Source organism: Coloeus monedula, assembly GCF_965178545.1.
Source record: "Coloeus monedula genome assembly, chromosome: 29".
Lineage (NCBI taxonomy): Eukaryota > Metazoa > Chordata > Aves > Passeriformes > Corvidae > Coloeus > Coloeus monedula.
The window spans coordinates 1,885,271-2,160,841 of NC_138809.1; the positions used below are offsets into that span (position 1 = coordinate 1,885,271).

The 275,571-nt window shown below is 60.8% G+C and overlaps 17 protein-coding genes and 1 pseudogene across 22 annotated transcripts; 12 read left to right on the forward strand and 6 right to left on the reverse strand.

The window, feature by feature from the left end:
- Window positions 1–28,370: 28,370 nt before the first annotated feature.
- Window positions 28,371–186,918, reverse strand: LOC309583076 (low affinity immunoglobulin gamma Fc region receptor II-like; annotated as a pseudogene). The gene is made up of 4 exons: window positions 186,616–186,918; window positions 186,086–186,352; window positions 29,112–29,195; window positions 28,371–28,465 (listed from the first exon to the last, which is right to left on the reverse strand). The product of its transcript is annotated as a low affinity immunoglobulin gamma Fc region receptor II-like (transcript).
- Window positions 41,385–49,573, forward strand: VSIG8 (V-set and immunoglobulin domain containing 8; the record flags this gene model as incomplete). Its single annotated transcript, XM_082298742.1, has 7 exons — window positions 41,385–41,433; window positions 42,698–42,873; window positions 45,154–45,355; window positions 46,309–46,473; window positions 47,713–47,835; window positions 48,170–48,323; window positions 49,402–49,573. 7 exons carry the CDS (start codon window positions 41,385–41,387, stop codon window positions 49,571–49,573), a joined length of 1,041 nt encoding a protein of 346 aa, XP_082154868.1.
- SDHC (succinate dehydrogenase complex subunit C) lies at window positions 55,973–65,624 on the reverse strand. Its single transcript, XM_082298747.1, has 6 exons — window positions 65,577–65,624; window positions 64,744–64,800; window positions 63,563–63,664; window positions 62,458–62,519; window positions 58,742–58,905; window positions 55,973–56,620 (listed from the first exon to the last, which is right to left on the reverse strand). Exons 1-6 carry the CDS (start codon window positions 65,594–65,596, stop codon window positions 56,516–56,518), a joined length of 510 nt encoding a protein of 169 aa, XP_082154873.1. The 5' UTR covers window positions 65,597–65,624; the 3' UTR covers window positions 55,973–56,515.
- MPZ (myelin protein zero) lies at window positions 67,607–71,134 on the forward strand. Its single transcript, XM_082298746.1, has 6 exons — window positions 67,607–67,690; window positions 68,490–68,656; window positions 69,513–69,726; window positions 69,938–70,073; window positions 70,205–70,265; window positions 70,362–71,134. Exons 1-6 carry the CDS (start codon window positions 67,630–67,632, stop codon window positions 70,449–70,451), a joined length of 729 nt encoding a protein of 242 aa, XP_082154872.1. The 5' UTR covers window positions 67,607–67,629; the 3' UTR covers window positions 70,452–71,134.
- On the forward strand, window positions 74,517–78,927 carry NR1I3 (nuclear receptor subfamily 1 group I member 3; the record flags this gene model as incomplete). Its single annotated transcript, XM_082298905.1, has 10 exons — window positions 74,517–74,548; window positions 74,738–74,991; window positions 75,271–75,436; window positions 75,951–76,081; window positions 76,555–76,736; window positions 77,139–77,317; window positions 77,394–77,539; window positions 78,402–78,518; window positions 78,602–78,707; window positions 78,798–78,927. 10 exons carry the CDS (start codon window positions 74,517–74,519, stop codon window positions 78,925–78,927), a joined length of 1,443 nt encoding a protein of 480 aa, XP_082155031.1.
- On the reverse strand, window positions 79,023–82,392 carry TOMM40L (translocase of outer mitochondrial membrane 40 like). Of its 2 annotated transcripts, none has more exons than XM_082298744.1 (9): window positions 82,202–82,392; window positions 81,383–81,450; window positions 81,189–81,281; window positions 80,324–80,425; window positions 80,132–80,207; window positions 79,931–80,053; window positions 79,762–79,838; window positions 79,586–79,688; window positions 79,023–79,504 (listed from the first exon to the last, which is right to left on the reverse strand). In XM_082298744.1, the coding sequence occupies exons 1-9, from the start codon at window positions 82,287–82,289 to the stop codon at window positions 79,365–79,367; spliced, it is 870 nt and encodes a 289-aa protein (XP_082154870.1). In that variant the 5' UTR covers window positions 82,290–82,392; the 3' UTR covers window positions 79,023–79,364. The 2 variants fall into 2 exon arrangements, with proteins under 2 accessions (XP_082154870.1, XP_082154869.1); XM_082298743.1 differs by having other exon boundaries at window positions 80,132–80,237.
- On the forward strand, window positions 85,883–88,991 carry UFC1 (ubiquitin-fold modifier conjugating enzyme 1). The gene is made up of 6 exons (XM_082298748.1): window positions 85,883–86,013; window positions 86,454–86,521; window positions 87,347–87,410; window positions 87,506–87,582; window positions 88,436–88,526; window positions 88,812–88,991. The coding sequence occupies exons 1-6, from the start codon at window positions 85,891–85,893 to the stop codon at window positions 88,881–88,883; spliced, it is 495 nt and encodes a 164-aa protein (XP_082154874.1). The 5' UTR covers window positions 85,883–85,890; the 3' UTR covers window positions 88,884–88,991.
- On the forward strand, window positions 89,211–95,116 carry USP21 (ubiquitin specific peptidase 21). 2 transcript variants are annotated; one of them, XM_082298733.1, is made up of 14 exons: window positions 89,211–89,284; window positions 90,323–90,378; window positions 90,487–91,232; window positions 92,450–92,509; window positions 93,089–93,212; window positions 93,302–93,413; window positions 93,504–93,641; window positions 93,736–93,800; window positions 93,889–93,992; window positions 94,077–94,163; window positions 94,251–94,329; window positions 94,469–94,576; window positions 94,673–94,787; window positions 94,876–95,116. In XM_082298733.1, the coding sequence occupies exons 3-14, from the start codon at window positions 90,495–90,497 to the stop codon at window positions 94,964–94,966; spliced, it is 1,821 nt and encodes a 606-aa protein (XP_082154859.1). In that variant the 5' UTR covers window positions 89,211–89,284; window positions 90,323–90,378; window positions 90,487–90,494; the 3' UTR covers window positions 94,967–95,116. The 2 variants fall into 2 exon arrangements, with proteins under 2 accessions (XP_082154859.1, XP_082154860.1); XM_082298734.1 differs by having other exon boundaries at window positions 89,237–89,284; window positions 90,455–91,232.
- Window positions 95,550–99,717, forward strand: PPOX (protoporphyrinogen oxidase). Its single transcript, XM_082298735.1, has 13 exons — window positions 95,550–95,573; window positions 95,664–95,758; window positions 96,306–96,440; window positions 96,824–96,939; window positions 97,070–97,202; window positions 97,327–97,471; window positions 97,870–98,063; window positions 98,585–98,645; window positions 98,732–98,850; window positions 98,934–99,050; window positions 99,121–99,270; window positions 99,352–99,394; window positions 99,498–99,717. The coding sequence occupies exons 2-13, from the start codon at window positions 95,672–95,674 to the stop codon at window positions 99,632–99,634; spliced, it is 1,437 nt and encodes a 478-aa protein (XP_082154861.1). The 5' UTR covers window positions 95,550–95,573; window positions 95,664–95,671; the 3' UTR covers window positions 99,635–99,717.
- B4GALT3 (beta-1,4-galactosyltransferase 3) lies at window positions 99,671–105,183 on the reverse strand. Of its 2 annotated transcripts, none has more exons than XM_082298739.1 (7): window positions 104,973–105,183; window positions 104,107–104,478; window positions 102,748–102,983; window positions 101,988–102,178; window positions 101,795–101,917; window positions 100,379–100,483; window positions 99,671–100,293 (listed from the first exon to the last, which is right to left on the reverse strand). In XM_082298739.1, exons 2-7 carry the CDS (start codon window positions 104,360–104,362, stop codon window positions 99,915–99,917), a joined length of 1,290 nt encoding a protein of 429 aa, XP_082154865.1. In that variant the 5' UTR covers window positions 104,363–104,478; window positions 104,973–105,183; the 3' UTR covers window positions 99,671–99,914. The 2 variants fall into 2 exon arrangements, with proteins under 2 accessions (XP_082154865.1, XP_082154866.1); XM_082298740.1 differs by having other exon boundaries at window positions 104,969–105,183.
- NDUFS2 (NADH:ubiquinone oxidoreductase core subunit S2) lies at window positions 107,969–116,840 on the forward strand (the record flags this gene model as incomplete). The annotated part of the gene is made up of 14 exons (XM_082298738.1): window positions 107,969–108,075; window positions 108,184–108,287; window positions 109,121–109,311; window positions 110,441–110,561; window positions 110,654–110,766; window positions 110,865–110,939; window positions 111,702–111,779; window positions 112,232–112,317; window positions 112,413–112,532; window positions 114,337–114,466; window positions 114,813–114,908; window positions 115,274–115,357; window positions 116,174–116,231; window positions 116,708–116,840. 14 exons carry the CDS (start codon window positions 107,969–107,971, stop codon window positions 116,743–116,745), a joined length of 1,401 nt encoding a protein of 466 aa, XP_082154864.1. The 3' UTR covers window positions 116,746–116,840.
- Window positions 117,110–119,785, forward strand: FCER1G (Fc epsilon receptor Ig). Of its 2 annotated transcripts, none has more exons than XM_082298749.1 (5): window positions 117,110–117,191; window positions 118,679–118,770; window positions 118,902–118,937; window positions 119,062–119,085; window positions 119,536–119,785. In XM_082298749.1, exons 1-5 carry the CDS (start codon window positions 117,125–117,127, stop codon window positions 119,590–119,592), a joined length of 276 nt encoding a protein of 91 aa, XP_082154875.1. In that variant the 5' UTR covers window positions 117,110–117,124; the 3' UTR covers window positions 119,593–119,785. The 2 variants fall into 2 exon arrangements, with proteins under 2 accessions (XP_082154875.1, XP_082154876.1); XM_082298750.1 differs by having other exon boundaries at window positions 119,065–119,085.
- Window positions 127,755–130,974, forward strand: LOC309583055 (low affinity immunoglobulin gamma Fc region receptor III-like; the record flags this gene model as incomplete). The annotated part of the gene is given in 7 exon segments (XM_082298574.1): window positions 127,755–127,779; window positions 127,782–128,057; window positions 128,322–128,594; window positions 130,145–130,228; window positions 130,604–130,625; window positions 130,712–130,791; window positions 130,874–130,974. Coding segments are annotated over 7 exon segments (861 nt in total).
- A 3,157-nt stretch (window positions 186,919–190,075) lies between the features above and the next one.
- LOC309583077 (low affinity immunoglobulin gamma Fc region receptor III-like) lies at window positions 190,076–192,905 on the forward strand (the record flags this gene model as incomplete). The annotated part of the gene is given in 7 exon segments (XM_082298593.1): window positions 190,076–190,100; window positions 190,103–190,378; window positions 190,642–190,908; window positions 191,900–191,986; window positions 192,539–192,560; window positions 192,640–192,701; window positions 192,784–192,905. Coding segments are annotated over 7 exon segments (861 nt in total).
- Window positions 192,906–222,967: 30,062 nt separating this feature from the next.
- On the reverse strand, window positions 222,968–224,549 carry LOC309583189 (Fc receptor-like A; the record flags this gene model as incomplete). The annotated part of the gene is given in 4 exon segments (XM_082298741.1): window positions 222,968–223,595; window positions 223,711–223,983; window positions 224,247–224,522; window positions 224,525–224,549. Coding segments are annotated over 4 exon segments (1,026 nt in total). The 3' UTR covers window positions 222,968–223,143.
- A 5,542-nt stretch (window positions 224,550–230,091) lies between these two features.
- Window positions 230,092–232,997, forward strand: LOC309583192 (low affinity immunoglobulin gamma Fc region receptor III-like; the record flags this gene model as incomplete). Its single annotated transcript, XM_082298745.1, is given in 7 exon segments — window positions 230,092–230,116; window positions 230,119–230,394; window positions 230,658–230,927; window positions 231,932–232,015; window positions 232,390–232,411; window positions 232,499–232,578; window positions 232,661–232,997. Coding segments are annotated over 7 exon segments (858 nt in total). The 3' UTR covers window positions 232,762–232,997.
- A 15,079-nt stretch (window positions 232,998–248,076) lies between these two features.
- LOC309583078 (Fc receptor-like protein 4) lies at window positions 248,077–251,390 on the reverse strand (the record flags this gene model as incomplete). The annotated part of the gene is given in 8 exon segments (XM_082298594.1): window positions 248,077–248,198; window positions 248,281–248,342; window positions 249,000–249,090; window positions 249,563–249,832; window positions 250,164–250,445; window positions 250,561–250,824; window positions 251,088–251,363; window positions 251,366–251,390. Coding segments are annotated over 8 exon segments (1,392 nt in total).
- A 5,871-nt stretch (window positions 251,391–257,261) lies between these two features.
- Window positions 257,262–260,639, forward strand: LOC309583080 (low affinity immunoglobulin gamma Fc region receptor III-B-like; the record flags this gene model as incomplete). The annotated part of the gene is given in 8 exon segments (XM_082298601.1): window positions 257,262–257,286; window positions 257,289–257,564; window positions 257,828–258,085; window positions 258,885–259,154; window positions 259,627–259,713; window positions 260,273–260,294; window positions 260,374–260,435; window positions 260,518–260,639. Coding segments are annotated over 8 exon segments (1,122 nt in total).
- Window positions 260,640–275,571: the final 14,932 nt, after the last annotated feature.

Here is a 275,571-nt window from a genome sequence, read left to right on the forward strand (position 1 = left end):
GGGGGGGGCTGTGGGGTGGGTGGTTTATAGGGTGGAGGTAAAATTGAGCTCAGGACTGGAGCCCCCCACTCACCTTTCCTGGTGTTTCCTGGTGGCTACAAAGAAAATGTGTGGGGTCACTGCGGCATCCCTGGGGCCCCTAAAAACCCTCGAGACCCCTGAGTCCACCCAGAATCCCCAAGCATCCCCTATGCCCCCCAGAAGATCTGAACCACCCTGGTGTTCCAGAACCCCTGAGCCCCCAGAGCCCCAAGGCCGGGAGGAAGGGGGATCCCCCAAACTGTCCCAAAAGCCCTGAAAGTACCCCCAACATCCCAACACCACCCCAACCCCCCAGAACCCTGAGCTGGGGTCAGAGGGGGCTCATCCACCCCCAAGTCACAAACTGTGGGTGCTGCCTCATTCCCTCCCCGAATCTGGGGTGCTTCCCACCGCCCCCGGGACCCCTGACACCCCCATTGTCACCCACCCAGGCAGTGCCACCGGTGCCAGCCCACAATGACACCCAGGAGCAGGAGCAGGAACAGCAGGGAACCACCGACCCCTGCGGCCACTGCTGGGGACAGAGGGGGACACATCAGGGTCAGCTGCCATGCCGGGGCTTCTGCACCCTCCGGTAACCCCGAGTGAGCCCACCTGTGTCCCAGTGTGCCCGCGGTGTCACCGTCAGTGCCAGCTCGGGGCTGAGCACCCGGAACACGCGGTGCCCGTCCTGTCCCAGCTGGTTGGTGGCCACGCACTGGTAGGTGCCGGAATGTCCCACATGGACGTCGCCGAGCTCCAGGAGGGGACCCCGGGCCACCTCGCTGCCGTTGCGCAGCCAGGTGAAGGTGACAGGGGCTGAGCCCACCTGCACCGAGCAGCGCAGGGTCACGGCATCACCTGCGCGCACCGGCTGTGCCAGGGCACCGGGGCTGATGGTGGCATTGGCCACGGTCACTGCGGGGACACAGACGGGGCTGGCACCTGGCCAGGGGGGATGGGGATGTGGTGGGTGGGGTCACCCCATTCCTGAGGGTCCTGCTCACACAGGACGGTGACATTCATGGGGACACTCTCGGCCATGCTGTCCCCGTCGCTGGCCTGGCCCTGGTAGTGGCCACTGTCATTGTCCCCAATGTGCCGCAGCTCCAGGCGGGGGCCGGTGCCCAGCAGTGCCCACGAGTCCCCCCGGTGCCAGGAGAAGGACAGGGGACCTGTCCCCGCGGCCACTGCGCAGCTCAGCACCAGGCGGTCCCCCAGTGCCACCTGTGCCCCGGGGGGCTGCGCCGACACGGACACCCCCGAGAGCGGGACCCCTGCGGGAAGGGGACACCAGGGGACAGTGAAGGACCCGAGGAAGTTTAGAGAGCATCGGGGGGATCCCTGTGAGGACGAGGGCACACAGAGATGGTGGAGGAGGCTTGGAAGGGCAGGAATGGAACCCACGGAAGGATGGGGGGTTTCAGGGGAGGGACACCTTGAGAGGGATGGGGGGACCCGAGGGAGGGGTGGGGATCCAGACAGGGATGGTGTTGCAAAATAGAATTATTGGGATGAATGAAAGGACTGTACAAGCAAAAACTCTGCATGAGAAAATGGCCTGTGTGAAAAAAACAGGGCTGGGAACAAAAAGGGAGTTTTGAAGATTTACAGCTGTGTAGATAAGACCCGGAGAAGGGGAGGTAAACTCTGAATTTTTTGAATCATAACATAACTGTAGAAGCTTGCCAATGTAAGTCCAATTAGGTACAAGCAGAAATTTGCTTTGATAAGTTTTAAGCCACTTAAGAGTTCACAAGCTGGTCCACTATGTAAGTGCCTTTGGATTGCGAAGAAACGGAGCTTGCTCTTCTCAACCACATTGGTTTTGGACTGCAATTTCTCCCCTCGCCGGAGCCACTGGGCACCTTTTTACAATTCCAACATTTGGCGCCCGAACTCGGAACTCAGACTCGAACTCGGAACTCAAAACTCGAACTCGGACTGGCACTTTGTTCCTCTCAACCCGGCAGGAGCCAACTGCAGCACGGTAGCTGCAACCGGGGGCGTAGGATCAGCAGCTGCGGGCTGGCACCTGATCCCAGCCTGGACCGACTGAACAGCGGGGTCCGCCGTTGGCTGACGAGGGATAAACCTGAAGGCTGCACGACCCTGACAGCAGGGACAGCGCGGTAAGATGCGGTTTTATGGGTAGACGCAGTTATTGCGGTGAGATGCAGTTATTGTGGTGAGACACCATTATTGCGGTGGGATGCAGTTATTGCAGTGGGACGCAGTGTGGTTGGACGCAGTTATGGAAACAGAGGTGGCCCTTGACTTATTTTTACGCTTTTTAGAAAAGCTTAAAGACTTAAAGAAGTGCACCTTTATAAGGAACTAGCTGATCCAAGATCGTTTAAAAAGAAAGCTAAAGAAACAAAAGCTCTCAAATTCACCTGGAGAGCAGTAACTGGCACTCTCGCAGAAATAAAAACAGAACAGACAGTGGCCGCAGCTGCCATAGAGACTTTAGAGAGTGGCAGCTCCGGGTGTAGCAGCTCCAGGAAAGAAACAGACGCGGGTCTTACGGAGCAGCGGGCAGAGACCGGAGCGGAGCCCGGAGTGGCGCGGTTATTTGGGCTGGCTGCGAGAAAACCGATTAAAAACACATCAGCACCCGTCCGCTCACTGCAGGAGCTGCTAAACTCGGCAGAGCCGGATGTTATCTCTCCGACGTCTGAGAGAGGAATGGCCGCGAACGTGGAAGCAGAGATGCCGGACCCAGGGGGCGGGGCGCAGGCGGGCCAAGGAGACACAGGCAGTCCTGGTGTCCCGCCGAAAGCAACAGAGCAACAGAGAGGTCCTAAAGCCTGGCCAAAAGCGGCAGAGAGTAACCCCCCCTGCCAAACAATGGGATGTCCGGCAGCAGCGCGACTTCTGCGGGTTCGTCACCTGCAAAGCCAAAGCCAGCCGGGGGTTGGCCCCGGGACAGGGAGAAAAACCAAGAAATGATACAAAAAGTAATCCAAAAGCTTGCTGACTTATCTACACAAAGCATTTTTGCAGTCTATCTTTACAGCAGATGTTCTGTGTTCAAATGATTGCATCAGCATTGCACAGTTGTTGTTAAGCCCTTCACAGTTCCTGCTCTGGGAACGAACGTGGACTGCAATGCTGCAGAATGTCCCGCAACAACAGGGACAAGTCATCACTGCATCACTGACCAGAGCTGTGCCCAGCAAGTGGTGCCATGCTACAGGACCCCGAAACGAGAAGGCGCAGTCAGCATCAGCTCCTGAGGAAAGTGACGCCACTACTTCAACAGCTGGGACTCTGAGACCTCTGTCCCGAGGAGCCTTGGGAGAGGCTGCAGACGTGGCTGAGTGAAGGAGCTGAGGACTTGCCAGATCCACCACTCTCCGTAGCAGGAGAAATAGCGAAACTCTGGGGCAAATGTAACAGCTGCCCTGGGTGGTTGCCAGTGACTTGTGGTGGGTGTCGGAGAACCCTTTCCAAAGACAAAACTAAGAAAAAAAAAAAAGGCATAAATTTTTGGGTATATTATATAAATTTTTGGGTATAACACCAAACACAGAAGTAAAGTGAAAAATTGGTTTTTGACTGTCTTGAAACAAGAGCATTAGCAGGTATTTTCAATCAGCTGGCTGCCCATTTAGATCAAGTGAAAGCAGTCAATTTCATTAGCATTTATGTTTTTACCTGGTACTTTGGCAGCCAGGGCTTACGCTATCTTGCATAAACTTGCTTGCTGGGAGAGGGATAAGTTTAATATGACTTTGCAAATGCTTAATGAGTTAAGTGTAAATGTTCCTAGTGTTAGACATAGAATATTATAAAATTAAGCAGCCATTGATTTTCTATTAGCTCACAGCCACGGCTGTGAAAAGTTCCAAGGTATGTGCCATATAAATCTCTCTAACCACTTTTTCCTACTTCACAAGCAGAGAAGTAAGTTCCATCACTTAACCACACAATTACAGAAAAAAGATGGTTTCAGCTTAGAAAGATGGTTCAAGTTACTACGTTAAAATCATGGCTAGTTTTATTTGTGTAGCATTTGATTACTGTAGGACTAGTAATATTCTTAATAATAGTGTGTTCAGCTTGCCTTCCAATGCTTGCAAAAGATAATATACAAAGTCACTACATCTGTGACCCATCAAGTATTGCTTGTACAAAAAGAAAAAAGGGGAATTTGTTGCAAAATAGAATTATTGGGATCAATAAAAACTCTGTACAAGCAAAAACTCTGCATGAGAAAATGGCCTGTGTGAAAAAAACAGGGCTGGGAACAAAAAGGGAGTTTTGAAGATTTACAGCTGTGTAGATAAGACCCGGAGAAGGGGAGGTAAACTCTGAATTCTTTGAATCATAACATAACTGTAGAAGCTTGCCAATATAAGTCCAATTAGGTACAAGCAGAAATTTGCTTTGATAAGTTTTAAGCCACTTAAGAGTTCACAAGCTGGTCCACTATGTAAGTGCCTTTGGATTGCGAAGAAACGGAGCTTGCTCTTCTCAACCACATTGGTTTTGGACTGCAATTTCTCCCCTCGCCGGAGCCACCGGGTCTCAGGTTTTGAGGGCTGGTTCAGTTTTTGGGCTGGTTTAGGTTTTTAGGTCCAGTTCAGTTTTTGGGACTGGTTTAGGTTTTTTGGGCAGTTCAAGTTTTGAGGCTGCTTCGGATTTTGGGACAAGCTCAGTTTTTGTCACTGGTTCCATTTTTTGGGCTGGTTCAGGTTTTGGGGCCAGTTCAGGTTTTTGGGGCCAGTTTGGGTTATGGGGCTTATTCCAATTGAAGGACTGGTTCAGCTTTTTAGGGTTGGTTCAGATTTTTTGGGTCCAGTTCAGTTTTTGGGGCTGGTTCAGGTTTTTGGGGCTGGTTCGGGTTACGGGGCTTATTCCAATTTAAGGATGGGTTCAGGTTTTTAGGGCTGGTTCAGTTTTTGGGCCCAGTTCAGTTTTTGGGTCCAGTTCAGTTTTTGGGGCTGGTTCAGGTTTTGCCACCGGTTCAGATTTTGGGACTGGTTCAGGTTTTTGGGGCTTGTTTCGATTTAAGGGCAAAATCAGTTTTTGGGCCTGGCTCAGATTTTATGTGCGGCTCACTTTTTGCCTCTGGCTCAGCTTTTTAGGGCCTGTGCACTTTTTAGGACCAGCTCACCCTTCCAGCCTGGATGGTTTGCAGAGCAGGGCTGGTGGGAAAGCGCCCCTGCAGGGGCAGCTGCGAGGGAAGCAGCCCAGAAATGCAGCAATGCATCATTTTGTCCCTCTGCCCAAGGCACTGAGGGAGCCCCAAAACTCAGGCAAATCCCACAAGGATCTGCTCAGCACCCTGAGCGGGACCCTCCTCCTTCCCGAGCTGAGCAGGCAGAGCTGAACAAACCAACCCCATTTCTCCCGCTTTAATCCAAACGCTGCCTTTTGGGTCCAAGAAGAGGCAAAAGGGTCCTGTGCCCCCCCAGCACTGGGAGGGGGAATGGGGAGGCCCTGGGGTGCTGTGAAGGGCAGTGAGGGACCCCTGGGGGAACTCGATGCCTCCCAGTGATCCCCAATTTCCCCCCAGGGTCACATCACACTCTCGTAGGTGGCACCGGGGTCCTGCTGTCCCTCGTAGGGTCCCGGCAGCTGCGCGTTGGTCACTTGTGGATGCCGAGGGGGGGCAGGGCCAGGGGACACCCGTGGGGGCGCTGACAGAGACAGCGGTTGTGGGGACCTGGGAGGGGGTGACACCGTGGGGGACGTGTTCCTGTCCCCAGCCCCGTACTCACCCCCCGCCCGCTCGCTGCCCACGCCGTGGGGCTCCAGCAGCTCCCCCTCCTCCGGGGGGGCCCTGCGGGGATAAGGGGGGGGGTCTGAGGGGGTGTCTGGGGAAGGGGGAAAGGGGAGTCATGGCCGGAGCCCCCCCACTCACCTGTCCTGGGGCTTCCTGGCGGCTGCAAGGAAAAGGGGAGGGGGTGACCGTGGGCACCCCGGGACCCCTGAACATTCCTGGGATCTTGGCAGCTCCGACCACCCACGGGACCCCCAAATCCCCACTGGAGCCCCGATTCCCACCGCCCCCCTGATTCCCCCCTGGACACTCCAAGCACCCCTGAACCCCCAGAACTTCTGCACCACCGCAGTGCCTCCACAGCCCTCCGGTGCCCCCAACCCCCTGAGACCCCACAACCCCAAGCCCAACAGGGAGAGTGTTGGGGTTTTAAAGAGATCTAGGTTTTTTTCTGTTAAAGGAATTTTCCCCCATTCTGTTACTAAGATGATAAATCGCTGGGTGCTTAAGAGAAGACAAAAGGGCCTGGCCACTTTTTTTGTTTCATCTGGGTGTGGGTTCAGTTCGCTCTCAGCGTCCTGAGAGAGAAGCTGCAAAGAAAGGAGCTGCTGGTTCTTTTTTTCGGCCGTTTTCCTTTCTACTGGAAACATCGCTGGGATCTCAAAGCCGCTTTCCCTGCCCTGCTGGAGGCCGAGCTGTGGCCGCCCTGCCCCGCTGCTGCTTCGAGCTTTCGCTGCGTTGTAGCCGTGCTCGCCCTGCCTGCCTGGACCTCCGGGGGGGGGGGTTCCCCTTTTGGATACATCTTGACTGCCTCCCGGGATTTGTGTTCATCCCTGCCGTTCCAGCCTGCCGTTCCAGCCTGCTGCTCCCGAGAGTCCGGCATCGGCTGCCCAGCGGTTTGTGAAGCCTTTGTTCCATCCCTTCCCGGGATCCCAGGCCACCAGTGCCGCGTGCTCCCCGAGCTCGCTCCGGAGCGCCCCCTGCAGCCGCGGGGGAACCATCGCACCTGCCCTGCTCACCGGGAGCCGCCAGCGCCCCTGCCGGCTGCGAGCGGAACTGCACCCGAGGGGAAAGGGCCTGACAGCCGAGAAGGCTGGGACTGGGTTTGTGTTTGCTGTTACTGCGATAGTTATTGTTGTTTTGTTTGACTGGTTATATCTATCTATCTATCTATCTATCTATCTATCTATCTATCTATCATAAGGAACTGTTATTCCTATTTCCCACATCTTTGCCTAAAGGCCCTTGATTTCAAAATTATAATAACTCAGAGGGAAATGGGTTATATCTGCCACTTCAAGGGGGGCTTCTGCCTTCCTTAGCAGACACCTGTCTTTCAAAACCGAGACAGATCTTGGCGCCCAATGTGAGGCCTGAGGGCATTAAGAGAGAGAGGTGAAAAAGGAATAACAGTTCCTGGATAACTTAATTTTGTGCGCTGGATATAGGAACCTTGTTAGGCAGCACTATGTGGTCTGGTTTACCCTGGTTCGGGTGGCATGTGGCCGTGGCTATATTCTTCCCCTTTGCAGCTACTTACTTGAATATGGGTCCTCTGACTAAGGCTACCATTGCTGTTATCCAGTTTGCACTATGGGTCGAGAAGGTGAGGAATTCATGGGTTTTTAACTTCCTCCGGAATGTGGGCACATGGATAAACGACTATCACACACTGAGCACATGTTTTTGGGGTTATGTTAACAATGGTACCTTCTGTGAGGAAATGAAACCAGGGGAAGTTTTCTCCCAACCCCTCAACCAGTTCTTCGGGCCCACCCCATCAATTTTCGAAGGGTTTAGATTCCCTCTGAATACTAACCATCTGCTGCTGGTAGGCCTACTCTATTTAGCACTTCGGGATAAGTTGAGATTGGCTTGGATAACTACCCAGACACCAGCCCCAGAGACTAGAGATCCTACTCCAGAGCCTGATCCTGCCCCAGAACCTGACACAGCCCCAGACACTAGAGATCCTACCCCAGAGCCTGACACAGCCCCAGACACTAGAGACCCTGCCCCACAGACTGATACCGCCCAACAGTCCACCTCAGAAATGGACTACCCAAACTGGGTGGGGGTACTGGCAAAAGGGATGCAGGAGATATGCCAGGAGATGGGCCAGGTGCGCAAGGAGATGTGCCAGGAGATGGGCCAGGTGCGCAAGGAGATGTCCCAATTGCTAAGGGAATACACCTCCTCAGCTAGTGAAAAACCCTCTCCCTGCCCCAAAGAGGGTGAGTCCGATGGTGCAGCAGTGGAACCCACAGATGTTACAACCGTCCAGGTTTCAGCTGAACCACAAGGACAGTCACAGCCAGCAGCAGTCGCCCCTGTGCAAAGGAGGAAGTGTAAGACCAAATCAGTACAACCAGTTAATGATGATGGGGGATCAGGGCCCTCACAACCAGCAGGAGAGCCAGAGCCAGAAATCATCACTGAGTCCCTGTCGTACAACAGTCTCCATGCTATGCGAAACGACATTGTGCGAAGGGGGCGTGAGCCTTATACAACCTGGCTGCTTCGGGTTTGGGACCTTATGGGCACAAGTGTGCAACTGGATAGTGGTGAGGCAAGGTATCTGGGATCGTTGACCCAGGACCCAGGTGTGGACCAGATATTTGTGAGGGAGCCAGGGCCCCTTTCTCTCTGGGAGCGGCTCTTAAGGAGTGTGAGAGAAAGGTTCATTCACAAAGAAAGAATGCAGGAGTACCATCATAGAATGCAGTGGAAGACACTCGAGGAAGGGATCCAGCAGCTAAGAGAGGTGGCAGTATTAGAGGTACTCTTTGGGAAGGATGGACAGCATGATAATGACCCTGATAAGGTCAGGTGCACAATACACCACCTTCGTTGCAACGATTGATGCTGACAATACCCGAGAAACAGTGGCCTCTGTTGCCAACATGCTCAGGAATTATGACAGTATGGTCAATGGTCCGCTGAAAGCTCATGTCTCTGCTGTGGTCAAGGACCTCAAAGAGGAGATGAAGGAGATGAGGCAGGAAATGAGGGAGGAGATGAGGGAGGAGATCAGGAAGGTCAGTGTGGCACCAGTGCGAGTCACAGGCCCCCAAGTCAGAGCCTGACGTCCCCCAGCTAGAGAGAGAGGGTACACCCCCCCAGCTGAGCTGTGGTTTTTTGTCCGTTTCCCGCGCTTCACGTGTTGGAGGAAAACAACTTTAAGGGATGGGACTATGCAACTACATGAATTTATTGTTTAAAATAACAAACGCATCAGTCGAGGCGTGAGATTTTACAACACCTCCGAGTAATGGCGACTAGTCACAAGATTTAGGGTTACATCGTAATTTATAACTTTCTAATCCAATAGATACTTAAAACGACACTTTGTTTTAGATTAATGGCCTATCACCTGTGGCATTTCTCACTGCAATGCAGCTATGTCTTGACCAATAACTTCTCATGTCACGTACACACAGATGTCTCTCTTATACCATCTACATTCTTAACTTAAACTATATAAAACCACACTATTATATTTTAAAACCCTTCACCAAAACACCCGGTGTACAATTCTACTTATAATGATAGGAACACAAGTTTGTAATCCTTTTGCTTAAAGTCCACAAATCTCTGTCAATTAAGCCAGACCTAGTCTCTTCCAGGGTTGTAAATCAAAGCCTCCTTTAATTGCAGGAGTTTCTACTCCTCTGTCTCCCACGTCTCCCCCTCCTTTCTGCACCAAAAAAACCTCCTTTGATGGATTTATCAATCATTCGCTGTACGCATTGAAACAGACAAGGCACCATTATGAGAACTATTACTATAACTGCCAAAATGTATAGGCCTGTTGTAAGACATTTCTTTACCCATGATGCTAAACCCCATCCACTAAACAAATTCTCCAGCCAAGTTCCATCATCGATTCTTATTTTCGACACACCCTCTTTAAGTTGTTGTATGCTCTTATAAATAGACTCTGAGTGGTCAGACAGATTCATACAGCACATCCCCTCAAAGTCTTTGCATCCATGTCCATGGGCTAGTAAAAGAAAATCAATGGCTGCTCTATTTTGCAAAGTTGCATGCCTCACATTTTTGACATCTGCTAAGAGGCCACTTAATGCAAGGGATGTGGCATTAGATTGTTTATTCAGCCAACATCCCAACCTATCCAACTGCTTTAGCGCAACTACTGAGGCAACTGGTGGCATAAGAAGAGATGTTACAAGCCTTTTTCCATAGCCCCATGGGGTAAAATCATCTTTGCAATCTGGTCCATATTGATGCAGAGTAGATCTTTTTTGTCTGTGTCTCACGCTGGCAATTGTCTTCATATTAGGAGTAAATAATGTAAGCTCTCCCAAAGTACACGGACCACCCTTAATGTTTGAAGGGATAGCTGGCCATGCTCTGTCTCCACATAGAAAAAACATTCCTCTTGGTAATTGCAGAGGAATAGAGCTAGGTGCAGATGAAACTACAAAAGTACTATTACACCAAAGGGAGTGGTTCTTATACACAGGGTGATATGGAGAAACAGCTCTCATCAGTGATTGATTAATGTTTGTAGAATGGAACTCAACACAGAATTTCACGTTTACAGAACCAAGGATTTCCAATTCTTCAGGTTCATCAGAGGTTTTAGGAAGATAGGGAGTCCACCATTCCCATGTATTTACTGGAGTATAGTGCTCCCAAACTTCTGATCCTGCAAAAGTACCTCGTAAGGCCCTGTCAATTTTCTCTGGGATTGGCCAATTCTCTATTGGAACATTGACTAGACAAGTTGAAAATGGATTTTCTGGAGTTGTGGCAGACAGACATAGAGTATCCAACCCTGAAGCATTATCTAAAGTCACCCAAACATTGGTCTTAGGTTGATCAACCGGCAAAGCTGTCCCACCGAAAACAAACAAGACAAACAAAGCAAAAAACAAACTTGACATTTGATTAAATTTCATGTTTCTTGAAAGTTCTCCTGGCAAAAGACTCCTTCTCAAATTTCAATCTCTAAACTAATTTGTAAGAATATTTTTTTGTATTTCCCAATTTCACTTTCACTTCATCTAATGATGAGGCACAAAAATATTTTATACCTTCTTTAAATAAAAAAATGAGGATTATTTGCCAAAAGATCTTTACAACACATTTGCTTATGCACTCTTACATCAATCTAAAACCTAAAATTTACAGCTTTAACAATAAAACAAAAGATTGCAGGTATGGGCTGTAGTCTCTGCGAAGTTCAAGTCTGCGTACTCTCTTCTCTACTTGTAGAGTTGTCAATTTCTTTCTGCACGTGATACAGTTTCACATTCTTCGCAGGAAGCCACCTAGGTCCTGTACCTGTAGAAACACAAGCAAATCCTTTCCCCCAGGTTATTAATGGGAATGGACCTTCTATTTGTCCTGTTTCTGGATTTCTAATCAGAACCAAAGGATTTTCTCTCAATTTTGCATGTGTGCTATTAGAGAAATGCCTAAATATTGGAGGATTGGGCTCTGCAGAAGAACTATTCAAAAAGTTATAAACATACAAAGCTTTACTTAATCGCATCTGTGGTGTTGCTTGTGCTAGATCTCCCTTTTGCTGATCTAAAATACACTTCAAGGAATGATGTGTCCTTTCTACAATTGCCTGACTTGTGGGCGAATAAGGAATGCCAAAAGTATGGCGAACACCCCAATTCATCAAAAATGTGGCTACCTTCTGGGCTGTATAAGCAGGACCATTATCTGTTTTTATTTCTTGAGGCACCCCCAAGGAAGCGAACGCTTGCAAAAAATGCTGACACACATGATTTGCTGTCTCTCCTGTGTGTACAGAAGCAAAAACTGCATTGGAAAATGTATCCACTGACAGATGGATATTTTTATATTTTCCAAAAGACGGATACTTAGTAATATCCGTTTGCCACAATTGCAAACTCTGTAGCCCTCGAGGGTTTACTGCTCCCATGGAAACAGGAGGCTGCACCAGTTGGCAATTTGGGCAGGTATTTACAATTGCTCTAGCCTGATCTCTGGAAAGACGAAACATTCTCATAAGAGCTTGTGCATTCTGATGAAAAAAGGCATGACTCAACTTTGCTTGTTCAAAAATACTTGTCAAGGTGTTCACTATGGCAACTGTTAACTTATCAGCTCTGGAGTTGCCCTCCGCCAGGAATCCTGGAAGTGAAGAATGAGCTCTAATATGGGAGACAAAATACTGATAAGTTCTATCTTGCACGAGTGTATAAAGACATTTAAGATAACAATACAGAGCATTATTGCTAACATCCTTCAAAACTGATCCTTCTATTCTCTTAACTATATTAGCAACATAAGCAGAATCGGTAATCAAATTAAAAGGCTCCGGGAAAAGCTGAAATGCTCTAACTACTGCTGCAAGTTCTACTACCTGGGTTGAACCCTCTACTATTTGAATATTCTGTTTCCATGTTTTAGTTTCTGGGTCTTGCCACGTTACCACCGATATGCGATATGTCTTTCCTGATCCATCACTAAAAATTGTCACAGCATCCAAAGGCACTTCACTTAACAGTGGTCTTTCTCTAAAGCTTAATTTTGCCTGAAATAATTTATGACTAGGGAAATGAATAGAACAAGTGCCTGGATAATTCAATAATGCTATCTGAAGTTCTTCTGAGTTTAGTAATGCCCAATCAAAATATTGCTTCTTCAGAGGCAAATAAATTATAGCAAACTCTTTGCCTGCCATAGTTAACAGCCTTGACCTGCCTCTGATTATAATCTGAGCTAACATTTCCATCGTTGTGAAGATTGTTTTTGGAGATCTGTAAGGCAAAAAGACCCATTCTATTATCAATAAGGGATCCTTGGCAGAAGCATCCCATTGAAATATAAGACCATACAATTGCATTTTTTCCCCCAGTACTGCAAGGAAGAATGGTTGTGAATCTACACAACGATGTGCTTGTCTTTTCTGAAAAGCCTCTGTTACTCTGTCAAGTGCCTTTAGAGCTTCAGGTGTGAGGGTTCTTGGGGATGTAATGTCACAATCTCCCTTTAACAAATCAAAAACTGGAGCAAGTTCATCATTAGTAATCCCTAAAGTAACTCTAACCCAATTTATCTCTCCCAAAAGCTGCTGCAAATCTTGTAAAGTATGAACTTTAATTCGAAGCTGTATTTTCTGTGGCCTTATTGACTGTTCTGTCATTTTCCATCCCAAATATTTCCATGGTGGAGTTTCCTGTATTTTTGACGTAGAAATCTCAAGTCCAGCCCTTTTAATCTCTGTTACAACACTGTCATGAGCTTCCTCCATCTCAGGTTTGCTTCTCTTCTCTCATATCTCACCGGCAATGCTAACGATTTACAAGCTGGGACAAGATCATCCTCTTTAGATACCTCCCGATGTATAACATTCCAATTTGTTAAAACAGGCTTTTCTCTTAGATTTATCTCTCTCTGCTTATCGGCAGAGGAAAGCCTATTCATATCTTGAAGGCTTAAATTAGATTCATCCACTGATGGTAAACACTCATCCTGAGTTTGCACATGTGCTGTGCTTCCGGCAACCCTCCGAGCTGTCATGGGGGCATCCATCTTTGCTTTCATCACTTCCAAAGATGTCATTTCCTGAGATGTAATTTCCGGGGCCTCCCGCCCTCTGGCACCATACGTCACTTCCAAGGGCTCCCCCCTCTTTTCTTCACCACCCCCCCTTTTGGGTGCAATATCAGAAGTGGCCGGAGGGGGTGACTGTGAGGGAGCCCGTGGCACAGTTAAAATTTCAGAGCCGCCATTAATCACTGAGCTGTTCAACAATTCTATCACCACCTGGCAAGCAGGGATTAACATAGCCGCCGCCTTATCGCGTTTTGAAGCGAGATCATAAAGTCTAGTTGCAATATCATCCCAAACTGATTTAGTAAGAAGAAGGTCAAAATCAACGTCAGGGCAATTACGGAAAACCCAAAGCAATAAATCTTTCACTTCTTTGCTGGGAAGAGGCTCAGAATGTAACTTCAGCAAGGCATCTAACTTATTATAAACATCCCTTTGTTCTTTTGAAATATTCTCACCCATCTCTTAACCTCCCCGGCCCCTGCCTCCACTCAACGTTGAAGATAGTTCTCCTACCGGCGTGCTTTGGAGAAATCGGCCCGCAACCCTCCGTTTAAGCTTCCTTTCAGCTTCAGCTCTCGCCGGATCACCCTTCGTTTCAGGGTTCGGCTAACTCACGTCGACCGGGGGAATCCTCTTCATCCTACTCGGACCTCTGCGCCGTAAATCCGCCGCACACCAGGCACCACTTGTCCGTTTCCTGCGCTTCACGTGTTGGAGGAAAACAACTTTAAGGGATGGGACTATGCAACTACATGAATTTATTGTTTAAAATAACAAACGCATCAGTCGAGGCGTGAGATTTTACAACACCTCCGAATAATGGCGACTAGTCACAAGATTTAGGGTTACATCGTAATTTATAACTTTCTAATCCAATAGATACTTAAAACGACACTTTGTTTTAGATTAATGGCCTATCACCTGTGGCATTTCTCACTGCAATGCAGCTATGTCTTGACCAATAACTTCTCATGTCACGTACACACAGATGTCTCTCTTATACCATCTACATTCTTAACTTAAACTATATAAAATCACACTATTATATTTTAAAACCCTTCACCAAAACACCCGGTGTACAATTCTACTTATAATGATAGAACCACAAGTTTGTAATGCTTTTGCTTAAAGTCCACAAATCTCTGTCAATTAAGCCAGACCTAGTCTCTTCCAGGGTTGTAAATCAAAGCCTCCTTTAGTTGCAGGAGTTTCTACTCCTCTGTCTCCCACAGTTTTTCCTGTATGAGCATGGGGAAGACATGAGAAGGTGGGATGGGAAATCCACTTCTGTCCTGGCAGCGCGGGTGCGTGAACTCAAGGAGGGAGGCACTAACCGAGGGGGTTCCACTAAGGTGAAAGCAGCCTCAGCCTCCCGTTACCAAGCTGCCAGGTATTACAGAAGGGAGGATGATATGTCGGATCCCCTTGAAGGTACCTCGAGCATGTACACCCAGGGAAAGAATGATAACCAGAGCTAGGGGGGCCCTGCCTCTAGCCAGGAAGAGGCACTGAAGAACCGAGTTTTCTGGACGGTGTGGATTCGATGGCCTGACACATCAGAGCCACAGAAATATGATGCATTGGTTGATACTGGGGCACAGTGTACTTTAATGCCATCGGGACATGTGGGCGCAGAACCCGTATCCATCGCTAGGGTGACCGGGGGATCACAGCAGTTGACCCTGTTGGAAGCTGAGGTGAGCCTGACTGGGAAGGAGTGGCAAAAGCATCCGATTGTGACCGGCCCAGAGGCCCCGTGTATTCTGGGCATAGACTTCCTCTGGAATGGCTATTACAAAGACCCAAAAGGACTCAGGTGGGCATTTGGGATTGCTGCTGTGGAGGCAGAGGGCATTAGGCAATTGAACACCCTGCCTGGACTATCAGAAAATCTTTCTGTAGTTGGGCTCCTGAAAGTGGAAGAGCAACGAGTGCCAATTGCCACCTCGACAGTGCACCGCCGGCAGTATCGGACAACTCGAGATGCTGTGATCCCCATCCACAAGATGATCCGCGAGCTGGAGAGCCAAGGGGTGGTCAGCAAGACCCACTCACCCTTCAACAGCCCCATCTGGCCTGTGCGCAAGTCTGACGGGGAATGGAGATTGACTGTGGACTATCATGCCTTGAATGAAGTGACTCCACCATTTAACGTCTGCTGTGCCGGACATGTTGGAGCTCCAGTACGAGCTGGAGTCCAAAGCAGAGAAGTGCTATGCCACTATTGACATTGCCAATGCATTTCTCCATTCCTCTGGCAGCAGAGTGCAAGCCTCAGTTTGCCTTCACCTGGAGGGGCGTGCAGTACACCTGGAACCGACTGCCCCAGGGGTGAAAGCACAGTCCCACCATCTGCCATGGACTGATCCAGACTGCACTGGAAAAGGGTGAGGCTCCAGAACATTTGCAGTACATTGATGGCATCCTTGTGTGGGGGAACACGGCATCAGAGGTATTTGAGAAAGGAGAGAAAATCATCCAAATTCTCCAGGAAGCTGGTTTCACCATCAAGAAGAGCAAAGTCAAGGGACCTGCCCGAGAGATCCAGTTCCTGGGAGTAAAGTGGCAAGATGGATGGCGTCAGATTCCCACCGAGGTCATCAATAAAATCACAGCAATGCCTCCATTGACCAACAAGAAGGAAACACCAGCTTTCCTAGGTGCTATAGGTTTCTGGAGGATGCACATTCCCGAGTATGGCCAGATCGTGAGCCCTCTCTACCTGGTTACCCGCAAGAAGAACGATTTCCACTGGGGCCCTGAACAGCAGCAAGCCTTCGCCCAGATCAAGCAGGAAATTGCTCACGCCGTAGCCCTTGGCCCAGTCAGGACAGGACCAGAGGTGAAGAACATGCTCTACTCTGCAGCCGGGAACAATGGTCTGTCCTGGAGCCTCTGGCAGAAGGTACCTGGTGAGACTCGGGGCCGACCACTGGGATTCTGGAGCCGAAGCTACAGAGGGTCCGAAGCCAACTACACTCCCACAGAGAAAGAAATCTTGGCAGCTTATGAAGGAGTCCAAGCTGCCTCAGAAGTAATCGGCACTGAGGCACAACTCCTCCTGGCACCCCGACTACCGGTGCTGGGGTGGATGTTCAAGGGAAAGGTTCCTTCCACGCATCACGCCACCGATGCTACTTGGAGCAAATGGATCACCCTCATCACACAGCACACCTGAATTGGAAACCCGAATCGCCCTGGGATCTTGGAAATAATTACAAACTGGTCGGAAGGTGAGACTTTTGGGTTATCTCCTGAAGAAGAAGAGGAGCAGGTGACACATGCCGAAGAAGCCCCACCATATAACGAGCTACCAGAGAGTGAAAGACAATACACTCTCTTCACTGATGGTTCCTGCCGAATTGTAGGGGCTAGCTGGAGATGGAAAGCCGCTGTATGGAGCCCCACACGACAAGTTGCACAGGCTACTGAAGGAGAAGATGGTTAGTTAACACCCGAGGCTCCACCAGCCGAGCAGGCCCTGCCCAATCCAAACCCCTACAAACAACAGACGGGGATAAGGTTCCAGTGGTGCACGTGAGAGGTATGCTTGGAAAAACTGTTTGGGTTAATTCTGTCTCGAGAAAAGACAGACTCATCCGTGGGGTTGTTTTTGCTCAGGGAGCAGGTTGCACCTGGTGGGTAATGCAAAAGGATGGAGAGACCCGATGCATACCTCAAGGGGACCTTGTTTTAGGGTGAACTACCCATGGCTCTGTACTTGTATCAGTATCAGCATGTATATATGTATATAATTTGGGTGATGCATGTATTTATATGGTTCAAAGGGTTAAGTTTCATGTAACAGGATAGTGTGGGAAAAATTCAGGGTGGATAATGTTGGGGTTTTAGGAGCTCTCCTGGGGGTTTTTTCTGTTAAAGGAATTTTCCCCATACATGTTGCTAGGGAGAGAAATGGCTGGGTAATTAAAAAAAACAAAAGACCTGGCCAGTCAGGGTGGGGTGCACCTGGCTACTTTTTGTTTCACCTGGGTGTGCAGGCAGCTGGTCCCCGACGTTTGGATGGAGAGGGAGGCTGCTCTCTTCGGCTGCTTTTCCTTCTGCCAGAGAAACCCCGGGATCCCAAGCCCACCTTCCCTGCCCTGCTGGGTGCCGGCCTGCCCCAGCCTGCCCCGGCCGTTGCTTCGAGGCTTTGCTACGCTGTAGCCCTGCTTGCCCTGCCTGCCCAGCCCTCCAGGGGTTTCCCCGTTTGGATACATCTCGACTGCCAGCCGGGATTGGTGCTCGACCTGCCATTCCAGCCTGCTGTCCCAGCCTGCTGTTCCCGAGGGTCCAGCCAGACACCGGGATCAGCTGCCCAGGGGTTTGTGAAGCCTTTGTTCCATCCCTCCCGGGATCCCAGGGCACCAGTGCCGCGTGCTCCCTGAGCTCGCTCCGGAGCGCCCCCTGCAGCCGCGGGGGAACCATCGCACCTGCCCTGCTCACCAGGAGCCGCCAGCGCCCCTGCCGGCTGCGAGCGGAACTGCACCCGAGGGGAAGGGCCCGACAGCTGAGAAGGCTGGGACTGGGTTTGTGATTGTTTGCTGTTACTGCCATAGTTATTGTTGTTTGTTTGACTGGTTATATATATAATAGTAAAGAACTGTTATTCCTATTTCCCACATCTTTGCATTAAAGCCCCTTGTTTTAAAACTTATCATAACTCGGAGGGGAGGGGGGTCGCATCAGCCATTCCAAGGGAGGCTCCTGCCTTCCTTAGCAGATACCTGTCTTTCAAACCAAGACAGGGGGCTGCAGGATGGGGAAGAGGGGCTGCACCTTGGGGGATCCCAAAGGGGGATTGGGGGCTCCCAGAGTGGAGGGGATCATCAAGGGGACGGGACATAGAAGGGACAGGGCAGCCCCAAATTTGTGCCCTCCAGAGGTCACAGTGCCCAACTGGAGATAGTGGGAGCTGGCAGGGCCCTACCAGGACAGGCGTCCCCAGGATGTGCCACCACGGGGAGAGGGACCCCCCCCAAGGAATGTGTCCAGAGACACCCCCAGCACCGCCATCCCCCAGGACAGGACCCCCCTGGCAGCCGGGATGGGGCAGCCCTGGGACAGGATCCCCCCAGGACGTGTCACCCCCAGAACAGGAACCCACCCAGGACAGGACCCCTCTGGATGTGCCCCCCCAGGGCAGAACCCGCCCCCCATCTGACTCTCAGCACAAATGGCCTCTTCCTTCTGCTGCTGGAGAGAGAAAGTGAAAGTGTTGAGGGGCACAGCCGGACCCCTCCATCCCCCACTGCCCCCCACCCCTCTCTGTGCCCCACACCCCCTATTCCCCCTGCAAATGGTCCCCCCAACCCATTCCCTGCTCAGGAGCTCCCCAGGATCACTGAGCCGCACACTGGGGGGTGAGGCAGCGTGGCCCAACCGTGAGGAAATGAAGGACAAAAGAGAAATAAAGAGGAAAAAGCCAAAGGGTGGGGGGGACACAGAACCGGAGCTACCCAGGACCCCCCTGTGATGCCGCCCCAGGTAATGAGCGCCCCGGGGGGGCCGTGCTGGGCCCTGAGTCACCCCAAAATCTGAGGCACCCGGTGAAGGAGCTGTGACCCATGAACGCCCCCAGGCACTGCCCATCCCTGGGACCCCCATTCCCCTGCGAACCTGACCATGGCAGCCCCATTCCCTGTGTCCCCTTTTCTAGGTGCCCCATCCTGGGTCTCCTGTTGCCCAGCATCTCCATCCCCTTCCCCCCAACCCCTTTGTCACCCTCATTCCCTCCCAGTACCCCCATCCTGGGGACCACCTGACACATGGGGACCCCATTCCCCAGACAGACACTCCCTGTCACTTCCCCTCTCTCCCCATTCCCCTGGGACACCCATCCTGAGATCCCCACATGCCCTGAGCCCCCCACTCCTGGGAACACCATGTCCCACCATGTCCCCAGCCTGTCCCCTGCTGTGTCTCCACCCTACCCCCACCCTGCAACACCCTGCCCCCACCAAGGGCCACCAACACGTGGGGACGAGACGTGACCTTGCTTCCTGCCCACCACCCAGGGGACAGGTGGCCCCGGCAGCATGTGACAGCCAGCCCGGGTGGCCGGGGACAGCGGGATGGCCAGGAAGGTGGTGCTGCTCCTGTGGGGTGAGTGCCCCGGGCATGGGCCTGATGGCCCCAGGGATAGGCCCTGGTGAGGCAGAGAGCGGTGGGGAGGGGGCAGAGGGGGGCTGCGGGGTGCCCTGAGGTCCCCAGTGCCAGCAGAGCCCGAGCATGGGCATGGACCCCCTAAATGTGACCGGAGTCGTGGTGCAGCTGTAGGGACAGGAACAAGGGGAGAGGAATGGAGGGAGTGGGATGTAGCAAAAGGAACCTTAGGGCTGGGGCAGCTGTGGGGACAGGGCCAGGGGGACAGGGATGCAGGGACAGGGACAAGGGCCAAGCACCATCAGGATGGGCCACGAGGCCAGGTGCCATTGGGATGGGATCATGGGCAGAGGGCCGTGGGGATGTGGCCGTGGGGACAGGTGCTGTGGGGTGGGTGGAGGTGACTTGTACAAGCATGGGGTGTCCACAGTGTCCCCATGTCCTGCCTCAGCCCAGGGTGACAGAGGTGTCCCTGTCCTCAAGACCTCCGTGCTAAACCAGTGACCCCGTGGGGACAGTTTGGGGACAGCCCCACACTCCATGCCCCGGGTGCTGCCGTTCCCACGGTGCCACCCCCACCCAGCCCTGTCCCTTCTCCCTTCCAGCCCAGACCCTCGGCCTCGCTGGTGAGTCCTCGGGGGGATGCCACGTCCCCGCCCCGCTGTCCCCATCCCGTGCTGGCCCTGGCAGGCTGGTGTCCCCTGTCACCCGCAGGCGCCCAGACCACCCAGCTCCTCGTGCAGCCCCCCTGGACGCCACCGGTGCTGTGGGACCGGGTGACACTGACCTGCCAGGGCTCGGGCACCGCCGCTGCCACCACCTGGTACAAGGACGGGCAGCGCTGGCAGCTGCAGGGACCCGACCGATTCGTTGTCACTGAGAGTGGCACCTACCAGTGTGACAGACCCGGCACCGGGCGCAGCCCCCTCTGTGAGCATCTCCAATTGTGAGGGGGGATCATTAATGATCAGCGTAGTCCCCAGTGTGTCTGGGTGTGCTCCACTCCGTGGGTGGCTTCACGCCCCTCATGTTGTGAGAGCCTGTCCCCGGCATTCAGGGACATGCCTGTGCATCCCAGTGCACCCCATTGCGTCCCAGTGCAATGGGATCCTCATGGCGACAACAGTGCCATGGGGTTACCCCTGGTTTTCCTGGAATCCTCCAACGCAATGGAGACTCCCCCCAGAGGTCCCCGGTGCCGTGGGGACCCACCTGGGACCTGTCTCGAGCCCCTCAGTGTGATGAGACCCTCCTGTCCCCCAGACCGGCTGGTGTTGCAGGTGCCGGCGCGGGCACTGCTGGAGGGTGACACGGTGACACTGCGCTGCCGGTGTTGGCAAAACAAGCCAGTCACCAGGGTGCGATTTTACCAGGATGAGAAGGATTTGGGGGGGCCCCTCAATGGGACAGAGTTGTCCCTGTCTCCCCTGCAGCTGCACCACAGTGGCCGCTACCGCTGCAATTGCCAAATGGGAACCAACCGGCTGGAGTCAGTGCCAGTGACTGTGACACTGCACGGTGAGCACCCCCACGGCCGCCACCCCAAATACTCTGATACCCCCACTCTCATCCCCAGCAGGTTGTGCATCACCGCGTCCCCCTGCCGATACTGCACAGTGAGATCCCCACAATCCCTCACCTCAGCATCCCCTCCCCTGCTGGATCGGGGTGACCGCCCCCACCCCATCTCCTTCCCAGAGCTGTTCCCGGTGCCGGTGCTGGAGGGTCCCCCCGAGCCCACCGAGGGGTCCCCCCTCAATCTCAGCTGCCTCAGCACCCCCAGCTCCCTGCGGCCCCGAGCTCCCCTCCTGCACCTCTTCTACCGGGACGGGCGGTTGGTGGGGGGCCCGCAGGGGTCCCCGCAGCTCCTGCTGCCCGCCGTGGGGGTCTCCCACTCGGGGAATTACAGCTGCCAGGTGCGCTCCGAGCGGGGGCCGTGCGGAAGAGCAGCGCCCGGCTCCGAATCATGGTGCACAGTGAGTGCGGGAATGGGGGGCCCACCAGTCACGGCAGGCCTCATCTCACCCATCCCATCCATCACATCCCCATCCCAACCCACTCTGCGTGACAGCTGCTGCCACCATGGGTCACAGTCCTGGGTGATGAGGACCTTCTGTCTCCAGGTGGAAGCACGCACAGAACCCCTCATTCCCCAGCAGTGGCTGCAGGGGTTGCTGCGTCCCTGTTGTTCCTGGTCCTGCTGCTGGGAGTCACCATGAGCTGTCAGTCGTGACAACACAAGGGTGGGTGACAATGGGGGTGGATGGGGCTCCTTGGTTTGGAGAGAGGCCCCAAGACTGGGGGGCCATGGGGTGGCACCCACAGCCCCTGACATGGTGGGGACTGAGCCCCAGTGACCTTGGCTCTGACTGCTGGGATCTTTGGAGGGGTCTTCAGGGACTCCTGGATCATCCCCGGGGGGAGCCTTGAGGAATATTGACGTGGCACTGGGAGCTGCTGGGGTCTTTGAGGTGGTCTTGGAGGGTTTTACAGGGATGTTGAGGGCTCTTCAGGGATTCTGGGGGAGTTGGGGGGGGGCGGTGGATCTCCCTGTCGGGGTTGGGCTTGTGGGAGCTCAGAGGTCACAGGGAAGTCAGCGGTACCCGGGTGGTTCAGGGTTCTGGGGGCTTTGGGGGTGTTTGGAGGTCCTGGAGGGAATCAGGAGTCCTATGGGGGGTTGGATGACCCAGGGTCCAAGGAGGGTTCAGGAGCCCTGGGGACCCCACAGTCATCCCTCCACCTTTCCTTGCAGCAGCCAGGAAGCCCCAGGACAGGTGAGTGGGGGGCTGTGGCCATGGACCGCCTTTTCCCTCCTCTGCAGATACCCTTCACACCCCTTTTGTCCTGCAGGGCCCCCCCGGAGCCTCCAGGCCCCTGGCAAGAGGGGGAGGTGCTGTACACCCACATTGTAGGCACTGGGCGGGCAGGGGGTGAGTACAGGGGAGGGATGGGTACACGTCACCCATGGGTGTCACCCCCCCACCCAGGTACCCACAACCAGTATCTCTCAAAGAATCCCTCTGCACCACCCCACCCCAGGACCTCCAGGTGACCTATGCAGAGCTGCCAGGAGCCCACACACGGCCGTGGGAACCCAGTGACATCAGGGACAACAAGATGTGATTCTGGGGCCACTAAAGGGGCACTGGGGGCACTGGATCCCCCATTCCCCCTCAGTTTCAGTGGTTTCCCAACCTGTCTGGGAAGGTGGTCACAAGCTGGGGGAGGGGAGCTGCATAGGGTGGCCAGTGCTTCCCATTCCTCCTTCCAGTACCAGGAGGGGTTCCTCTGTCCCACTTCCAGTACCCCCAGTGGTTCCCCACTCCCCATCCCAGTACTCCCAGTACCTCAGCGACTTCCACATTCCGCTCCCCACAGTACTCCCAGTACCATGTGAGGCTCTCTGCTCCCCTTCCCAGTGTCCCCAGTACCTCCCATTCTCCCTCCCACTGCTCCCACAACCCCCAAGAGCTGCTTGATCTTGTTCCCAGTACTTCTCTATTGCTCCCAGTACATCCAGATGTTCCCCATTCTATCTCCCAGTCCCACTGTACTCCCAGTGCCTCTGCATTCCCCCTCCCAGTACTCCCAGGACACCCATGCCTCCCCACCTGTCCTCCCAGTGCCAGGGGGACACAGGACCCCTTTCCCTGTCATTGACACCAAAATGCAGCTTTTTGGTTAAACTGGCAGAATTGGTGTTTGTTTGTTCAGATCTGTCAGGCTTTAGGAATGGGATTCTCCAATTTTGGGCTGCCACTGAAAACCAGGGGCTGCTGCTCCCTCGCCCTCCCAGTGGAGGCACAAAAGGCAAAGATCCCAAAGGGCTGAGAGAAGAACAATTTCCTGCAAACGGCACTGAGAGAAGGAAACCAACAGCAACAGCACCAAGATTCCGAATCCAAAGGGTCACAAAAGGAACGATGTCCAGGGAAAGCCCCCAACAAGGAACAAACCCCAAACGCTTCCCCCGGCACGTTTCCTCCACCAGCAGGAACCTGGCAGGGCCCTGGACCTTCCTTGCTTTGATGGCCAAAGCGGCCTTTAGGAGGCTCTGGATTCGCTTGGCCCCTTTCCCAAACCCTCCTCTGCTGTGCTCCCCCACACCATGATGTCACCAAGGCCCTGGGGGTGTTCCAGAGCCTCCCCCTTTCCCAGGGCAGTCGGGATCAGCCCATGGCACAGGGTGGGGCTGTGTTTCCAGTCAGTTCCAGGGGCTCTGGACGCCCCTCCAGGTCAGGGCAAACTGATGCCTGCCCTCTGCTGCCACAGGAATGGGGACAAAGGCATTGCCAATGTCCATGCTGGCACCACTTGGCTGTCTCGGACTCCAGCTCGCCCTGGAGTTCGGGCATGTCTGGCACAGCCGCTCTCAGTGGGGCTGGCACTTGGTTCAGGCCCCCCCAGTCCCTGTCAGTGGCCACTCTTCACTGGACTCATGCTCTGGCCATGTGGGGCTCTTGAAGGCTCAGCAGGTCTGCCTGAGCACTCCCAGCTCTCCAGGTCATGGCTCATCCCAGGGATGGGCTCCCGCAGTCCTGGTCAGTGCCGTGTTGCCGACGGGGCCCTGTTGTGGTGGCCGTAGCTCCCTGTTGTTCGTGCATCCTCAGCAGCCCCACAGCAGAAGGGTGGTGGGAGAGCCCAGGCCAGGGATTGAGCTGTGGAATTGCCTCTGTCTCCACAGCAGCTCTGCCAAAGCCCAGCAATGCCCTTTGGGCTCCCTGAAATACCCGCTCCAGCACCTGCAGCCCCTCGTGCCACTCCCTCCTCCTGCACTCGCTGCCTGCAGGGCTGTTCCTCTCCCAGCCCTCTGGCTCCTCTTGGCTGCTGCAGTTGTATTTCTGCCATGCCTTGGATTTGCCCTTCCCAGCTCAGGGTGGCTCCAGGCCCAATACTCTGGCCTGTTCCAGCACACGCCTCTAGTTCCAGGATCTGTGGGAGGCGTTGCCATGGCAACAGTCAGTCCCCACACATCGCGACAGTGGCTTCGGAGGCGCTGTCACAGTCGCTTCAGACACCCCGTGACAGTCCCGGCACCCGCAGCTCGATGGCAGCCGGGCCCCTTCCCAGTGCTCTGGGACCACCATTGCAGTCCCTCCTTTCCGCAGGCTCCACGCCGGGGTCTCTGCTCCCCCGCCATCCCGGGGTCTCCCCTCGGCCATTTCGGTCCCTCCCCCCTCGGGGCTCCCCTGTGGGCTCCCGGTCCCTCCATCCCGGCCCCTCCCACCCAGTGCCCCCCGACCCCCTGTGCCTCACCTGAGCACCCTGTGGAATTCCCGGTGGTCCTGCTCCACCGGCATGGCCAGCTGCTGCTCCCGTGGGCCGCCTGCTCCAGCCGCTCCCGCCTCAGCCGCTGCTCCAGCTCGGCCTTCCCGGCCGCCCAGCGCCAAGCACCGGCCACATGGCAGAGGCGCTCAATCATCCCCAACACCTGCAGTGAGCACCACACAACCTTCCCGGCAGCCAAAACAGCTCCTTCAGGCCACAGCTGAGGGCACCTGTCCCTCAAAATGTGTCCAGTGCTGCCTCAGGATCCCAAAATGCCTGCAAGAGGCAGCGGAGCCATGTGTTTGTGCACAGGGATGCTTTAGGAGCACGGCTGAACTTTAGGAACTCCAGCTCTAATTGTAGCACCTCATTAAGGGTCTGCAGCACCTCATTAAGGGTCTGCAGCACCCAGAGCACAACGCGGGCATTGACCCGAGCAGCTCCAATTCAGCCCCGTTTTGACCTCCCAAGCCACTGCTCCCAGCCCGCGCTGTCCCTGTGCTGCAGCTGCAGCTTCAGGGCCCTTGGGGCTGTGGCTCTGCTCTCCTCTCCTCACCCTCCTCTCCTCCTCCTCCTCCTCCTCCTATGGCTGCTGTGTCAGGACCAGCAGTGGCCCAGGAAGAGCAGGAATTCCAAACGTGCTGTGGAGCCCCCTGAGGAGCCCTGGCAGACTCAGCATCGAGCACCTGCTTTGTCCAACATCCGTGGGGAATTCAGCATTCCCAAAGCTGCTGTGGCGGGGCTGAAGGATGGAAAGGGAGTGAAAAGCTGGGCGTTTAGGGGTATTGTGGACCCGAGACTGGGCTGGGGCTGGGTGCTGCCTTCCTTCCCTTTGGGATCGGGGAGAGCGGTCGCGGGTGGTACGCAGGGTGTGTGCCTGGCCCCGGGACACTGACTGCTATGCTGCCTTGGCCGCTTCTGCCCGCTGCCGCTGGTGGTGCCGGGACCGATTGGTGCCCGTGAGTTTGCAAAAGGAGCGATTTCCCCTCCTCCCTCCCGTCCGAGGCCGCCATCGCCCCTGAGGGGTTCGAGCTCGCACCGGGGCGCCCCCTGCTGGCTGTGAGTGATCCCTGCAGCGCCCCCTGCTGGCCGGGCGTGATCCCTGCAGCGCCCCCTGCTGGCTGTGAGTGATCCCTGCAGCGCCCCCTGCTGGCTGTGAGTGAGCCACTGCAGCGCCCCCTGCTGGCTTTGAGTGATCCCTGCACCGCCCCCTGCTGACTGTGAGTGAGTGTATTGGGTTGACCCTGAGTTGATGGACAGTCTTTAAGACCAATTACGCTTCTCACAATTTACATATTTAAACCGCACAGAAAGGCGGGACTTCCCCTTTTTGTCGGAGCTTGCTTGCTGGGAGGTGGGGGGGGGCTCCGAGCCTCCCGGCCCCGCCAGGCCGGGCCGGGGCCACTGCCCCTTTCCCCCTTTCCCAACGCTGCGGCACGGACCCTGGGTGGCTGGGGGGGACTGCCTTAGAGCCACAGGCAGCTAAAACCAGCCATGGACTGCTCACAGCTGGACCCATCTAGCGCGGCTTCTGGGGACCGGCGGGTCCCTCTCCTCTCCATGCGGAGCCGGCGGAGTCAACAGGAGCCGGCAGAGCCTCCTGTCTGCAGCCAGCACACTTCGTGCTGAACTGAAGAAGACACCACGCAGCCAGCAGCACAAAGGGAGCGAGGCTTTCCCCACCGTAAAGGCTGAACAAGAACACTCTTCAGCATGGCAGCTTCAGAGTCAGAGAGAAAAGAGAAGTGAGTCACGTGGGACGGAGATGAGCATGGCGACGGGAGAAAAGAGGGCGGTGCCACGATTCTGGCGCGAAGCTTAAAAGAAACCTTCTTGCATGCCGTGGTAAGAAACTGTAATACCACAAACTGTTTGTCTCTTTAATCCATTTGAAGAACATGGGGGGATGGAGTATCTTCGTGTGCCTGTGAAGATTGTGAAGAATGCCTATGCCAGGCTATATAGAAGTAGTAAGAGGCTGCTAGAGACTTGTGGCAAAGAAAAAGCCTTTGTGTGCAGGCCAAAAGAACTCATCCTTAAATAGATGAATAACCCCATGTGATGGCCCATGTTTTGTAGTGTGAAGGAATTGTGAGATTTTTCATGGGAGAGATGTTCTACACACAGCAGATTGTTTGTTTCTGGGCGGATCTGCTGTTAGTGGCAGTTTGGGAACCATGTGCAACTGAAGGAAAAACCCTTTTTTCCCTTAAGCATAAGAGAGAGACTTTTCAAAAACTGGAACACTGACTAACATCCCATGTTCTGTTATCCCTTGTGTGAGCTGGGTAAAAGGAGAGAAGTGCTGGAGGCGGGTGGGGGGGGGGATTTGCTTTAATTTTGTTTTGTTATTGTCTCTTTACTTTTAATTCTATTAGTAATAAAATTCTTTCATTGTACTGCAACTGTTTAAGGTTTGTGCCTGCTTTGCTTTTCTCCTAATTCTTATCTCACAGAAGGAAAATAAGTAAGTAATGAATATTTTGAACCAAAACCACTACATTTAATTGGTGTTTCCGCCCGGTTTTGAACTCAACCCGCTACAGTGAGCCCTGCAGCGCCCCCTGCTGGCCATGGCAACAACTGCACCAAATAAGCAAAAACAGCACTTCAGAGGTTGGAAGCTTCTGTTCCTGTCTTGTGGGTTTTTTCTGTTCTGTTCTATTTATTTTCTAGCAAAGAGTTTCTATTCCTTTTCCTACATATTTTCCTGAAAGTCCCATAAATTTTGAAGTTATAATAATTTGGAGGGAGGGGTCTTCTTTCTATTGCAGGAAGGTTCCCGCCTTCCGTGGCAGACATTTGCCTTTTAAACCAAGATGTTATTTTTCTCTGGGTTGGCGCGTGGGAGAAATATCAGCCAGATATTCTCAAGAGGTCAAAAATACACAAACACAGAAAAACAACGAACTTTGGCAAAAAAATTTAGTACACCATAAAACACTGACCATAGCATTAACTTAGACCATTTAACCTAGAAAGCTTTAAACCATTTTGATGTTGCATCACCCAAAATGTTCCGTGAACAGAGGATTAGAAGAAGATAGAAAGAAAAGATGTAGAAAAACACACATAGAGCTACCAGCTCCTGGATTTCAGTGGATTCCAAGAGAACTAAGGGTCAAGACACGGGTGTTCCAAAATGTCTCAAGACATCAATCATTTCCTGCCTCTGACACAGTCCCACCCTGTGCCATGGGCTGATCCCGACTGCCCTGGGAAAGGGGGAGGCTCGGGAACACCCCCAGAGCCCTGGTGACATCATGGTGTGGGGGAGCACGGCAGAGGAGGGTTTGGGAAAGGGGCCAAGAGAATCCAGAGCCTCCTAAAGGCCGCTTTGGCCATCAAAGCAAGGAAGGTCCAGGGCCCTGCCAGGTTCCTGCTGGTGGAGGAAACGTGCCGGGGGAAGCGTTTGGGGTTTGTTCCTTGTCGGGGGCTTTCCCTGGACATCGTTCCTTTTGTGACCCTTTGGATTCGGAATCTTGGTGCTGTTGCTGTTGGTTTCCTTCTCTCAGTGCAATTTGCCGGAAATTGTTCTTCTCTCAGCCCTTTGGGATCTTTGTCTTTTGTGCCTCCACTGGGAGGGGAGGGGCAGTTTTTAGGGGAAGCACACAAACGTGGGTGCCCGTGGTTGGGGTCCTCAGTGCCCCCCAGTTCCCCCGCAGAGTCACAGCATGATCGCTTAAATATCACTGGGCTCCCACAGTTGCCTGTGGGGTCCCAGCAGCTCCGTGTAGGTCACCTGGGGTTCCTTGGGGACAGTGATGCGGGGGGTCCCTGCAAGAGACACCGGTGGGGGGATCAAGGTGGGGGTGACACGCGTGGGTGACGTGTCCCTGTCCCCAGCCCCGTACTCACCCCCTGCATTCCGGGTGCTCCCAACGAGGGTGTACAGCACCTACCCCTCCTCTGGGGCGGGCGGGGGCTCTGGGGAGGCCCTGCGGGGATAAAGGGGGGGGGTTGTGGTTTGGGGGGTTTATGGGGTGGAGGTAAAATTGAGCTCAGGACTGGAGCCCCCCACTCACCTTTCCTGGTGCTTCCTGGCGGCTGCAAAGAAAATGTGTGGGGTGACTGCGGCGTCCCTGGGGCCCCTAAAAACCCTCGGGACCCCTGAGTCCACCCAGAATCCCCAAGCATCCCCTATGCGCCCCAAGAAGCTCTGAACCACCCTGGTGTTCCAGAACCCCTGAGCCCCCAGAGCCCCAAGGCCGGGAGGGAGGGGGATCCCCCAAACTGCCCCAAAAGCCCTGAAAGTGCCCCCAACATCCCAACGGCACCCCAAAGCCCCCAGAACCCTGAGCTGGGGTCAGAGGGGGCTCATCCACCCCCAAGTCACAAACTCTGGGTGTCACCCCATTCCCTCCCCAATTCTGGGGGGTTTCCCACCGCCCTCAGGATCCCCGACACCCCCATTGTTACCCACCCAGGCGATGCCACCGGTGCCAGCCCACAATGACACCCAGGAGCAGGACCAGGAACAGCAGGGAACCACCGACCCCTGCGGCCACTGCTGGGGACAGAGGGGGACACATCAGGGTCACCTGTCACTGCGGGGGTGCTGCAATCCCAATGACCCCGAGTGAGCCCACCTGTGTCCCAGTGTGCCCGCGGTGTCACCGTCAGTGCCAGTTCGGGGCTGAGCGCCCGGAAGACGCGGTGCCCGTCCTGTCCCAGCTGGTTGGTGGCCACGCACTGGTAGGTGCCGGAATGTCCCACATGGACGTCCTCGAGCTCCAGGAGGGGACCCCGGGCCACCTCGCTGCCGTTGTGCAGCCAGGTGAAGGTGACAGGGGCTGAGCCCACCTGCACCGAGCAGCGCAGGGTCACGGGGTCACCTGCGCGCACCGGCTGTGCCAGGGCACCGGGGCTGATGGTGGCATTGGCCACGGGCACTCCTGGGGGAGATGCAGGGCTGAGGCCGGGGGGAGGGGCTGGCACAGGGAGAGGGGCGCAGGGATGGGGGGGTGAGAGTGGGATGGGTGAGATGTCGCAGATGGGTCACGCCAGGGAGGGGTGCGGGGGCACCGGAAATGGTGTCTGGAAAGCATGGGGGTTCCCAGGCAGGACTGAGGGACCCGTGGCGGCTGTTGGGGCTCCCCGCACCCATCCCCGCACTCACTGCGCACCGTGATGCGGAGCCGGGCGCTGCTCTTCCGCACGGCCCCCGCTCGGAGCGCACCTCGCGGCTGTAAGGGGGGGTGGCCCATGGAGTGGAGCCCACCCAGAGCCCTCGGGGACCCCGCGGGTGCCAGCCTGGGGACACCCAACCCGCCTCACCATCTAAGACGCTCACGGGGGGGCTGCGCCCGGTGCCGGGTCTGTCACACAGGTAGGTGCCACTCTCGGTGACAAGGAATCGGTCGGGTCCCTCCTCCCACCAGCGCTGCCCGTCCTTGTACCAGGTGGTGGCAGCGGCGGTGCCCGAGCCCTGGCAGGTCAGTGTCACCCGGTCCCACAGCACCGGCGGCGTCCAGGGGGGCTGCACGAGGAGCTGGGTGGTCTGGGCGCCTGCGGGTGACAGGGGACACCAGCCTGCCAGGGCCAGTGCGGGATGGGGACAGCGGGGCGGGGACGTGGCATCCCCCGGAGGACTCACCAGCGAGGCCGAGGGTCTGGGCTGGAAGGGAGAAGGGACAGGGCTGGGTGGGGGTGGCAGCGCGGGGACAGCGGCACCCGGGGCACGGAGTGTGGGGCTGTCCCCAAACTGTCCCCACGGGGTCAACGGTGTGGCACGGAGGTCTCAGGGATGGGGACACCTCTGTCACCCTGGGCTGAGGCAGGACATGGGGACACCGTGGCCCCTCCAGGCATGGGGACGTGACCGACACCCGGTGCTGGCCCAGGTCACCTCCAGCAGCCCCACGGCTCCTCTCACCACCACCAAATCTCCCTGGTGCTTGGCCCTTTCTCCCTGCCCCTGTCCTCACGCCTGGCCCAGTCCCATCGTGCCCGTCCCCACATCCCCGTCCTTACATTCCTGTCCCCTTATTCCTGTCCCCTGTTCCCCACAGCCACCCCACGACGCCGGTCACATTTAAGGGGTCCATGCCCATGCTCGGGCTCTGCTGGCCTTGGGGACCTCAGGGCACCCCGCAGCCCCCCTCTGCCCCCTCCCCACCGCTCTCTGCCTCACCAGGGCCCATCCCCGGGGCGTCAGGCCCGTGCCTGGGGCACTCACCCCACAGGAGCAGCGCCACCTTCCCGGCCATCCCGCTGTCCCCGGCCACCCGGGCCGGCTGTCACACGCTGCCGGGGCCCCTTGTCCACTGGGTGGAGGCTCTTTGGCCAAAGAGGAAGGAAGCGATGTCACATCTCCTCCTAACGTGTTGGGGGCCCTTGGTGGGTGCAGGGTGGGGTGCAGAGTGCAGAGTGGGACAGAGACCCAGAGCCCCCCAAGGTGCTCGTGGCCGGGGGATTATCCCAGGCAGATTCCGAGGGGCTCTGGGTCTGTGCCCCCCACGCCCCACAGGGGCTTTTCCCTCTCTTCATTTCCATTTCTTTCCCTTTTTCCATCATCTTCCTGTCACCCCCAGCAGCCCCTGACCCAGCGATCCTGGGGAGCTCCTGAGCAGGGAACGGGTTGAGGGGACATTGAGGAGGGAGAAAAAAGGGTGCGGGGGGTGCAGGGAAGTTTGAGGGGGCAATGGGGGATGGGGGTGTCCGGCTGTGCCCCCCCCCCCACCCCTTTGCTTTCTCTCTCCGGCAGCAGAAGGAAGAGGCCGTTTGTGCTGAGAGTCAGACGGGGGCGGGTTCTGACCTGGGGAGTCACATCCAGAGGGGTCCTGTCCTGGGGAGGTCCCTGTGCTGGGGGTGACACGTCCTGGGGGGATCCTTTCCCAGGGGTGACATATCCAGGCTGGGGGAGGTGGCAGGTCTTGACCTGAGGGATGACGGTTCTGGGGATTCCCTTGAACGGTTCTGGGGGGGTCCCTGTTGCAGGGGGGATCCTGGGGACCAGTGGCCATCCAAGTGTGGGGCCAGGCCACGCCACAGCCTCACTGCGCAGGGATGGGCATTGGCCAGCCCTGCTCTGGCCAGCCCCAGGGGCAGCCAGGACATGAGGGTCCCGCCCACCCCATGGGCTTTGACTCTCGCAGCTTTAGAGCCGCTGCAAGGTGAGAATTGTGTGGGGAAAAGGCGTGGCTGTGGGTTGCTCAGGCCTGCGAGAAGCACAAAAGCCGCTTGGGCCACATCGGCCCCGTCGCTCGCCGCAGCCCGGGACAGTGGCGGCCCTCGCAGCGCGATGGCAGCCGCGACCTGCGGCAGTGGCCGAGCCCAGGACTCCGCTCCCGCAGTGCCGGGCCTTCCTGCCCCGGCTCCCCGCTCCCCGCCACGCTCCCCGCACCTCCCCCCGGCGCCGCCCGCCCGCCCCAGGGCCGGGCCCGGCGGAGGCTCCGCAGCGGCTCCGGGGCTCAGGCGCCGCTCGGCGAGCGCCGGCTGCGGGCCTTTGGCCACCGGCGGCTACCGGGCAGCGCCGGGCAGCGCTGGCGTGGCTTGGGCTGCTGGGCCCCCGCCGGCCGCCCCGGCTCCGTGCCGGGGCTCTCGGGGCGCTGCCGCTGCTGCCGGGCTCCAGCTCGGGCCGAGGAGCTCGGCAGCTGCGGGATCGCTGCCCGTGGCGACGGGGCGGCACCGCCGCACGTCCCCGAGCCCTTGGCCGGCTGTCAGCGAGAGGGGACAAACAGCGAGCGGCAGCTCCTTCCCCTGCGCGCCTCTGGAAGGAAAAGCCCCGCGCGTCCCCGCGCTGTCCCGGCAGAGCCCAGGGACCGCTGTCCCCGCGCCCTTGGGGACACTTTGCAGCCTGGGCTGGCCTTCGGGATGTCCTTCCCCTTCTGCCGCTCCTTTCCCCCCTTCCAGGTGCTGTCCCGGGCCAGGGCGGCTTTAGGGCTCAGCCCTGTTTTCCCTGGCCACAAATCTGCCCCAAATGCTTTGCCAAACCCGTTTGGGGTTTCCGGAGGCGAGCAAGGAAAGCTGGAATGGGATTAGCTGCACTCCCAACTGCTTTGGGAAGCTGGTTTGCCTTGTGGGGCGGGAGGTTGGGAGCGCTGCCATCTCCCTGCGCTCCCACAAGGAGCCCCGGGCGGCTTTGGGATCTCTTATCTCGGAGGCACCTGGAGCAAAATCTCCTAATTGGATTCCCCGGATTAATTAATTAATCCCAGCAGTTCCCGGCTCTGGGGTGGCTGCGGTGACTGGCGCCGTCACCTCCGGGCGATTCGGTGCCAAACCCTTCCATCCAACAGCCCGAATTTGGGAAGCTGCTCTGGGATCTGCGGGCCGGGCTGTGGGAGAGCCCCTGCAGAGGGGCCAGCACAGCCAAACTTCGGGACTATTTCTGGGAGCGAGGCCCCGGGAAACGGCGCAGTGCCGGGCCATGGGATTGGGACCAGGATTTAAAGCTCCCAACAGAATTCCCAGGAAAGAGAATTCCCAGGAAAGAGAATTCGCAGGAAAGAGAATTCCCAGGAAACCCCGCAGCCGCGCGTGCCCGGGATCAGCTCCCGCACAGCGCAGAGCCGGGGCAGATCCGGCCGGGATGGGCTCGGGGAAGCCACGCCGGGATCGGGAACCCGAGGCCGCCCGGGTGTCCCTTCAGCAGGTGGCACTCTGGGGACAGCAGAGGGACAGCCCCAGTCAGGCTGGACTGGGAGCACTGGGAGCTGCCCAGCGCTGCCGCTGGACGGCCCCGCTGTCCCCGGCTCCTGGAGCTGTCCCCGGGTCCCCCTCCCGCCACCCCCCGCCAGCCCCCGGTGGCCACGGGCGGGGCACAGGGGGCATCTCCCGGTGCCCGCGCTGCTGCTGGAGCTGAGGCTCCGCCGTTCCCTGACCCCCCCTTCCCACCCCAACCCCAGGCTGGGGAGGATTTGGCGAGGATTTTGGGGGGATTTGGGGAGGATTTGGGGGGATTTGGGGTCTCTCAACCCGTCCTGTCCCGCAGCTCTCGGGCTCCATCCTCATCGCGATCCTTCGGGATGTCACAGCCTCGCCCCGAGTGCTGCCCTCCCTCGGGAACAACCCCAAAATCCTCAAAATCATCACCAAAAACCTGGTCCGGGAGCTCATGGGAGGCTGTGCCCGAGCCCTGGGGGGGTTTGGGGACCCGGGGCTGTCACTGCGCTGTCCCAAAACCTCAGGGATCAGGGATGGGCAGTGTGGCCAAGGAGCATGGAACACCCGCAACTGAACAATCCCCAAACTCAACAAATCCCAAAAAAAGACCCAGAAAACCTTCCCGGCAGCCAAAAAAGCTCCTTTAGGGCAGAGCCGGGGGTACTTTACCCCCAAAATGTGTCCAGTGCTGCCTCTGTATCCCAAAATGCCCGCGAGAGGCAGCGGAGCCGTGTGTTTGTGCACGGGGATGCTTTAGGAGCACGGCTGAACTTCAGGATCCCCGGCCCTAATTACAACACCTCATTAAGGGCCCGCATTAACCCAACCTGCTCCAATTTAGCCTCGTTCTGACCTCCCCAAATTTTCCTTGGAGTTGTTCGGCTTCGCTTCCTGTTTGGAACCTCTGCGGTGTCCTAAAAGGTGTCCCCGATGAGTCAGGTTTGGGGTTTTTGGGAGAGGGAAAAGGGGAGGAGGATTTTGGGGCTGGTTCAGGGTTTGGAGCTGATTCAGGGTTTGGGGCTGATTCAGGGTTTGGGGCTGATTCAGGGTTTTGTCACTGGTTCAGGTTTTGGGACTGGTTTGGGTTTTGGGGGCTGGTTCAGGTTTTTGGGCCAGTTTGGGTTATGGGGCTTCTTCCAATTTAAGGACGGGTTCAGTTTTGGGTCTAGTTCAGTTTTTGGGTCTAGTTCAGTTTTTGGGTCCAGTTCCGTTTTTGGGGCTGGTTCAGTTTTTGGGGTTGGTTTAGGTTTTTTGGGTAGTTCAAGTTTTGAGGCTGGTTCAGGTTTTGCCACTGGTTCAGGGTTTGGGACTGGTTCAGGTTTTTGGGGGTGGTTCAGCCTTTGTGGCTGGTTTAGGTTTGGGGGGCTAATTGAGGTTTTAGGGCTAGTTCAGGTTTTGGGGCTGATTGAGGTTTGATGGTTGTTTCAGTTTTTGTCACTGGTTTAGGTTTTTAGGTCCAGTTCATTTTGGGGCTGGTTTAGATTTTTTGGGTAGTTCAAGTTTTGAGGCTGCTTCAGATTTTGGGACTAGCTCAGTTTTTGTCACCGGTTCCCTATTTTGGGCTGGTTTGGGGTTTTGGGGCCAGTTCAGGTTTTGGGGCCAATTCAGGTTTTTGGGGCCAGTTTGGGTTACGGGGCTTATTCCAATTTAAGGACTGGTTCAGCTTTTTAGGGTTGGTTCCGGTTTTTGGGTCTAGTTCAGTTTTTGGGGCTGGTTAAGGTTTTGCCACTGGTTCAGTTTTTGGGACCGGTTCAGGTTTTTGGGGCTGGTTCGGGTTATGGGGCTTATTCCAATTTAAGGATGGGTTCAGGTTTTTAGGGCTCATTCAGTGTTTGGGTCTGGTACAGTTTTTGGGTCCAGTTCAGTTTTTGGGGCTGGTTCAGGTTTTGCCACCGGTTCAGATTTTGGGACTGGTTCAGGTTTTTGGGGCTTCTTCCAATTTTGGGGCTTGTTCCGATTTCGGGGCAAATTCAGTTTTTGGGCCTGGCTCAGATTTTAGGTCCAGCTCACTTTTTGCCTCTGGCTCAGCTTTTTAGGGCCTGTCCACTTTTTAGGACCAGCTCACCCTTCCAGCCTGGCTCCAACCTTCCCCTCCCCATCCTCCTGTTGTTTTCCCAATTTTTTTTTTTTTTTTTTTAATTTGCTGGAAACTGTTTGTGCCGAGCTAATTCCTGAAAATCCAGCCCTGGACATCCCCGAGCTCACCCAAACACCGGCCACTGTCATTACCTTTATTAGAGCCCGCTGTGGCCACTCTTGCCGGCGCGTCCTGGAATCCTTTGCCCTGATGCGGCTGCCCGGGGCTCGTCAGGCAGGAATTCTGCTCATATTCTCCAGGGGAGGATGAAAGGTGACACACGGGCAGTAATGAGGGAATTCTCGCGGCCCCGAACGCCTTCAAAGTGCGGCAGCATTTGGTTAATGCCGCGCTCCCACCCCTGCCCGCGTCACCATGGAACCTGAGTAATCCCGGCAGTCATTAACTCCTCGGAGAGCGGCCCCAGATGTGTCATTATCCGCATTTTTACAGCCGGGGAAATGGGGGCACCGCGAGCTTCGCTGGTTTCCGGCCGACCACAGCCTGACTCACCTCGGGGTGGCACGGACGGGGGGGCACCCCCCGGTTTTGGGCGCTGCTCCGCATCCTCGGCGCGGATTCCAGGGCAGGGGATGCCAAATTGGAGCCCTGGGCGGGCTGAGGGGTGTAAAACACAGTGGGGGAAAGCAGCTTTTTGTCCCCAAAAATGCCCGCGGGGAGAGGTTTGGGTGTGGCACAGCAGAGTTTGGCTGGGGTTGGGGGGGATGGGATGGGATGAGCAGGATGAGCAGGATGGGATGGATGGGATGGGATGGGATGGGATGGGATGGGATGGGATGGGATGGGATGGGATGGGATGGGATGGATGGAATGGATGGGATGAGCATCCTGCGGGAGCGGAGCTGGCACCTGAAGTGCTCTGGGCACCATCGCTGTCCCCAGCCCGGGGCTCTCCTGGTGTCCCAGCCTGGGCCACCTCCCAGCTCCCTCTGCATCCTCAGCAAACGGCACCTGCTGCGGGGCCACGGTCCCAGAGCCATCGGGAGCCTGATGGATTCTTTCCTCTGCAGAGCCACTGGAATGCCCGACAAGTACTGTGCCCAGGTGGAGCGCAAAGCCCAGAGACGAGCCAACGCAGCCCTCTCCTAGGCCCAGCCCGAATCTCCACGGATTTGGGGCTCTGCTTCCGTTTTTTAATCGGTATTTTTAATCTGTTTTTTTTTTTAATTAAATGCTGGTTTTGAGCACGTGGTGTTTCCCATCCTTCCCTGGCCTCAGGAGCTGCCCACAGGGCTGGAGGAGCCCTGAGGCTCCTTGTGCCACCTGCCCCACGCTGGGGGTGGAGGTTGTCCCTTGCCCTGTCCCCGAATCCACTGGGGCTGTTTGAGGGTGCCCCCAGCCCCAGGGCAGGGTCCCCGCGGGCTCTCCCCCCCACACCCCCAGCCCTGCCGGTGCCACCTTGTCACCGCGGTGCCACCTCGGTCCCTGCAGCTGAAGCTCCTTCAGGGCCAAAGCAAAGGGACCAGGGGATGATGCAAAGGTGTCACCTCCAGGGGGATGGGGACAGGGCCTCGGGAGCTGCCGGGTCCCGCAGGAGTGGCTCTGATTAATTGTCAGAGCAGCTGGAAAACAAGGAGAGCTGGGAAAGGCGAGGCCAGGCCAGGCTGGAGCAGAGGGAGGACGAGGCTGTGGCCTCGCTGTCCCTTCCCGTCCTTGTCCCATCCCATCTCTGCTCCAGCTCTGCTGTGACCTTGTGGTGTGACAGGGCCGGGCACTGCAGGGCTGGGTGTCCCTTTTGGGGACACAGCAGCCACCTCAGCCCCAGCCCTGAGGAAGCCCCAGTGGCCACCAAGCTCTTGGGGACACCCAGGCCATTGTCACCAGTGCTACCCCCTCTGCAGTGCTCTGTGCCACCCCCACTGGCCATCCCCACTGGCCATCCCCACTGGCCATCCCCATTGTCCATCCCCATTTTCCATCCCCACTGTCCATCCCCTGTGTCCATCCTCACTGTCCATCCCCACTGTCCATTCCCAGTGTCCATCCTCAGTGCCATCCCATGTCCATCCCCACTGTGCACCCCCATCATCCATCCCATGTCCATTCCCAGTATCCATCCCGTGTCCATTCCCAGTATCCATTCCCAGTATCCATTCCCAGTGTCCATCCATTGTGTCCATCCCCATTATCAACTCTCAGTGTCCATTCCAGTGCCTATCCCCGTTGTCCGTCCCGTGTCCATCCTGTGCCCATCCCCACTGTCCATCCCCACTGTCCATCCCCACTGTCCATCCCCACTGTCCATCCCCAATGCTGACCACTGCATCCACCCCCAGTGTCCACCCCCAGTGTCCATCTGCTGTGTCATCTTCATTGTCCACTCCCAGTGTCATTTCCAGTGTCCATCCCCAGTGTCTATTCCCATTTTCCATTCCACCTGTCCATCCCGAGTGTCCAGTCCCATCGTACATCCCCAATGACACCTGCAGTGTCCATCCCTACTGTCGATCCCCATTTTCCATCCTCATTGTCCACCCCCAGTCCCATCCCCCATCGTCCACCCTGCATCATCCCCAGTGTCCACTCCCAGTGTCCATCCCCAGTGTCCATCCCCAGTGTCCATCCCCAGTGTCCATCCTCATTTTCCATCCCCAGTGCCATCCTGCACATCCATCCTCATTGTCATCCACAGTGTCCACCCCCAGTGCCACCCACTTTGTCCATCTCTGCTGTCCATCCCCAGTTCCCATCCCTATTGTCCATTCCTATTTTCCACCCCCAGTGTCCATCCCCATTTTCCATCCCCAGCTCCATCCCCCATGTCCATCTTCAGTGTCACCACCAGGGCCACCCCCAGTGTCCATCCCCATTGTCCATCCCCTGTGCCACTCCCAGTGTCCATATTCAGTGTCCATTCCTATTGCCCATCCCTATTTTCCACCCCCAGGGCCACCCCCAGTGTCCATCCCCAGTGTCCATTCCCTGTGCCACCCCCTGTGTCCACTCTCAGTGTCACCCCCAGTGTCCATCCCCAGTGTCCGTATCCAGTGTCCATCCCTATTTTCACCCCCAGTGTCCACTCCCAGTGCCCATCCCCTGTGTCACCCCCTGTGTCCCTGCTCAGTGTTACCCCCAGGGCCATCCCTATTGTCCATCCCTATTGTCCACCCCCAGCCCCATCCCCCTTGTCCATCCCCAGTGCCACCCTCAGTGCCATCCTTGTTGTCCATCCATTGTGCCACCCCGTGTCCCCACTCAGTGTCGCCCCCAGTGTCCATCTCTGGTGTCCATCCCCAGTGCCATCCCCTGTACCACTCCCTGTGTCCATCTCTATTGTCCATCCCTATTGTCCATCCCTGTTTTTTATCCCCATTTTCCAACCCCAGCCCCATCCCCAGTGTCCGTCCCCTGTGCCACCCCCAATGTCCACCCCCAGTGCCCATATCCAGTGTCCATCCCGTGTCCATCCCCAGTGCCTATATCCAGTGTCCATCCCTATTTTCCACGCCCCGTGTCCATCCCCAGTGCCCATATCCAGTGTCCACCCCTATTGTCCATCCCCAGTGTCCATCCCCAGTGCCCATATCCAGTGTCCATCCCTATTGTCCATCCTCAGTGCCCATATCCAGTGCCCATATTCAGTGTCCATCCCTATTTTCCACCCCCCGTGTCCATCCCCGGTGTCCACCCCGCCCCGGCCACGCTCCGGCCGTGTCACCGTGGCTCACTCTGAGCCTGGCCCAGCCCGGAGGGGTTCGAAGCCACCGCGCCGAGCGGGGCTGGCGCTGTCCCCGGCCGGGGACCGTCCCCGCCGAGCCCCGGCCCCGTCACGGCCCCGTCACGGCCCCCGGGGCCCCCCCCAAAATCACAGACGCGGCTCCGCACGTGCCCGGCCGAGCCCCAGTTCCCAGCGGGAGCCGGGAAGGGTTAAACTGGGAACTGGGACGGGAACTGGAGCAGTCCATGGCCTCGGGGCCGGGGTTTGGCCCCGCCGGGGCAGCGGCAGAGCCGGCTCGGGCAGTCCCGGAGCGGCCGGAAGGGCCGAGCGGGGCCGCGGGGCAGAGCCGGGCCGGGCGGGGCCGGGCCGGGCCGGGCTGGGCACGGAGCCGGGCACGGAGCTGGCACCGGAGCGGGGACACGGCGCAGAGGGGGAACATGGCACAGGGTGGGGGGCACAGCACAGGGTGGGGGGCAGAGCCCCGTGGGGCGGTCACGGCACGGAGTGGGGGGCACAGCCTGGGGTGGGGGTCACAGTCCCGTTTGGGGGACACGGTCAAGAGTGAGGGTCACAGCACGGGAAGGGGGGGTCACAGCCCCTTGGGGGGGCCACAGCCCAGAGTGGGGGTCACAGCCCCTTGGGGGGGGGGTCACAGCACAGAAAGGGGGGGTCACAGCCCAGAGTGGGGGTTACAGCCCGGTGTGGGTCTCTCAGTCTGGTGGGGCGGTCACAGCCCAGGTTGGGGGCCACAACCCATTGCAGGGGTCACAGCCTGGGGTGGGGGTCACAGCACAGAAAGGGGAGGTCACAGCCCCTTGGGGGGGTCACAGCCTGGGGTGGGGGTCACAGCCCAGTGCAGTGGTCACAGCCCCTCAGGGGGGTCACAGCCCAGTGCAGGGGTCACAGCCTGGGATGGGGGCTCAACCACCCCCAGGCCAAGGCCAAGGACAGGGCCACCTGTCCCAGGTGGGCGCTGTGACCCCAGGAGCATGTGGGGTCTGGGGGGTCCCTGGATGGGGGTGGGGGCACACAGGTTGGGGGAGGGCATGGGTGACAGTGTCGGGGTGTGCCCGTGTCCCTGAGCTCCCATGTCCCTGTGCCCCCGTGTCACTGATGGATGTCCACGTCCCTGTGTCCCCCTGTTCACGCTGTCCATGTCTCCTGTGTGGCCTCAAGGGACACGAGCAGGGACAGTGCCCTTGGCAGGGCCTTCCCATGGGGCTGAGCCCCCCTGGTGTCACCCCAACACCTGCTGTCACTTGTCCCTGTTCCTACTCCTCCCCCCACTTCTGTGTCCCTGTCCCAGCTCTTCTGTCCCCTGCCCTGGCCCTGGCCCAGCTCCTCCATCCATCCCTGTCCCAGCTCTTCCATCCCCCACCATGGCCCTGTCCCAGCTCCTCCATCCATTCCTGTCCCAGCTTTTCCATCCCCCACCGTGGCCCTGTCCCGTCTCCTGCACCTGCTGCCACGTCCCTGTCCCAGCCCCTCCATGCCCTGTCAGTGTCCTTGTCCCCAACAGTTCCATCCACTGCCGTGTGTCACCGTCCCAGCTCCTCCATCCCCTGCTGTGTCCCTGTCCCCAACACCTCCATCCAATGCCGTGGCCTTGTCCCACTCCTCCGTCCATCCCGTCCCAACTCCTCCATCCCTGCCATGTCCTTGGCCCCAACATTTCCATCCACTTGTGTCTCCCTGTTCCAGCTCCGCCATCCCTGCCGTGTTCCTGTCCCATCTGAGCATGGCCCTGTCCCCGTCCCTGCCACGCCACCACGTCCCCATGCAGTGACCAGTGGGCTCGATAGGTGCCATGGTCCCCACGCTGCCACCGCCAGTGCCCGCCAGCCCAGGGGCAGGTCCGGAGGAGGGATCTGCTGCCTTTAAACCCCCGCTCCAACCACACCTTTAAGCTCTTCGAGTCCCGCTCCAAACCCAGAATCCTTTCGGGATCCGTGGGGCCGAGCTGCCACCTCCAGCTGCTGGTGGCTTCGTCCCACTGTCCCCACTCAGCGCCCACAGCAGGGCCACGTCCATCCCATCCCCATCCCTTTCTCGGGGTGTCCCCCTGGTGTCCCCTGGTGTCCCACTGGGGTCCGGCCGGGGTCCGGCGGGCCGGGCGCTGCCTAATTAGGGGGTAGGAGCGGAGCAGGGCGGCAGCCACGCACAGCTCGGAGCCACTCACTCATCCCACAGGAATCCTCCCCACGGGGAGGAGCGGCCCCGGCCCAGCGCCTAAAAGGGCCCCGCACGGGCCGGGTGCCCTCGGAGCCTCGGAGCCTTCCTGCGTCCTCCTCCTCCTCCTCCTCCTCCTCCTCCTCCTCCGCGGCCGCAGCGCCATGGCAGGGCACGGCGCCAGCCTGCTCCTGCTCCTCGGGATCCTGCCAGGTAGGAGGATCCCGGGATCGCGGCTTCCCGAGGGATCCCGGAGAGGCTGCGAGCCCCGGGATGGAGCGCAGGGCGCGCCCCGTGGTCACACACCTGCGGCCACCACCGGGGTCCTGCCCGTGCGGGACAGGGCAGGTGGCATCGAGCCCGACGTGTCGCTGGGGCTGCCGGGGGGTGACAGCCCCGAGGGGACCGGGACCAACCCGGGACACCCCTGTGGGCGCCCGATGTGGGAGATGCGACCCGCGGATGGGGGGCTGCAGGTGCGGGGTCGGGGGGCTGCAGGTGTGGGGTCTGGGGGTGCCAGGGCACAGGTTTGGGATGCGATGGGTCCCTGTGCCCTGCCACTGCTCCCGCGGGTGGGGAACTGCAGGTGTGGGGTCTGGGGGTGCCAGGGCACAGGTTTGGGATGCGATGGGTCCCTGTGCCCTGCCACTGCTCCCGCGGGTGGGGAACTGCAGCTGTGGGGTCTGGGGGTGCCAGGGCACAGGTTTGGGATGCGATGGGTCCCTGTGCCCTGCCACTGCTCCCGCGGGTGGGGAACTGCAGCTGTGGGGTCTGGGGGTGCTGCCAGCTGCATTGGGACACAGAATTGGGGGACGATGGGTTCCTGCTCTCTTCAGGTCGGGTGCTGCCGGTGTGGGGTTCAAGGTGTGTCAGGGCACTGGTTTGGGGTGTGATGCGTCCCTGTGACCCACGGGTGAGGTGCTGACAGATGTGCTGGGGCACAATTTGGGGTGCAACGCATCCTGTGTCCTGAGAATGGGGAGCTGCAGGTGTGGGGTTCAAGGCGTGTCAGGGCACCAGTTTGGGGGGTGCTGGGTCCTTGTGCCCAGTCCCTGTGCCCTGTGGAGGAGGGGGCTGCAGGTGTGGGGTCAGGGTGTGCCAGGGCACAGGTTTGGGGTCCCTGTGCCCCATCCCTGCTTCCCGTGGGTCAGAAGCTGCCGGTATGGAGTTTGGGGGTGCCAGGATACAGGTGATGGGCCCCTGTCCTCTGTGGGTTGGGGGCCACAGGTGTGGGGTCAGGAGGGTGTCAGGGCACAGGTTTGGGGTGTGATGAGTCCCTTCCCCATCCTGTCCCCTGTGGGTTGGGGGGTGCAGGTGTGGGGTCAGGGATGTTGAGGCACAGGTTTGGGGTCTCTGTGCCTCATCCCTGCTTCGCATGGGTGAGGAGCTGCAGATGTGGGGCTGGGGGGTGCCAGAGCGGGGTCGGGGCGTGCTCTGGGTGCTGTTTCGGGGGGTGACGGTGCTGTTCTGTCCCCAGCTCTCCTCGTGGCCGTCAGGATCAACGGCAAGGGCCGGGAGGTTCTGTACCTGGCCAAGGGCGACTCGGTCAAGCTGGGCTGTCCCTATGTCCTGGAGCCCGAGGACAACGGTCCCCAGGGTGTGGGAATTGAGTGGATCCAGATCACACCCGAGAGACCCGGCCCCGAGAATGTGGTGAGGGGCTCGGGCACGGTGGGACAGGGTTGGGGGGTGGAGAGATGGGATTGGGGCTCAGCCAAGCTGAGGGACAGGCAGGGACAGGCAGGACAGGGAGGGACAGGCAGGGACAGGCAGGACAGGGAGGACAGGCAGGGACAGGCAGGGACGGGAGGGAGAGAGGAGAGGGAAGGACAGGCAGGGACAGGCAGGACAGGGAGGACAGGCAGGGCAGGAAGGTCTGGAAGGACAGGGAAGGACCAGACCGGGTCTGGAAGTGCTGGGATGGGAAGGACCAGACAGGGACAGGCAGGACAGGCAGGAGAGGCAGGGAAGGACAGGGAAGGACCAGGCAGGACAAGCAGGGGCTAGGATGGGATCAGATGGAGCCCAGTGGAGCAGGCAGGGACAGGCAGGGCCAGGGCAGGAATGGGAAGGAGAGGGAAGGACGGGCAGGCTCTGCAGGTTCTGAGCAAGGCGGGCAGGGATGGGCAGGGCAGGGAAGGTCTGGCAGCGTCTGGGAGTGCCAGGCTGGGAAGGAGCAGGGACAGGCAGGGACAGACTGGGAAGGACAAGACAGGGCCAGGCAGGGCCAGGCAGAGCAGGGAACAACCAGCCAGGGACAGTTGGGGTTGGTAAAGGCCTGGGACAGGCAGGGACAGGCTGGGCCAGGCCTGGGACAGGCAGGGCCAGAGGGAGGCCAGGGAAGGAGCAGGAACAGGCAGGAAGAGCCATTGCTGAGCCTCCCCTGCCCTGAGAAACCCCCACTGTGCCCAAAGCCAACCCAAAAGTACCTCAATACTAACCCAAACCCAACCTTTAGCTCTAACCCCAACCCTAACCAAAACCAAACCTAAACCCAGCCCTAACCCAATCCCAACTAACCCTAACCCAAACTAACCCGAACCCAACCTTAACAGAACACAAACCAAACCCTAACAACACCGTAATCAAATCCTACTGCAAAATAACCCAACCTAACCCTGACACAAACCCAGCCTAAAGCCAACCCCAACCCAAACCTAATTAAACCTAAAACAATCTAATCCTAACCAAACCCTAACCCAACACTAAATAACCTGACATTTAACAAATTCTAACCAAACTTAACCCAAAGACAGACCCAAACCACAAACCTAAACCCAACTAACCTTAACTGACCTTAACCCAACCCTAACCCCAACCTTAAGCCTAACCCAAACAAACCCTGACCAAACAAAGACCAAACCCAACCCTAAACACAATTAAACCTAACTCTAACCCCAACGCCAACCTTAATCCCAGCCCTAACCCTTACCTAAAGCTCACCCAAACCGTAAACTCAATCCTACACAAAACCAAACTCTGACCTCATAACCCATCCAAACCAGATTCCACACCTAACCCTAACCCTAACCAAAACCCCACCCTAACCAGATTCCACACCCAAACTAATCCTAACCCTAACCTTAGCCCCTAAACCTAACTAAACCTAACCCAAATGCAACCCAATCAACCTTAACCCAAGGCTAAACTAAATCCTAACAAACCATAACCATAACCTAAATCCAACCCAAACCCTAACCCAACCCTAACCAAACCGAAACCCAACCCCTAACCATAACCCAACCCAAACCCAACCAACCTTCACCCAAGGCTACACCAAACCTCAACAAACCTTAACCCTAACCTAAACCCAACCCTAACCCTAACCCAACTCTAACCAAACCCTAACCCTAACCCAACCCAATCAACCTTAACCCAAGGCTAAACCAAACCCTAATAACCTTATCCCTAACCTAAACCCAACCCTAACCCAAACCAAACCCAACCCAACCAACCCTAACCAAAGGTTAAACCAAATCCTGACAAACCTTGACCCTAACCTAAACCCAACCCAAACCCAACCCCTAACCCAACCTAAACCCAAACCCTAAACCAACCTAAACCCAACCCAAACCCAATCCTAACCCCAACCCAAACCCAATCCTAACCCAATCCTAACCCCAACCCAACCCAAACCCAAACCCAACCCAACAAACCTTAACCCAAGGTTAAACCAAACCATAACAAACCCTAACCCTAACCCAAACCCTAACCCAGCCTAAACCCAACCCAACCCCAACCCTAACCCCAACCCAAACCCAATCCTAACCCTAACCCAACCCTAAACCCAACCCAAACCCAACCCTAACCCAACCCTAACCCCAACCCAAACCCAATCCTACCCCAACCCAAACCCAACCCAACCCCTACCCCCAAACCCCACCCTCCCCACATCCCCAACGCCGCCCTGACGCTGTCCCCGCGTGTCCCCAGTTCCTGTCCTACCAGGACCACCACGTGAACTACGGCAGCGGCTCGGGGCTGCAGGACCGCGTGGCCTTCGTGCAGACGGACCCGGGCCAGCGCGACGCCTCCATCCGCGTGGCCGACCTGCAGGAGAGCGACACCGGCACCTACCAGTGCCGCGTCAAGAAGAACACGGTGGCCGTGCACGAGGTCATTGTCACTGTGCAAGGTGAGGCCATCGCTCCCGGCGCGGCCCCGGTGCCGCCTGTCCCCCCCTCCCCGCGCCGCTTGCACATGCGGAGATGGTGTTGCTTCGTTGCGGTGGCTCCTGGTGCCACTGATGGTGTCCCCTGTCCCCTCCCAGGTCCCCCTTCCTGGGTGGCCGCAGTGGCCCTGATGGTGTCCCCTGTCCCATCCCCTCTCTTCCCGTGTTGTGCTCCCACTCCTGAGTGGCCACTGGTGGCGCTGGTGGTGTCCCCTGGCCCCTCCCATGTCCCCCTTCCTGGGTGGCCCCTGGTGGCCCTGACAGTGTCCCCTGAAGTGGCCCTGATGGTGTCCCCTGTCCCCCTCCCAAGTCCCCTTCCTGGCTGGCCCTGACGGCGTCCCTCTAAGTGGCACTGACAGTGTTCCCTGTCCCCCATCCAGGTGGCCCTGACAGTGTCCCGTGTCCCCCTCCAGGTGATCCCCTCTCTCCCCGTGTTGTGCTCCCTCTCCTGGGTGGCCCCCGGTGGCCCTGACAGTGACCCCCGTCCCCCTCCCCACCCCCCTTCCTGAGTGGCCCCTGGTGGCACTGACGGTGTCCCCTCAAGTGGCACTGGCAGTGGCTCCTGTCCCTTGTCCCCCTCCACTGTGGCTCCATCCCTGTCCCTCCTCTCCCCCATCCCTCATCCCCTGTTCCCGGCTACTCCTGATGGTGTCCCAGTCTCCCTCCCGAGTATCCCCAGTCCCCCCAGTGTCCCTCCCGGGTGTCCCATTCCCCCTCTCGAGTATCCCCAGTCCCCCCAGTGTCCCTCCTGGGTGTCCCTGTCCCCTCCCGAGTATCCCCAGTCCTCCCAGTGTCCCTCCCGGGTGTCCCATTCCTCCTCCCGAGTATCCCCAGTCCTCCCAGTGTCCCTCCCGGGTGTCCCTGTACCCTCCCGGGTGTCCCCGCGGTGTCCCCTGACGGTGTCCGTGTCCCAGCAGAGAAACCGGCGGCCCCGCAGTGCTGGAGCGAGGGGGAGCTGATCGAGGGGGGGTCGGTGCTGCTGCGCTGCTTCAGCCGGGGGGGCACCGCGCCCCTCTCCTACCAATGGGCAAAGCTGGCCGAGGGCTACGGGGGCGGGCGCCTGCCCTCGGGGACCCTGCAAGGTGGGTGCCGGACCCCTCCAGGGGGGTTCGGGAGGGGATTTAGGGGGGTTGAGGAGGGGTTTTAGGGGCCCCCTGCCCTCGGGGACCCTGCAAGGTGGATGAGGAACCCCCCGGGGGGGCTCGGGAGGGGAGGTTCAGGAGCGGTTTTAGCGAGTCCCTGCAAGGTGGGTGCCGGACCCCTCCGGGGGTGCTCGGGAGGGGATTTGGGGGGTTCAGGAGGGGCTTTAGGGGGTCCCTGCCCTCGGGGACCCTGCAAGGTGCGTGAGGAACCCCCTGGGGCATGTGGGGGCACTCGAGGGGCTTCAGGAGGGGATTGGGGGGCACCATCCAAGGGCGTGCTGTGGCCATGGGGGGCAGGGGGGGTCCCTGGCTGGGGGTGCACGGGGGGGTGGGTGCACATGGGTGGGGGGGGCTGTGTGCTCCATGTCCCTGTGCGTCCATACCTGTGTGTGCCCCGTGTCCGTGTGTCCGTGTCTGAGTGCCCATGTCCCTGAGTGCCCGTGTCCGTGTGTCCATGTCTGTGTGTGCCCTGTGTCCGTGTGTCCATGTCTGTGTCTGCTCTGTGTCCGTGTGTCCGTGTCTGAGTGCCCGTGTCCCTGAGTGCCTGTGTCTGTGTGTCCATGTCCCCATGTCCATGTCTGTGTGTGCCCGTGTCTGTGTGTGCCCATGTCCCTGTGTCCATGTCTGAGTGGTCGTGTCCCTGAGTGCCCATGTCCATGTGCCCGTGTCCATGTGTCCATGTCTGTGTCTGCCCCGTGTCCGTGTGTCCATGTCTGTGTGTGCCCGTGTCTGTGTGTGCCCGTGTCCGTGTGTCCATACCCGCGTGTGCCCCGTGTCCGTGTGTCTGAGTGCCCGTGTCCATGTGCCCGTGTCCGTGTGTCCATGTCTGTGTCTGCCCTGTGTCCGTGTGTCCCTGTCTGTGTGTGCCCATGTCCCTGTGTCCATGTCTGAGTGTCCGTGTCCCTGAGTGCCCGTGTCTGTGTGTCCATACCCGTGTGTGCCCCATGTCCGTGTGTCCACGTCCCTGTGTCCATGTCGGAGTGCCCATATCCCCATGTGCCCGTGTCCCTGTGTCCCTGTGTGTCCATATCCCTGTCCCTGTGTGTCCCTGTGTGTCCCTGAGCACCCATGTCCCTGTGTGTCCCTGTCCCTCTGTGTCCCTGTCCCTCCATGTCCCCACACACCCCGTCCCTGGGCCCCAAGTGCCACCCAGGTGACAGTGCCACCTGTCCCCCCCAGGCCGTGCTCCGGGTGACCTCCTGATCCGCAGCCTGACCGTGGCCCACGCTGGCACCTACCAGTGCCGTGTCACCAACCGCGTCGGGTACTCGGTGTGCCAGCTCAACCTGAGCCCTGGGCCCCGTGAGTGGCATCGGGGGGACATTGGGGACACAGGGGGGACACGGGGAGTGCCAGCTCAACCTGAGCCTCAGGCCCCGTGAGTGGCACCAGGGCTGGCTCTGGGTGGCATCACGGGTGTCTCTGTGTGGCACCAGGGCTGGCTCTGGGTGGTTCCGGGGGTGTCCCTGGGCTCCAGGGTGGCACCGGGGCTGGCTCTGGGTGGCACTGTGGATGTCCCAGGTGCCAGTGTGCCCCGGGGCTGGCACTAGGGGTGGCTCTGGGCTCCAGGGTGGCACCGGGCTGTCCCGAGCCATGCCCGGAGCCTCGGGCAGCCGGTGGAGGCCGGCAGTGACAGGGTGTGTCCCCACGGCAGGTGGGCGCCAGGCTGGCATCATCGTGGGCTCCATCCTGGGCTCCCTCCTCCTCCTCAGCCTGCTGGGGCTGCTCATCTGGGCCCTGATCGCCCGCTACCAGCGCAAGGAGTGCCAGCGCGCCTGCAGCGACTGCAGGTGGGCACTGCGGGGGGACACGGGGTGGCACTAGGCTCTACTGGGCTCTACTGGGCACCAGTGACTGGCACGGGGCACTGATGACCCGCTAGCAGCGCAAGGAGGGTCCAAGGGGCTGCAGTGACTGCAGGTGGGCACGGGGGGACAGAGTGGGGATATGGGGTGGCACTGGGCTCTGCTGGGCTGTACTGGGCACCACTGGGCTCTGCTGGTGGCTGGTGGGCACCAGTGAGTGTTGCTGGGCACCACTGGGCACTGACAGCCACCACTGGGGCCCAAAGGGCACCAGTCAGGGCCACTGGGCTCTACTGGGGGCAAATGGGCAGCCAGAGGCTCCACGGGGCATCCCTGGGCACTGATGGGCACCACTGGGCTCCAGTGGTCACCAGTGGGTGCTGCTGGGCTCTGCCGGGCACTGATGGGCATGGCTGGGGCCAAACGGGCACCAGTGGGTAATACTGGGCAGCACTGGGCACTGGTGGGTATCACCGAGGTCCAGTGGTCACCACTGGGGTCCAAAGGGCACCACTGGGCACTGCTGGGCTCTGCCGGGGGCTGATGGGCACCAGTCACTGTCACTGGGCACCACTGGGCACCCCTGGGGTCCAGTGGTCACCACTGGGTGCTGCTGGGCTCTGCTGGGGGCTGCTGGGCACCAGTGGGTGACACTGAGCACTACTGGGTAACCTGGTAACCACTGGGCACCCACGGGCACTACCAGGGGCCACTGCAGGTCACCTCAGGGTGCCACCAGGCACCGCTGGGGTCTAACAGGCACCAGTGGGTGCCACTGGGTGCTGCCAGGTACCCGTGGTGGGTGGCATCAGGTACAGGTGAGTGCCAGAGGGACACCAAGGGGTGCCACCAGGTACGGGCGGGTGCCACAGGGCACCGACGGTCACCAAGGGGTGACCAGCTACAGGTGAGTGCCACCACCCACAGGTGGCTTCCAGAGGGGCACCAACAGCCGAGCCGCTGCCCCTTTGGGTGCCACCGGGTGCCACCAAGCACCGCCGGGCAGCCAGCAGCGCCACCGCTGCCTCTGACACCGTGTCCCCGCTTGTCACTGTGCCCGCAGGAGCAGCACGGGTGGCACCATGCCCCGGCCGTGCACGGCCTGTGCCCACCACTCGTACTCCCCGCACGGCATCAGCTACATGCAGTGCCAGCACGGCGACGGCGACGAGCGCGCGGCCGCGCTGCTCTGCAACGACGGCATCCGCCACCAGGTCCCCTGCCCCGCGCTGTGAGCCCGCGGCCACCGCCCGGTGTCCCCTCCCCGCGGGGCCACCGCGGGGCCACCGCAGCGCCGGGGACAGCGCCGGGGACAGCGAGCGCCCGCCCGCAAAACTGACGGCAGGAGCGGCTCCCAGCCCTCAAAAAACCCTAAAAACCTCGCGAAATCCTATAAAAATCCTCCAAGTTGTCCAAAAATCCTATAAAATTCCCCTGAAATCCCGTTGCCGGTGCCCCCCGCGGGGCCACCGCAGCGCCGGGGACAGCGCCGGGGACAGCGCCGGGGACAGGAAGCGCCCGCCCGCAAAAGCGACGGCAGGAGCGGCTCCCAACCACCAAAAACGCCTAAAAACCTCGCGAAATCCTATAAAAATCCAACAATCCTATAAAATTCCCCTGAAATTTCACGAAATCCTGTTGCCGGTGCCCCCCGCGGGGCCACCGCAGCGCCGGGGACAGCGCCGGGGACAGCGAACGCCCGCCCGCAAAAGCGACGGCAGGAACGGCTCTCAACCATCAAAAAACCCTAAAAACCTCGCGAAATCCTATAAAAATCCAACAATCCTATAAAATTCCCCTGAAATTTCACGGAATCCCATTCCCGGTGCCCCCCGCGGGGCCACCGCAGCGCCGGGGACAGCGCCGGGGACAGCGCCGGGGACAGCGAGCGCCCGCCCACAAAAGCGACGGCAGGAGCGGCTCCCAACCAACAAAAACTCCTAAAAACCTCGCGAAATCCTATAAAAATCCTCCAAGCCGCCCAAAAATCCTATAAAATTGCCCTGAAAATCCCATGAAATCCCCCAAAATCCCGTCCCCGGTGCTCCCCGCGGGGCCACCGCAGCGCCGGGGACAGCGAGCGCCCGCCCCCAAAAGCGACGGCAGGAGAGGCTCCCATCCCTCAAAAAACCGTAAAACCCCTCGAAATCCCCCTAAAATCCCCCAAAATCCCTCTCCCGCCGCCCCCGGTCCGTTTTCACCTCGTTTTGTTGCTTTATTTTGGGGTTTGGCCCCGTTTTTTACGCCCCCCCCCCCCCCCCCCGCATTTCCGGACCCTCCCAGTTCCCCATCCCCATTCCCAGTTTCCCCCCCGGCCCGGTTCCCATTTCCCGCCCTATTCCCAGAGCCTTTCCCGGTTTTCCAGGACCCCCGCCGGGCTCCCAGCCGGATTTATTTGTCACCCGCCTGTCACCGCGGGCTCGGGGCTGGCCCGGCCCCAAAAAACGGCTCCACCCCCGGTGCCCCCACATTTTGGAATTGGGGTTTTTTTTTGGGGGGGGGGGGGGAGGGGTCGAGGCGCCGCCGGCACCGGGAATTGCGGTTCGGAACGAAGTCAAAAGGAAAAGAAACCCAAAAAACACACAAAAAAAACAAAAACAGGAAAAAAAGGAGAAAAGGAAGAAGGAAATGGAATAAAATCGAGTGAATTGAGAGGGGGAGTGTGGTGATGTGGGGGGACAGGGGAGGGGACAGGGGAGGGGACAGGGGAGGGGACAGGCGTGAGGACGGGGGGACAGAGGAGGGGACAGATGGAACAAGGATGAGGACAGAGGGGACAGGGACAGGAACACAGGGGACAGCGACAGAGGGGACAGGACACGAGGGACAGGGATGGGGACAGGAGGGGACAGGGGATGAGACAGGGACGGGGACAGGGGATGGGGACAGGGATGGGACAGGGATGGGACAGGGACGGGGACAGGAGGGGACGGGGACAGGGACGGGGACAGGGGATGAGACAGGGACGGGGACAGGAGAGGACGAGCCGAACAGGACGCTCCAGGCCAAGGATGGCCGGCGTGTCCCCGGAGGTGACAGCCGTGTCCCCAGCCCGCCCCTCTCAGGGAGCGCTGCGGCCGGAGGTGGCCTCTGTCCCCTCCCGTGGGGGACACGGGGCTGAGGGGGTGAGGAGGGGACCTGTCCTTGTTCCTGTCCCCTCCTGTCCCTGTCCCCTTCTGTCCCTGTCCCCTCCTGTCCTTATTCCCGGTCCCCTCCTGTCCTTATTCCCTGTCCCCTCCTGTCCCTGTCCCCTCCTGTCCCCATCCCTGTCCCCTCCTGTCCTTATTCCCTGTCCCCTCCTGTCGCCGTCCGGGCGCTGGGCCCCGCCGGGGGGGGGGCGTGGTCATCGGGGCGGGCAATCGCAGATGACGTCATATGCCCCGCCCCTCCTCCAGAGCCCGCAGAAGCCGCCAGGGGGCGCTGGCGGCGGTTGCCGGGCAACGAAACATGGCGGGGCAGGTGGGGGAGGGGCGGGGGGAAAGGGGGGGAAAAATGGGGGAAAAGTGAGGGAAAAGGGGGGGAAAATGAGACAAAGGGGGAATAAAGAGGGGGGAAAAGGGGGGAGAGTGGGGGGAAGAAAGGGAAGGAAGGAGGAGGGGAAGGAGGGGCAAAGGGGAGGCAAAAGGGGGTAAAAAAGGGGGGGATGGGGGAAAAAGAGGGGGGACAAAGGGGGGGCACCAGGACCGGGGGTCCCGGGGGGGTTCTGGGGGGGTCCCGGCTCTCAAGCGACCCCTCCCCCTCTTCCCCTGCTCAGTACGAGGACGCGTTCAGCCCCCCCCGCATGCAGTGCTGGACCGTGCCCCGCCCCCCCCCGCAGGTACCCCCCCAAAACCCCCCGACCCCGGCCTCGACCCCCCCAAACCCCCCCGACCTGGAGGCCTGTGGACCCCCCCTCGCCTCGGAGCGGGACCCCCAGACCCCCCCCGGACGTGGCCTGAACCTCTGGACCCCTCCTCAAGCCCAGCCCAGCATCGGCCTGGCCCCCGAAAAGCCCCCCCCGGACCACCAGGAACTCCCCCAGCCCACTCCTGGCCCCCTGGGACCCCCCAAAACCCATCCCAGGACCCCCCGACCTCGTTCCTGATCATGCAGGACCCTCCCCCAGCCCCAGCCGGGACCCCGAAAACCCCCCAGGAGCCCCTGGGGACCTCCCAGTCCCGGCTTGGACCGCCCCAGGACCCTCCCCAACCCCATCTCACACCCCCCCCCCCTCCTGGAGCCCGATGAGACCCTCCAGCCCCAGCCTGGACCCCCAAACCCCCTCCCTGGGCCACCAGCCCCTCCCCCAGCCCAGTCCTGACCCTCCCGAGACCCCAAAATCCCATCCCAGGACCCCCAACCCCCCTCCCGGGGCCACCAGCCCCCCCAGCCCAGTCCTGACCCCCCGGGACCCCCAAAACCCCATCCCAGGACCCCCAAACTCCCTCCCTGGAACACCAGCCCCTCCCCAGCCCAGTCCTGACCCCCCTGGCACCCCCAAAACCCCATCCCAGGACCCCCAAAACCCCATCCCAGGAACCCCAGACCCCCTCCCTGGGCCACCTGTCCCTGTCCTGAGTCCCCGGGACCCCCAAAATCCCATCCCAGGACCCCCCAAAACCCCATCCCAGGACCCCCAGACCCCCTCCCAGGCCCACCTCTCTGTCCTGACCCCCCGAAAACCCCATCCCAGGACCCCTAAACCCCCTCCCTGGGCCACCTGTCCCTGTCCTGACCCCCCGGGACCCCCCCAAAACCCCATCGCAGGCCCCCCACTGACCCCCCCCGCCCCCCAGCGCCCCCCCCAGCGCCCGGCGCCCCGCGCCCCCACCCCGTTCATCGCCGACGAGCGCGGCCACCTCCTGCCGCACGTGGCCCGGTCCAAGGTGAGTCCCGAGGGCGTTCGGGGAGCGCCGCCGCTGCTGGGGGGGACACCCGGAGCAGGGCCAACCCCCCCCGCCCTGGGTGTGCCCGCAGGAGTCGCCGTGGGGCACGTTCCTGGGCACCTGGGAGATGCCCCCGCGCATCCCCCCGGCCCGCCTGGACCTGAGCTCGCGTTCGCCCCGCGCCGCCGCCCGCGTGATCCAGGGCCAGCCCCGAGCCCTGCTCCGAGCCTGCAACGGGCTCCGCACCCGCGTCACCGGCAAGGTGACACCCCGGGACAGCGGGGACACGCATGGGATACACAGGGATACCCATGAGATACACGGGGACACCTATGGGATATACATGGATACACTGGGACACCCATGGGATACACCGGGATAAACTGGGATACACCGGGGACACGCATGGGATACACAGGGATACCCATGGGATACACGGGGACACCTATGGGATATACATGGATACACTGGGACACCCATGGGATACACTGGGATACACCGGGGACACGCATGGGATACAAAGGGATACACCGGGATACAGCAGGATACCCATGGGATACACGGGGACACCTATGGGATATACATGGATACACTGGGACACCCATGGGATACACTGGGATACACCGGGGACACGCATGGGATACAAAGGGATACACCGGGATACAGCAGGATACCCATGGGATACACTGGGACACCTATGGGATATACATGGATACACTGGGACACCCATGGGATACACTGGGATACACCGGGGACACGCATGGGATACACAGGGATACCCATGGGATACACCGGGATACCCATGGGATACACTGGGATACAGTGGGATACAGCGGGATACCCATGGGATAAACTGGGATACACCAGGGACACCCATGGGATACACCGGGACACCCATGGGACACACGGGGATACACGGGGACACACATGGGATACAGCGGGATACCCATGGGATACACTGGGATACCCTGGGACACTGGGGACACGCATGGGATACACCGGGATACAGCGGGACACCCATGGGATACACCGGGATACACTGGGATACACCGGGACACCCATGGGATACAGCGGGACACCCATGGGATACACTGGGACACCCAGGGACACCCATGGGATACACCGGGACACCCATGGGATACACAGGGACACCCATGGGATACACAGGACATTCATGGGATACACAGGGACACCCAGGGACACCCATGGGATACACTGGGATACACTGGGGACATGCATGGGATACACCGGGATACAGCGGGACACCCATGGGATACACTGGGACACCCAGGGACACCCATGGGATACACCGGGACACCCATGGGATACACAGGGACACCCAGGGACACCCATGGGATACACTGGGATACACTAGGACACACTGGGACACCCATGGGATACACTGGGATATACTGGGACACCCATGGGATACACGGGAACACCCATGGGACACACTGGGACACACTAGGACACCCCCGGGACACCCCCGGGCTCGGGGAGGGGCGTGACAGGGGGGGAGGGTGGGAGGTGGGGAACTGCGGTGAGAGAGGATGGGGAGATAAAGGGGGACAGGGATGGGGGACATGGGGACATGGGGGACATGGGGATAATGGGAATGGGGACAGAGGGACATGGGGGACATGGGGACAGAGGGACATGGGGATAATGGGAATGGGGACAGAGGGACATGGGGGACGGGGGACATGGGGGACAGGGGATAACGGGAATGGGGGACAGGGGGATGTGGGATATGGGGATAAGAGGGGACAGGGATGGAGGACATGGGATAAAGAGGGGACACAGGGATGGGGGGATCTGGGGATAAAGGGGGGACACGGGAATCGGGGAGACAGGGATGGGGGGCACACAGGGATAAGGAGGGGGACAGGGACATGGGGACAGCGGATCCTTCTGAGGGGACCCCAAACTCCCAGTGCCCCATTTCCCCTCCCTGCAGACCCCCACCCCCCTCACCCCCCTCTCCTTCCTTCCCACAGTTCCAGAAATCCTGGGACACGGAACCTTCTGGAAAGGGCCAGGGGGGTCTCAGCGGGGCTTCCCCCCACCCTGAGGCCCCAAATCCTGGGGACAACCCTGGGGGGGGACCCTGTCCCCAAAATCCCCCTGGCTCTGGGGGCCCCCCCAGCTCCTGAGCCCCCGGGGGTGGCTCTGCTGTCATTGTCCCCTCCCCTGGGGACAACCCCCCCCAATCCCCCCTCAGGGGGCACAGAAGGGTCTGGACCCCCCCAAAAAAAGGGGAAATAAAGGCTGGGAACTGCAGGAAATCCTTGGAAAAAACCCCAAACCCTTCAGGATTCAGGGCTCGGCCCTGCCCCCTCCTCTTCCTCCTCCCTGATCCCAGGGGAGGCTCCTGTTAATTGGGAAATTAATTAGGGATGGGGTGGGATGGGATGAAAGCCCCGCCCCCCCTCCTGCCACCGCGAGTTCCCCCCCAAAATCTCCCCCAAAATCCCAACCAGGAGAGCAGATTTTCCCCCAAAATTCTGGGATTTTCCCAGGGGGATCCTTCCCCACACAGAGCTGGGGCAGGAATCTGGGATGGAGCAGCTCCTGCTGGGAAATGTCCTTTTTCCAAAGGCTAAAAATCCCCCGAATTTAACCCCAAAACTCCCTGCTCCTCCAAGACCTGCAAATTTCAGGGGTTTTTCCCATGTTTTTCCATGCCGGGCTCCTCCGGGAAGCAGCAATTCCCTGAATCCCAAGGGAAAATCCCCATTCCCGGTGTGGCACACGGGGCAGACACGGGGCTGGAGGATCAGGGCTGCTTTATTCCAGAGGGGGACAGGTGACAACACACTGGGAAAAATCCCCTTCCCGACAGGGGGGAAAACCGGGAAGTTTTTTCCACCGGCAGGGGCTCCAAAATTACCGATTTTTCCCCCCCACAAAAATCAGCTGAAGCATGGAATTCCCATGGGATCGAGGAGCCCCGAGGGTGGCAGCGGGGTGGCAGCGAGATGTCACCTGTCCCCCACCCCCGGGGGGCACCGCCTGGCGCGGATCAATGGAGCTCCTTGTCCCGCTGCGATCCCACACGCGGCCACCCCATTCCCGATCCCACTCGTGGCACACAGATCCCGCATTGTCCCGGCTTTGGGGACACATGGGGACACCCCGAGGACAAGGAGCAGGGGGTGGGGCAGGAGGAGCAGCTCTGCTCATCCCGGCATTTCAGGATGGGGAGGGGGGGAAAAAAGCGTCACCTTCCCCAAAAACTTCCCAGAACTCTGTGACAACGGGGAGCGGAATTGCCGGGATTCCCGGGATTCCTGGAATTCCCGGGATTCCGGGTCACAGGGAGGCCAAGGCGGCGGAGGAGAGCAGGGTCAGGGCCAGCACCAGCAGCCCTGACTGGGTCACCTGCGGCAGCCGCAGCCCCTTCCCAAGATCCCAGGCCTGCGGAGACACCGGAGGGGACGGAATTCCCAGGGATTGTCCCCAAATTCCCTGCCAGGCAATGTGTCCCCCACGTGTCCCTGAGGAGAGGGATGCGTCCCCCTCCCCGGTGCTGTTCCCCCTCAGGTGGGAGCTGCCGAGGAAAGGATCCGCTTTTCCCAGGAAATCCAGCCCAATTCCCTCCTCTCCCACTCCCAGGGCTGTCCCCAGCTCGGTGCCCAGCCCCATCCCAGCCCCGGATCCCGGAGTTCTCCCGAATTCCAAAGGCAGCGGCCGCTCCCCCTCCCCGTCCTTCCCCTCCCCCCACTTCCATCCCCTTCCCTCTCCCTTTATCCCATTCCCACTCCCTTCCCCACTTCCCCCATCCCATTCCCCTTCCCTTTTATCCCAGCTCCCATTCCCTTCCCAACCTTTCTCCCCCTCCTCTTTTCCCCATTTCCCCCTTTTTCATCCCCCTTTTTCCCATCCCAAATCCCTCTCCTTTCCATCCCAAATCCCTCTCCCGTTCCCATCCCTGCTCCCCCTTCCCTTTTATCCCACTCCCCCCATCCCATTCCCCCTCCCCAGGGGGTGTGGGAGACCCTCAGCCCCCTCCCCAGCACCTCCAGGGGGATGATCCCTCACTGGGAATTCCATGGATCTGCTTTTCCCAGAAAATCCACCCAAACCCCCTCCAAAATCCAGCTCTTGTCACCCCAAGCCCTCACACCCAGGGATGACATCCCAGTGTCCCGTACTGGGAGCACTGGGAGCACTGGGAGCACTGGGATCCAGCTGCTGGATCCCGTCACGCTCCGGCCCGGCTGCCTCTGGAATTCTCTCCCATAAAAGCCCTCAATAAATTCCCAACCCGGCAGATTTTGTGCTGTTCCCAAAAAAAATGGGGATGGGGAAAAATGGGGATGGAAAAAATGGGGATAAAAAAAGGGGATGGGGAAAAAAATGGGGATTAAAAAATGGGGATGGAGAAAAAAATGGGGATGGAGAAATGGGATGGGAAAAATGGGATGGGAAAAAATGGGGATAAAAAAGTAGGGATTTAAAAAGTGGGGATGGGGAAAAAAATAGGGATGAAAAAAATGGGGATGGAAAATAATGGGGATGGGGAAAAAATGGGGATAAAAAAATAGGGATTTAAAAAATGACGATGGGGAAAAAATTGGGATGGGGGAAAAATGGGGATGAAAAAATAAGGATTAAAAAATGGAGATGGGAAAATGGGGATGGAGAAAAATAGGGATAAAAAAATAGGGATTAAAAAATGGGGATGGGGAAAAATGGGGATAAAAAATAGAGATTAAAAAATGGGGATGGAGAAAAATGGATAAAAAAATAGGGCTTAAAAAATAGGGATGGGGAAAAAATTGGGATGGGAAACAATGGGGATGAAAAAAAATGGGGATGGAGAAAATAGGGATTAAAAAATGGGGATGGAAAAAGATGGGGATGGAAAAATGGGGATGGGGAAAAATGAGGATGGAAAAAAATAGGGATAAAAAATAGGGATAAAAAAATGGGGATGGAGAAAAAATGGGGATGGAGAAAAAATGGGGATAAAAAAGATGGGGATGGAAAAAAATGGGGATGGGGAAAAAACTGGGATGGAAAAATGGGGATGGAGAAAAAATGGGGATGGGGAAAATGGGGATAAAAAAATAGGGATTAAAAAATGGGGTGGGGAAAAAATTGGGATAAAAAAGGGGATGGGAAAAAATTGGGATGGAAAAAATAGGGATTAAAAAATGGGGATGGAAAAATGGGGATGGGGAAAAACAGGGATAAAAAAATAGGGATGGGGAAAAAATTGGGATGGGGAAAGATAGGGATTAAAAAATTAGGAATGGGAAAAAATAGGGATTAAAAAATGGGGTGGAAAAAAATGGGATGGAAAAAAATTGGGATGGAGAAAATGGGGTTGGAAAAAAAAATGGGGATGGGGAAAAAACTGGGAAGGGGAAAAAGTGGGGATAAAAAAAAACGGGATGGGAAAAAGGGGATGGAAAAATAGGGATTAAAAAATGGGGATGGGGAAAAAATGGGATGGGAAAAATGGGATGGGAACGAGGAGCTGCCGGAGCATTGCAGGGACACAATTCCCAAATTCCCGAGGCCGGGACTCACCAGGTGCCGGATCCCGTTCCAGGTGTGGTAGGAAAAGGGAGCAGCCAGGGAGAACTTGGCCAGGAAGAGCAGGAGGGGAGCCGGGCCCAGCGCCCGCAGCTGCGCCAGGTAATGGGGAAAGTGCTCCGGGAGCAGCAGCGCGGCCACGGCAAACACGGACACACCTGGGGTGGGAAAACAGGGATAGAGATGGGAATGGGGAACACGGACACACCTGGGGTGGGAAAACAGGGATAGAGATGGGAATGGGGAACACGGACACACCTGGGGTGGGAAAACAGGGATGGAGATGGGAATGGGAAACACGGACACACCTGGGGTGGGAAAACAGGGATAGAGATGGGAATGGGGAACACGGACACACCTGGGGTGGGAAAACAGGGATAGAGATGGGAATGGGGAACACGGACACACCTGGGGTGGGAAAACAGGGATAGAGATGGGAATGGGGAACACGGACACACCTGGGGTGGGAAAAACAGGGATGGAGATGGGAATGGGAAACACGGACACGCCTGGGGTGGGAAAACAGGGATAGAGATGGGAATGGGAAACACGGACACACCTGGGGTGGGAAAAACAGGGATAGAGATGGGAATGGGAAACACGGACACACCTGGGGTGGGAAAACAGGGATAGAGATGGGAATGGGAAACACAGACACGCCTGGGGTGGGAAAAACAGGGATGGAGATGGGAATGGGAAACACGGACACGCCTGGGGTGGGAAAACAGGGATAGAGATGGGAATGGGAAACAGGGACAGAGATGGGAATGGGAAACGCGGACACGTCTGGGAATGGGAAAACAGGGATAGAGATGGGAATGGGAAACAGGGATGGAGATGGGAATGGGAAACGCGGACACGTCTGGGAATGGGAAAACAGGGATGGAGATGGGAATGGGAAACAGGGATGGAGATGGGAATGGGAAACACGGACACACCTGGGGTGGGAAAACAGGGATAGAGATGGGAATGGGGAACACGGACACACCTGGGGTGGGAAAACAGGGATAGAGATGGGAATGGGAAACACGGACATGCCTGGGGTGGGAAAAACAGGGATGGAGATGGGAATGGGAAACACGGACACACCTGGGGTGGGAAAAACAGGGATGGAGATGGGAATGGGGAACACGGACACGCCTGGGGTGGGAAAAACAGGGATAGAGATGGGAATGGGAAACACGGACACACCTGGGGTGGGAAAAACAGGGATAGAGATGGGAATGGGAAACAGGGACAGAGATGGGGTGGGAAAAACAGGGATGGAGATGGGAATGGGGAACACGGACACGCCTGGGGTGGGAAAACAGGGATAGAGATGGGAATGGGGAACACGGACACACCTGGGAATGGGAAAACAGGGATAGAGATGGGAATGGGAAACACGGACACACCTGGGGTGGGAAAAACAGGGATAGAGATGGGAATGGGAATGGGAAACACGGACACACCTGGGGTGGGAAAAACAGGGATAGAGATGGGAATGGGAAACAGGGACAGAGATGGGAATGGGAAACACGGACACGCCTGGGAATGGGAAACAGGGATGGAGATGGGAATGGGAAAACAGGGATGGAGATGGGAATGGGAAACATGGACACACCTGGGGTGGGAAAACAGGGATAGAGATGGGAATGGGAATGGGAAACACGGACATGCCTGGGAATGGGAAAAACAGGGATAGAGATGGGAATGGGAATGGGATACACGGACACGTCTGGGAATGGGAAAAACAGGGATGGAGATGGGAATGGGAAACACGGACACACCTGGGGTGGGAAAACAGGGATAGAGATGGGAATGGGAAAACAGGGATAGAGATGGGATAGGGACAGGAAAACAGGGATACACCTGGGATGGGAATGGGAAAACAAGGAGATACCTGGGATGGGAAACAGGGGTACAGCTGGGATGGGAAAACAGGGAGACACCTGGGATGGGAACAGGGATAGAGCTGGGATAGGGAAAAACAGGGATAGACCTGGAATAGGGACAGGAAAACAGGAATAGACCTGGGATGGGGAATGGAAAAACAGGGATACACCTGGGATGGCATGGATCAGAGCAGGGAAAACAGGGATAGAGCTGGGATGGGAACAGGGATACACCTGGGATGGGAAAACAGGGATAGACCTGGAATAGGGAATGGGAAATCAGGGATACACCTGGAATAGGGAAACAGAGAGACACCTGGGACAGGAATGAGAACAACAGGGATAGACCTGGGATGGGGACAGGAAAACAGGGATACAGCTGGGATGGCATGGGAAAACAGGGATAGACCTGGAACAGGGAAATACGGATAGACCTGGGATGGGAATGGGAAAACAAGGATAGAGCTGGGATGGGACCAGGGACAGCCCTGGGATGGGAACAGGGACACCCCTGGGATCAAACAGGGACACCCCCGGGATGCGGATCCCGGGCTGGATCCCACCACTGCCCCCCCCCCCCCCCAGAGACCCCCAGGCCATCCCTGGAGTCCCCTCCCCCCCCTCCAGATCCTCCACGAAATTCCCGGGACCTCCCCGGCATTCCTGGGACACTCGGGACCCCCAGATTTTTGGGATGGCCCCAATTCCCCCTCAAGGATTTTTGGGGTCCTGGAATTCCCACAACATTCCCTCCCCCATCCCCCCAAAACCTCCCAGGACTTTCCCAGCCTCTCCCACGATTCCCGGGATCCTCCTGGATTCCCAAATTCCCCCTCAGGATTCTTGGGATCCCCCCAAGGACTCCCAGGAGCCTTCCCAGAATTCCTGAGATTCCCCAACCCCCCCTCTCCAAGGAGTTTTGGGATACCCCCAGAACCCCCCAGGATTCCTGGGACTCCCCAGTTCCCATCCCAGGAATCCCAAAAATTCCCAAAAACTGTGGGAAACCCTCGGGCTCTGCTTGCCTGGGAAATGGGGGGGTGGGAAAAACGGGAATGGGGGAAAAAATGGGGATGGGAAAAATGGGATGGGAAAAATCTTCGGGATGGAGAAATGGGATGGGGGGAGTTTCTGGGGAATGGGGGGAATTTCGGGAGGATTTTTGTGGGAACGGGGAAGGCAGAGCCGAGGATTCCCAAAGAAAACTCATTGCTGGGAACGGGAGAATCCCTGGGAATTGGGGGTGTCCTGGGGGGATCCCAGAGATATCCCAAGGTATTCATGGGGTATCCCAGGGGTATCCCAGGGGTATCCCAGGTTATCCCAGAGCATCCCAAGGGCATCTCAAGGTATCCCAGAGAATCCCAGGGGTATTCCAGGGGTATCCCAGAGCATCCCAGGGGTATCCCAGAGCATCCCAAGATATTCCAGGGGTATGCCAGGTTATCCCAGAGCATCCCAGGATATCCCAGGGGTATCCTAGAGCACCCCAGGGCACCCCAAGGTATCCCAGGTTATCCCAGAGCACCCCAAGATATCCCAGAGCACCCCAGGGGCATCCCAGGTTATCCCAGAGCACCCCAAGATATCCCAAGATATGTCAGAGCACCCCAGGGCATCCCCGGGCATCCCAGAGCACCGCAGGGTATCCCAGGTTATCCCAGAGCATCCCAGGGGTATCCCAGGTTATCCCAGAGCATCCCAAGGCACCCCAGGGCACCCCAAGATATCTCAGAGCACCCCAGGGCATCCCAAGGCACCCCAGGTTATCCCAGAGCACCCCAGGTTATCCCAGTTTATCCCAGGTTACCGCGGGGCACCCCGGGGCTCACGCACCCAGGCTGAGGGCGACGCCGGTGCCGCGGTGGGTGATGGACATGGCCATGGGCAGCGACCACCTGCAACGGGAGCCGGGGTCACCCCGACAGCCCGGGCTGGGCTGGGGGGCACAGCGGGAATTTGGGGGGCCCAGGGTGATTCTGGGGTGCCAGGGGAGGGGGTGGGTGATTTTTGGGATGATTTTTGGGGTGCCCAGGCTGATTTTGGAGTGCAAGAGGAGGATTTGGGGTGGTTTTGGGGTGCCAAGGGTGGTTTTTGGGTGATTTTTGGGGTGATTTTGGGGTGCCCAGGGCTGATCCTGGGGTGCCACGGGTGGGGTTGGGGTTGTTTTAGGGTTCCCAGGCTGATTTTGGGGTGCCAGGGGTGGTTTGGGGGTGCCAGGGGTGGTTTTGGGGGTGGTTTTGGGATTCTCAGACTGATTTTGGGGTGCCAGGGGTGGGTTTGGGGTGATTTTTGGGGTTCCCAGGCTGATTTTGGGGCGCAAGAAAAGGATTTGGGGTGGTTTTGGGGTGCCAAGGGTGGTTTTTGGGGTGATTTTAGGGTGGCAGGGGTGGTTTTGAGGTGCCAGGAGTGGTTTTGGGGTGATTTTTGGGGTGATTTTGGGGTTCCCAGGCTGATTTTGGGGTGCAAAAGGAGGATTTGGGGTGGTTTTGGGTGCCAGGCGTGATTTTTGGAGTAATTCTAGGGTTCCCAGGCTGCTTTTGGGGTGCCAGGGGTGGGTTTTGGGGTGGTTTTGGGGTTCCCAGGCTGATTTTGGGGTGCCAGGAGTGGTTTCTGGGGTGGTTTTAAGGTTCCAGGGGTGGCTCTAGGGTGCCAGGGGTGGTTTTTGGGTGATTTTTGGGGTGCCAGGGGTGGTTTTGGGGTAATTTTAGGGTTCCCAGCCTGATTTTGGGGTGCCACAGGTGGTTTTGGGGTGGTTTTAGGGTGCCAGGGGTGGTTGTGGGGGTGGTTTTGGGGTGCCAAGGGTGGCTTCAGGGTGATTTTGGGGTGATTTTGGGGTTCCCAGGCTGCTTTTGGGGTGGTTTTGGTGTGCCAGGAGTGGTTTTGGGGTGCCAGAGATACCAAGGGTGGTTTTGGGGTGGTTTTGGGGTGCACTCCTCACTTGTAGATGGTGACATGAGGGGACAGGGGTCGGTTGGAGCGGGAATTCTTCTCCCAAAACCGCCTCATCTCCTCCCGGGCCGTTGTTCCCATCGGGATCACGCTGGGAAAAGGGGGACACGGGGGGTTGGGAAGGTTCTGACCCCCCAAAACCCCTCCAAACTCCCCCAAAACACCCCAAAAATCCCAAAAAAATCCTCCCAGAAACACCCAAAAACCTCAAAAACCACTTCAAACACCCCCCAAAACCTCAACCTCTCCCAAAAAAACCCCAATCATTCCCAAAAAAACCCAAAAACCCCACTCCAAAACCCCCAAATATACCCCAAAACAGCCAAAACCACTCCAAAATCCCCCCAAACCCCTCCCAAAATCCCAAAAAACCTCCCAGAAACACCCAAAAACCTCAAAAACCACTTCAAACACCCCCCAAAACCTCAACCCCTCCCAAAAAAACCCCAAAACCCACTCCAAAACCCCAAAAAATACCCCAAAACCTCCTCAAAATCCCCCCAAACAACCCCAAAACCACCCCCAAACTGAAAAACCCACCCCAAAAACCCACAACCCCCCCCAAAAAACCCCAAAACTCTCCCAAAACCCAAAAAAACAGCCCAAAGCACCCCAAAACCCCCAAAATCCCCCCAAACCACTCCACAATCTCCCAAACCCCCCCAAAACAATACCCCAAACCCAAAAAAACTGAAAAAACCCTCAAAGAGCCCCCCAAAACCCCCCAAACCCAAAAAACCACCCCAAAAACCCCAAATCCCCCTAAACCACTCCCGAATCCCCCAAAACCCAGCCCAAAATCCCCCCAAAACCCCCCCAAATCCCCTTCCCTGACCTCCCAGTTGGCCCCAGTCCTGCCCAGTAGCTCCCAGTCCCCCCCAGTAGCTCCCAGTCCCTCTCAGTCCCCCCAGTTCCTCCCAATCTCCCCCAGTCCCTCCCAGTCCCCCCAGTAGCTCCCAGTTCCTCCCAGTCCCCCCCAGTTCCCCCCAATCCCTCCCAGTATCCCCCAGTCCCCCCTAATCCCTCCCAGTCCCTCTCAGTGCCCCCCATTTCCCCCCAGTTCCCCCAATTCCTTCCAGTCCCCCCCAGTCCCTCCCAGTTCCCTCCCAGTCCCCCCCAATCCCCTCCCAGTTCCCCCCCAGTCCCTCCCAGTTCCCCCCAGTCGCTCACTGGCGCAGGGCGGGGCCGGGCCCCAGCGGGGTCAGGAGGCAGCGGCGCCCCAAAGCCCTGGGAGGGAAGAGGGGAAATGGGATCGGGAACGTCCCGGGGAGCCCCAAATCCCAACGGGATCGGGGCCGGATCGGGGGGATCCCCCAAAAAAGGGGCTGGGGGATGGGGGGGAGCGGGAGAGGGGATTTGGGATCGGGGATTTGGGATCGGGGATTTGGGGATGGAGAAGGGATTTGGGATTGGGGATTTGGGATCGGGGGGGAGTGGGAGAGTGGATTTAGGACGGGGGAGAGGGGATTTTGGGATGGAAAGGAGAAGGGATTTGGGATGGGATTTGGGAAGGGATTTTGGGATTTGGGAAGGGATTTTGGGATTTTGGGACGGAGTTTGGGAGGGGATTGGGGATGGGATTTCGGACGGGGAAGGGGATTTGGGATGGGATTTGGGACGGGATTTTGGATTTGGGATGGGATTTGGGATTTTGGGATGGGATTTGGGATTTGGGGTGACACTGGGGTGACACTGGGGTGATATTGGGGTGACACGGGAGGATTTGGGGTCACTCGGCGCAGTTTGGGCCCCGCGGGCTCCCTCGGGCCGGGCCCGAGCCCGGATTTCCGCTGGGGCGGAGGAGCCGCCTCAGGCCGGGCCCGCGCCCGCCGCGTCCCCGGAGCGACCCCGGGCCGAGAGCGGCCCCGCTGCCCCCCGGGAGCTCCGCGGGCGGGACGGGGCCACGGCCCGGCCCCGCTGCCCCCGGTGTCCCCTCGGTGCTCTCGGTGTCCCCCATGTCCCCCCGGTGCCCCCCGTGACCCTCCCGGGCCTCCCGGAGTCACCTCAGCGCCAGCGCCGCCATCTTGGAGCCGCCGCGCCGGAAGTGACCGTGACGCACTTCCGGTGGGAGGGGAGGGGCGGGAAGCGCCGGGATCGATCGCGGGTATTGATCCCTGATTGATATCGATCCCTGATATCGATCCCTGATATCGATCCTGGGTATTGATCCCTGATATCGATCCCTGATATCGATCCCTGATATTGATCCCTGATATTGATCCCGGGTATTGATCCCTGATATCGATCCCTGATATCGATGCCTGATATCGATCCTGGGTATTGATCCCTGATATCGATTCCTAATCCCTGATATCGATTCCTGATATTGATCCCTGCTATCGATCCCTGATATTGATCCCGGGTATTGATCCCCGATATCGATCGCGGGTATTGATCCTTGTTTTTGATCCCGGGTATTGATCCCTGATATTGATCCTGGGTATTGATCCCGGGTATCGATCCCCGATATCGATCCCTGTTATTGATCCCCGGTATCGATCCCTGCTATCGATCCCGGGTATTGATCCCCGATATCGATCCCTGTTATTGATCCCCGAAATCGATCCCTGGTGTCTATCCCCGATATCGATCTTGGGAATTGATCCCCGATATCGATCCTGGGTATTGGTTCGCTTTGGATATCCCCGGGATCGATCCCTGTTATTGATTCCCGATATCGATCCCCGTTATTGAGTCCCATTCTTGATTCCTGGTATCAGCCCCGTTATCGATCCCTGTTAGCGATCCCCCTTATCGATCCCCCTTATCGATCCCCAGTACCAGCCCCGTTATCGATCCCGGCTATCGATCCCCGTTATCACCCCCCGAGCAAACCCCGTTTTCCACTTTCCCCCCCCAAAACCGCCCCAAAACCCCCCAAACCCTCAACCCCTCCTAAAAAAAAACCCAAATCCCCCCAAACCCCCCCAAATTTTCCACCCCTCCCAAAAAAAACCCCCAATTCCCACAAATCACCCTCGGGAACCCCCCCCAAATCCCCCCAAATCCTCCAACTCCTCTCCTCCCATCCCAAAAAAATCCTAAATCAACCCAAAAGCGGTGCTACGCCTCCCAAAATAATCCCCAAGGCCCCAAATTCCCGATTCCGCCCCAAATCCCGGGGGTTTTCCCCCAAATCCAGCGAGTTTCCCCCCAAATCCCGAGGTTTTTCCCTGAAATCCGGTTTTTCCCCCCCGAATCCCGAGTTTACCCCCCAAATTCCGGGCTTTTCCTCCAAATTCCGGGTTTTCCCCACAAATCCCGGCTTCTTCCCCACAAATCCAGTGGGTTTTCCCCAAATCCTGGGGCTTTTCCCCCAAATCCTGGGGCTTTTCCCCCAAATCCCGGGTTTTTCCCCACAAATCCCGACTTTTCATCCCAAATCCAGCGGGTTTTCCCCAAATCCTGGGGGTTTTCCCCCAAATCCCGAGATTTCCCCCACAAATCCAGCAGGTTTTCCCCAGATCCCCTTTTATCCCCCCGCAAATCCCGCATTTCCTCCACTCCCCAGGTTTTCCCCCCAAATCCCGACTTTTCACCCCAAACCCTGCGGTTTTCCCCCAAACCCCGCATTCCCCCCGCCCCATCCCCGACTTCACCCCGCCCTAAATCCCGGCGGTTTCTCCCCAAATCCCACAGTCCCCCCCCCCCCCCCCGAAACCCCCCAAGACCCCCCAAAACCCCGTAGGGACCCCGAGAGGTGGCGCAGGACAGGATAGAGAGGACACAAAACCCCCTCAAAACCCCCCAAAAACCCCCAAAACCCCCTCAAACCCCACTCTGGGAGCTCCGTGTCCCCCCCGTGCCCCCCCCGTGTCCCCCCCGTGCATTCCTCGTCCCCCGCCCCCGCTGCCCTCGGGAATGCGGTCACACAAAGGCCGCAGTGTCCCCGTCCCCCTCCCGGCCCTAAATGTCCCCTTTGAGGGGGGACCCCGCACCCCCCCGGCCCCTCCTCCCCCCCCGCCGCCCATTGGCCGGGATTTGGGGTGCAGCGCCCTCGGTGCCACCCTAAAACCCGCTGCCCGCCGCCGTCGCCGCCACCGTGCCACCGTCGCCATGTCCCCGAGGGCCACTCGCCACCGCCTCCTCCTCCTGGCCGGGCTCGTGGCGGCGCTGGGTGAGCTCGGGGACAAGGGACAGGACCCCAGAATTGGGCTGGGGGGAGGGGACAGCAGCATTTTGGGGGGTGCTCGGGGGGCTGGCGGCCACCCACGCGCGGCTTGGGGACTGACCCCGGGCTGCCAGCAGGGTCCCGGAGGTGGCACCGAGCTGGGCACGGGCGGGGGGTGCCACACCCAGCTCTGCCCGTGTCACCTGTGTGGGGGGGTCTGTCACCCCCCCGGGGACAGTTTGGGGGTGCTGGGTGGTTCCAAGGAGGGTCCCGGTCGCTGTCACCTCCCCAGGGACGTTTTGGGGGTGCTGGGTGGCTCCAAGGAGGGTCCCGGTCCTTGTCACCTCCCCGGGGACAGTTTGGGGGTGCTGGGTGGCTCCGAGGAGGGTCCTGGTCGCTGTCGCCTCCCTGGGGACATTTTGGGGGTGCTGGGTGCCAGCCCTGCCCGTGTCACACGGTTGAGGGACATGTCACCTGCCCGGGGCACCGATGCGGGGTGCCACACCCAGCCCTGGCAGTGCCACCGGGCTGCACCGAGGGTCCCATTGTCACCCCCCTGCGGGTGCTGGGTGCCACCGGGCACTGGGACACTGTCCCCTCCGAGCCGCCCGTGGGGGGGACACCGGGGCAGTGCCACACCGCCCCTGTCCCCTCCGAGCCCCCCATGAGGACACCGGGGCGGTGCCACCGCCGCTGTCCCCGTGTCCCCTCCGCGCTGCCTTCGGCGCCCTTCGGTGGCAGCGCGGGGACACCGCCGGGCTCGGTCGCCGCGGCGGGGCGGGGCTGACGCCTCTGTGTCCCCCAGGAGTGTCGCCGGTGTCCCCAATCCACGTGTACACGCAGCGGGAGGTCTATGGCACCGTGGGCTCCCATGTCACCCTGTCCTGCAGCTTCTGGTCCAGCGAGTGGATCTCGGACGACATTTCCATCACCTGGCACTTCCAGGCCGAGGGCTCCCGCGACACCATCTCCGTGAGTGTCCCCAGGGTCCCCAAGGCATCCCCAAGGTCCCCACCGAGTCCCCACCGTGCCCCTAGCCCCGGTGTCCCCTTGTCCCAGCAGCACAAACCCTTCCCCACTGGTGACACGGTGTCCCCTCGCACTGGGGTGGTACTGGGGTGTCCCCGTGGCATCCCGGTGCCAGCCCAGTAGTGTCCCCTTGCTCTGTGGTGTCTCCCTGGTGTCCCCACGGTGTCCCCTTGTCCCACCCCAGCAGGGTGACACGGTGTCCCCTCGCACTGGGGTAGCACTGGGGTGTCCCCATGGTGTCCCCGGTGCCCACCGGGTCCCAGCACCAGCTCCAGCAGTGTCCCCTCCCATTGTGGTGACATTGGTGTGTCCCCATGGTGTCCCTACGGTGCCCCCAGGGTCCCAGTGCCAGCCCCAGCCGTGTCCCCTTGATCTGTGGTGGCACTGGGGTGTCCCCACGGTGTCCCTTTGTCCCAATGCCCACCAGATCCCAGTGCCAGCCCCAGCAGGACAGTCCCTTCCCTGAGGGTGACACTGTGATGTCACCGGGGTGTCCCCACAGTGTCCCCTTGTCCCCGTGCCCACCAGATCCCAGTGCCAGCCCCAGCAGGTGGGCACATCGCTGTCCCTACAGCGTCCCCCTGTCCCAGAGCCCCCTCAGGACAGTCCCCTCCCTGCGGGTGACACTCCGGTGGCACCCTGGGGACATCACGAGCCTCTCCAGGGCTCCCCCAACACCCCCCTGTCCCCTCCCCATCGCGTCACCCCCCACCTCCAGCTCTGAGGGTCACCTTGCCCGGGCTGGGGGGGTCACCCGGCTGGCACCCCGGTGACCGCTGTGCCACTGTCGCACGGGCAGATCTTCCACTACGCCCAGGGCCAGCCCTACATCGATGACGTGGGGAGCTTCAAGGAGCGCATGGAGTGGGTGGGGAACCCGCGGCGCAAGGACGGCTCCATCGTCATCCACAGCCTGGAGCCCACCGACAACGGCACCTTCACCTGCGACGTCAAGAACCCCCCGGACATCGTGGGGAAGTCCTCGCAGGTCACCCTCTACGTCCTCGAGAAAGGTGCGCGGCCACGGGGACACCTCAGTGCCCACCCGCTGCTGGGGGGACACGGGGCTGGTGTCACCTCAGTGCCCGCCCACTACTGGGGGTGACACCATGCCAGTGTCCCCTCCCTGCCCACCCGCTGCTGGTGGTGACACAGGGCTGGTGTCCCCTCCCTGCTGCCCCGCTGCCGGGGGGAGGGTGACACGGTGCCCCACTGTCCCCACAGTGCCCACCCGCTACGGCGTCGTGCTGGGGTCTGTCATCGGCGGGATCCTGCTGCTGGTGGCCGTGCTGGTGGCCCTGGTCTATGCCACCCGCTACTGCTGGCAGCGGCGCCAGGCTGTCCTGCAGCGGCGGCTGAGGTGAGCCGCGACCCCTCCCCAAACCGGGGGGTGGGGGGGGAGGGGGCACAGCCGGGAGCGGAGGGGTGGAAATTTCACCATCCCGAGCCGCTCTTTTTTTCCACTCTTTTTCCCCCCAAACCCAACTCCAGCGCCATGGAGAAGGGGAAGCTGCAGCGCTCGGGCAAGGACGGCTCCAAGCGCAGCCGGCAGGTGAGCGCCGAGAGGGGCGGGGGGCACGGCGCGGGGCACGGCGGGGTGTCCCCGCTGTCGCCGGGGGTGGGAGGTGAAGCCCCCCTGTCCCCGCAGGCCCCGGTGCTCTACGCCATGCTGGACCACGGCCGCAGCGCCAAGAAAGCCAAGGGCGGCCCGGGAGACTCGCGCAAGGATAAGAAATAGCGGTTAGCGGGCAGGGAGGGACCCCCGGGGGCGGACGAGGGCGCGGGGGGCCCCCGGCCCCCCAAAGTCATCATGACCATCGAGATGGAGCTGCGGGGGGAGCCCCGGGCCGCGCCTCCGCCCGCCGCCCGCTCCCCGAGCCGGGGCAGCCTCAAGAACGCCCTGCTGAGCATCATCAAACCCAACTCGGGGGGCTCCTGATTTCATCGCCCCCAGCCCCGGCCGCGGCCCCTCCCGGCTCGGGACCCGGCGAGGAGCGGGGTGTGGTCCTCGCCTCGGGTCCCTCCGGCCTTGGGGACAGCGCTGGGGACAGCCCGGGGGTCCCTCCCCCGCCCCGTCCCGCAGCCCCTCTCGGTCGCTCCCTGCCCAGCCCCGGGCGCGGAGGGAATTTCTCCTTTCGAACACAAAAGCAGCGGATTTGGGGTCGGTCCCCCCCTCCCCAGGGATCCGCGGGGTCCCCGTGGGACCGTGTTACCCCCATGTGTCCCCTCCCCGTACTCGAGGGGGGGGTTCTCTGCCCCCAATTTTACTCCTTTTCTGGCCGTTTTCTCGTCTCTCCCCGCGACCGACCCCAAATGACGTCGCAGGGTGGCCCCCGCCCCATCCCCTTTGTCCCCTCCTGCCCTCCCCATTAACCCCCGCACCGCGTAACCCCCGGGACCCCCCCCCAAAACCGGCCGGAGCCCCGTTGAGGGGGCGAGGCTGCGGCCGGGGACTGGGGGGGAGCCGCCCGTGCCCTCCCCGACGCGTTTTTATACGCCCTGTCCCTGTCCGCTCCCTGTCGCCGTGGTGCCATTAATAAAACTGACACGTCCGGGAGCCCCGTGTCCCCTCCCGGCCCGTCACTGTCCCCGCTCCGGGGCCGGGGGGTTGGCTGAGCACTCACGAACTCATCACACGGAGCCCCCACGGGACGGGGACGTCGCTGTCACCCTCAGTAGGGAGGGAGGGCGACCTGGTGGCACCCTAGAGCCGCCCCCCTCCCTCAGCGGGGGCCACACTGTCCCCCAGGCCACCTCAGGGCCACCTCGCCCTTAATTAAAGCTCGCTGTAATTAACACCGAGCCCAAGGCTCAGGGGGTGCGCAGGGGTCCCTGCGGGGCTTGGAGTGGGGGGTGGGGAGGGAGGGGGGGAAAGACCCCAGCCCCGGCCCTGGGGGGGCATTTGGGGCACGGAGCAGCGCTGGAATCGTCGCTCCCACACGGAAAACGGGCACGGAGGTGCCCCCCCGGTGCCCCCCCGGGATCATTGTCCCTTCCCTAATAAGTCTGCGGAGCCCGACCCCGCCGTGTCCCCTGGGCCCTGGCCCCGGGCCGCGGGCGCTGTTTTTCTTTCCGAGGAGCTATTTCTGCCCCGGATCCCGGCACTCCCGGGCCCGCCGAACCCCCCGAAATCCTCCTGCAACCCCCCCCCCCACACACACAAACCGCTCGAATTTTAACCCTTCCCCAAGCGCTTTTATCTCGGCTCGCGGCTCTGCCGGGGCTGAGCCCCAGCGGGTGATCAATTAATGGGAATTTCAGTGGAAATCCTTCAAATTGGAGATGGGAGACCTTGGGGGAGGGGGGGGATGGAGCCGTTCCCAACCTCCCCCCTCTCCCCAGCCACCCCTGGGGTCACCTCTGTCCCCACCCCCCGGAGGGACAGCCCGGTCCTAGGGACCCCCGGCGCTGATTTAATGGGGGGGTCCATCCACTCCCCCAATCGGAAAAAGGGGACCTGGGGATCCCTCCCAGTGGGGTCCCCTCCCCAAATCCCCCCCGAACCCCCAGACCGCCCTCCTCTTCTTCACACTTTATTCTTTGCACAGGCTAAAAACGCCCCCCGGGGAGGGGGACAGGGGAGGGTGACAGTGCCAGGAGGGTGGGGAGGGGGCGGTGACAGTGCCAGGAGGGTGGGGAGGGGGCGGTGACAGTGCCAGGAGGGTGGGGAGCCCCGATTTCCTGGGCATTCCCAGGGAAACGGGGCATTCCCAGGGAAATCGGGGATTCCCAGGGAAATCGGGGGGCTCCACGCCGCCCCCTCGCACGAGGGCCACCTCCTCTCCGGGGGACACCCGGCTGTGTCCCCTCTCAGCCCCCCGCCCCCCCGCCCCGTGTCACTCGGGGTCCCGGCTCGGGGTGCGGAAGGGCCGAGACCCCTCCCCCCCCATCCCCCACGGCCCCGTCGCGTGACGGAGTCAGGGCGGGACCTGCCCACGGGGGTCCCCACGAGGGTTGGGGGTCCCGGGACCCCCCTCAGGGCCCCGACTCCTTCTTCCGCTTCTGGAATTTGCGGAATTTTCCCTGGATGGCGAGTGCCGCGCGCTCCGTCTCGGGCGCACTCAGGTCGATGTCGATCTCCTCCTCCTCCTCCTCCTCCTCCTTCTTGGGGTCACCGGCCTTGGCTGGGGCGGGGAGGGGACAGGGCCACCCTTGGGGACAGCCTGGCACCGCCAGACTCAGCCCGGGGACCAGCAGGGACACGCAGGCGGGCACCCCGCCACCCCCCCTCCCCCCGGGGACAAGGGACATCCTGACACCCCCAGACTCACCCCAGGGACCAGCGGGGACACCCAGTCACCAACGCAGGGGAGACCCCACCATCCCAAGCCCTCAGGAGACAAGCTGGCACCGCCACTCACCCCAAAGAGCATCACGACCACCCCCCAGAAGTCCCCAGAGGGGACACCACGACATCTCCCACGGGGACACCCCCCTCCCCCGGGGACAGGACAGCGCAGGTCCCCAAACCCACCCAGGTGCCACCCCCCCCACAATGACAGGGACATGGACTCGGGGGTCTCGGGGACTGCGGGAGCAGCGCGGGAGTCCCGAGAGGGGACAGCGGGGACAGGGAACCCACACCCCCCCTGTGCCGGGGGTCCTCACCTTCCTGCTGCCCGCCGGGGGCCTCCGCCGCGGAGGGGGGATCATGGGGGCTGCGCTGCGGAGAGAGGGGACCGAGGGGTGACACCGGGGCTCCGCTGTCCCCAGGGTCCCCCCGTTGTCCCCCCACTGGGTCCCCCCAAGCTCCAGCCAGAGGGGGCTCATGGAGGTTCCACTGCCAAGAGAGGAGGGCCAGGGGAGGTGAGGGGGTGGCGCTGGTGGCACAGAGTCCCCAAACTGTCTCCGCGGTCCCCGCACCCTCCCTCCCCGGGACGCAGCATCTTCCCCCCGTTCCCGCTCTCAGCACTTCTCCCCGACCAGCTCGGTGCTGAAAACAACGGGAAAAGGGGGAAATCCCTCTTTTCGGCCCGTTCGGGCCCCCCCGGCCGCCCCCACCTCGCTCATCCCGCCCGGTGCCGCCGCCGCTCCCGGAGCGCGGGACCGGCGCTGCCGCCGCTTTTATAGGGGCGGGGTTTGAGTGACAGCCCCGAGCAGCCAATGGGGATCGGGGGGCGGGTCCCGACGGGGACACGCCCCCGCGTTGTTCCCCCCCTCGCTCCGGGCGCGACGGCCCCGGGGAGACACGGGGGACACGGGGAGCTTGGGGGGCTTGGGGGGACACGGGGGCTTGGGGGGCTTGGGGGACACGGGGGGACACGGGGGGACACGGGGGGCTTGGGGGGACACGGGGGCTTGGGGGACACGGGGGGACACGAGGGGCTTGGGGGGACACGGGGGACGGGGGGGACATGGGGGACACGGGCGGCTTGGGGGGACACGGGGGGCTTGGGGGACAGGGGGGGACATGGGGGGCTTTGGGGGCTTGGGGGGATACGGGGGACATGGGGGGACACGGGGAGCTTGGGGAGCTTGGGGGGACACGGGGGGACATGGGGGGACATGGGGGGCTTGGGGGGGCTTGGGGGGACACGGGGGCACATGGGGGGACATGGGGGGCTTGGGGGACACGGGGGGGACATGGGGGAACACGGGGAGACACGGGAAGACACGGGGGGACACGGGGGGCTTGGGGGGACATGGGAGGACATGGGGGGCTTGGGGGGACATGGGGACGCAGGGGGACACGGCGGGACACAGGGAGCTTGGGAGGACATGGAGGGACACGGGGGGGACAGAGGGACTCGAAGAGACCCCGCGGAACACGGGGGGATAAGAGAGGGGTTCCAGGGGGGCCGGGATGGAGGGTGACCCTCCTCGGACACCCCGAAGGTGCGGGTGACACCTGGGGACAGAGCACAGGCGGGGGCTCCGGGATGGGGACGCTGCCAGTCCCCTAATGCCACCCGCAGCCCCAGCTGTGGCACCCTGGCTGTCCCCTCCGTGCCTGCCTGTCAGCACGTCCTGCCCACTCTGTGTCTGTGTGTCCCCCGCCTGTCCCCACGTCCCTCTGTCCCCCAGAGCTGCCATACCTGCGCTCTCCTGTCCCCTCCGCCCCGCGCTCTGTCCCCGCCTGTCACAGCCTCGCTCAAGTTCAAGGTTCAAACTCCACGGGGCCCTACCTGGGCCCGGCGGGGACACGCGGGGAATAGAGGGGACACTCGGGGACTGGAGGGGACACACAGGCACTGACGGCGACACACGGGGACCGGGTGTCCCCTCACTGCGTGGGGACAATCCCCCATCACCGACCGCACCGGGGGACACCGCCTCAGGTACCAGCACTGGCGGGGACTCGCGGGGACCAGCGGGGACACTCGGGGAGTGCAGGGGACACACGAGGACCAGCGGGGAGCAGCAGGGACCGGCGAGGACACGTGGGTGCCCACGGGTGACAGCGCCGCGGGGCGAGGGGACACTGCGGCGGCGGGCGGGTGCACGTGGGTGACAGCGCCGCGGGACAGGGGGCCACCGTGGCCTCGAGGGGACGGGACACCGGAGCCGGTGGCGGTGCCCGGTGTGTGTCACCCCCCTCGCTGTCCCCGTGTCCCCAGCCATGTCCCTGCCGAGCCCCCCGGGCACAGAGAGCAGCCCCCGGCTCCGGGACCGCGCTGGGGACACGGAGCCCGATGGGGACAAGGTGTGCGCCGTGTGCGGGGACAGGGCCAGCGGGTACCACTTCCACGTCATGAGCTGCGAGGGCTGCAAGGGCTTCTTCAGGTGCGGGGACACCGCGGGGACACCCCGGGGACAGGACAGGATGGGGCGGGGCAGAGGGACAGGGTGGGATGGGACGGGATGGGATGGGACACGGGGACAGGGTGGGGACAATGCGGGATGGGGCAGAACAGGATGGGATGAGACAGGGTGGGATAAAATGGGATGGGACAAAGGGACAGGATGGGACGGGGTGAGATGGGACAAAGGGACAAGGCAGGACGGGACAAACAGGAGAAGCTGGGGTGGATGGGACAAGGGGACAAAGGGACGGGGCAGGAGGGGGGATGAGACCGGGTGGGATGGGACGGGACACGATGAGATGGGACAAGGGGACAGGGTGGGGCGACAAGACGGGCTGGGATGGGACAGGAGGGACTGGGACGGGATGAGATGGGCCAGGGCAGGATGTGGGATGGCGCAGGATGGTCCCGTGGACGGGGAGAGGGTGGGACAAGGCAGGACAGCCACTGCCACCCCGAGCTTGGGTCAGGGGACAGTGGCCGTGTCCCCCCAGGCGCTCCATCATCAAAGGTGTCCGGTTCACGTGTCCCCTGGCCCGGCGCTGCCCTGTCACCAAGGCCAAGCGGCGGCAGTGCCAGGCCTGTCGCCTCCAGAAGTGCCTCGACGTGGGCATGAGGAGGGACAGTGAGTGACACGGGGGGACAGGGGGTGGAGGGACACGGGGGACACCCGGGGGGACACGGAGCGGAGGGGAGAGGGAGGCCCTGGAGGGGACAAAGGGGGGACATGGGGGGAGAGGGAATGGGGGGACACAGGGGACACCTGGGGATGAGGGGGGGACATGGCACGGGGACAGGGGGGACAGGGACGGGGGACCCGGAGGAAGAGGGGGAGCACCTGGGAGGGATAAAGGGGACCTGGAGGGGACAAGGGGGGACGTGGGACAGAGAGAAGCGGCCTGGGTGGGGTGGCAGGGGAGGGGACATCAAGGGACAGGGCACGGAGGTGGCAGCAGGGGGGTGTGGCAGAGCGGGGACAGCGGGGACGTGCTCGGGGAGGGGCATCACGGGGCGCTGCTGTCCCCGCTCGGCGTCCCCGCTGTCCCCGGTCCCTGTGCCGGCGGTGACAGCGGTGACAGCGGGGTCGGCGGGTGGCAGTGATCATGTCGGAGGAGGCGCTGCGGCGGCGGCGGGAGCTGCGGGGCCAGCGGGGCCAGCCCGGGGGCCAGCAGGGCCAGCAGGGGGGACTGACGGCCGAGCAGCAGGAGCTCATCGCGCTCCTCATAGCCGCCCACCAGCGCACCTTCGACTCCAGCTTCTCCCAGTTCGCGCAGTACTGGGTAAGCTGGGGACACCCCGCACCCGCTGTCCCCGCGGGGGACACACCTGTCCCTGTGCTTGACCCCGCTGTCCCTATGGGTGACCCGCTGTCCCCAGGGCGGCCCCAGCCGTGTCCATGGGTGCCCTGGTCATCCCTGCGTGTGACCCTGCTGTCCTCATGGGTGCCCTGACTGTCCCCACGGGTGCCCTGGCCATGCCCATGGGTGGCCTGACTGTCCCCATGGATGACCCCGCTGTCCCCAAAGGTGACCCAGCCAACATCCCTGGTGCCCTGGCTGTCCCCTGGAGTGACCCAGCCAGTCCCCGGTGACCCAGCTGATGCCGTGGGTGCCCCGAGTGTCCCCATGGGTGCCCCGAGTGTCCCCACGGGTACCCCCGCCCTGACCCCTCGCTGTCCCCAGCCCGCCGTGCGCCTGTTCGTGCCCAGCCCGCCGGGCTCGGGTGTCGCCGCGGGGGTGTCGCCGTCCCTGTGCGAGGAGGTGCTGCCGGACTCGTTGTCGCTGCTGCCGCAGTTCGCCGACCTGAGCACGTTCATGATCCAGCAGGTGATCAAGTTCGCCAAGGAGATCCCGGTCTTCAGGTGCGCGGGGCGGGGACGCGGCCGGGGACCGCTCGGTGCCACCCCCTTGACGTGTCCCCGTGTCCCCTCCCGCCAGGAGCTTGCCCCTGGACGCCCAAATCTCGCTGCTCAAAGGGGCCACGCTGGAGATTTGCCAGATCCGCTTCAACACCGTCTTCAACCCCGACACCAAGGCCTGGGAGTGCGGCCAGCGCTGCTACACCATCCGCGACGGGGCCCTGGGTACCGGGGGACACCTGGGGACACCTGGGGATGCTTGGGGACACCTGGGGACGCTTGGGGACACCTGGGGACACCTGGGGATGCTTGGGGACACCTGGGGACGCTTGGGGACACCTGGGGACACCTGGGGATGCTTGGGGACACCGGTCTGGGCCGGGGGGAGGGCAGGAGGGCTCCGCAGAGGGAGCTGGGCAGGCTGGGTCCATGGGGACCCGGGGCAGGGTCCTGTGGGGTCACAACAACCCCCAGGGTGGGGACGCTGGACACAAAGGGACCTGGGGGGTGGCAGCTGGACATGAGCCAGGTGTGCCCAGGGACCCCCAAGTGCCCCTGGGTGTGCCCAGGGTGGCCAATGGCACCTGGGGTGGGTCAGGGACAGTGTGGCCACAGGCCCAGGGCAGGGATTGTCCCCCTGGTGAGGCCACACCTCGAGGGCTGTGTCCAGTTCTGATCACTCAGTTTAAGGACATTGAGGGGCTGGAGAGTGTCCAGGGAAGGGGACGGGCCTGGGAAGGGGCTGGGAAATGCTGAGGGAGCTGGGAATGTTTATCCTGGAGAAAAGGGGGTCCAGAGGGGAATTTCGGGCTCTTCCTGGGGGGATTTGGGATCTGATCCCAAGGAACGGGGCCAGGACAAGAGGGAACAGCCTCAAGCTGTGCCAGGGGAGGCTCAGGGTGGATATTTGGGAAAATCGCTCCTGGAAAGGGCGGCCAGGCCTTGGCAGGGGCTGCCCAGGGAGGGCTGGAGCGGCCATCCCTGGAGGTGGCACTCAGGGACACAGTGGGGATCGGGCACAGCTCGGACTCGATGATCCCAAAGCTCTTTCCCACCCTAACCCCGGGATTTCGGGATGGTCCCGCAGCCGGGTTCCAGCAGATCTACCTGGAGCCGCTGCTCAAGTTCCACGAGAGCCTGCGGCGCCTGCGGCTGCACGAGGCCGAGTACGCCCTGCTCCAGGCCATGCTGCTCTTCTCGCCAGGTGAGCCCCCCCAAGAGGGGACACACGGGGACATCCCACTGTCCCCAAAATCCTGCTGACGTCACCCCACGCCCCCTCCCCAGACCACGCCGGCATCGCCCAGCGCGACGTCATCGACGCCTTCCAGGAGAAGGTGGCCCTGACCCTCAAGAGCTACATCGACCACCGGCACCCCCCGCCCGAGGGCAGGTGAGCGCCGGGACAGGGTGGCACCGGTGTCCCCGGGGGGGTGGGGACGGCCACCAGGCCCAGCTGGCTGTGCCCTGCGGCCCCCCAAAGGTTCCTGTATGCGAAGCTGCTGCTGCTGCTGACGGAGATGCAGACGCTGAAGGCGGAGAAGACGCGGCAGATCCTGCACATCCAGGACCTGTCGGCCATGACCCCGCTGCTCTCCGAGATCATCAGCTGAGCCTGGCCCCAGACGTCACCCCCGGCCCCCAAACGTCACCCCCGGCCCCCAAATGTCACCCCCAGGCCCCAAACGTCACCCCCGGCCCCCAGCAGGCACAGAGTAAAGCTCCTTTATTTATCCGGGCTCCCGGGTGTGGCACCGCAGGGAAACTGAGGCACGGCCGGGATGGTGCTGGGGACAACGGGACCCCCCAGCCCTGTGGCAGCTGCCACCCCCGAGGGGTGACACCGGGGACACCGGGACCCCCAGCCCCCCTTGGCCGCCACCCGCAGCCCCCGTGGCTCTGTCACACGCTGTGCCCCGGCCGCCGTGTCCCCGCCCCGCGGGTCCCTGTGGCACCTCCACGGCCCGGCCCGGTGGCTCCCTGAGCAGGATGGTGCCACGTGCCCGCTGTGCCCGCTGTGCCCGCTGTGCCCGCTGTGCCCACTGTCCCCTCAGCCCACGGTGACGCTGAAGCCGCAGTGGAAGCGGTTCCTCCAGTGGTTGAGGAAGGCACCCAGGGCCAGCGTGACGGGCAGGGGGGGCAACTTCTTCTCCAGGACCCCCCCCACGCTCCAATTGCTGTCCAGGAGTCCTGTGGGGGACAGCGGAGGGCCAGCTGAGTGCCAGCAGGAGGGGACAGCTGGGCACAGAAGCCACCAGGGGCCTGGCCCACCTCTGAAGACGACGTTGGCTCGCGGCAGGTTGAGCTGGTAGCCGAAGGCAAAGGTCGTCTCCTGCAGCCGCGTGTTGGCCTCCAGCTCCACCCCCACCTGCACCTGGGAGGGGACACCGGGCTCACGGGGGCCTGGGGACACCACGGGGGACACCGGGAGGGGGGGGGACACTCACCTGCTCGTTGGCCCGGTGGTAGTAGCTGGCGTGAGCCCCCCCGTAGCCCACGTTGAGCGTCGTCACCCAGTTCGGGGCTGCAACAGAGAGCCAGCGCCGAGGTGGCACCGCCAGGCTGTCCCTGAGGTCCCCGGGGTGTCCCCGGGGTGTCCCCAGGGCGTGGCCCTACCCGTGTATTTGCCGGCCAGTGTGAGGATGGCCCCCTCCTCGCCGGGGCGCCGGTGGTAGACGAGCTCCCCGCCCAGCACAAGGCGGGCGGTGACGCTCTGCAGGAAATGGGCCACCACGATCACTGCAGCGGGGACAGCGCGGCCTCAGCGGGGTCCCCATGGGCCACCGCGGCCACCGCGAGGCTCCCCCCGGCGCTCACCGGAGCCGCCCAGCAGGTCGGGGTTGCCCAGGGTGAGCGTGGCCGTGCAGTCGTCGCCGCGGTACTCGCCGTCGAACTGCCACGTCACGAACTTGGCCTGGTGTGTCTGGGAACGGGGGGTTGGGGGGGGACAGGGCACGGCGGTGGCACCGGGGGGGACGCGGGCACCGCGGCACCAGCCCCGGGGCTCACCTGGAACACGGCCTTGGCGCGGAGCCGCTCCCCCAGCAGCTGCAGGGCCTGAGCGTTGAGGCTGCCGGCGCTGTCCATGTCCCCGAGCAGGGTGGGGAACACCTGGGGACACCGCGGGGTGGGCGGGGGCACAGGGACAGGGCCAGCCCCGGCCTCCAGGGAGCCCCCCCAGCCCTGCCCTGCTGGTGGCTGGGTCAGCTCAACAGCCCCGGCCCGGAGCTTTGTGGCCACCAAGGATCCTGAGGTCACCGATGACCCCAAGGTCACCAATGACCCCAAGGCCACCATTGGCCCCCAGGGTCATCGATGACCCTGAAGTCACCTGTGAGCACCTGCCAGCCCAGGGCCACCAACATCCCTGAGGTCACTGATGACCCCAAGGCCACTGAGCTGCCCTGGGGTCACCAAAGAGCCACCAATGACCTCAAGGCCATCAATGACCCTGAGGTCACCTGGGACCAGCCACAAGCCCAGGGCCACCAATGACCCCAAGGCCCCCAACCACCCTGAGGTCACCAATGACCCCACAGCCACCCAGGGCCACCAGCCACCCCAAGGCCACCAATGACCCTGGGACAGCCACCTTGCTGAGACCACTTGCCACAGCAGAGCCACCAATAACTCCAGGGCCACCTGGGGCCATCCTGGACACCCCAGGGCCACCCATCAGACCGAGGTCACAACTGCAGGGCCACCAACCACCCTGGGGTCACCTGGGGCCACAGACGACCACAATGACACCATAGTCCTGGGGCCGTTGGTGGCCTCGGGGTGACCACGAGGCTCCTGACCGGTGGTGTTTGGGTGACAACACCTGTGCCCCCCCTGATGCCACCCACCACCCCAGTGCCACCCGTGGGGTCACCTCGGTGGGCCCGAGCTGCCGGTCCCCGACGAAGGTGGCGTTGAAGCGGTAGCCGGAGGGGCCCAGGGTGCTCATGTGCACCGTGTGTGTCACCTGTGGGGACACCAGGGCTCAGAGGGGACAGCCCAGGGTGGGGGGGACACACACGGCATCCCCCTCAGTCCCCACGTGTCCCCACCCCCCTTGTACCCGACCTGGAAGTGGCTGCTCAGGGTCTTGGTGACGATCAGCTTCACCCCCTCCATCTGCGGTGGGAACACCTCTGGGGGGACACGGCTGTGACACCCCCCTGGGACACCCAGGGACCCCCTGGGGACACCCGGAGACCCCCTGGGACACCCAGGGACCCCCTGGGGACACCCAGAGACCCCCCTGGGACACCCAGGGACCCCCTGGACACGGCTGTGACACCCCTGGGACACCCGGAGACCCCCTGAACATGGCTGTGACATCCCTGGGACACCCAGGGACCCCCTGGACATGGCTGTCACCCCGGTGGTGACACCCACAGCCCCCTCGGGACACCCACAACCCCCTGGGGACACGGCTGTGACACCCCGGTGACACCCACAGCCCCCTCGGGACACGGCTGTCACCCCGCTGGTGACACCCACAGCCCTCTGGTGACACCCACAGCGCCTTAGGGACACCCACAGCCCCTTCCGGTGACACGGCTGTCACCTCCTCCTCGTGACACCCTCAGCCCCGTGGGGACACGGCTGTGACACCCCGCTGGTGACACCCTCAGCCCCCCTTGGGGACACCCTCAGCCCCCCAGTGACACCCTCAGCCCCCCGGTGACACGGCTGCCACCCCCCGCTGTCCCCGCGGCCCCTGTGCCCCCTCAGCCCCGGTGTCCCCACGTCACCCCGGTGTCCCCCGACCCCGCTGTCCCCGCTGTCCCCCCGCTGTCCCCGGACCCGCTTTGTCCCACACACCGACCCCTCGCCACCCGCTCCGCCCCGCCCGGTGCCCTCTCAGCCGCGGAGCCCCCCCGCTGCCCCCGGGCGCACCTTTGCAGAGCCGGTGCAGCTCATCGAAGCTGCCGGGGTTGCCCCGGGGCTCGGCCCGCCGCGGGGCCCGGCCCTCCGCGTTCCCCATGGCCCCTACGGGCCCCCGCCGGCCGCCGCCATCGCGGCCGCGGGCGGCGCCGCCCGGAGCGCCTTCAGGGGGGGCGCCGCCGCCATCTTGGCTGTGGGCAACGCGCGCCTTCCATTGGCTGAGCGGGGAGGGCGGGGCCGCGCCGGAATGCGACCCCTCCGGACCCCTGGAACCCGCGCGGAGACGTTCCGTGGCGCCCGCGTTCCGCGCCACCCTCCTGTCCCACGCGCGTCCCCAAATCCCCGCTGCCCCCCCCCCGCTCGTGTTCGGGGCCTTCCATGTGCCCCCCCTGGATCTCTCCTGCATCCCTGGACCCCTTTCCACATCCCCTCGTGTGCCCCAGTGTCCGCCTCCTCCCCATCCCATCCCATCCCATCCCATCCCATCCCATCCCATCCCATCCCATCCCATCCCATCCCATCCCATCCCATCCCATCCCATCCCATCCCATCATCCCACCCCATCCCATCCCATCCCATCCCATCCCATCCCATCCCATCCCATCCCATCCCATCCCATCCCATCCCATTATCCCACCCCATCCCATCCCCCTCGGACCCTCCTGCCTCTGTCCCAACACCCCCCCGTGCCCTCCCCCGCATCCCGGACCCTCCCCCATCCCCCCCTCCTGTCCCGCGTCCCCCCCGTGTCCCCTGCCCGCACCCCCGCGCCTCCCATGTCCCACATTCCCCCTCCCCACGTTCCTGTCCCCCCCTGGCCGTGTGTCCCCACACTGTCCCATCTCTCAGCCCAGCGTCCCCTCCCCGTGTCCCCTCTGTCGCCAGCCACACGCACCCCTGGACCCTCCCCGTGTCCCCTGGCCCCCATCCCTGTCCCCACTGCTGACCGGGGGGACTCCGACCTTTTGTCCCCGACGCCACCGCCTGCCCTTTGCCCCATCCCGGGATGTCCCCACTGTCCCCCCCTCACCCCACCCCCGCCGGGGGGTCGAGGGTCAGTGACACCGCAGGCGACAACCTTCGCCCCGCGGGGCCCCCCCGGCCCAAATCCCGGAGCCATCGGCCCCTCCCCGTCCTTGGGGACACTGGGACAGCCCCGGGCATGGCGGGGGGGGGGGGTTGGGGACAAGGGGCCCCCCCGCGCTGCCCCCTCGGCCCCGCTGTGTTTGCCCAGATGGGGGGCGGGGGCTGCGGGGGGATAAAAAAGGGGCCGAGGGAGGGGGGACGCCCCAAACCTGCACCGGCACCTGCCCAGGTGAGCGGCGGCACCGGGAGGGGACGGGGGGGGGGGGACACTGGGACAGGGATGGGGGTGGGAAGGTGCTGTGGGGCAGGAATGCGGTGGGAATGGGGCTGGAATGGGGCAGGGATGGGGCAGGGATGGGGCTGGGATGGGGCTGGGATGGGGCAGGGATGGGGCTGGGATGGGGCTGGGATTGAATTGGGATGGGGCTGGGATGGGGCTGGGATTGAACTGGGATGGGGCTGGGAATGGGGCAGGGATGGGGCAGGGATGGGGCTGGGATGGGGCTGGGATTGAACTGGGATGGGGTTGGAAGCTCCGGTGGGGCCGGGACTGGGTGGAACGGGGCAGAGTGGGGGTGGTGGGGGCGTCCCACGGGATGGGACTGGGATGGGGCAGGAATGGGGCAGAGTGGGGTGGGGGCGTCCCACAGGATGGGACTGGAAGCTCCCGTGGGGCTGGGATTGGGGTCACATCCCCACCGAGGGTCGAGAATGGGTTCGGAAGCTCCTGCAGGGCTCGGGTGGGGCTGTGGGGCGGCCATGGGGTGGCGAGTGGGGCTCGCATTCTCCCCGAGCCTCGGGGATGGGCCGGAGGTGTCACACCCCCCGGTGTCGCCCCCTCCCCAGCCATGAGGGTCCCCGTGGTCGTGCTGCTGCTGCTGCTCGCCGCTGGCCACCTCGGGGCCGCGCTGGTCCGGCGACAAGCGGCGAGCGAGGACTCGGAGCCGGACACCGCCGAGGATTTCCTGACTCGCCACTTCCAGACCTTCTCCGACTTCATGACCCGGGAGCTGCCGCAGAAGCTGCGGGCGGAGGAGCTGCGCAGCCAGGCCGAGTACGGGAGGCTCGGGCGGGGGGCTCGGGAAGCCCCCCCGGGACCCCCCCAGCAGCGCTGACGGCCGCGTGTCCCGCAGGCAATACCTGGATCGGGCTAACAAACAGCTGGAGCCGCTGGCCCGGGAGCTGCGCACCAACGTGCTGGGGCTCTTCTCGTCCCTGCTGCAGCTGGGCAAGGGCGAGGAGCAGGCGGAGACCCCCTGAGACCCCCGGGCTGCGCCCCCACACAGCCCTGAGCCCCCGATATGGCCCCAAATACAGCCCTGAGACCCCCTGAGACCCCCGGGCTGCGCCCCCACACAGCGCTGAGCCCCCGATATGGCCCCAAATACAGCCCTGAGACCCCCTGGGACCCCCGGGCTGCGCCCCCACACAGCGCTGAGCCCCCGATATGGCCCCAAATACAGCCCTGAGACCCCCTGAGACCCCCGGGCTGCGCCCCCACACAGCGCTGAGCCCCCGATATGGCCCCAAATACAGCCCTGAGACCCCCTGAGACCCCCGACACAACCCTGAGACCCCCCTGAGACCCCGATATGGACCCAAATACAGCCCTGAGACCCCCAAGCTCAGACTCCGACACAGCCCTGAGCCCCCCATAGCCCCCTGAGACCCCCGACACAGCCCTGAGCCCCCCCGAGACCCCCGCCCTGGCACCCCCACAGCCCTGAGCCCCCCTGAGACCCCTGAGACCCCCGACACAGCCCTGAGACCCCCTGAGACCCTCGATACAGCCCTGAGAACCCCTGAGACCCCCTGAGACCCCCGACACAACCCTGAGCCCCCCCGAGCCCCCCACCCCAGGCCCCAAAACAGCCCTGAGCCCCACACCCCACAATAAAGCCTTGAGCCCCCAGCCCTGGGACCCCCAACACAGCCCCAAAACCCCCCAGAGACCCCCACCCCATACTCCAACACAGCCCTGAGCCACCCTGAGCACCCCCCAGACCCCACCACGGCCCTGAGCCCATCACAGAACCCCCAATAAAGCCCTGGACCACCACCCTGGCCTTGGGCTCCGAGCGAGGGGGGGACCTGGGGGCTTTGGGGGGGGTCCCTGGGGCTGTGAAGGGGCGTCAGTGGGGCTGGGGGAGGGGGGAGGCTGGGCCTGTGTGTGTGTGGGGGGGTCCCTGGGGCTTTGGGAGGGTGTCGGGGGGATCCCTGGTGCTGGGGGGGTCCCTGGTGCTGTGGGGGGGGGGGTCCTTGGGTGTGGGGGGGGGGTCCCTGGTGCTCTGGGGGGGTCCTTGGTGCTGCGGGGGGGTCCCTGGGCCCTCGAGGGGTTCCCTGGTGCTGTGGGGGGGTCCCTGGTGCTGTGGGGGGGTCCCCGGGGCAGCCGAGCCCGGCCCAGCCCCCTTCACTGCTGCCAGCACTAAAGATGGCGGCGAGGCCGCGGCGTCACGCGCCGGACGTGCCCTTAACCAAGATGGCGGCCGTGACGTCACTCCCCTTCCCTCCCTCGCTCCCTCCCAGCCGCGCCCCGCCCTTCACCAAGATGGCGGCGCGGAGCTCGGCGGGCGCGCCACGTCACTTCCGGCGGGGCGGCATGGCGGGGGCCGGCCATGGCGGACGCGGCGGCGCGGCGGGCGGTGGCCGAGCTGCCGCTGCTGCGGGCACCGGCGGGGCCGCGGGACCGCGAGGGATGGGCTGAGCGGCTGCGTGAGGAGTACCGGGCACTCATACAGGTACGTCCACGGGGCACCGCCGCGTCAATCGCGCTGCCGCCTCACGGTCCCTTCCCGATTCCAGCGCCCCCCCTCCCCCACCCCCGCCGCCCGGTATCGCTGTCCTGGTACCGGTGTCTCAGTTTCCTCCGGTTTCCCCTCGGTGTCACGTCTCGGTCTCCTCTCGCTGCCTCGCCCCTTGTCCCCCCCCGCTGTCTTCCCCCGGTGTCCCCCCGGTGTCCCCCGATCAGCCCCTTCCTCCCACCCCGCTGTCCCTCCCCCTCCCCACACACACCCCCGGATCCCTCCCGGTGTCCCCGCCGTGATTCCCGCCGGTACTCTCGGTGTGTCCCCTCAGAGTCATCCCCGAATCCTTCCCGGTGTCCCCCCCCCGGTGTCCCTCACTGTCCCCCCGCCGGTGCCCCCCCGGTGACCCCCGTGTGTCCCCCCTCTCCCCCCAGTACGTGGAGAACAACAAACGCGCCGACACCGACTGGTTCCGCCTGGAGTCCAACCCTGAGGGCACACGGTGCGTGGGGAGGGGGCACCGGGACCCCCCCCCCGGGATCACACCGGGACCCCCATCCCGGGATCACACCGCGACCCCCATCCCGGGATCACACCGGGACCCCCCCTCCGGGATCACACCGGGACTCCCCCCGGGGTTACACCGGGACCCCCATCCCGGGATCACACCACGAACCCCCCCGGGATCACACCGGGACCCCCATCCCGGGGTCACACCGGGACCCCCATCCCGGGGTCACACCGGGACCTCCCCCCGGGAGGGGCCGCTCCGGTGCCCGGGGGTGTCCCCAGGATTGCGGGGTCACACCGGGGGAGGTCCCAGCCCCCAAATTGATACCGGGGGGGGGGTCCCGGGACTGAGGGACATGGGGGGTCCTGGGGGGGGGGGGGTCCCTGAGGTTGAGACCCCCTCCCCCCGGGGGAGCTCCGGTGATCGGGGGTGGGTCCCAGCACCAAGGAGGGCGGGGGGGTCAGACTGGGGGTCTTGGGCCATCGGGGGGGGGTCCCCAAGATTGAAGGGGGTGGAGGGTCCCTGGGGGGGGTCTGAGGTGCTGGGGGTGGTCCCGGTTATTTGGGGAGGGGTCTCTGGGAGTGAAGGACATGGGGGGGCTCCCCGGGGGGGTCTGAGGTGCTCCAGGGGGATCCGAGGGAAATGGAGGGGGGGTCCCTGAGATGAGACCCCCCCCGGGGCTGCGCAGGTGCCATGGGGGGTCCCGGGTTTGATGGACATGGGGGGGTCCTGGGGGGGTTCTGTTGATGAGGGGGGGGTCCCGGGGGGGGTTCCCCGCACTGAGGGGGTCCCGGGGCCCCCCCAAATGTGCCGCAGGTGGTTCGGCAGGTGCTGGTACGTGCACGAGCTGCTCAAGTACGAGTTCAACATCGAGTTTGAGGTGAGCTGGGGGGGTCCTGGAGGGGGTCCTGGGGGTGTTGTTGGGATCGATGGGGGGGGTCACAGGGGATGCTGACCCCCCCCCCACCTCCCCAGATCCCGGTGACGTACCCGGGCACCGCCCCCGAAATCGCCATCCCCGAGCTGGACGGGAAAACGGCCAAGATGTACCGGTGGGTCTGGGGCTGGGGGGGGGGTCCCGGGGGGGCCATGCCGGTTCTGAGAGGGGGTCTTGGGGGAGTCCTGGGGCTCTGGGGAGGGATGGGGGAGGTTCCTGAGCCTGGGGGAGTTCTGGGGGTTCAAGGGGGGGGCTCCTGGGGAAGCTCCAAGGGTCCTGGGGAGAGGGTCCATGAAGGGTGCTGGGGGTGGGGGGGGGCTCCTGGGGGGTTCTGGGGAGGGGTCCCAGGGCTGGGGGAGTTGGGGGTGGCTAAAGGGAGGTTCTGGGGAGGGTTCAAGGACTTCTGTGTGCTCTAAGGAGGGGGGGCTCCTAAGGAGGGTCGTGGAGGGTCCTGGGGAGGAGGCCGGGGTTGGAGGGGACCCTCAGGTTTGGGGGGTCCTGTGTGGGGGTCCAGGGGAGGGTCTGAGGGCTGGGGGAGGTTCTGGGGAAGGTCCAGTGGAGGGTCCTGGCCATGGGGGGTTCTGAGGAGGGTCCCAGGGCTGGGGGGTGCTGGGGAGGGGTCCTGGGGTGGGTCCCAGGGCTGGGGGGCCCTGGAGGGGGCCCTGTGGGGGCTCCTGAGGCTCAGGGGGTCTGCGGGGGGGTGTGGTCCTGGGGCTGGGGGAGATTTGGGGGCGATCCTGGGGCGATCCCAGGGCTGAGGAGGCTTTTAGGGCAGTCCAAGGGCTTTGGGGGTTCCTGGAGGGGTTCTCAGGGCTGGGGGAGTCCTGGGTGGTCCCAAGGGGGGCTGATGGGTCCCTCCTGCCCAAAGGGGGGTCTGGGGTGTCATGGGGTCATCTGAGGGTCACCTGAGGGGAGTCCTGGGCTGTGGGGGGGTTCATGGGGGGTCTGATGGGTCCTTGCCCCCGCAGGGGAGGGAAGATCTGCCTCAGTGACCACTTCAAGCCGCTCTGGGCCAGGAACGTCCCCAAATTCGGGCTGGCCCATCTGATGGCCCTCGGGGTGAGCAGGGGGTCCCTGGGGGGCGGGGGTGACACCCGTGGGAGGGATGTGACATTGGGGGGGTGTCACCCATCCCAGGGGTGTGACACCAGGCGGGGTGTGGGGGGGGATTGTCACCTTTTGGGGGGATGATGGGACACGGAGCGGGGGCTGTCGCTCGATGGGAGCTGTGGAGTGACACCAGGGGAGGGTTGTCACCCCTTGTGGGGGGTTGGCACTGCGGGGGGGGGGGGTTGTGACGTGTTGTTGAGGTGTCCCCCGTGGGGGTGACCCCTGTCCCCACAGCTGGGCCCCTGGCTGGCCGTGGAGATCCCGGATCTCATCGCCAAAGGCCTCATCCAGCACAAGGACAAGTGACCAACGGGAGGTTCTTGGGGGGGGCCACACACCCCCGGGGTACCCCCCACCCCTCCCAGCTGCTCCCACCCCTCCCCACTGCTTCGCTGCTGCTCCCCAATAAACATTTCAACCCTGCTTTTGTCCCGGTTTGTTATTTTGGGGGTGTCACGGACGGGGTTTGTGTCTGTCCCCCTCCGGGGGTCCTTCCCGTGATCGCGGCGCTGCAGAAACCCCGCGGGTGGCGGCTCCTTTAAGACGCCGCGCGGTTTCCATGGCGACGCACGGTGTTGGGGGCGTGGCCGGGAGGGCGGCGCATGCGCAGAGCCGCCGGCGAGGCCGCCGGGGGCGGGGCCGGGCAGGGGAGGAACAAAGATGGCGGCGGGTGCGGCGGGAGTTGTTGCCATGGCGGCCCGCGGGAGGTGCGGGGGGATCGGGGGGGACACCCGAGCGAGGGGCGGAGGGGGCCTAAGGGGGTGTCAGTTTGGGCTGAGGGGGGCTCGGGGATAGCGGACACACCCCCCTCAAGGGAGCCCCGGGGCCGGGCGGGGGGTGCGGGACAGGGCCCCGGGGGGCGGGCGGGGGGTACCGGGGTGATGCGGGGGACGGGAGGGGCAGCGGGAACCCCTCAGGGGGGGAACCGGGACAGCGGGGAGGGGGGGGCTGCGGGGAGGGGGGGCAGGAGACATCCCTCGTGAGGGACCCCGGGCCGGGAGAGGGGGGCGGGGCTCCGAGGGGCGGGGGGGACCGGGGTGATGGGGGGGGGGGCACCGGGAGGGGTTTGGGGGGCGCTGCGAGCGCGGGGGGACTGCAGGAAGCCCCTTTTGCGGGATCCCGGGTTGGGGCGGGGGGCCCGGGGGGGAACCGCGGAGGTGAACGGGGGACCGGGGCTGGGCTGGGGGCTGCGCCCGGGGGTCGCGGGCCGGGGGGGGGGGGGTGGGTTTGGATGCTTTTCCACCGGCCTGGCCACCCCCACCGGGCCCTTCCCGGCCAAGGCCTCGGGGCTCCCGCCGCGTCCCCTTCCCCAAGCCGGGGGGCAGCGGGGCTTTGTCCTCCGTTCCTCCGGGACCACCCGTCAGCCCCCCCCCCGGGGGTACAACGGGCACCGGCGGCCTCTGCCCGGGGCCTCCCCCATCCTCCCCGCGGTGCTCGGGCACCGGCATCCCCTGGCCACCCGGCTTGGCGTGGGGACCCAGCTCCCGGTGGTCCAAACTCCTCCGTGACTCCCCGGCAGCCTGGCACGGGGCTGGGGGGGCGGTCCCCGGGGCACGGTGAAAAGTGTTGGGGGTTCCCCAATTTCCCCCCTTCCCCAGCGAGCAAGAAGCAGGTCCTGATGATGCCAAACCTCTCAATGACTTACTGGGAGCTTGGCAAGGGGCTTGGGGGTCCTCCCCGAGGTTTGGGGGTCCCCTCTTGTCCCCCAGCCCCTCTGGTGACCCCGTGTCCCCCCCACCCCGCAGGGCCCCCGCCGACGGGACGCTGTGTCCGGCCGCCGGGCGCAGGGGGCTGTGAGCAGGTGCGTCCCCCTTCCCTTTCCCTGTCCCCTCCCCTTTTCCCACCCCCCCCCGGCGCGCTGCCACCTTTGTCACCAGCCTGTCCCCTGTGTCCCCCCCCCTCCCCGCAGGCCCCGCCATGCCCCAGGCCTCGGAGCACCGCCTGGGCCGCGCCAGGGACCCCGGCGCCGTGGTGACCGCGCAGCCCCGGGCGGGCGCCCGCCTGCCCAGCGGCCACCGGGCACTGAGCCAGGAGCGCCATGCGGCCCCCAACGGGCTGTCCCCGGCCCCCAAACTGCGCCTGCTGCCCCCCCGGCCCCCGCCCCCGCCCGATGACCCCCGCCCCAAGAAGCTGGAGCTGGAGCGGGGCCGGGCGGCCAAGCGCGGGGATCCCCCCCCCCGCGGGCCGGGGGGTCGCCGGGGGCCCGTGAAGGCCGATCACGGCGTGCGGGTGCCCGGGGGTGCCCCGCAGGTGCCCGGCAGTGCCTCCTTCTCCCTGCCCAGCGCGGCCGAGCGGCGCCGGAGCAACTTGGCCCGCTCCAAATCCATCAGCATCGGGGACCTGAGCCAGGGCGGCGGTGGCGGAGGAGGTGGCAGCGGTGTCCCCGGTGTCCCCAGCCGCGCCGAGGACGTGGCGGTGGCGCTGAGCCGGCTGGTGCTGAGGGACTGCGGGCACCCGCTGGGCGCCGGCGCGCTGGCGCTCCGGAGGAGCTCCTCGCTCCGCAGGGTCACCGTGGCCCCCGGGCCCGACGGCAAAGCCACCCCGCCGCTGCTGTCCGTGCGTCCCGAGAGCGGCCCCCGCACCCGCACGGACCCCCCGTACGGCCACGGCCCCGGCAGCCCCGCGCCCGGCCGGACCGAGGACAAGGCGACCGCCGTAAGAGCCTCGGGCGGGGCGGCCGGGGGGGTGTGGCGGGGTCCCCGCGGTGTCCCCGGTGTCGGGGACGTGTTGAGACCCCTTCAGCGTCCCCAGCTGGGGGGGTGTCTTGAGACCCCCACGGTGACCCCGGCCTTGGGGACGTGTTGAGACCCCTGCAGGGTTCCCGGTCTCAGGGGTATCTTGAGACCCCCGCGCCGTCCCCGGCCTCGGGGACGTGTTGAGATCTCCGCAGTGTCCCCGGTCTCAGGCTCGGTGACACCGCCAGGGTGGGACAGCGGTGGTGGTCTCACCTCTCCCCGCTCCGGTCCTGTTCTGGGGACCCCTGCAGCTCTGGGGGGAGGGGGGTCGGTGCTGTCCCCCACAGCCTCAGGGTGGCTGGTGCTGTCCCCATGGCTCCGAGGGGTGGCCGGTGCCATCCGTGTGGCTCTGACAGGTCTGAGGGTGTCCAGTTCCGTTGCCCACAGCTCCAGGGTGGCCGCGAGTGACCAGTGCCATCCCTGTGGCGCTGAGGTGGCCGGGGGTGGCCGCTGCCCTCCCCGTTTCCGTATCCGCCTCCCCCCTGCCCCATCCCGCACCTGCTCGGCCACGTGTGGGGGGGATCGTAATCCCTGGAATCCTGCCGGGACACCGGGACACGGCCTTGTCCCCACTCGCCACGTCCCCAGCGCTGACACGGGGGGCTCCCCCAGCCCCGCCGAGCCCCTGCCACCCCTCGATTCAAAGTGGGGAGGGGGTTTTTGGGGGGTGTTTACCTCGGCACCCCTCCGAACTCTCACTGTCCCTTGGGGCAGCTCCGGGCTAATTAATCCCTCCGGGGATGAGCCTCCCGGGAGGCCCAGAATAGCCGGGGGAATCGGATCAGCTAATGAGCTGAGGGGGAGGGGACACGCCGGTGGCTGGCAGCGGTGCCAGCCGTGCCCGCGGGGCCATCCCCGGGAGCCGTGCCGGTGCCACCGAGCCGTGCCGGTGCCACCATGCCGGGGCTGCAGGGAGCCACGCTCGTGGAGCTGCCGCGGAAGCTGCACCGCTCGCTGGTGACCCGGCGGGAGCTCCAGGGCCGGGCCACCGACATCTCCGAGTCCGTGGTGCACACGGCGGTCATGGGGCTGCTGCTGGTCACCGGCGAGGTGAAGCCACCGCCGCCGCCGGGGGACGGCCGGGGGGACGGGGGAGCGGGGCCGCGGCTCACGGGGTGTCACTCGCTGTCCCCGCAGACGCACCACACGCTGCTGCTGGGCTCGGGCCACGTCGGCCTCAGGAATTTGGGCAACACGGTAAGTGGCCGTGGCCAGCCAGCCCCTCGTGGGCTTCTGTGCCGGCGTGCGGGAGGGATTTGGGGTCCCCTCGGGGTTGCCTCGGGGTCCTCCAGGGTTGGTAGCTGTGGTCCCGTCCTTCTGTCCTGCTGGGATGTCACATCCCCAAAGTTCTCCCAGCCCCATGGCACAGCCCCTGTGCTCCCCAGCCCTCCAGTCCCTCTGTCCTGGGCTGCGAGAGGGATTTGGGGTCCCCTGGATCACTTCGGGGTCCCCTCGGGGTCACCTTGGAGTCCCCCCGGGCTCACTCTCCTGTCCCTCTGCAGATGTCCCCCAGCGGCACAGCACAGTTCTTGTGGTCCCTTCCTGTCCTAGGCTGTGGGAGGGGTCTGGGGTCCCTTTGGGGTCCCCAGGTGTCACCTCGGGCTCCCCAAGGCTCACCTTGGCTGTTCCACCACGGTCCCATCCCGCTGGGGACATCACATCCCCAGGGACCCCCAGCCCCATGGGGCACCTGGGACAGCGGGGAACACCCCGAGGGACCCCTGGGGACCTGCCACACCCCAGGATGTCCCCATGTCCCCCCCCATGTCCCCCCAGTGCTTCATGAACGCGGTGCTGCAGTGCCTGAGCAGCACCAAACCGCTGCGGGACTACTGCCTGCGCCGGGACTTCCAGCAGGAGCAGCCCCCTGGCCCCCGCGCCCCCCAGGAGCTCACCGAAGGTGGGACAGACCCCCCCAAAACTCCCACAGCCCCTCCCAGAGTGTTACATAACCCCCCCCGGGGCGCTGACACCGCCGTGTCCCCGCAGCCTTCGCTGATGTCATCGCCGCTCTCTGGCACCCCGACTCCTCTGAGGCCGTCAACCCCGGGCGCTTCAAGGCCGTGTTCCAAAAATACGTCCCCTCCTTCACGGGCTACAGGTGAGACACCCCCCCAAACCTTCGGGAAACCCCCTCGGGACCTCCCCCCTCCCCTCTGGGGTGGGCACAAAATGTCCCTTGTCCCCGCAGCCAGCAGGACGCCCAGGAATTCCTCAAGTTCTTCATGGACCGGCTGCACGTGGAGATCAACAGGAAGGGCCGGCGGACCCCCAGCATCCTGTCGGACGCACGGAGACCCCCGGCCCTGGAGGACCCCGAAACGCTCAGGTGAGGGGGGGAGGGCTGGTAGGGAGGGGGAGCCCCGGTTTTGGGGACAGCTGACCCCAGCCACTCCCCCCCCCCGGTGTCACCCCTCCTGCAGCGACGACGAACGCGCCAACCAGATGTGGAAGCGCTACCTGGAGAGGGAGGACAGCAAGATCGTGGGTGAGCGCTGCGAATGGGGGTGTCCCCCCCTCCCTGGGAGCCCAAAACCTCTGCGGATGCCCCCCCTGACCCCCTCTTTGCCCCCCAGATCTCTTTGTGGGGCAGCTGAAGAGCTGCCTCAAGTGCCAGGCCTGCGGCTACCGCTCCACCACCTTCGAGGTGTTCTGCGACCTCTCGCTGCCCATCCCAAAGGTAAAGGGTGGGGCGCAGCCCCCCGACCCCTAAAAACCCCTCAAACACCCCCCCAAATTCCCCTCTGACCCCGTGGCTCTCCAGAAAAGCTTTGCTGGGGGGAAGGTGTCGCTCCACGATTGCTTCAGCCTCTTCACCAAGGAGGAGGAGCTGGACTCGGAGAACGCCCCGGTGAGAGGATGGACCCACCCCCAGTGACCCCTCCCCCGGACCCCAATTTATCCCCCAGCCCCTCCCTGACCGTCCCCTCCCCATCAGGTGTGTGACAAGTGCCGGCAGCGGACACGGAGCACGAAGAAGTTGACGATCCAGCGCTTCCCACGCATCCTGGTGCTCCGTATCCTTTGGGAAGCGGCACGGGGTGGGGGTGGTCCCGAGGGACCCCTGGGAGAACCCCCGGGTGGGGGTGTGCGGGGGGCTGGGGGGTGGGACACGGGGCCACCCCTCCATCCCCCTTTTCCCTTGACCCTCGCCAGACCTGAACCGGTTCTCCACCACGCGCTACTCCATCAAGAAATGCTCCGTCTTCGTGGACTTCCCGCTGCAGCAGCTCAACCTGCGCGAGTTCGCCAGCGAGAAGGCGGGTGAGGAGGGGTCCGGGGGGGGGGGGGTTTGGAGTGGGGTGGGGGGGGTGCTCGGGGTTCGGGGCAATGCTCAGCCCGACCCCCACCCCGCCGCAGGCAGCCCCGTCTACAGCCTGTACGCGCTGTGCAACCACTCGGGCAGCGTCCACTACGGCCACTACACGGCCTTCTGCCGCGACCCGGCCGGCTGGCGCGTCTACAACGACTCCCGGTGAGTGCCCCCCGCCCCGTCCCGTGCCCCCCGCCCCGCCCGGGCACCCCCAGAGCCCCCGGCCCGGGTGCTGAGGGGGTCCCCGCAGCGTCTCGCCCATCAGCGAGAACCAGGTGCCGTCCAGCGAGGGCTACGTGCTGTTCTACGAGCTGGAGGAGCCCCCCGGCCGCAGACCCTGAGAGTCCCCCCCGGACCCCCTCCCCGGGGGTTGGGGGGTGGGGGGTGAACCCCTCCTGCCCCTCCCCCGGGAGCCCCCCGGGCCCCGCGGAACGGGGGGGTGCGGGGGGGTGCGGCCGCAGCCCGCGCGGCCCCGGGGGGTTTTGTGAATAAATTTATTAAAAAAAAGCCAAAAACCGCGAAGGTTTGGGGCGGTGGAAGGGGGGGCGGGGCTGGAGGGAGGGGGCGTGGCCTTGGGGGAACGGGCGGGGCTTGGAGTTTGGGGCGGGGCGAGTGCGGCTTGTGATTGACAGCGAACTGATGGGCGTGGCTTGGGGGCGTGGCTTGGTGTTAGGGGCGCGGTTTGGCTGATGGGCGGGGCCTGTCGCGATGATTGACTCCCGAGAGGGCGGGGTCATGGCGAGCGTGGCTTGCCCGATGATTGGCTGGTTGTACAGTAGGCGTGGCCAGGAAGGGGCGGGGCTTATCTCCACGGCGCCCTCCCTCCCGCCACAGCGCCCTGTCCATCAACACGTCTCGCCTCGCCATTGGCCGGGCGCCGCTTAAGCCCCGCCCCTGCCCTCATAAGCGGCGGGAAGGGGCGTGGCCAGCGCGGCGGACGCGGGACAGGTGCGGAAGGGGCCGGGGGGGTCCCGGGGGTCGCGGGGCCGGGCGGGGTTCGGGGGGTCCCGGTGGCCCCGCTGACCCTGCCCGGCCCAGGTCCCCTCATGCCGCCGACCGTGGCCGTCGTGGGCGGCGGCATCAGCGGCCTGGCCGCCTGTTACCACCTGGTCCGCGCCCCCCGCCCGCCCAAGGTGAGCACGGGACCCCCCCCTCGGGACCCCCGAACTTCTCCCCCCCTTCCCCCCAAACCGCGGGACCCTCAAGGATCTTCCTTACCCCCGGACCTCCCTTCCCTTGGGACTCCCAGCCTGCTGGGTCACCGAACCCCCACTGCGGGACTCCCGGTCACCCCCAGGACCCCCATCCCTTCAGAGACCCCCGGTGTCCCCCCTGGACCACCCCGACCCCTGCCCCCTGAGCCCGCTGTGCCCTCGTGGATTCAGGAACCCTCAACAGCCACCCAGGAACCCCCATCCCCCTCTCCTGGCATTTCTCTCCCTCCTGAGACCCCCAGACCCGCTGGAATCCCCCATCCCCTGTGAGACCCCCACCCCTCTCGGGACACCCCAACCCTCCCAGGTCCCCCAGGACCCCCATACCTTGTGAGACCCTCAGTTCCCCCCCGAGACCCCCAATTCCCCCTGGATCCCGATTCCCCCGAGGTTCCCACCCCCCCCAGGACCCCCTTCCGCCGCGGTGTCCCCATGGTGATTTGGGGGGGGTCTCGGGGGTCCCCAGGTGGTGCTGCTGGAGGCCAGCGGCCGCTTCGGGGGGTGGCTGCAGAGCACCAGGACCCCCGAGGGGGCCGTGTTCGAGCACGGCCCGAGGGGCGTCCGCCCGGCGGGGGCGGTGGGAGCCGAGACCCTGCACATGGTACGGGGGGTTGGGGGGGCTTGGGGGGTCCCCGGGGCTGGTTTTGGGGTGCCGGAGGGGTCCACGGGGTGCTGCGGTCTGTGGGGAACTGGGGAGGATTTGAGGCGTCCCTGGGGCTGGTTTTGGGGTGATGGAGGGGTCCTGGGGTGCTGTGCTCAAGGGGGGATTTCTAGGTGGTTGTTGGGGGGGTCTCGGTGCTCTGGGGGTCGCTGGGGCTGGTTTTGGGGTGACTGAGGGGTCCTGGGTGGATTTGGGGGGAGTCTCTGGATGGGTGCAGTGATCTTGGGGGGGGGGTCCCTGGATGAATTCTGGGGGTCCCTCCGTGTGCACCGAGCTCCCTTTGCCCCTCCCCCAATGCCACCCCCAATGCCGTGTCCCCGCAGGTGTCGGAGCTGGGGCTGGCCGGTGACATCCTCCCTGTCCCCGGGGACCACCCGGCGTCCCGAAACCGCTTCCTGTACCTGGGGGGGGCCCTGCACCGCCTGCCCTCGGGGCTGGGGTGGGTGTCCCTGTCCCCAATGCCACCCCTGAGCCGCGGTGTCCCCAGGGGGCTGCTCCGGGCTGTGCCCCCTTGTCCCCAGTGCCACCCCCTGTCCCCAGTGCCACCCCCTGACCCGCGGTGTCCCCAGGGGGCTGCTCCGGGCCGTCCCCCCCTTTTCCCGGGCGCTGCTCTGGAGCGGGGTGCGGGACCTGGTGACCCCAGCGGGGAGGGAGCCGGACGAGAGCGCCCACGCCTTCGCCCGCCGCCGCTTCGGCCCCGAGGTGGGTGCGGGACCCGATAACCGCCCCCAAAACCCCGATAACCCCACCCCAAAACCCTTCCCAGCCTTATCAGGGCCTCCCCGGAGCGGGCGGGGTCCCGCTGTCACTGTCCCTGTCCCCGCAGGTGGCCGATGTGGCCGTGGACAGCCTGTGCCGGGGGGTGTTCGCCGGGGACAGCCGCGCCCTGAGTGTCCGGTCCTGCTTCCCGGCCCTGTTCCAGGCCGAGCGGCGCCGCGGCTCCGTCCTGCTGGGGCTGGCACTGGGACACGGTGGGGACATTGTAGGGACACCTTGGGGACACTCTGGGGACACCAGAACATGAGGGACACTGCTGGGGCTGGCACTGGGACACCTTGGGGACACTCTGGGGACACCCCTGGGACACCAGAACATGAGGGACACTGCTGGGGCTGGCACTGGGGTGGGGGACACCGCGGGGACACCTTCAGGGAAGGGTCTGTCCTGCTGGGGCTGGCAGTGGGACAAGGGGACACTGTGGGGACACCCCGGGTCACCCCGGTGTGATGGGGACGCTGCTGGGCCGCTGCTGGCATCTGCTGGGCACAGGGACAAGGGGACCCCGTGGGGACATCCCCGGGCTGGGGGCAGTGTGGGGACCCCCCCCCAGGGCCCCCCCCGCGCGTTGTCACCGCCGTTGTCGCCGCAGGGGCGGGGTCGCGGCCCGAGCCGGAGGCGGGGCTGGTCCGGCGAGCGCGGGCCGAGCGCTGGAGCCAGTGGTCACTGCGGGGGGGGATGGAGACCCTGGCGCGGGGCTTGGTGGCCTTCGTGTCCCCCCGCGGGGCCGAGCTGCGCTGCCACGCGCCCCTGAGGCACCTGTGCTACCGCCGCGGCCGCTGGCAGGTGGGGACACTGCCGGGGCCACCCGGTGCCCCCGGGTCCCCTGCCCGCTCCCCATCACCTTCCCACCCTCTGTCCCCTCCCCGGTGTCCCTTGGGTCCCGTTCCCAGTGCCCCCCACCCCACATCCCACTGTCCATCCCCTCCCCAGTGCCCTCAGACACCTGAACGCCCTCCCCAATGTCCCTGGGGGGAGTTCCCTGTCCCCCCTGGACCCCTTCCCCAGTGCCCCCCGTTCCTCCAGACACCTGAACCCCCTCCCCAATGTCCCTGGGGGAGGTTCCCAGACACCTGGACCCCTCCCCAGTGCCACCCAGAGCTCCTCGATCCCCTCCCCAGTGCTCCCAACCCCGTGCTCTCCATCCGCTTCCCAGTGCCCCCACCCCAGACTGAGCTCTGTCCCCTTCCCAGTGTCCCCAGACACCTGGACCCCCCTTCCCAGTGCCCCTGGGGGGGTTCCCAGTCCCCCGGACCCCCCTCCCCAGTGCCCCCCGTGCCCCCCACCCCCACCTGTCTCTCGCCCAGCTCACCTTGGCCGATGGCACCATCACGGCCGACCATGTGGTCAGCGCCCTCCCGGCCGCAGGTACGGCCGGACCGCCGGGTCCCGCGGGGTGGGGAGGCCCCCCCGGTGTCCCCGCTGTCCCTCTGATGTCCCCCCGCTGTCCCCAGCCCTGGCCGAGGCGCTGCCGGCCGAGGCGGAGCCGCTGGCTCGGGAGCTCCGGCGCATCCCGGCCGCGTCCGTGGCCGTGGTCAACCTGCAGTACGAGGGGGCCACGCTGCCCGTCACGGTGAGAGGGGCCCCTACGGCTGTCCCCGAGCCCTGGGGGTGTCCCCAACCCCCCGGGGGTGACCTCAGCCCGGCTCCCCGCAGGGTTTTGGCCACCTGGTGCCATCCTCGGAGGACCCGGCGCTCCTGGGCATCGTCTACGACTCTGTGGCTTTCCCGGAGCACGACGGGACCCCCGGGACCCCCTCGCTGCGGCTCACGGTGGGTGACACTGACGCTGCGGGGGGGGGGGTGACAGGGGTGATTTTGGGGTGCTGACGGTGTCCCCCAGGTGATGCTGGGAGGCGCCTGGTTCCGGCAGAGCTTTGGGGACCCGGCGGCCGCGGCTCCGGAGCTGCTGCTGCGCCGGGCCCGGGCGGCCGTGCGCGACCACCTGGGGCTGGCCGGGACCCCCGCCCGCGCCATCGTCAGGGTGCAGCAGGTGGGTGACACTTTGGGGGCAGCTGTGGGGGGCGCGGGGGGGTCCCACGGGGCTCACCTGTGTCCCCCACCTCTTCCCCAGGACTGCATCCCCCAGTACACGCTGGGACACTGGGAGCGCCTAGGTAAGAGGGGCGCGGGTGGGGATGTCCCCTGGCCCTCCTGTCCCCCCCGAGGGGGTTCTGCTGTCCCCAGGGGTGTCCCCAGCTGCTGTCGCCGTCCCCCCAGAGCGGATCCAGCAGTTCCTGAAGGAGCAGGAGCTGCCCCTGAGCCTCATCGGCGCCTCCTACGCCGGGGTCTCCGTCAACGACTGCATCGCCAGCGCCAAGGCGGCCGTGGGGCGGCTTTTGGGGTCCCCCCCCTGAGCCACGACCCTCCCGGGGTCCCCTCGGCCACCACCGTAGGACAAAGTAAATTTTTTTTATTGAAAAAACCCCTTAGAAAGGTCCAGGGAGCGGCTCATAAATAGAATAAATACCCGCGCGCCCGATCTGGGGACCCCCAAAACCCCGGGAGGGGTCGGGCGAGCCCCCGGCTCACCCCGTGTCCCTTCCCGGCCGTGTCCCCCGTCCCCTCCGGCCAGCAGCCCCCCGGGCTCGCTGCTGCCCCCAGCCCAGAGTCCACAGCAGGGGGGTGGTTTGGGGGTCACGGGGGTCCCCGTGCCACGCTCTGGTTGCCCCCCCGCGCTGGCACCGTCCCCTCCTGTGCCACCCGCGCTGTCCCCGGGGCTCGGGGCGGGGCTGCGGTGCCGTTGCCAGCGGCCGTGGGCGAGCGGGGAGGCGACAGCGCCAGTGCCAGGTCCCCGCGGGGCGGCTTGCGCAGCATCTCCTCCCGGAAGCGGCTGGAGCTGCCGGGGGGCCCGGGGGGGACGCGGGGGCCGCGGGGACCCCCCCGGGGGTCGGTGCCGATGTCCACGGTGAGGTTGGTGTAGAGCGGCCGCAGCTCCTTGGCCAGCAGCTCGTAGGTCAGCGAGTTCATCCCGTCCTGCGTCCACATGCGCTGCGTCCGCACCAGCAGGTCGAACCTGGGGACACGCGGGGGGAGGGGGGGGGTGGGGATGTCACCGCTGTCCCGGTGTCCCCAAGCCACCCCCCGCAGCCCCCCCGGACCTGTGCGGGTTCTCCTCGTTGCCTTTGTCGCTCTTGTGCTTCACCATTTTGTAGTGGCCGATGGACACGGGCGGGCGCGAGATCTTCATCCCGGCCAGGCGCACCCTGGGGGGACAGCGGGGTCACCGCGGGGGGGGGACAGGGGACAGGGACACCCCCGGTGTGGCCCCGAGCGGTGACATCATCCCAGGGGACACGAAACGTGGTGACAGCAAGATGGGTGGATCACAGTGTCACCCCAGGGGGACGGGGATGGGGAGACCCCCAGGGTGGTGGGACACCCCCAGGTCCCACCCAGGGCGATGTCACACCCTCCGTGCCCCCCCCAGGGCGGTGGGACACCCCCCATGGAGTGACACCATCCCACAGGACACGGACACGGGGACAGCGAGATCGGTGGGGCACAGAGTCAGGGGGACACGGAATGGGGACACCCCCTAATTGTCCCCCAGGGCAACAGGACACCCCCCCATGTCCTCCCCGAGGTGATGGGACACCCCTGACTTGTCCCTCAGTGTGACGGGACACCCCTCATGTCCCCCCCAGGGTTATAGGACACCCTCCATGCCCCCCCCCAGGGCAGTGGGACACCCTCCATGCCCCCCCCAGGGCAATGTCACACCCTCCGTGCCCCCCCCGTGTGCCAGGACACCCCTCATGTCCCACCCCATGGCAATGGGACACCCCTGATTTGTCCCTCAGTGTGACAGGACACCCCTCATGTCCCCCCCAGGGTAGTGGGACACCCTCCATGTCCCCCCCCATGTGACAGGACACCCCTCATGTCCCCCCCAGGGTTATAGAACACCCTCCATGCCCCCCCCCAGGGCAGTGGGACACCCTCCGTGCCCCCCCCGTGTGCCAGGACACCCCTCATGTCCCACCCCATGGCAATGGGACACCCCTGATTTGTCCCTCAGTGTGACAGGACACCCCTCATGTCCCCCCCAGGGTGATGTCACACCCTCCATGCCCCCCCCCGGGCAGTGGGACACCCTCTGTGTCCCCCCCTGTCCCACCCCATGGCAATGGGACACCTCTGATTTGTCCCTCAGTGTGACAGGACACCCCTCATGTCCCCCCCAGGGCGATGTCACACCCTCTGTGCCCCCCCCAGGGCAGTGGGACACCCCTCATGTCCCACCCCATGGCAATGTGACACCCTCCGTGTCCCCCCCCAGGGTGACAGGACACCCCTCATGTCCCCCCCTGTGTGACAGGACACCCTCCATGCCCCCCCCCAGGGCAGTGGGACACCTTCCATGTCCCTCCCCATGTGACAAAAGCCCCCTGATTTGTCCCCCAGCTCAGTGGCCGCATCCCCCATGCGATGCCATCACCCTGAGTGCCACACCCCCAGCAGGTGTCCCCTCCCCACCGTCCCCTCCCCATCCCCTGGATGTCCCCAAGCCCTACCTGGTGGCGATGTCATCGTCCTCGCCCCCCCAGCCCCAGTACTCGTTGGGGAACCCGTTGATCTTCATGTACTGGTCGGGGGTGAGCGCCGAGACCCCCCCGAAATACTGCGGGTACGGCAGGCTGGGGACAGGGGACAATGAGCCCCGGGTCCCCCAGCGGCCCCAGAGCGGCCCCAGGGCGTGTTCCCCACCTGTAACCGAATTTGTTCATGGCCACCGAGACGTGTTTGGGGTTCCAGGGGTCGCAGGTGTAGAGGTTGTGGTCGTTCTCGGGGATCAGATCCACGTCGTGCAGGAAGAGGCAATCCCAGTCCTCGTCCTTGAGCGCCTCCTTCACCCCCACGTTCAGCAGCTTGGCCCGGTTAAACGTGGAGTTCCCGGCCTGGGGTGGGGAAACGGGGCTGGGAACACTGGGGAGACCCCAAACCCTCCTGGGGACACCCCAAAACCCTCCTGGGGATCCCCTACTGAACTCCCTGAACCTCCACGTTCAGCAGCTTGGCCAGTTAAAACGTGGAGTTCCCGGCCTGGGATGGGGAAATAGGGCTGCGAACACTGGGGAGACCCCAAAACCCTCCTGGGGAGACCCTAAATCCTCATGGGGACACCCCAAAACCCTCCTGGGGATCCCCTACTGAACTCCCTGAACCCCCACGTTCAGCAGCTCGGCCCAGCTAAAGGTGGAATTCCTGGCCTGGGAAGGTGGGAAAGGGGCTGGAGGCACTGGGAACCCCCCCCAAACCACCTCAAACCCTTCCTGGGGATCCCCCAACCTCCCCTTAAACCCCCCTGACCCTCCCCGAGCCCCTCTTCACCCCACATTCAGCAGCTTTGCCTGGCTGAGCACGCAATTCCCAGTATGGGGGGATGGGAGAAGGGACTGGCTGTGCTGGGGACCCCCAAAAACCCCCCAAAAGCCCCCCAAAAGCCCCCAAAGAGCCCCGTGCCCACCTGGTGCACCACGTAGATGCCGTAGTGCAGCTGCTGGCGCTGCAGGAAGGGGTGCAGGTAGTAGAGCAGGTGGCCCAGGTGGCTCTCCCGGTTCCGGTGGGGGACGATGACGGCGGTTCGGGATCGGGACTCGCACAGGGGGGGTCGGTACCGCCCCCCCTCCTGCACCCCCGGGTTCTTGGCCCGGATCTGCTCCAGCGTCGGCACCCGGGCGAACGACACCGTCAGCGGCCCCACTGCGGGATGGGATGGGGTGGGATGGGGTGGGGGGGACGTGGTGGCACCTGGGGGGGCCCCAGCGCGTCCCAAACTGGGCTGGGTGTGCCCCCCCCCCATCCCAAACCCACAGAGGGTCCAGGGGTCTTTCTCTCCCCATCCCAAAGTGAGAGAATCCCGGGGGTTTGTTCCCCCCATCCCGAATTGGGGGGTCCCAGGGGTGTCCCCAACCCCTCCTGGATCAGGGGTAGGCATTCCATCCCAAATCCCAAACTGGGCTGGCTGTGTTTCCCCACCCATCCCAAATCTGGGAATCCTGGGGGTTTGTTTGTCCCTCCCCAATCCCAAACTGGGGCGTGGATCCAGGGGTTTGAGCCCCCCCAAATCCCAAACTGGGCTGGGTTTTTCCACCCCCCATCCCAAACTGGGGGTCTACTGGGGTTTGTCCCCCCCTGTCCTAAACTGGGAGCATGTCCCCACCCTGTCCCAAACCGGGGAGCCCCAGGATGTGTCCCCACCCTGTCCCAAACCAGGGGTCCCAAGGACGCGTCCCTCATCCCAAACTGGGGGATCCTGGGGGGGTTTGTGTCCCCCCCGCTCCCAAACCGGGGCAGCCCCTCCACAGACGCCCGCTGTGGGGCCGGTTCTTTCCCCGCGGTTCTGTCGGTGGAGGCGGCTCCTCCCCAAGGCGGAGCAGAACCGGTTCAACCGCTTCTTCCTCCCGGGGACCGGGGAAAGCGATTCCTGTCCCGAGGTGGGGTTGGGTTCTTGCCCCGGGAGGAGCCGGTTCTTTCCCGGGGGCGCTGGGGGTGACACCGGTTCTTTACCGGGCCGGTTCTTCCCCCCCCCCAACGGGGAGGAGCCGCTCCTTGGTCCCTCCCCTCCGGAGCTCAGCGGTTCTTTACCGGGGAAGGGCTCGGTTCTTCCCGGGGGTACGGGGCAATCCTTCCCCCTCAGGAAGCTGCGGTTCCTCCTCTCAAAGGGCTCCATTCTCCCCCTTGGGGAGCTCCGCTTCTTCTCCCCGGGGGGTTCCATTCTCCCCCCCTCCACCCCCTCCCTTTGGGGGTCTCCGTTCTCTCCCTCCCCTCCCGCTCCCCCCACCCAGCCCCGGTTTCGCCGCCGTTTCCCCGGGCGGTGCCTCACCGAGGAAAGGCGAGCGCTCGGGGCAGAAGGGCAGCGGGCGGGCGGGGTCCGGGGGCGCGGCGCGAGGGGGCCCGAGGCGGCTGAGGTTGGCGTACACGTCGTGGGTCCGGGAATAATCGAACACGGGCCCGGCGGAGCGGCCGAACAGCGCCGTGAGGTTGCGGAACCCGCCCAGCGAGAAATACGCCACGAAGGCGAACTGGCAACCGACCAGCAGCGCCAGCGAGCACGGCCGCTCCAGCAGCCGCCGCAGCATCGCGGGGCCGCCCGCTTCACCGGAGAGCCGCCCGCTTCACCGGCGAGCCGCCCAACCGGCCCGGGGCAGGCGACAGCCGGGCAGCATCGCGGGGGCACCGGGCAGCATCGCGGGGGCTGCGGGAGGGAGCGGGGACACGGGTTGGGAGCAGCCCCGGCGCTGCGTGGAGATGGATCGGTGCCTCGCCGGTACCGGGAAAGGCGCGGGACTCGCTCAGCTCATCGCCCGTACCGGGAAATGCCCGGCTCCGATCCCGGCTCGGCTCCCGCCCAGCCTTGGTTCAGCCCCTCTCCGGTACCGGGAGCGGCCCGGTTCAGTCCCCGCCCGGCCCCATCCCCGGTTCTGGCTCAGCCCATTCCGGTCCCGCTAGCTGCCCGTCCAGGTCCCGCTCCCCCCGGATCCTCCCGGCCCTGGTTCTGCCCCTTCCCGGTACTACCGGCCCCGGTCCCTGCTCCCCGCGCCGGTCCAGCCCCTCCAGCCGCGGTCCCTGTGCCCACCCAGGTTCAGCCGCTCCCGGCCCCGCTTCTGCCCTCCCGGTAATGCCTCCCTCTGCCCCCGGTTCCTCCCCTCTGGCCCCGGTGCCGCTCCCCGCTCCGCTCCCGGTACCTGCCTGGGCCCGGCTCAGCCCCGCCCGGCCGCCGCCATCTTGGAGCGGAGGGCGCGGCGTGATGACGTCACAGGGCGGGGGCGCGACGGAGTCCGGCTCCGGGGGCGGCCGCGGGGGACCGGGGTGGGGCCCGAGGGTCACGGGAGACCGCGGGGGCTCCGGTGGCGCTCGGTGACCCCCGGGCAGGGCCCGGGGCCCGGACGGACCCGGGAGAGCCCCAGGTTGTGGAAGGGCCGTATTGGTTTGTATTAGACCCTCCCCAAGGGGGGGCGCGGTCGTAGCGGGCGCCGTCGCCGTGGCAACCGCGCATGGCCCCGCCCCCTCCCGCTGGTTACCACGCCCTTTAGTGACGTCACTGAGAAGGCGCGCTGTGATTGGGCGCGGGGTCGGAAGCGGAGCGCGGGATTGGGGGGGGCGCCACGTGTGTCCCCCCCCGGCCGTGTCCCCGTGCCCGGGGCGGCCGCGCGACCTCCATGGCCCCGCCCGGCCGCGAGTGTCCCCCCGTTCCGTCGGGATCCCCCCGGCCCACGTGTCCCCCCATCCCTCTGGGGGTCCCTGTCACCCCCGTGTCCCGTCCCGGCCGCGTGTGTCCCCCCCTGTCCTTGTGGGGATCCCCCCAATCCACGTGTCCCCCCATCCCTGCCACCCCCGTGTCCCCTCCCGGTCATGAGTGTCTCCCCCTGTCCTTCTGGGGTCCCCCCCGGTTCTGTGTCCTCCCCATTCCCGAGGGGTTCGGTATCCCCACGGGATCCCCCGGCCACGTGTGTCCCCATCCCGACCCCCGTGTCCCGTCCGCCCCCAGCCCCGTGTCCCCCTGTCCCCATGGGCTCCCCTGTCCCCCCATCCCTCTGGGGGTCCCTGCCACCCCCCCTGTCCCCTCCCAGCCGCGATTGTCCCCCCCGTTCCCTCGGGATCCCCCCAACCCACGTGTCCCCGCATCCCTCTGGGGTCCCTGCCACCCCCGTGTCCCCTCCCGGCCACGAGTGTCACCCCCGTCCTTCTGGGGTCCCCCCCGGTTCTGTGTCCCCCACAGAGGGGTCCGGTATCCCCACGGGATCCCCCGGCCACGTGTGTCCCCATCCCGACCCCCCTGTCCCGTCCCCCCCCAGCCCCGTGTCCTCCTGTCCCCGTGGGCTCCCGTGTCCCCCCCATCCCTCTGGGGTCCCCGTGGGGTTCCCCCACATCCCCTGTCCCCCAGGGTCCCGTTCCTGGGGGGTTTCCCAGAGCCTCTTGTCCCCTTGGGGTCCCCGCGGAGAGGACACCCCAATAAAGTCCCATCCTGGGCCAGGCTGGTGACGTTTTTAAGGGGTGGCGGGTGCTGGTGGCACCCAGGGTGGGGAGAAGGTGTCAGTGCCCATCACCCCACAGCTCCATAAACACCTTTAATTAGCAGCACTGCCATTAATTACAGCCGGCAGGGCGTCACGGGAGAATCCTGTCGGAGGGGAAGGGGCTCACAGGGTGGCACGAGGGGTGACAAACACCCGAATTCAGCGATGCCACGGTGCCACTGTGCTCACGCCCCTCCGCCGGCTCCTGAGGACTTCCAGGATTTGGGATTTCGGCTCCTCCTGGGGACACCGAGGGGGGCTGTAGGGGACCCTCGGGGCGCAGCACCTGCGGCACCTCGGGGACAGCGGTGGCAGCGCCACAGCACGCGGGGAGGGGACCGGGACGTGTCCCCCGATGGGCAGGGACGGGGCACGGGGAGGGAGGAACAACGGCCTCAGTGGCAGTGGTGGCACCCCGGGGATGTGGGGACACAGGGATTTGGGATCGCAGGGACACAGGGGGATGTGGGGACACAGGGACATGGGGACAGAGGGATTCAGGGACACTGAGATGTGGGGACATGGGGAAGCAGGGACACGGGGACACCGGGATGTGGGGACATGGAGACCTGAGGAGACAGGGACATGAAGGACGTGGGGATGTGGGGACACAAGAGACGAGGGAATATGGGAAACCAGGCACACGGGGACACGGAGATATGGGCACACAGGGAAACAGGGACATGGGAAAAGGGGACATGGGGACACCCACCCGCAGCTGCAGCACGACGTGGCAGCCCAGGGACTGGCACTGGCACACCAGTTGGCACTGGTGGCGATGCGAGGCGCCGCTGAGGCGCAGGACCCGGTCCCACGCCAGCATGGCCGTAACACCAGCAACCCCAACTCCAGTATCCATTATCCCTCAGCTCCAGTATCCCCCAGCTCCATCATCCGCAGTTCCGTCATCCCAAATTCCAGTATCTCCCAGCTCCAGCACCCCTCAGGTCCAATATCCCCAGTCCCAGTATCCCCAGTTCAGCATCCCGGTCTGGTGCCGGTCCCTGGGTGCTGGGGGGACGGGGGTGGCCAGTGACCATCGTCTGTCCCCACCCCCCCTCCCGGCCACCAGCGCGACCCCGGCCATGACGTCACCGGTGGGAGGTGACAAGGGAGGGGACAGGGGGGAGGGGGGAGGGGTCACCCCCCACCCGGCATCCCCGTGTCACTACGGGAGGGGACAGCGGCCCCTGAGAGAGGCGGGCTGGGGACACGGGGGTCCTGCGCCTGGAGTGTCCTGCTCGGTCTGTCCCCGCTGTCCCCATCCCTGTCCCCATCGCTGTCCGCTTCTCGTCCCCTGCCCGTAACAAAGATGGCGCCTCCCTCCAGCCTCACTTCCCCTTATCAAACATGGCGGCGCCCTTGCCCACATCCATCATGGCGGCGCTGCCACTTTCCCCCGCCCTTCCCAGCCATGGCATCGCCGCGCCGAGCCCACGATGGCGACACACCTGCCCACAGCCAACAAAGGGACACTCATTGCGTCTCCCCTTCCCCGCCCGTGGCTCCCTCCGCCCTTGCGCAGCGCCAAGGGCGCGGTAGCGGCGCGTCTGCCCACACTCAACATGGCGGTGCAGCCCCCAAGGACACCATGGCGGCGCGCTTGCCCACACCCAACATGGCGGCGCCCACGGCGCCTGCCCTTTCCCGCCATGGCGCCCCCCGCGCATGCGCACCGCCAAGGGCACCATGGCGGCGCTGCGGGCGCTGTGGCGGCTCCGGAGCCCCTCGGGGCTGAGGGCGGCGGGGGCTCGGCTGGGCCCGGCCCCGGCCCGGTGAGACCGCGGGGGACACGGGGACACGGCGGGGGGCTGGTGGGATGGGGGGGGGGGGCTGTGGGGATGGACCCCGCTCACCGCCTGACCCCGGGGTCGCTCCCGCAGGTCGCGACAGTGGCAGCCCGACATGGAGTGGGCGCAGCAGTTCGCTGGGGCTATCATGTACCCCAGCAAGGCGACCGACAAGTGGGTGCCGCCGCCGTGGAACGGTGAGGGGAGAGCGGGGAGCCCCGGGGGGAGCGGGGTAGGGGGGCGTGGAGGGGTCCTGGGGGCTCCGGGGGATCTGGGGAGGGAGGGCGAGGCCTTTGGGGGGTGTCAGGGGCCTTGGGGGGGGGCTCTGAGGCCTTTAGGGGGGATTCTGGAGGGGCTTTGAGGCCTTTAGGGGGTCTTGGAGGGGTCTTGGGGGGCCCCAGAGGGGGGGTGGAGGCCTTTGGGGGGTTCTGGAGCGGTCCCATGTCCTTTGAGGGGAGGTCTGGAGGGGACCTGAGGCGTTTGGGGGATCCTGGGGATGCTCTGAAGCCTTTGAGAGGCCCCAGGAGGGGTCCCAAGGCCTTTGGAGGGGCTCCTGGAGAGGGGATTGAGGAGGGAGGTCAAGGCCTTGGGGGGGTTTTGGGGAGCCTGGAGGGGTCCTGAGGCCTTTGGGATGGTTCTGGAGGGTCCGTGAGATCCTTGGGGGGCCCTTGGGGTGTGTTGGGTGCCCTTGGAGGGGTTTTCAGTGGCACCTGGCTCCAGTCTGGGGTCCCTTGTACAACCTGGGGGGCACTTGGGTCAGTTTGGGGGCCACTCATGGCCCGGTAGTGACCCAGTGCGTTCCAGTCTGGCATTGGGAGTTACTTGGGACAGTTTAGGGGTCATTTGGGTCAGTTCAGGGGCCACTCAGAGCAGTTTGGGGGCCCTACAAACGCTCAGTGGGTGCTGGCTTCTCTCTGAACCCCAGGATTTGGGGGGGGGGGGTTCCGTGCCCCCTGTGCTGCTGAGCCGTGTCTGGGGGGGAGGGGTTGTCCCTCTGTCCCCTGACCCTTCCCCGGTGTCCTCCCCTCAGACAAGGACCCGGTGGCCCACAAGAAGGTGGCCAGCCTGACCATTAACTTCGGGCCGCAGCACCCGGCGGCTCACGGGGTCCTGCGGCTGGTGCTGGAGCTCAGTGGGGAGACGGTGAAACGCTGCGACCCCCACGTGGGGCTGCTGCACCGCGGCACCGAGAAACTCATCGAGTACAAAACCTACCTCCAGGTGCTCCCAGGGTTCCTGGGAAACGGCCCCAAACTGGGAGAACTCAGCCTCAGGACCCCCTCCCCCCCCCCCCCCCAGCCATCCTTGGAAAACCCATCCCAGGGACACCCAGATAATGGGAATCCCATCCCTGAGAGAGCCAGGACCCCCATGAGCTACAGGACCCCCGCTATCCCCAGACTCCTGGGAAGTCCGTTCCCATGGGATCCCCATTCCCATGGATCCCCATTGCCATGGGATCCCCATTCCAATGAGATCTCCATCCCTGGGATCCCCATTCCCCATGGGATCCCCATCCCCTGGACACTCCTCCCAGGTTCCCTGGGCCTCCCTAGGACCCCCATTCCTGTAGGACCCCCATTCCCACAGGACCCCAATCCTTAGGATTCCCCACCCCTGGGAGACTGTTTCTTATGGGACCCCCATTTCCCATGGGATCCCCATTCCCGTGGGACCCCCATGTGGGGCTGCTGCACCGAGAAACTCATCGAGTACAAAACCTACCTCCAGGTGCTCCCAGGGTTCCTGGGAAACGGCCCCAAACTGGGAGAACTCAGCCTCAGGACCCCCTCCCCGCCCCCCCCCCCCCCCCAGCCATCCTTGGAAAACCCATCCCAGGGACACCCAGATAATGGGAATCCCATCCCTGAGAGAGCCAGGACCCCCATGAGCTACAGGACCCCCGCTATCCCCAGACTCCTGGGAACCCCATTCCCATGGGATCCCCATTCCCATCGATCCCCATCCCCTGGACACTCCTCCCAAGTTCTCTGGGCCTCCCTAGGACCCCCATTCCTGTAGGACCCCCATTCCCACAGGACCCCATTCCCACAGGACCCCCATCCCTGGGAGACCCTTTCTTATGGGACCCCCATTTCCCATGGGATCCCCATTCCCATGGGACCCCCATCCCATGTGTCCATCCAGGCCCTCATCAAAGTTTAGGGGTGTCCGTGTGTCCCTCCAGGCCCTGATTCCGACTCAGGGTTTTCTGTTCATCCCAGAGTTTCCGCTCCCATTCCCAGCTCCCCTGGTGCCCCCTGCTCCCCAGGCCGGCCGGGTGCCTCTCCCAGCCCCTCCTCCCAGTGCTCCCAGCGTTCCCAGTCCTTCCCTTCCCGGTTTTCCGCAGGCTCTCCCCTACTTCGACCGCCTGGACTACGTGTCCATGATGTGCAACGAGCAGGCCTATTCCCTGGCTGTGGAGAAGCTCCTCAACATCCGACCCCCTCCCCGGGCACAGTGGATCCGAGGTGAGGCTCCCACCAGCATTCCCAGCTCCTGGGAATCCCTAGGATTTGTGGGATCACCCAGGATTTGTGGGATCACCCCGTTTTTCCCCCAGTTCTCTTTGCCGAGATCACGCGGCTGCTCAACCACATCATGGCCGTGACCACGCACGCGCTGGACATCGGGGCCATGACCCCGTTCTTCTGGATGTTTGAGGAGAGGGAGAAGGTGGATTTGGGATCTGGGGGGTTGGGATTTGGGGGTGGGGAGGTGCCAGGGGGGCTGAGCAGAAGCGGGGGGGTCCCCTTTGTTTCCCCCCCCCACAGATGTTCGAGTTCTACGAGCGCGTGTCGGGGGCGCGGATGCACGCGGCCTACGTGCGGCCCGGGGGGGTGCACCAGGTGAGGGGGGCTGGCCCCATTCCCACCCCCACGGCCTGGGACCCCCATGGCCTGGGACCCCCATTCTCACGGGAACCCCATCCCTGGGATAGCTGTTCCCCTAGGACCCCCATTCCCTTGGGGTCCCCATTCCCTTGGGATCTCCATTCCCTGGGGCCCCCATTCCCTTGGGATCCCTGCTCCCTTGGGACCCCCGTTCACTTGAGATCCCCATTCCCTTGGGACCCCCATTTTCCTGGGACCCCCATTCCCTTGGCATCCCTGTTCCCTTGGGACCTCCATTCCCTTGGGACCCTCATTTCCCTGGGACCCCCATTCCCTTGGCATCCCCATTCCCTGGCACCCCATTCCCTTGGGACCCCGTTCCCTTGGGACCCTTGTTTTCCTGGCACCCCCATTCCCTTGGCATCCCCATTCCCTGGGACCCCCTGTTCCCTTGGGACCCTCATTTCCCTTAGGACCCCCATTCCCTTGGGACCCCCATTCCCTGGGGCCCCCCGTTCCCTTAGGATCTCCATTCCCTTGGGACCCCCATTCCCTGACACCCCATTCCCTTGGGACCCCCATTCCCTGGCACCCCATTCCCTTGGGTCCCCTGTTCCCTTGGGACCCCCATTCCCACAGGACCCCACTCCTAAGCTACCCCCATCCCTGGCACCCTTGGCACCCCATTCCCTCATTCCCTGGGTCCCCCACACCCGGGACCCCCATTGGGCCCTCGCGGTGTGCACCCCCTGCTCTCACATGTCCCCCGTGTGCCAGGACCTGCCCCTGGGGCTCATGGACGACATCTACGAGTTCGTGAAGAACTTTTCCATCCGGATTGACGAGGTGGAGGAGGTGAGGGCGGGAATTTGGGAATCTGGGAATTTGGGAATCTGGGGAGAGGGGCACAGTCAGGCTGCTGGCACCTGGGTGGGGTGGGGGGGTTGTTCCTCACGGGATGGGGTGATGGGGTGACACAGGTTGGGGTGGAGGGGAACAGGCAGAGCTGAGGGCTCTGAGGGACAGGTGAGAGGTGCCCAGGTGACGGTGGCACGGGCAGGGGAGGGCGTGAGTGGTGCCAGGGACGGGTGAGGGGCACGAGGCACAGCTGAGGTGAGGTGTGGCGAGTGACAGGGGTGTAAGCGGGATTGTTGGCACAGCTGATGGTGCCAGGGACAGAAGACAGGTAGAAGACACAGGTGAGGGTTTCCAGGGCCAGGTGATGGTGCCAGTGCCATGTGAGAAGTGCAGGGCAGGTGCCAGGTGTGCCAGGTGTGCCAGGTGTCCCTCGTGTCCCCCCTCCCCAGATGCTGACCAACAACCGCATTTGGAAGAACCGCACCGTGGACATCGGGGTCATCACGGCCGAGGAGGCCCTGAACTACGGCTTCAGGTGAGCTCAGGGGGGATCCCCCACCCCCCAACCCCCACCCAGGTGTGTCCCCACCCTGGGCTGACCCCTCAGGTGCGTTTTTTGGGGTGTCCCAGCGGGGTGATGCTGCGAGGCTCCGGGATCCAGTGGGACCTGCGCAAGACGCAGCCCTACGACGTCTACGACCAGGTGGAGTTTGACGTCCCCATTGGCTCCCGCGGCGACTGCTACGACAGGTGCGGCCCCATCTGGGGTTTTGGGGGGTCCTGGGGGGCTGCTCCCCTTTCCCCTGGGCCTCTCAGTCCTGGTACCCCCTCCCATGGCACCCCTGTTCCTCTGGGATCCATCCTTGGAACACGTTGCTGTGGGATCCCCCATTCTCCTGGCATGCCCCACACCTGAGATTCCTATTTCGCTGGCCCCCATTCCCCTGGGACCCCCAGGTGGGATCCCCATTCCCCTGGGACCCCCAGTTAGGATCCCCATTCCCTGGATTCCCCTGGGACCCCCACAATCGGGATCCCCATTCCCAGGATTCCCCATTCCCCTGGGACCCCCACAGTCGGGATCCCCATTCCCAGGATTCCCCTGGGACCCCCACAATTGGGATCCCCATTCCCAGGATTCCCCTGGGACCCCCACAGTCAGGATCCCCATTCCCGGGGACCTTTCATCCCTGGTACCCCCTGCCTGGGACTCCCATTCCCTCTGGGATCCCCACATTCCCCTGGGACCCCCACATTCCCCTGGAATGCCCCCATTCCCCTGGGAACCCCCATTCCTCTGGGCCTCCCATCCCTGCTATCCCTTCCCAGGGTCACCCCAATTCCCCTGGGACCCCTCCCATTCCCCTGGGACCCCCACAATCGGGATCCCCATTCCCCTGACACCTTCCCATCCCCTGTGACCTCTTTTCCTGCCGCCATCCTGGATTTGGGATCCCCCATCCCCTGGGACACCCCCCATTCCCCGTGCCCCCTTTTCCCTCCCCCATCCCGTATTTGGGATCCCCTATTCCCTGTGCCCCATCCCAGATTTGGGATTCCCCATTCCCCGTACCCCCCTTTTCCCTCCCCCATCCCGGATTTGGGATCCTCCATTCCCCGTGCCCCCTGTCCCACTCCCATCCCGGATTTGGGATCCCCCTTTCCCTGTGCCCCATCCCAGATTTGGGATCCCCCATTCTCTGTGCCCCCGTGCTCCATCCCGGATTTGGGATCCCCCATTCCCTGTGCCCCCGTGCCCCATCCTGGATTTAGGATCCCCCATTCCCCGTGCCCCCTGTCCCTCCCCCATCCCAAATTTGGGATCCCCTTTTCCCCATGCCCCCCGTCCCTCCCCCATCCCAGATTTGGGATCCACCACCCCCTGTGCCCCCTTTTCCCTCCCCCATCCCGTATTTGGGATCCCCATTCCCCGTGCCCCTGTGCCCCATCCTGGATTTATGATCCCCCATTCCCTGTGCCCCCTGTCCCACCCCCATCCCGGATTTGGTATCCCCAATTCCCTGTGCCGCCCCCATCCCAGATTTGGGATCCCCCTTTCCCCGTGCTCCATCCCGGATTTGGGATCCCCTTTTCCCCATGCCCCCCATGCCACCCCCATCCCAGATTTGGGATCCCCCACCCCCTCTGCCCCATCCCAGATTTGGGATCCCCCATTCCCCGTGCCCCCTGTCCCACCCCCATCCCATATTTGGGATCCCCCTTTCCCTGTGCCCCATCCCAGATTTGGGATCCCCCATTCCCTGTGCCCCTGTGCCCCATCCTGGATTTAGGATCCCCCATTCCCTGTGCCCCCTGTCCCACCCCCATCCCGGATTTGGGATCCCCAATTCCCCATGCCCCCCATGCCACCCCCATCCCAGATTTGGGATCCCCCATTCCCTGTGCCCCATCCCAGATTTGGGATCCCCCTTTGCCCGTGCCCCCCCCATCCCTCCCCCATCCCAGATTTGGGACCCCCAATTCCCCGTGCCCCATCCTGGATTTGGGATCCCCAATTCCCCGTGCCGCCCCCATGCCGGATTTGGGGTGCCAGGTACCTGTGCCGGGTGGAGGAGATGCGCCAGTCCCTGCGGATCATCCTGCAGTGCCTCAACAAGATGCCCCCAGGCGAGATCAAGGTGGACGACGCCAAAGTGTCACCCCCGAAACGCGCCGAGATGAAGGTGACGTGGCACTGCCACCCTCCCAGCGGGCAGGGACACCCAGGGACGGGTGACAGGTGGCAGAGGTGGCACCCAGGGCAGGTGACACCAGGACCAGGTGCCACCCAGGGCAGGGACACCCAGGGATGGGTGACAGGTGGCAGAGGTGGCACCCAGGGCAGGTGACACTGAGGCAGGTGGCATCCAGGGCAGGGACACTCAGGGATGGGGGAAGGGTGCCAGGGACAGGTGACAGGTCTGAGGGACGGGTATTGGGTGCCAGGGACACCCAGGGCAGGTGACACCAGGACCAGGTGCCACCCAGGGCAGGTGACAGCTGCCACAGGTGCCACCCCTGTCCCCGCAGACATCCATGGAGTCCCTGATCCATCACTTCAAGCTCTACACCGAGGGCTACCAGGTGCCACCCGGGGCCACCTACACGGCCATCGAGGCCCCCAAGGTGACACCTCTCGCCCCAACCCTGTCCCCGTGTCCCCAACGCCATTCCTGTGTCCCAAACCCTGCCCCAATCCTGGCCCCGTGGCCCCACTCACGTCCCCAGTCCCGTTCTCATGTCCCCAACGCTGTCCCCACAACCCAACTCTGCCTTCTTGTCCCCAAGCCCATCCCAGTGTCCCCAAGCCCATCCCCGTGTCCCCAAGCCCTGTCCCCAGCCCTGTCCCTGCATGTCCCCAGCCATGTTCCCAAAGCTGTTCTCGTGTCCCCAGCCCTGTCCCCGTGTCCCCAGCCCTGTCCCCCGCCCTGTCCCTGTATCCCCAGCCCTGTCCCCATGTCCCCAAGCCTGTCCCCGTGTCCCCACTGCAGGGGGAGTTCGGGGTGTACCTGGTGTCGGACGGCAGCAGCCGCCCCTATCGCTGCAAGATCAAAGCGCCGGGGTTCGCCCACCTGGTACGGGATGGGGACACCCAGGGGACACCCAGGGACACCCAGGGACATCCAGGGGACACGGGATAGGGATGCTGGGAGGTCCCTTTGTCCACATTGGGGGGGTGCAGGTTAATTAGGGATACTGAGGGCTAATTAGGGGGTCCTTGTGGGGGACCCTGGGAATTAATTGGGGGTCCCTGGGGGTTAATTAATGGTCCTCGTGGGTTGGTTAATTGGGAGTCCCTGGGGGTTAATTGCGGGTCCCTGCAGGTTAATTGGGGGCTAATTAGGGGTCCCTGGGGGGGGGTGTCACCGTGGGGGGCCTTCGTGGGTTAATTGGGGCTTAATTGGGGGTCCCTGTGTGTTAATGGGGGGTTAATTGGGGGTCCTCCCCATTGCCCCTGTGGGTTAATTGGGGGTCCCTGGGGGGGGGAAGGGGCTGTGGGTTAATTGGGGGTTAATCAGGGGTCTCTGTGGGTTAATTGGGGGTCCCTGAAGGAGGTTCCCATGGGGATCCTTTTGGGTCAGTTTAGGGGTCCCTTTGTGTTAATTGGGGGTTAATTGGGCTAATTGGGGGTCCCTGGAGGGGGTTCCCATGGGGATCCTTCTGGGTCAGTTTAGGGACCCCTTTGTGTTAATTGGGGGTTAATTAGGGGTCCTCCCCAGGGCCCCTGTGGGTTAATTGGGGGCTCTTTGGGTTAATTGGGGGTCCCTGGGTGGGGGGGTGCCCTGTGGATTAATTGGGGGTCCCTGAGGGGGGGGTGCCATGGGTTAATTGGGGGTGTCTGTGTATTAATTGTGGATTAATTGGGTGTTAATTGGCGTTGCTGTCCCCAGGCCGGGCTGGACAGGATGTCCCAGGGCCACATGCTGGCGGACGTGGTGGCCATCATTGGTACGTCCCCCTCCCCTTTTTGGGGGGGTTCTTTCCCCTTTTTGGGGGGGCTCTTTCCCCATTTTGTGGGCTCCTTCCCCATTTTAGGGGGTTCTTTCCATCCTGGGGTTTTTTTTTGTTCCCTCTTTTACGGGCTCCTTCTCTCTCTGTGGGATCCCTTTAGGGGTTTCTCTCCCATTTTGGGGGTCTCTTTTCCTGTCTGGGGGGGGCCTCTTCCCCAGTTTGGGGGCCCCCCAACTTCTTCCCCAGTTTGGGGGCTACCTCCCCTTTTGGGGGGCTCCTGCCCCGTTTAAGGCCTTTCCCCCCAGTACTGGGGGGGGCTTCCTTCTCCCTTTTAGGGGGCTCTTTCCAATTTTGGGGTCTCCTTTCTTTTTCCAGCATCCATTTCCCAGTTTGGGGGGGGGTCTCTCCCCAACTCGGGGGTCCCCCCCCCCATTTTGGGCTGCCCTGACCCCCCTTTTTTTCCCCCCCTCCAGGCACCCAGGACATCGTGTTTGGGGAAGTGGATCGATGAAGGGGGGGTCCCCATCCCCCTCTCCTTGTGCTGCTCCAGTTTGGGGGTCCCCCACCCCCTGTTTCAAGTCAAATAAAGCCAAAATCAGGTCCTGAGCCTCCCTGTGTCCCCCCTTTGTCACCGATGTCATCCCATTTCCCTCCCCGCACGCCGGGGGGGAGCGGGGACACAACTTCCCCTTCCCTGCTGGGGAGCCTTGGGGACCCTGGGGGACCCCAAATTTCAGGGAGCGGCCGGAGCTTGGTGGTGGCCTCGGGTGCCAACTTGGGGACAGCGGAAGGGGAAGGAGGTGGCCTTGGGGGGGAAGTGGGGGCGGGGAGGGAGGAAGGCGCCGGCGCTGCGGTCACTCCACTCGTGACCGGGGGACCCCACAGGGGACATGGGGACAGCGGGGTCCCGCTGGCTGCTCAGCCTCGTCCTGCTGGGGGGGCCCGGCCTGGCCGCAGGTGGGGGACAAAGGGGTTACACGGCGGGTTTGGGGTGTCCAGAGGGTTTGGGGGATCCAGGGGATGGGAAGGCTGAAGAAATTGGGGGGCCCAGGAAATGGGGGTGCTGGGGAAAGGGGGGAAATGGGGGGATTTGGAGGGTTTGGGGTGTCCGGAGGGTTTGGGGTGTCCAGGGGATGTGAGGGCTGAGGGAATTGGGGGTGCTGGGGAAGGGGGGAGGTGGGGGGATTTGGACGATTTGGGGTGTCCAGGGGATTTGGGGGATCCAGGGGATGGGAGGGCTGAGGGAATTGGGGGTGCTGGGGAACGGGGGAAGTGGGATTTGGAGGATTTGGGGTGTCCAGGGGATTTGGGGGATCCAGGGGGTGGGAAGGCTGAAGAAATTGGGGGGCCCAGGAAATGGGGGTGCTGGGGAAGGGGGGAAATGGGGGGATTTGGAGGATTTGGGGTGTCCAGGGGATTTGGGGGATCCAGGGGGTGGGAAGGCTGAAGAAATTGGGGGGCCCAGGAAATGGGGGTGCTGGGGAAGGGGGGAAATGGGGGGATTTGGAGGATTTGGTGTGTCCAGAGGGTATGGGGGATCCAGAGGGTGGGAGGGCTGAGGGAATTGGGGGTGCTGGGGAATGGGGGAAATGGGATTTGGAGGATTTGGGGTGTCCAGGGGATGGGAAGGTTGAGGAAATTGGGGGGCCCAAGAAATGGGGGTGCTGGGGAAGGGGGGTTGTAGGGGTGAGGGTGTTAGGAATTGGGGAGGGCCCAGGGCAGGGGGGGGGGTCTCAGAGATTTGGGGGGGCCTGGAGTGGGGAATCTGAGGGGTGGAGATGGGGGGGGGGGCAGGGAGGGGGATCTCAGGGATTGGGGGGGGGGGGGCTGGGGAGTGGGAGAGGACGGGGAGGGGGGCCCAGGGATTGGGGATGGGGGCCCCAGAAGTGGGGTCTTCAGAGATTGGGGGGGCCCTGGGAATGGGGGTCTCCAAGAATGGAGGACCCAGGAATGGGGGTCTCTGGGGATGGGGGTTCTTTGGGATCGGGGGGTCCCAGGGGTCCCGGGAGTGGGGAGCTCAGGGGTAGGGGTCCAAGGGCTGGGGGTGCCCAGGGGATGGAGGGTCTGGGGGATGGGAGACCCCATTGAAGGGGGGTCCCAGGGATAGGGGGGGGTCCCAGGGCATGGGGGGTCCCAGGGATGGCTCAAGGCTCCTTCCCTGCTGGCCTTGGATTTTGGGGTGACCCAGGCTCCGGTGCAGCCCCCCCCCGGGGTGCTCGTGGGCTGGGGGGGGGGGACACCCCGAGAGGGTCCCGGGGGGTTCCAGGATCGATCCAAGAGCTCCGGCACCGGTGGGGGGAGGGGGGGGGTGGCTCCGGTGCCACCCAAAGCGACATCGCTGCCACCTGCGACATCCCGGCCCCGCCGCTGTCACCCACGGTGCCGGGGATTTTGGGGTGTCCATTCCCTGCTGAGCCGGGAACCCCCCCCCAAAATCCCCGCAGGGGCCCTGGTGGAGCCCGAAATCTGCTACGTGCTGGACGCCATCCTCTTTCTCTACAGCCTCATCCTCACCGGCCTCTACTGCCGCCTCCGGGTGAGACTGGGGGGGTCCTGCCGACCCCGCCCTCTCTTTTTGGGGGGGGGTCCCCCAAACCCCGGCCCTTTCCCCCCCTCTTTCTGCCCTTTTTTCCCTTATTTTCCTCACTTTTCCCATCCCCCCCCCAGTTCATGGCTCGGCGATCCCGGGGAGCTCCTGAGCAGGTACCGAGTTTGGGGGCGGGGGGACCCCGAGGGGGGGGAAATTTGGGGTGCGGGGAGGGGTGGGGGGGTCACGGGGGTGTCGGGCTGTGCCCCCCCCAACACTTTCACTTTCTGTTTCCCGGAGCAGAAGGAAGAGGCCGTGTACGCCGTGAGTCAGCTCGGGGCTGGGGGCGTGTTCTGGGCGGGGGGGGCTCATCCGGGGGGGCCCTGGCTTGGGGGAGGTGGGGGTCATTTCCCGGGGGGGGGGGGGGCTGTTCTGGGGAGGTGACACATCCCTGGAGGGGTTTCTGTCCCAGTTCTGGGGGTGACACATCCCGGCCGGGAGGGGGGTCCTGTCCTGGGGGTGGGGGGGGGAGGGGGGAGGGTGCGTCCTTGGACACATTTCCGGGGGAGCTCTGCCCACCCCCGCTGTCCCAGCTGACCCCTGGGGTGCCCCAAATTTGTCCCCTTTACTCCCCTCCGCCCCACAGATCCCCCCACCCCCCCCACCTTGGGAGCCCCCGTGCCCCCCCCCTCAGGTGTCCCCCCTCCCCCCATCCCTCCAGGGGGGTGCCAGTCGGGGAGGGCAGAGACCCCCCCTAACCCCCCCTCCCTGCAGGGTCTCAGCGCTGGCAACCAGGAGACGTACGAGACCCTCCAGATGAAACACTCGTGACCCCCCCGACCGTCCCCGTCCCTCCAACACCCGAAGACCCCCCCTGCCCTCCCCCCTTCCCAGGACTGTCCTGGGAAACTGGAGCGCTTTTTTCCCCTCTGGAAATGGCTGATTTGGCCCCAAATTGCTGCTCCGGGGCTGAGACCCCCCGCCACATCTGGGGGGCTGCCCCCTCTCTTTCCTGTTCCCCTCTCCCCCCATGGGGTTTCTGTACGGGGAGGGGGGGTGGGAGCTGAGCAAATAAATCCCATTTGGCCCGGGTTCATGAAAAAGCTGCGTTTTGGGCTCACAGCAGAGAGCAGGGGCCGGACTGGGATGGGGGAGCCGTGGGTGGGGTCACCCCATTCCTGATGGCCCCGCTCACCCAGGACGGTGACATTCAGGGGGACACTCTCGGCCACGCTGTGCCCATCGCTGGCCCTGCACTGGTAGTGGCCGCTGTCATTGTCCCCAACGTGGCGCAGCTCCAGGCGGGGGCCGGTGCCCAGCAGTGCCCACGAGTCCCCCCGGTGCCAGGAGAAGGACAGGGGACCTGTCCCCGCGGCCACCGCGCAGCTCAGCACCAGGCGGTCCCCCAGTGCCACCTGTGCCCCGGGGGGCTGCACCGACACGGACACCCCCGAGAGCGGGACCCCTGCGGGAAGGGGACACAGGAAGGATGGGGGACCTGAGTAGGGGTGGGAGGGGATTGGAGAGGACCCCAGTGAGGGAGAAAGGGACACAACGAGGGCTGGAGGGACCCAGGCAGGGACGGGGGCCAAGAGAATCCCAGAATCAACAAGGCTGGAAAAGACTTTTTGGGGTCACCGAGTCCCCCCCATGACCCGACACCACCTTTGTCACCCAGACCATGGCACGAGTGCCACATCCAGGCTTTTCTTAAACACCTCCAGGGCTGGGGACTCCAAACCCTTCCCGTGCCCAATCCCCCTTTCCATGGGGAAATTCCTGCTGGTGTCCACCCCGCCCCTCCCCTGGCCCAGCCTGAGGCCGTTCCCTCTCCTCCTGTCCCTGTTCCCTGCGAGCAGAGCCCGACCCCCCCGGCTGCCCCCTCCTGTCAGGGACTTGTGCAGAGCCACAAGGTCCCCCCTGAGCCTCCTTTGCTCCAGCCTGAGCCCCTTTCCCAGCTCCCTCAGCCGCTCCTGCTGCTCCAGCCCCTTCTCAGCTCCCTCAGGAATTCTCCAGCCCCTTCCCAGCTCTGTTCCCTTCCCTGGACACGCTCCAGCCCCTCCAGAGGAGGGACCAGAACTGGACACAGCCCTCGAGGTGTGACCTCACCAGGGGGACAGTCCCTGCCCTGCTGCTGTGGCCACACTGTCCTGACCCACCCCAGGTGCCATTGGGCACACCTGGGCACACCTGGCTTGTGTCCAGCCGCTGTCCCCCAGTCCCTCAGGTGCCTTTGTGTCCAGCCACTCTGTCCCCACCCTGCGGTTGTTGTGACAAGGCAGGACCTGGCCCTTGGTGCTGTTAAACCTCCTGTCCGTGGATTGTCCCCATGGATCCGGCCTGCCCAGCCCCCTCTTGTACTAGCTTGAAAACAAACCAGTGGGAGGCACCAAGTCAGAATAACAATTTAATGGGGAAATTAAAGAAAAGGAAAAAAAAAGTAAAAGGAAACACTGGTTCAAACTGACAGAGTCAAGATACAACCTGAGTCCCTGTTAGGCAGGGTGGTGGCTGCAGTCCTCTGAAGTGGTGATCCTGTAGAAAAAAGGGTCTGCTCTTCCTCAGAAAGTCCAATGGTGGCTGTGTAGCTCCTGTCCTCTGGAAATCCAGTGGGAAGGGTTGTCTCTGGTGCTCAGAGTCCCAGATTATATCCACGCTGGGATGCTTGGTTCCTCCCTCTGGGTGGAGCATCTCACAATGGGGTAATGAGTCATGAGGCAAAGTGTTGATTGGGCTCATTAACAGAAGATAGTCCGGAGGGAGTTATCTCTGAGTCATGCGGCAGGACAATAAAGGGCAATTAACAGCAAGATAGTCTGGGGGGAGGAGGCAAGGAAACACTGCCCCACCTGGTTCCAACAGCTCATGAGGGTGGTAATAGAACACACTGCAACCCAGGACACCTCTGCAGAACCCTGCTGCCCTCCACCCCCCCAGACTGAGGTCACCTGCAAATCTGCCCAGGGGGGGCTCAATCCCGTCCTCCAAATCATCAATAGAGAGATTTAACAGGACCAGACCCAACTCTGAGCCCTCGGGGGCACCGCTGGTGGCTGGACACCGCCTGGATGTGGCACCATGCCCGCACTCTCTGAGCCCAGCTGTCTTGGCGTGGCTTTGTGATGTGTATCCCAAATCACTGCTCTATGCCCAGAAATTAATTCCTGTGCCTTTCTATGCCTCTAAACTGAGCCTAAGAGGGGGAAGGAAAAAACCTGAGCAAAGCTTTTTCAAAGCAGTTTGCAGCTTGTTCCAGGTCACACAGAGATAGCGACTTCTTTTTCCCAGCCAGCTTTCAGCCAGGTTTTTTTTGGTTCTTCTTCTTCTCTGGAGAGAGACTGAGAGTTGAACTTTTTTTTCCTTCCCTGGAATTTTGGATTTTTCCCTTTTTCCGTGGATTGCTTCAATCTCAGAACACATCAGGAGGACTTTCCACTGAGCACAGAGGGCCTGGCCCTGGGCCAAGCCCCAGCTCCGAGGAGACCAAAGGGAGGACTCTGACACTTTCCCAGGTTTTTTCCTCCACAGCAACAGATTTTATCATTTAGCATTATTTTCCTTTTCCCATGTGTTTGGTAAATAAATAGTTTTTATCTCCTTCACTTTCCTTCGAGGAAAATTTATTTTTTCCCGAACCTGGTGGGGACAGGGATGGTTGTGCCTTCTCTCAGAGGATGTATTTCTAAATTTGACCAAACCTGAACAACAGCCATGAGCCAGTTGCTCACCCAGGGAAGGGTCAACTTGTCCAAGCTGTGGGCTGCCAGATTTTCCAGGGAATGCTGTGGGAGACGGTGCCAAAGGCTGTGCTGAAATCCAGGTAGAGACATCCACAGCCTTCCCTGCACCCACCAGTTGAGTCAGCTGGCCATAAAAAAGAGATCTGTAGGAACCCAGAGTGCCGAGAATATTTCTCTGCCTGTTTTGAAGGGTTCTTACCCCCCTGAACAACACTGGTTTAGCTTCAAACCTTGGAAAAAATTACCAACAGTCAGACAACAACTAGAAAATTCAGTGGTGTGAATTAAGTGGTAGACTACGATGTGAGATTGGCACAGGGTGAAAAATTTAGAGGTTTTGGGCTTCTCTTTGTAGTAAATAGATAAGAGTAAAAAATATCAAAATGGAGGATTGTTGTTCTCTAAACCTTCTTCTCCTTCTTCTACTGCTCCATGTTCTGCAGTGAAAGTAGTTTGGAATGATTGGATGGAAAATTCTGCAGTTCCTGCCCGTGTTACTGAAGAATTGGTAGGAAAGTGAAAATAATGCACATTTTTAGTAACTATTGGTTAAAATATCTTTAAAACGCTGTGTAAACCTTGATAGAGAGCCTTCACTCCTGTTTTCTGTGCTCTGTGCTGTACCTGGGTCACGCTGGTGGCTCTGTTCCTCTGATCGGTACCTGGGTCACGCTGGTGGCTCTGTTCCTCTGATAAGACTTCATAAACAACTGTCTGGAAGCATTGAAACTCAAGGAAAAGTCTGGGTTTATCTTTGAAACTCCTTGCAAGGACTTTCAGCAAATTCTCTCCCATCAGGAGGGATTTGATTTACGGCACGGTTCAGTGCCTAGATCCAGCTGCTCAGGCAGGACCTGCCCCTCCTAAATCCCGGCTGGCTGGGGCTGTAGGTGCCGTGGGATGGCACTCGAGGTGATGTGTTCCATGACCTTGCTGGGCACCATGGTCAGGCTGACAGGCCTGGAGTTCCCTAAATTCTCCTTTCGGTTGTTCTTGTGGGTGGAGAAGGGACAGAGGAGGCTCAGGGAGGGATGTGGGGGGATCAGAGAGGGAGGGACCCCAGAGAGGGACAGAGGGGACGTGGGGATGGATGGAGAGGACACAGGGATGGGGAGCTGGGAAGGGATGGGAGGACACAGGGCAGGTGTCAGGAAGAGCTGGGTGTCCGCAGGAAGGACTGGGGGAGCCGTGGCGGCTGTCGGGGCTCCCCGCGCCCATCCCCGCACTCACTGCGCACCGTGACGCGGAGCCGGGCGCTGCTCTTCCGCACGGCCCCCGCTCGGAGCGCACCTGGCAGCTGTAATTGCTGTCTTGGTTTGAAAGACAAATGTCTACCAAGGAAGGCAGGAATTGTCCTGGAATGGAAAGAATGCCCATCCCTAAAAATTGTTATAACTTTGAAAATTATGGGCCTTCCAGGCAAAAATTTAGGAAAAGGAATAACAGTTTTTTGCTGGAAAACGAATAGAACAGAGCAGAGCACACAACGACACAAAACCAGAAATTTCTGCTGCTGGATTTTCCCTCTTTGGTGTAATTATGGCCACGGCCAGCAGGGGGCGCTGCAGGGATCACGCGCGGCCAGCAGGGGGCGCTGCAGGGATCACTCACAGCCAGCAGGCGGCGCTGCAGGGATCACGCGCGGCCAGCAGGGGGCGCTGCAGGGATCACTCACAGCCAGCAGGGGGCGCTGCAGGGATCACTCAAAGCCAGCAGGGGGCGCTGCAGGGATCACGCGCGGCCAGCAGGGGGCGCTGCAGGGATCACTCACAGCCAGCAGGGGGCGCTGCAGGGATCACTCACAGCCAGCAGGGGGCGCCCCGGTGCGAGCTCGAACCCCTCAGGGGCGATGGCGGCCTCGGACGGGAGGGAGGAGGGGAAATCGCTCCTTTTGCAAACTCACGGGCACCAATCGGTCCCGGCACCACCAGCGGCAGCGGGCAGAAGCGGCCAAGGCAGAAGCTTCGATCGTAGTGCCCAATGGCAGCGTAGCAGTGTCCCGGGGCCAGGCACACACCCTGCGTACCACCCGCGACCGCTCTCCCCGATCCCGAAGGGAAGGAAGGCAGCACCCAGCCCCAGCCCAGTCTCGGGTCCACAATACCCATAAATGCCCAGCTTTTCACTCCCTTTCCATCCTTCAGCCCCGCCACAGCAGCTTTGGGAATGCTGAATTCCCCACGGATGTTCAGCAAAGCAGGTGCTGGTCCCGACACAGCAGCCGCGGGGGGGGGGAGGGGGGGGAGGAGGAGGAGGAGGAGGAGGAGAGGAGAGCAGAGCCACAGCCCCAAGGGCCCTGAAGCTGCAGCTGCAGCACAGGGACAGTGTGGTCCAGGAGCAGTGGCTTGGGAGGTCAAAGCGGGGCTGAATTGGAGCTGCTCGGGTCAATGCCCGCGTTGTGCTCTGGGTGCTGCAGACCCTTAATGAGGTGCTGCAGACCCTTAATGAGGTGCTGCAATTAGAGCTGGAGTTCCTAAAGTTCAGCCGTGCTCCTAAAGCATCCCTGTGCACAAACACACGGCTCCGCTGCCTCTCGCAGGCATTTTGGGATCCTGAGGCAGCACTGGACACATTTTGAGGGACAGGTGCCCTCAGCTGTGGCCTGAAGGAGCTGTTTTGGCTGTTGGGAAGGTTGTGTGGTGCTCACTGCAGGTGTTGGGGATGATTGAGCACCTCTGCCATGTGGCCGGTGCTTGGCGCTGGGCGGCCGGGAAGGCCGAGCTGGAGCAGCGGCTGAGGCGGGAGCGGCTGGAGCAGGCGGCCCACGGGAGCAGCAGCTGGCCACACCGGTGGAGCAGGAGCGCCGGGAATTCCGCAGGGTGCTCAGGTGAGGCACAGGGGGTCGGGGGGCACTGGGTGGGAGGGGCCGGGATGGAGGGACCGGGAGCCCACAGGGGAGCCCCGAGGGGGGAGGGACCGAAATGGCCGAGGGGAGACCCCGGGATGGCGGGGGAGCAGAGACCCCGGCGTGGAGCCCGCGGAAAGGAGGGACGGCAATGGTGGTCCCAGAGCACTGGGAAGGGGCCCGGCTGCCATCGAGCTGCGGGTGCCGGGACTGTCACGGGGTGTCCGAAGCGACTGTGACAGCGCCTCCGGAGCCACTGTCGCGATGTGTGGGGACCGACTGTTGCCGTGGCAACGCCTCGCACACCTCCCGGCACTCGTGGGGCGCCCTGGAACGGGCGTGGCAGGGGCGGGGCAGAGCCCTGTCTATTCCCCGTGTCCTGCGCAGGTGAGGAGGGCAGGCATGGAGCAGCTCTGGGGACTCCTGGAATCCAGCCGGGGTCACCCCCCACAGCCCCGGCACGGCCGCGGGCCAGAGCCACGGCTCGATGTTTCCACACTTTTCCCTCTCGTCTGGCGGCCGCAGCCAGAACCCAAACATTCTTTCCAGGAGCTTCCAAAGGGCGGCAGGTTTGAGCCAGGAAGGAGGAGGGTCCCGTTCAGGGTGCTGAGCAGATCCTTGTGGGATTTGCCTGAGTTTTGGGGCTCCCTCAGTGCCTTGGGCAGAGGGACAAAATGATGCATTGCTGCATTTCCGGGCTGCTTCCCTCGCAGCTGCCCCTGCAGGGGCGCTTGCCAGCCAGCCCTGCTCTGCAAACCATCAAAGGCCCTCGCTCGCAGAGCCACTGCTTGGGCTCCCCTTGGCTTTTGTGCTTCTCGCAGGGCTGAGCAAACCACAGCCACGCCTTTTCCCCACACAATTCTCACCTTGCAGCAGCTCTAAAGCTGCGAGAGTCAAAGCCCAGGGGGCGGGGGGGACCCACAGGACCCGTTCCCTGCTCGGGAGCTCCCTGGGATCGTTGAGCCACAAACTGGAGGGGGCGGGGGGGGGGGGGATGGGAAAGTGATGGAAATAAGGGAAGAAATGGAAATGAAAAGAGGAAGAAGCCCCGGGGCAGGGGCACAGCCCTGGAGCCTCGCCCTGTGGTGCCCCCCCAATCCATGAGCACCCCATGGGGGCAGCGCTGGGCCCAGAGTCACCTCAAAATCGGAGGCACCCGGTGAAGGAGCTGCGACCCACGTGCCCACCCAGCCACTGCCCATCCCTGGGACCCCCATTCCTCTGAGAACCCCGACCATGGGACCCCCATTCCTTATGTCCCCTCTCCCTGGGACGCCCAGCCTGGGACAGCCATTCCCCAGCATCTCCATTCCCAAGGACCCCCATTCTGGTAACTCCAGACCCTGAGACCCCCCTTCCCCAGGACTTTGATTCCCCAAGGACCCCCATTCCCACAGGGCCCCTTTCCCCCAGCCCTCCTATCCCATAGGGATCCCCATCCCATGATCCCAAATCCCTGGAGCCCACGTTCCCCTGGGACCCTCATTCCTGAGTCCCTGCTCCCATGGCACCCACATTGCCCTGGACACCCATCCTTGGCTCCCTACGCCTCCTCAGCCTCCAAATTCTGGCAACACCACGTCCCCACCACGTTCCCACCATGTCCTCTCCGTGTTCCACAATGTCCCCACCCTGCCCCCAGCCTGTCCCCACCCTGCCCCCACCATGTGCCACCTACACATAAGGACGGGACCTGACCTCACTTCCTTCCTCTTTGGCCAAAGAGCCGCCACCCCAGGGGACAGGCAGAATCAGCAGCGTGTGACAGCCAGCCCGGGTGGCCGGGGACACCGGGATGGCCGGGAAGGTGGTGCTGCTCCTGTGGGGTGAGTGCCCCGGGCACGGGCCTGACGGCCCGGGGATGGGCCCTGGTGAGGCAGAGAGCGGTGGGGAGGGGGCAGAGGGGGACTGCGGGGTGCCCTGAGGTCCCCAAGGCCAGCAGAGCCGGTCCATGAGGTGACCCGGGTCATGTGGACATGAGAGTGGGGACAATAATGGGTGAACTGGGGTGTGGGGAGGCATCATGGAGCTGGGACAGCTGTGGGGACAGAGCCAGGGGCACAGGGATGAAGAGACAGGGACAAGGGGATAAGCACCATGGGGATGGGCCATGGGGACAGAGGCCGTGGGGCTGCTGCCAGTGACATGTGCCAGCATGGGGTGTCCAAGGTCTCCTCCTGCCTGGGGTGTCCACAGTGTCCCCATGTCCTGCCTCAGCCTGGGGTGGTCATGGTGTCCCCATCCCCAAGAGGTGAGTGCCAGACCCGTGTCCACAGGAGGACAGTTTGGGGACAGTCCCACACTCTGTGCCCCGGGTGCCGCTGTCCCCACAGTGCCACCCCCACCCAGCCCTGTCCCTTCTCCCTTCCAGCCCAGACCCTCGGCCTCGCTGGTGAGTCCTCGGGGGGATGCCACGTCCCCGCCCCGCTGTCCCCATCCCGCGCTGGCCCTGGCAGGCTGGTGTCCCCTGTCACCCGCAGGCGCCCAGACCACCCAGCTCCTCGTGCAGCCCCCCTGGACGCCGCCGGTGCTGTGGGACCGGGTGACACTGACCTGCCAGGGCTCGGGCACCGCCGCTGCCACCACCTGGTACAAGGACGGGCAGAGCTGGCGGCTGCAGGGACCCGACCAATTCGTTGTCACCGAGAGTGGCACCTACCAGTGTCACAGACCCGGCACCGGGCGCAGCCCCACCGTGAGCGTCTTAGATGGTGAGGGGGGTTGGGTGTCCCCAGGCTGGCACCCGCGGGGTCCCCGAGGGCTCTGGGTGGGCTCCGCTCCATGGGTCACCCCCCTGGTGTGACGAGAGCCCGTCCCCTGCACACGGGGACATCCCAGAGCATCCCAGGGCGAGCGGAGCCCCGTGTTGGAATTGGGGACCCCTGGTGCGCTGGGTGTGACCCAATCGGGGCATCCCGGTGCCATCGGGACCGCACGGATCCCCGCGGTGTTACTGGACCGCCCCTGTCCCCCAGCCTGGCTGGTGCTGCAGGTGCCGGCGCGGGCGCTGCTGGAGGGGGACACGGTGACACTGCGCTGCCGGAGCTGGCAGAACAAATCGGTGACCTCGGTGTCCTTCTACCACGAGGAGAAACAACTGCAGCTGTTCCCCGATGGGACCGAGCTGTCCCTGTCCCCTCTGCGGCTGCAGGACAGCGGCCGCTACCGCTGCAGGGGCTGGGTGTATTCCGAGGTGTCACAGGGATGGATTGAGCCGGAGTCGGCGCCGGTGACAGTGACAGTGCACGGTGAGCACCCCACAGCCGCCACCCTGACACCCCGACACCCCCACACCTCAGCACCCCCACAGCCCCTTCACAGCAGCCTCGGGGTCACATCCTCCCCCTCATCTCCTTCCCTCTGTCTTCCCGGTGCCGGTGCTGGAGGGTCCCTCCGAGCCCACCGAGGGGTCCCCCCTCAATCTCAGCTGCCTCAGCACCCCCAGCCCCCTGCGGCCCCGAGCCCCCCTCCTGCACCTCTTCTACCGGCACGGGCGCTTGGTGGGGGGCCCGCAGGGGTCCCCGCAGCTCCTGCTGCCCGCCGTGGGGGTCTCCCACTCGGGGAATTACAGCTGCCAGGTGCGCTCCGAGCGGGGGCCGTGCGGAAGAGCAGCGCCCGGCTCCGCGTCACGGTGCGCAGTGAGTGCGGGGATGGGCGCGGGGAGCCCCGACAGCCGCCACGGGTCCCCCAGTCCTGCCTGGGGACACCCAGCCCTCCATGACGTTTTCTGGGTCCCCCCACCACTGCCCGGGTATCCCCATCCCTCACCCGGTGCCCTCACCCCTCCCTGGGTCAACCCTACCCTTCTCTGAGATCCCTCCACAGTATGCAGGTGCCACCATCCCTGTCTGGATCCCCACCCCTCCCTCGGGTACCCCCATCCCTCTCAAGGTGTCCCCTCCCTAAACCCCCCATCCCTTCCTTGGGGTCCATTGCTGCCCTTTCCAAGCCTCCCCCACCATCTCTGTGTGCCCTCGTCCTCACAGGGGTCCCCCCGATGCTCTCTAAACTTCCTTGGGTCCTTCACTGTCCCCTGGTGTCCCCCTCCCGCAGGGGTCCCGCTCTCGGGGGTGTCCGTGTCGGCGCAGCCCCCCGGGGCACAGGTGGCACTGGGGGACCGCCTGGTGCTGAGCTGCGCGGTGGCCGCGGGGACAGGTCCCCTGTCCTTCTCCTGGCACCGGGGGGACTCGTGGGCACCGCTGGGCACCGGCCCCCGCCTGGAGCTGCGCCACGTTGGGGACAATGACAGCGGCCACTACCAGTGCCGAGCCAGCGACGGGGACAGCGTGGCTGAGAGTGTCCCCCTGAATGTCACCGTCCTGGGTGAGCGGGACCCTCAGGAATGGGGTGACCCCACCCACCACATCCCCATCCCCCCTGGCCAGGTGCCAGCCCCGTCTGTGTCTCCGCAGTGCCCGTGGCCAATGCCACCATCAGCCCCGGTGCCCTGGCACAGCCGGTGCGCGCAGGTGACCCCGTGACCCTGCGCTGCTCGGTGCAGGTGGGCTCAGCCCCTGTCACCTTCACCTGGCTGCGCAACGGCAGCGAGGTGGCCCGGGGTCCCCTCCTGGAGCTCGGCGACGTCCATGTGGGACATTCCGGCACCTACCAGTGCGTGGCCACCAACCAGCTGGGACAGGACGGGCACCGCGTGTTCCGGGCACTCAGCCCCGAGCTGGCACTGACGGTGACACCGCGGGCACACTGGGACACAGGTGGGGTCACTCGGGGTTACTGGAGGGTGCAGCAGCCCCGGCATGGCAGCTGACCCTGATGTGTCCCCCTCTGTCCCCAGCAGTGGCCGCAGGGGTCGGTGGTTCCCTGCTGTTCCTGGTCCTGCTCCTGGGTGTCATTGTGGCCTGGAACCGGTGGCATCGCCTGGGTGGGTGACAATGGAGCCAACGGGGTGCCGGGGGCGGTGGGAAGCCCCCCAGAGTTGGAGAGGAAATGGGGCAGCACCCACAGTTTGTGACTTGGGGGTGGATGAGCCCCCTCTGACCCCAGCTCAGGGTCCTGGGGGCTTTGGGGTGGCGTTGGGATGTTGGGGGCACTTTCAGGGGTTTTGGGACAGTTTGGGGGGTCCCCCTCCCTCCCAGCCTTGGGGCTCTGGGGGCTCAGGGGATCTGGAACACCAGGGTGGTTCAGAGCTTCTTGGGGGGCATAGGGGATGCTTGGGGGTTCTGGGTGGACTCAGGGGTCCCAAGGGTTTTTAGGAGCCCCAGGGACGCCGCAGTCACCCCACACATTTTCTTTGCAGCCGCCAGGAAGCACCAGGAAAGGTGAGTGGGGGGTTCCAGTCCTGAGCTCAATTTTACCTCCACCCCATAAACCCCCCAGCCCACAGCCCCCCCCTTTACCCCCGCAGGGCTCCCCCAGAGCCCCCAACCGCCCCAGAGGAGGGAGAGGTGCTGTACAGCCTCGTTGGGAGCACCCGGAATGCAGGCGGTGAGTACGGGGCCGGGGACAGGGACACGTCACCCACGGGTGTCACCCCCACCCGGCTCCCCACAACCGCTGTCTCCCGCAGGGTCCCCCCAACCCACATCCCCCCAGGTGACCTACGCGGAGCTGCCGGGACCCCACGGGCGACAGCAGGACCCCAGTGATATCTATGAGAACGTGCTGTGACACTGGGGGCACTGGGGGCACTGGGGGGCACTGGATGTCCCTGCCTGAGGGCGCCCCCGTATGTCCCCCCCACCCCATGGCTCCCATGGGTGCCCACCCTGCCTGGGGGGGGTGGTCACGAGTGGGGGTTCCCATGTGGGGCTGCCCAGAGCTCCGGGTTCCAGTGCTCCCAGTACCCTCCAGGGGTTCCCCATCCCCCTCCGAGTGCCGGGGGGGCACAGGACCCATTTGCCTCTTCTTGGACCCAAAAGGCAGCGTTTGGATTAAAGTGGGAGAAATGGGGTTGGTTTGTTCAGCTCTGCCTGCTCAGCTCGGGAAGGAGGAGGGTCCCGCTCAGGGTGCTGAGCAGATCCTTGTGGCATTTGCCTGAGTTTTGGGGCTCCCTCAGTGCCTTGGGCAGAGGCACAAAATGATGCATTGCTGCATTTCCGGGCTGCTTCCCTCGCAGCTGCCCCTGCAGGGGCGCTTTCCAGCCAGCCCTGCTCTGCAAACCATCCAGGCTGGAAGGGTGAGCTGGTCCTAAAAACTGCACAGGCCCTAAAAAGCTGAGCCAGAGGCAAAAAGTGAGCTGGACCTAAAATCTGAGCCCGGCCCAAAAACTGAATTTTCCCCGAAATCAGAATAAGCCCTAAAAACCTGAACCAGTCCCAAAATCTGAACCGGTGGCAAAACCTAAACCAGCCCCATAATCTGAACTGGACCCAAAAACTGAACCAGCCCTAAAAACATGAACCCATCCTTAAATTGGAATAAGCCCCAGAACCCAAACTGGCCCCAAAAACCTGAACTGGCCCCAAAACCTGAACCAGCCTGTTGGGGTTTTAGTTTACTCTTAGTTTTTTTCCTGTTAAAGGAATTTTCTCCCATATGCATGTTGCTCGGGGACAAATAGCTGTATTTAAGAAAGACAAAAAGGGGGGTGGGGCGGATCTGGCTACTCCTTTGTCTACACCTGGGTGTGGGGTCAGTTCGCTCTGAGCGTCCGGAGAGAGAAGCTGCAGAGAAAGGAGCTGCTGCTTCTTTCTTTTTGGCCGTTCTTCTCTTCCTGCTGGAAACAACGCCGGGACCCCAAAAGCCGCTTTCCCTGCCCTGCTGGAGGCCGAGCTGTGGCTGCCCTGCCCTGCTGCTGCTTCGAGCTTTCGCTACGCTGTAGCCCTGCTCGCCCTGCCTGCCTGGGCATCCGTGGGGTTCTCCCATCTGGATACATCTTGCCTGCCACCCGGGATTTGTGCGTCCCTGCCCCTCCAGCCTGCCGTTCCAGCCTGCTCTTCCCGAGAGTCCGGGATCGGCTGCCCAGGGGTTTGTGAAGCTCCTTTGTTCCTTCCCTTCCCGGGATCCCAGGCCGCCGGTGCCGCGTGTTTCCCGAGCTCGCTCCGGAGCGCCCCCTGCAGCCGCGGGGGAACCATCGCACCTGCCCTGCTCACCGGGAGCCGCCAGCGCCCCTGCCGGCTGCGAGCGGAACTGCACCCGAGGGGAAAGGGCCTGACAGCCGAGAAGGCTGGGACTGGGTTTGTGTTTGCTGTTACTGCCATAGTTATTGTTGTTTGTTTGACTGGTTATATACATATATATATATATATATATATATATATATAGTAAAGAACTCTTATTCCTATTTCCCACATCTTTGCCTAAAGGCCCTTGATTTCAAAATATAATAACTGAGAGGGAAAAGGGGTTATATCTGCCACTTCAAGGGGGGCTTCTGCCTTCCTTAGCAGACACCTGTCTTTCAAAACTGAGACAGATCTTGGTGCCCAATGTGGGGCACGAGGGCATTAAGAGAGAGGTGAAAAAGGAATAACAGTTCCTGGATAACTTAATTTTGTGTGCTGGATATAGGAACCTTGTTAGGCAGCACTATGTGGTCTGGTTTACCCTGGTTCGGGTGGCATGTGGCCGTGGCTATATTCTTCCCCTTTGCAGCTACTTACTTGAATATGGGTCCTCTGACTAAGGCTACCATTGCTGTTATCCAGCTTGCGTTATGGGTCGAGAAGGTGAGGAATTCATGGGTTTTTAGCTTCCTCCGGAATGTGGGCACATGGATAAACGACTATCACACACTGAGCACATGTTTTTGGGGTTATGTTAACAATGGTACCTTCTGTGAGGAAATGACACCAGGGGAAGTTTTCCCCCAACCTCTCAACCAGTTCTTCGGGCCCACCCCATCAATTTTCGAAGGGTTTAGATTCCCTCTGAATACTAACCATCTGCTGCTGGTAGGCCTACTCTATTTAGCACTTCGGGATAAGTTGAGATTGGCTTGGATATCTACCCAGACACCAGCCCCAGAGACTAGAGATCCTACTCCAGAGCCTGATCCTGCCCCAGAACCTGACACGGCCCCAGACGCTAGAGATCCTACCCCAGAGCCAGAGCCTGCCACAGCCCCAGACACTAGAGACCCTGCCCCACAGACTGATACTGCCCAACAGTCCACCTCAGAAATGGACTACCCAAACTGGGTGGGGGTACTGGCAAAAGGGATGCAGGAGATGTGCCAAGAGATGGGTCAGGTGCGCCAGGGGATATGCCAGGAGATGGGCCAGGTGCGCCAGGAGATGTGCCAGGAGATGGGCCAGGTGCACAAGGAGATGTGCCAGGAGATGGGCCAGGTGCGCCAGGGGATATGCCAATTGCTAAGGGAATACATCTCCTCAGCTAGTGAAAAACCCTCTCCCTGCCCCAAAGAGGGTGAGTCCAATGGTGCAGCAGTGGAACCCATGGATGTTACAACCGTCCAGGTTTCAGCTGAACCACAAGGACAACCACAGCCAGCAGCAGTCGCCCCTGTGCAAAGGAGGAAGTATAAGACCAAATCAGTACGACCAGTTAATGATGATGGGCAACCAGGGCCCTCACAACCAGCAGGAGAGCCAGAGCCAGAAATCATCACTGAGTCCCTGTCGTACAACAGTCTCCATGCTATGCGAAACGACATTGTGCGAAGGGGGCGTGAGCCTTATACAACCTGGCTGCTTCGGGTTTGGGACCTTATGGGCACAGGTGTGCAACTGGATAGTGGTGAGGCAAGGTATCTGGGATCGTTGACCCAGGACCCAGGTGTGGACCAGATATTTGTGAGGGAGCCAGGGCCCCTTTCTCTCTGGGAGTGGCTCTTAAGGAGTGTGAGAGAAAGGTTCATTCACAAAGAAAGAATGCAGGGGTACCATCATAGAATGCAGTGGAAGACACTCAAGGAAGGGATCCAACAGCTAAGAGAGGTGGCAATATTAGAGGTACTCTTGGGAGGGATGGACAGCATGATAATGACCCCGATAAGGTCAGGTGCACAGGACAGATGATGTGGAACCTGGCAAGGCTAGGGCCATCGCAATACACCACCTTCATTGCAATGATTGATGCTGACAATAACCGAGAAACAGTGGGCTCTGTTGCCAACAAGCTCAGGCATTATGACAGCATGATCAATGGCCCGCTGAAAGCTCATGTCTCTGCTGTGGTCCAGGACCTCAAAGAGGAGATGAAGGAAATGAGGGAGGAGATGAGGGAGGAGATGAGGAGGGTCAGTGTGGCACCAGTGCAAGTCACAGGCCCCCAAGTCAGAGCCCGTCGTCCCCCAGCTAGAGAGAGAGGGTACACCCCACGACCTGAGCTGTGGTTTTTTCTGTGCAAGCATGGGGAAGACATGAGAAGGTGGGATGGGAAACCCACCTCTGTCCTGGCAGCGCGGGTGCGTGAACTCAAGGAGGGAGGCACTAACCGAAGGGGTTCCGCTAAGGTGAAAGTAGCCTCAGCCTCCCGTTACCAAGCTGCCAGGTATTACAGAAGGGAGGATGATATGTCGGATCCCCTTGAAGGTACCTCGAGCATGTATGCCCAGGGAAAGAATGATAACCAGGGCTAGGGGGGCCCTGCCTCTAGCCAGGAAGAGGCACTGGAGAACCGAGTTTTCTGGACGGTGTGGATTCGATGGCCTGACACATCAGAGCCACAGAAATATGATGCATTGGTTGATACTGGGGCACAGTGTACTTTAATGCCATCGGGACATGTGGGGGCAGAACCCGTATCCATCGCTGGGGTGACTGGGGGATCACAGCAGTTGACCCTGTTGGAAGCTGAGGTGAGCCTGACTGGGAAGGAGTGGCAAAAGCATCCAATTGTGACTGGCCCAGAGGCCCCGTGTATTCTGGGCATAGACTTTCTCCGGAATGGCTATTACAAAGACCCAAAAGGACTCAGGTGGGCATTTGGGATTGCTGCTGTGGAGGCAGAGGGCATTAGGCAATTGAACGCCCTGCCTGGACTATCAGAGAATCCTTCTGCATTTGGGCTCCTGAAAGTGGAAGAGCAACGAGTGCCAATTGCCACCTCGACAGTGCACCGCCGGCAGTATCGGACAACTCGAGATGCTGTGATCCCCATCCACAAGATGATCCGCGAGCTGGAGAGCCAAGGGGTGGTCAGCAAGACCCACTCACCCTTCAACAGCCCCATCTGGCCTGTGCACAAGTCTGATGGGGAATGGAGATTGACTGTGGACTATCATGCCTTGAATGAAGTGACTCCACCATTTAACGTCTGCTGTGCCAGACATGTTGGAGCTCCAGTACGAGCTGGAGTCCAAAGCAGTGAAGTGGTACGCCACTATTGACATTGCCAATGCATTTTTCTCCATTCCTCTGGCAGCAGAGTGCAGGCCTCAGTTTGCCTTCACGTGGAGGGGCGTGCAGTACACCTGGAACTGACTGCCCCAGGGGTGGAAGCACAGTCTCACCATCTGTCATGGACTGATCCAGACTGCACTGGAAAAGGGTGAGGCTCCAGAACATCTGCAGTACATTGATGACATCATTGTGTGGGGGAACACCACAACTGAAGTGTTTGAGAAAGGAGAGAATAATTCAAATTCTCCAGGAAGCTGGTTTTGCCATCAAGAAGAGCAAGGTCAAGGGACCTGCCCGAGAGATCCAGTTCCTGGGAGTAAAGTGGCAAGATGGACGACGTCAGATTCCCACTGAGGTCATCAATAAGATCACTGCGATGTCTCCATCGACCAACAAGAAGGAAACACCAGCTTTCCTAGGCGCCATAGGTTTCTGGAGGATGCACATTCCTGAGTACAGCCAGATCGTGAGTCCTCTCTACTTGGTTACCCGCAAGAAGAACGATTTCCACTGGGGCCCTGAACAGCAGCAAGCCTTTGCCCAGATCAAACAGGAAATCGCTCATGCAGTAGCCCTTGGCCCAGTCAGGACAGGACCAGAGGTGAAGAACGTGCTCTACTCTGCAGCCGGGAACAATGGTCTGTCCTGGAGCCTCTGGCAGAAGGTACCTGGTGAGACTCGGGGCCGACCACTGGGATTCTGGAGCCGAAGCTACAGAGGGTTCGAAGCCAACTACACTCCCACAGAGAAAGAAATCTTGGCAGCTTATGAAGGAGTCCAAGCTGCCTCAGAAGTAATCGGCACTGAGGCACAACTCCTCCTGGCACCCCGACTACCGGTGCTGGGGTGGATGTTCAAGGGAAAGGTTCCTTCCACGCATCACGCCACCGATGCTACTTGGAGCAAATGGATCGCCCTCATCATGCAGTGCGCCCGAATTGGAAACCCAAGTCGCCCTGGGATCTTGGAAATAATTACGAACTGGCCAGAAAGTGAGACTTTTGGTTTATCTTCTGAAGAAGAAGAGGACCAGGTGACACGTGCCGAAGAAGCCCCACCATATAACGAGCTACCAGAGAGTGAAAGACAATACGCCCTCTTCACTGATGGTTCCTGCTGAATTGTAGGCGCTAGCCGGAAATGGAAAGCCGCTGTATGGAGCCCCACACGACAAGTTGCACAGGCTACTGAAGGAGAAGGTGGATCGAGCCAATTTGCTGAGCTCAAAGCTGTCCAATTAGCTCTGGACATAGCTGAAAGAGAGAAGTGGCCAAAGCTCTACCTCTACACTGATTCATGGATGGTAGCCAATGCTCTGTGGGTTTGGCTGGAAAGGTGGAATAAGGCAAACTGGCAGTGCAGAGGAAAACCAATCTGGGCTGCTGAAGAGTGGAAAGGCATTGCCACTCGGGTAGAGAAGCTATCCGTGAAGGTCTGTCATGTAGATGCTCACATCCCCAAGAGCCGGGCTAATGAAGAACATCATAACAACAAACAAGTAGATCAGGCTGCGAAAATAGAGGTGTCCCAGATAGACTTGGATTGGCAACATAAAGGAGAGCTGTTCCTAGCTCGATGGGCCCATGATGCCTCAGGTCATCAGGGCAGAGATGCCACCTATAAGTGGCCACGAGACCAAGGGGTGGATCTAACCATGGACAGTATCTCCCAGGTTATCCATGATTGTGAGACATGCACTGTGATCAAGCAGGCCAAGCGGGTGAAGCCTCTGTGGTATGGTGGGTGATGGTCCAAATACAAGTATGGGGAGGCCTGGCAGATTGATTACATCACACTGCCTCAAACCCGCCAAGGCAAGCGCTATGTGCTCACAATGGTAGAAGCCACCACTGGATGGCTGGAGACCTACCCTGTGCCTCACGCTACTGCCTGGAACACCATCCTGGGCCTGGAAAAGCAAGTCCTTTGGAGGCATGGCACCCCTGAGAGAATTGAGTCTGACAATGGGACTCATTTCAAGAACAGCCTTATAAACACCTGGGCTAGAGAACATGGCATTGAGTGGGTGTACCACATCCCCTACCATGCACCAGCAGCTGGGAAGGCTGAGTGGTGTAATGGACTGCTTAAAACCACCTTGAAGGCACTGGGTGGGGGGACTTCCAAAAACTGGGAGATGCATTTAGCAAGAGCCACCTGGTTAGTTAACACCCGAGGCTCCACCAGCCGAGCAGGCCCTGCCCAATCCGAGCCCCTACAAACAACAGACGGGGATAAGGTTCCAGTGGTGCACATGAGAGGTATGCTTGGAAAAACTGTTTGGGTAAAGTCTGCCTTGAGCAAAGACAAACCCATCCGTGGGGTCGTTTTTGCTCAGGGACCAGGTTACACCTGGTGGGTGATGCAAAAGGATGCAGAGACCCGATGCTTACCTCAAGGGGACCTTGTTTTAGGGTGAACTACCCATGGCTCTGTACTTGTATCAGTATCAGCATGTATATTTGTATATAATTTGGGTGATGCATGCATTTATATGGTTCAAAGGGTTACGTTTCATGTAACAGGATAGTATGGGAAAAAGTTCGGGGTGGATAATGTTGGGGTTTCAGTTTAGTCTTAGTTTTTTTCCTACTAAAGGAATTTTCTCCCATATGCATGTTGCTAGGGGACAAATAGCTGTATTTAAGAAAGACAAAAAGGGGGGTGGGGCGGATCTGGCTACTCCTTTGTCTACACCTGGGTGTGAGTTCAGTTTGCTCTGAGCGTCCGGAGAGAGAAGCTGCAGAGAAAGGAGCTGCTGCTTCTTTCTTTTTGGCCGTTCTTCTCTTCCTGCTGGAAACAACGCCGGGACCCCAAAAGCCGCTTTCCCTGCCCTGCTGGAGGCCGAGCTGTGGCTGCCCTGCCCCGCTGCTGCTTCGAGCTTTCGCTACGCTGTAGCCCTGCTTGCCCTGCCTGCCTGGGCATCCGTGGGGTTCTCCCATCTGGATACATCTCGCCTGCCACCCGGGATTTGTGCGTCCCTGACGTTCCAGCCTGCCGTTCCAGCCTGCCGTTCCTGAGAGTCCGGGATCAGCTGCCCAGGGGTTTGTGAAGCCTTTGTTCCATCCCCTCCCGGGATCCCAGGCCACCAGTGCCGCGTGCTCCCCGAGCTCGCTCCGGAGCGCCCCCTGCAGCCGCGGGGGAACCATCGCACCTGCCCTGCTCACCGGGAGCCGCCAGCGCCCCTGCCGGCTGCGAGCGGAACTGCACCCGAGGGGAAAGGGCCTGACAGCCAAGAAGGCTGGGACTGGGTTTGGGATTGTTTGCTGTTACTGCCATAGTTATTGTTGTTTGTTTGACTGGTTATATACATATATATATATATATATATATATATATATATATAGTAAAGAACTCTTATTCCTATTTCCCACATCTTTGCCTAAAGGCCCTTGATTTCAAAATATAATAACTGAGAGGGAAAAGGGGTTATATCTGCCACTTCAAGGGGGGCTTCTGCCTTCCTTAGCAGACACCTGTCTTTCAAAACCGAGACAAGGAGAAACAACTGCAGAGGTTCCGCGATAGGACCGAGCTGTCTCTGTCCCCTCTGCGACTGCAGGAGAGTGGCCGCTACCGCTGCAGGGGCTGGGTGTATTCCGAGCTGTCACAGCATTATATTGAGCCCGAGTCAGCGCTGGTGACAGTGACAGTGCACAGTGAGCACCCCACAGCCGCCACCCTGACACCCCGACACCCCCACACCTCAGCACCCCCACAGCCCCTTCACAGCAGGCTCGGGGTCACGCTCCCCCGCCCCATCTCCTTCCCAGAGCTCTTCTCGGTGCTGGTGCTGGAGGGTCCCCCCGAGCCCACCGAGGGGTCCCCCTCAATCTCAGCTGCCTCAGCACCCCCAGCCCCCTGCGGCCCCGAGCCCCCCTCCTGCACCTCTTCTACCGGCACGGGCGGTTGGTGGGGGGCCCGCAGGGGTCGCCGCAGCTCCTGCTGCCCTCCGTGGGAGTCTCCCACTCGGGGAATTACAGCTGCCAGGTGCGCTCCGAGCGGGGGCCGTGCGGAAGAGCAGCGCCCGGCTCCGCGTCACGGTGCGCAGTGAGTGCGGGGAGCCCCGACAGCCGCCACGGGTCCCCCAGTCCTGCCTGGGGACACCCAGCTCTTCCTGACACCATTCCCGGTGCCCCCTCACCCCTCCCTGGCGTGACCCATCCGCGACATCTCACCCATCCCACTCTCACCCCGGCGTCCCTGCGCCCCTCTCCCGGTGCCAGCCCCTCCGCCCGGCCTCAGCCCTGCTTCTCCCCCAGGAGTGCCCATGGCCAATGCCACCACCAGCCCCGGTGCCCTGGCACAGCCGGTGCGTGCAGGTGACCCCATGACCCTGCGCTGCTCGGTGCAGGTGGGCTCAGCCCCTGTCACCTTCACCTGGCTGCACAACGGCAGCGAGGCGGCCAGGGGTCCCCTCCTGGAGCTCAGCGACGTCCATGGGGACATTCCGGCACCTACCAGTGCGTGGCCACCAACCAGCTGGGACAGGATGGGCACCGCATGTTCCGGGTGCTCAGCCCCGAGCTGGCACTGACGGTGACACCGCGGGCACACTGGGACATAGGTGGGCTCACTCAGGGTCACGGGAGGGTGTAGGACCCCCAGGTTTCTGGGTGACCTCGGTGTGACCCCCTCTCTGTCCCCAGCAGTGGCCGCAGGGGTCGGTGGTTCCCTGCTGTTCCTGGTCCTTCTCCTGGGTGTCACTGTGGGCTGGCACCGGTGGCACCGCCTGCATGGGTGACAATGGGGGCTTGAGGGTCCCAGGGAGTTGGGGGAAGACCCCCAGAGTAGGGAGGGAATGGGGTGACACCCACAGTTTGTGACTTGGGGGTGGATGAGCCCCCTCTGACCCCAGCTCAGTGTCCTGGGGGCTTTGGGTGGCGTTGGGATGTTGGGGGTACTTTCAGGGGTTTTGTGGCAGTTTGGGGGGTTCCCCTCCCTCCCGGGCTTGGGGCTCTGGGGGCTCAGAGGTTCCGGAACACCAGGGTGATTCCAGGTTTCGGGGGGGCTTCAGGGAGGCTCGGGGGTCCTGGGAGGAACTGAGGGTCCGCTGGGGGCTCAGGAGTTCCAGGGAGGGGGGGGGAGGGGGGCCGGGGGCTCCCACGGGCTTTCAGTAGCCCTGGGCACCCCACAAACCCCCCCTCCGTTTTCCTTCGCAGCCTGCAGGAAGCACCAGGAAAGGTGAGTGGGGGGTCCAGTCCTGCCCCCCCTTTTCCCCCACAAGCCCCAGAACCCCCCACTCCAGCAGCCCCCCCTGGTCCCCGCAGGGCCCCCCGGGCCGAGGCGCTTCACGCCAACATCGCGCGCAGTGAGCGGCTGAAGGGTGAGTGGGGAGGGGGGTCACGGGGGGCACGGGGGGCACGGGGGGCACGGGGGTCATGGGGGGCACGGGGACCCGGACCCGTCACCCGCTGCTGTCACCCCCCACCCGGCTCCCCCCAACCGCTCTCTCTCTCTAGCAGGGGACCCCCAGCCCGCCCCCCCCCGGGACCCCCAAGTGACCAACACTGAGCTGCGGGGACCCCATTGGCGACTGCGGGAGCGCGGTGGCATCTACGAGAATGTGCCGTGACACTGGGGGGCACTGGGGGCACTGGGGGCACCCACACGTGTGTCACCTCGCCCCGTGGGTGCCCACCCTGCCGCGGCCACCGGGAGCTGCCAGCAGCTGGTCCGGTTCCCCCGCCCGTGGCCACCGGGAGCTGCCGTGGCCACAGGGAGCTGCCAGCAGCTGGCCCTGTCTCCCGCCCGTGGCCACCGAGAGCTGCCAGCAGCTGGCCCTGACCCCCCACCCGTGGCCACCGCCCCTCCGTCCCTCTGAGCCCCACGAATTGGGGAGAATCCACCTGGAAACCAGCCCAGAGTGCCCCAAAGTGGCCACTGGGACCTGGCGAGGGCTGCTGGGGACAGGCGGGGGGGACACGAGGGGGTCCCTGGGGAGCAGAGCCCCCGTCCCCCCTCCCGCAGCCCTGGAGGAGCCCCGGGATGCGGGGAGGGAGTTTTAGGGTCGGTTTTCCTTCTCATTTTTCAGTTTGATGCACAATAAATTCAATGAATTCCCCCCAAATCGAGTCTGTTTTGCCCCTGACTGAGCCCTCCCTGCCCTAATCCCAGCCCAGCCCTCCCTCCCCGGGGTGCTCCAAAATCTGGGACCTCAGGGACAAGGGACCCCAAAATCTGGGATGTCCAAGCTCTGGGCTCCCAAAATCTGGGACCTCAGGGACCCCAAAATCTGGGACCCTGGGACAGGGACCCCAAAATCTGAGACGTCCAAGCTCTGGGCTCCCAAAATCTGGGACCTCGGGGATGTCAGGGACCCCAAAATCTGAGACCTCAGGGACCAGGGACCCCAAAATCTGGGGCGTCCAAGCTCTGGGCTCCCAAAATCTGGGATCCCGGGACAGGGAACCCAAAATCTGGGACCTCGGGGACCCCAAAATCTGGGACGTTCATGCTCTGGGCTCCCAAAGTCTGGGACCTCAGGGACCCCAAAATCTGAGACCTCAGGGACCAGGGACTCCAAAATCTGGGACGTTCAAGCTCTGAGCTCCCAAAATCTGGGACCCCATTCCTCTGAGAACCCCGACCATGGGACCCCCATTCCTTATGTCCCCCCTCCCTGAGACGCCCATCCTGGGACAGCCATTCACCAGCATCCCCATTCCCAAGGAGCCCCATCCTGGTAACTCCAGACCCTGAGACCCCCCTTCCCTGGGACTTTGATTCCCCCAGGATCCCCATTCCCACAGGGCCCCTTTCCCCCAGCCCTCCTATCCCATAGGGATCCCCATCCCATGATCCCAAATCCCTGGAGCCCACGTTTCCCTGGGACTCTCATTCCTGAGTCCCTGCTCCCATGGCACCCGCATTGCCCTGAACACCCATCCTTGGCTCCCTACGCCTCCTCAGCCTCCGAATTCTGGCAACACCACGTCCCCACCACGTTCCCACCATGTCCTCTCCGTGTTCCACAATGTCCCCACCCTGCCCCCAGCCTGTCCCCACCCTGCCCCCACCATGTGCCACCTACACATAAGGACGGGACCTGACCTCACTTCCTTCCTCTTTGGCCAAAGAGCCGCCACCCCAGGGGACAGGCGGAATCAGCAGCGTGTGACAGCCAGCCCGGGTGGCCGGGGACACCAGGATGACCGGGAAGGTGGTGCTGCTCCTGTGGGGTGAGTGCCCCGGGCACGGGCCTGACGGCCCGGGGATGGGCCCTGGTGAGGCAGAGAGCGGTGGGGAGGGGGCAGAGGGGGGCTGCGGGGTGCCCTGAGGTCCCTAAGGCCAGCAGAGCCGGTCCATGAGGTGACCCGGGTCATGTGGACATGAGAGTGGGGACAATAATGGGTGAACTGGGGTGTGGGGAGGCATCATGGAGCTGGGACAGCTGTGGGGACAGGGCCAGGGGCACAGGGATGCAGGGACAGGGACAAGGGGATAAGCACCATGGGGATGGGCCATGGGGACAGAGGCCGTGGGGCTGCTGCCAGTGACATGTGCCAGCATGGGGTGTCCAAGGTCTCCTCCTGCCTGGGGTGTCCACAGTGTCCCCATGTCCTGCCTTAGCCTGGGGTGGCCACGGTGTCCCCATCCCCAAGAGGTGAGTGCCAGACCCGTGTCCGCACAGGAGGACAGTTTGGGGACAGTCCCACACTCCGTGCCCCGGGTGCCGCTGTCCCCACAGTGCCACCCGCACCCAGCCCTGTCCCTTCTCCCTTCCAGCCCAGACCCTCGGCCTCGCTGGTGAGTCCTTGGGGGGATGCCACGTCCCCGCCCCGCTGTCCCCATCCTGTGCTGGCCCTGGCAGGCTGGTGTCCCCTGTCACCCGCAGGCGCCCAGACCACCCAGCTCCTCGTGCAGCCCCCCTGGACGCCGCCGGTGCTGTGGGACCGGGTGACACTGACCTGCCAGGGCTCGGGCACCGCCGCTGCCACCACCTGGTACAAGGACGGGCAGCGCTGGCGGCTGCAGGGACCCGACCGATTCGTTGTCACCGAGAGTGGCACCTACCAGTGTCACAGACCCGGCACCGGGCGCAGCCCCACCGTGATGGTCTCCAATGGTGAGGGGGGTTGGGTGTCCCCAGCCTGGCACCCGCGGGGTCCCCGAGGGCTCTGGGTGGGCTCCGCTCCATGGGTCACCCCCCTGGTGTGACGAGAGCCCGTCCCCTGCACACGGGGACATCCCAGAGAATCCCAGGGCGAGCAGAGCCCCGTGTTGGAATTGGGGACCCCTGGTGCGCTGGGTGTGACCCAATCGGGGCGTCCCGGTGCCATCGGGACCCCACGGATCCCCGCGGTGTGACCGGACCCCCCTGTCCCCCAGCCTGGCTGGTGCTGCAGGTGCCGGCACGGGCGCTGCTGGAGGGGGACACGGTGACACTGCGCTGCCGGAGCAGGCAGGACAAATCGGTGACCTGGGTGTCCTTCTACCGCGAGGAGAAACAACTGCAGATGTTCCGCGATGGGACCGAGCTGCCCCTGTCCGCTCTGCGGCTGCACCACAGCGGCCGCTACCGCTGCAGGGGCTGGGTGGACTCCGAGGGGTGGAAGGAGTCGTCGCCGGTGACAGTGACAGTGCACGGTGAGCACCCCACAGCCGCCACCCTGACACCCCGACACCCCCACACCTCAGCCCCCCCACAGCCCCTTCACAGCAGGCTCGGGGTCACGTCGTCCCCCTCATCTCCTTCCCTGTCTCATTCCGATGCCCGTGCTGCAGGGTCCCCCCGAGCCCACCGAGGGGTCCTCCCTGAATCTCAGCTGCCTCAGCACCCCCAGCCCCCTGCGGCCCCGAGCCCCCCTCCTGCACCTCTTCTACCGGCACGGGCGCTTGGTGGGGGGCCCACAGGGGTCCCCGCAGCTCCTGCTGCCCGCCGTGGGGGTCTCCCACTCGGGGAATTACAGCTGCCAGGTGCGCTCCGAGCGGGGGCCGTGCGGAAGAGCAGCGCCCGGCTCCGCGTCACGGTGCGCAGTGAGTGCGGGGATGGGCGCGGGGAGCCCCGACAGCCGCCACGGGTCCCCCACTCCTGCCTGGGGACCCCCAGCTCTTCCTGACCCCTGCCCAGTGTCCTCCCATCCCTTCCCACTTCCTTCCCCAGGTCCCCCCATCCGTCACCGGCTCCCCCCTCCTGCCCTCTCTGAGCTCCCTCCTGCTCTCCAGGTCCCACCATCCTCTTCTGGGTCCCCACTCCTCCCTGGAGTCCCCCCCATCCCTCTCCAGGTGTCCCCTCCCTAAAGCCGCCATCCTTCCTTGGGGTCCATTCCTGCCCTTTCCAAGCCACTCCCAGGCTCCGTGCCCCCTCTTCCTCACAGGAAACCCTCTGCCCCTCCCCCACCCTCCCCAGGTCCTTCACTGTCCCCTGGTGTCCCCTTCCCGCAGGGGTCCCACTCTCGGGGGTGTCCGTGTCGGCGCAGCCCCCCGGGGCACAGGTGGCACTGGGGGACCGCCTGGTGCTGAGCTGCGCGGTGGCCGCGGGGACAGGTCCCCTGTCCTTCTCCTGGCACCGGGGGGGCTCGTGGGCACTGCTGGGCACCGGCCCCCGCCTGGAGCTGCGCCACGTTGGGGACAATGACAGCGGCCACTACCAGTGCAGGGCCAGCGATGGGCACAGCGTGGCCGAGAGTGTCCCCCTGAATGTCACCGTCCTGGGTGAGCGGGAACCTCAGGAATGGGGTGACCCCACCCACCACATCCCCATCCCCCCTGGCCAGGTGCCAGCCCCGTCTGTGTCCCCGCAGTGCCCGTGGCCAATGCCACCATCAGCCCCGGTGCCCTGGCACAGCCGGTGCGCGCAGGTGACCCCGTGACCCTGCGCTGCTCGGTGCAGGTGGGCTCAGCCCCTGTCACCTTCACCTGGCTGCACAACGGCAGCGAGGTGGCCCGGGGTCCCCTCCTGGAGCTCGGCGACGTCCATGTGGGACATTCCGGCACCTACCAGTGCGTGGCCACCAACCAGCTGGGACAGGACGGGCACCGCGTGTTCCGGGCGCTCAGCCCCGAGCTGGCACTGACGGTGACACCGCGGGCACACTGGGACACAGGTGGGGTCACTCGGGGTTACTGGAGGGTGCAGAAGCCCCGGCATGGCAGCTGACCCTGATGTGTCCCCCTCTGTCCCCAGCAGTGGCTGTGAACATCGGCAGGAGCCTCCTGTTCCTGGTCCTGCTCCTGGGTGTCATCGGGGGCTGTCACTGGTGGCAGCGCCTGGGTGGGTGACAATGGGGCCAACGGGGGTGCTGGAGTGAGGGGAAGCCCCCAGAGTGGGGGGGCGATGGGGCAGCAGCCACAGCCCCTGAGCTGGGGGAAACGGAGCCCACAGTGACCTCGGCTGGGGGTCCTGGGGGCTCTAGGAGGATTCTGGAGGGTCTTGGTTGGGCTCCAGGGGCAGCCCTGGGTGGGCTTTGAGGAACATTGGGCTGGCAGTGGGAGCTCCTGGAGGGTTTGGGGAATTCCTGGAGGGCCGTGCAGAGATGTTGCGGGATCTTTCCAGGGTCTGGAGGAGTTTTGGGGGTGCCCCTCGCTGTTGGGCTTGGGGTTCTGGGGGCTCAGGGGGTGGGGGGCACCGCGGAGCTCAGGGGCACTGTGGTGGTGCAGAAGTTCTGGGGGTTCACGGGTGCTTGGAGTGTCCAGGAGGGAATCAGGGGTGCGGTGGGAATCGGGGCTCCAGTGGGGATTTGGGGGTCCCGTGGGTGGTCGGAGCTGCCGAGGTCCCAGGAAGGTTCAGGGGTCCCGGGGTGCCCACGGTCACCCCCTCCCCTTTTCCTTGCAGCCGCCAGGAAGCCCCAGGACAGGTGAGTGGGGGGGCTCCGGCCGTGACTCCCCTTTTCCCCTTTCCCCAGACACCCCCTCAGGCCCCCCCTTATCCCCGCAGGGCCCCCCCGGAGGAGGGGGAGCTGCTGGAGCCCCACGGCGTGGGCAGCGAGCGGGCAGGGGGTGAGTACGGGGCTGGGGACAGGGACACGTCCCCCACGGGTGTCACCCCCTCCCAGGTCCCCACAACCGCTGTCTCTGTCAGCGCCCCCACGGGTGTCCCCCGGCCCTGCCCCCCCTCGGCATCCACAAGTGACCAACGCGCAGCTGCCGGGACCCTACGAGGGACAGCAGGACCCCGGTGCCACCGCCGAGAGTGTGATGTGACCCTGGGGGGAAATTGGGGATCACTGGGAGGCATCGAGTCCCCCCAGGGGTCCCTCACTGCCCTTCCCAGCACCCCAGGGCCTCCCCATTCCCCCTCCCAGTGCCGGGGGGGCACAGGACCCTTTTGCCTCTTCTTGGACCCAAAAGGCAGCGTTTGGATTAAAGCGGGAGAAATGGGGTTGGTTTGTTCAGCTCTGCCTGCTCAGCTCGGCAAGGAGGAGGGTCCCGCTCAGGGTGCTGAGCAGATCCCTGTGGGATTTGCCTGAGTTTTGGGGCTCCCTCAGTGCCTTGGGCAGAGGCACAAAATGATGCATTGCTGCATTTCTGGGCTGCTTCCCTCGCAGCTGCCCCTGCAGGGGCGCTTTCCAGCCAGCCCTGCTCTGCAAACCATCCAGGTTGGAAGGATGAGCTGGTCCTAGAAAGTGGACAGGCCCTAAAAAGCTGAGCCAGAGGCAAAAAGTGAGCTGGACCTAAAATCTGAGCCAGGCCCAAAACCTGAATTTGCCCCGAAATCGGAACAAGCCCCATAAACCTGAACCAGTCCCAAAATCTGAACTGGTGGCAAAATCTGAACCAGCCCCAAAAACTGAACCGGACCCAAAAACTGTACCAGCCCTAAAAACCTGAACCCATCCTTAAATTGGAATAAGCCCCTTAACCCAAACTGGCCCCAAAAACCTGAAATGGCCCCAAAACACAAACCAGCCCAAAACATGGAACCAGTGACAAAAGCTGAGCTGGTCCCAAAATCCAAAGCAGCCTCAAAACTTGAACTGCCCAAAAAACCTAAACCAGCCCCAAAAACTGAATTGGACCTAAAAACCTAAACCAGCTCCAAAAACTGAACCAGCCCTAAAAACCTGAGCCGTTGGAATTGAAAAAGAAGGCCCGGTGGCTCCGGCAAGCGGAGAAATTGCAGTCCAAAACCAATGTGGTTGAGAAGAGCAAGCTCCGTTTCTTCGCAATCCAAAGGCACTTACACAGTGGACCAGCTTGTGAACTCTTAAGTGGCTTAAAACTTACCAAAGTGAGTTTCTGCTTCTACCTAATTGGACTTACATTGGCAAGCTTTTACAGCTATGTTATGACTCAAAGAATTCAGAGTTTACCTCCCCTTCTCCGGGTCTCATCTACACAGCTGTAAATCTTCAAAACTCCCTTTTTGTTCCCAGCCCTGTTTTTTTCACACAGGCCTTTTTCTCATGCAGAGTTTTTGCTTGTACAGTCCTTTCATTGATCCCAATAATTCTATTTTGCAACAAATTTCCCTTTGTTCTTTTTGTACAAGCAATACTTGATGGGTCACAGATGTAGTGACTTTGTATATTATCTTTTGCAAGCATTGGAAGGCAAGCTGAACACACTATTATTAAGAATATTACTAGTCCTACAGTAATCAAATGCTACACAAAGAAAACTTGCCATGATTTTAACGTAGTAACTTGAACCATCTTTCTAAGCTGAAACCATCTTCTTTCTGTAATTGTGTGGTTAATTGATGTAACTTACTTCTCTGCTTGTGAAGTAGGAAAAAGTGGTTAGAGAGATTTATATGGCACATACCTTGGAACTTTTCACAGCCGTGGCTGTGAGCAAATAGAAAATCAATGGCTGCTTAATTTTATAATATTCTATGTCTAACACTAGTGACATTTACACTTAAGTCATTAAGCATTTGCAAAGTCATATTAAACTTATCCCTCTCCCAGCAAGCAAGTTTATGCAAGATAGCGTAAGCCCTGGCTGCCAAAGTACCAGGTAAAAACATAAATGCTAACGAAATTGACTGCTTTCACTTGATCTAAATGGGCAGCCAGCTGATTGAAAATGCCTGCTAATGCTCTTGTTCCAAGACAGTCAAAAAACAATTTTTCACTTCACTTCTGTGTTTGGTGTTATACCCAAAAATTTATATAATATACCCAAAAATTTATGCCTTTTTTTTTTCTTAGTTTTGTCTTTGGAAAGGGTTCCCCGACACCCACCACAAGTCACTGGCAACCACCCAGGACAGCTCTTACATTTGCCCCAGAGTTTCGCTATTTCTCCTGCTACGGAGAGTGGTGGATCTGGCAAGTCCTCAGCTCCTTCACTCAGCCACGTCTGCAGCCTCTCCCAAGGCTCCTCGGGACGGAGGTCTCAGAGTCCCAGCTGTTGAAGTAGTGGCGTCACTTTCCTCAGGAGCTGATGCTGACTGTGCCTTCTCGTTTTGGGGTCCTGTAGCACGGCACCACTTGCTGGGCACAGCTCTGGTCAGTGATGCAGCGATGACTTGTCCCTGTTGTTGCGGGACATTCTGCAGCATTGCAGTCCATGTTTGTTCCCAGAGCAGGAACTGTGAAGGGGTTAACAACAACTGTGCAATGCTGATGCAATCATTTGAACACAGAACATCTGCTGTAAAGATAGACTGCAAAAATGCTTTGTGTAGATAAGTCAGCAAGCTTTTGGATTACTTTTTGTATCATTTCTTGGTGTTCCTCCCTGTCCCGGGGCCGACCCCCGGCTGGCTTTGGCTTTGCAGGTGACGAACCCGCAGAAGTCGCGCTGCTGCCGGACATCCCATTGTTTGGCAGGGGGGGTTACTCTCTGCCGCTTTTGGCCGGGCTTTAGGACCTCTCTGTTGCTCTGCTGCTTTCGGCGGGGCACCAGGACTGCCTGTGTCTCCTTGGCCCGCCTGCACCCCGCCCCCTGGGTCCGGCATCTCTGCTTCCACGTTCGCGGCCATTCCTCTCTCAGACGTCGGAGAGATAACATCCGGCTCTGCCGAGTTTAGCAGCTCCTGCAGTGAGCGGACGGGTGCTGCTGTGTTTTTAATCGGTTTTCTCGCAGCCAGCCCGAGGACCGTGCCACTCCGGGCTCCGCTCCGGTCTCTGCCCGCTGCTCCGTAAGACTGCGTCTGTTTCTTTCCTGGAGCTGCTACACCCGGAGCTGCCACTCTCTAAAGTCTCTATGGCGGCTGTGGCCACTGTCTGTTCTGTTTTTATTTCTGCGAGAGTTCCAGTTACTGCTCTCCAGGTGAATTTGAGAGCTTTTGTTTCTTTAGCTTTCATTTTAAACGATCTTGGATCAGCTAGTTCCTTATAAAGGTGCACTTCTTAAGGTCCCCGCTTTTCTAAAAAGCGTAAAAATAAGTCAAGGGCCACCTCTGTTTCCATAACTGCATCCCACCGCAATAACTGTGTCTACCCGTAAAACCGCGTCTTACCACGCTGTCCCTGCTGTCAGGGTCGTGCAGCCTTCAGGTTTATCCCTCGTCAGCCAACACCGGACCCCGCTGTTCAGTCGGTCCAGGCTGGGATCAGGCGCCAGCCCGCAGCTGCTGATCCTACGCCCCCGGTTGCAGCTACCGTGCTGCAGTTGGCTCCCGCTGGGTTGAGAGGAACGAAGTGTCAGTCCGAGTTCGAGTTCCGAGTTCCGAGTTTGAGTCTGAGTTCTGAGTGCGACGCCAAATGTTGGAATTGTAAAAAGGGGCCCGGTGGCTCCGGCAAGCGGAGAAATTGCAGTCCAAAACCAATGTGGTTGAGAAGAGCAAGCTCCGTTTCTTCGCAATCCAAAGGCACTTACATAGTGGACCAGCTTGTGAACTCTTAAGTGGCTTAAAACTTATCAAAGCAAATTTCTGCTTCTACCTAATTGGACTTACATTGGCAAGCTTTTACAGCTATGTTATGACTCAAAGAATTCAGAGTTTACCTCCCCTTCTCCGGGTCTCATCTACACAGCTGTAAATCTTCAAAACTCCCTTTTTGTTCCCAGCCCCGTTTTTTTCACACAGGCCTTTTTCTCATGCGGAGTTTTTGCTTGTACGGTCCTTTTATTGATCTCAATAACGCTATTTTGCAGCACCATCCCTGTCTGGATCCCCACCTCTCCCTCGGGTACTCCCATCCCTCTCAAGGTGTCCCTCCCCTGAAACCGCCCATCCTTCCTTGGGGTCCATTCCTGCCCTTTCCAAGCCTCCCCCACCATCTCTGTGTGCCCTCGTCCTCACAGGGGTCCCTTCGATGCTCTCTAAACTTCCTCGGGTCCTTCACTGTCCCCTGGTGTCCCCTTCCCGCAGGGGTCCCGCTCTCGGGGGTGTCTGTGTCGGCGCAGCCCCCCGGGGCACAGGTGGCACCGGGGGACCGCCTGGTGCTGAGCTGCGCGGTGGCCGCGGGGACAGGTCCCCTGTCCTTCTCCTGGCACCGGGGGGACTCGTGGGCACCGCTGGGCACCGGCCCCCGCCTGGAGCTGCGCCACGCTGGGGACAGTGACAGTGGCCACTACCAGTGCAGGGCCAGCGACGGGGACAGCGTGGCCGAGAGTGTCCCCCTGAATGTCACCGTCCTGGGTGAGCAGGAACCTCAGGAATGGGGTGACCCCACCCACCACATCCCCATCCCCCCTGGCCAGGTGCCAGCCCCGTCTGTGTCCCCGCAGTGCCCGTGGCCAATGCCACCATCAGCCCCGGTGCCCTGGCACAGCCGGTGCGCGCAGGTGACCCCGTGACCCTGCGCTGCTCGGTGCAGGTGGGCTCAGCCCCTGTCACCTTCACCTGGCTGCACAACGGCAGCGAGGTGGCCCGGGGTCCCCTCCTGGAGCTCGGCGACGTCCATGTGGGACATTCTGGCACCTACCAGTGCGTGGCCACCAACCAGCTGGGACAGGACGGGCACCGCGTCTTCCGGGCGCCCAGCCCCGAGCTGGCACTGACGGTGACACCGCGGGCACGCTGGGACACAGGTGGGGTCTCTCGGGGTTACTGGAGGGTGCAGAACCCCCGGCATGGCAGCTGACCCTGATGTGTCCCCCTCTGTCCCCAGCAGTGGCTGTGAACATCGGCAGGAGCCTCCTGTTCCTGGTCCTGCTCCTGGGTGTCATCGGGGGCTGTCACTGGTGGCAGCGCCTGGGTGGGTGACAATGGGGCCAACGGGGGTGCTGGAGTGAGGGGAAGCCCCCAGAGTGGGGGGGGCGATGGGGCAGCAGCCACAGCCCCTGAGCTGGGGGAAACGGAGCCCACAGTGACCTCGGCTGGGGGTCCTGGGGGCTTGAGGAGGATTCTGGAGGGTCTTGGTTGGGCTCCAGGGGCACCCCTGGGTGGGCTTTGAGGAATATTGGGCTGGCAGTGGGAGCTCCTGGAGGGTTTGTGGAGTACCTGGAGGGCCGTGCAGAGATGTTGTGGGATCTTTCCGGGGTCTGGAGGAGTTTTGGGGGTGCCCCTCCCTGTTGGGCTTGGGGTTCTTGGGGCTCAGGGGGTGGGGGGCACCGCGGAGCTCAGGGGCACTGTGGTGGTGCAGAAGTTCTGGGGGATCAGGGGTGCTTGGAGTGTCCAGAGGGGAATCAGGGGTGCGGTGGGAATCGGGGCTCCAGTGGGGATTTGGGGGTCCCGTGGGTGGTCGGAGCTGCCGAGGTCCCAGGAAGGTTCAGGGGTCCCGGGGTCCCCACGGTCACCCCCTCCCCTTTTCCTTGCAGCCGCCAGGAAGCCCCAGGACAGGTGAGTGGGGGGGTTCCGGCCGTGACTCCCCTTTCCCCCTTCCCCAGACACCCCCTCAGGCCCCCCCTTATCCCCGCAGGGCCCCCCCGGAGGAGGGGGAGCTGCTGGAGCCCCACGGCGTGGGCAGCGAGCGGGCGGGGGGTGAGTACGGGGCTGGGGACAGGGACACGTCCCCCACGGGTGTCACCCCCTCCCAGGTCCCCACAACCGCTGTCTCTGTCAGCGCCCCCACGGGTGTCCCCCGGCCCTGCCCCCCCTCGGCATCCACAAGTGACCAACGCGCAGCTGCCGGGACCCTACGAGGGACAGCAGGACCCCGGTGCCACCGCCGAGAGTGTGATGTGACCCTGGGGGGAAATTGGGGATCACTGGGAGGCATCGAGTCCCCCCAGGGGTCCCTCACTGCCCTTCACAGCACCCCAGGGCCTCCCCATTCCCCCTCCCAGTGCCGGGGGGGCACAGGACCCTTTTGCCTCTTCTTGGACCCAAAAGGCAGCGTTTGGATTAAAGTGGGAGAAATGGGGTTGGTTTGTTCAGCTCTGCCTGCTCAGCTCGGCAAGGAGGAGGGTCCCGCTCAGGGTGCTGAGCAGATCCTTGTGGCATTTGCCTGAGTTTTGGGGCTCCCTCAGTGCCTTGGGCAGAGGCACAAAATGATGCATTGCTGCATTTCCGGGCTGCTTCCCTCGCAGCTGCCCCTGCAGGGGCGCTTGCCAGCCAGCTTTGCTCTGCAAACCATCCAGGTTGGAAGGATGAGCTGGTCCTAGAAAGTGGACAGGCCCTAAAAAGCTGAGCCAGAGGCAAAAAGTGAGCTGGACCTAAAATCTGAGCCAGGCCCAAAACCTGAATTTCCCCCGAAATCCGAACAAGCCCCAAAAACCTGAACCAGTCCCAAAATCTGAACCAGTAGCAAAACCTGAACCATCCCCAAAAACTGAACTGGACCCAAAAACTGAACCGGACCCAAAACCTGAACTGGACCCAAAAATCTGAACCCATCCTTAAATTGGAAGAAGCCCCATAACCCGCACCAGCCCCAAAAACCTGAACCAGCCCCAAAAACTGAACTAGACCCAAAAATCTGAACCAACCCTAAAAAGCTGAACCAGTCCTTAAATTGGAATAAGCCCCAGAACCCGAACTGGCCCAAAAACCTGAATTGGCCCCAAAACCCAAACCAGCCCAAAAAATGGAACCAGTGACAAAAACTGAGCTAGTCCCATAATCCGAAGCAGCCTCAAAACTTGAACTGCCCAAAAAACCTCAACCAGCCCCAAAAACTGAACCAGCCCTAAAAACCTGAACCAGTGACAAAAACTGAAACAACCATCAAACCTCAATCAGCCCCAAAACCTGAACTAGCCCTAAAACCTCAATTAGCCCCCCAAACCTTAACCAGCCACAAAGGCTGAACCACCCCCAAAACCCTGAACCAGTCCCAAACCCTGAACCAGTGGCAAAACCTGAACCAGCCTCAAAACTTGAACTACCCAAAAAAACCTAAACCAGCCCCAAAAAAATGGATCAGCCCTAAAAATCTGAACCAGCCCCAAAACCCAAACCAGCCAAAAAACCTGAACCAGTGACAAAAACTGAGCTAGCCCAAAAAAATGAACTGGACTTAAAAACCTAAGCCAGCCCCGAAAACCTGAACCAGCCCTAAAACCTGAACTGCACCTAAAAACCTGAACCAGCCTCAAAACCTGAACCAGTCCCAAAACCTGAACCAGTGACAAACCCTGAATCAGCCCCAAATCCTGAATCAGCCCCAAACCCTGAATCAGCTCCAAACCCTGAATCAGCTCCAAACCCTGAACCAGCCCCAAAATCCTCCTCCCCCTTTCCCTCTCCCAAAAACCCCAAACCTGACTAATCGGGGACACCTTTCAGGACACCGCTGAGGTTCCAAACAGGAAGCGAAGCCGAACAACTCCAAGGAAAATTTGGGGAGGTCAGAACGAGGCTAAATTGGAGCAGGTTGGGTTAATACGGGCCCTTAATGAGGTGTTGTAATTAAGGCCGGGGATCCTGAAGTTCAGCCGTGCTCCTAAAGCATCCCCGTGCACAAACACACGGCTCCGCTGCCTCTCGCGGGCATTTTGGGATACAGAGGCAGCACTGGACACATTTTGGGGGTAAAGTACCCCCGCTCTGCCCTAAAGGACCTTTTTTGGCTGCTGGGAAGGTTTTCTGGGGCTTTTTTTGGGATTTGTTGAGGTTGGGGATTGTTCAGTTGCGGGTGTTCCGCGCTCCTTGGCCACACTGCCCATCCCTGATCCCTGAGGTTTTGGGACAGCGCAGTGACAGCCCCGGGTCCCCAAATCCCCCCAGGGCTCGGGCACAGCCTCCCATGAGCTCCCGGACCAGGTTTTTGGTGATGATTTCGAGGATTTTGGGGTTGTTCCCGAGGGAGGGCAGCGCTCGGGGCGAGGCTGTGACATCCCGAAGGATCGCGATGGGGATGGAGCCCGAGAGCTGCGGGACAGGACGGGTGTAGAGACCCCAAATCCCCCCAAATCCTCCCCAAATCCCCCCAAATCCTCGCCAAATCCTCCCCAGCCTGGGGTTGGGGTGGGAAGGGGGGGTCAGGGACCCGCGGAGCCTCAGCTCCAGCAGCAGCGCGGGCACCGGGAGATGCCCCCTGTGCCCCGCCCGTGGCCACCGGGGGCTGGCGGGGGGTGGCGGGAGGGGGACCCGGGGACAGCTCCAGGAGCCGGGGACAGCGGGGCCATGCAGCGGCAGCGCTGGGCAGCTCCCAGTGCTCCCAGTCCAGCCTGACTGGGGCTGTCCCTCTGCTGTCCCCAGAGTGCCACCTGCTGAAGGGACACCCGGGCGGGCTCGGGTTCCCGATCCCGGCGTGGCTTCCCCGAGCCCATCCCGGCCGGATCTGCGCCGGCTCTGCGCTGTGCGGGAGCTGATCCCGGGCACGCGCGGCTGCGGGGTTTCCTGGGAATTCTCTTTCCTGGGAATTCTCTTTCCTGCGAATTCTCTTTCCTGCGAATTCTGTTGGGAGCTTTAAATCCTGGCCCCAATCCCATGGCCCGGCACTGCGCCGTTTCCCGGGGCCTCGCTCCCAGAAATAGTCCCGAAGTTTGGCTGTGCTGGCCCCTCTGCAGGGGCTCTCCCACAGCCCGGCCCGCAGATCCCAGAGCAGCTTCCCAAATTCGGGCTGTTGGATGGAAGGGTTTGGCACCGAATGCCCCCGAGGTGACGGCGCCAGTCACCGCAGCCACCCCAGAGCCGGGAACTGCTGGGATTAATTCATTAACCCGGGGAATCCAATTAGGAGATTTTGATCCAGGTGCCTCCGAGATAAGAGATCCCAAAGCCGCCCGGGGCTCCTTGTGGGAGCGCAGGGAGATAGCAGCGCTCCCAACCTCCCGCCCCACAAGGCAAACCAGCTTCCCAAAGCAGTTGGGAGTGCAGCTAATCCCATTCCAGCTTTCCTTGCTCGCCTCTGGAAACCCCGAACGGCTTTGGCAAATCCTTTGGGGCAGACTTGTGGCCAGGGAAAAACAGGGCTGAGCCCTAAAGCCGCCCTGGCCCGGGAGAGCACCTGGAAGGGGGGAAAGGAGCGGCAGAAGGGGAAGGACATCCCAAAGGCCAGCCCAGGCTGCAAAGTGTCCCCAAGGGCGCGGGGACAGCGGTCCCTGGGCTCTGCCGGGACAGCGCGGGGACGCGCGGGGCTTTTCCTTCCAGAGGCGCGCAGGGGAAGGAGCTGCCGCTCGCTGTTTGTCCCCTCTCGCTGACAGCCGCCCAAGGGCTCGGGGACGTGCGGCGGTGCCGCCCCGTCGCCACGGGCAGCGATCCCGCAGCTGCCGAGCTCCTCGGCCCGAGCTGGAGCCCGGCAGCAGCGGCAGCGCCCCGAGAGCCCCGGCACGGAGCCGGGGCGGCCGGCGGGGGCCCAGCAGCCCAAGCCACGCCAGCGCTGCCCGCTGCTGCCCGGTAGCCGCCGGTGGCCAAAGGCCCGCAGCCGGCGCTCGCCGAGCGGCGCCTGAGCCCCGGAGCCGCTGCGGAGCCTCCGCCGGGCCCGGCCCTGGGGCGGGCGGGCGGCGCCGGGGGGAGGTGCGGGGAGCGTGGCGGGGAGCGGGGAGCCGGGGCAGGAAGGCCCGGCACTGCGGGAGCGGAGTCCTGGGCTCGGCCACTGCCGCAGGTCGCGGCTGCCATCGCGCTGCGAGGGCCGCCACTGTCCCGGGCTGCGGCGAGCGACGGGGCCGATGTGGCCCAAGCGGCTGCGCCAGCGTGGCCGAAGCCACTGTCGCCATCCAGCCGGGGTCACCTCCAGCAGCCCCGGCACGGCCGCGGGCCAGAGGCACGGCTCGATATTTCAGGGGAGCTGCCGAGCAGGGAACGGGACCTGAGGGTCCCCCCCGCCCCCTGGGCTTTGACTCTCGCAGCTTTAGAGCTGCTGCAAGGTGAGAATTGTGTGGGGGAAAAGGCGTGGCTGTGGGTTGCTCAGCCCGGCGAGAAGCACAAAAGCCAAGGGGAGCCCAAGCAGTGGCTCTGCGAGCGAGGGCCTTTGATGGTTTGCAGAGCAGGGCTGGCTGGAAAGCGCCCCTGCAGGGGCAGCTGCGAGGGAAGCAGCCCGGAAATGCAGCAATGCATCATTTTGTGCCTCTGCCCAAGGCACTGAGGGAGCCCCAAAACTCAGGCAAATCCCACAAGGATCTGCTCAGCACCCTGAGCGGGACCCTCCTCCTTCCTGCCTCAAACCTGCCGCCCTTTGGATGCTCCTGGAAAGAATGGTTGGGTTCTGGTTGCGGCCGCCACACGAGAGGGAGAAATGTGGAAATATCGAGCCGTGGCTCCACACGTGGATCTGGGGAACAGGGGGTGGGAGCAGGAGCAGGGAGTGCCCAGGCAGGGGAATTCAGAGTGGGATGGAGTGGATTTACCAGGGAATCAGACCCTGAGGGACACACGGGCATTTCCACAGCTTCCTGGGCAGTGCTCCCAGGATGGACAGAGTTGTTCCCTTTTGGCAGCAGAACCCGTGGGAAGTCAATCAAGTCTCAGGGTGGCAATGAGAAAAATGGGAAGAGTTCCTAAATATGGCCCCAGAAAAGCCATCCTTGTGGGCTGGGGTGCTGCCCAGCAGACAGGGAACAATCCCGTGCACCTGTTGGACACTCAGGGAGATTTCCCACTCCATGTTATCCACAGGCAAACGCGGCTGTGGGATGCACCAATGGGCTCCTAAAGGGAACCAAAAAGTCTCATTTCTCTGTGATTTGTTTGGGTTTTTATTGTGAGAGACTTGTTGGGAGACCAACGATTAAAAGGATTTAATCCACATTAAAAGGATTTTAAACCACATTTGTGGTGCCTCAGTGGTGTGGTATCAATTTTTGGCCAAATCAGCCATTTCCGGAAGGAAAAAAGCTCCATTTTTCCATGTGGGTGTTGAGGCAGAGGGGGCAGGTTGGTGCTCAGGTGCTGTGGGCAGAGCGGGGCACAGCCAGGAGTGTCCCGAGCGTTTCATCTGCAGGGTCTCATCCATTTCCTGGTTGCCAGCGCTGAGACCCTGCCAGGGCTGGGGGCTTGGGGTGGCTGTGGGAGGTTGTGGAGGGGTCTGTGCCCTCCCCGACTGACACCCACCCCCTGTCACCCCCACTGGCACCCCGTGGGGCTTCTCAGCCACAGAAGGGTCACAGGGGGCTGCAGGATGGGGAAGAGGGGCTGCACCTTGGGGGATCCCAAAGGGGGACTGGGGGCTCCCAGAGTGGAGGGGACCATCAAGGGGAAGGGACATCGAAGGGACAGGGCAGCCCCAAATTTGTGCCCTGCAGAGGTCACAGTGCCCAAGCAGGGACAGTGGGAGCCGGCAGGGCCCTTCCAGGACAGGGGTCCCCAGGATGTGCCACCCCTGGGTAAGAGACCCCCCCCCCCAGGAATGTGTCCAGAGACCCCCCCAGCACCGCCATCCCCCAGGACAGGACCCCCCTGGCAGCCGGGATGGGGCAGCCCTGGGACAGGATCCCCCCAGGACGTGTCACCCCCAGAACAGGAACCCCCCCAGGACAGGACCCCTCTGGATGTGCCCCCCCAGGTCAGAACCCGCCCCCGTCTGACTCTCAGCACAAACGGCCTCTTCCTTCTGCTGCCCGAGAGAGAAAGTGAAAGTGTTGGGGGGCACAGCCGGACACCGCCATCCCCCACTGCCCCCCCACCCCTCTCTGCGCCCCCGCACCCCCTATTCCCCCTGCACAGGGTGCCCCCAACCCGTTCCCTGCTCAGGAGCTCCCCAGGATCACTGAGCCGCACACTGGGGGGTGAGGCAGCGTGGCACAACCGTGAGGAAATGAAGGACAAAAGAGAAATAAAGAGGAAAAAGCCAAAGGGTGGGGGGGACACAGAACCGGAGCTACCCAGGACCCCCCTGTGATGCCGCCCCAGGTAATGAGCGCCCCGGGGGGGCCGTGCTGGGCTCTGAGTCACCCCAAAATCTGAGGCACCCGGTGAAGGAGCTGCGACCCACGAGCCCCCCCAGCCACTGCCCATCCCTGGGACCCCCATTCCCCTGGGAACCCGACCGTGGCAGCCCCATTCCCTGTGTCCCCCTTTTCTCGGAGCCCCATCCTGGATCTCCTGTTGCCCAGCATCTCCATCCCCTTACCCACACCCCCTTTGCCCTCCATTCCTTCAGGACCCCATCCCGGGGACCCCCTGACACATGGGGACCCCCATTCCCCAGACAGACCCTCCCTGTCACTTCCCCTCTCTCCCCATTCCCCTGGGACACCCATCCTGAGATCCCCACATGCCCTGAGCCCCCCACTCCTAGGAAAACCATGTCCCACCATGTCCCCAGCCTGTCCCCTGCTGTGTCTCCACCCTGCCCCCACCCTGCCACCACCCTGCCCCCACCAAGGGCCACCAACACGTGGGGACGAGATGTGACCTCGCTTCCTGCCAGCCACTCAGGGGACAGGTGGCCCCGGCAGCGTGTGACAGCCAGCCCGGGTGGCCGGGGACAGCGGGATGGCCGGGAAGGTGGCGCTGCTCCTGTGGGGTGAGTGCCCCGGGCACGGGCCTGACACCCCGGGGATGGGCCCTGGTGAGGCAGAGAACGGTGGGGAGGGGGCAGAGGGGGTCTGCGGGGTGCCCTGAGGTCCCCAAGGCCAGCAGAGCCCGAGCATGGGCATGGAGCCCTTAAATGTCACCGGAGTCGTGGGGCAGCTGTGGGGAACAGGGGACAGGAAAGGAGGGACGGGAATGTAAGGACGGGGATGTGGGGACGGGCACGATGGGACTGGGCCAGGCGTGAGGACAGGGGCAGGGAGAAAGGGCCAAGCACCAGGGAGATTTGGTGGTGGTGAGAGGAGCCGTGGGGCTGCTGGAGGTGACCTGGGCCAGCACCGGGTGTCGGTCGAGTCCCCATGCCCGGAGTGGCCACAGTGTCCCCATGTCCTGCCTCAGCCCAGGGTGACAGAGGTGTCCCCATCCCTGAGACCTCCGTGCCACACCGGTGACCCCGTGGGGACAGTTTGGGGACAGCCCCACACTCCGTGCCCCGGGTGCCGCTGTCCCCGCGCTGCCACCCCCACCCAGCCCTGTCCCTTCTCCCTTCCAGCCCAGACCCTCGGCCTCGCTGGTGAGTCCTCGGGGGGATGCCACGTCCCCGCCCCGCTGTCCCCATCCCGCGCTGGCCCTGGCAGGCTGGTGTCCCCTGTCACCCGCAGGCGCCCAGACCACCCAGCTCCTCGTGCAGCCCCCCTGGACGCCGCCGGTGCTGTGGGACCGGGTGACACTGACCTGCCAGGGCTCGGACACCGCCGCTGCCACCACCTGGTACAAGGACGGGCAGCGCTGGCGGCTGCAGGGACCCGACCGATTCGTTGTCACCGAGAGTGGCACCTACCAGTGTGACAGACCCGGCACCGGGCGCAGCCCCTCCGTGAGCGTCTCCAATGGTGAGGGGGGGTTGGGTGTCCCCAGCCTGGCACCCGCGGGGTCCCCGAGGGCTCTGGGTGGGCTCCGCTCCATGGGTCACCCCCCTGGTGTGACGAGAGCCCGTCCCCTGCACACGGGGACATCCCAGAGCATCCCAGGGCGAGCGGAGCCCCGTGTTGGAATTGGGGACCCCTGGTGCGCTGGGTGTGACCCAATCTGGGCGTCCCGGTGCCATCGGGACCCCACGGATCCCCGCGGTGTGACGGGACCCCCCTGTCCCCCAGCCTGGCTGGTGCTGCAGGTGCCGGCGCGGGCGCTGCTGGAGGGGGACACGGTGACACTGCGCTGCCGGGGCTGGCAGGACAAACCGGTGACCTCGGTGTCCTTCTACCGCGAGGAGAAACAACTGCAGAGATTCCGCGATGGGACCGAGCTGTCCCTGTCCACTCTGCGGCTGCACCACAGCGGCCGCTACCGCTGCAGGGGCTGGGTGGACTCCGAGGTGTGGAAGGAGTCAGCGCCGGTGACAGTGACAGTGCACAGTGAGCACCCCACAGCCGCCACTCTGACACCCCGACACCCCCACACCTCAGCACCCCCACAGCCCCTTCACAGCAGCCTCGGCGTCACATCCTCCCCCTCATCTCCTTCCCTGTCTCATTCCGGTGCCGGAGGGTCCCCCCGAGCCCACTGAGGGGTCCCCCCTCAATCTCAGCTGCCTCAGCACCCCCAGCCCCCTGCGGCCCCGAGCCCCCCTCCTGCACCTCTTCTACCGGCACGGGCGGTTGGTGGGGGGCCCGCAGGGGTCCCCGCAGCTCCTGCTGCCCGCCGTGGGGGTCTCCCACTCGGGGAATTACAGCTGCCAGGTGCGCTCCGAGCGGGGGCCGTGCGGAGGAGCAGCGCCCGGCTCCGCGTCACGGTGCGCAGTGAGTGCGGGGATGGGCGCGGGGAGCCCCGACAGCCGCCACGGGTCCCCCAGTCCTGCCTGGGGACACCCAGCCCTCCATGACTTTTTCCGGCTTCCCCCATCATTGCCCGGGTATCCCCATCCCTCACCCAGTGCCCTCACCCTTCCCTGGGTCCACCCTGCCCCTCTCTGAGATCCCTCCACAGTATCCAGGTCCCACCATCCCTGTCTGGGTCCCCACCCCTCCCTCGGGTACCCCCATCCCTCTCAAGGTGTCCCTTCCCTGAAACCTCCCATCCTTCCTTGGGGTCCATTCTTGCCCTTTCCAAGCCTCCCCCACCATCTCGGTGTGCCCCCATCCTCACAGGGGTCCCCCCGATGCTCTCTAAACTTCCTCGAGTCCTTCACTGTCCCCTGTTGTCCCCTTCCCACAGGGGTCCCGCTCTCGGGGGTGTCCGTGTCGGCGCAGCCCCCCGGGGCACAGGTGGCACTGGGGGACCGCCTGGTGCTGAGCTGCGCGGTGGCCGCGGGGACAGGTCCCCTGTCCTTCTCCTGGCACCGGGGGGACTCGTGGGCACCGCTGGGCACCGGCCCCCGCCTGGAGCTGCGCCACGTTGGGGACAATGACAGCGGCCACTACCAGTGCAGGGCCAGCAACGGGGACAGCGTGGCTGAGAGTGTCCCCCTGAATGTCACCGTCCTGGGTGAGCGGGACCCTCAGGAATGGGGTGACCCCACCCACCACATCCCCACCCCCCCTGGCCAGGTGCCAGCCCCGTCTGTGTCTCCGCAGTGCCCGTGGCCAATGCCACCATCAGCCCCGGTGCCCTGGCACAGCCGGTGCGCGCAGGTGACCCCGTGACCCTGCGCTGCTCGGTGCAGGTGGGCTCAGCCCCTGTCACCTTCACCTGGCTGCGCAACGGCAGCGAGGTGGCCCGGGGTCCCCTCCTGGAGCTCGGCGACGTCCATGTGGGACATTCCGGCACCTACCAGTGCGTGGCCACCAACCAGCTGGGACAGGACGGGCACCGCGTCTTCCGGGCGCTCAGCCCCGAGCTGGCACTGACGGTGACACCGCGGGCACACTGGGACACAGGTGGGCTCACTCGGGGTTACTGGAGGGTGCAGAAGCCCTGGCATGGCAGCTGACCCTGATGTGTCCCCCTCTGTCCCCAGCAGTGGCTGTGAACATCAGCAGGAGCCTCCTGTTCCTGCTCCTGCTCCTGGATGTCATCGGGGGCTGTCACTGGTGGCAGCGCCTGGGTGGGTGACAATGGGGCCAACGGGGGTGCTGGAGTGAGGGGAAGCCCCCAGAGTGGGGGGGCGATGGGGCAGCAGCCACAGCCCCTGAGCTGGGGGAAACGGAGCCCACAGTGACCTCGGCTGGGGGTCCTGGGGGCTCTAGGAGGATTCTGCAGGGTCTTGGTTGGGCTCCAGGGGCAGCCCTGGGTGGGCTTTGAGGAACATTGGGCTGGCAGTGGGAGCTCCTGGAGGGTTTGGGGAGTTCCTGGAGGGCCGTGCAGGAATGTTGGGGGATCTTTCTGGGGTCTGGTGGGGTTTGGCGATGCCCCTCCCGGTCAGGCTTGGGGTTGTGGGGGCTCAGAGGGTCGGGGGGACCAGGGGGCTCAGGGGCACTGCGGTGGTGCAGAAGTTCTGGGGGTTCAGGAGTGCTTGGAGTGTCCAGGGGGGAATCAGGGATGTGGTGGGAATCGGGGCTCCAGTGGGGATTTGGGGGTCCCGTGGGTGGTCGGAGCTGCCGAGGTCCCAGGAAGGTTCAGGGGTCCTGGGGTGCCCACGGTCACCCCCTCCCCTTTTCCTTGCAGCCGCCAGGAAGCCCCAGGACAGGTGAGTGGGGGGGCTCCGGCCGTGACTCCCCTTTCCCCCTTCCCCAGACACCCCCTCAGGCCCCCCCTTATCCCCGCAGGGCCCCCCCGGAGGAGGGGGAGCTGCTGGAGCCCCACGGCGTGGGCAGCGAGCGGGCGGGGGGTGAGTACGGGGCTGGGGACAGGGACACGTCCCCCACGGGTGTCACCCCCTCCCAGGTCCCCACAACCGCTGTCTCTGTCAGCGCCCCCACGGGTGTCCCCCGGCCCTGCCCCCCCTCGGCATCCACAAGTGACCAACGCGCAGCTGCCGGGACCCTACGAGGGACAGCAGGACCCCGGTGCCACCTACGAGAGTGTGATGTGACCCTGGGGGGAAATTGGGGATCACTGGGAGGCATCGAGTCCCCCCAGGGGTCCCTCACTGCCCTTCACAGCACCCCAGGGCCTCCCCTTTCCCCCTCCCAGTGCCGGGGGGGCACAGGACCCTTTTGCCTCTTCTTGGACCCAAAAGGCAGCGTTTGGATTAAAGCGGGAGAAATGGGGTTGGTTTGTTCAGCTCTGCCTGCTAAGCTCGGCAAGGAGGAGGGTCCCGCTCAGGGTGCTGAGCAGATCCTTGTGGGATTTGCCTGAGTTTTGGGGCTCCCTCAGTGCCTTGGGCAGAGGGACAAAATGATCCATTGCTGCATTTCCGGGCTGCTTCCCTCGCAGCTGCCCCTGCAGGGGCGCTTTCCAGCCAGCCCTGCTCTGCAAACCATCAAAGGCCCTCGCTCGCAGAGCCACTGCTTGGGCTCCCCTTGGCTTTTGTGCTTCTCACAGGCCTGAGCAAACCACAGCCACGCCTTTTCCCCACACAATTCTCACCTTGCAGCAGCTCTAAAGCTGCGAGAGTCAAAGCCCAGGGGGGCGGGGGGGACCCTCAGGACCCGTTCCCTGCTCGGCAGCTCCCCTGAAATATCGAGCCGTGCCTCTGGCCCGCGGCCGTGCCGGGGCTGCTGGAGGTGACCCCGGCTGGATGGCGACAGTGGCTTCGGCCACGCTGGCGCAGTCGCTTGGGCCACATCGGCCCCGTCGCTCGCCGCAGCCCGGGACAGTGGCGGCCCTCGCAGCGCGATGGCAGCCGCGACCTGCGGCAGTGGCCGAGCCCAGGACTCCGCTCCCGCAGTGCCGGGCCTTCCTGCCCCGGCTCCCCGCTCCCCGCCACGCTCCCCGCACCTCCCCCCGGCGCCGCCCGCCCGCCCCAGGGCCGGGCCCGGCGGAGGCTCCGCAGCGGCTCCGGGGCTCAGGCGCCGCTCGGCGAGCGCCGGCTGCGGGCCTTTGGCCACCGGCGGCTACCGGGCAGCGCCGGGCAGCGCTGGCGTGGCTTGGGCTGCTGGGCCCCCGCCGGCCGCCCCGGCTCCGTGCCGGGGCTCTCGGGGCGCTGCCGCTGCTGCCGGGCTCCAGCTCGGGCCGAGGAGCTCGGCAGCTGCGGGATCGCTGCCCGTGGCGACGGGGCGGCACCGCCGCACGTCCCCGAGCCCTTGGGCGGCTGTCAGCGAGAGGGGACAAACAGCGAGCGGCAGCTCCTTCCCCTGCGCGCCTCTGGAAGGAAAAGCCCCGCGCGTCCCCGCGCTGTCCCGGCAGAGCCCAGGGACCGCTGTCCCCGCGCCCTTGGGGACACTTTGCAGCCTGGGCTGGCCTTTGGGATGTCCTTCCCCTTCTGCCGCTCCTTTCCCCCCTTCCAGGTGCTCTCCCGGGCCAGGGCGGCTTTAGGGCTCAGCCCTGTTTTCCCTGGCCACAAATCTGCCCCAAAGGATTTGCCAAAGCCGTTCGGGGTTTCCAGAGGCGAGCAAGGAAAGCTGGAATGGGATTAGCTGCACTCCCAACTGCTTTGGGAAGCTGGTTTGCCTTGTGGGGCGGGAGGTTGGGAGCGCTGCCATCTCCCTGCGCTCCCACAAGGAGCCCCGGGCGGCTTTGGGATCTCTTATCTCGGAGGCACCTGGATCAAAATCTCCTAATTGGATTCCCCGGATTAATTAATTAATCCCAGCAGTTCCCGGCTCTGGGGTGGCTGCAGTGACTGGCGCCGTCACCTCCGGGCGATTCGGTGCCAAACCCTTCCATCCAACAGCCCGAATTTGGGAAGCTGCTCTGGGATCTGCGGGCCGGGCTGTGGGAGAGCCCCTGCAGAGGGGCCAGCACAGCCAAACTTCGGGACTATTTCTGGGAGCGAGGCCCCGGGAAACGGCGCAGTGCCGGGCCATGGGATTGGGACCAGGATTTAAAGCTCCCAACAGAATTCGCAGGAAAGAGAATTCGCAGGAAAGAGAATTCCCAGGAAAGAGAATTCCCAGGAAACCCCGCAGCCGCGCGTGCCCGGGATCAGCTCCCGCACAGCGCAGAGCCGGCGCAGATCCGGCCGGGATGGGCTCGGGGAAGCCACGCCGGGATCGGGAACCCGAGCCCGCCCGGGTGTCCCTTCAGCAGGTGGCACTCTGGGGACAGCAGAGGGACAGCCCCAGTCAGGCTGGACTGGGAGCACTGGGAGCTGCCCAGCGCTGCCGCTGGATGGCCCCGCTGTCCCCGGCTCCTGGAGCTGTCCCCGGGTCCCCCTCCCGCCACCCCCCGCCAGCCCCCGGTGGCCACGGGCGGGGCACAGGGGGCATCTCCCGGTGCCCGCGCTGCTGCTGAAGCTGAGGCTCCGCCGTTCCCTGACCCCCCCTTCCCACCCCAACCCCAGGCTGGGGAGGATTTGGGGAGGATTTGGGGAGGATTTGGGGAGGATTTCGGGGTCTCTCAACCCGTCCTGTCCCGCAGCTCTCGGGCTCCATCCTCATCGCGATCCTTCGGGATGTCACAGCCTCGCCCGGAGCGCTGCCCTCCCTCGGGAACAACCCCAAAATCCTCGAAATCATCACCAAAAACCTGGTCCGGGAGCTCATGGGAGGCTGTGCTCGAGCCCTGCGGGGATTTGGGGACCCGGGGCTGTCACTGCGCTGTCCCAAAACCTCAGGGATCAGGGATGGGCAGTGTGGCCAAGGAGCGCGGAACACCCGCAACTGAATAATCCCCAAACTCAACAAATCCCAAAAAAAGCCCCAGAAAACCTTCCCGGCAGCCAAAAAAGGTCCTTTAGGGCAGAGCCGGGGGTACTTTACCCCCAAAATGTGTCCAGTGTTGCCTCTGTATCCCAAAATGCCCGCGAGAGGCAGCGGAGCCGTGTGTTTGTGCACGGGGATGCTTTAGGAGCACGGCTGAACTTCAGGATCCCCTAATTACAACACCTCATTAAGGGGCTGCATTAACCCAACCTGCTCCAATTTAGCCTCGTTCTGACCTCCCCAAATTTTCCTTGGGGTTGTTCGGCTTCGCTTCCTGTTTGGAACCTCTGCGGTGTCCTGAAAGGTGTCCCCGATGAGTCAGGTTTGGGGTTTTTGGGAGAGGGAAAGGGGGAGGAGGATTTTGGGGCTGGTTCAGGGTTTGGAGCTGATTCAGGGTTTGGAGCTGATTCAGGGTTTGTCACTGGTTCAGGTTTTGGGGCTGGTTCAGGTTTTGAGGCTGGTTCAGGTTTTTAGGTGCAGTTCAGGTTTTTAGGGCTGGTTTAGGTTTTTGGGGCTGGCTTAGGTTTTTAAGTCCAGTTCATTTTTTTGGGCTAGCTCAGTTTTTGTCACTGGTTCAGGTTTTTTGGGCTAGTTTGGGTTTTGGGGCTGATTGAGGTTTGATGGTTGTTTCAGTTTTTGTCACTGGTTCAGGTTTTTAGGGCTGGTTCAGTTTTTGGGGCTGGTTGAGGTTTTTAGGTCCAGTTCACTTTTTGGGGCTGGTTGAGGTTTTTTGGGTAGTTCAAGTCTTGAGGCTGCTTCAGATTTTGGGACTAGCTCAGGTTTTGTCACTGGTTCCGTTTTTTGGGACTGCTTTGGGTTTTGGGGCCATTTCAGGTTTTTGGGGCCAGTTTGGGTTATGGGGCTTATTCCCATTTAAGGACTGGTTCAGCATTTTAGGGTTGGTTCAGATTTTTGGGTCCAGTTCAGTTTTTGGGGCTGGTTTAGGTTTTTGGGGCCTGTTTGGGTTATGGGGCTTCTTCCAATTTAAGGATGGGTTCAGGTTTTTGGGGCTGGCTCAGTTTTTGGGTCCGGTTCAGTTTTTTGGGCAGTTCAGTTTTTGGGGATGGTTCAGGTTTTGCCACTGGTTCAGATTTTGGGACTGGTTCAGGTTTTTGGGGCTTGTTCCGATTTCGGGGCAAATTTAGTTTTTGGGCCTGGCTCCGATTTCAGGTGCCGCTCACTTTTTGCCTCTGGCTCAGCTTTTTAGGGCCTGTACAGTTTCTAGGACCAGCTCACCCTTCCAGCCTGGATGGTTTGCAGAGCAGGGCTGGCTGGAAAGCGCCCCTGCAGGGGCAGCTGCGAGGGAAGCAGCCCGGAAATGCAGCAATGCATCATTTTGTGCCTCTGCCCAAGGCACTGAGGGAGCCCCAAAACTCAGGCAAACCCCACAAGGATCTGCTCAGCACCCTGAGCGGGACCCTCCTCCTTCCCGAGCTGAGCAGGCAGAGCTCAACAAACCAACCCCATTTCTCCCGCTTTAATCCAAACGCTGCCTTTTGGGTCCAAGAAGAGGCAAAAGGGTCCTGTGCCCCCCCGGCACTGGAAGGGGGAATGGGGAACCCGTGGAGGGTACTGGGAGCACTGGGAGCACTGGAACGGGGAGCTCTGGGCAGCCCCACATGGGACCCCCCACTCGTGACCACCCCGCTCCCCAGGCAGGGTGGGCACCCATGGGAGCCATGGGGTGGGGGGAGACCCGGGGGTGCCCTCACGCAGGGACATCCAGTGCCCCCCAGTGCCCCCAGTGCCCCCCAGTGCCCCCAGTGCCTCCAGTGTCACAGCACGTTCTCATAGATGTCACTGGGGTCCTGCTGTCGCCCGTGGGGTCCCGGCAGCTCCGCGTAGGTCACCTGGGGGGATGTGGCGTGGGGGGACCCTGCGGGAGACAGCGGTTGTGGGGAGCCGGGTGGGGGTGACACCCGTGGGTGACGTGTCCCTGTCCCCAGCCCCGTACTCACCGCCTGCATTCCGGGTGCTCCCAACGAGGCTGTACAGCACCTCCCCCTCCTCTGGGGCGGGCGGGGGCTCTGGGGAGGCCCTGCGGGGATAAAGGGGGGGGGCTGTGGTTTGGGGGGTTTATGGGGTGCAGTTAAAATTGAGATCAGGACTGGAGCCCCCCACTCACCTTTCCTGGTGCTTCCTGGCGGCTGCAAAGAAAATGTGTGGGGTGACTGCGGCGTCCCTGGGGCCTCTAAAAACCCTTGGGACCCCTGAGTCCGCCCAGAACCCTCAAGCATCCCCTATGCGCCCCAAGAAGCTCTGAACCATCCTGGTGTCCCCGAACCTCTGAGCCCCCAGAGCCCCAAGCCTGGGAGGAAGGGGGACCCCCCAAACTGCCCCTAAACCCCTGAAAGTACCCCCAAACATCCCAATGCCACCCCAATGCCCCCAGAACCCTGAGCTGGGGTCAGAGGGGCTCATCCACCCCCAAGTCACGAACTGTGGGTGCTGCCCCATTCCCTCCCCGACTCTGGGGGGCTTCCCACCTCCCGCGGGACCCCCGACACCCCCATTGTCACCCACCCAGGCGGTGCCACCAGTGACAGCCCCCGATGACACCCAGGAGCAGGACCAGGAACAGGAGGCTCCTGCCGATGTTCACAGCCACTGCTGGGGACAGAGGGGGACACATCAGGGTCAGCTGCCATGCCGGGGCTGCTGCACCCTCCAGTAACCCCGAGTGACCCCACCTGTGTCCCAGTGTGCCCGCGGTGTCACCGTCAGTGCCAGCTCGGGGCTGAGCGCCCGGAAGACGCGGTGCCCGTCCTGTCCCAGCTGGTTGGTGGCCACGCACTGGTAGGTGTCGGAATGTCCCACATGGACGTCGCCGAGCTCCAGGAGGGGACCCCGGGCCACCTCGCTGCCGTTGCGCAGCCAGGTGAAGGTGACAGGGGCTGAGCCCACCTGCACCGAGCAGCGCAGGGTCACGGGGTCACCTCCTCTCACCGGCTGTGCCAGGGCACCGGGGCTGATGGTGGCATTGGCCACGGGCACTGCGGGGACACAGACGGGGCTGGCACCTTGCCAGGTGGGATGGGGATGTGGTGGGTGGGGTCACCCCATTCCTAAGGATCCCGCTCACCCAGGACGGTGACATTCAGGGGGACACTCTCGACCACGCTGTCCCCGTCGCTGGCCCTGCACTGGTAGTGGCCGCTGTCATTGTCCCAATGTGGCGCAGCTCCAGGCGGGGGCCGGTGCCCAGCGGTGCCCACGAGTCCCCCCGGTGCCAGGAGAAGGACAGGGGACCTGTCCCCGCGGCCACCGCGCAGCTCAGCACCAGGCGGTTCCCCAGTGCCACCTGTGCCCCGGGGGGCTGCGCCGACACGGACACCCCCGAGAGCGGGACCCCTGTGGGAAGGGGACACCAGGGGACAGTGAAGGACCCGAGGAAATTTAGAGCATCGGGGGGACCCCTGTGAGGACGAGGGCACACAGAGATGGTGGGGCAGGCTTGGAAAGGGCAGGAATGGACCCCAAGGAAGGATGGGAGGTTTCAGGGAAGGGACACCTTGAGAGGGATGGGGGTACCCGAGGGAGGGGTGAGGGCAGCGGGTGAGGGATGGGGATATCCGAGCAGTGGTGGGGGGACCCGGAAAACGCCATGGAGGGCTGGGTGTCCCCAGGCAGGACTGGGGGACCCGTGGCGGCTGTCGGGGCTCCCCGCGCCCATCCCCGCACTCACTGCGCACCGTGACGCGGAGCCGGGCGCTGCTCTTCCGCACGGCCCCCGCTCGGAGCGCACCTGGCAGCTGTAATTCCCCGAGTGGGAGACCCCCACGGCGGGCAGCAGGAGCTGCGGGGACCCCTGCGGGCCCCCCACCAACCGCCCGTGCCGGTAGAAGAGGTGCAGGAGGGGGGCTCGGGGCCGCAGGGGGCTGGGGGTGCTGAGGCAGCTGAGATTGAGGGGGGACCCCTCGGTGGGCTCGGGGGGACCCTCCAGCACCGGCAGCGAGAAGAGCTCTGGGAAGGAGATGGGGCGGGAGGATGTGAACCTGAGTCCACTGGGCAGGGGCTGTGGGGGTGCTGAGGTGTGGGGGTGTCGGGGTGTCAGGGTGGCGGCTGTGGAGTGCTCACTGTGCACTGTCACTGTCACCGGCGACGACTCCGTCTCAATCCACCCCTCGGAATACACCCAGCCCTTACAGTGGTAGCGGCCGCTGTGGTGCAGCCGCAGAGGGGACAGGGACAGCTCGGTCCCACCACGGAACATCTGCAGTTGTTTCCCCTCGCGGTAGAAGGACACCGAGGTCAACGGTTTGTCCTGCCAGCTCCGGCAGCGCAGTGTCACCGTGTCCCCCTCCAGCAGCGCCCGCGCCGGCACCTGCAGCACCAGCCAGGCTGGGGGACAGGGGGGTCCGGTCACAGCGCGGGGATCCGTGGGGTCCCGATGGCACCGGGACGCCCCGATTGGGTCACACCCAGCGCACCAGGGGTCCCCAATTCCAACACGGAGCTCCGCTCGCTCTGGGATGCTCTGGGATGTCCCCGTGTGCAGGGGACGGGCTCTCGTCACACCAGGGGGGTGACCCATGGAGCGGAGCCCACCCAGAGCCCTCGGGGACCCCGCGAGTGCCAGGCTGGGGACATCCAATCCCCCTCACCATCGGAGACGCTCACGGTGGGGCTGCGCCCGGTGCCGGGTCTGTCACACTGGTAGGTGCCACTCTCGGTGACAACGAATCGGTCGGGTCCCTGCAGCCGCCAGCGCTGCCCGTCCTTGTACCAGGTGGTGGCAGCGGCGGTGCCCGAGCCCTGGCAGGTCAGTGTCACCCGGTCCCACAGCACCGGTGGCGTCCAGGGGGGCTGCACGAGGAGCTGGGTGGTCTGGGCGCCTGCGGGTGACAGGGGACACCAGCCTGCCAGGGCCAGCGCGGGATGGGGACAGCGGGGCGGGGACGTGGCATCCCCCCGAGGACTCACCAGCGAGGCCGAGGGTCTGGGCTGGAAGGGAGAAGGGACAGGGCTGGGTGGGGGTGGCACCGCGGGGACAGCGGCGCCCGGGGCACGGAGTGTGGGGCTGTCCCCAAACTGTCCCAACGGGGTCACCGGTGTGGCACGCAGGTCTCAGGGATGGGGACACCTCTGTCACCCTGGGCTGAGGCAGGACATGGGGACATTGTGGCCACTCCGGGCATGGGGACTCGACCGACACCCGGTGCTGGCCCAGGTCACCTCCAGCAGCCCCACGGCTCCTCTCACCACCACCAAATCTCCCTGGTGCTTGGCCCTTTCTCCCTGCCCCTGTCCTCACGCCTGGCCCAGTCCCATCGTGCCCGTCCCCACATCCCCGTCCTTACATTCCTGTCCCTCCATTCCTGTCCCCTGTTCCCCACAGCTGCCCCACGACTCCGGTCACATTTAAGGAGTCCATGCCCATGCTCGGGCTCTGCTGGCCTTGGGGACCTCAGGGCACCCCGCAGACCCCCTCTGCCCCCTCCCCACCGCTCTCTGCCTCACCAGGGCCCATCCCCGGGGCGTCAGGCCCGTGCCCGGGGCACTCACCCCACAGGAGCAGCGCCACTTTCCCGGCCATCCCGGTGTCCCCGGCCACCCGGGCTGGCTGTCACACGCTGCCGGGGCCACCTGTCCCCTGGGTGGCAGGCAGGAAGCGAGGTCACGTCTCGTCCCCACGTGTTGGTGGCCCTTGGTGGTGGCAGGGTGGGGGCAGGGTGGAGACACAGCAGGGGACAGGCTGGGGCCATGGTGGGACATGGTGTTCCCAGGAGTGGGGGGCTCAGGGCATGTGGGGATCTCAGGATGGGTGTCCCAGGGGAATGGGGAGAGAGGGGAAGTGACAGGGAGTGTCTGTCTGGGAATGGGGGTCCCCATGTGTCAGGGGGCCCCCAGGATGGGGGTCCTGAGGGAATGGGGGGCAAAAGGGGTGGGGGAAAGGGGATGGAGATGCTGGGCAACAGGAGACCCAGGATGGGGCTCCGAGAAAAGGGGGACACAGGGAATGGGGCTGCCACGGTCGGGTTCCCAGGGGAATGGGGGTCCCAGGGATGGGCAGTGCCTGGGGGGGGTTCATGGGTCACAGCTCCTTCACCGGGTGCCTCAGATTTTGGGGTGACTCAGGGCCCAGCACGGCCCCCCGGGGCGCTCATTACCTGGGGCAGCATCACAGGGGGGTCCTGGGTAGCTCCGGTTCTGTGTCCCCCCCACCCTTTGGCTTTTTCCTCTTTATTTCTCTTTTGTCCTTCATTTCCTCACGGTTGTGCCACGCTGCCTCACCCCCCAGTGTGCGGCTCAGTGATCCTGGGGAGCTCTTGAGCAGGGAACGGGTTGGGGGGACCCTGTGCAGGGGGAATAGGGGGTGCGGGGGCGCAGAGAGGGGTGGGGGGGGCAGTGGGGGATGGCGGTGTCCGGCTGTGCCCCCCAACACTTTCACTTTCTCTCCCCAGCAGCAGAAGGAAGAGGCCGTTTGTGCTGAGAGTCAGACGGGGCCGGGTTCTGACCTGGGGGGGCACATCCAGAGGGGTCCTGTCCTGGGGGGGGGTCCCTGTTCTGGGGGTGACACGTCCTGGGGGGATCCTGTCCCAGGGCTGCCCCATCCCGGCTGCCAGGGGGGTCCTGTCCTGGGGGATGGCGGTGCTGGGGGGGTCTCTGGACACATTCCTGGGGGTGGGGGGTCCCTGTCCCAGTGGTGGCACATCCTGGGGACCCCTGTCCTGGAAGGGCCCTGCCGGCTCCCACTGTCCCTGCTTGGGCACTGTGACCTCTGCAGGGCACAAATTTGGGGCTGCCCTGTCCCTTCTAGGTCCCTTCCCCTTGATGGTCCCCTCCACTCTGGGAGCCCCCAATCCCCCTTTGGGATCCCCCAAGGTGCAGCCCCTCTTCCCCATCCTGCAGCCCCCTGTGACCCTTCTGTGGCTGAGAAGCCCCACGGGGTGCCAGTGGGGGTGACAGGGGGTGGGTGTCAGTCGGGGAGGGCACAGACCCCGCCACAACCTCCCACAGCCACCCCAAGCCCCCAGCCCTGGCAGGGTCTCAGCGCTGGCAACCAGGAAATGGATGAGACCCTGCAGATGAAACGCTCGGGACACTCCTGGCTGTGCCCCGCTCTGCCCACAGCACCTGAGCACCAACCTGCCCCCTCTGCCTCAACACCCGCATGGAAAAATGGAGCTTTTTTCCTTCTGGAAATGGCTGATTTGGCCAAAAATTGATACCACACCACTGAGACACCGCAGATGTGGGGGGGCTGAAGCTGTTGTGGGGCTGCCCCCCCTCTCCGGCTCCCACTTCCCCCCGTGTGGTTTCCGTCCCGGGGGTTTGAGACACTTTGGGTTTATTGGTTTTGGGAGAAAACCTATTCCACACTTCTCCATTCTCGCTCATCCCCTGCAGGATCTGAGGCGGCAAGAGCAGCTTGGGAATGGAGCCCCAGGCAGGAAGCAGCTCCCAAACTCCTGCGTGCAGCCAGTGGCCATCCAAGTGTGGGGCCAGGCCACGCCACAGCCCCACTGCGCAGGGATGGGCATTGGCCAGCCCTGCTCTGGCAAGCCCCAGGGGCAGCCAGGACCTGAGGGTCCCCCCCGCCCCCTGGGCTTTGACTCTCGCAGCTTTCGAGCTGCTGCAAGGTGAGAATTGTGTGGGGGAAAAGGCGTGGCTGTGGTTTGCTCAGGCCTGCGAGAAGCACAAAAGCCAAGGGGAGCCCAAGCAGTGGCTCTGCGAGCGAGGGCCTTTGATGGTTTGCAGAGCAGGGCTGGCTGGAAAGCGCCCCTGCAGGGGCAGCTGCGAGGGAAGCAGCCCGGAAATGCAGCAATGCATCATTTTGTGCCTCTGCCCAAGGCACTGAGGGAGCCCCAAAACTCAGGCAAATGCCACAAGGATCTGCTCAGCACCCTGAGCGGGACCCTCCTCCTTCCTGCCTCAAACCTGCCGCCCTTTGGAAGCTCCTGGAAAGAATGGTTGGGTTCTGGCTGTGGCCGCCAGACGAGAGGGAGAAGTGTGGAAATATCGAGCCGTGGCTCCACACGTGGATCTGGGGAACGGGGCGGTGGGAGCAGGAGCAGGGAGTGCCCAGGCAGGGGAATTCAGAGTGGGATGGAGTGGATTTACCAGGGAATCAGACCCTGAGGGACACACGGGCATTTCCACAGCTTCCTGTGCAGTGCTCCCAGGATGGACAGAGTTGTTCCCTTTTGGCAGCAGAAGCCATGGGAAGTCAATCAAGTCTCAGGGTGGCAATGAGAAAAATGGGAAGAGTTCCTAAATATGGCCCCAGAAAAGCCATCCTTGTGGGCTGGGTTGCTGCCCAGCAGACAGGGAACAATCCCGTGCACCTGTTGGACACTCAGGGCGATTTCCCACTCCGTGTTACCCACAGGCAAACGCGGCTGTGGGATGCACCAATGGGCTCCTAAAGGGAACCAAAAAGTCTCATTTCTCTGTGATTTGTTTGGGTTTTTATTGTGAGAGACTTGTTGGGAGACCAACGATTAAAAGGATTCTATAAACCAGAGCATTTTGTAACAGTGTTGGTTTGATTTCGGCTGAGCTGATTTTTCTTTACTGGGAAAAAATTGGTGTGGGAAAAGCTTTGTGCCTTTATCCTGTGGATGTAGGATTTTGTCTCAACCAATTGGGAATGAGGGGAATTCAACCAAATTGAGCCTGGCAGTTACCATTGTCAGGGGCAGGGTGTGACAGGGAATTCCTGAATTTGGGGCACCCCGGAGGTCACAGTGCCCCAGCGGGAATGCTCAGGGCCCCCCAGGAGAGGGGTCCCCAGGATGTGCCACCTCTGGGGCAGGAATCCCCAGGACGTGGCACCCCCAGAACGAGGACCCGCCTGGGACAAGACCCAGGTGTCACCACATCAGAGGAGCCCTTTTCCCCCAGGACAGGACCCCTCTGGATGTGCCCCCCCAGGTCAGAACCCGCCCCCGTCTGACTCTCAGCACAAACGGCCTCTTCCTTCTGCTGCCCGAGAGAGAAAGTGAAAGTGTTGGGGGGCACAGCCGGACACCCCAATCCCCCACTGCCCCCCCACCCCTCTCTGCGCCCCCGCACCCCCTATTCCCCCTGCACAGGGTCCCCCCAACCCGTTCCCTGCTCAGGAGCTCCCCAGGATCACTGAGCCGCACACTGAGGGGTGAGGCAGCGTGGCACAACCGTGAGGAAATGAAGGACAAAAGAGAAATAAAGAGGAAAAAGCCAAAGGGTGGGGGGGACACAGAACCGGAGCTACCCAGGACCCCCCTGTGATGCCGCCCCAGGTAATGAGCGCCCCGGGGGGGCCGTGCTGGGCCCTGAGTCACCCCAAAATCTGAGGCACCCGGTGAAGGAGCTGCGACCCACGAGCCCCCCCAGGCACTGCCCATCCCTGGGACCCCCATTCCCCTGGGAACCCGACCGTGGCAGCCCCATTCCCTGTGTCCCTCTTTTCTCGGAACCCCATCCTGGATCTCCTGTTGCCCAGCATCTCCATCCCTTTCCCCCACCTCCTTTGTCCCCCATTCCCTCAGGACCCCCATCCTGGGGACCCCCTGACACATGGGGATCCCCATTCCCCAGACAGACACTCCCTGTCACTTCCCCTCTCTCCCCATTCCCCTGGGACACCCATCCTCAGATCCCCACATGCCCTGAGCCCCCCACTCCTGGGAACACCATGTCCCACCATGGCCCCAGCCTGTCCCCTGCTGTGTCTCCACCCTGCCCCCACACTGCCACCACCCTGCCCCCACCAAGGGCCACCAACACGTGGGGACGAGACGTGACCTCGCTTCCTGCCCGCCACCCAGGGGACAGGTGGCCCCGGCAGCGTGTGACAGCCAGCCCGGGTGGCCGGGGACAGCGGGATGGCCGGGAAGGTGGCGCTGCTCCTGTGGGGTGAGTGCCCCGGGCACGGGCCTGACACCCCGGGAATGGGCCCTGGTGAGGCAGAGAGCGGTGGGGAGGGGGCAGAGGGGGTCTGCGGGGTTCCCTGAGGTCCCCAAGGCCAGCAGAGCCCGAGCATGGGCATGGAGCCCTTAAATGTCACCGGAGTCGTGGGGTGGCTGTGGGGAACTGGGGGACAGGAATGTAAGGACGGGGATGTGGGGATGGGCACGATGGGACTGGGCCAGGCGTGAGGACAGGGGCAAGGAGAAAGGGCCAAGCACCAGGGAGATTTGGTGGTGGTGAGAGGAGCCGTGGGGCTGCTGGAGGTGACCTGGACCAGCACCGGGTGTCGGTCGAGTCCCCATGCCCGGAGTGGCCACAGTGTCCCCATGTCCTGCCTCAGCCCAGGGTGACAGAGGTGTCCCAATCCCTGAGTCCTCCGTGCCACATCGGTGACCCCGTGGGGACAGTTTGGGGACAGTCCCACACTCCGTGCCCCGGGTGCCGCTGTCCCCGCGCTGCCACCCCCACCCAGCCCTGTCCCTTCTCCCTTCCAGCCCAGACCCTCGGCCTCGCTGGTGAGTCCTCGGGGGGATGCCACGTCCCCGCCCCCTGTCCCCATCCCGCGCTGGCCCTGGCAGGCTGGTGTCCCCTGTCACCCGCAGGCGCCCAGACCACCCAGCTCCTCGTGCAGCCCCCCTGGACGCCGCCGGTGCTGTGGGACCGGGTGACACTGACCTGCCAGGGCTCGGGCACCGCCGCTGCCACCACCTGGTACAAGGACGGGCAGCGCTGGCGGCTGCAGGGACCCGACCGATTCGTTGTCACCGAGAGTGGCACCTACCAGTGTGAGAGACCTGGCACCGGGCGCAGCCCCACCGTGAGCGTCTCCGATGGTGAGGGGGGTTGGGTGTCCCCAGCCTGGCACCCGCGGGGTCCCCGAGGGCTCTGGGTGGGCTCCGCTCCATGGGTCAACCCCCTGGTGTGACGAGAGCCCGTCCCCTGCACACGAGGACATCCCAGAGCATCCCAGGGCAAGCGGAGCCCCGTGTTGGAATTGGGGACCCCAGGTGCGCTGGCTGTGACCCAATCGGGGCGTCCCGGTGCCATCGGGACCCCACGGATCCCCGCGGTGTTACCGGACCCCCCTGTCCCCCAGCCCTTCTAGCGCTGCAGGTGCCGGCACGGGCGCTGCTGGAGGGGGACACGGTGACACTGCGCTGCCGGGGCTGGCAGGACAAACCGGTGACCTCGGTGTCCTTCTACCGCGAGGAGAAACAACTGCAGCTGTTCCGCGATGGGACCGAGCTGTCCCTGTCCCCTCTGCGGCTGCACCACAGCGGCCGCTACCGCTGCAGGGGCTGGGTGTATTACGAGGTGTCACAGTGGATTGAGTCGGAGTCGTCGCCGGTGACAGTGACAGTGCACGGTGAGCACCCCACAGCCGCCACCCTGATACCCCGACACCCCCACACCTCAGCACCCCCACAGCCCCTTCACAGCAGCCTCGGCGTCACGTCCTCCCCCTCATCTCCTTCCCTCTATCTCATCCCGCTGTTGGTGCTGGAGGGTCCCCCCGAGCCCACCGAGGGGTCCCCCCTGAATCTCAGCTGCCTCAGCACCCCCAGCCCCCTAAGGCCCCGAGCCCCCCTCCTGCACCTCTTCTACCGGCACGGGCGGTTGGTGGGGGGCCCGCAGGGGTCCCCGCAGCTCCTGCTGCCCGCCGTGGGGGTCTCCCACTCGGGGAATTACAGCTGCCAGGTGCGCTCCGAGCGGGGGCCGTGCGGAAGAGCAGCGCCCGGCTCCGCGTCCCGGTGCGCAGTGAGTGCGGGGATGGGCGCGGGGAGCCCCGACAGCCGCCACGGGTCCCCCAGTCCTGCCTGGGGACACCCAGCCCTCCATGACCCCTGCCCAGTGTCCTCTCATCCCTTCCCACTTCCTTCCCCAGGTCCCCCCATCCATCGCCTCCTCCCCCCTCCTGCCCTCTCTGAGCTCCCTCCTGCTCCCCAGATCCCACCATCCTCTTCTGGATCCCTACCCCTCCCTGGAGTCCCCCCCATTCCTCTCCAGGTGTTTCCTCCCCAACCCCCCCATCCTTCCTTGGGCTCCATTCCTGCCCTTTCCAAGCCACTCCCAGGCTCCGTGCCCCCTCTTCCTCACAGGACTCCCTCTGCCCCTCCCCCACCCTCCCCAGGTCCTTCACTGTCCCCTGGTGTCCCCTTTCCGCAGGGGTCCCGCTCTCGGGGGTGTCCGTGTCGGCGCAGCCCCCCGGGGCACAGGTGGCACTGGGGGACCGCCTGGTGCTGAGCTGCGTGGTGGCCGCGGGGACAGGTCCCCTGTCCTTCTCCTGGCACCGGGGGGACTCGTGGGCACCGCTGGGCACCGGCCCCCGCCTGGAGCTGCGCCACGTTGGGGACAATGACAGCGGCCCCTACCAGTGCAGGGCCAGCAACGGGGACAGCGTGGCCGAGAGTGTCCCCCTGAATGTCACCGTCCTGGGTGAGCGAGAACCTCAGGAATGGGGTGACCCCACCCACCACATCCACATCCCACCTGGCCCTGTGCCAGCCCCGTCTGTGTCCCCGCAGTGCCCGTGGCCAATGCCACCATCAGCCCCGCTGCCCTGGCACAGCCGGTGCGCGCAGGTGACCCCGTGACCCTGCGCTGCTCGGTGCAGGTGGGCTCAGCCCCTGTCACCTTCACCTGGCTGCGCAACGGCCGCGAGGTGGCCCGGGGTCCCCTCCTGGAGCTCGGCGACGTCCATGTGGGACATTCCGGCACCTACCAGTGCGTGGCCACCAACCAGCTGGGACAGGACGGGCACCGCGTGTTCCGGGCGCTCAGCCCCGAGCTGGCACTGACGGTGACACCACGGGCACACTGGGACACAGGTGGGGTCACTCGGGGTTACTGGAGGATGCAGAAGCCCCGGCATGGCAGCTGACCCTGATGTGTCCCCCTCTGTCCCCAGCAGTGGCCGCAGGAGTTGCCGGGTCCCTGCTGTTCCTGGTCCTGCTCCTGGGTGTCATTGTGGGCTGGCACCGGTGGCAGCGCCTGGGTGGGTGACAATGGGGCCAACGGGTGCCCTGGGGAGCTGGGAGGCCACCGAGAATGTGGGGATGATGGGGCTGCACCCACAGCCCCTGACTTGGGCAGTGCTGAGACCCCAGTGACCTTTGCTAGAGGTCCTCAATGATTTGGGGTGGTGTTGGAGGGTGGTGCAGGGATGCTGGGGGTTGTTACAGGAATCCTAGGGTAGTCTGGAGGGTGCCCATCCCTGCCAGCCTTGGGGCTCTGGGGGCATCAGGACATGGGCCACTGGTGTGGTTCAGGGGTTCTGGGGGTCTCCAGGAATGCTGGGGGCTCCTGGGGGGAATTGAGAGGCCTGTGGGAGTTGAGGATTCCCGAGGGTGGTCAGGGCCTTGGGGACCCCACAGTCACCCCCACCCCTTTCCTTTGCAGCCTCCAGGAAGCACCAGGAAAGGTGAGTGGGGGGCTCCAGCCATGAACCCCCCCTTTTACCCAGCCCCCAAGACCTCTCATCCCCTCTCACACATCCCCCCATCCCTGCAGGGCTCCCCCGGAGCCCCCGGCCCCCCCGGAGGAGGGGGAGGTGCTGTACACCCACGTCACGGGGACGAAGCGGACGCAGGGTGAGTACGGGGTGGGACACACACAGGGACACGTCACCCACGGGGGGTGTCACACAGGTGCCACAGCCAGGGTCTCCTGCAGGTCCCACCCGCACCGCTCCGCCCCAGGATACCCAAGTGACATACGCGCAGCTGCCGGGACCCCACGGGCGACCGCGGGCACCCAGTGACATCTACGGGAATGTGCTGGGACACTGAGGGCGCAGGAGGACACTGGAGGATCCGACTGACTTCTGCTGGGCCCAAAATGCAGCTTTTTGCTGAAACTGGGAGAAATGGTGTTTCTTTGTTAGACTCTCTCCTGCTTTAAGGAACGGGATTCTCCAATTTCCTGCATCTACTAAAAACTTTCTCTCCCCGTCCGGCTGCGGAGGGCAGTGAGAGAGCGGCTTTGGTGGGTGCGGGGCATCCGGGCAGCGTCAGCCCACGGCAAGGGAGGAAGGAGGAGGGTCCCGCTCAGGGTGCTGAGCAGATCCTTGTGGCATTTGCCTGAGTTTTGGGGCTCCCTCAGTGCCTTGGGCAGAGGCACAAAATGATGCATTGCTGCATTTCCGGGCTGCTTCCCTCGCAGCTGCCCCTGCAGGGGCGCTTGCCAGCCAGCCCTGCTCTGCAAACCATCAAAGGCCCTCGCTCGCAGAGCCACTGCTTGGGCTCCCCTTGGCTTTTGTGCTTCTCGCAGGCCTGAGCAAACCACAGCCACGCCTTTTCCCCCCACACAATTCTCACCTTGCAGCAGCTCTAAAGCTGCGAGAGTCAAAGCCCAGGGGGCGGGGGGTCCCTCAGGTCCCGTTCCCTGCTCGGCAGCTCCCCTGAAATATCGAGCCGTGCCTCTGGCCCGCGGCCGTGCCGGGGCTGCTGGAGGTGACCCCGGCTGGATGGCGACAGTGGCTTCGGCCACGCTGGCGCAGCCGCTTGGGCCACATCGGCCCCGTCGCTCGCCGCAGCCCGGGACAGTGGCGGCCCTCGCAGCGCGATGGCAGCCGCGACCTGCGGCAGTGGCCGAGCCCAGGACTCCGCTCCCGCAGTGCCGGGCCTTCCTGCCCCGGCTCCCCGCTCCCCGCCACGCTCCCCGCACCTCCCCCCGGCGCCGCCCGCCCGCCCCAGGGCCGGGCCCGGCGGAGGCTCCGCAGCGGCTCCGGGGCTCAGGCGCCGCTCGGCGAGCGCCGGCTGCGGGCCTTTGGCCACCGGCGGCTACCGGGCAGCAGCGGGCAGCGCTGGCGTGGCTTGGGCTGCTGGGCCCCCGCCGGCCGCCCCGGCTCCGTGCCGGGGCTCTCGGGGCGCTGCCGCTGCTGCCGGGCTCCAGCTCGGGCCGAGGAGCTCGGCAGCTGCGGGATCGCTGCCCGTGGCGACGGGGCGGCACCGCCGCACGTCCCCGAGCCCTTGGGCGGCTGTCAGCGAGAGGGGACAAACAGCGAGCGGCAGCTCCTTCCCCTGCGCGCCTCTGGAAGGAAAAGCCCCGCGCGTCCCCGCGCTGTCCCGGCAGAGCCCAGGGACCGCTGTCCCCGCGCCCTTGGGGACACTTTGCAGCCTGGGCTGGCCTTTGGGATGTCCTTCCCCTTCTGCCGCTCCTTTCCCCCCTTCCAGGTGCTCTCCCGGGCCAGGGCGGCTTTAGGGCTCAGCCCTGTTTTCCCTGGCCACAAATCTGCCCCAAAGGATTTGCCAAAGCCGTTCGGGGTTTCCAGAGGCGAGCAAGGAAAGCTGGAATGGGAGTAGCTGCACTCCCAACTGCTTTGGGAAGCTGGTTTGCCTTGTGGGGCGGGAGGTTGGGAGCGCTGCCATCTCCCTGCGCTCCCACAAGGAGCCCCGGGCGGCTTTGGGATCTCTTATCTCGGAGGCACCTGGATCAAAATCTCCTAATTGGATTCCCCGGATTAATTAATTAATCCCAGCAGTTCCCGGCTCTGGGGTGGCTGCAGTGACTGGCACCGTCACCTCGGGGGCATTCGGTGCCAAACCCTTCCATCCAACAGCCCGAATTTGGGAAGCTGCTCTGGGATCTGCGGGCCGGGCTGTGGGAGAGCCCCTGCAGAGGGGCCAGCACAGCCAAACTTCGGGACTATTTCTGGGAGCGAGGCCCCGGGAAATGGCGCAGTGCCGGGCCATGGGATTGGGGCCAGGATTTAAAGCTCCAAACAGAATTCCCAGGAAACCGAATTCGCAGGAAAGAGAATTCCCAGGAAACCCCGCAGCCGCGCGTGCCCGGGATCAGCTCCCGCACAGCGCAGAGCCGGGGCAGATCCGGCCGGGATGGGCTCGGGGAAGCCACGCCGGGATCGGGAACCCGAGGCCGCCCGGGTGTCCCTTCAGCAGGTGGCACTCTGGGGACAGCAGAGGGACAGCCCCAGTCAGGCTGGACTGGGAGCACTGGGAGCTGCCCAGCGCTGCCGCTGGATGGCCCCGCTGTCCCCGGCTCCTGGAGCTGTCCCCGGGTCCCCCTCCCGCCACCCCCCGCCAGCCCCCGGTGGCCACGGGCGGGGCACAGGGGGCATCTCCCGGTGCCCGCGCTGCTGCTGGAGCTGAGGCTCCGCCGTTCCCTGACCCCCCCTTCCCACCCCAACCCCAGGCTGGGGAGGATTTGGCGAGGATTTGGGGAGGATTTGGGGAGGATTTGGGGGTCTCTCAACCCGTCGTGTCCCACAGCTCTCGGGCTTCATCCCCATCGCGATCCTTCGGGATGTCACAGCCTCGCCCCAAGCGCTGCCCTCCCTCGGGAACAACCCCAAAATCCTCGAAATCATCACCAAAAACCTGGTCCGGGAGCTCATGGGAGGCTGTGCCCGAGCCCTGGGGGAATTTGGGGACCCGGGGCTGTCACTGCGCTGTCCCAAAACCTCAGGGATCAGGGATGGGCAGTGTGGCCAAGGAGCGCGGAACACCCGCAACTGAACAATCTCCAACTCTCAACAAATCCCAAAAAAAGTCCCAGAAAACTTTCCCGGCAGCCAAAAAAGCTCCTTTAGGGCAGAGCCGGGGCTACTTTACCCCCAAAATGTGTCCAGTGCTGCCTCTGTATCCCAAAATGCCCGCGAGAGGCAGCGGAGCCGTGTGTTTGTGCACGGGGACGCTTCAGGAGCACGGCTGAACTTCAGGATCCCCGGCCCTAATTACAACACCTCATTAAGGGCTTGCATTAACCCAACCTGCTCCAATTTAGCCTCGTTCTGACCTCCCCAAATTTTCTTTGGGGTTGTTCGGCTTCGCTTCCTGTTTGGAACCTCTGCGGTGTCCTGAAAGGTGTCCCCGATGAGTCAGGTTTGGGGTTTTTGGGAGAGGGAAAGGGGGAGGAGGATTTTGGGGCTGATTCAGGGTTTTGGCACTGGTTCAGGTTTTTAGGTGCAGTTCAGGTTTTTAGGGCTGGTTCAGGTTTTTGGGACTGGCTTAGGTTTTTAAGTCCAGTTCATTTTTTTGGGCTAGCTCAGTTTTTGTCACTGGTTCAGGTTTTTAGGGCTGGTTTGGGTTTTGGGGCTGGCTCAGATTTTTAGGGCTGATCCATTTTTTTGGGGCTGGTTTAGGTTTTTTGGGTAGTTGAAGTTTTGAGGCTGGTTCAGGTTTTGCCACTGGTTCAGGGTTTGGGACTGGTTCAGATTTTTGGGGGTGGTTCAGGTTTTTAGGGCCGGTTAAGGTTTGGGGGGCTAATTGAGGTTTTAGGGCTACTTCAGGTTTTGGGGCTGATTGAGGTTTGATGGTTGTTTCAGTTTTTGTCACTGGTTCAGGTTTTTAGGGCTGGTTCAGTTTTTGGGGCTGGTTGAGGTTTTTTGGGTAGTTCAAGTTTTGAGGCTGCTTCAGAATTTGGGACTAGCTCAGTTTTTGTCACTGGTTCCATTTTTTGGGCTGGTTTGGGTTTTGGGGCCAATTCAGGTTTTTGGGGCCAGTTTGGGTTATGGGGCTTATTCCCATTTAAGGACTGGTTCAGCTTTTTAGGGTTGGTTCAGATTTTGGGTCCAGTTCAGTTTTTGGGGCTGGTTCAGGTTTTTGGGTCCAGTTTGGGTTATGGGGCTTCTTCCAATTTAGGGATGGGTTCAGGTTTTTGGGGCAGGTTCGGTTTTTGGGTCCAGTTCAGTTTTTGGGGCAGTTCAGTTTTTGGGGCTGGTTCAGGTTTTGCCACTGGTTCAGATTTTGGGACTGGTTCAGGTTTTTGGGGCTTGTTCCAATTTTGGGGGAAATTCAGTTTTTGGGCCTGGCTGAGATTTTAGGTGCATCTCACTTTTTGCCTCTGGCGCAGCTTTTTAGGGCCTGTCCACTTTTTAGGACCAGCTCACCCTTCCAGCCTGGATGGTTTGCAGAGCAGGGCTGGCTGGAAAGCGCCCCTGCAGGGGCAGCTGCGAGGGAAGCAGCCCGGAAATGCAGCAATGCATCATTTTGTGCCTCTGCCCAAGGCACTGAGGGAGCCCCAAAACTCAGGCAAATGCCACAAGGATCTGCTCAGCACCCTGAGCGGGACCCTCCTCCTTGCCGAGCTGAGCAGGCAGAGCTGAACAAACCAACCCCATTTCTCCCGCTTTAATCCAAACGCTGCCTTTTGGGTCCAAGAAGAGGCAAAAGGGTCCTGTGCCCCCCCGGCACTGGGAGGGGGAATGGGGAGGCTCTGGGGTGCTGGGAAGGGCAGTGAGGGACCCCTGGGGGGACTCGATGCCTCCCAGTGATCCCCAATTTCCCCCCAGGGTCACATCACACTCTCGTCGGTGGCACCGGGGTCCTGCTGTCCCTCGTAGGGTCCCGGCAGCTGCGCGTTGGTCACTTGTGGATGCCGAGGGGGGGCAGGGCCGGGGGACACCCGTGGGGGCGCTGACAGAGACAGCGGTTGTGGGGACCTGGGAGGGGGTGACACCCGTGGGGGACGTGTCCCTGTCCCCAGCCCCGTACTCACCCCCCGCCCGCTCGCTGCCCACGCCGTGGGGCTCCAGCAGCTCCCCCTCCTCCGGGGGGGCCCTGCGGGGATAAGGGGGGGCCTGAGGGGGTGTCTGGGGAAGGGGGAAAGGGGAGTCACGGCCGGAGCCCCCCCACTCACCTGTCCTGGGGCTTCCTGGCGGCTGCAAGGAAAAGGGGAGGGGGTGACCGTGGACACCCCGGGACCCCTGAACCTTCCTGGGACCTCGGCAGCTCCGACCACCCACGGGACCCCCAAATCCCCACTGGAGCCCCAATTCCCACCGCACCCCTGATTCCCCCCTGGACACTCCAAGCACCCCTGAACCCTCAGAACCGCAGTGCCCCTGAGCCCCCCGGTGCCCAAGAACCCCCTGAGCCCCCACGACCCCAAGTCCAACAGGGAGGGGCACCCCTAAAACTCCCCCAGGACCCCAGAAAGATCCCCCAACATCCCTGCACGGCCCTCCAGGAACTCCCCAAACCCTCCAGGAACTCCCATTGCCAGCCCAATATTCCTCAAAGCCCACCCAGGGGTGTCCCTGAAGCCCAACTAAGACCCTGCAGAATCATCCTCAAGCCCCCAGGACTCCCAGCCGAGGTCACTGTGGGCTCCGTTTCCCCCAGCTCAGGGGCTGTGGGTGCTGCCCCATCGCCCCCCCACTCTGGGGGCTTCCCCTCACTCCAGCACCCCCGTTGGCCCCATTGTCACCCACCCAGGCGCTGCCACCAGTGACAGCCCCCGATGACACCCAGGAGCAGGAGCAGGAACAGGAGGCTCCTGCCGATGTTCACAGCCACTGCTGGGGACAGAGGGGGACACATCAGGGTCAGCTGCCATGCCGGGGCTTCTGCACCCTCCAGTAACCCCGAGTGACCCCACCTGTGTCCCAGTGTGCCCGCGGTGTCACCGTCAGTGCCAGCTCGGGGCTGAGCGCCCGGAAGACGCGGTGCCCGTCCTGTCCCAGCTGGTTGGTGGCCACGCACTGGTAGGTGCCGGAATGTCCCACATGGACGTCGCCGAGCTCCAGGAGGGGACCCCGGGCCACCTCGCTGCCGTTGCGCAGCCAGGTGAAGGTGACAGGGGCTGAGCCCACCTGCACCGAGCAGCGCAGGGTCACGGGGTCACCTGCGCGCACCGGCTGTGCCAGGGCACCGGGGCTGATGGTGGCATTGGCCACGGGCACTGCGGGGACACAGACGGGGTTGAGGCCGGGGGGAGGGGCTGGTACCGGGAGAGGGGCGCAGGGACGCGAGAGTCAGAGCGGGATGGGTGAGATGTCGCGGATGGGTCATGCCAGGGAGGGGTGAGGAGGCACCGGGAATGGTGTCTGGAAAGGATGGGGGTTCCCAGGCAGGAGTGGGGGACCCGTGGCGGCTGTCGGGGCTCCCCGCGCCCATCCCCGCACTCACTGCGCACCGTGACGCGGAGCCGGGCGCTGCTCTTCCGCACGGCCCCCGCTCGGAGCGCACCTGGCAGCTGTAATTCCCCGAGTGGGAGACCCCCACGGCGGGCAGCAGGAGCTGCGGGGACCCCTGCGGGCCCCCCACCAACCGCCCGTGCCGGTAGAAGAGGTGCAGGAGGGGGGCTCGGGGCCGCAGGGGGCTAGGGGTGCTAAGGCAGCTGAGATTCAGGGGGGACCCCTCGGTGGGCTCGGGGGGACCCTCCAGAACCGGCATCGGGAAGACAGAGGGAAGGAGATGAGGGGGAGGATGTGACCCCGAGGCTGCTGTGAAGGGGCTGTGGGGGTGCTGAGGTGTGGGAGTGTCGGGGTGTCAGGGTGGCGGCTGTGGGGTGCTCACCGTGCACTGTCACTGTCACCGGCGCTGAACGCGCCCACCGCTGTGACACACTGGAATTCACCCAGCCCCTGCAGCGGTAGCGGCCGCTGCGGTGCAGCTGCAGTGGGGACAGGGACAGCTCGGTCCTATTGTGAAACCTCTGCAGTTGTTTCTCCTCGCGGTAGAAGGACACCGAGGTCAACGGTTTGTCCTGCCGGCTCCGGCAGCGCAGTGTCACCGTGTCCCCCTCCAGCAGCGCCCGCGCCGGCACCTGCAGCCCCAGCCGGTCTGGGGGACAGGGGGGTCCCGTCACAGCGCGGGGATCCGTGGGGTCCCGATGGCACCGGGAAGCCCCGATTGGGTCACACCCAGCGCACCAGGGGTCCCCAATTCCAACACGGGGCTCCGCTCGCACGGGGATGCTCTGGGATGTCCCCGTGTGCAGGGGACGGGCTCTCGTCACACCAGGGGGGTGACCCATGGAGCGGAGCCCACCCAGAGCCCTCGGGGACCCCGCGGGTGCCAGGCTGGGGACACCCAACCCCCCTCACCATTGGAGACGCTCACGGGGGGGCTGCGCCCGGTGCCGGGTCTGTCACACTGGTAGGTGCCACTCTCGGTGACACGGAATCGGTCGGGTCCCTGCAGCCGCCAGCGCTGCCCGTCCTTGTACCAGGTGGTGGCAGCGGCGGTGCCCGAGCCCTGGCAGGTCAGTGTCACCCGGTCCCACAGCACCGGCGGCGTCCAGGGGGGCTGCACGAGGAGCTGGGTGGTCTGGGCGCCTGCGGGTGACAGGGGACACCAGCCTGCCAGGGCCAGCGTGGGATGGGGACAGCGGGGCGGGGACGTGGCATCCCCCCGAGGACTCACCAGCGAGGCCGAGGGTCTGGGCTGGAAGGGAGAAGGGACAGGGCTGGCTGGGGGTGGCAGCGCGGGGACAGCGGCACCCGGGGCACGGAGTGTGGGGCTGTCCCCAAACTGTCCCCACGGGGTCACCGGAGTGGCACGCAGGTCCCAGGGATGGGGACACTGCGGTTACCCTGGGCTGGCACAGGTCACCCCCACCAGCTCCACGGCCTCTGTCCCCAAGGTCACATCCCCATGGTGCTTGTCCCTTTGTCCCTGTCCCTGTATCCCCGTCCCCCCCATTCCTGTCCCCACAGCCACCCCACGACTCTGGTGACATTTAAGGGCTCCATGCCCATGCTCGGGCTCTGCTGGCCTTGGGGACCTCAGGGCACCCCGCAGACCCCCTCTGCCCCCTCCCCACCGCTCTCTGCCTCACCAGGGCCCATCCCCGGGGCGTCAGGCCCGTGCCCGGGGCACTCACCCCACAGGAGCAGCGCCACCTTCCCGGCCATCCCGCTGTCCCCGGCCACCCGGGCTGGCTGCCACGCCCTGTTGCGGGCACTTGTGCCCTGGGTGGCGGTTCCTGGGAACAAAGAGGAAGGAAGCGAGGTCAGGTCTCACTCCTACGTGTTGGTGGCCCTTGGTGGGTGCAGGGTGGAGAGAGGATGGGGGCAGGGTGGGGACTGCTTGGGCCATGGGGGGGACAGGGTGGGGACACGGTTTTGTGCAGAATTTGAAGGCTGAATGGGTGTAGAGAGCCAAGGATGGGTGTCCCGGGAAATGAGGTGCCAGGGATGTGGTGCCAGGGGAATCACAGGGGATGGGGGTCCTTTGGAATGGGCGCCCCCATGGTGGGGGTCCCCATGGAATGGGGTTGCCAGGGGCATGTGAGCTTCAGGGATTTGGGATGATGGGATGGGGGTCCCAGGGATGTGGGTGCCGTGGGAATGGGGGAGGTGGGGGTAGGGGGGGTCTCAGGGGCTAGAGTTACCAGGATGGGGCTCCTTGGGAATGGAGATGCTGGGGAAGGGCTGTCCCGGGCTGGGCGTCCCAGGGAGGGGGGACATAAGGAATGGGGGTCCCATGGTCGGGGTTCTCAGAGGAATGGGGGTCCCAGGGATGGGCAGTGGCTGGGTGGGCACGTGGGTCGCAGCTCCTTCACCAGGTGCCTCTGATGTTGGGTGTGAGCCAAAGCCCAGCGCAGCCCCCCCGAGGTGCTCGTGGTTTGGGGGTCTCCCCAGGTGGGTTCCGAGGGGCTCTGGGTCTCTGCCCCCCCGCCCCACAGGGGCTTTTTCCTCTCTTCATTTCCATTTCTTTCCCTTTTTCCATCATCTTCCTGTCACCCCCAGGAGCCACTGACCCAGTGATCCTGGGGAGCTCCTGAGCAGGGAATGGGTTGGGGGGACCCTGAGAAGGGGAAAAAGGGGGTGCAGGGAGGTTTGGGGGGGCAATGGGGGATGGGGGTGTCCGGCTGTGCCCCCCAACACTTTCACTTTCTCTCTCGGACAGCAGAAGGAAGAGGCCGTTTGTGCTGAGAGTCAGACGGGGGCGGGTTCTGCCCTGGGGGGGCACATCCAGAGGGGTCCTGTCCTGGGGGGGGTCCCTGTTCTGCGGGTGACACATCCTGGGGGGATCCTGTCCCAGGGGTGACACGTCCCAGCCCGGGCGTCCCCACAGCCCCCCCACCACTCCCCGCACCCCCGGCACCCCCTTTTCCCACTCCCCGGGGTCCCCCCAACCCATTCCCTTCTCTGGAGCTCCCCAGGATCGCCGACCCATGAACGGGGGGGATGCGAAATTGAGGGAGAAAGGAAAAGAAAAGGAAGTGAAGAGAGGAAAAAGCCCCTGTGGGGCGGGGGGGCACAGACCCAGAGCCCCTCGGAACCCACCTGGGGTGACTCCCAAACCACGAGCACCTCGGGGGGGCTGCGCTGGGCTTTAGCTCACACCCAACATCAGAGGCACCTGGTGAAGGAGCTGCGACCCACGTGCCCACCCAGCCACTGCCCATCCCTGGGACCCCCATTCCTCTGAGAACCCCGACCATGGGACCCCCATTCCTTATGTCCCCCCTCCCTGGGACGCCCAGCCCGGGACAGCCATTCCCCAGCATCTCCATTCCCAAGGACCCCCATCCTGGTAACTCCAGCTCCTGAGACCCCCCTTCCCCAGGACTTTGATTCCCCCAGGACCCCCATTCCCACGGGGCCCCCTTTCCCCTGGAACCCCCCTACCTGGGACCCCCATCCCATCGGGACCCTGATTCTATGGCCCCAAATCCCTGGAGCCCACGTTCCCCTGGGACCCGAGTCCCCGAGTCCCTGCTCCAATGGGAGCCCCCATTCCTCAGGACCCCCATCCCTGGTGGCACCCCCTCCTCAGGATCCCCCCATTCACCTGGGACCCCATCCCTGCCTCCCTACACACCACGGCCTTCAAATTCTGGTAGCACCATGTCCCCACCGTGTCCCCACCACGTCCCAACACCGCCCCACCATCACCACCCTGCCCCCACCCTGCCCCCACCAAGGGCTACCAAAACGTAGGAGTGAGACCTGACCTCACTTCCTTCCCTTTCGACCGAAGAGCCGCCACCCAGGGGACAGGTGGCCCCGGCAGCGTGTGACAGCCAGCCCGGGTGGCCGGGGACACCGGGATGGCCGGGAAGGTGGCGCTGCTCCTGTGGGGTGAGTGCCCCGGGCACGGGCCTGACGCCCCGGGGATGGGCCCTGGTGAGGCAGAGAGCGGTGGGGAGGGGGCAGAGGGGGTCTGCGGGGTGCCCTGAGGTCCCCAAGGCCAGCAGAGCCCAGCAGAGCATGGACCCCTTAAATGTGACCAGAGTAGTGGGGTGGCTGTGGGGGACAGGAATGGGGGGGACGGGGATGCAGGGACAGGGACAAAGGGACAAGCACCATGGGGATGTGACCTTGGGGACAGAGGCCGTGGAGCCGGTGGGGGTGACCTGTGCCAGCCCAGGGTAACCGCAGTGTTCCCATACCTGGGACCTGCGTGCCACTCCGGTGACCCCGTGGGGACAGTTTGGGGACAGCCCCACACTCCGTGCCCCGGGTGCCGCTGTCCCCGCGGTGCCACCCCCAGCCAGCCCTGTCCCTTCTCCCTTCCAGCCCAGACCCTCGGCCTCGCTGGTGAGTCCTCGGGGGGATGCCACGTCCCCGCCCCGCTGTCCCCATCCCGCGCTGGCCCTGGCAGGCTGGTGTCCCCTGTCACCCGCAGGCGCCCAGACCACCCAGCTCCTCGTGGATCCCCCCTGGACACCACCGGTGCTGTGGGACCGGGTGACACTGACCTGCCAGGGCTCGGGCACCGCCGCTGCCACCACCTGGTACAAGGACGGGCAGCGCTGGCGGCTGCAGGGACCCGACCGATTCGTTGTCACCGAGAGTGGCACCTACCAGTGTGACAGACCCGGCACCGGGCGCAGCCCCTCCGTGAGCGTCTCCAATGGTGAGGGGGGTTGGGTGTCCCCAGCCTGGCACCCGCGGGGTCCCCGAGGGCTCTGGGTGGGCTCCGCTCCATGGGTCACCCCCCTGGTGTGACGAGAGCCCGTCCCCTGCACACGGGGACATCCCAGAGCATCCCAGGGCCAGCGGAGCTCCGTGTTGGAATTGGGGACCCCAGGTGCGCTGGCTGTGACCCAATCGGGGCGTCCCGGTGCCATCGGGACCCCACGGATCCCCGCGCTGTGACCGGACCCCCCTGTCCCCCAGACCGGCTGGTGCTGCAGGTGCCGGCGCGGGCGCTGCTGGAGGGGGACACGGTGACACTGCGCTGCCGGGGCTGGCAGGACAAATCAGTGACCTGGGTGTCCTTCTACCGCGAGGAGAAACAACTGCAGAGATTCCGCGATGGGACCGAGCTGTCCCCTCTGCGGCTGCACCACAGCGGCCGCTACCGCTGCAGGGGCTGGGTGTATTCCGAGCTGTCACAGGAGTGGACTGAGACGGAGTCAGCGCCGGTGACAGTGACAGTGCACGGTGAGCACCCCACAGCCGCCACCCTGACACCCCGACACTCCCACACCTCAGCACCCCCACAGCCCCTTCACAGCAGCCTCGGGGTCACGTTCTCTCCCTCATCTCCTTCCCTCTCTCACCCCGATGCTGGTGCTGGAGGATCTCCCCGAGCCACCGAGGGGTCCCCCCTCAATCTCAGCTGCCTCAGCACCCCCAGCCCCCTGCGGCCCCGAGCCCCCCTCCTGCACCTCTTCTACCGGCATGGGCGGTTGGTGGGGGGCCCGCAGGGGTCCCCGCAGCTCCTGCTGCCCGCCGTGGGGGTCTCCCACTGGGGGAATTACAGCTGCCAGGTGCGCTCCGAGCGGGGGCCGTGCGGAAGAGCAGCGCCCGGCTCCGCGTCACGGTGTGCAGTGAGTGCGGGGATGGGCGCGGGGAGCCCCGGCAGCCGCCACGGGTCCCTCAGTCCTGCCTGGGAACCCCCATGCTTTCCTCACACCATTCCCGGTGCCTCCTCACCCCTCCCTGGCATGACCCATCCGCGACATCTCACCCATCCCGCTCTGACTCCCGCGCCCCTCTCCCGGTGCCAGCCCCTCCCCCCGGCCTCAACCCCGTCTGTGTCCCCGCAGTGCCCGTGGCCAATGCCACCATCAGCCCCGGTGCCCTGGCACAGCCGGTGCGCGCAGGTGACCCCGTGACCCTGCGCTGCTCGGTGCAGGTGGGCTCAGCCCCTGTCACCTTCACCTGGCTGCACAACGGCAGCGAGGTGGCCCGGGGTCCCCTCCTGGAGCTCGGCGACGTCCATGTGGGACATTCCGGCACCTACCAGTGCGTGGCCACCAACCAGCTGGGACAGGACGGGCACCGCGTCTTCCGGGCGCTCAGCCCCGAGCTGGCACTGACGGTGACACCGCGGGCACGCTGGAACACAGGTGGGGTCACTCGGGGTTACTGGAGGGTGCAGAAGCCCCGGCATGGCAGCTGACCCTGATGTGTCCCCCTCCGTCCCCAGCAGTGGCTGTGAACATCGGCAGGAGCCTCCTGTTCCTGGTCCTGCTCCTGGGTGTCATCAGGGGCTGTCACCGGTGGCAGCGCCTGGGTGGGTGACAATGGGGCCAACGGGGGTGCTGGAGTGAGGGGAAGCCCCCAGAGTGGGGGGGCGATGGGGCAGCAGCCACAGCCCCTGAGCTGGGGGAAACGGAGCCCACAGTGACCTCGGCTGGGGGTCCTGGGGGCTTGAGGAGGATTCTGGAGGGTCTTGGTTGGGCTCCAGGGACACCCCTGGGTGGGCTTTGAGGAACATTGGGCTGGCAGTGGGAGCTCCTGGAGGGTTTGTGGAGTTCCTGGAGGGCCGTGCAGGGATGTTGGGGGATCTTTCAGGGGTCCTGGGGGAGTTTTGGGGATGCCCCTCCCTGTTGGACTTGGGGTTCTGGGGGCTCAGGGGGTTCTTGGGCACCGGGGGGCTCAGGGGTACTGCGGTTCTGGGGGTTCAGGGGTGCTTGGAGTCTCCAGTGGGGAATCAGGGGTGTGGTGGGAATCGGGGCTCCAGTGGGGATTTGGGGGTCCCGTGGGTGGTCGGAGCTGCCGAGGTTCCAGGAAGGTTCAGGGGTCCCGGGGTGCCCACGTTCACCCCCTCCCCTTTTCCTTGCAGCCGCCAGGAACCCCCAGGACAGGTGAGTGGGGGGGCTCCGGCCGTGACTCCCCTTTCCCCCTTCCCCAGACACCCCCTCAGGCCCCCCCTTATCCCCGCAGGGCCCCCCCGGAGGAGGGGGAGCTGCTGGAGCCCCACGGCGTGGGCAGCGAGCGGGCGGGGGGTGAGTACGGGGCTGGGGACAGGGACACGTCCCCCACGGGTGTCACCCCCTCCCAGGTCCCCACAACCGCTGTCTCTGTCAGCGCCCCCACGGGTGTCCCCCGGCCCTGCCCCCCCTCGGCATCCACAAGTGACCAACGCGCAGCTGCCGGGACCCTACGAGGGACAGCAGGACCCCGGTGCCACCGCCGAGAGTGTGATGTGACCCTGGGGGGAAATTGGGGATCACTGGGAGGCATCGAGTCCCCCCAGGGGTCCCTCACTGCCCTTCACAGCACCCCAGGGCCTCCCCATTCCCCCTCCCAGTGCCGGGGGGGCACAGGACCCTTTTGCCTCTTCTTGGACCCAAAAGGCAGCGTTTGGATTAAAGCGGGAGAAATGGGGTTGGTTTGTTCAGCTCTGCCTGCTCAGCTCGGCAAGGAGGAGGGTCCCGCTCAGGGTGCTGAGCAGATCCTTGTGGCATTTGCCTGAGTTTTGGGGCTCCCTCAGTCCCTTGTGAATCACACCTCAACTGGGCCAGGAGACCCTTCAGAGACAGAGTCACAGAAGTGGGTATTTGCTTTATTCAGCGCGCCGGCTGTGTGGGGATCGCTCCTCCAAACACACACACCTGGTGCTCTCTACAACACAGTATGAAGGGTTCAATGATGAATATTCATCACATTCCTCGGGACAGGTGTGGTTATACAAATTAATTCTCAGAAGTCATTAGCATGTGGGCCAGGCATGCGCTGTGTGTCCTGGTGGTCGCACTGGAGGAAGGCCTCTCCTCTTCCTCCTCGGGCGTCTTTCTGATGAAGACCAGTAGTCATCCTCCCAGTGAACTTTTCACCTTTCTCCCTGGGCATGCGTAGTCCTTTGAGGAATGATTCAGCAGTCTCGGAGATGATCCTTGTCCCCTCTATCTTGACAAGATTAGGGTGAATTGGGCTTCTCAGGCTTTGTAATTAACATCTTCTGTCTGAACTAACATTTGCTGTCTCCCAATAGTTCACTTGTGCTTCCATGAGTTAGTTCTTGACTGCCCCTTATTCAATCCCCCCTTTTCTTTGGTTATTTGTAATTCTTTACAAATCTTCCATGTCTTTAAAATAAGAACCCTTCTCTGTCTTATTTCTAAGTTTATGCTTGTGTCATTGAGCATAAGCATCGCGATTCCAAGTACATAACATCATACAACAGTAACTACTGATACAAACAGTAAGTAAGAATGCAATAACACAAATAGCTATTCCAAACAATTGTTTAAGCCAGGATAAGTTGGGTAACCATGATGTAAGTTTGTCTCATACCTCTTTAAACCCCCAAGAAGTGTCATCTAAGCTGATTTGATGCAATGTTCGCTTTGGATAAATAATGTTCGCAGTTTTCTGAGTATTACAATGAGATCTTTTATTTTAGCCCACCCATCTGTGCTCATTTGTTTCTTGGATTTAATTTAAATCATCAGTGTCGTATGATGGGGGGTTTTTTCTTGGTTTTTTGGTTTTTTTTGTTTTTTTTTTTTGGTTGTTGTTTGGGTTTTTTATCCATAAGGATTCTAGAAGGAATTAGAGTTAGGGCTTGGATCTGAACTCTACTGGCCACTGCCTTTGCTGTTTTGTCTGCCATAGCATTTCTCAGTTCAGGGATAGTGTTACCCTGGGAGTGTCCCTTACAATGCATTATAGCCACTTTGGAAGGTTTTACCACTGCTTCCAGTAACTGCATGATTTCAGTAGCATGCTTGATTTCTTTCTTCTGTGAGGTTAATAAACCTCTTTCTTTCCAGATAGCCCTGTGAGCGTGTACCACCCCAAAAGCATACCTTGAATCAGTCCAAATGTTGATAGGTTTTCCTTCGGCCAACGCCAAGGCTCCAGTTAGGGCTGTTATTTCAGCCTTTTGAGCTGATGTCCCCACAGGTAACGGTTTTGCCTCAATGACAGCGTCTGTAGTTGTAACTGCATACCCAGCGAGCCGCTCACCATCCTTGACATAACTGCTCCCGTCGGTGAACCAGTTTTCCTGCATTTTCTACTGGAGAGTCCTTTAGGTCCGGGCGGCCGGAGTAAACTGCCTCCATGGTTTCAATGCAGTCCTGCTGTACACGCTCCTCAGCAGCCTTGCCCTGGAGGTAAGCTGCTGGGTTTAAAACGTTGGTTACTTGGATACTCACATCCTCTGATTCTGCTAGGACAGCCTGGTATTTGACAAAGTGAGATGTGGTTAACCAGTGATTTCCTTTCTGTGTGAGCACTGCTGACACTGGGTGAGAGACAAAAACAGTTCTCTGCTGGCCCAATGTGAACTTGTGAGCTTCTTCTATGTTCAGGATCACAGCTGCCACTGCACGCAGGCAGGCGGGCCATCCTTGGCTGACCACGTCCAGCTGCTTGGAGAAATAAGCCACTGGCCTTTTGTATGGTCCCAGCTTCTGTGCCAAAAGTCCCAGTGCCAGTCCTTGTCTCTCATGTGAGAACAACAGAAAAGGGTTAATGACATCCAGTATGCCCAGTGCTGGAGCTTGCATCAACTCACGTTTCAGAGTTACAAATCATTATTAGTCTCTGGTGTCCAGCATAGGTGAGTTCCCCCAGTCTCTTTTCGGAGTTGGTATAAAGGTTTCACAAGGAGTCCATAGTTGTAGATCCATAATCTACACCATCCTGTCATTCCCAGAAAGGTTCTCAGTTCTTTGCTTGTGGTTGGCCTGGGCATTTGACAAATTGCCTCTCTCCTGTTGTCTCCCAAGGCTCTCTCCCCTCCTGCCAGTTCATACCCCAGATATGTAACTTTCTGGAGGACTAGCTGAGCCTTTTCAGGGGAGACTCTATATCCACTTCGTCCCAGAAAATTTAAAAGACTTACAGTCCAGTTCTTGCAGTCTTCATGGGTCCTTGTTGCCATCAGTAGATCATCAACGTACCGCAGAAATGTACCTTCTCCAAGTGGTGGTGTCCAGGCTTCCAGTTCCTTGGCTAATTGATTTCCAAATATCATGGGTCTTGAATCCTTGCGGCAATACAATCCATGTAAGTTGGCTTTTTCTCCCTGTTCTGGGGTTTTCCCATTCAAAGGCAAAAATTTCCTGACTGCTTTCAGTTAATGGCAGACAAAAGAGAGCATCTTTAAAATGAAAAACTGAAAACCACACCCAGTCACTTTGTAATTTTGTGAGTAAAGTGTCCTCAGGTCCTGAACTAATCAATAACTTTCATTTGGCTTTCGTACTGGTAGAATTGGGGTATTGCAGGAAGATCTACACTCTCTCAACAACCTCTGATTCATAAATTTAGTAATTATTGGTTCTATTCCTACTCATGCTTCATGCCTTAGTGGATATTGTTTAATTGACACTGGTTGTGCCCCTTCCAGTAGTTCAATAATCACTGGGGGAGCCCGTTTTGATCTCTCTGGAATTTCAACATCTCCTACTAATGGGATCACTTGATCTGTTCTTTTACTATCTGTGGGTATTTCTCTTCCCTTTATCTAATCTTAGTGGTTTAACTTACACTTTAAAGTCCTGGTCAGGTATCTTCAGGAGGCTTCTTTGGTTGTAGCTTCTTTCTACAGTTTTTGTTATAATAATATTCTTACTCTGCTGTATAATTCTATACATGATGAAGGATTCGTTTTTATGATAGAAAACTAACACACAAAACATTTTCCTACAAAATGTTCTCATGCAAACATACCTTTACATTAGGGCTATGCTCTGTTTTCCAGGAGACAGATTATAGCACTCTTGTCATTTAATCTTGACACAAACTACCAACTGTGGCTTTATTTTGGTGGGATTAGAAATGAAATGAATTCTCTTTCAAATGTAGGGTTCTTTTGGGTTTTTTTTGGTTTGGTTTTGTTTTCTTTTTTTTTTTTTTTTTTGGTGAATAAATTGCCTTGATCCCATTCTGCACCTCCAACTGAGATTGCAGAATGTGCTATAAATAGGAGGGGTGAGGAAAAGTTAAAACATCCTCTTAAGACATATGGCATGAGATTGAACAGCACTTTCGTTTGAGAGCTGGTAGAGGCTTTTCTGTATCCCTCTTGGTTTGGGAAGGGGGATTCAATCATTTCTCATGTAGCATTTGCTTGTGTTTTGTCAAGATTTTTTTTTTCATTCACTAATTAGAAAATCCAAAAAATTTAGCCCGATTATAATAATTTTGAAGCCTTCTGAGGCAGAACTGGGAAGGTTAGTCCATATTTGTAGGATTTCAAATATGTATAAATTCTTATACCAACTCTCAGGATAATATTGGTTGAGACAAATTATACATCTATAAGACCTTAACCACACTATTTTTCAGTAAAAAGACAAACCAAGTTAGACAAAAATTAAACTCAAGAATATGTAGAATGCTTTAACTACTATTTCATCTTTCACCAAGTCACTCGCAATGAAAACACAAATTACAAACATTAACCAACTGACAATGCGAGCAATTATGGTGACACTTTAAATTTTAAATTTCGTTGGTTTTCACACAGCTCCATCTCATGTGTTGGTAGATTGCTATAAAAGAAAAGTGAAAATTTGGCCACCTAGACCAATTATTAAAAAAAAAGAAGTAAAACATTTTGGGGCTAAGACAAAGTGACAGTGAAGCAATGGTTATCACATTTAGGTGTGATTTTGCTGCTTGCAGTTTCCTTGCTCTCAAACTGCTTTCTTTATCTTTGATGTCAGGACATTTGACATTCCTAGAAAAGAGAAAAGAAACAAACTTTCCCCCTCCCCAAAAAAATGAAAGCTATGTCTGAGTGAAACAAGAGTTTAATTGCATTAACTTATTCAAGTGGAGTTTTAGGTTTTATTCTATGAAGTGCTTGTTGCACCACTTTTATTGTCTCCCACAGGTTTTCAGTGGGGTTTCTTCCAATTGATTCTTCAGTGGAGGGAGTGAGACTGCTTTGAAAAGTTTTGCAAGAGTTGCAGTCTGTGAATCAGGCATTTGGATTGCCACCTTTTTTTTTTTTTTTCCCCTTCAGGGTTTTAGTAGGCTTCTGCTTCTCACCCTGGAGCAGTTTACCTTATCAGTTTGCTCCTTTTGTTCTAGTGGTTTTCCTTTTTGGACAAGATCAAGTTCAGCAGCAAGCAATGCTACTGCCTAAAACCCCCTTCTCTCTCCTTTTTTTTTTTTTTTTTAATAACCAATCACATTTTTAGCAATCAATTATCTTTTAGTAACCAATTGTTCTTGATCTCTCTTTTTTTTTTTTTTTACTAAGTCCACCCAGGAGTAGAGAGGTGACTGACAAATTAACCAAGGAAGGACAGCAAAATATTTTCCCCATAGGTTTCTCTACAACCCCCGCAGATGAGGCTGCCTGACAAATACCTGGGCCTGCACAGGGACAACACCATCCCCACAAGGCTGCAGGATTAGAATCTGCCAATTCTAGTTCTCCACAATAAAGCACAGACTGGTGGCGAGGCTCCCCACAAGATAGGAGCTCGCCTCAGAACTGAAACCTGTCAATGTTGGCTTTTCACAACAAAACACAAAAGGCACAGGGGCACGGGTCCCCTCCAAACAGGAGCCTTACAGCTCTGCACAAAACACCGAGCAGAAAAGGGAACTAAACACCCAAACCTATTAATCACAATGTCCACAATTCTTACAACTTCTGCCATCACCTTTGCCATTGCTTTCGCCTTTTCCTCATCTCTTACTTTTCTAACCAGTTCCTCTCAAATTTCTCACTATTCTCTGCCACTCTCCCCTTACTCTAACATTATCTGCACTTTCATTTTCTGCCAAGATTTTTTTTATTCTTGCTCTTTCCAGTCTGATACCAAGCTCTCTCCTCTGGCAGCTTGGACACCACCCACGCCATCTAGTAGAAGTACAATACCACTTTCTCTCACAATACATGCACACAAACTCAAGCTTCACAACTGTTTTCATACACTAAACATGGGATTTCAAAAGGGAAATTAGCTGGGGTTATATTAGAAAAGTGTTGGAGCCTGGGTGTTCTCAATTCAGTAACTAAAATCTTTCTCCTCTAAAATCCACCCCCCCTTTGGACAGTAAGGTTGAATTCCAAACCAACAGTTTATATGATTTATCCTCGTTCACTCTTTGCCAAACACTTCACTTTTCTCTGGCCGAGCCCGTGGCCGGGGTACGGAACCGCAGATAGAGCTCCTCACTCGCTCCGCACTTTGACAGCACGTCTCATCCACTCTCACTCACACAGCAGCAGAACAGCAACAGACAAAACACAAATAGCCGTACAATAGCGCATGACAGCGGGGTCCAAGCCCTTAAAGGTACCTTTCACAGTGGGGTCCAACCCCGGGGGGTCCAACCCCTTTAAAAGTCGGGGTCCAACCCCTTAAAAGTACTTTTCCTCTTGCCCAGGACTAATTTTGGGAGACCCAGTCTTCCTCGGGACTTTCAACCCACCCTCAGGGACTCAAACCCTGCACCTGCAGTTATTCTGTGTATCAAAGGAATAGCAAATCCCTTAATTTGGTGCAGATGGTCCTTGTCTGCCCCTGCCGTGAGCCAAAGGACACCTGAGCTCCCCCTGAAAATTCAGGGTCGCGACTGGGAGGTCTGCTTCCCCCTGGATCCGGCAGCCGGGCAGAGAGGGTCCCATCTGGGGTGCCAGATGAATCACACTGCAACCGGGCCAGGAGACACTTCAGAGACAGAGTCAGAGAAGTGGGTATTTGCTTTATTCGGCGCGCCAGCTGTGTGGGGATCGCTCCTCCAAACACACACACCTGGTGCTCTCTACAACACAGTATGAAGGGTTCAATGATGAATATTCATCACATTCCTCGGGACAGGTGTGGTTATACAAATTAATTCTCAGAAGTCATTAGCATGTGGGCCAGGCATGCGCTGTGTGTCCTGGTGGTCGCACTGAAGGAAGGCCTCTCCTCTTCCTTCTCGGGGGTCTTTCTGATGAAGGCCAGTAGTCATCCTCCCAGTGAACTTTTCACCTTTCTCCCTGGGCATGCGTAGTCCTTTGAGGAATGATTCAGCAGTCTCAGCGATGATCCTTGTCCCCTCTATCTTGACAAGATAAGGGTGAATTGGGCTTCTCAGGCTTTGTAATTAACATCTTCTGTCTGAACTAACATTTGCTGTCTCCCAATAGTTCACTTGTGCTTCCATGAGTTAGTTCTTGACTGCCCCTTCTTCAATCCCCCCTTTTCTTTGGTTGTTTGTAATTCTTTACAAATCTTCCATGTCTTTAAAATAAGAACCCTTCTCTGTCTTATTTCTAAGTTTATGCTTGTGTCATTGAGCATAAGCATCGCGATTCCAAGTACATAACATCATACAACAGTAACTACTGATACAAACAGTAAGTAAGAATGCAATAACACAAATAGCTATTCCAAACAATTGTTTAAGCCAGGATAAGTTGGGTAACCATGATGTAAGTTTGTCTCATACCTCTTTAAACCCCCAAGAAGTGTCATCTAAGCTGATTTGATGCAATGTTCGCTTTGGATAAATAATGTTCGCAGTTTTCTGAGTATTACAATGAGATCTTTTATTTTAGCCCACCCATCTGTGCTCATTTGTTTCTTGGATTTAATTTAAATCATCAGTGTCGTATGATGGGGGGTTTTTTCTTGGTTTTTTGGTTTTTTTTGTTTTTTTTTTTTGGTTGTTGTTTGGGTTTTTTATCCATAAGGATTCTAGAAGGAATTAGAGTTAGGGCTTGGATCTGAACTCTACTGGCCACTGCCTTTGCTGTTTTGTCTGCCATAGCATTTCTCAGTTCAGGGATAGTGTTACCCTGGGAGTGTCCCTTACAATGCATTATAGCCACTTTGGAAGGTTTTACCACTGCTTCCAGTAACTGCATGATTTCAGTAGCATGCTTGATTTCTTTCTTCTGTGAGGTTAATAAACCTCTTTCTTTCCAGATAGCCCTGTGAGCGTGTACCACCCCAAAAGCATACCTTGAATCAGTCCAAATGTTGATAGGTTTTCCTTCGGCCAACGCCAAGGCTCCAGTTAGGGCTGTTATTTCAGCCTTTTGAGCTGATGTCCCCACAGGTAACGGTTTTGCCTCAATGACAGCGTCTGTAGTTGTAACTGCATACCCAGCGAGCCGCTCACCATCCTTGACATAACTGCTCCCGTCGGTGAACCAGTTTTCCTGCATTTTCTACTGGAGAGTCCTTTAGGTCCGGGCGGCCGGAGTAAACTGCCTCCATGGTTTCAATGCAGTCCTGCTGTACACGCTCCTCAGCAGCCTTGCCCTGGAGGTAAGCTGCTGGGTTTAAAACGTTGGTTACTTGGATACTCACATCCTCTGATTCTGCTAGGACAGCCTGGTATTTGACAAAGTGAGATGTGGTTAACCAGTGATTTCCTTTCTGTGTGAGCACTGCTGACACTGGGTGAGAGACAAAAACAGTTCTCTGCTGGCCCAATGTGAACTTGTGAGCTTCTTCTATGTTCAGGATCACAGCTGCCACTGCACGCAGGCAGGCGGGCCATCCTTGGCTGACCACGTCCAGCTGCTTGGAGAAATAAGCCACTGGCCTTTTGTATGGTCCCAGCTTCTGTGCCAAAAGTCCCAGTGCCAGTCCTTGTCTCTCATGTGAGAACAACAGAAAAGGGTTAATGACATCCAGTATGCCCAGTGCTGGAGCTTGCATCAACTCACGTTTCAGAGTTACAAATCATTATTAGTCTCTGGTGTCCAGCATAGGTGAGTTCCCCCAGTCTCTTTTCGGAGTTGGTATAAAGGTTTCACAAGGAGTCCATAGTTGTAGATCCATAATCTACACCATCCTGTCATTCCCAGAAAGGTTCTCAGTTCTTTGCTTGTGGTTGGCCTGGGCATTTGACAAATTGCCTCTCTCCTGTTGTCTCCCAAGGCTCTCTCCCCTCCTGCCAGTTCATACCCCAGATATGTAACTTTCTGGAGGACTAGCTGAGCCTTTTCAGGGGAGACTCTATATCCACTTCGTCCCAGAAAATTTAAAAGACTTACAGTCCAGTTCTTGCAGTCTTCATGGGTCCTTGTTGCCATCAGTAGATCATCAACGTACCGCAGAAATGTACCTTCTCCAAGTGGTGGTGTCCAGGCTTCCAGTTCCTTGGCTAATTGATTTCCAAATATCATGGGTCTTGAATCCTTGCGGCAATACAATCCATGTAAGTTGGCTTTTTCTCCCTGTTCTGGGGTTTTCCCATTCAAAGGCAAAAATTTCCTGACTGCTTTCAGTTAATGGCAGACAAAAGAGAGCATCTTTAAAATGAAAAACTGAAAACCACACCCAGTCACTTTGTAATTTTGTGAGTAAAGTGTCCTCAGGTCCTGAACTAATCAATAACTTTCATTTGGCTTTCGTACTGGTAGAATTGGGGTATTGCAGGAAGATCTACACTCTCTCAACAACCTCTGATTCATAAATTTAGTAATTATTGGTTCTATTCCTACTCATGCTTCATGCCTTAGTGGATATTGTTTAATTGACACTGGTTGTGCCCCTTCCAGTAGTTCAATAATCACTGGGGGAGCCCGTTTTGATCTCTCTGGAATTTCAACATCTCCTACTAATGGGATCACTTGATCTGTTCTTTTACTATCTGTGGGTATTTCTCTTCCCTTTATCTAATCTTAGTGGTTTAACTTACACTTTAAAGTCCTGGTCAGGTATCTTCAGGAGGCTTCTTTGGTTGTAGCTTCTTTCTACAGTTTTTGTTATAATAATATTCTTACTCTGCTGTATAATTCTATACATGATGAAGGATTCGTTTTTATGATAGAAAACTAACACACAAAACATTTTCCTACAAAATGTTCTCATGCAAACATACCTTTACATTAGGGCTATGCTCTGTTTTCCAGGAGACAGATTATAGCACTCTTGTCATTTAATCTTGACACAAACTACCAACTGTGGCTTTATTTTGGTGGGATTAGAAATGAAATGAATTCTCTTTCAAATGTAGGGTTCTTTTGGGTTTTTTTTGGTTTGGTTTTGTTTTCTTTTTTTTTTTTTTTTTTGGTGAATAAATTGCCTTGATCCCATTCTGCACCTCCAACTGAGATTGCAGAATGTGCTATAAATAGGAGGGGTGAGGAAAAGTTAAAACATCCTCTTAAGACATATGGCATGAGATTGAACAGCACTTTCGTTTGAGAGCTGGTAGAGGCTTTTCTGTATCCCTCTTGGTTTGGGAAGGGGGATTCAATCATTTCTCATGTAGCATTTGCTTGTGTTTTGTCAAGATTTTTTTTTTCATTCACTAATTAGAAAATCCAAAAAATTTAGCCCGATTATAATAATTTTGAAGCCTTCTGAGGCAGAACTGGGAAGGTTAGTCCATATTTGTAGGATTTCAAATATGTATAAATTCTTATACCAACTCTCAGGATAATATTGGTTGAGACAAATTATACATCTATAAGACCTTAACCACACTATTTTTCAGTAAAAAGACAAACCAAGTTAGACAAAAATTAAACTCAAGAATATGTAGAATGCTTTAACTACTATTTCATCTTTCACCAAGTCACTCGCAATGAAAACACAAATTACAAACATTAACCAACTGACAATGCGAGCAATTATGGTGACACTTTAAATTTTAAATTTCGTTGGTTTTCACACAGCTCCATCTCATGTGTTGGTAGATTCCTATAAAAGAAAAGTGAAAATTTGGCCACCTAGACCAATTATTAAAAAAAAAGAAGTAAAACATTTTGGGGCTAAGACAAAGTGACAGTGAAGCAATGGTTATCACATTTAGGTGTGATTTTGCTGCTTGCAGTTTCCTTGCTCTCAAACTGCTTTCTTTATCTTTGATGTCAGGACATTTGACATTCCTAGAAAAGAGAAAAGAAACAAACTTTCCCCCTCCCCAAAAAAATGAAAGCTATGTCTGAGTGAAACAAGAGTTTAATTGCATTAACTTATTCAAGTGGAGTTTTAGGTTTTATTCTATGAAGTGCTTGTTGCACCACTTTTATTGTCTCCCACAGGTTTTCAGTGGGGTTTCTTCCAATTGATTCTTCAGTGGAGGGAGTGAGACTGCTTTGAAAAGTTTTGCAAGAGTTGCAGTCTGTGAATCAGGCATTTGGATTGCCACCTTTTTTTTTTTTTTTCCCCTTCAGGGTTTTAGTAGGCTTCTGCTTCTCACCCTGGAGCAGTTTACCTTATCAGTTTGCTCCTTTTGTTCTAGTGGTTTTCCTTTTTGGACAAGATCAAGTTCAGCAGCAAGCAATGCTACTGCCTAAAACCCCCTTCTCTCTCCTTTTTTTTTTTTTTTTTAATAACCAATCACATTTTTAGCAATCAATTATCTTTTAGTAACCAATTGTTCTTGATCTCTCTTTTTTTTTTTTTTTACTAAGTCCACCCCAGGAGTAGAGAGGTGACTGACAAATTAACCAAGGAAGGACAGCAAAATATTTTCCCCATAGGTTTCTCTACAACCCCCGCAGATGAGGCTGCCTGACAAATACCTGGGCCTGCACAGGGACAACACCATCCCCACAAGGCTGCAGGATTAGAATCTGCCAATTCTAGTTCTCCACAATAAAGCACAGACTGGTGGCGAGGCTCCCCACAAGATAGGAGCTCGCCTCAGAACTGAAACCTGTCAATGTTGGCTTTTCACAACAAAACACAAAAGGCACAGGGGCACGGGTCCCCTCCAAACAGGAGCCTTACAGCTCTGCACAAAACACCGAGCAGAAAAGGGAACTAAACACCCAAACCTATTAATCACAATGTCCACAATTCTTACAACTTCTGCCATCACCTTTGCCATTGCTTTCGCCTTTTCCTCATCTCTTACTTTTCTAACCAGTTCCTCTCAAATTTCTCACTATTCTCTGCCACTCTCCCCTTACTCTAACATTATCTGCACTTTCATTTTCTGCCAAGATTTTTTTTATTCTTGCTCTTTCCAGTCTGATACCAAGCTCTCTCCTCTGGCAGCTTGGACACCACCCACGCCATCTAGTAGAAGTACAATACCACTTTCTCTCACAATACATGCACACAAACTCAAGCTTCACAACTGTTTTCATACACTAAACATGGGATTTCAAAAGGGAAATTAGCTGGGGTTATATTAGAAAAGTGTTGGAGCCTGGGTGTTCTCAATTCAGTAACTAAAATCTTTCTCCTCTAAAATCCACCCCCCCTTTGGACAGTAAGGTTGAATTCCAAACCAACAGTTTATATGATTTATCCTCGTTCACTCTTTGCCAAACACTTCACTTTTCTCTGGCCGAGCCCGTGGCCGGGGTACGGAACCGCAGATAGAGCTCCTCACTCGCTCCGCACTTTGACAGCACGTCTCATCCACTCTCACTCACACAGCAGCAGAACAGCAACAGACAAAACACAAATAGCCGTACAATAGCGCATGACAGCGGGGTCCAAGCCCTTAAAGGTACCTTTCACAGTGGGGTCCAACCCCGGGGGGTCCAACCCCTTTAAAAGTCGGGGTCCAACCCCTTAAAAGTACTTTTCCTCTTGCCCAGGACTAATTTTGGGAGACCCAGTCTTCCTCGGGACTTTCAACCCACCCTCAGGGACTCAAACCCTGCACCTGCAGTTATTCTGTGTATCAAAGGAATAGCAAATCCCTTAATTTGGTGCAGATGGTCCTTGTCTGCCCCTGCCGTGAGCCAAAGGACACCTGAGCTCCCCCTGAAAATTCAGGGTCGCGACTGGGAGGTCTGCTTCCCCCTGGATCCGGCAGCCGGGCAGAGAGGGTCCCATCTGGGGTGCCAGATGAATCACACTGCAACCGGGCCAGGAGACACTTCAGAGACAGAGTCAGAGAAGTGGGTATTTGCTTTATTCGGCGCGCCAGCTGTGTGGGGATCGCTCCTCCAAACACACACACCTGGTGCTCTCTACAACACAGTATGAAGGGTTCAATGATGAATATTCATCACATTCCTCGGGACAGGTGTGGTTATACAAATTAATTCTCAGAAGTCATTAGCATGTGGGCCAGGCATGCGCTGTGTGTCCTGGTGGTCGCACTGAAGGAAGGCCTCTCCTCTTCCTTCTCGGGGGTCTTTCTGATGAAGGCCAGTAGTCATCCTCCCAGTGAACTTTTCACCTTTCTCCCTGGGCATGCGTAGTCCTTTGAGGAATGATTCAGCAGTCTCAGCGATGATCCTTGTCCCCTCTATCTTGACAAGATAAGGGTGAATTGGGCTTCTCAGGCTTTGTAATTAACATCTTCTGTCTGAAGTAACATTTGCTGTCTCCCAATAGTTCACTTGTGCTTCCATGAGTTAGTTCTTGACTGCCCCTTCTTCAATCCCCCCTTTTCTTTGGTTGTTTGTAATTCTTTACCAATCTTGCATGTCTTTAATGTAAGAACCCTTCTCTGTCTTATTTCTAAGTTTATGCTTGTGTCATTGAGCATAAGCATCGCGATTCCAAGTACATAACATCATACAACAGTAACTACTGATACAAAGAGTAAGTAAGAATGCAATAACACAAATAGCTATTCCAAACAATTGTTTAAGCCAGGATAAGTTGGGTAACCACGATGTAAGTTTGTCTCATACCTCTTTAAACCCCCAAGAAGTGTCTTCTAAGGTGATTTGATGCAATGTTCGCTTTGGATAAATAATGTTCGCAGTTTTCTGAGTATTACAATGAGATCTTTTATTTTAGCCCACCCATCTGTGCTCATTTGTTTCTTGGATTTAATTAAAGCATCAGTGTCGTATGATGGGGGTTTTTTTCTTGGTTTTTTGGTTTTTTTTTTTGTTTGTTTGGGTTTTTTATCCATAAGGATTCTAGAAGGAATTAGAGTTAGGGCTTGGATCTGAACTCTTCTGGCCACTGCCTTTGCTGTTTTGTCTGCCATAGCATTTCCCAGTTCAGGGATAGTGTTACCCTGGGAGTGTCCCTTACAATGCATTATAGCCACTTTGGAAGGTTTTACCACTGCTTCCAGTAACTGCATGATTTCAGTAGCATGCTTGATTTCTTTCTTCTGTGAGGTTAATAAACCTCTTTCTTTCCAGATAGCCCCGTGAGCGTGTACCACCCCAAAAGTATACCTTGAATCAGTCCAAATGTTGATACGTTTTCCTTTGGCCAACGCCAAGGCTCCAGTTAGGGCTGTTATTTCAGCCTTTTGAGCTGATGTCCCCACAGGTAACGGTTTTGCCTCAATGACAGCGTCTGTGGTTGTAACTGCATACCCAGCAAGCCGCTCACCATCCTTGACATAACTGCTCCCGTCGGTGAACCAGTTTCCTGCATTTTCTACTGGAGAGTCCTTTAGGTCCGGGCGGCCGGAGTAAACTGCCTCCATGGTTTCAATGCAGTCCTGCTGTACAGGCTCCTCAGCAGCCTTGCCCTGGAGGTAAGCTGCTGGGTTTAAAACGTTGGTTACTTGGATACTCACATCCTCTGATTCTGCTAGGACAGCCTGGTATTTGACAAAGTGAGATGGGGTTAACCAGTGATTTCCTTTCTGTGTGAGCACTGCTGACACTGGGTGAGAGACAAAAACGGTTCTCTGCTGGCCCAATGTGAACTTGTGAGCTTCTTCTATGTTCAGGATCACGGCTGCCACTGCACGCAGGCAGGCGGGCCATCCTTGGCTGACCACGTCCAGCTGCTTGGAGAAATAAGCCACTGGCCTTTTGTATGGTCCCAGCTTCTGTGCCAAAAGTCCCAGTGCCAGTCCTTGTCTCTCATGTGAGAACAACAGAAAAGGGTTAATGACATCCAGTATGCCCAGTGCTGGAGCTTGCATCAGCTCACGTTTCAGAGTTACAAATCATTATTAGTCTCTGGTGTCCAGCATAGGTGAGTTCCCCCAGTCTCTTTTAGGAGTTGGTATAAAGGTTTCACAATGAGTCCACAGCTGTAGATCCATAATCTACACCATCCTGTCATTCCCAGAAAGGTTCTCAGTTCTTTGGTTGTGGTTGGCCGGGATATTTGACAAATTGCCTCTCTCCTGTTGTCTCCCAAGGCTCTCTCCCCTCCTGCCAGTTCATACCCCAGATATGTAACTTTCTGGAGGACTAGCTGAGCCTTTTCAGGGGAGACTCTATATCCACTTCGTCCCAGAAAATTTAAAAGACTTACAGTCCAGTTCTTGCAGTCTTCACGGGTCCTTGTTGCTATCAGTAGATCATCAACGTACCGCAGAAATGTACCTTCTCCAAGTGGCGGTGTCCAGGCTTCCAGTTCCTTGGCTAATTGATTTCCAAATATCATGGGTCTTGAATCCTTGCGGCAATACAATCCATGTAAGTTGGCTTTTTCTCCCTGTTCTGGGGTTTTCCCATTCAAAGGCAAAAATTTCCTGACTGCTTTCAGTTAATGGCAGACAAAAGAGAGCATCTTTAAAATGAAAAACTGAAAACCACACCCAGTCACTTTGTAATTTTGTGAGTAAAGTGTCCTCAGGTCCTGAACTAATCAATAACTTTCATTTGGCTTTCGTACTGGTAGAATTGGGGTATTGCAGGAAGATCTACACTCTCTCAACAACCTCTGATTCATAAATTTAGTAATTATTGGTTCTATTCCTACTCATGCTTCATGCCTTAGTGGATATTGTTTAATTGACACTGGTTGTGCCCCTTCCAGTAGTTCAATAATCACTGGGGGAGCCCGTTTTGATCTCTCTGGAATTTCAACATCTCCTACTAATGGGATCACTTGATTTGTTCTTTTACTATCTGTGGGTATTTCTCTTCCCTTTATCTAATCTTAGTGGTTTAACTTACACTTTAAAGTCCTGGTCAGGTATCTTCAGGAGGCTTCTTTGGTTGTAGCTTCTTTCTACAGTTTTTGTTATAATAATATTCTTACTCTGCTGTATAATTCTATACATGATGAAGGATTCGTTTTTATGATAGAAAACTAACACACAAAACATTTTCCTACAAAATGTTCTCATGCAAACATACCTTTACATTAGGGCTATGCTCTGTTTTCCAGGAGACAGATTATAGCACTCTTGTCATTTAATCTTGACACAAACTACCAACTGTGGCTTTATTTTGGTGGGATTAGAAATGAAATGAATTCTCTTTCAAATGTAGGGTTCTTTTGGGGTTTTTTCTGTTTGTTTTTTTTTTTTTTTTGGGGTGGTTTTTTTTTTTTTTTGGTGAATAAATTGCCTTGATCCCATTCTGCACCTCCAACTGAGATTGCAGAATGTGCTATAAATAGGAGGGGTGAGGAAAAGTTAAAGCATCCTCTTAAGACATATGGCATGAGATTGAACAGCACTTTTGTTTGAGAGCTGGTAGAGGCTTTTCTGTATCCCTCTTGGTTTGGGAAGGGGGATTCAATCATTTCTCATGTAGCATTTGCTTGTGTTTTGTCAAGATTCTTTAATTCACTAATTAGAAAATCCAAAAAATTTAGCCCGATTATAATAATTTTGAAGGCTTCTGAGGCAGAACTGGGAAGGTTAGTCCATATTTGTAGGATTTCAAATATGTATAAATTCTTATACCAACTCTCAGGATAATATTGGTTGAGACAAATTATACATCTATAAGACTTTAACCATACCATTTTTCAGTAAAAAGACAAACCAAGTTAGACAAAAATTAAACTCAAGAATATGTAGAATGCTTTAACTACTATTTCATCTTTCACCAAGTCACTCGCAATGAAAACACATTAACAAATTACAAACAAATTACAAACATTAACCAACTGACAATGCCAGCAATTATGGTGACACTTTAAATTTCATTGGTTTTCACACAGCTCCATCTCATGTGTTGGTAGATTGCTATAAAAGAAAAGTGAAAATTTGGCCCACTAGACCGATTATTAAAAAAAAAAGAAGTAAAACATTTTGGGGCTAAGACAAAGTGACAGTGAAGCAATGGTTATCACATTTCGGTGTGATTTTGCTGCTTGCAGTTTCCTTGCTCTCAAACTGCTTTCTTTATCTTTGATGTCGGGACATTTGACATTCCTAGAAAAGAGAAAAGAAACAAACTTTCCCCCTCCCCAAAAAAATGAAAGCTATGTCTGAGTGAAACAAGAGTTTAATTGCATTAACTTATTCAAGTGGAGTTTTAGGTTTTATTCTATGAAGTGCTTGTTGCACCACTTTTATTGTCTCCCACAGGTTTTCAGTGGGGTTTCTTCCAATTGATTCTTCAGTGGAGGGAATGAGACTGCTTTGAAAAGTTTTGCAAGAGTTGCAGTCTATGAATCAGGCATTTGGATTGCCACCTTTTTTTTCCCCTTCAGGGTTTTAGTAGGCTTCTGCTTCTCACCCTGGAGCAGTTTACCTTATCAGTTTGCTCCTTTTGTTCTAGTGATTTTCCTTTTGGACAAGATCAAGTTCAGCAGCAAGCAATGCTACTGCCTAAAACCCCCTTCTCTCTCATTTTCTTTTTTTTTTTAATAACCAATCACATTTTTAGCAATCAATTATCTTTTAGTAACCAATTGTTCTTGATCTCTCTTTTTTTTTTTTTTTTTTACTAAGTCCACCCCAGGAGTAGAGAGGTGACTAAAAAATTAACCAAGGAAGGACAGCAAAACATTTTCCCCATAGGTTTCTCTACAGCCCCGCAGATGAGGCTGCCTGACAAATACCTGGGCCTGCACAGGGACAACACCATCCCCACAAGGCTGCAGGATTAGAATCTGCCAATTCTAGTTCTCCACAATAAAGCACAGACTGGTGGCGAGGCTCCCCACAAGATAGGAGCTCGCCTCAGAACTGAAACCTGTCAATGTTGGCTTTTCACAACAAAACACAAAAGGCACAGGGGCACGGGTCCCCTCCAAACAGGAGCCTTACAGCTCCGCACAAAACACCGAGCAGAAAAGGGAACTAAACACCCAAACCTATTAATCACAATGTCCACAATTCTTACAACTTCTGCCATCACCTTTGCCATTGCTTTCGCCTTTTCTTCATCTCTTACTTTTCTAACCAGTTCCTCTCAAATTTCTCACTATTCTCTGCCACTCTCCCCTTACTCTAACATTATCTGCACTTTCATTTTCTGCCAAGATTTTTTTTATTCTTGCTCTTTCCAGTCTGATACCAAGCTCTCTCCTCTGGCAGCTTGGACACCACCCACGCCATCTAGTAGAAGTACAATACCACTTTCTCTCACAATTAACACATGCACACAAACCCAAGCTTCACAACTGTTTTCATACACTAAACACATGATTTCAAAAGGGAAATTAGCTGGGGTTATATTAGAAAAGTGTTGGAGCCTGGGTGTTCTCAATTCAGTAACTAAAATCTTTCTCCTCTAAAATCCACCCCCCCTTTGGACAGTAAGGTTGAATTCCAAACCAACAGTTTATATGATTTATCCTCGTTCACTCTTTGCCAAACGCTTCGCTTTTCTCTGGCTGAGCCCGTGGCCGGGGTACGGAACTGCAGATAGAGCTCCTCACTCGCTCCACACTTTGACAGCACGTCTCATCCACTCTCACTCACACAGCAGAAGAACAGCAACAGACAAAACACAAATAGCCGTACAATAGCGCATGACAGCGGGGTCCAAGCCCTTAAAGGTACCTTTCACAGTGGGGTCCAACCCCGGGGGGTCCAACCCCTTTAAAAGTCGGGGTCCAACCCCTTAAAAGTACTTTTCCTCTTGCCCAGGACTAATTTTGGGAGACCCAGTCTTCCTCGGGACTTTCAACCCACCCTCAGGGACTCAAACCCTGCACCTGCAGTTATTCTGTGTTTCAAAGGAATAGCAAATCCTTTAATTTGGTGCAGATGGTCCTTGTCTGCCCCTGCCGTGAGCCAAAGGACAGCTGAGCTCCCCCTGAAAATTCAGGGTTGCGACTGGGAGGTCTGCTTCCCCCTGGATCCGGCAGCCGGGCAGAGAGGGTCCCATCTGGGGTGCCAGATGAATCACACTGCAACCGGGCCAGGAGACCCTTCAGAGACAGAGTCACAGAAGTGGGTATTTGCTTTATTCGGCGCGCCGGGTGTGTGGGGATCGCTCCTCCAAACACACACACCTGGTGCTCTCTACAACACAGTATGAAGGGTTCAATGATGAATATTCATCACATTCCTCGGGACAGGTGTGGTTATACAAATTAATTCTCAGAAGTTATTAGCATGTGGGCCACGCATGCGCTGTGTGTCCTGGTGGTCGCACTGGAGGAAGGCCTCTCCTCTTCCTCGGGGGTCTTTCTGATGAAGACCAGTAGTCATCCTCCCAGTGAACTTTTCACCTTTCTCCCTGGGCATGCGTAGTCCTTTGAGGAATGATTCAGCAGTCTCGGAGATGATCCTTGTCCCCTCTATCTTGACAAGATTAGGGTGAATTGGGCTTCTCAGGCTTTGTAATTAACATCTTCTGTCTGAACTAACATTTGCTGTCTCCCAATAGTTCACTTGTGCTTCCATGAGTTAGTTCTTGACTGCCCCTTCTTCATTGGGAGCCCAGAGCTTTTCTGTTAATTGCCCTTTATTGTCCTGCCGCCTGATTCAGAGATAACTCCTTCTGGACTATCATCTGTTAATGAGCCCAATCAACACTTTGCCTCATGACTCATTACCCCATTGTGAGATGCTCCACCCAGAGGGAGGAACCAAGCATCCCAGCGTGGATATAAGCTGAGGCTGAACACCAGAGAGGAGGCCTTTCCACTGGATTTCCAGAGGACAGGAGCTACACAGCCACCACTGGACCTTCTGAGGAAGAGCAGACCCTCTTTTCTACAGGATCACCGCTTCAGAGGACTGCAGGCACCATTCTAGCAGACTGCTACCACCACCCTGCCTAACAGGGACTCAGGTTATATCTTGACTCTGTCAGTTTGAACCCATGTTTTCTTTTAGTTTTTTTTTCTTTCCTTTTCTTTAACTTCCCCATTAAATTGTTATTCTGACTTGGTGCCTCCCACTGGTTTGTTTTCAAACTAGTACAGCATGCGTAGTCCTTTGAGGAATGATTCAGCAGTCTTGGAGATGATCCTTGTCCCCTCTATCTTGACATCACAGCCTTCAAATTCTGGTAACACCATGTCCCCACCGTGTCCCCACCACGTCCCCACACCGCCCCACCATCACCACCATGCCCCCTCCTGCCACCACCCTGCCCCCACCAAGGGCTACCAAAACGTAGGAGTGAGAACTGACCTCACTTCCTTCCCTTTCGACCGAAGAGCCGCCACCCAGGGGACAGGTGGCCCCGGCAGCGTGTGACAGCCAGCCCGGGTTGCCGGGGACAGCGGGATGGCCGGGAAGGTGGCGCTGCTCCCGTGGGGTGAGTGCCCCGGGCACGGGCCTGACGGCCCGGGGATGGGCCCTGGTGAGGCAGAGAGCGGTGGGGAGGGGGCAGAGGGAGGCTGCGGGGTGCCCTGAGGTCCCCAAGGCCAGCAGAGCCCAGCAGAGCATGGACCCCTTAAATGTGACCGGAGTAGTGGGGTGGCTGTGGGGGACAGGAATGGGGGCGACGGGGATACAGGGACAGGGAAAAAGGGACAAGCACCATGGGGATGTGACCTTGGGGACAGAGGCCGTGGAGCTGGTGGGGGTGACCTGTGCCAGCCCAGGGTAACCGCAGTGTCCCCATACCTGGGACCAGCGTGCCACACCGGTGGCCCCGTGGGGACAGTTTGGGGACAGCCCCACACTCCGTGCCCCGGGTGCCGCTGTCCCCGCGCTGCCACCCCCACCCAGCCCTGTCCCTTCTCCCTTCCAGCCCAGACCCTCGGCCTCGCTGGTGAGTCCTCGGGGGGATGCCACGTCCCCGCCCCGCTGTCCCCATCCCGCGCTGGCCCTGGCAGGCTGGTGTCCCCTGTCACCCGCAGGTGCCCAGACCACCCAGCTCCTCCTGCAGCCCCCCTGGACGCCGCCGGTGCTGTGGGACCGGGTGACACTGACCTGCCAGGGCTCGGGCACCGCCGCTGCCACCACCTGGTACAAGGACGGGCAGCGCTGGCGGCTGCAGGGACCCGACCGATTCGTTGTCACCGAGAGTGGCACCTACCAGTGTGAGAGTCCCGGCACCGGGCGCAGCCCCCCCGTGAGCGTCTCCAATGGTGAGGGGGGTTGGGTGTCCCGAGCCTGGCACCCGCGGGGTCCCCGAGGGCTCTGGGTGGGCTCCGCTCCATGGGTCACCCCCCTGGTGTGACGAGAGCCCGTCCCCTGCACACGGGGACATCCCAGAGCATGCCAGGGCAAGCGGAGCCCCGTGTTGGAATTGGGGACCCCTGGTGCGCTGGGTGTGACCCAATCGGGGCGTCCCGGTGCCATCGGGACCCCACGGATCCCCGCGGTGTTACCGGACCCCCCTGTCCCCCAGCCTGGCTGGTGATGCAGGTGCCGGCGCGGGCGCTGCTGGAGGGGGACACGGTGACACTGCGCTGCCGGAGCTGGCAGGACAAACCGGTGACCTGGGTGTCCTTCTACCGCGAGGAGAAACAACTGCAGTGGTTTCACAATAGGACCGAGCTGTCCCTGTCCCCTCTACGGCTGCACCACAGCGGCCGCTACCGCTGCAGGGGCTGGGTGAATTCCAGTGTATCACAGCGGTGGGCACGTTCAGCGCCGGTGACAGTGACAGTGCACAGTGAGCACCCCACAGCCGCCACTCTGACACCCCGACACCCCCACACCTCAGCACCCCCACAGCCCCTTCACAGCAGCCTCGGGGTCACATCCTCCCCCTCATCTCCTTCCCTCTGTCTTCCCGATGCCGGTTCTGGAGGGTCCCCCCGAGCCCACCGAGGGGTCCCCCCTGAATCTCAGCTGCCTCAGCACCCCCAGCCCCCTGCGGCCCCGAGCCCCCCTCCTGCACCTCTTCTACCGGCACGGGCGGTTGGTGGGGGGCCCGCAGGGGTCCCCGCAGCTCCTGCTGCCCGCCGTGGGGGTCTCCCACTCGGGGAATTACAGCTGCCAGGTGCGCTCCGAGCGGGGGCCGTGCGGAAGAGCAGCGCCCGGCTCCGCGTCACGGTGCGCAGTGAGTGCGGGGATGGGCGCGGGGAGCCCCGACAGCCGCCACGGGTCCCCCAGTCCTGCCTGGGAACCCCCATCCTTTCCAGACACCATTCCCGGTGCCTCCTCACCCCTCCCTGGCATGACCCATCCGCGACATCTCACCCATCCCGCTCTCATCCCCGCGTCCCTGCGCCCCTCTCCCGGTGCCAGCCCCTCCGCCCGGCCTCAGCCCCGTCTGTGTCCCCGCAGTGCCCGTGGCCAATGCCACCATCAGCCCCGGTGCCCTGGCACACCCGATGCATGCAGGTGACCCCGTGACCCTGCGCTGCTCGGTGCAGGTGGGCTCAGCCCCTGTCACCTTCACCTGGCTGCACAACGGCAGCGAGGTGGCCCGGGGTCCCCTCCTGGAGCTCGGCGACGTCCATGTGGGACATTCCGGCACCTACCAGTGCGTGGCCACCAACCAGCTGGGACAGGACGGGCACCGCGTGTTCCGGGCGCTCAGCCCCGAGCTGGCACTGACGGTGACACCGCGGGCACGCTGGGACACAGGTGGGCTCACTCGGGGTTACTGGAGGGTGCAGAAGCCCCGGCATGGCAGCTGACCCTGATGTGTCCCCCTCTGTCCCCAGCAGTGGCTGTGAACATCGGCAGGAGCCTCCTGTTCCTGGTCCTGCTCCTGGGTGTCATCGGGGGCTGTCACTGGTGGCACCGCCTGGGTGTGTGACAATGGGGCCAACGGGGGTGCTGGAGTGAGGGGAAGCCCCCAGAGTGGGGGGGCGATGGGGCAGCAGCCACAGCCCCTGAGCTGGGGGAAACGGAGCCCACAGCGACCTCGGCTGGGGGTCCTGGGGGCTTGAGGAGGATTCTGGAGGGTCTTGGTTGGGCTCCAGGGGCAGCCCTGGGTGGGCTTTGAGGAACATTGGGCTGGCAGTGGGAGCTCCTGGAGGGTTTGGGGAGTTCCTGGAGGGCCGTGCAGGGATGTTGGGGGATCTTTCAGGGGTCCTGGGGGAGTTTTGGGGGTGCCCCTCCCTGTTGGGCTTGGGGTTCTGGGGGCTCAGGGGGTTCTTGGGCACCGGGGGGCTCAGGGGCACTGCGGTTCTGAGGGTTCAGGGGTGCTTGGAGTCTCCAGGGGGAATCAGGGGTGCGGTGGGAATCGGGGCTCCAGTGGGCATTGGGGGGTCCCGTGGGTGGTCGGAGCTGCCGAGGTCCCAGGAAGGTTCAGGGGTCCTGGGGTGTCCACGGTCACCCCCTCCCCTTTTCCTTGCAGCTGCCAGGAAGCCCCAGGACAGGTGAGTGGGGGGGCTCCGGCCGTGACTCCCCTTTCCCCCTTCCCCAGACCCCCCCTCAGACCCCCCCTTATCCCCGCAGGGCCCCCCCGGAGGAGGGGGAGCTGCTGGAGCCCCACGGCGTGGGCAGCGAGCGGGCGGGGGGTGAGTACGGGGCTGGGGACAGGGACACGTCCCCCACGAGTGTCACCCCCTCCCAGGTCCCCACAACCGCTGTCTCTGTCAGCGCCCCCACGGGTGTCCCCCGGCCCTGCCCCCCCTCGGCATCCACAAGTGACCAACGCGCAGCTGCCGGGACCCTACGAGGGACAGCAGGACCCCGGTGCCACCGCCGAGAGTGTGATGTGACCCTGGGGGGGAATTGGGGATCACTGGGAGGCATCGAGTCCCCCCAGGGGTCCCTCACTGCCCTTCACAGCACCCCAGGGCCTTCCCATTCCCCCTCCCAGTGCCGGGGGGGGGCACAGGACCCTTTTGCCTCTTCTTGGACCCAAAAGGCAGCGTTTGGATTAAAGCGGGAGAAATGGGGTTGGTTTGTTCAGCTCTGCCTGCTCAGCTCGGGAAGGAGGAGGGTCCCGCTCAGGGTGCTGAGCAGATCCTTGTGGCATTTGCCTGAGTTTTGGGGCTCCCTCAGTGCCTTGGGCAGAGGCACAAAATGATGCATTGCTGCATTTCCGGGCTGCTTCCCTCGCAGCTGCCCCTGCAGGGGCGCTTTCCAGCCAGCCCTGCTCTGCAAACCATCAAAGGCCCTCGCTCACAGAGCCACTGCTTGGGCTCCCCTTGGCTTTTGTGCTTCTCGCAGGCCTGAGCAAACCACAGCCACGCCTTTTCCCCACACAATTCTCACCTTGCAGCAGCTCTAAAGCTGCGAGAGTCAAAGCCCAGGGGGCGGGGGGGACCCTCAGGTCCCGTTCCCTGCTCGGCAGCTCCCCTGAAATATCGAGCCGTGCCTCTGGCCCGCGGCCGTGCCGGGGCTGCTGGAGGTGACCCCGGCTGGATGGCGACAGTGGCTTCGGCCACGCTGGCGCAGCCGCTTGGGCCACATCGGCCCCGTCGCTCGCCGCAGCCCGGGACAGTGGCGGCCCTCGCAGCGCGATGGCAGCCGCGACCTGCGGCAGTGGCCGAGCCCAGGACTCCGCTCCCGCAGTGCCGGGCCTTCCTGCCCCGGCTCCCCGCTCCCCGCCACGCTCCCCGCACCTCCCCCCGGCGCCGCCCGCCCGCCCCAGGGCCGGGCCCAGCGGAGGCTCCGCAGCGGCTCCGGGGCTCAGGCGCCGCTCGGCGAGCGCCGGCTGCGGGCCTTTGGCCACCGGCGGCTACCGGGCAGCAGCGGGCAGCGCTGGCGTGGCTTGGGCTGCTGGGCCCCCGCCGGCCGCCCCGGCTCCGTGCCGGGGCTCTCGGGGCGCTGCCGCTGCTGCCGGGCTCCAGCTCGGGCCGAGGAGCTCGGCAGCTGCGGGATCGCTGCCCGTGGCGACGGGGCGGCACCGCCGCACGTCCCCGAGCCCTTGGCCGGCTGTCAGCGAGAGGGGACAAACAGCGAGCGGCAGCTCCTTCCCCTGGGCGCCTCTGGAAGGAAAAGCCCCGCGCGTCCCCGCGCTGTCCCGGCAGAGCCCAGGGACCGCTGTCCCCGCGCCCTTGGGGACACTTTGCAGCCTGGGCTGGCCTTTGGGATGTCCTTCCCCTTCTGCCGCTCCTTTCCCCCCTTCCAGGTGCTGTCCCGGGCCAGGGCGGCTTTAGGGCTCAGCCCTGTTTTCCCTGGCCACAAATCTGCCCCAAAGGATTTGCCAAAGCCGTTCGGGGTTTCCAGAGGCGAGCAAGGAAAGCTGGAATGGGATTAGCTGCACTCCCAACTGCTTTGGGAAGCTGGTTTGCCTTGTGGGGCGGGAGGTTGGGAGCGCTGCCATCTCCCTGCGCTCCCACAAGGAGCCCCGGGCGGCTTTGGGATCTCTTATCTCGGAGGCACCTGGATCAAAATCTCCTAATTGGATTCCCCGGATTAATTAATTAATCCCAGCAGTTCCCGGCTCTGGGGTGGCTGCGGTGACTGGCACCGTCACCTCGGGGGCATTCGGTGCCAAACCCTTCCATCCAACAGCCCGAATTTGGGAAGCTGCTCTGGGATCTGCGGGCCGGGCTGTGGGAGAGCCCCTGCAGAGGGGCCAGCACAGCCAAACTTCGGGACTATTTCTGGGAGCGAGGCCCCGGGAAACGGCGCAGTGCCGGGCCATGGGATTGGGACCAGGATTTAAAGCTCCAAACAGAATTCGCAGGAAAGAGAATTCGCAGGAAAGAGAATTCCCAGGAAACCCCGCAGCCGCGCGTGCCCGGGATCAGCTCCCGCACAGCGCAGAGCCGGCGCAGATCCGGCCGGGATGGGCTCGGGGAAGCCACGCCGGGATCGGGAACCCGAGCCCGCCCGGGTGTCCCTTCAGCAGGTGGCACTCTGGGGACAGCAGAGGGACAGCCCCAGTCAGGCTGGACTGGGAGCACTGGGAGCTGCCCAGCGCTGCCGCTGGATGGCCCCGCTGTCCCCGGCTCCTGGAGCTGTCCCCGGGTCCCCCTCCCGCCACCCCCCGCCAGCCCCCGGTGGCCACGGGCGGGGCACAGGGGGCATCTCCCGGTGCCCGCGCTGCTGCTGGAGCTGAGGCTCCGCCGTTCCCTGACCCCCCCTTCCCACCCCAACCCCAGGCTGGGGAGGATTTGGCGAGGATTTGGGAGGATTTTGGGGTCTCTCAACCCGTCCTGTCCCGCAGCTCTCGGGCTCCATCCCCATCGCGATCCTTCGCAATGTCACAGCCTCGCCCGGAGCACTGCCCTCCCTCGGGAACAACCCCAAAATCCTCAAAATCATCACCAAAAACCTGCTCCGGGAGCTCATGGGAGGCTGTGCCCGAGCCTTGGGGGGGTTTGGGGACCCGGGGCTGTCACTGCGCTGTCCCAAAACCTCAGGGATCAGGGATGGGCAGTGTGGCCAAGGAGCATGGAACACCCGCAACTGAACAATCCCCAACTCTCAACAAATCCCCAAAAAAGCCCCAGAAAACCATCCCGGCAGCCAAAAAACGGTCCTTTAGGGCAGAGCCGGAGGTACTTTACCCCCAAAATGTGTCCAGTGCTGCCTCCGTATCCCAAAATGCCCGCGAGAGGCAGCGGAGCCGTGTGTTTGTGCACGGGGATGCTTCAGGAGCACGGCTGAACTTTAGGAAGCCTGGCCCTAATTACAACACCTCATTAAGGGCCTGCATTAACCCAACCTGCTCCAATTTAGCCTCGTTCTGACCTCCCCAAATTTTCCTTGGAGTTGTTTGGCTTCGCTTCCTGTTTGGAACCTCAGCGGTGTCCTGAAAGGTGTCCCCGATGAGTCAGGTTTGGAGCTTTTGGGAGAGGGAAAGGGGGAGGAGGATTTTGGGGCTGGTTCAGAGTTTGGAGCTGATTCAGGGTTTGGGGCTGATTCAGGATTTGGGGCTGATTCAAGGTTTGGGGCTGGTTCAGGGTTTGTCACTGGTTCAGGTTTTGGGACTGGTTTGGGTTTTGGGGGCTGGTTCAGGTTTTTAGGTCCAGTTCAGGTTATGGGGCTTATTCCTATTTAAGGACTGGTTCAGGTTTTTAGGGTTGGGTAAGCTTTTGGTTCCAGTTCAGTTTTTGGGGCTGGTTCAGTTTTTGGGGCTGGTTTAGGTTTTTTGTGTAGTTCAAATTTTGAGGCTGGTTCAGATTTTGCCACTGGTTCAGGGTTTGTGACTGGTTCAGGGTTTTGGGGGTGGTTCAGCCTTTGTGGCTGGTTTAGGTTTGGGGGGCTAATTGAGGTTTTAGGGTTAGTTCAGGTTTTGGGGCTGATTGAGGTTTGATGGTTGTTTCAGTTTTTGTCACTGGTTCAGTGTTGCAAAATAGCCTTATTGGGATCAATGAAAGGACCGTACAAGCAAAAACTCTGCATGAGAAAAAGGCCTGTGTGAAAAAAACAGGGCTGGGAACAAAAAGGGTGTTTTGAAGATTTACAGCTGTGTAGATGAGACCGGGAGAAGGGGAGGTAAACTCTGAATTCTTTGAATCATAACATAACTGTAGAAGCTTGCCAATGTAAGTCCAATCAGGTACAAGCAGAAATTCGCTTTGATAAGTTTTTAGCCACTTAAGAGTTCACAAGCTGGTCCACTATGTAAGTGCCTTTGGATTGCGAAGAAACGGAGCTTGCTCTTCTCAACCACAGTGGTTTTGGACTGCAATTTCTCCGCTTGCCGGAGCCACCGGGCCTTCTTTTTCAATTCCAACAGCTCAGGTTTTTAGGGCTGGTTCAGTTTTTGGGGCTGGTTGAGGTTTTTAGGTCCAGTTCAGTTTTTGGGGCTGGTTTAGGTTTTTTGGGCAGTTCAAGTTTTGAGGCTGCTTCAGATTTTGGGACTAGCTCAGTTTTTGTCACTGGTTCCATTTTTTGGGCTGGTTCGGGTCTTGGGGCCAATTCAGGTTTTTGGGGCCAGTTTGGGTTATGGGGCTTATTCCAATTTAAGGACTGGTTCAGCTTTTTAGGGTTAGTTCAGATTTTTTGGGTGCAGTTCAGTTTTTGGGGCTGCTTCAGGTTTTTGGGTCCAGTTTGGGTTATGGGGCTTCTTCCAATTTAAGGATGGGTCCAGGTTTTTAGGGCTGGTTCAGTTTTTGGGTCCAGTTCAGTTTTTGGGTCCGGGTCAGTTTTTGGGTCCAGTTCAGTTTTTGGGGCTGGTTCAGGTTTAGCCACCAGTTCAGTATTTGGGGCTGGTTCAGGTTTTTGGGGCTTGTTCCAATTTTGGGGGAAATTCAGTTTTTGGGCCTGGCTCAGATTTTAGGTGCATCTCACTTTTTGCCTCTGGCTCAGCTTTTTAGGGCCTGTGCAGTTTTTAGGACCAGCTCACCCTTCCAGCCTGGATGGTTTGCAGAGCAGGGCTGGCTGGAAAGCGCCCCTGCAGGGGCAGCTGCGAGGGAAGCAGCCCGGAAATGCAGCAATGCATCATTTTGTGCCTCTGCCCAAGGCACTGAGGGAGCCCCAAAACTCAGGCAAATGCCACAAGGATCTGCTTAGCACCCTGAGCGGGACCCTCCTCCTTCCCGAGCTGAGCAGGCAGAGCTGAACAAACCAACCCCATTTCTCCCGCTTTAATCCAAACGCTGCCTTTTGGGTCCAAGAAGAGGCAAAAGGGTCCTGTGCCCCCCCAGCACTGGGAGGGGGAATGGGGAGGCCCTGGGGTGCTGTGAAGGGCAGTGAGGGACCCCTGGGGGGACTCGATGCCTCCCAGTGATCCCCAATTTCCCCCCAGGGTCACATCACACTCTCGTAGGTGGCACCGGGGTCCTGCTGTCCCTCGTAGGGTCCCGGCAGCTGCGCGTTGGTCACTTGTGGATGCCGAGGGGGGGCAGGGCCGGGGGACACCCGTGGGGGCGCTGACAGAGACAGCGGTTGTGGGGACCCGGGAGGGGGTGACACCCGTGGGGGACGTGTCCCTGTCCCCAGCCCCGTACTCACCCCCCGCCCGCTCGCTGCCCACGCCGTGGGGCTCCAGCAGCTCCCCCTCCTCCGGGGGGGCCCTGCGGGGATAAGGGGGGGCCTGAGGGGGTGTCTGGGGAAGGGGGAAAGGGGAGTCACGGCCGGAGCCCCCCCACTCACCTGTCCTGGGGCTTCCTGGCGGCTGCAAGGAAAAGGGGAGGGGGTGACCGTGGGCACTCCGGGACCCCTGAACCTTCCTGGGACCTCGGCAGCTCCGACCACCCACGGGACCCCCCAATGCCCACTGGAGCCCCGATTCCCACCGCACCCCTGATTCCCCCCTGGACACTCCAAGCACCCCTGAACCCCCAGAACTTCTGCACCACCGCAGTGCCCCACAGCCCCCTGGTGACCCAGAACCCCAAGCCCGGCAGGGAGGGGCACCCCCAAAACTCCCCAAGCCCCTGAAAGATCCCCCAACATCCCTGCACGGCCCTCCAGGAACTCCCCAAACCCTCCAGGAGCTCCCACTGCCAGCCCAATGTTCCTCAAAGCCCACCCAGGGCTGCCCCTGAAGCCCAACCAAGACCCTCGAGAATCCTCCTCAAGCCCCCAGGACCCCCAGCCGAGGTCACTGTGGGCTCCGTTTCCCCCAGGTCAGGGGCTGTGGCTGCTGCCCCATCGCCCCCCCACTCTGGGGGCTTCCCCTCACTCCAGCACCCCCGTTGGCCCCATTGTCACACACCCAGGCAGTGCCACCAGTGACAGCCCCCGATGACACCCAGGAGCAGGAGCAGGAACAGGAGGCTCCTGCCGATGTTCACAGCCACTGCTGGAGACAGAGGGGGACACATCAGGGTCAGCTGCCATGCCGGGGCTTCTGCACCCTCCGGTAACCCCGAGTGAGCCCACCTGTGTCCCAGCGTGCCCGCGGTGTCACCGTCAGTGCCAGCTCGGGGCTGAGCGCCCGGAACACGCGGTGCCCGTCCTGTCCCAGCTGGTTGGTGGCCACGCACTGGTAGGTGCCGGAATGTCCCACATGGACGTCGCCGAGCTCCAGGAGGGGACCCCGGGCCACCTCGCGGCCGTTGCGCAGCCAGGTGAAGGTGACAGGGGCTGAGCCCACCTGCACCGAGCAGCGCAGGGTCACGGGGTCACCTGCGCGCACCGGCTGTGCCAGGGCACCGGGGCTGATGGTGGCATTGGCCACGGGCACTGCGGGGACACAGACGGGGCTGGCACCTGGCCAGGGGGGACGGGGATGTGGTGGGTGGGGTCACCCCATTCCTGAGGGTCCTGCTCACCCAGGACGGTGACATTCATGGGGACACTCTCGGCCACGCTGTCCCCGTTGCTGGCCCTGCACTGGTAGTGGCCGCTGTCATTGTCTCCAATGTGGCGCAGCTCCAGGCGGGGGCCGGTGCCCAGCGGTGCCCACGAGTCCCCCCGGTGCCAGGAGAAGGACAGAGGCCCTGTCCCCGCAGCCACCGCGCAGCTCAGCACCAGGCGGTCCCCCAGTGCCACCTGTGCCCCGGGGGGCTGCGCCGACACGGACACCCCCGAGAGCGGGACCCCTGCGGGAAGGGGACACCAGGGGACAGTGAAGGACCCGAGGAAGTTTAGAGAGCATCGAAGGGAGCCCTGTGAGGACGGGGGCACACAGAGATGGTGGGGGAGGCTTGGAAAGGGCAGGAATGGACCCCAAGGAAGGATGGGCGGTTTCAGGGAAGGAACACCTTGAGAGGGATGGGGGTACCCGAGGGAGGGGTGTGGATCCAGACAGGGTTGGTGGGACCTGGATAGTGTGGAGGGATCTCAGAGAGGGGTCGGGTGGACCCAGGGAGGGGTGAGGGCAGCGGGTGAGGGATGGGGATACCCGGGCAGTGAAGGGGGGACCCGGAAAACGTCATGGAGGGCTGGGTGTCCCCAGGCAGGACTGGGGGACCCGTGGCGGCTGCCGGGGCTCCCCGCGCCCATCCCCGCACTCACTGCGCACCGTGACGCGGAGCCGGGCGCTGCTCTTCCGCACGGCCCCCGCTCGGAGCGCACCTGGCAGCTGTAATTCCCCGAGTGGGAGACCCCCACGGCGGGCAGCAGGAGCTGCGGGGACCCCTGCGGGCCCCCCACCAAGCGCCCGTGCCGGTAGAAGAAGTGCAGGAGGGGGGCTCGGGGCCGCAGGGGGCTGGGGGTGCTGAGGCAGCTGAGATTCAGGGGGGACCCCTCGGTGGGCTCGGGGGGACCCTCCAGCACCGGCACCGAGAAGAACTCTGGGAAGGAGATGGAGCAGGGTGAACGTGACCCCGAGGCTGCTGTGAAGGGGCTGTGGGGGTGCTGAGGTGTGGGGGTGTCGGGGTGTCAGAGTGGCGGCTGTGGGGTGCTCACCGTGCACTGTCACTGTCACCGGCGCCGACTCCGACTCAATCCACCCCTGTGACACCTCGGAATACACCCAGCCCTTACAGTGGTAGCGGCCGCTGTGGTGCAGCTGCAGAGGGGACAGGGACAGCTCGGTCCCATCGCGGAATCTCTGCAGTTGTTTCTCCTCGCGGTAGAAGGACACCGAGGTCACCGGTTTGTCCTGCCAGCTCCGGCAGCGCAGTGTCACCGTGTCCCCCTCCAGCAGCGCCCGTGCCGGCACCTGCAGCACCAGCCGGTCTGGGGGACAGGGGGGTCCGGTAACACCGCGGGGATCCGTGGGGTCCTGATGGCACCGGGACGCCCCGATTGGGTCACACCCAGCGCACCAGGGGTCCCCAGTTCCAACACGGGGCTCCGCTCGCCCTGGGATGCTCTGGGATGTCCCCGTGTGCAGGGGACGGGCTCTCGTCACACCAGGGGGGTGACCCATGGAGCGGAGCCCACCCAGAGCCCTCGGGGACCCCGCGGGTGCCAGGCTCGGGACACCCAACCCCCCTCACCATCGGAGACGCTCACGGGGGGGCTGTGCCCGGTGCCGAGTCTGTCACACTGGTAGGTGCCACTCTCGGTGACAACGAATCGGTCGGGTCCCTGCAGCCGCCAGCGCTGCCCGTCCTTGTACCAGGTGGTGGCAGCGGCGGTGCCCGAGCCCTGGCAGGTCAGTGTCACCCGGTCCCACAGCACCGGCGGTGTCCAGGGGGGCTGCACGAGGAGCTGGGTGGTCTGGGCGCCTGCGGGTGACAGGGGACACCAGCCTGCCAGGGCCAGCGCGGGATGGGGACAGCGGGGCGGGGACGTGGCATCCCCCCGAGGACTCACCAGCGAGGCCGAGGGTCTGGGCTGGAAGGGAGAAGGGACAGGGCTGGGTGGGGGTGGCAGCGCGGGGACAGCGGCACCCGGGGCACGGAGTGTGGGGCTGTCCCCAAACTGTCCCCACGGGGTCACTGGTTTAGCACGGAGGTCTTGAGGACAGGGACACCTCTGTCACCCTGGGCTGAGGCAGGACATGGGGACACTGTGGGCACCCCATGCTTGTACAAGTCACTTCCACCCACCCCACAGCACCTGTCCCCACGGCCACATCCCCACGGCCCTCTGCCCATGATCCCATCCCAATGGCACCTGGCCCCGTGGCCCATCCTGATGGTGCTTGGCCCTTGTCCCTATCCCTGCATCCCTGTCCCCCTGGCTCGGTACCCACAGCTGCCCCAGCCCCAAGGTTCCTTTTGCTACATCCCACTCCCTCCATTCCTGTCCCCCTGTTCCGGTCCCCATGGCCACCTCACAATCTTGGTCACCTCATGCTCGGGCTCTACTGGCCTTGGGGACCTCAGGGCACCCCGCAGACCCCCTCTGCCCCCTCCCCACCGCTCTCTGCCTCACCAGGGCCCATCCCCGGGCCGTCAGGCCCGTGCCCGGGGCACTCACCCCACAGGAGCAGCGCCACCTTCCCGGCCATCCCGCTGTCCCCGGCCACCCGGGCTGGCTGGCACACGCTGCCGGGGCCACCTGTCCCCTGGGTGGCGGGAAGGAAGCGAGGTCAGGTCTCGTCCCCACGTGTTGGTGGCCCTTGGTGGGGGCAGGGTGGTGGCAGGGTGGGGGCAGGGTGGAGACACAGCAGGGGACAGGCTGGGGCCATGGTGGGACATGGTGTTCCCAGGAGTGGGGGCTCAGGGCACGTGGGGATCTCAGGATGGGTGTCCAAGGGGAATGGGGAGAGAGGGGAAGTGACAGGGAGTGTCTGTCTGGGAATGGGGGTCCCCATGTGTCAGGGGGTCCCCAGGATGGGGGTCCTGAGGGAATGGGGGGCAAAAGGGGTGGGGGAAAGGGGATGGAGATGCTGGGCAACAGGAGACCCAGGATGGGGCTCGGAGAAAAGGGGGACACAGGGAATGGGGCTGCCACGGTCGGGTTCCCAGGGGAATGGGGGTCCCAGGGATGGGCAGTGCCTGGGGGGGCTCGTGGGTCACAGCTCCTTCACCGGGTGCCTCAGATTTTGGGGTGACTCAGGGCCCAGCACGGCCCCCCCGGGGCGCTCATTACCTGGGGCAGCATCACAGGGGGGTCCTGGGTAGCTCCGGTTCTGTGTCCCCCCCACCCTTTGGCTTTTTCCTCTTTATTTCTCTTTTGTCCTTCATTTCCTCACGGTTGTGCCACGCTGCCTCACCCCCCAGTGTGCGGCTCAGTGATCCTGGGGAGCTCTTGAGCAGGGAACGGGTTGGGGGTACCCTGTGCAGGGGGAATAGGGGGTGCGGGGGCGCAGAGAGGGGTGGGGGGGCAGTGGGGGATGGCGGTGTCCGGCTGTGCCCCCCAACACTTTCACTTTCTCTCCCCAGCAGCAGAAGGAAGAGGCCGTTTGTGCTGAGAGTCAGACGGGGGCGGGTTCTGACCTGGGGGGGCACATCCAGAGGGGTCCTGTCCTGGGGGGAGGTCCCTGTTCTGGGGGTGACACGTCCTGGGGGGATCCTGTCCCAGGGCTGCCCCATCCCGGCTGCCAGGGGGGTCCTGTCCTGGGGGATGGCGGTGCTGGGGGGGTCTCTGGACACATTCCTGGGGGTGGGGGGTCCCTGTCCCAGTGGTGGCACATCCTGGGGACCCCTGTCCTGGAAGGGCCCTGCCGGCTCCCACTGTCCCTGCTTGGGCACTGTGACCTCTGCAGGGCACAAATTTGGGGCTGCCCTGTCCCTTCTAGGTCCCTTCCCCTTGATGGTCCCCTCCACTCTGGGAGCCCCCAGTCCCCCTTTGGGATCCCCCAAGGTGCAGCCCCTCTTCCCCATCCTGCAGCCCCCTGTGACCCTTCTGTGGCTGAGAAGCCCCACGGGGTGCCAGTGGGGGTGACAGGGGGTGGGTGTCAGTCGGGGAGGGCACAGACCCCGCCACAACCTCCCACAGCCACCCCAAGCCCCCAGCCCTGGCAGGGTCTCAGCGCTGGCAACCAGGAAATGGATGAGACCCTGCAGATGAAACGCTCGGGACACTCCTGGCTGTGCCCAACTCTGGCCACAGCACCTGAGCACCAACCTGCCCCCTCTGCCTCAACACCCACATGGAAAAATGGAGATTTTTTCCTTCTGGAAATGGCTGATTTGGCCAAAAATTGATAACACACCACTGAGACACCGCAGATGTGGGGGGGCTGAAGCTGTTGTGGGGCTGCCCCCCCTCTCCGGCTCCCACTTCCCCCCGTGTGGTTTCCGTCCCGGGGGTTTGAGACACTTTGGGTTTATTGGTTTTGGGAGAAAACCTATTCCAGACTTCTCCGTTCTCGCTCATCCCCTGCAGGATCTGAGGCGGCAAGAGCAGCTTGGGAATGGAGCCCCAGGCAGGAAGCAGCTCCCAAACTCCTGCGTGCAGCCAGTGGCCATCCAAGTGTGGGGCCAGGCCACGCCACAGCCCCACTGCGCAGGGATGGGCATTGGCCAGCCCTGCTCTGGCCAGCCCCAGGGGCAGCCAGGACCTGAGGGTCCCCCCCGCCCCCTGGGCTTTGACTCTCGCAGCTTTAGAGCTGCTGCAAGGTGAGAATTGTGTGGGGAAAAGGCGTGGCTGTGGTTTGCTCAGCCCTGCGAGAAGCACAAAAGCCAAGGGGAGCCCAAGCAGTGGCTCTGCGAGCGAGGGCCTTTGATGGTTTGCAGAGCAGGGCTGGCTGGAAAGCGCCCCTGCAGGGGCAGCTGCGAGGGAAGCAGCCCGGAAATGCAGCAATGCATCATTTTGTGCCTCTGCCCAAGGCACTGAGGGAGCCCCAAAACTCAGGCAAACCCCACAGGGATCTGCTCAGCACCCTGAGCGGGACCCTCCTCCTTCCTGGCTCAAACCTGCCACCCTTTGGAAGCTCCTGGAAAGAATGGTTGGGTTCTGGTTGCGGCCGCCACACGAGAGGGAGAAGTGTGGAAATATCGAGCCGTGGCTCCACACGTGGATCTGGGGAACGGGCGGTGGGAGCAGGAGCAGGGAGTGCCCAGGCAGGAAAATTCAGAGTGGGATGGAGTGGATTTACCAGGGAATCAGACCCTGAGGGACACACGGGCATTTCCACAGCTTCCTGTGCAGTGCTCTCAGGATGGACAGAGTTGTTCCCTTTTGGCAGCAGAAGCCATGGGAAGTCAATCAAGTCTTGGGGTGGCAATGAGAAAAATGGGAAGAGTTCCTAAATATGGCCCCAGAAAAGCCATCCTTGTGGGCTGGGTTGCTGCCCAGCAGACAGGGAACAATCCCGTGCACCTGTTGGACACTCAGGGAGATTTCCCACTCCGTGTTACCCACAGGCAAACGCGGCTGTGGGATGCACCAATGGGCTCCTAAAGGGAACCAAAAAGTCTCATTTCTCTGTGATTTGTTTGGGTTTTTATTGTGAGAGACTTGTTGGGAGACCAACGATTAAAAGGATTCTATAAACCAGAGCATTTTGTAAGAGTGTCGGTTTGATTTTGGCTGAGCTGATTTTTCTTTACTGGGAAAAAATTGGTGTGGGAAAAGCTTTGTGCCTTTATCCTGTGGATGTAGGATTTTGTCTCAACCAATTGGGAATGAGGGGAATTCAACCAAATTGAGCCTGGCAGTTACCATTGTCAGGGGCAGGTTGTGACAGGGAATTCCTGAATTTGGGGCACCCCGGAGGTCACAGTGCCCCAGCGGGAATGCTCAGGGCCCCCCAGGAGAGGGGTCCCCAGGATGTGCCACCTCTGGGGCAGGAATCCCCAGGACGTGGCACCCCCAGAACGAGGACCCGCCTGGGACAAGACCCAGGTGTCACCACAGCAGAGGAGCCCTTTTCCCCCAGGACAGGACCCCTCTGGATGTGCCCCCCCAGGTCAGAACCCGCCCCCGTCTGACTCTCAGCACAAACGGCCTCTTCCTTCTGCTGCCCGAGAGAGAAAGTGAGAGTGTGGGGGGGCACAGCCAGACACCCCCATCCCTCACTGCCCCCCCACCCCTCTTGGCACCCCCGCACCCCCTATTCCCCCTGCCCAGGGTGCCCCCAACCCGTTCCCTGCTCAGGAGCTCCCCAGGATCACTGAGCCGCACACTGAGGGGTGCGGCAGCGTGGCACAACCGTGAGGAAATGAAGGACAAAAGAGAAATAAAGAGGAAAAAGCCAAAGGGTGGGGGGGACACAGAACCGGAGCTACCCAGGACCCCCCTGTGATGCCGCCCCAGGTAATGAGCGCCCCGGGGGGGCCGTGCTGGGCTCTGAGTCACCCCAAAATCTGAGGCACCCGGTGAAGGAGCTGCGACCCACGAGCCCCCCCAGGCACTGCCCATCCCTGGGACCCCCATTCCCCTGGGAACCCGACCGTGGCAGCCCCATTCCCTGTGTCCCCCTTTTCTCGGAGCCCCATCCTGGGTCTCCTGTTGCCCAGCATCTCCATCCCCTTTCCCCCACCCCCTTTGTCCCCCATTCCCTCAGGACCCCCATCCTGGGGACCCCCTGACACATGGGGACCCCCATTCCCCATAAAGCCACTCCCTGTCACTTCCCCTCTCTCCCCATTCCCCTGGGACACCCATCCTGAGATCCCCACATGCCCTGAGCCCCCCACTCCTGGGAACACCATGTCCCACCATGGCCCCAGCCTGTCCCCTGCTGTGTCTCCACCCTGCCCCCACCCTGCCCCCACCAAGGGCCACCAACACGTGGGGACGAGACCTGACCTCGCTTCCTGCCCGCCACCCAGTGGACAAGGGGCCCCGGCAGCGTGTGACAGCCAGCCCGGGTGGCCGGGGACAGCGGGATGGCCGGGAAAGTGGCGCTGCTCCTGTGGGGTGAGTGCCCCGGGCACGGGCCTGACGCCCCGGGGATGGGCTCTGGTGGGGCAGAGAGCGGTGGGGAGGGGGCAGAGGGGGTCTGCGGGGTGCCCTGAGGTCCCCAAGGCCAGCAGAGCCCGAGCATGGGCATGGAGCCCTTAAATGTCACCGGAGTCGTGGGGTGGCTGTGGGGAACTGGGGGACAGGAATGTAAGGACGGGGATGTGGGGATGGGCACGATGGGACTGGGCCAGGCGTGAGGACAGGGGCAGGGAGAAAGGGCCAAGCACCAGGGAGATTTGGTGGTGGTGAGAGGAGCCGTGGGGCTGCTGGAAGTGACCTGGGCAAGCACCGGGTGTCGGTCGAGTCCCCATGCCTGGAGTGGTCACAGTGTCCCCATGTCCTGCCTCAGCCCAGGGTGACAGAGGTGTCCCAATCCCTGAGTCCTCCGTGCCACATCGGTGACCCCGTGGGGACAGTTTGGGGACAGCCCCACACTCCGTGCCCCGGGTGCCGCTGTCCCCGCGCTGCCACCCCCACCCAGCCCTGTCCCTTCTCCCTTCCAGCCCAGACCCTCGGCCTCGCTGGTGAGTCCTCGGGGGGATGCCACGTCCCCGCCCCGCTGTCCCCATCCCGCGCTGGCCCTGGCAGGCTGGTGTCCCCTGTCACCCGCAGGCGCCCAGACCACCCAGCTCCTCGTGGATCCCCCCTGGACGCCGCCGGTGCTGTGGGACCGGGTGACACTGACCTGCCAGGGCTCGGGCACCGCCGCTGCCACCACCTGGTACAAGGACGGGCAGCGCTGGCGGCTGCAGGGACCCGACCGATTCGTTGTCACCGAGAGTGGCACCTACCAGTGTGACAGAGCCGGCACCGGGCGCAGCCCCACCGTGAGCGTCTCCAATGGTGAGGGGGGTTGGGTGTCCCGAGCCTGGCACCCGCGGGGTCCCCGAGGGCTCTGGGTGGGCTCCGCTCCATGGGTCACCCCCCTGGTGTGACGAGAGCCCGTCCCCTGCACACGGGGACATCCCAGAGCATCCCAGAGCGAGCGGAGCCCCGTGTTGGAATTGGGGACCCCTGGTGCGCTGGGTGTGACCCAATCGGGGCGTCCCGGTGCCATCGGGACCCCACGGATCCCCGCGCTGTGACCGGACCCCCCTGTCCCCCAGCCCTTCTAGCGCTGCAGGTGCCGGCGCGGGTGCTGCTGGAGGGGGACACGGTGACACTGCGCTGCCGGAGCTGGCAGGACAATCCGGTGACCTCGGTGTCCTTCTACCGCGAGGAGAAACAACTGCAGCTGTTCCGCGATGGGACCGAGCTGTCCCTGTCCCCTCTGCGGCTGCACCACAGCGGCCGCTACCGGTGCAGGGGCTGGGTGTATTACGAGGTGTCACAGTGGATTGAGTCGGAGTCGTCGCCGGTGACAGTGACAGTGCACGGTGAGCACCCCACAGCTGCCACCCTGATACCCCGACACCCCCACACCTCAGCACCCCCACAGCCCCTTCACAGCAGCCTCGGCGTCACATCCTCCCCCTCATCTCCTTCCCTCTATCTCATCCCGCTGTTGGTGCTGGAGGGTCCCCCCGAGCCCACCGAGGGGTCCCCCCTGAATCTCAGCTGCCTCAGCACCCCCAGCCCCCTGCGGCCCCGAGCCCCCCTCCTGCACCTCTTCTACCGGCACGGGCGGTTGGTGGGGGGCCCGCAGGGGTCCCCGCAGCTCCTGCTGCCCGCCGTGGGGGTCTCCCACTCGGGGAATTACAGCTGCCAGGTGCGCTCCGAGCGGGGGCCGTGCGGAAGAGCAGCGCCCGGCTCCGCGTCACGGTGCGCAGTGAGTGCGGGGATGGGCGCGGGGAGCCCCGACAGCCGCCACGGGTCCCCCAGTCCTGCCTGGGAACCCCCATCCTTTCCAGACACCATTCCCGGTGCCTCCTCACCCCTCCCTGGCATGACCCATCCGCGACATCTCACCCACCCGCTCTGACTCCCGCGTCCCTGCGCCCCTCTCCCGGTGCCAGCCCCTCCGCCCGGCCTCAGCCCCGTCTGTGTCCCCGCAGTGCCCGTGGCCAATGCCACCATCAGCCCCGGTGCCCTGGCACAGCCGGTGCGCGCAGGTGACCCCGTGACCCTGCGCTGCTCGGTGCAGGTGGTCTCAGCCCCTGTCACCTTCACCTGGCTGCACAACGGCCGCGAGGTGGCCCGGGGTCCCCTCCTGGAGCTCGGCGACGTCCATGTGGGACATTCCGGCACCTACCAGTGCGTGGCCACCAACCAGCTGGGACAGGACGGGCACCGCGTGTTCCGGGCGCTCAGCCCCGAGCTGGCACTGACGGTGACACTGCGGGGACACTGGGACACAGGTGGGCTCACTCGGGGTTACTGGAGGGTGCAGAAGCCCCGGCATGGCAGCTGACCCTGATGTGTCCCCCTCTGTCCCCAGCAGTGGCCGCAGGGGTCGGTGGTTCCCTGCTGTTCCTGGTCCTGCTCCTGGGTGTCATTGTGGGCTGGCACCGGTGGCATCGCCTGGGTGGGTGACAATGGGGGTTTCGGGGGTCCCGGGGGTGGTGGGAAGCCCCCCAGAGTAGGGAGGGAATGGGGCAGCACCCACAGCTCGCGACTTGGGGGTGGATGAGCCCCCTGTGACCCCAGCTCAGGATCCTGGGGGCTTTGGGGTGGCGTTGGGATGCTGGGGGTACTTTCAGGGGTTTTAGCGGTGTTTGGGGGATCCCCCTCCCTCCCGGCCTTGGGGCTCTGGGGGCTCAGAGGTTCGGGAACACCAGGGTGGTTCAGAGCTTCTGGGGGGCATAGGGGAGGCTTGGGGGTTCTGGGTGGACTCAGGGGTCCCGAGGGTTTTTAGGGGCCCCAGGGACGCCGCAGTCACCCCACACATTTTCTTTGCAGCCGCCAGGAAGCACCAGGAAAGGTGAGTGGGGGGCTCCAGTCCTGAGCTCAATTTTACCTCCACCCCATAAACCCCCCAGCCCACAGCCCCCCCCCTTTACCCCCGCAGGGCCCCCCTAGAGCCCCCGGCCACCCCAGAGGAGGGGGAGGTGCTGTACAGCCTCGTTGGGAGCACCCGGAATGCAGGGGGTGAGTACGGGGCCAGGGACAGGGACACGTCACCCACGGGTGTCACCCCCACCCGGCTCCCCACAACCGCTGTCTCCCGCAGGGTCCCCCCACGCCACATCCCCCCAGGGGACCTACGCGGAGCTGCCGGGACCCCACGGGCGACAGCAGGACCCCAGTGACATCTATGAGAACGTGCTGTGACACTGGGGGCACTGCGGGGCACTGGGGGGCACTGGATGTCCCTGCGTGAGGGCACCCCCGTGTGTCCCCCCCACCCCACGGCTCCCATGGGTGCCCACCCCTGCCTGGGGGTGGGGTGGTCACGAGTGGGGGGTCCCATGTGGGGCTGCCCAGAGCTCCCCGTTCCAGTGCTCCCAGTGCTCCCAGTGCTCCCAGTACCCTCCACGGGTTCCCCATTCCCCCTCCCAGTGCTGGGGGGTGGGGCACAGGACCCTTTTGCCTCTTCTTGGACCCAAAAGGCAGCGTTTGGATTAAAGCGGGAGAAATGGGGTTGGTTTGTTCAGCTCTGCCTGCTCAGCTCGGCAAGGAGGAGGGTCCCGCTCAGGGTGCTGAGCAGATCCTTGTGGGATTTGCCTGAGTTTTGGGGTTCCCTCAGTGCCTTGGGCAGAGGGACAAAATGATGCATTGCTGCATTTCCGGGCTGCTTCCCTCGCAGCTGCCCCTGCAGGGGCGCTTTCCAGCCAGCCCTGCTCTGCAAACCATCAAAGGCCCTCGCTCGCAGAGCCACTGCTTGGGCTCCCCTTGGCTTTTGTGCTTTTCGCAGGCCTGAGCAAACCACAGCCACGCCTTTTCCCCACACAATTCTCACCTTGCAGCAGCTCTAAAGCTGCGAGAGTCAAAGCCCAGGGGGTGGGGGGGACCCTCAGGTCCTGGCTGCCCCTGGGGCTGGCCAGAGCAGGGCTGGCCAATGCCCATCCCTGCGCAGTGGGGCTGTGGCGTGGCCTGGCCCCACACTTGGATGGCCACTGGCTGCACGGAGGAGTTTGGGAGCTGCTTCCTGCCTGGGGCTCCATTCCCAAGCTGCTCTTGCCAGCTCAGATCCTGCAGGGGATGAGCGAGAATGGAGAAGTCTGAAATAGGTTTTCTCCCAAAACCAACAAACCCAAAGTGTCCCAACCCCCCGGGACGGAAACCACACGGGGGGAAGTGGGAGCCGGAGAGGGGGGGCAGCCCCACAACAGCTTCAGCCCCTCCACATTTGTGGTGCCTCAGTGGTGTGTTATCAATTTTTGGCCAAATCAGCCATTTCCAGAAGGGAAAAAGCTCCATTTTTCCATGCGGGTGTTGAGGCAGAGGGGGCAGGTTGGTGCTCAGGTGTTGTAGGCAGAGCGGGGCACAGCCAGGAGTGTCCCGAGCGTTTCATCTGCAGGGTCTCATCCATTTCCTGGTTGCCAGCGCTGAGACCCTGCCAGGGCTGGGGGCTTGGGGTGGCTGTGGGAGGTTGTGGCGGGGTCTGTGCCCTCCCCGACTGACACCCACCCCCTGTCACCCCCACTGGCACCCCGTGGGGCTTCTCAGCCACAGAAGGGTCACAGGGGGCTGCAGGATGGGGAAGAGGGGCTGCACCTTGGGGGATCCCAAAGGGGGACTGGGGGCTCCCAGAGTGGAGGGGACCATCAAGGGGAAGGGACCTAGAAGGGACAGGGCAGCCCCAAATTTGTGCCCTGCAGAGGTCACAGTGCCCAAGCAGGGACAGTGGGAGCCGGCAGGGCCCTTCCAGGACAGGGGTCCCCAGGATGTGCCACCACTGGGTAAGAGACCCCCCCCAAGGAATGTGTCCAGAGACCCCCCCAGCACCGCCATCCCCCAGGACAGGACCCCCCTGGCAGCCGGGATGGGGCAGCCCTGGGACAGGATCCCCCCAGGACGTGTCACCCCCAGAACAGGGACCTCCCCCCAGGACAGGACCCCTCTGGATGTGCCCCCCCAGGTCAGAACCCGCCCCCGTCTGACTCTCAGCACAAACGGCCTCTTCCTTCTGCTGCCACAGAGAGAAAGTGAAAGTGTTGGGGGGCACAGCCGGACACCCCCATCCCCCACTGCCCCCCCACCCCTCTCTGCGCCCCCGCACCCCCTATTCCCCCTGCCCAGGGTGCCTCCAACCCGTTCCCTGCTCAGGAGCTCCCCAGGATCACTGAGCCGCACACTGGGGGGTGAGGCAGCGTGGCACAACCGTGAGGAAATGAAGGACAAAAGAGAAATAAAGAGGAAAAAGCCAAAGGGTGGGGGGGACACAGAACCGGAGCTACCCAGGACCCCCCTGTGATGCCACCCCAGGTAATGAGCGCCCCGGGGGGGCCGTGCTGGGCCCTGAGTCACCCCAAAATCTGAGGCACCCGGTGAAGGAGCTGCGACCCACGAGCCCCCCCAGGCACTGCCCATCCCTGGGACCCCCATTCCCCTGGGAACCCGACCGTGGCAGCCCCATTCCCTGTGTCCCCCTTTTCTCGGAGCCCCATCCTGGATCTCCTGTTGCCCAGCATCTCCATCCCCTTACCCACACCCCCTTTGCCCCCCATTCCTTCAGGACCCCATCCTGGGGACCCCCTGACACATGGGGACCCCCATTCCCCAGACAGACACTCCCTGTCACTTCCCCTCTCTCCCCATTCCCCTGGGACACCCATCCTCAGATCCCCACATGCCCTGAGCCCCCCACTCCTGGGAACACCATGTCCCACCATGGCCCCAGCCTGTCCCCTGCTGTGTCTCCACCCTGTCCCCACCCTGCAACCACCCTGCCCCCACCAAGGGCCACCAACACGTGGGGACGAGACGTGACCTCGCTTCCTGCCCGCCACCCAGGGGACAGGTGGCCCCGGCAGCGTGTGACAGCCAGCCCGGGTGGCCGGGGACAGCGGGATGGCCGGGAAGGTGGCGCTGCTCCTGTGGGGTGAGTGCCCCGGGCACGGGCCTGACGCCCCGGGGATGGGCCCTGGTGAGGCAGAGAGCGGTGGGGAGGGGGCAGAGGGGGGCTGCGGGGTGCCCTGAGGTCCCCAAGGCCAGCAGAGCCCGAGCATGGGCATGGACCCCTTAAATGTCACCGGAGTCGTCGGGCCGCTGTGGGGAACAGGGGAAGGAATGGAGGGACAGGAATGTAAGGACGGGGATGTGGGGTTGGGCACGATGGGACTGGGCCAGGCATGAGGACAGGGGCAAGGAGAAAGGGCCAAGCACCAGGGAGATTTGGTGGTGGTGAGAGGAGCCGTGGGGCTGCTGGAGGTGACCAGGGCCAGCACCGGGTGTCGGTCGAGTCCCCATGCCCGGAGTGGCCACAGTGTCCCCATGTCCTGCCTCAGCCCAGGGTGACAGAGGTGTCCCAATCCCCGAGACCTCCGTGCCACTCCGGTGACCCCGTGGGGACAGTTTGGGGACAGCCCCACACTCCGTGCCCCGCGTGCCGCTGTCCCCGCGCTGCCACCCCCACCCAGCCCTGTCCCTTCTCCCTTCCAGCCCAGACCCTCGGCCTCGCTGGTGAGTCCTCGGGGGGATGCCACGTCCCCGCCCCGCTGTCCCCATCCCGCGCTGGCCCTGGCAGGCTGGTGTCCCCTGTCACCCGCAGGCGCCCAGACCACCCAGCTCCTCGTGGATCCCCCCTGGACGCCGCCGGTGCTGTGGGACCGGGTGACACTGACCTGCCAGGGCTCGGGCACCGCCGCTGCCACCACCTGGTACAAGGACGGGCAGCGCTGGTGGCAGAAGGGACCCGACCGATTCGTTGTCACCGAGAGTGGCACCTACCAGTGTGACAGACCCGGCACCGGGCGCAGCCCCCCCGTGAGCGTCTCCAATGGTGAGGGGGGTTGGGTGTCCCCAGCCTGGCACCCGCGGGTCCCCGAGGGCTCTGGGTGGGCTCCGCTCCATGGGTCACCCCCCTGGTGTGACGAGAGCCCGTCCCCTGCACACGGGGACATCCCAGAGCATCCCAGAGCGAGCGGAGCTCCGTGTTGGAATTGGGGACCCCTGGTGCGCTGGGTGTGACCCAATCGGGGCGTCCCGGTGCCATCGGGACCCCACGGATCCCCGCGGTGTGACGGGACCCCCCTGTCCCCCAGACCGGCTGGTGCTGCAGGTGCCGGCGCGGGCGCTGCTGGAGGGGGACACGGTGACACTGCGCTGCCGGAGCTGGCAGGACAATCCGGTGACCTGGGTGTCCTTCTACCGCGAGGAGAAACAACTGCAGAGATTCCGCGATGGGACCGAGCTGTCCCTGTCCCCTCTGCGCCTGCACCACAGCGGCCGCTACCACTGTAAGGGCTGGGTGTATTCCGAGGTGTCACAGGGGTGGATTGAGACGGAGTCGGCGCCGATGACAGTGACAGTGCACGGTGAGCACCCCACAGCCGCCACTCTGACACCCCGACACCCCCACACCTCAGCACCCCCACAGCCCCTTCACAGCAGCCTCGGGGTCACATCCTCCCCCTCATCTCCTTCCCTCTCTCACCCCGATGCTGGTGCTGGAGTGTCCCCCCGAGCCCCCCGAGGGGTCCCACCTGAATCTCAGCTGCCTCAGCACCCCCAGCCCCCTGCGGCCCCGAGCCCCCCTCCTGCACCTCTTCTACCGGCACGGGCGGTTGGTGGGGGGCCCGCAGGGGTCCCCGCAGCTCCTGCTGCCCGCCGTGGGGGTCTCCCACTGGGGGAATTACAGCTGCCAGGTGCGCTCCGAGCGGGGGCCGTGCGGAAGAGCAGCGCCCGGCTCCGCGTCACGGTGCGCAGTGAGTGCGGGGATGGGCGCGGGGAGCCCCAACAGCCGCCACGGGTCCCCCAGTCCTGCCTGGGGACACCCATCCTTTCCAGACACCATTCCCGGTGCCTCCTTTCCCCTCCCTGGCATGACCCATCCGCGACATCTCACCCATCCCGCTCTGACTCCCGCGCCCCTCTCCTAGTGCCAGCCCCTCCCCCCGGCCTCAACCCCGTCTGTGTCCCCGCAGTGCCCGTGGCCAATGCCACCATCAGCCCGGGTGCCCTGGCACAGCCGGTGCACGCAGGTGACCCCGTGACCCTGCGCTGCTCGGTGCAGGTGGGCTCAGCCCCTGTCACCTTCACCTGGCTGTGCAACGGCAGCGAGGTGGCCCGGGGTCCCCTCCTGGAGCTCGGCGACGTCCATGTGGGACATTCCGGCACCTACCAGTGCGTGGCCACCAACCAGCTGGGACAGGACGGGCACCGCGTGTTCCGGGCGCTCAGCCCCGAGCTGGCACTGACGGTGACACCGCGGGCACGCTGGGACACAGGTGGGCTCACTCGGGGTTACTGGAGGGTGCAGAAGCCCCGGCATGGCAGCTGACCCTGATGTGTCCCCCTCTGTCCCCAGCAGTGGCTGCGAACATCGGCAGGAGCCTCCTGTTCCTGGTCCTGCTCCTGGGTGTCATTGTGGGCTGGCACCGGTGGCAGCGCCTGGGTGGGTGAGAATGGGGCCAACGGGGGTGCTGGAGTGAGGGGAAGCCCCCAGAGTGGGGGGGCGATGGGGCAGCAGCCACAGTCCCTGAGCTGGGGGAAACGGAGCCCACAGTGACCTCGGCTGTGGGTCCTGGGGGCTTTAGGAAGTTTCTGGAGGGTCTTGGTTGGTCTCCAGGGGCAGCCCTGGGTGGGCTTTGAGGAACATTGGGCTGGCAGTGGGAGCTCCTGGAGGGTTTGTGGAGTTCCTGGAGGGCCGTGCAGGGATGTTGGGGGATCTTTCTGGGCTTCTGGGGGAGTTTTGGGGGTGCCCCTCCCTGTTGGGCTTGGGGTTCTGGGGGCTCAAGGGGTTCTTGGGCACCGGGGGGCTCAGGGGCACTGCGGTGGTGCAGAAGTTCTGGGGGTTCAGGGGTGCTTGGAGTGTCCAGGGGGGAATCAGGGGTGCGGTGGGAATCGGGGCTCCAGTGGGCATTTGGGGGTCCCGTGGGTGGTCGGAGCTGCCGAGGTTCCAGGAAGGTTCAGGGGTCCCGGGGTGTCCACGGTCACCCCCTCCCCTTTTCCTTGCAGCCGCCAGGAAGCCCCAGGACAGGTGAGTGGGGGGGCTCCGGCCGTGACTCCCCTTTCCCCCTTCCCCAGACACCCCCTCAGGCCCCCCCTTATCCCCGCAGGGCCCCCCCGGAGGAGGGGGAGCTGCTGGAGCCCCACGGCGTGGGCAGCGAGCGGGCGGGGGGTGAGTACGGGGCTGGGGACAGGGACACGTCCCCCACGGGTGTCACCCCCTCCCAGGTCCCCACAACCGCTGTCTCTGTCACCGCCCCCACGGGTGTCCCCCGGCCCTGCCCCCCCTCGGCATCCACAAGTGACCAACGCGCAGCTGCCGGGACCCTACGAGGGACAGCAGGACCCCGGTGCCACCTACGAGAGTGTGATGTGACCCTGGGGGGAAATTGGGGATCACTGGGAGGCATCGAGTCCCCCCAGGGGTCCCTCACTGCCCTTCACAGCACCCCAGGGCCTCCCCATTCCCCCTCCCAGTGCCGGGGGGGCACAGGACCCTTTTGCCTCTTCTTGGACCCAAAAGGCAGCGTTTGGATTAAAGCGGGAGAAATGGGGTTGGTTTGTTCAGCTCTGCCTGCTCAGCTTGGGAAGGAGGAGGGTCCCGCTCAGGGTGCTGAGCAGATCCTTGTGGGATTTGCCTGAGTTTTGGGGCTCCCTCAGTGCCTTGGGCAGAGGCACAAAATGATGCATTGCTGCATTTCCGGGCTGCTTCCCTCGCAGCTGCCCCTGCAGGGGCGCTTGCCAGCCAGCCCTGCTCTGCAAACCATCCAGGCTGGAAGGGTGAGCTGGTCCTAAAAACTGCACAGGCCCTAAAAAGCTGAGCCAGAGGTAAAATGTGTGCTGCACGTAAAATCTGAGCCAGGCCCAAAAACTGAATTTCCCCCAAAATCGGAACAAGCCCCAAAACCCTGAACCAGCCCCAAAATCTGAACCAGTGGCAAAACCTGAACCAGCCCCAAAACCCTGAACCAGCCCCAAAAACTGAACCCATCCTTAAATTGGAATAAGCCCCAGAACCCGAACTGGCCCCAAAAACCTGAAATGGCCCCAAATCCCAAACCAGTCCCAAAAAATGGAACCAGTGACAAAAACTGAGCTAGTCCCATAATCCGAAGAAGCCTCAAAACTTGAACTACCCAAAAAACCTAAACCAGCCCCAAAAACTGAACCAGCCCTAAAAACCTGAACCAGTGACAAAAACTGAAACAACCATCAAACCTCAATCAGCCCCAAAACCTGAAGTAGCCCTAAAACCTCAATTAGCCCCCCAACCCTTAACCAGCCACAAAGGCTGAACCAGCCCCCAAAACCCTGAACCAGTCCCAAACCCTGAACCAGTGGCAAAACCTGAACCAGCCTCAAAACTTGAACTACCCAAAAAAACCTAAGCCACCCCAAAATAAATGGACCAGCCCTAAAAATCTGAACCAGCCCCAAAACCCAAGCAAGTCCAAAAACCTGAACCAGTGACAAAAACTGATCTAGCCCAAAAAAACTGAACTGTACCTAAAAACCTGAGCCAGTCCCAAAAACTGAACCAGCCCCAGAAACCTGAACAAGTCCCAAACCCTGAACCAGTGGCAAAACCTGAACCCGCCTCAAAACTTGAACTACCCAAAAAACCTAAAGCAGCCCCAAAAACTGAACCAGCCCCAAAAACTGAACTGGACCCAAAACCTGAACCAACCTTAAAACCTGATCCGGTCCTTAAATTGGAAGAAGCCCCATAACCCGAACTGGCCCCAAAAACCTGAACCAGCCCCAAAACCTGAACTGGACCTGAAAACCTGAACTAGCCCCAAAAACCCAAACCAGTCCCAAAACCTGAACCCATCCTTAAATTGGAATAAGCCCCAGAACCCAAACTGGCCCCAAAAACCTGAACTGGCCCCAAAACCCAAACCAGCCCAAAAAATGGAACCAGTGACAAAACCTGAGCTAGTCCCAAAATCCAAAGCAGCCTCAAAACTTGAACTACCCAAAAAACCTAAACCCGCCCCAAAAACTGAACTGGACCTAAAAACCTAAACCAGCCCCAAAAACTGAACCAGCCCTAAAAACCTGAACCAGTGGCAAACCCTGAACCAGTGGCAAACCCTGAACCAGTGTACTAGTTTGAAAACAAACCAGTGGGAGGCACCGAGTCAGAATAACAATTTAATGGGGAAGTTAAAGAAAAGGAGGAAAAAAGTAAAAGAAAATACTGTCAAACTGACAGAGTCAAGGTACAACCTGAGTCCCTGTTAGGCAGGGTGGTGGTAGCAGTCTGCCTGAATGGTGGCTGCAGTCCTCTGAAGCGGTGATCCTGTAGTAAAAGAGTCTGCTCTTCCTCAGAAAGTCCAATGGTGGCTGTGTAGCTTCTGTTCTCTGGAAATCCAGTGGGAAGGGTTGTCTCTGGTGCTCAGAGTCCCAGCTTATATCCCCGCTGGGATGCTTGGTTCCTCCCTCTGGGTGGAGCATCTCACAATGGGGTAATGAGTCATGAGGCCAGGTGTTGATTGGGCTCATTAACAGATGATAGTCCAGAGGGAGTTATCTCTGAGAGGCGGCAGGACAATAAAGGGCAATTAACAGAAAAGCTCTGGGCTCCCAATGAAGAAGGGGCAGTCAGGAACTAACTCATGGAAGCACAAGTGAACTATTGGGAGACAGCAAATGTTACTTCAGACAGAAGATGTTAATTACAAAGGCTGAGAAGCCCAATTCACCCTAATCTTGTCAAGATAGAGGGGACAAGGATCATCTCCGAGACTGCTGAATCATTCCTCAAAGGACTACGCATGCCCAGGGAGAAAGGTGAAAAGTTCACTGGGAGGATGACTACTGGTCTTCATCAGAAAGACCCCCGAGGAAGAGGAGAGGCCTTCCTCCAGTTCGACCACCAGGACACACAGTGCATGCCTGGCCCACATGCTAATGACTTCCGAGAATTAATTTGTATAACCACACCTGTCCCAAGGAATGTGATGAATATTCATCATTTAACCCTTCATACTGTGTTGTAGAGAGCACCAGGTGTGTGTGTTTGGAGGAGCGATCCCCACACAGCCGGCGCGCCGAATAAAGCAAATACCCACTTCTCTGACTCTGTCTCTGAAGGGTCTCCTGGCCCGGTTGCGGTGTGATTCATCTGGCACCCCAGATGGGACCCTCTCTGCGCGACTGCCGGATCCAGGGGGAAGCAGACCTCCCAGTCGCGACCCTGAATTTTCAGGGGGAGCTCAGGTGTCCTTTGGCTCACGGCAGGGGCAGACAAGGACCATCTGCACCAAATTAAGGGATTTGCTATTCCTTTGAAACACAGAATAACTGCAGGTGCAGGGTTTGAGTCCCTGAGGGTGGGTTGAAAGTCCCGAGGAAGACTGGGTCTCCCAGAATTAGTCCTGGGCAAGAGGAAAAGTACTTTTAAGGGGTTGGACCCCGACTTTTAAAGGGGTTGGACCCCCCGGGGTTGGACCCCACTGTGAAAGGTACCTTTAAGGGGTTGGACCCCGCTGTTATGCGCTATTGTACGGCTATTTGTGTTTTGTCTGTTGCTGTTCTGCTGCTGTGTGAGTGAGAGTGGATGAGATGTGCTGTCAAAGTGTGGAGCGAGTGAGGAGCTCTATCTGCGCTTCCGTACCCCGGCCATGGGCTCGGCCAGAGAAAAGCGAAGCGTTTGGCAAAGAGTGAACGAGGATAAATCATATAAACTGTTGGTTTGGAATTCAACCTTACTGTCCAAAGGGGGGCTGGATTTTAGAGGAGAAAGATTTTAGTTACTGAATTGAGAACACCCAGGCTCCAACACTTTTCTAATATAACCCCAGCTAATTTCCCTTTTGAAATCCCATGTTTAGTGTATGAAAACAGTTGTGAAGCTTGGGTTTGTGTGCATGTGTTAATTGTGAGAGAAAGTGGTATTGTACTTCTACTAGATGGCGTGGGTGGTGTCCAAGCTGCCAGAGGAGAGAGCTTGGTATCAGACTGGAAAGAGTAAGAATAAAAAAAATCTTGGCAGAAAATGAAAGTGCAGATAATGTTAGAGTAAGGGGAGAGTGGCAGAGAATAGTGAGAAATTTGAAAGGAACTGGTTAGAAAAGTAAGAGATGAAGAAAAGGCGAAAGCAATGGCAAAGGTGATGGCAGAAGTTGTAAGAATTGTGGACATTGTGATTAATAGGTTTGGGTGTTTAGTTCCCTTTTCTGCTCGGTGTTTTGTGCGGAGCTGTAAGGCTCCTGTTTGGAGGGGATCCGTGCCCCTGTGCCTTTTGTGTTTTGTTGTGAAAAGCCAACATTGGCAGGTTTCAGTTCTGAGGCGAGCTCCTATCTTGTGGGGAGCCTCGCCACCAGTCTGTGCTTTATTGTGGAGAACTAGAATTGGCAGATTCTAATCCTGCAGCCTTGTGGGGATGGTGTTGTCCCTGTGCAGGCCCAGGTATTTGTCAGGCAGCCTCATCTGTGGGGGCTGTAGAGAAACCTATGGGGAAAATGTTTTGCTGTCCTTCCTTGGTTAATTTGTCAGTCACCTCTCTAATCCTGGGTGGACTTAGTAAAAAAAAAAAAAAATTAGATAAAGAACAATTGGTTACTAAAAGGTAATTGATTGCTAAAAATGTGATTGGTCATTAAAAAAAAAAAAAAAAAGGAGAGAGAAGGGGGTTTTAGGCAGTAGCATTGCTTGCTGCTGAACTTGATCTTGTCCAAAAAGGAAAACCACTAGAACAAAAGGAGCAAACTGATAAGGTAAACTGCTCCAGGGTGAAAAGCAGAAGCCTACTAAAACGCTGAAAAAAAAAAAAAAGGCAATCCAAATGCCTGATTCACAGACTGCAACTCTTGCAAAACTTTTCAAAGCAGTCTCACTCCCTCCACTGAAGAATCAATTGGAAGAAATCCCACTGAAAACCTGTGGGAGACAATAAAAGTGGTGCAACAAGCACTTCATAGAATAAAACCTAAAACTCCACTTGAATAAGTTAATGCAATTAAACTCTTGTTTCACTCAGACATAGCTTTCATTTTTTTGGGGAGGGGGAAAGTTTGTTTCTTTTCTCTTTTCTAGGAATGTCAAATGTCCCGACATCAAAGATAAAGAAAGCAGTTTGAGAGCAAGGAAACTGCAAGCAGCAAAATCACACCGAAATGTGATAACCATTGCTTCACTGTCACTTTGTCTTAGCCCCAAAAAGTTTTACTTCTTTTTTTTAATAATCGGTCTAGTGGGCCAAATTTTCACTTTTCTTTTATAGCAATCTACCAACACATGAGATGGAGCTGTGTGAAAACCAACGAAATTTAAAATTTAAAGTGTCACCATAATTGCTCGCATTGTCAGTTGGTTAATGTTTGTAATTTGTTTGTAATTTGTTAATGTGTTTTCATTGCGAGTGACTTGGTGAAAGATCAAATAGTAGTTAAAGCATTCTACATATTCTTGAGTTTAATTTTTGTCTAGCTTGGTTTGTCTTTTTACTGAAAAATGGTATGGTTAAAGTCTTATAGATGTATAATTTGTCTCAACCAATATTATCCTGAGAGTTGGTATAAGAATTTATACATATTTGAAATCCTACAAATATGGACTAACCTTCCCAGTTCTGCCTCAGAAGGCTTCAAAATTATTATAATCGGGCTAAATTTTTTGGATTTTCTAATTAGTGAATTAAAAAAAATCTTGACAAAACACAAGCAAATGCTACATGAGAAATGATTGAATCCCCCTTCCCAAACCAAGAGGGATACAGAAAAGCCTCTACCAGCTCTCAAACGAAAGTGCTGTTCAATCTCATGCCATATGTCTTAAGAGGATGTTTTAACTTTTCCTCACCCCTCCTATTTATAGCACATTCTGCAATCTCAGTTGGAGGTGCAGAATGGGATCAAGGCAATTTATTCACAAAAAAAAAAAAAAAAAAAAAAAAAAAAAAACACCAAAAAAAACCCCAAAAGAGCCCTACATTTGAAAGAGAATTCATTTCATTTTTAATCCCACCAAACTAAAGCCACAGTTGGTAGTTTGTGTCAAGATTAAATGACAAGAGTGCTATAATCTGTCTCCTGGAAAACAGAGCATAGCCCTAATGTAAAGGTATGTTTGCATGAGAACATTTTGTAGGAAAATGTTTTGTGTGTTAGTTTTCTATCATAAAAACGAATCCTTCATCATGTATAGAATTATACAGCAGAGTAAGAATATTATTATAACAAAAACTGTAGAAAGAAGCTACAACCAAAGAAGCCTCCTGAAGATACCTGACCAGGACTTTAAAGTGTAAGTCAAACCACTAAGATTAGATAAAGGGAAGAGAAATACCCACAGATAGTAAAAGAACAGATCAAGTGATCCCATTAGTAGGAGATGTTGAAATTCCAGAGAGATCAAAACGGGCTCCCCCAGTGATTATTGAACTACTGGAAGGGGCACAACCGGTGTCAATTAAACAATATCCACTAAGGCATGAAGCATGAGTAGGAATAGAACCAATAATTACTAAATTTATGAATCAGAGGTTGTTGAGAGAGTGTAGATCTTCCTGCAATACCCCAATTCTACCAGTACGAAAGCCAAATGAAAGTTATTGATTAGTTCAGGACCTGAGGACACTTTACTCACAAAATTACAAGGTGACTGGGTGTGGTTTTCAGTTTTAGATTTTAAAGATGCTCTCTTTTGTCTGCCATTAGCTGAAAGCAGTCAGGAAATTTTTGTCTTTGAATGGGAAAACCCCAGAAGAGGGAGAAAAAGCCAACTTACATGGACTGTATTGCCGCAAGGATTCAAGACCCATGATATTTGGAAATCAATTAGCCAAGGAACTGGAAGCCTGGACACCACCACTTGGAGAAGGTACATTTCTGCGGTACGTTGATGATCTACTGATGGCAACAAGGACCCGTGAAGACTGCAAGAACTGGACTGTAAGTCTTTTAAATTTTCTGGGACGAAGTGGATATAGAGTCTCCCCTGAAAAGGCTCAGCTAGTCCTCCAGAAAGTTACGTATCTGGGGTATGAACTGGCAGGAGGGGAGAGAGCCTTGGGAGACAACAGGAGAGAGGCAATTTGTCAAATGCCCAGGCCAACCACAAGCAAAGAACTGAGAACCTTTCTGGGAATGACAGGATGGTGTAGATTATGGATCTACAACTATGGACTCCTTGTGAAACCTTTATACCAACTCCTAAAAGAGACTGGGGGAACTCACCTATGCTGGACACCAGAGACTAATAATGATTTGTAACTCTGAAACGTGAGCTGATGCAAGCTCCAGCACTGGGCATACTGGATGTCACTAAACCTTTTCTGTTGTTCTCACATGAGAGACAAGGACTGGCACTGGGACTTTTGGCACAGAAGCTGGGACCATACAAAGGGCCAGTGGCTTATTTCTCCAAGCAGCTGGACGTGGTCAGCCAAGGATGGCCCGCCTGCCTGCGTGCAGTGGCAGCTGTGATCCTGAACATAGAAGAAGCTCACAAGTTCACATTGGGCCAGCAGAGAACCGTTTTTGTCTCTCACCCAGTGTCAGCAGTGCTCACACAGAAAGGAAATCACTGGTTAACCCCATCTCACTTTGTCAAATACCAGGCTGTCCTAGCAGAATCGGAGGATGTGAGTATCCAAGTAACCAACGTTTTAAACCCAGCAGCTTACCTCCAGGGCAAGGCTGCTGAGGAGCGTGTACAGCAGGACTGCATTGAAACCATGGAGGCAGTTTACTCCGGCCGCCCGGACCTAAAGGACTCTCCAGTAGAAAATGCAGGAAAACTGGTTCACCGACGGGAGCAGTTATGTCAAGGATGGTGAGCGGCTCGCTGGGTATGCAGTTACAACCACAGACGCTGTCATTGAGGCAAAACCGTTACCTGTGGGGACATCAGCTCAAAAGGCTGAAATAACAGCCCTAACTGGAGCCTTGGCGTTGGCCAAAGGAAAACCTATCAACATTTGGACTGATTCAAGGTATGCTTTTGGGGTGGTACATGCTCACGGGGCTATCTGGAAAGAAAGAGGTTTATTAACCTCACAGAAGAAAGAAATCAAGCATGCTACTGAAATCATGCAGTTACTGGAAGCAGTGGTAAAACCTTCCAAAGTGGCTATAATGCATTGTAAGGGACACTCCCAGGGTAACACTATCCCTGAACTGAGAAATGCTATGGCAGACAAAACAGCAAAGGCAGTGGCCAGTAGAGTTCAGATCCAAGCCCTAACTCTAATTCCTTCTAGAATCCTTATGGATAAAACAAACAATCAAACAAAAAACCAACCAAACAAACAAAAAAACCCCCATCATACGACACTGATGATTTAAATTAAATCCAAGAAACAAATGAGCACAGATGGGTGGGCTAAAATAAAAGATCTCATTGTAATACTCAGAAAACTGCTAACATTATTTATCCAAGGCGAACATTGCATCAAATCACCTTAGGTGACACTTCTTGGGGGTTTAAAGAGGTATGAGACACACTTACATCGTGGTTACCCAACTTATCCTGGCTTAAACAATTGTTTGGAATAGCTATTTGTGTTACTGCATTCTTACTTACTGTTTGTATCAGTAGTTACTGTTGTATGATGTTATGTACTTGGAATTGCGATGCTTATGCTCAATGACACAAGCATAAACTTAGAAATAAGACAGAGAAGGGTTCTTATTTTAAAGACATGGAAGATTTGCAAAGAATTACAAATAACCAAAGAAAAGGGGGGTTTGAAGAAGGGGCAGTCAAGAACTAACTCATGGAAGCACAAGTGAACTATTGGGAGACAGCAAATGTTAGTTCAGACAGAAGATGTTAATTACAAAGCCTGAGAAGCCCAATTCACCCTAATCTTGTCAAGATAGAGGGGACAAGGATCATCTCCGAGACTGCTGAATCATTCCTCAAAGGACTACGCATGCCCAGGGAGAAAGGTGAAAAGTTCACTGGGAGGATGACTACTGGTCTTCATCAGAAAGACCCCCGAGGAAGAGGAGAGGCCTTCCTCCAGCGCGACCACCAGGACACACAGCGCATGCGTGGCCCACATGCTAATGACTTCCGAGAATTAATTTGTATAACCACACCTGTCCCAAGGAATGTGATGAATATTCATCATTGAACCCTTCATACTGTGTTGTAGAGAGCACCAGGTGTGTGTGTTTGGAGGAGCGATCCCCACACAGCCGGCGCGCCGAATAAAGCAAATACCCACTTCTCTGACTCTGTCTCTGAAGGGTCTCCTGGCCCGGTTGAGGTGTGATTCACAAGGGACTGAGGGAGCCCCAAAACTCAGGCAAATGCCACAAGGATCTGCTCAGCACCCTGAGCGGGACCCTCCTCCTTGCCGAGCTGAGCAGGCAGAGCTGAACAAACCAACCCCATTTCTCCCGCTTTAATCCAAACGCTGCCTTTTGGGTCCAAGAAGAGGCAAAAGGGTCCTGTGCCCCACCCCCCCCCCCCAGCACTGGGAGGGGGAATGGGGAGGCCCTGGGGTGCTGTGAAGGGCAGTGAGGGACCCCTGGGGGGACTCGATGCCTCCCAGTGATCCCCAATTTCCCCCCAGGGTCACATCACACTCTCGTCGGTGGCACCGGGGTCCTGCTGTCCCTCGTAGGGTCCCGGCAGCTGCGCGTTGGTCACTTGTGGATGCCGAGGGGGGGCAGGGCCGGGGGACACCCGTGGGGGCGCTGACAGAGACAGCGGTTGTGGGGACCTGGGAGGGGGTGACACCCGTGGGGGACGTGTCCCTGTCCCCAGCCCCGTACTCACCCCCCGCCCGCTCGCTGCCCACGCCGTGGGGCTCCAGCAGCTCCCCCTCCTCCGGGGGGACCCTGCGGGGATAAGGGGGGGCCTGAGGGGGTGTCTGGGGAAGGGGGAAAGGGGAGTCACGGCCGGAGCCCCCCCACTCACCTGTCCTGGGGCTTCCTGGCAGCTGCAAGGAAAAGGGGAGGGGGTGACCGTGGGCACTCCGGGACCCCTGAATCTTCCTGGGACCTTGGTAGCTCCGACCACCCACGGGACCCCCAAATGCCCACTGGAGCCCCAATTCCCACCGCACCCCTGATTCCCCCCTGGACACTCCAAGCACCCCTGAACCCCCAGAACTTCTGCACCACTGCAGTGCCCCTGAGCCCCCTGGTGCCCCCCACTCCCTGAGCCCCCACGACCCCAAGCCTGTCAGGGAGGGGGACCGCCAAACCCCACCAGACCCCACAAAGATACCACAACATCCCTGCACGGCCCTCCAGGAACTCCCTAAACTCTCCAGGAGCTCCCACTGCCAGCCCAATATTCCTCAAAGCCCACCCAGGAGAGCCCCTGGAGCCCAACCAAGACCCTCCAGAATCCTCCTCAAGCTCCCAGGACCCCCAGCCGAGGTCACTGTGGGCTCCGTTTCCCCCAGCTCAGGGGCTGTGGCTGCTGCCCCATCGCCCCCCCACTCTGGGGGCTTCCCCTCACTCCAGCACCCCCGTTGGCCCCATTGTCACCCACCCAGGCGCTGCCACCAGTGACAGCCCCCGATGACACCCAGGAGCAGGACCAGGAACAGGAGGCTCCTGCCGATGTTCACAGCCACTGCTGGGGACAGAGGGGGACACATCAGGGTCAGCTGCCATGCCGGGGCTTCTGCACCCTCCAGTAACCCCGAGTGACCCCACCTGTGTCCCAGTGTGCCCGCGGTGTCACCGTCAGTGCCAGCTCGGGGCTGAGCGCCCGGAAGACGCGGTGCCCGTCCTGTCCCAGCTGGTTGGTGGCCACGCACTGGTAGGTGCCGGAATGTCCCACATGGACGTCGCCGAGCTCCAGGAGGGGACCCCGGGCCACCTCGCTGCCGTTGTGCAGCCAGGTGAAGGTGACAGGGGCTGAGCCCACCTGCACCGAGCAGCGCAGGGTCACGGGGTCACCTGCGTGCACCGGCTGTGCCAGGGCACCGGGGCTGATGGTGGCATTGGCCACGGGCACTGCGGGGACACAGACGGGGCTGGCACCTGGCCAGGGGGGATGGGGATGTGGTGGGTGGGGTCACCCCATTCCTGAGGGTCCCGCTCACCCAGGACGGTGACATTCATGGGGACACTCTCGGCCACGCTGTCCCCGTCGCTGGCCCTGCACTGGTAGTGGCCGCTGTCATTGTCCCCAACGTGGCGCAGCTCCAGGCGGGGGCCGGTGCCCAGCGGTGTCCACGAGTCGCCCCGGTGCCAGGAGAAGGACAGGGGACCTGTCCCCGCAGCCACCGCGCAGCTCAGCACCAGGCGGTCCCCCAGTGCCACCTGTGCCCCGGGGGGCTGCGCCGACACGGACACCCCCGAGAGCGGGACCCCTGCGGGAAGGGGACACCAGGGGACAGTGAAGGACCCGAGGAAGTTTAGAGAGCATCGGGGGGACCCCTGTGAGGACGAGGGCACACAGAGATGGTGGGGGAGGCTTGGAAAGGGCAGGAATGGACCCCAAGGAAGGATGGGGGGTTTCAGGGGAGGGACACCTTGAGAGGGATGGGGGGACCCGAGGGAGGGGTGAGGGCACCGGGTGAGGGATGGAGATACCGAGCAGTGATGGGGGGACCCGGAAAACGTCATGGAGGGCTGGGTGTCCCCAGGCAGGACTGGGGGACCCGTGGCGGCTGTCGGGGCTCCCCGCGCCCATCCCCGCACTCACTGCGCACCGTGACGCGGAGCCGGGCGCTGCTCTTCCGCACGGCCCCCTCTCGGAGCGCACCTGGCAGCTGTAATTCCCCGAGTGGGAGACCCCCACGGCGGGCAGCAGGAGCTGCGGGGACCCCTGCGGGCCCCCCACCAAGCGCCCGTGCCGGTAGAAGAGGTGCAGGAGGGGGGCTCGGGGCTGCAGGGGGCTGGGGGTGCTGAAGCAGCTGAGATTCAGGGGGGACCCCTCGGGGGGCTCGGGGGGACCCTCCAGCACCAACAGCGAGAAGAGCTCTGGGAAGGAGATGGGGTGGGGGGAGCGTGACCCCGAGGCTGCTGTGAAGGGGCTGTGGGGGTGCTGAGGTGTGGGGGTGTCGGGGTGTCAGGGTGGCGGCTGTGGGGTGCTCACTGTGCACTGTCACTGTCACCGGCGCTGACTCCGACTCCTTCCACCCCTCGGAGTCCACCCAGCCCCTGCAGCGGTAGCGGCCGCTGTGGTGCAGCCGCAGAGGGGACAGGGACAGCTCGGTCCCATCGCGGAACAGCTGCAGTTGTTTCCCCTCGCGGTAGAAGGACACCGAGGTCACCGGATTGTCCTGCCTGCTCCGGCAGCGCAGTGTCACCGTGTCCCCCTCCAGCAGCGCCCGCGCCGGCACCTGCAGCACCAGCCAGGCTGGGGGACAGGGGGGTCCGGTCACACCGCGGGGATCCGTGGGGTCCCGATGGCACCGGGACGCCCCGATTGGGTCACAGCCAGCGCACCAGGGGTCCCCAATTCCAACACGGGGCTCCGCTCGCTCTGGGATGCTCTGGGATGTCCCCGTGTGCAGGGGACGGGCTCTCGTCACACCAGGGGGGTGACCCATGGAGCGGAGCCCACCCAGAGCCCTCGGGGACCCCGCGGGTGCCAGGCTGGGGACACCCAACCCCCCTCACCATTTGAGATGCTCACGGGGGGGCTGCGCCCGGTGCCGGGTCTGTCACACTGGTAGGTGCCACTCTCGGTGACAACGAATCGGTCGGGTCCCTGCAGCCGCCAGCGCTGCCTGTCCTTGTACCAGGTGGTGGCAGCGGCGGTGCCCGAGCCCTGGCAGGTCAGTGTCACCCGGTCCCACAGCACCGGCGGCGTCCAGGGGGGCTGCACGAGGAGCTGGGTGGTCTGGGCGCCTGCGGGTGACAGGGGACACCAGCCTGCCAGGGCCAGCGCGGGATGGGGACAGCGGGGCGGGGACGTGGCATCCCCCCGAGGACTCACCAGCGAGGCCGAGGGTCTGGGCTGGAAGGGAGAAGGGACAGGGCTGGCTGGGGGTGGCAGCGCGGGGACAGCGGCACCCGGGGCACGGAGTGTGGGGCTGTCCCCAAACTGTCCCCACGGGGTCACCGGTGTGGCACGCAGGTCTCAGGGATGGGGACACCTCTGTCACCCTGGGCTGAGGCAGGACATGGGGACACTGTGGCCACTCCGGGCATGGGGACTCGACCGACACCCGGTGCTGGCCCAGGTCACTTCAGCAGCCCCACGGCCCCTCTCACCACCACCAAATCTCCCTGGTGCTTGGCCCTTTCTCCCTGCCCCTGTCCTCACACCTGGCCCAGTCTCATCATGCCCGTCCCCACATCCCCGTCCTTACATTCCTGTCTCTCCACTCCTGTCCCCCTGTTCCCCACAGCCACCCCACGACTCCGGTGACATTTAAGGGCTCCATGCCCATGCTCGGGCTCTGCTGGCCTTGGGGACCTCAGGGAACCCCGCAGACCCCCTCTGCCCCCTCCCCACCGCTCTCTGCCTCACCAGGGCCCATCCCCGGGGCGTCAGGCCCGTGCCCGGGGCACTCACCCCACAGGAGCAGCGCCACCTTCCCGGCCATCCCGCTGTCCCCGGCCACCCGGGCTGGCTGTCACACGCTGCCGGGGCCACCTGTCCCCTGGGTGGCGGGCAGGAAGCGAGGTCACGTCTCGTCCCCACGTGTTGGTGGCCCTTGGTGGGGGCAGGGTGGTGGCAGGGTGGGGGCAGGGTGGAGACACAGCAGGGGACAGGCTGGGGCCATGGTGGGACATGGTGTTCCCAGGAGTGGGGGGCTCAGGGCATGTGGGGATCTCAGGATGAGTGTCCCAGGGGAATGGGGAGAGAGGGGAAGTGACAGGGAGTGTCTGTCTGGGAATGGGGGTCCCCATGTGTCAGGGGGTCCCCAGGATGGGGGTCCTGAGGGAATGGGGGGCAAAGGGGGTGTGGGGAATGGGATGGAGATGCTGGGCAACAGGAGACCCAGGATGGGGCTCCGAGAAAAGGGGGACACAGGGAATGGGGCTGCCACGGTCGGGTTCCCAGGGGAATGGGGGTCCCAGGGATGGGCAGTGGCTGGGGGGGCTCGTGGGTCGCAGCTCCTTCACCGGGTGCCTCAGATTTTGGGGTGACTCAGGGCCCAGCACGGCCCCCCCGGGGTGCTCATTACCTGGGGCGGCATCACAGGGGGGTCCTGGGTAGCTCCGGTTCTGTGTCCCCCCCACCCTTTGGCTTTTTCCTCTTTATTTCTCTTTTGTCCTTCATTTCCTCACGGTTGTGCCACGCTGCCTCATCCCCCAGTGTGCGGCTCAGTGATCCTGGGGAGCTCCTGAGCAGGGAACGGGTTGGAGGCACCCTGCGCAGGGGGAATAGGGGGTGCGGGGGCGCAGAGAGGGGTGGGGGGCAGTGGGGATTGGGGGTGTCCAGCTGTGCCCCCCAACACTTTCACTTTCTCTCTGTGGCAGCAGAAGGAAGAGGCCATTTGTGCTGAGAGTCAGACGGGGGCCGGGTTCTGACCTGGGGGGACACATCCAGAGGGGTCCTGTCCTAGGGGGGTCCCTGTTCTGGGGGTGGCAGGTCCTGGGGGGGATCCTGTCCCATCTCGGATCCTGGGGCTGCCCCATCCCGGCCAGGGGTTCCTGTCCTGGGGGATGGCGGTGCTGGGGGGGGTCTCTGGGCACATTCCTGGGTGGGGGGTCTCTTCCCCAGTGGTGGCACATCCTGGGGACCCCTGTCCTGGAAGGGCCCTGCCGGCTCCCACTGTCCCTGCTTGGGCACTGTGACCTCTGCAGGGCACAAATTTGGGGCTGCCCTGTCCCTTCGATGTCCCTTCCCCTTGACGGTCCCCCCCACTCTGGGAGCCCCCAATCCCCCTTTGGGATCCCCCAAGGTGCAGCCCCTCTTCCCCATCCTGCAGCCCCCTGTGACCCTTCTGTGGCTGAGAAGCCCCACGGGGTGCCAGTGGGGGTGACAGGGGGTGGGTGTCAGTCGGGGAGGGCACAGACCCCGCCACAACCTCCCACAGCCACCCCAAGCCCCCAGCCCTGGCAGGGTCTCAGTGCTGGCAACCAGGAAATGGATGAGACCCTGCAGATGAAACACTCGGGACACTCCTGGCTGTGCCCTGCTCTGCCCACAACACCTGAGCACCAACCTGCCCCCTCTGCCTCAACACCCACATGGAAAAATGGAGCTTTTTTCCTTCCGGAAATGGCTGATTTGGCCAAAAATTGATACCACACTACTGAGGCACCACAAATGTGGTTTAAAATCCTTTTAATCGTTGGTCTCCCAACAAGTCTCTCACAATAAAAACCCCAAACAAATCACAGAGAAATGAGACTTTTTGGTTCCCTTTAGGAGCCCATTGGTGCATCCCACAGCCGCGTTTGCCTGTGGATAACACGGAGTGGGAAATCTCCCGAGTGTCCAACAGGTGCATGGGATTGTTCCCTGTCTGCTGGGCAGCAACCCAGCCCACAAGGATGGCTTTTCTGGGGCCATATTTAGGAACTCTTCCCATTTTTCTCATTGCCACCCTGAGACTTGATTGACTTCCCATGGCTTCTGCTGCCAAAAGGGAACAACTCTGTCCATCCTGGGAGCACTGCACAGGAAGCTGTGGAAATGCCCGTGTGTCCCTCAGGGTCTGATTCCCTGGTAAATCCACTCCATCCTACTCTGAATTCCCCTGCCTGGGCACTCCCTGCTCCTGCTCCCACCCCCTGTTCCCCAGATCCACGTGTGGAGCCACGGCTCGATATTTCCACACTTCTCCCTCTCGTCTGGCGGCCGCAACCAGAACCCAACCATTCTTTCCAGGAGCATCCAAAGGGCGGCAGGTTTGAGCCAGGAAGGAGGAGGGTCCCGCTCAGGGTGCTGAGCAGATCCTTGTGGCATTTGCCTGAGTTTTGGGGCTCCCTCAGTGCCTTGGGCAGAGGCACAAAATGATGCATTGCTGCATTTCCGGGCTGCTTCCCTCGCAGCTGCCCCTGCAGGGGCGCTTTCCAGCCAGCCCTGCTCTGCAAACCATCAAAGGCCCTCGCTCGCAGAGCCACTGCTTGGGCTCCCCTTGGCTTTTGTGCTTCTCGCAGGCCTGAGCAAACCACAGCCACGCCTTTTCCCCACACAATTCTCACCTTGCAGCAGCTCTAAAGCTGCGAGAGTCAAAGCCCAGGGGGCGGGGGGGACCCTCAGGTCCTGGCTGCCCCTGGGGCTGGCCAGAGCAGGGCTGGCCAATGCCCATCCCTGTACAGTGGGGCTGTGGCGTGGCCTGGCCCCACACTTGGATGGCCACTGGCTGCACGCAGGAGTTTGGGAGCTGCTTCCTGCCTGGGGCTAAATTCCCAAGCTGCTCTTGCCAGCTCAGATCCTGCAGGGGATGAGCGAGAATGGAGAAGTCTGAAATAGGTTTTCTCCCAAAACCAACAAACCCAAAGTGTCCCAACCCCCCGGGACGGAAACCACACGGGGGGAAGTGGGAGCTGGAGAGGGGGGGCAGCCCCACAACAGCTTCAGCCCCCCCACATTTGCGGTGTCTCAGGGGTGTGGTATCAATTTTTGGCCAAATCAGCCATTTCCAGAAGGAAAAAAGCTCCATTTTTCCATGTGGGTGTTGAGGCAGAGGGGGCAGGTTGGTGCTCAGGTGCTGTGGGCAGAGCGGGGCACAGCCAGGAGTGTCCCGAGCGTTTCATCTGCAGGGTCTTATCCATTTCCTGGTTGCCAGCGCTGAGACCCTGCCAGGGCTGGGGGCTTGGGGTGGCTGTGGGAGGTTGTGGCGGGGTCTGTGCCCTCCCCGACTGACACCCACCCCCTGTCACCCCCACTGGCACCCCGTGGGGCTTCTCAGCCACAGAAGGGTCACAGGGGGCTGCAGGATGGGGAAGAGGGGCTGCACCTTGGGGGATCCCAAAGGGGGATTGGGGGCTCCCAGAGTGGGGGGGACCGTCAAGGGGAAGGGACATCGAAGGGACAGGGCAGCCCCAAATTTGTGCCCTGCAGAGGTCACAGTGCCCAAGCAGGGACAGTGGGAGCCGGCAGGGCCCTTCCAGGACAGGGGTCCCCAGGATGTGCCACCACTGGGACAGGGACCTCCCACCCCCCGGAATGTGTCCAGAGACCCCCCCAGCACCGCCATCCCCCAGGACAGGACCCCCCTGGCAGCCGGGATGGGGCAGCCCTGGGACAGGATCCCCCCAGGATGTGTCACCCCCAGAACAGGGACACCCCCAGGACAGGACCCCTCTGGATGTGCCCCCCCCAGGTCAGAACCCGGCCCCGTCTGACTCTCAGCACAAACGGCCTCTTCCTTCTGCTGCCCGAGAGAGAAAGTGAAAGTGCTGGGGGGCACAGCCGGACACCCCCATCCCCCACTGCCCCCCCACCCCTCTCTGTGCCCCCGCACCCCCTATTCCCCCTGCACAGGGTCTCCCCAACCCGTTCCCTGCTCAGGAGCTCCCCAGGATCACTGAGCCGCACACTGGGGGGTGAGGCAGCGTGGCACAACCGTGAGGAAATGAAGGACAAAAGAGAAATAAAGAGGAAAAAGCCAAAGGGTGGGGGGGACACAGAACCGGAGCTACCCAGGACCCCCCTGTGATGGTGCCCCAGGTAATGAGAGCCCCGGGGGGGCCGTGCTGGGCCCTGAGTCACCCCAAAATCTGAGGCACCCGGTGAAGGAGCTGTGACCCACGAGCCCCCCCAGCCACTGCCCATCCCTGGGACCCCCATTCCCCTGGGATCCCGACCATGGGAGCCCCATTCCCTGTGTCCCCCTTTTCTCCGAGCCCCATCCTGGGTCTCCTGTTGCCCAGCATCTCCATCCCCTTCCCCCACCCCCTTTACCCCCCATTCCCTTCCAGGACTCCCGTCCCGGGGACCCCCTGACACATGGGGACCCCCATTCCCCAGACAGACACTCCCTGTCACTTCCCCTCTCTCCCCATTCCCCTGGGACACCCATCCTGAGATCCCCACATGCCCTGAGCCCCCCACTCCTGGGAACACCATGTCCCACCATGGCCCCAGCCTGTCCCCTGCTGTGTCTCCACCCTGCCCCCACCCTGCCACCACCCTGCCCCCACCAAGGGCCACCAACACGTGGGGACGAGACGTGACCTCGCTTCCTGCCAGCCACCCAGGGGACAGGTGGCCCCGGCAGCGTGTGACAGCCAGCCCGGGTGGCCGGGGACAGCGGGATGGCCGGGAAGGTGCCGATGCTCCTGTGGGGTGAGTGCCTCGGGCACGGGCCTGACACCCCGGGGATGGGCCCTGGTGAGGCAGAGAGCGGTGGGGAGGGGGCAGAGGGGGTCTGCGGGGCGCCCTGAGATCCCCAAGGCCAGCAGAGCCCGAGCATGGGCATGGAGCCCTTAAATGTGACCGCAGTCATGGGGTGGCTGTGGGACACAAGGGACAGGAATGGGGGGGACAGGAATGTAAGGATGGGGATGTGGGGACGGGCACGATGGGACTGGGCCAGGCGTGAGGACAGGGGCAGGGAGAAAGGGCCAAGCACCAGGGAGATTTGGTGGTGGTGAGAGGAGCCGTGGGGCTGCTGGAAGTGACCTGGGCCAGCACCGGGTGTCGGTCGAGTCCCCATGCCCGGAGTGGCCACAGTGTCCCCGTGTCCTGCCTCAGCCCAGGGTGACAGAGGTGTCCCCATCCCTGAGACCTGCGTGCCACACCGGTGACCCCGTGGGGACAGTTTGGGGACAGCCCCACACTCCGTGCCCCGGGTGCCGCTGTCCCCGCGCTGCCACCCCCACCCAGCCCTGTCCCTTCTCCCTTCCAGCCCAGACCCTCTGCCTCGCTGGTGAGTCCTCGGGGGGATGCCACGTCCCCGCCCCGCTGTCCCCATCCCGCGCTGGCCCTGGCAGGCTGGTGTCCCCTGTCACCCGCAGGCGTCCAGACCACCCAGCTCCTCGTGGAGCCCCCCTGGACGCCGCCGGTGCTGTGGGACCGGGTGACACTGACCTGCCAGGGCTCGGGCACCGCCGCTGCCACCACCTGGTACAAGGACGAGCAGTGCTGGCGGCTGCAGGGACCCGACCGATTCGATGTCACCGAGAGTGGCACCTACCAGTGTGACAGACCCGGCACCGGGCGCAGCCCCACCGTGAACGTCTCCGATGGTGAGGGGGATTGGGTGTCCCCAGCCTGGCACCCGCGGGGTCCCCGAGGGCTCTGGGTGGGCTCCGCTCCATGGGTCACCCCCCTGGTGTGACGAGAGCCCGTCCCCTGCACACGGGGACATCCCAGAGCATCCCAGGGCGAGCGGAGCTCCGTGTTGGAACTGGGGACCCCTGGTGCGCTGGCTGTGACCCAATCGGGGCGTCCCGGTGCCATCGGGACCCCACGGATCCCCACGGTGTGACCGGACCCCCCTGTCCCCCAGCCTGGCTGGTGCTGCAGGTGCCGGCGCGGGCGCTGCTGGAGGGGGACACGGTGACACTGCGCTGCCGGAGCTGGCAGGACAAACCGGTGACCTCGGTGTCCTTCTACCGCGAGGAGCAACAACTGGAGCTGTTCCGCAGTAGGACCGAGCTGTCCCTGTCCCCTCTGCGGATGCACCACAGCGGCCGCTACCGCTGCAGGGGCTGGGTGGACTCCGAGGTGTGGAAGGAGTCAGCGCCGGTGACAGTGACAGTGCACAGTGAGCACCCCACAGCCGCCACTCTGACACCCCGACACCCCCACACCTCAGCACCCCCACAGCCCCTTCACAGCAGGCTCGGGGTCACATCCTCCCCCTCATCTCCTTCCCTGTCTCATTCCGGTGCTGGAGGGTCCCCCCGAGCCCACTGAGGGGTCCCCCCTCAATCTCAGCTGCCTCAGCACCCCCAGCCCCCTGCGGCCCCGAGCCCCCCTCCTGCACCTCTTCTACCGGCACGGGCGGTTGGTGGGGGGCCCGCAGGGGTCCCCGCAGCTCCTGCTGCCCGCCGTGGGGGTCTCCCACTCGGGGAATTACAGCTGCCAGGTGCGCTCCGAGCGGGGGCCGTGCGGAAGAGCAGCGCCCGGCTCCGCGTCACGGTGCGCAGTGAGTGCGGGGATGGGCGCGGGGAGCCCCGACAGCCGCCACGGGTCCCCCAGTCCTGCCTGGGGACACCCAGCCCTCCATGACTTTTTCCGGCTTCCCCCATCATTGCCTGGGTATCCCCATCCCTCACCCAGTGCCCTCACCCTTCCCTGGGTCCACCCTGCCCCTCTCTGAGATCCCTCCACAGTATCCAGGTGCCACCATCCCTGTCTGGGTCCCCACCCCTCCCTCGGGTCCCCCCATCCCTCTCAAGGTGTCCCTTCCCTGAAACCCCCCATCCTTCCTTGGGGTCCATTCTTGCCATTTCCAAGCCTCCCCCACCATCTCGGTGTGGTCCCATCCTCACAGGGGTCCCCCCGATGCTCTCTAAACTTCCTCGAGTCCTTCACTGTCCCCTGTTGTCCCCTTCCCGCAGGGGTCCCGCTCTCGGGGGTGTCCGTGTCGGCGCAGCCCCCCGGGGCACAGGTGGCACTGGGGGACCGCCTGGTGCTGAGCTGCGCGGTGGCTGCGGGGACAGGTCCCCTGTCCTTCTCCTGGCACCGGGGGGACTCGTGGGCACCGCTGGGCACCGGCCCCCGCCTGGAGCTGCGCCACGTTGGGGACAATGACAGCGGCCACTACCAGTGCCGAGCCAGCAACGGGGACAGCGTGGCCAAGAGTGTCCCCCTGAATGTCACCGTCCTGGGTGAGCGGGACCCTCAGGAATGGGGTGACCCCACCCACCACATCCCCATCCCCCCATGCCAGGTGCCAGCCCCGTCTGTGTCCCCGCAGTGCCCGTGGCCAATGCCACCATCAGCCCCGGTGCCCTGGCACAGCCGGTGCGCGCAGGTGACCCCGTGACCCTGCGCTGCTCGGTGCAGGTGGGCTCAGCCCCTGTCACCTTCACCTGGCTGCACAACGGCAGCGAGGTGGCCCGGGGTCCCCTCCTGGAGCTCGGCGACGTCCATGTGGGACATTCCGGCACCTACCAGTGCGTGGCCACCAACCAGCTGGGACAGGACGGGCACCGCGTCTTCCGGGCGCTCAGCCCCGAGCTGGCACTGACGGTGACACCGCGGGCACGCTGGGACACAGGTGGGCTCACTCGGGGTTACTGGAGGGTGCAGCAGCCCCGGCATGGCAGCTGACCCTGATGTGTCCCCCTCCGTCCCCAGCAGTGGCTGTGAACATCGGCAGGAGCCTCCTGTTCCTGGTCCTGCTCCTGGGTGTCATCGGGGGCTGTCACTGGTGGCACCGCCTGGGTGGGTGACAATGGGGCCAACGGGGGTGCTGGAGTGAGGGGAAGCCCCCAGAGTGGGGGGGCGATGGGGCAGCAGCCACAGCCCCTGAGCTGGGGGAAACGGAGCCCACAGCGACCTCGGCTGGGGGTCCTGGGGGCTTGAGGAGGATTCTGCAGGGTCTTGGTTGGTCTCCAGGGGCAGCCCTGGGTGGGCTTTGAGGAACATTGGGCTGGCAGTGGGAGCTCCTGGAGAGTTTGGGGAGTTCCTGGAGGGCCGTGCAGGGATGTTGGGGGATCTTTCTGGGGTCTGGTGGGGTTTGGCGGTCCTCCTCCCTGTCAGGCTTGGGGTCATGGGGGCTCAGGGGGTCGGGGGCACCAGGGGGCTCAGGGGCACTGCGGTGGTGCAGAAGTTCTGGGGGTTCAGGGGTGCTTGGAGTGTCCGGGGGGAATCAGGGGTGTGGTGGGAATTGGGGCTCCAGTGGGGATTTGGGGGTCCCGTGGGTGGTTGGAGCTGCCGAGGTCCCAGGAAGGCTCAGGGGTCCCGGGGTGCCCACGGTCACCCCCTCCCCTTTTCATTGCAGCCGCCAGGAAGCCCCAGGACAGGTGAGTGGGGGGGCTCCGGCCGTGACTCCCCTTTCCCCCTTCCCCAGACACCCCCTCAGGCCCCCCCTTATCCCCGCAGGGTCCTCCCAGAGGAGGGGGAGCTGCTGGAGCCCCACGGCGTGGGCAGCGAGCGGGCGGGGGGTGAGTACGGGGCTGGGGACAGGGACACGTCCCCCACGGGTGTCACCCCCTCCCAGGTCCCCACAACCGCTGTCTCTGTCAGCGCCCCCACGGGTGTCCCCCGGCCCTGCCCCCCCTCGGCATCCACAAGTGACCAACGCGCAGCTGCCGGGACCCTACGAGGGACAGCAGGACCCCGGTGCCACCTACGAGAGTGTGATGTGACCCTGGGGGGAAACTGGGGATCACTGGGAGGCATCGAGTCCCCCCAGGGGTCCCTCACTGCCCTTCACAGCACCCCAGGGCCTCCCCATTCCCCCTCCCAGTGCCGGGGGGGGGGCACAGGACCCTTTTGCCTCTTCTTGGACCCAAAAGGCAGCGTTTGGATTAAAGTGGGAGAAATGGGGTTGGTTTGTTCAGCTCTGCCTGCTCAGCTCGGCAAGGAGGAGGGTCCCACTCGGGGTGCTGAGCAGATCCTTGTGGCATTTGCCTGAGTTTTGGGGCTCCCTCAGTGCCTTGGGCAGAGGCACAAAATGATGCATTGCTGCATTTCTGGGCTGCTTCCCTCGCAGCTGCCCCTGCAGGGGCGCTTTCCAGCCAGCCCTGCTCTGCAAACCATCCAGGCTGGAAGGGTGAGCTGGTCCTAAAAACTGCACAGGCCCTAAAAAGCTGAGCCAGAGGCAAAAAGTGAGCTGGACCTAAAGTCTGAGCCAGCCCCAAAACTGAATTTGCCCCAAAATCGGAACAAGTCCCATAAACCTGAACCTGTCCCATAATCTGAACCGGTGGCAAAACCTGAACCATCCCCAAAAACTGAACTGCACCCAAAAACTGAACCAGCCCCAAAAACTGAGCCAGCCCTAAAAACCTGAACCAGTCCTTAAATTGGAATAAGCCCCATAACCCAAACTGTCCCCAAAAACCTGAAATGGCCCCAAAACACAAACCAGCCCAAAAAATGGAACCAGTGACAAAAACTGAACTAGTCCCAACATCCGAAGCAGCCTCAAAACTTGAACTGCCCAAGAAACCTAAACCAGCCCCAAAAACTGAACCAGCCCTAAAAACCTGAGCTGTTGGAATTGAAAAATTCCCGGTGGCTCTGCTGAGGGGAGAAATTGCAGTCCAAAACCAATGTGGTTGAGAAGAGCAAACTCCGTTTCTTCGCAATCCAAAGGCACTTACATAGTGGACCAGCTTGTGAACTCTTAAGTGGCTTAAAACTTATCAAATCAAATTTCTGCTTCTACCTGATTGGATTTACATTGGCAAGCTTCTACAGTTCTGTTATGATTCAAAGAATTCAGAGTTTACCTCCCCTTCTCCGGGTCTTATCTACACAGCTGTAAATCCTCAAAACTCCCTTGTAGTTCCCAGCTGTTGCCTCTCGGAGGCGTAGCGACCTGGTACCAGGAACGGTACGACGACCACCTCAGGTCGTTCGGGCCATCAGCTCGCGGACACCAATTTGGTGGACGGCAAATGGCGTTTATTCATGGGTTACATAGGGTTAAATAACCTGGGTTTACCAGGTCACTTCCTTCTGGTCAGGTATTACCTGTAGAGGGGAGGGGCTTTACCTGTCCTGTACAACGCGATATCTTCCGAACGCCTGTCCCTAATCTCCTACATTTCCCCCCCCCTATCCTAAATTATCCACATTTCCCCCTCCCCCCCATGATTGATTAAAAAACATGCAAAGTATAAATGGTACAAAATTTCAAGAACTAGTAAAAACCTACATAACAAGTTATAAAAAGTGATATAACATTCAGAAAATAAATGCGCTCTAGAGCAATTGCTGGCGGTCAACAAACAGAATGTTAACCTTTTCTAGCCGGCTTTTAACAAATGACACCAATTTGTTTAGTATGCAAGGCCCGAAAATCAGCTTTAGGAGTAACATAGTGAGGGGGCCTATTAGAGTGGAAACAAGGGTGGTCAGCCATGGAGACTGGTTAAACCATGACTCGAACCATCCTTGTTGGGCTTCTCTTTCTCTTTTTCTCTGGGCTAGTCTTTCTCTCAGTTCAGTCATTGAGTCCCGTACAACTCCAGTGTGGTCTGCATAAAAGCAGCATTCCTCTTTCAAGGCTGCACACAGGCCTCCTTGTTGCATGAGCAAGAGGTCCAGTCCTCGCCTGTTCTGCAGGACGACTTCTGAGAGCGAGGAAACAGATTTCTCTAGAAAGGAGATGGATTTTTCAATCCTTTGTAAGTCCTCATCAATAGTCATCTGCAGCTGAGAAAGTCCCTGGTGTTGGGTCACGAGGGCTGAAACACCTGTGGCCGCGCCGGTGGCTCCAAGGCTGAGCAGCATTGCGATCATGATGCCTGTTATTATTTCTCTCTTGTGGAGCCGGCTAGGTTCTTCAAAAAGGTGGCACATTTCTTCTTCCTTGGTGATACAGGACTCTAGGAACAATTAAAACTCGGACACAAAAATCAGCAGAGTTATCAAACTTATTAAGGAGCACACAGGGGCTTATTCCAGATTGCTGGCAAACAAACATTCCTGACACGGATGGGACCATCCACTTATTGGTCGTTTTGTCAAGTTTGACAAATTCAGTACAGACATTGCCCATTCGTTTTGCTAAGGCTGCACTGCCAAAGCACTTGCCTTGGCCTGTGATCTGACTCAGAGTGACTCCTCTGCAGGGGATGTTCCACCTGCACTGGTGTGGATTTTGTGCTGCTGAGTAGCCAAAAGGAACATGAAGTGCAATGCCCTCATAAAAAGGGGGTTGCGCGTCATAACACAGCCAACATGATTCTGTAAAGTTCGGGTTTGATTGATTCAATGACAAAAAGGTAGCATTCAGTACGCTGAGAAACGGATCGTAAGGAGCTGACTTGGGCATCTGATAGGTACTTAATGGGCCAGGTGGGGTGAGGATAGGATTTCTATTTACCGTAAGAATCTGATTAGGCCCGACTGGTCAGGATTCTGACGGTAGGAGCTTGACAATTTGTACGTTCATCCAATAGTTGTGAGGGGCGCAAACATACACTGTCCACGCTCTACCTGAGGCCCAGCTCTTATGGGCCGGCTGTAGAATTGTCATTCTGTAGTGTGTGCAAGTGTGTCTCGTTCCGTCTTGGGGCAGGTATATTTGCTTGTCAAGTGAGAATTTTGGCTCGTGACAGCCTTGGGGTGCATACTTGACTTGGAGGAACTCATCAGGTTGCTGTGGTCGCCATCTGTTGCTTGTCACGATAGTCTCACACCCCCAATACCCACAGTAACCGTACCCAGGATAGTTACAGTAGCTTTTACCTGGGTTTGAAGCAGGACACCAATAGGTTTGGTACAGTGAGAAATCACCGAAATTAGGGAATTGTTGATGTGAGGGAAAAATGTCTTTTAACTTAAACTCGAAAGATGGGCTGTCTGGTGTGATGGTTTCTTTGATTGCTTTGTCGCCCGAAAGGTGGCGTAGGACCCACCTGAATGGCTGGTGAGGGTGATGTTCTGCATCGGCTTGCCCTCTGCCAAGGAGCTGTAAAAGCAAAATTATGCAAAGATACCGTTGTTGCTTGGATTTCACTGGTGTAGGATTCTTGGGTGCTGCTGGGCTGCTCGATGACTTGTCGCTTCCCTCAGGCACAGGGATGTATGGGTCACGGGGGCGTCCAAAGATCCAGTCCTGCAAACAAAACCTCACAGCTTTCATTAGTCTTATTCTGAAGGTCAGGTTTGATAGACTTAAGTGGACACCATTTGACTCTACCATCTTTTTTAACAGCCGCGTACCCTCGCCCCGTGAGCACTAGTCTCCAGCCTTGTTCCCATTCCCCCAACTCATTTTTGATTACAACTTGTGGGCCTTCGTCTAGTGCTCGAGTGGCCCAGTGTTTTTGAGCGGGACTATTTGTCTCATCCCCCCTAGGGAATTGGTTCAGTGCTAGCAGGGCAGTTGCCAATATGCGCGCCTGGTCTCCTGGGGGAATAGAATTGGTAAAGCCCTCTGGTTTTGCTAACACTTCCAATTTGGTTTTCAGGGTTTGATTTGCCCGCTCAACAATGGCCTGCCCGGTGCTATTGTACGGCATGCCATGTACCAGAGTGATACCCCACTTTGAAACAAATGTTTGGCTCGATTTTGAGATAAAGTTCGGACCGTTGTCTGTCTTGATCTGCTTCGGAACGCCGAGCCACACCATAGCTGTTAGCCAGTGTTGGATGGCTGCTTTAGAATCAGTTCTTAGGTGTTGTGTGGCCACGATCATTCCACTATATGTGTCCACAGTCACTGCAAGCCACTCTCGGGGTTTTAGCAGATGACATAGTGTAAAGTCCGTTTGCCATATTTCTGAGGCTTTAAGGCCTCTGGGGTTAACTCCACCGGACCACAGCGGTGATTTTTGACAGTGGGGGCATGTGGCTACGACGTGTTTCGCATCAGCAGTTGAAATCCCGCACCTTTTTGCTAGTGCTCTAGCTCCGATGTGGAGAGACTCGTGTAGCTGATGGGCATCTCTCAGTGTCCACAGTCCTTTTGCGGCGGCGTCTGCCTTGTCGTTTCCGATTTGAAAGAATCCTTTAACCGGATTGTGGCTGTTAACGTGGATGACAGATATGGTGCCCTTCCGTGAAGAGAGTGCTTCTTCAAGCATCACAGCCACCGTGGACACTGACACGCCAGGCCCTGACGTGGCTAGGCAAAGCTTAGCCACAAACATAGAGTCAGTCACAATGTTGAGGTGCTCTTCTGGGAACAGTCCACACGCCAACACCATGGCAGCTGCTTCGAGTTGTTGGACTGAAAGCGTAGGGTCGGTTGCTTTGATGCACTGCCACTGCTCTCCCGACTGCCACACCGCTGCTGCAGTTGAGGTTAGCGACGATGCGTCTGTGAAGACCGTCGGTCCCGGTTGCGGTTGGTCAATGACTTTTGGCGGGAGATCGATGTCGATGATCGCAAGCAGCTGGGTCCATGGGGGTTTTGCGGCATAGCGAATCTCTCCTCCAAAACCAGCGAGGGCTATGGCTAAAAGCTCTGACATTGTCGTTGATTGCACGGAGAGCTGTTTGCAGAAGGGTAGGTATATCTTGGCAGGTTCCGTGCCCAAGTGCCTTAGGGCAAGCCTTCTCCCTTTCATGATAAGGTTGCCAAGACACTCAACTCCCGGGGAAAATGCACACGACGGCTTTCCCAAGACCACCCACTGTATCGGTTGGGCTTTGTCAGGGGGCCCCTGGGCTAGCGCTCCTACCCCTCCTTTCTTTGTAAAGTGAACATACAAATCAAGAGGTGCTCCTGGGTCCCACCTGGTAAGCGTACTCACAGACATTTGCTGCTCGATAAAGTCGAGCGAGCTTGTCGCTTCTGGTGTCAGAACTTTCTGTTCCCATGAGTTTTTTCCTCTCAGGAGGTCATTTAAAGGGTCCATGACCTCGGGAGGAATCAGGATGATGTTGCAGAGCCATTGTAAAGATCCCACCAGCTGCTGCATATCATGGAGCATCTTGATATCCCTGCGGATTTTTATCTGGAGCGGGGTTAGGTAGGAGCTTGTAATTCCCACTCCGAGAAAGGTTACACATGGTCCCTTTTTTATCTTTGCGCTCGCAATCTCAAAGCCATTTGCTTTCAGGGTCTCTGAGACTGTTGACACCAGTCGGTCTACCTGGCTCGTTGATGGCGCGGCGATCAGGATGTCATCCATGTACTGAATGATGGTCGCGGCTGGGTCGCTGTGCCGGACTGGTGCTAGTGCTCGGTCTACCGTGATCTGGCAGATGGTGGGGGAGTTGACCATCCCTTGGGGCAGCACCTTCCACTGGAAGCGCAGGTTAGGCCGTTGGCTGTTCGGGAAGACGATGGAAAAGGCAAACCGCTCTTTGTCTTCATCATGCAGGGGTATGGAAAAGAAACAGTCTTTAATGTCAAGCACTGCGCAGGGCTGCCCCTTTGGTATCATCAAGTTCATGGGCAGCAAGGTTTGGACCGGACCCATTGGTTGGATTTTTTTGTTCACCTCCCGCAGGTCATGCAGGAGGCGAAAGCCCTCACCAGATCATTTGGGTATTACGAAAACCGGGGTGTTCCATGGGCTTGTGGAGGGCTCTATGTGGTTCCGCTGTAGCTCGCGGCTAACTAGCTCGAGGAGGGCGGTCATTCGAGGCTTTGACAAGGGCCACTGCTCGGTCCACACCAAGTCAACCGATTTCCATACCAGTTTGATGGGCAGCGGTGGGTATGCGGCAGTGGCCCTTAGAATAAATTTGTCACCCTGACTTTCAGTAGGGCAAAGGGCATCCCTCCCCAACAAGGGTGGACACTTTGGCATAACATATGGGAAAAGGGTGATAGTTTTCTCCGGTCCTCTTTCGGTGTGGAGCGTTATCGCTATCAGCTGGGTGCTTTTTTGGGCCCGAGATAGTCCCCCAACTCCGCCCACCATGGGGGCCTCCTCCAGTTCCCAATGTATAGGCCAGTACGTTTCTGGGACAACGGTAACATCTGATCCCGTATCAATCAAAAAAGGGAGACGAATAGCAGAGTCACCTGGGTTGTTATGGAGACAGCAAACTCCCCACACGATCGGCGGGTGGCTGCCCACCTTCATGGCCTGTCCTCGGTTGCAGTGTATTCTATTACCATCCCCATCAGCCGTTGAAATCAGGTGGGGCAGTGTTTCCTCACCTCCTTCCCCCAGACTATCTTGCTGTTAATGGCCCATCATTGTCCTGCCGCATGACTCATAGATAACTCCCTCTGGACTATCATCTGTTAATGAGCCCAATCAACACCTGGCCTCATGACTCATTACCCCATTGTGAGATGCTCCACCCAGAGGGAGGAACCAAGCATCCCAGCGTGGATATAAGCTGAGGCTGAACACCAGAGAGGAGGCCTTTCCACTGGATTTCCAGAGGACAGGAGCTACACAGTCAGCACTGGACCTTCTGAGGAAGAGCAGACCCTCTTTTCTACAGGATCACTGCTTCAGAGGACCGCAGCCACCATTCTAGCAGACTGCTACCACCACCCTGCCTAACAGGGACTCAGGTTGTATCTTGACTCTGTCAGTTTGAACCAGTGTTTTCTTTTAGTTTTTTTTCTTTCCTTTTCTTTAAACTTCCCCATTAAATTGTTATTCTGACTTGGTGCCTCCCACTGGTTTGTTTTCAAACTAGTACATAATTTGGCGCCCAAGGTGGGGCAGCTCTGAGAGAAAGTCAGAATTACAATTTTGTGTTAACGGAAACCTATTCACCATGGTGCTCAGCTTGTCTATGTGGGTACTGTATCTTGCTCTCTATATTTTTCCTCACATGGGGAACTACCTGCCTGTAGTATTACTCCTGTTAAAACCAGGGAATGGTATGAGAATTGCTTTAATGGTTTATTATGTCTACAGCATAATAACCTGCGAGGCGATGAATACCATTTGGAGTATATACTCAGTTTTGTTTGGCTGTCCTAGTCTGGGCTCCTATGTCTGGGATCTCCTCAACAATCGCACCCAGCCCCTGGTGGGAGGAGTAGAGAGTGGTTTCTTCCAGCCTTTCAGGCCAGGCACAGCAGTTTTTGAAAATATTGAATTCCCTCTGGATGTCAAAGACGGCATAAACTTGCTGTCAGTTCTGCTTTGTCTTCTCTGTACAGCCTGCACCATGTACACCATGCTTAGGATCAGAGCCATGGCACAGCATCCTCAGGATGAGGGAGGGAAAAAGAGCAGAGCAACAAACATCATGCCTACGCAGACTGACACAGAGGAGAAAGGAACCAAATGCAAAGCAACAGTGTCCATGTCTACTCAGACTGTCACCGAGGAGAAAGAACCCAGATGCAAGACAACAGCGTCCATGTCTACGCAGACTGACACAGAGGAGAAAGAAACCAAATGCAAAGCAACAGCGTCCATGTCTACGCAGACTGACACAGAGGAGAAAGAAACCAAATGCAAAGCAACAGCGTCCATGTCTACGCAGACTGACACAGAGGAGAAAGAAACCAAATGCAAAGCAACAGCGTCCATGTCTACGCAGACTGACACCGAGGAGAAAGGACCCAGATGCAAAGCAACAGCGTCCATGTCCACGCAGACTGACACAGAGGAGAAGGGAACCAAAAGCACTCTCAGTGTCCCCATGCAAACCGTCACCGAACCAGAACAGCCTAAACCAATTGCAGTTGCCCCCGTTCAGAAGAAGAAATCAAAAAGCAAATCAGCCCGCATTGTGACTGACGAGGATGCAGCAGGACCTTCGCACCCAGCAGAAGAGGCAGAGCCAGAGATCATCACTCGGTCGCTATCCCTGGGTGAGCTGCGTGACCTGCGGAGGGAATTCACCCGCCAGACGAACGAGTCTATCCTGACCTGGCTGCTCCGCATCTGGGACGCTGCAGCCAATGACACCATTCTGGACGGAAGTGAGGCCAGGCAGCTGGGATCTCTGTCCCGGGATGTGGTCATTGACCAGGGGATCGGGAGAACCCAAGAAACTCTCAGCCTCTGGCGGCGACTGCTTACAAGTGTAAGGGACAGGTACCTTTGTAAAGAAGACCTCCAGGTGCACCAAGGGAAATGGAGCACAATGGAACAAGGTATCCGGTGCCTGAGGGAATTGGCTGTGCTGGAGATCATTTTCTCAGAAGACGAGAGATTTCCTAAGAGCCCAGATGGTGTCCAGTGCACATCACAGATGTGGTTGAGGTTCGCACGCCTTGGACCAGAGATATACTCCCGTTACCTGGCAACGCTGCAATGGAGGGAAGGCAAGGACAGGGTGGGAGTCTTGGTGAACAAACTGAGGATTTACGAGGACACGGTCACAGCCCCGTTTCGCACCCATGTCTCATCCGTGGAAACAAGTCTTTTGGCTGAGCAAGTCCGGAGCTTGATTGAAGAAGGCCATCAGAAACTGAAAAAGGAACTTAAGGAAGAGATTTACCCGATCTCGCCAGAACCAACAAGAGTCTCTGCCATTAGGAACCGGCGTCCCCCAACCAGGGAGAGAGGATACACCCCACGAGGTAACCTCTGGTTTTTCCTTCAGGAACATGGAGAAGACATGAGTAAGTGGGATGGAAAACCCACCTCCTCCTTAGCAGCTCGGGTACGTGAACTAAAAAGAGGGACGACTACCACAAGAAGCGCATCTAGAGTCAATATTGCTCCGGTCTCTCGCACACAGAACTCCAGACGGTACCGGAATGATAATATGACCAATCCTCTTGAAGGGACCTCAGGAACGTATTCACCGGAAGGGAGCAACATGCAACATGACCAGGAATAGAGGGGCCCTGCCTCTAGCCAGGTAGAGGAAAGGGAGAATCGGGTCTTTTGGACTGTGTGGGTCCGATGGCCTGGCACATCTGACCCACAAAAATACACGGCTTTGGTTGACACCGGTGCTCAATGCACTCTGATGCCATCAAGGTATGTGGGAGCAGAACCCATTTCTATTTCTGGAGTGACAGGAGGATCCCAGCAGCTGACTGTACTGGAAGCTGAAGTGAGTTTAACTGGGAACGAGTGGCAGAAACACCCCATCGTGACGGGCCCGGAGGCCCCGTGCATTCTCGGCATAGACTATCTCAGAAATGGGTATTTCAAGGACCCACAAGGACATCGTTGGGCTTTTGGGATAGCTGCTGTGGAGACAGAAGATATCAGACAACTGAGTACATTGCCTGGCCTCTCAGATGACCCCTCTGCTGTGGGACTGCTGAGAGTTGCAGAACAACAGGTGCCAATCGCCACAGCAACAGTGCACCGCCGGCAATACCGCACCAACAGAGACTCTGTGGTTCCCATCCATGAGATGATTCGCAAACTGGAGAGCCAAGGGGTGGTCAGCAAGGCCCATTCACCTTTCAACAGCCCTATATGGCCAGTGCGTAAGTCCAGTGGAGAATGGAGGCTGACGGTGGACTACCGTGGCCTGAATGAGGTCACGCCACCATTGAGCGCCGCTGTGCCGGACATGTTGGAACTTCAGTACGAGCTGGAGTCCAAAGCAGCGAAGTGGTACTCCACTATTGACATTGCCAATGCCTTCTTCTCCATTCCTTTGGCAGCAGAATGCAGGCCCCAGTTTGCTTTTACCTGGAAGGGTGTGCAATACACCTGGAATCGACTGCCCCAGGGGTGGAAGCACAGTCCCACCATTTGCCACGGACTGATCCAGACTGCATTGGAAAAGGGTGAGGCTCCAGAACATCTGCAATACATTGATGACATCATTGTGTGGGGAAACACAGCAAAGGAAGTGTTTGAGAAAGGAGAGAAAATCATCCAGATTCTCCTGGAAGCTGGCTTTGCCATCAAAAGGAGCAAAGTCAAGGGACCTGCTCAAGAGATCCAGTTCCTGGGAGTAAAGTGGCAAGATGGACGGCGTCAGATTCCCACTGAGGTCATCAATAAGATCACTGCGATGTCTCCACCGACCAACAAGAAGGAAACACAAGCTTTCCTAGGCGCCATAGGTTTCTGGAGGATGCACATTCCCGAGTACAGCCAGATCGTGAGTCCTCTCTACCTGGTTACCCGCAAGAAGAATGATTTCCACTGGGGCCCTGAACAGCAGCAAGCCTTCGCCCAGATCAAGCAGGAAATCGCTCATGCGGTAGCCCTTGGCCCAGTCAGAACAGGACCAGAGGTGAAGAACGTGCTCTACTCTGCAGCCGGGAACAATGGTCTGTCCTGGAGTTTCTGGCAGAAGGTGCCTGGTGAGCCTCGGGGCCGACCACTGGGATTCTGGAGCCGAAGCTACAGAGGGTCTGAAGCCAACTACACTCCCACAGAGAAGGAAATCTTGGCAGCCTATGAAGGAGTCCAAGCTGCCTCTGAGGTAATTGGCACTGAAGCACAGTTGCTTCTGGCACCCCAACTACCGGTGCTGGGTTGGATGTTCAAGGGAAAGGTTCCTTCCACGCATCACGCCACCGACACCACATGGAGCAAATGGATCGCCCTCATCACACAGCGTGCCCGTATTGGAAACCCGAATCGCCCTGGGATTCTAGAAATTATAACAAACTGGCCTGAAGGTGAGACTTTTGGATTATCTTCTGAAGAAGAGGAAGAGCAAGTGACTCGTGCTGAGGAAGCCCCACCATATAATGAGCTACCAGAGACTGAAAGACGTTATGCCCTCTTCACTGATGGTTCCTGCCGAATTGTAGGCGCTAACCGAAAGTGGAAAGCTGCAGTATGGAGCCCCACACGATGAGTTGCACAAGCTACCGAGGGACAAGGTGGATCGAGTCAGGTTGCAGAGCTTAAAGCTGTCCAGCTGGCTTTGGATATTGCTGAACGAGAGAAGTGGCCGAGGCTCTATCTCTACACCGACTCATGGATGGTAGCTAATGCTCTGTGGGGATGGCTGGATCGCTGGAGAAAGGCCAACTGGCAGCGCAGAGGGAAACCCATCTGGGCCGCTGAGATTTGGCAGGACATCGCCACCCGAGTAGAGAAGCTGACCGTGAAGGTTCGACACGTGGATGCACACGTACCCAAGAGTCAGGCTAATGAAGAGCATCACAACAACGAGCAGGTGGACCGAGCTGCTAAGGTGAAAGTATCTCAGGTGGATCTGGACTGGCAGCACAAGGGAGAATTATTCCTAGCTCGTTGGGCCCATGATGCCTCTGGTCATCAGGGGAGAGATGCAACATACCGATGGGCCCGTGACCGAGGGGTGGACCTTTCCATGGACAGCATCTCACAGGTCATCCACAGTTGTGAGACCTGTGCTGCAATCAAACAGGCCAAGCGGGTGAAGCCTCTGTGGTACGGTGGACGATGGTCAAAGTACAGGTATGGGGAAGCCTGGCAGGTTGATTACATCACCCTTCCCCAAACCCGCCAAGGCAAGCGCTACATGTTGACCATGGTTGAAGCGACAACTGGATGGCTGGAGACCTACCCTGTGCCTCACGCTACAGCCCGGAACACCATCCTGGGCCTGGAAAAGCAAGTCCTGTGGAGACATGGCACCCCTGACAGGATCGAGTCGGACAACGGGACTCATTTTAAGAACAGCCTCATCAACACCTGGGCCAGAGAACATGGTATTGAATGGATATATCATATTCCTTATCATGCACCAGCTGCCAGAAAAGTTGAACGCTGCAATGGACTACTTAAAACCACCCTGAAGGCACTTGGTGGGGGGACCTTCAAAAATTGGGAAGTGAACTTAGCAAAGGCCACCTGGATGGTCAATACCCGAGGGTCCATCAATCGAGCTGGTCCCGCCGAGTCTGAACCCTTGCACACAGTGGATGGAGATAGAGTCCCTGCGGTACACCTGAGGGGTATTTTAGGAAAGACTGTTTGGATCAATCCCACCTCAGGCAAAGGCAAACCCATCCGTGGGATTGTCTTTGCTCAAGGACCTGGTTGCACTTGGTGGGTAATGCAAAAAGATGGGGAAACCCATTGTGTACTGACCGCAAGGAGACCTAATCTTAGGTGAGAACGGTGCGTAGGGTTTCATTGTATATATATGGATATATATATATATATATCTATATATATATATATATACATATATGTGTGTGTAGAGTTTAAAGAAGGTATTGATTTGGGATGATGTAGATGGTAATAGAATAAGGGGTGGATAATGTCCTGGGTTGCAGTGTATTCTATTACCATCCCCATCAGCCGTTGAAATCAGGTGGGGCAGTGTTTCCTTGCCTCCTCCCCCCAGACTATCTTGCTGTTAATGGCCCATCATTGTCCTGCCGCATGACTCATAGATAACTCCCTCTGGACTATCATCTGTTAATGAGCCCAATCAACACCTGGCCTCATGACTCATTACCCCATTGTGAGATGCTCCACCCAGAGGGAGGAACCAAGCATCCCAGCGTGGATATAAGCTGAGGCTGAACACCAGAGAGGAGGCCTTTCCACTGGATTTCCAGAGGACAGGAGCTACACAGCCACCACTGGACCTTCTGAGGAAGAGTAGACCCTCTTTTCTACAGGATCACCGCTTCAGAGGACTGCAGCCATCATTCTAGCAGACTGCTACCACCACCCTGCCTAACAGGGACTCAGGTTGTATCTTGACTCTGCCAGTTTGAATCAGTGTTTTCTTTTAGTTTTTTTTTCTTTCCTTTTCTTTAAACTTCCCCATTAAATTGTTATTCTGACTTGGTGCCTCCCACTGGTTTGTTTTCAAACTAGTACAGGGCCTCTTTGCCCCCCGAGCAGAGCGGTGATAGCAGCTCTCGGACCCTCCTGGCCGCCCGTTCTCCGGGCGGAGCAGCCTTTGGGCCCTTTTGTTCCCTGGACAAAGTGTTGATCAGCAGCTCCTTGGGACTCATCCTCCGTTCGCTTGGAGGTTCTCTTACTTGCTCACACTTGCTAACATTCTTGCTAAAATGAGAGAAAACTACATCCACACAGCAAAAAGCATTTCTAACATTATATAATATCTACCTTTATACTTTGCGAGAAGCCAATCTTATAATATACGTTTATAACAGTTGATTTACAGGTAAAGCTTCACTGCAAAAACAAAAACAAAAGGTTAAAAGCAACATGCATCTGCACAAATAATACTAAAACTCCATTCTCTTCTTGAGCCGTTTCTGGCAGATGATCTTCTCTCAGTGGTTCTGCCGAGTTCACATTTGGGTGCCGCTTCTCGGCTTCCACTCGCGGGGTCACTGCCTGAAGTGGAACCGACAGCGGGCTTTGATGCGTGGTACGGCTTCACCTTCTGTGCTGGAATCCACTTGGTTCCTTCACCTGTGGGGAGACATGCAAACCCCTTTCCCCATGTTATAAGATCATATGGTCTTTCTATTTTTCCTGATTCCAAATTCTTAATTAAAACTGGGGGTGTTCTTTCAATTTTGCTTTTTTGTTGTTCAAGAAATGTCTGTAAATGGGGGGATCAGGCTCTTCTGCAGAGCTGCTCAAGAAATTATAAACATACAAGGCTTTATTCAACCTTCTTTGAGGTGTAGCCTGGGCTTCTCCCCCTTTCTGTTGATTTAAAAATGTGTTTTAAAGTTTGATGTGTTCCTTTTAGGGTACTTTTTAGCAGTTGTTTAAGATACGGTGAGCAAATACCACTGTATCTTACAGCCCTTTTTAGTCCTTTAATTTCGAGAGTGGGGATGGGAACCCCCGTTTTAGGACTGTCAGGCTGTTGGCTAGCTATCACAGGCTTAGCTAATAGACTGAGACTTCCATCTTTACAGATTTGGCGTCTTATTTCATGCCAATCTGTTAATTGAGAATAATCTGAGCACTTTGAGGGATTTTTTGATTCAGAAAGTAGCACTGACAAACTCTCAGAACTCGTTTTCTCTTTCTGGGTTGCAAGATCCCCGCCGCTCGCTGGCGGGACTCTGGGGCTCATTGCAAACAAATCTGGCTGCTTTTCAGGGTTTCCTTGTGTTAGATTTAAAGCATCAGCTCCAGCAGAGCAGCTCTCCGTCCCCCCTGCCACTGGAGCTGCATCATTGCCCTCCGTTCCCTCCCCGTTCGCGGCTTGTGAGGCGGGGCTGCGCTGCGCGGAGGGATGCTGCTGGGCGGGGCCGGGGGACCCCGGCGGGGGCGGCTGCGGCGCGGGGATGGGGCCCGGCGGGGGCGGCGATGGCACGGCCGATCTCGGTGGCGGCGGGCGAGGAGGCGGCGGGGCCGCGGGGGACTGGCTCCGTGACTCCGGCACGGCCGATCTCGGTGGCGGCGGGCGAGGAGGCGGCGGGGCCGCGGGGGACTGGCTCCGTGACTCCGGCACGGCCGATCTCGGTGGCGGCGGGCGAGGAGGCGGCGGGGCCGCGGGGGACTGGCTCCGTGACTCCGGCACGGCCGATGGAGGTGGCGGCGGGCGAGGAGGCGGCGGGGCGGAGCTGCGCGGCGGTGCGGGGGGGGCGGCGAATATTTCCACTAACGCTGCACAAGCCGGGATGAGTTTTGTGGTTCTCTTGTCCCGGCGTGATATGGCATTAAATAATTTGATTGCCACTGAGTCCCAAAAGTCTCTGGTGTAGACTGCTTTAGAGTCAGCGATTGGGACATGGGTCACAGTCCATGCTATGAGATCTTTCAGTTCTTTTTTTGCCAATTTAGTTGGACTGGACTTAACTAGGGGTTTTAGGTGCTGATAGACATCCTTCTGTTGGGCAGACGCATGCTGACCCATGACTGGATTACTCGGTGCTCACCTTTG

Coding starts and splice junctions, on each gene's coding strand:
- B4GALT3 (XM_082298739.1), bottom strand. CDS start 104,362: ATGCTGCGGCGGCTGCTGGAGCGGCCGTGCTCGCTGGCGCTGCTGGTC. Junction 101,918..101,987: donor ATGAACAAATTCGGTTACAG/GTGGGGAACACG, acceptor CCCTGTCCCCAG/CCTGCCGTACCCGCAGTATT. Junction 100,484..101,794: donor GACGATGACATCGCCACCAG/GTAGGGCTTGGG, acceptor CTGTCCCCCCAG/GGTGCGCCTGGCCGGGATGA.
- SDHC (XM_082298747.1), bottom strand. CDS start 65,596: ATGGCGGCGCTGGCGCTGAG. Junction 64,801..65,576: donor ATGGCGGCGCTGGCGCTGAG/GTGACTCCGGGA, acceptor CTTCCCTCCCAG/GGCTTTGGGGCGCCGCTGCC. Junction 58,906..62,457: donor CGGCGTCGCCCTCAGCCTGG/GTGCGTGAGCCC, acceptor TTCCCACCCCAG/GTGTGTCCGTGTTTGCCGTG.
- UFC1 (XM_082298748.1), top strand. CDS start 85,891: ATGGCGGACGCGGCGGCGCGGCGGGCGGTGGCCGAGCTGCCGCTGCTG. Junction 87,411..87,505: donor AGTTCAACATCGAGTTTGAG/GTGAGCTGGGGG, acceptor CCACCTCCCCAG/ATCCCGGTGACGTACCCGGG. Junction 88,527..88,811: donor CCCATCTGATGGCCCTCGGG/GTGAGCAGGGGG, acceptor CTGTCCCCACAG/CTGGGCCCCTGGCTGGCCGT.
- TOMM40L (XM_082298743.1), bottom strand. CDS start 82,289: ATGGGGAACGCGGAGGGCCGGGCCCCGCGGCGGGCCGAGCCCCGGGGC. Junction 81,451..82,201: donor GCTGCACCGGCTCTGCAAAG/GTGCGCCCGGGG, acceptor GTGTCCCCCCAG/AGGTGTTCCCACCGCAGATG. Junction 80,426..81,188: donor GGCAGCTCGGGCCCACCGAG/GTGACCCCACGG, acceptor CGGTGTCCCCAG/GTGTTCCCCACCCTGCTCGG.
- FCER1G (XM_082298749.1), top strand. CDS start 117,125: ATGGGGACAGCGGGGTCCCGCTGGCTGCTCAGCCTCGTCCTGCTGGGG. Junction 118,771..118,901: donor GCCTCTACTGCCGCCTCCGG/GTGAGACTGGGG, acceptor TCCCCCCCCCAG/TTCATGGCTCGGCGATCCCG. Junction 118,938..119,061: donor CCCGGGGAGCTCCTGAGCAG/GTACCGAGTTTG, acceptor TGTTTCCCGGAG/CAGAAGGAAGAGGCCGTGTA.
- PPOX (XM_082298735.1), top strand. CDS start 95,672: ATGCCGCCGACCGTGGCCGTCGTGGGCGGCGGCATCAGCGGCCTGGCC. Junction 98,064..98,584: donor ACCGCCGCGGCCGCTGGCAG/GTGGGGACACTG, acceptor TCTCTCGCCCAG/CTCACCTTGGCCGATGGCAC. Junction 98,851..98,933: donor GGGCCACGCTGCCCGTCACG/GTGAGAGGGGCC, acceptor GGCTCCCCGCAG/GGTTTTGGCCACCTGGTGCC.
- MPZ (XM_082298746.1), top strand. CDS start 67,630: ATGTCCCCGAGGGCCACTCGCCACCGCCTCCTCCTCCTGGCCGGGCTC. Junction 67,691..68,489: donor CGGGCTCGTGGCGGCGCTGG/GTGAGCTCGGGG, acceptor TGTGTCCCCCAG/GAGTGTCGCCGGTGTCCCCA. Junction 70,074..70,204: donor GTCCTGCAGCGGCGGCTGAG/GTGAGCCGCGAC, acceptor ACCCAACTCCAG/CGCCATGGAGAAGGGGAAGC.
- USP21 (XM_082298733.1), top strand. CDS start 90,495: ATGCCCCAGGCCTCGGAGCACCGCCTGGGCCGCGCCAGGGACCCCGGC. Junction 93,213..93,301: donor CCCCCAGGAGCTCACCGAAG/GTGGGACAGACC, acceptor GTGTCCCCGCAG/CCTTCGCTGATGTCATCGCC. Junction 93,642..93,735: donor GAGGACCCCGAAACGCTCAG/GTGAGGGGGGGA, acceptor CCCCTCCTGCAG/CGACGACGAACGCGCCAACC.